Source organism: Thermobia domestica, chromosome 6, assembly GCF_964235325.1.
Source record: "Thermobia domestica chromosome 6, izTheDome1.hap1.1, whole genome shotgun sequence".
NCBI classification, from domain to species: Eukaryota; Metazoa; Arthropoda; class Insecta; order Zygentoma; family Lepismatidae; genus Thermobia; species Thermobia domestica.
In genome coordinates this window covers 240,992,819-241,278,715 of record NC_137459.1, presented here as the reverse complement: position 1 = coordinate 241,278,715, position 285,897 = coordinate 240,992,819, and the positions used below count along the sequence as shown (strand labels likewise).

Genomic DNA, 285,897 nt, shown 5'->3' with positions numbered 1-285,897 from the left:
CCGCGAGCCTTCCGAACAACAACAGGACGCACAATATCTACTCAAACGGTCCGCAATCGCCTTCGAGAAGGTGGTCTCTATGCACGTAGGCGTATGTTGTGTGTCCCATTAACTGCATGACACCGTGTTGATCGAAGAGCGTAGGCGGAGGAACATCGTGGGTGAGGACGCAATGAATGGGGAAATGTTTTGTTCTCTGACGAGTCTCGATTCAGCGTAGAGCCTGATAATCGACGTGTTCTCATCTGGAGAGAGTGTGGAACACGACACAATCCCATGTTTGTGCGAGAAACATCCCAGTATCATGGTGGTGTACTGATGGTGTAGGCAGGAATCAGCATTGGTGGGCGTACTGAGCTCCACATCATCCGAAATGGATCTTTGACGGCTCTCAGATATAGGGATGAGATCACGAAAACTCTTGTTCTTCCTTATGCTGGTGAAATTGGTGATTCGTTCCTTTTTATGGATGGCAATACTCGTCCTCACATAGCTCGGTTAGTGGATGAGATGCTGGATGCTGAGGGTATCGCTCGGATGAAGTGGCCAGCATGCTCTCCGGATCTCGTTCCAATTGAGCATGTCTGGATAATGCTTGGCAGACGAATTGCTGCTTGGCCAGTAAATCCAACAACCATTCCAGAGCTGGAAGTCGCTCTTCTGGATGAGTGGCACAACATCCCCCAAGAACTCATCGATAATCTGATTGAATCCATGCCACGCAGGTGCGAGGCCCTGTTGGCTATTCGAAGTGATCATATGACATTAAGGAACAATCAGTGTTGTTGCCTTGCCTGTTTGTGAGCAGTTCGAGAGGTGCACACATAACCCTCTTGTGTCATGAGCCATGTGAACAAGGTTTTCCGTGCCCCAACACCAGTATGTGCCCCATTTTTCTAGTGTATCTTAAAACATTCCTTCTTGTATGATAATATGAGACAAACACAAGCTTATTCATACACTATCTTAAGGTCTTGTGTGATATTTCAGCTGAACCCCTAATTTTTTGAGCATTATATACAGCATATATACAGTATATATATATATATATATATATATATATATATATATATATAGTGGCGGATCCAGGATATGATCAAGGGAGGGGCTAAACCATAGTTTGCAGTTTTGTCCAGTGTAAAGCAGGATTGAAGCCCATTTTATGCAGTGTATACTTGAGTGTGAAGGGGGAGGCTATAGCCCCCTTGGATCCGCCTCTGTATATATATATATATATATATATATATATATGATCGAAAATGGCCTCGAATCCATACTCGCTGAGATGAACAGAAGATGCCGTTTAAATAAACAAATTCAGCCCCATTAGTACTCTAAGGAGGATGGTGACATGTACAGATAATTGAAAATTATCGATATGAATGTCAAATTCATAGTTTTGGGGCTCCACAAGTTCATTGGTGACAGTTTTGGTGCCCTTTGTGTCCAAAAATGAAACGTATTCTCCCCGTGCGAAGAACGGATATTCTGCTAGTCTGTAATAACTAACGGAAGTTTCATTTAATATATTTCTCGCTGCTCAAATTTACTCACTTGTGCGGTATATGTGTGTAAAGTAGAATTAAAACCTGTTGCTCTAAGTATTTTTCCGTTAGCGAAATGCATTGTATATACACTAGGACGTCGATAATCCTAACGTCAAAAATCCGAACGCGGTCCCTAGAAGGTTTTTACATTTTGTCTTAACGCTAGCGATAAACAAACAATAGCGTGTCCATCGACGTTATGTGAAGTCAGTGTTTTTACAAAAGTTCATTTATATGTAATTGTTTGTCATGTATTTTTATTTTTATTTTTTCTTAGGCCTATAAGTTTTAAGTGTGACTTAGAGTACAAGCAAGTTCTTCAGAAACATTAAATGTAAGTAGCCTTACGTACGGTATTGTAATTACTGTATGTACTGAATAACCACTGTATCGATAGAAGAACATACCGTACAGTATATGTACGCCTAAAAGACATTTTCTTGGTCATTTTCGAAAATTCGAACAATTTGAAAATCCGAATACCTGTGGTCCCAATTAGTTCGGATTTTCCACTTCCCACTGTATATGTTGCAGACATGTTACAGCAAGTAAGATCACTAGCATCAGGCCAACAAATAGTTTTTAAACTACATTTTCCTGTTTTTGCCAATATTTCCGAACAAATTATTTTTTCTAATGGTTTCAAAATTTCCGGAATTTTACATAGAACAATGAAGATATCTCTACGAAATATATGATTGATTTAACATATTAACTAAAATGATTCTGTGATTAACAAGGATGATGATTCTGATCATACCCAAATTTTCCGTTTTTTCCCCAGCTCGGGAAAACAGTAAAAAAACTGTTTTTTACCAAAAATTTCCGTTTTTATCACAGACCTTCACAACACTAGTCTGAACACACAGTGCACCGAACACTCCTAACGATGGCGAATGTTAACACCACGACATCGGCAACTATAACTGAAATGAACACGTGACCATCACCACTAGACCTTGGCACAATGGCAGAGCATTGCATTGTCTTATGAATCCCGATATCTTCTTCATCATGACGATGTGAGGGTGCGAATCCGTCGTGTTCAAAGGGAACAGCTCCTTGACATCTGTACTGCGGGACGGAGACAAACTGGCTGCGGCTTAATTATTATCTAGGGAACATTCAGGTGAGCATCCATGTGTCCAGTGGAGCTCGAGCAAAGCACCATGACGGCCGAGGTGTCGCACGCTGCTTGCAGACTACGTACACCCCCTTCATGACGGCCATGTTTTCCATCGGTAGTGGAATTTTTCGACAAAATAATGCACCATGTCACAAGGCCAGGAGTGTGATGGAGTGGTTCGAGGAACACAGGAGCGAGTTCCAAGTGATGTGCTGGCCCCCAAACTCTCCGGATCTGAACCCAATCGATCACATCTGGGATGTGATTGAACGTAAGGTGAGGGTGCATCACCCCCTCCCCGGAATTTACGGAAATTAGATGACCTGTGTGTGCATATGTGGTGCCAACTCTCTCCAGCGACCCACCGAGGAACATTGCGACCAAGCCAAGACGCGTTGCCGTTGTTATTCGTGCCAAAAGTTGGACATACTAACAATTAGGTACGTAGTCATAACGGTCTGGCTGATGTGTGTGTATATTTTAACTCGTATATTTTGTCTCGACTCGAATTTCGAGACGTCTCGACTCGAATTCGAGTCGAGTCGAGACAGAGACTGTCGAGTCGAGACACGAGTCGAGACAGCACCATATTTTCGAGTCGAGACACGAGTCGAGACAACATTTTCTCGAGACGAGTCGAGACAGGCTTAAATCTCGACTCGACTCGACTCGAGCGCATCCCTAGTTTTGACTTAAACTCATTATCTTTAAAATCTAAAAAGTTACAGCATTTAACAGAATCCTCTGAAAAGTGAAATATACGCTCAGGTGCCTATACAAAATGGCAGCCACAAACAAACCTGCGCGGCTAAAAAGATAAATGAATACCCGTTTTCAACTCCCTGAATGTGGTACAATCTTAGGTAAAAAAAAAATTAAAAAAATAAATAAATTTTGTCAGCAACCTTTGACCTGGAAATTGGTCACTTCATTTGGACATTTGGATTGCCCCACCTTCTTTTAACCCCTCTTTTCCCTCCGGACACTAATCATTCCGATGAATCCCTTAAACAGGGTCTAAACCAATTTCTTTCCTTTTCCCTATCAACTTCAATATGGTTATTTGCAATGGAATAGGACGTAATATTGAGGTCTCAATTTTTCAAAATAATAATAATAGTAATATAGAAGACAGATTCCGAATGAGGACAGATTGTATTAAAGTCTGTAAAATCGCACCTAACTGTAGGCAAAAGTTACAAAACAATTGGGATTGGCGAGAAGTGTCCGCACCATCAGGACTTACCCTATGCACACGTCCCTACAACTAGCTAAATGTTAAACGAAAAGTTTCCAGGCAAATTTCATGTAGAAAGTGTGGCTACTGTACTTACAAGAGCCCTAAAAAATTGTTTTAAAGTAACGGTTATGCCGGATAAGCTAAAGAAGACGTCGATGATGAAAATGAAAAAAATATTGGAATAAAGAAAGTGGGAAAAGGGGGAACCCGGAGGAAACCTACACACACGGCATTTGTCCAGCACAATGCCCACTAGGTGGGATCTGGGTGAAGCAGGGTGAACCATTAAATTCACAACACTTCAGTAATAATAATAATAATAATAATAATAATAATAATAATAATAATAATAATAATAATAATAATAGTATTAAAAGTTTCAAAGTTGCTCTAAAATTTGGCAAAATTTACTTAAAGTCGGGGTTTCGGAAAAGGAGTTCCGTACCTTCAAGACACACCTCTGCAACTACCCAAATTTTCAACGGAAGCGTTCCACTAAAGTTTCATGTAGAAAGTATTCTGGTGTACGTTTTAAAGAAAATAACTGTAATAGAAGTAACAGAATATCATTGAACAGCGCTCGTGGGTTTTCTCGGGGTTCTCCCGTTTCCTCCCACTTAATTCATTCCACCATTTTCACTCATCTCTCATCATCACCGTCTCCTTTAGCCTCACCGGCATAACCGTGGGACGTAAAACTTAAAAGATTTCATTGAACAGCAGAAGATTCAGTCTACAGAGCAATTGGTACTTAAAGAGTGGACATACACTATTTCGAGAATCGAGATAAGATGAGAAATGCTTAGGATACTTTTCGCGCCGTCTGGAGTTTCATCTCCAAAGCGGAACGATAAACTTGCAAAATGAAAGTCACTAAAAAGTGTTTGAAATGTAATTGCTGATCTTAATGTATTTTGGTACGCTAATTCCAAAAATAACATTCGTAGTTTTGCATCGCGTAAGGTTTCTGTAGAAAAGAGATAGCTGGAAGGAGGAACAGTTTTTATATTCTTACTTTATAAATATATTTTATGAAAAGTGTACCTTTCAGTTTTTAAATAAATCTCGTACAAATATGTTTACAGGTCCTTATGTTGTCTTTTTGCGTAAAAATTCCGTCTTCGCCATTTTCTTTTTTGAGCTGATTGCGGAAGGTCTCTCTGCAGCATCCAACATAATCTTCTAAAATGTTGTTCCATCTTCCCTGGTACCTTCGCTGCATATCCTTGATACTTTGTAGGAATTGCTCTCTTTGCTCGTCACTTACTGCACGTAAATTCCCCGGGAAATAGTTTGAATGTGAATTAAAGAAGTGCAGTTTTAAACTCATTGAACATCCCAAATCTTTGAATTTTACTAACAAGTTTTCTGCAGTAAGCTTGAAAATAGGATCCTTAAAATTACCAAGTAATTTGTGGACAACTTCCTTAAATTCGTTCCAAGCCTCTTGCTCAGGTACGATCATCATATCATCGAATTCTTTATCATTCATTAGTTTTCTTATGTCTGGGCCAATAAATAATACAGTCTCCTTGAGTTTATCTTCTGAAAGTCCTAGAAACTTTTCAGTCAAGTATCGAAAACATTCTCCCTTTTTTGACAGAGCTTCTACGAACTGTTTTATGACGCCAAGTTTAATATGAATTAGCGGGAACAGGATTCTGCTAAGATCAATGCATTTGTGAGGTATTTAAAAAAGACGTTTTGCTAAAGGTAGGTTTGGATAAACATTGTGCTTCTTATTTTTTTGTTGAACCCTTGTATGTTACACGAACAAAAATAACAGTCATAGGTATAATTTTGGGGATTTTCTGTAGAACATAGGCACACCAAAACGAAGACTGTTTTGTGGCCTTCCACCACTTTCGAAGCTCTTTTACCATGGATAACACACTTTGTGGGGAGTCCAGGATTTATCTTGGTCACCTAGTTTTACAAAAAAAAAAAAAAAAAAAAACCGTTTTTGACAAAGATTGTTATGTTTTCCTGATATTTCTTCACTACATACAACTCCTTGGAACCATTTAAACCACTTCACAAACACTATGGAGAGCTTATAGCGCACACCAAACACTGTTTACATTCAAAGCGAAGTCAATTCACCAGTAGAATAGGTATAAACAAACTGACACGAACTTACACTTATTATAATCCTATAATAAGAAATGACATTCTTTTCCATTAGATTATTCAATTTACTAAAAAGTGGTGTCTGAATTTTGCTTTAAAAAAAGTAAATTGAATTGAAAAAAATAAAATAAAATATTTTAGTTTCACGTCCCATGATTATGTCCTTTAGGCTTAGTGAATGATAATTGAAGAATTGGTGGATGTGAAAGTGGGAGGAAACATGAGCACCCCGAGAAAACCCACGGACACGATGTTATTCACCAAAAACTTACTGAGACAGGGATCGAAGTAAGGAGCCCACGCACTAGAGGTAATTGCTCTACCACTGAGCCACCGTGCCCCCTGGTAAATTTAATTAGTAGGAAGTATATTATATTTGCTTCATAAACGTTTACTTGTAAATTTGAAACTACATTATCTTTAGTCTTCCTGCCATTTAACGAGAACGTATTTAATATGCTCTCTACACCAGAGCCCTGCAAACCCAGGCCGACCCGAATGGATCTGAATTCTGTGCCCGGCTCGACCCGGCCCGACCCGAATCTGGAGCCGGGCTCTAACCGGGCCGGGCACATTCCGGGCCGAAACGGGCCGGGCACAAATCGGGCCGGCCCGGCTCGGCCCGAACACTGTGATAGACGGATCGGAAACTAATGTTGGCAGCCTGTGTTAATCGTAATGTGTTTGGGAAATTAACTCTTTATTCAAGACTGTAAAGTACTGTACTTCTACTATTCTTATTATTACTACTACTGCTACTGCTATTATTATTACTACTACTACTACTACTACTACTACTACAACTGCTACGACTTCGCGTCAGAGTTGACATGTCTGGTGGTACATACTTTACAATCTACTGTAAGTACAGAAAAAATCGAAGAAATACTAGTTATTATGGCAAGTCTGCGTAGAATGCGAACAGATGCTTGACGAGGGGCAATGGTGGCTCAGTAGGTAAAGCATTCACATCTGGTGCTAGAGGTCGTCGGATCGATCCCTCCTCGTGTAATGTGAGCTTTGTGGTGGACAAACATCGTGAGCGTGGGAGTTTTTGGATTAGCCCGTTTTCGTCCGCTGTCTTCATTCCACTAATTCATCCATCATCATCCTACGTTTCGAGCCGTAATTGCCTAAAGAACATATGAGAAAGTCAAGTCCTTGACCTACTAATTAGAATTTGTTCCGCTACCATTAGACCACGGAGGCCGAAACCATGAACTGGCGTGTTCATAAGATTAGCGCAATTTGTAGTAATGTTCAATTAGCACGGCAGATTCCAAATCATTACATGTTCCTGTATTCTTTATAATTCGATGCTACAATAATAATAACAAAAAACAATGATCAAATAAATCACCCAGACCCCAGGATCGATTAAGTGTTCCTGGAACAATTCGTAACAAGTAAATAACAGAGCTATATGACGGAATGCGAGGCAGTAAATCAAAACAATATCCACACATATCATTGTTGAACGAAAAATACCTCAAAAGTCCCCTGAATGAAAAATGTATAGATATCAGCTATCAAAAATGCCTCTTAACATCACATATAATAGAAGAGATAGTTGATATTAAGAAAATGAAAATATAAGGTTTCCTAAGAAACCAATAGTGCAAAATGAACATCGCTTTACTGTATGTCCTTGTACGCATCGAATAGCACGGAAACAGAGTCAACAGTTTCAGGCTTTAGAGCATTTCTCCGTTCCTGAGTACTAAAAGCTCTTTCAGTAGACGCACTAGAAGCAGGGATGACGAGATACTGACGCGCTAATTTACACAATTTTGGTAATGTTTGTTCTTGTTGCTTCCACCACTGCAGTATATCTAGTTCTCTTACATATGATGACATGTTGAGGTAGATGTCTACTTCATCATCAAATTCACCAGAGACTGAATGTCTATCTTCCCAATCCATTAGTTTATTCCTCTTGGTAGGTGGTTCCAAGTTATGCCAACTAGCCTAAAGGAGACAATGGTGATGAGAAATAAATGAAATAGTGGAATAAATAAAGTGGAAGGAAACAGGAGAACGCCGCGAACCCCCGATACGGTGTTTGTCCACCACAAAGTTCACTTGGCGAGAGCTCGGATCAAACCAGGGACCCCATACACCAGAGGTGAACGCTCAACCACTGAGCCACCGTTCCAGGAACACCTAATCGACCCTGGCGATTTGGTGATTTATTTGATCATTATATTTTGTTATATTTGTAGCATCATACTATAAACAATACATGAACATGTAACACCATTCGATATTTGCCTTGCTAATTGAACATTACTACAAATTGCACTGATCTTATGAGCACGCCAGTTCATGGTTTTGCCCTCCGTGGTCCAATGGTAGCGTACCAAATTCTACTTACTAGGTCAAGTACTTGACTTTATCATACGTTCTTTAGGTAACTACGGCTCAGGCTGTATGGATGATGATGGGATGAATTGGTGGAAAGAAAACAGTGGGAGGAAGCGGGACCACTCCAGAAACTCCCACGCACACGAAGTTTATACACAACAAAGCTTACATAGCATAAGCAGGGATTGATCCAACGACCTCTAGCACCAGATGTGAGTGTTTTTTTTCTACTGAGCCACTGTTCTCCCTCGTAGATCAAGCATCGGTTCACATTCTACGCAGACCGGCCATAATAACTAGCATTTCTCCATTTTATTCTGTACTTAGAAGGTAAATTCGGTACCACCAGACATGTCAACTCTGACGCGAAGTCATAGCACTTGTAGTAGTATTAGCAGTGGTCGTAGTACTAATAGTAGAAGTAGTAATAGTAATAGTATTACCAGTACATCGCAGTCTTGAATAAAGAGTCAGTTTCCCAAACACATTACGATTAACATAGGCTGACAGTAAGACCGTACAAACACGGCAAAAATAGAGGTAGTGGAGGACATTAAAAAAACAAATAGGATGACAACATTAGTTTCCGAACCGTTTTTCAGAGTATCCGGGCCGGCCCGGTTCGGCCCGAAATGTGCCCGGCTCGGTTCGGCCCGGTCCAGTTTGATATTACTTGAAACGGGTCGGGCCGAACCGGGCACGCCCGGCCCGTGCAGGGCTCTGCTCTACACAGCGTTCAGAGAAAGAGCCAAAGCGTGTAGCAAGATGTGCGTTTGTATAAAAACCTTACTTAATAGAGCTTTTCCGATTATTCCATTGAAATTGTCACCCCTAAATCTATAAGAATCGCTTTCTAGTTTCTAAGCAATTTTTCCATCGCAGGCTAGTGTAATTTGAGTTAGCATTGTCCCGTCTCGAATGTAAAATATTAATTCCCATCCCGATTTTGTTTGTTTTGTTGTAGAAACGAGATCAGAAATTCCTTTTCTCGTGGGGAACATTAAACAAAACCAAAATATTTTTTGCCAAATGTCACATTTCTCCTTGTAATGGTATGACCTGAGTGATAATAAGTTCCTAATTTTTAATCTTCTACGAGATAATTATTATTATTGTTAGTTTCTTATTATTACTATTATTATTCCTGCAGATTTGATAGTTCAAGTATTGAAACATCCGAGTATTCAAATATCTGAATATAATAAAACGTGTGTCATCGTCGATCAATCGCCACCAAAAATCCTTAAAAAAAAAATGTCCGATGTGGATGTGATCCAAGAATCTCCAGATTACTAGTCTAGCGCCTTGACCACTGAACCACGATCACTGTGCTGTAAATTATTCGTCTTTAGTCTGGTTCCGTTAGGTTTATTTGCCTCCGCTTGAAAAGTTGTATGTTATTTTTCTTCGTTTCAAAACGACTTTCGTATTTCCTTTATGATGATATAAGTGAATAATCTTCGGCAAAGTTTATATTAATAACTTGACTTGTTCTTAAACTTTTGGTTCACAAGTTCGTTTCTTTTCCACATGAAACTATAGATATGGCAGATTTAGTTCTCATGCTCTGCATTTGTTTCAAAGCAGTTGCCAATACCTGATCAGTGACTTCTATCCGCCACGATACATAAAGAAAACTGTTATAATCGTTTCACAGCCTGAATACTATATTCCAAAGAGATACTATTATTTATCTGTTATTCTGGCGTTAGTAAATGAATTAAATTAAAACAAAGTATTGAATATGTTGTAGTTCAAAATGTTGGGGGGACGCGTCCCCCTCGTCTACCCCGCCAGAGACGCCCATGGCCTGCCTTATAAAGGCTTCTAATATTCCATGTTCCAAGTCTAATGTCCATTTTCTTTTGCTGAGATCATGCCAAGTTATCAGTCTTGGTCCAAGGCTTCCGTGAACGTTTCTGAACAAGTCCCGTTTTTTACAGGTGGTTGTTAGCCTCACTCAAATCCCCAAGCCGGAGACCCCAAACTCCTAGACGTCTGTCCGCGAATGCTTATTCAGTATATTCGCAGCTAACCTCTATATCTAGAGGCCTTCTCGATCCGCTACCTGAGGACGTGCCATGCAGTGGTGACAGGAACCCACAGAAAATTAAAACAAAAACATATCATCATAGAAAAATAAAAAAAGAGGGAAGGGAATAAAATTTTCCTTCAACAAGAGTTCAACAGAATACGTAGAGAAATTAAAAATGAGGTGCGGAATGTGTATAAGAATTTTGTACAAAGTAAGACACGGCATTTAAATGCTGAATTCTTATCTAACAATAATGCAGAAAAAAAACAACGATGACGAAATCACTAAGGAGTTCGCTGACTACTTTCAGTATGTATACAGTAAAAGTATAGACAATACAACAGAGCAGTCAACGTGCATAGACAACGATCTAAATATACTGCATATCGATAGAAATGGAGGAAATTGCTAATTTAATAAAGAAAAATGAAATCCAAAAGAGCGGTAGGTCCTTGTGGGATCCCAAGCTATATTGTAAAGAGTTGTATAGATCACTTCCTAACAGCATTGAACATCATATTTAACCTGTCAATTAAATCTGGAAAATTCCCAAATGAGTGGAAAACAACAAGAGTTTCACCTATTCCGAAATCGAATAATAAGAGAGAAATTACAAACTATAAACCCAATCTTAAGCACCATTGCTAAGATATATGAAACAACCTTATACCAACGGTAAACGCTAGACTTGGGGGACCAGTAGGCCTAGATGTAATATGCATAGATTTCGCGAAAGCGTTCCACAGCGTAAATCATAATAGATTGCTCAGCAAGCTTAAGCAATTTAGCTTCAGCAGCGAACTTTTTGATCTATTTAAATCTTGCTTGGAAAACAGAAAACAATTAGTCGTGTAGAAAGGTTGTAAATCTCAGGAGTATGTATATACAAGCAAAAAAAAAAAAAAAAAAGCGACTGATAAAACTCTAAACAAGATAATAATTCAGAAAAAAACTCAAAAAACGTTTTAGAAAAGTGGATAGCACGAAAAGCAGACAGTAGTGGTATTAATTTTGCCGAAGAAAATGTGCAAGAACAGCAATCCGGAAACAACAAAAACAGATCTAAAGAAGCCAGCGCTTCAGAGAAAGATGTAAGTATTATTATTATTATTATTATTATTATTATTATTATTATTATTATTATTATTATTATTATTATTATTATTCCTATTATTAAAACTAAACCTTCCAACTCAACAACCCGGAAAGACCAGAGCCTGCTACGCAGTTTTCTACGAGGGCATGTGGTCAGCGCACCACAATTTAGAGCCGCTTTATGTAATATTCTTGATCGGTTTGGCAGCCGGTACTTATTTTCTGAGGCTGAGTCGCCCTCTGGGACTTACGGCTTGAAGTAAAAAGTTTATTCTATTCCCACCGGGAATCGAACCCGGGTCGTATCGGCAGTCGGACACTTATTATTATTATTATTATTATTATTATTATTATTATTATTATTATTATTATTATTATTACTTAGTAGTAGTAGTAGTATTGGTATTCACCTTTGTGCAAACGATCCCAGATTTAAACTCCGTTGAAAATAAGTGTTCGGTAATTGTTTCGAAATGTCAATAGCCGGCTATCCTCATTTGTATCACCAGCACAGAGATGGAATGGGTCAGTGGGCCGTAGGTAGCAGAACGTGACCCACGGCGACCTACCATCCACTCTGACCCACTGACCCACCAATCCAATCTGCTCACTGAATTGTATTCAGCATCTTCTGAGCACTTGTGAGTTTGTCTACTTTTTACTTTTAAAGTCTCAAGTTTTCTTCCTTTTTCATTTGTTTCTATTTACTTACCTGAGATGGGTAAGTGGAAAATGGAAAAAACTGGAACCTCAGGCACTTTTGGATATTGATATTTGTAATTGTACTATAATAATAACAATAGGACATCTACTTGGTTTTCGGGACGCCCCTGTGCATTTTTAGAGGAGCTGCTTACTGGAAGAAAAATATTTTTGAATCACCTTCAATATATGAATTATTATATAAATAATGAATGTAACTATGTGTGCATGATAATCACGGCCAAATGTCAAACCCAAATGAAATGACTTTTGGTATATAGTTAGGACCTAATCCCTACTGGGGTGTTATTTTATTGCTTTCATTAAAATACATATCCTAAAGGGAAAGTGGGGGTTCGAATTTTTGCACAAAAAAAAAAATGAGTATCTTACCAGCCGTTAAACTTAGGGAGATGAAATTCAGTATAACTCTTTATTAAAAAGAAGAACATGTCCTAACATTTTTTAAATTCTTCTTTATGGGGGGAGCACTTTCTACATATGGAAAGTTGGTAGGGGGTTAGTATGTAAAAATAATCGAATAAAACCGATATTAGTGTCGGGTTCGATGAGATGCATAGTAGAAGTTCCGAAGTAGTTAAAGTGCAAATTTATCCCCATCGGCATAAGGAGAAGGGAGGGGGAGATAAAAATTAAATGTTCAAATAGACCGAGATAAGTATCGAATCCATAGCTATTGGGGTTGTTGAAATGAATAGTGATAATCTTGAAGCCGTTCATGTTTACCCCCCTCCGTTGGCATGGAAGGGGAAGAGCGGAAGGGAAAAGTAAAATATTCAAATTGACCGAGATTAAAAGTCGAATCCATAGTTTTAAGGGCTGCTGAGATGAATAGTGTCAATCCTGAAGCCGTTGAAGTCGAAGTTTAGTCCCTCACCATGAGAGGAGGGGGTGTGAAAAATAAAATGTCCAAATTGATCGATATTATTGTCAACTTAATAGTTTTGGAATCGCTGAGATGAATAGTAACAATCACAAATTTGTTTGTTTGTTTAGCTGTCATGCTGTTTCGTTTAATTTTAGTGTTACTTGATTGTCTTTAAAAAGAATCATGCTATTTCCATTCTATATTTTTCACTTCACAAAAAGCACTTAAAATATTTTTTAAAAAAATATATGCAGTACCATGTTTTAGTGACTAGAACAGATTATTTGTATTTACATTAATTAAAATGTGAAAATAATTTTGCTTTACAAATATTTTGGTTTACGAACAGCGTTACAGAACGGATTAAGTTAGTCAACCCTGGATCCACTGTGTATTAATTTTACTGAACTTCAGAAATATTTTTCGAGATTATCTAGTATTAGATGTAGAAAGTAAATATTTTTATCTAATGGTAAAAAAAAATTCTATCTATTCTCAACTATCCTTAGTGTTTTACAACAAATATCCTGAGTTGAATTCCGGAACATTTTTGTATCGTTCTTAGATTGGTCAGAATTTTAAGAACTTACTCACGAAAACTTCAATTTCGTGTGCTGGTCTGAAATATAATCATCCTATAAATAGATAAATAGGTTAGCTAGTCCGGGTCAATCACATTTGAAATACAATTAATTGAAAAAGTCTTTCGCATTTTATATCAATAGCTTTCTATTATAATATAAATGTAACCAAGAAAGTTCTGTCGCTTTTCGTGGAGGTCTGTGCTCAATTGGCCCTCACATCGTGAGTTGAATGCAAATGGAGATAAGGCGGTCAGTTGTTGGTATGAATATTTCCAACATACTATCTGGTTGTGACAGTTCAGTTACATCATGAACTTGCGTAACGACAGAGTGAACATGCTACCTCCACAGAGCGTCATAAGGGCGTGTATGTTGTACGGATTCAAACTGGGGTCAAACGCTGCCCCAGATATGTCAGTCCTTTGGTGAGGTTGTCGTGACTACGCGGATAGTGCAGCGCTGGTTTAACAAGTTCAAAGACGGTGACGAAACACTCGAAGACGCATCACGTGCCGGAAGACCAAGTGGAAAATGAAGATCTTCAGGGAGTAATTGAGGCGAACAATGGCAAGATATGTGATGAACTGGGACTACAATTCAGTATGAGTAAGTGAAGAAATCATTCAGCAGCACCTACATCAACTTGGGAAGCAATACAATTTGAGTCTATTGGTTCCACATGATTTGACTCCGGACCAGAAAGCAACGCGAGCAGTCATCTGTGTTTCTTTGGTGTCTCGTCTGAGGAAGTAGCCATTTCTGGAAAGAGTGTTGACATGTGATTAGAAATGGGTCCAGCATAAAGCTCCACGGCGCCGTCATCATTGATTAGCATCCCATGAACCGGTTCCAAAACAGCCAAAACCAGCACTGCACCAGAAGAAGGTCTTCCTGTGTGATTGGTGGACTGCTCGCGGCATCGTGCATCGGTAACTGCTACCAGCTCGTCAGAGCATCAATGCAATTGTGTACTGTCAGCAGTTGAGACGCGTTCAAGAAAAACTCAAAACTCTGGAACCAGCACTTCTGAATCGCAAAGAGATCCTCCTGTTACAGGACGACGCTAAGCCCCACGTGGCTAGGATGACCCGGGACACCATTCTACGCCTTGGATGGGAAACGCCGTTGCATCCGTCATACTCCCCGGACATTGCACCGTCCGATTATCACCTGTTCCAATCCTTGGATAATCACCTTAGAGGACGCCAGTTTAAATCCATAGTAGAGGTGCAAAATGCACTTGATACCTTCTTCGCTTCACGTCCCACCAAGTTCTACGCGATGGAATCCGTGACCTTCCAGAACGTTGGCGGAAGGTTGTCGATGCTGATAGGGACTATTTTTGATCTTCCATGTACGTCTTAGGTGACATATCGATGTTCGAAGGTGGTGAGTGAAAAAGTGACAGAACTTTCTTGGTTACCTTTAATTGATGGAGCTTGTGTTTATTATATGGTGCGCTCAGAGCACAAGACAATCTAGCTATAGAGTTGTGAGAAGAATAGACATATAATTTGTGCTAATCCTAATTACATGGACATTTTAAGTTTGTACGGTATGCTTAATTATATAGAAAATTTTATTTTTTTTTTCACCCTTTACGTCGACCTACATTTATCTTGATTTGAGACTTTAACATTTCATCCTATTTTGTACTGAAAAGTATCAGTAATTCAACCAGGAAATAATTATATATGGTAATTAAATTGAATAATTTGACCCATGATAAACAGTTTATCATTTTTTATCGTAAATGTCACATGCACCGGTATTGTAACAGAGCGGTGCTTGAGTGTTTGGCTGGAGAAATTCAAACTCCGCTTAATTAAAATTTTACATCCTTGTTTTAATACAAATGTTAATTCTAGTCAGTGGAGAAAAGGGCGCGGATCTTGGGTAAGAGTTGATAGCTATGGGGTTTAGTGGGTGCTGGGTCAGAGTGGGTCATAGTATGTCACGATGGGCCGTAGGTCAAGTTGGTTTTGAGTCATGATGGGCTGTGAGTCAGTGGGTCGTGAGTCAAGTTTCCATTCTCTGTTCCAATGTTCCTTTTACATGCTGACGCCAAGTAACCTGGCTCATCCATCCTCCATTTTCCCACATTTTAGGACCGGCTAACTAGGCTGAGTTTTTGCATCTCTTTTGTTTTTGATCAGATATACTATATATAAAGCTCTAAGAAAGTGTCTGATATGGAAATTTTAACCCACTACCAGAAGAATTAGGCTAGTTTTAGACGGAAGCATTTATCGTAGCATTTCTCGTAGCAGATGTGCTGCCAAAAATTTCATATAATATTCTATGGCATCAAAAGTATATGGTGCTTTTAAACGGTAGCATTTTGATAAGCATCTGTCGTGACGTAGCAAACAAATCACTGGAGAAGAGCGCAATTATGGCTCCGAAAGTAAGCGTGAGGTAGCTAAAGCTATAGTAATTGTAACAAAAGTTCTCGCCGGTCATATTAAAAAACGAAAATCACAAAGAAGTATGCGGACAAAGAGCATCCCTACTCCAACTCATTTTTCTTTACTACAATTCAATTTCCCAAACAAAACAAAGAGCATGGATATTTGGCACAAACTCTTTCGCTTCTTTTTAACACCCCACGGCGCTGCAATCGGACCAGAAATGCTGGGGAAAATGCTACGAAATAGAGCAGGTTCTATCGACAAGAAATGCCATAGGATATGCCATGGCATGGGAAATGCCATAACATTTTCTACTTTACACGGTAGGATATCGATGATACGATTTTTGCTATGAGAAATGCTACGATAAATGCTTCCGTCTAAAACTAGCCTTAGGCTTTTCTATTTGCTTCCTCATGATCCGTTGTTATAACAAAAAATAAATAAATAATAAAAATTCAAATTCAAGGTGTGCGTTACTAAAAAGTCGTATCCATAGTTTATATAAACTGGTTTTCATGGATTTAAAAAAAATCACGAGAAATCTGCACCGAATCAAACCAAAGTTTGCACACGAATATTAGGTATCAGACATTCCTTTCGAAGATGAGCGAAATCATACGAGTTGGGTCCCCATACTCCCAGTCCCTTCAATTTTGTATTTAATTCATTTTGTCGGGTGCGCTTCTTAACTGAATCAAACTAAAATTTGCAAACAAATACTGATGTTAATTTAAATATTGGTCCTTTGGAAAGCTAGGTCAAATTAGTTGAGGTTCTGGTGGAAGTGTGGACACATGGGAGAAATGAAAACTCTCTATTTCACTAAAAATTTGCACGTTCGCTTTAAAAATCAGGGAGCAAAGTTACGAATGAAAGACATCTGCCTACCACCTGCCCATGCCCAAGATTTTTTTTTCAATTGATAGTCTACAGTACGTACTGAATGGAACAGTTGCAATTTTCCTTAATATCTTCCTTAAAAATTTATAAACTATATTAGTTTTTTATTGATCATTCTATGTACAAATGATGTAACATACATGACATTGATTTGGCCATCATGTTGTAGCTTTGCAGAGTGGAGAGAGCAGTGCGACCTCCATATCAAAAATTCAAGAACCCTGTGACTATACTGAGGAAAAGGACAAGGACGACGTCTACGCTCCAAATGACATTGGCCTTTTCATTGGAAAATCAAATATTACAGACGTCGAAAAGGAAATGCTGTTACGAAGAACGTGGGAACCTTCTGCTTCACATAAATGCTATGTTCAAATGATAGGGTCTAATACTGCTTGCAAACGATCCAAGAAAGCTTGAACAAGACTCATGTTCAAGACCATTCAAGACTATTTGATGAAAAAGACGTCAGCACTGACGTCATTTTTGTCTTGAATTCAATAGTTTCGTTCAAGAAATTTCGTTTCGGTCTTGTTCTAAACAATTCAATTCAAGAGCATTCAATAGCCAATCAGCGCTCGAGTTGAGTGCAGGAAAATACAAAACTAGTATGATGGCGTCGTGAGACAGAGCTGCAGTTGTTGAATAAATATCATTTCGTTACTCTTTTCCACAATGACCTGATATTCCAATTGATCATTATAATAATAAACAAAAGCTAATATTTCCGAAGGAAGATATTCATAGTATTTTTTGTTGATAACATACACGATTTATATAGTTATAGTTTTTGCATGCCCATAACTTTTGTTAAATTTTGAGGCAATGACAAGTATAAGTATTATTTGAGAATTTAATATACAAGAATACTGGGTATAGATTAAGAAAGAAGAGTCCATTAAATAAAAAAATACATAGGTAACTAGCTTTTTTATTTAATAAGACGTTTCATACTGTTATTAATCTCTGATAATATCAAATGATTGCGTACAGATTGATAATAGGCCCGCAAACTGAAGTATCCTGAAAATGATTACATGTTATCCTATTGTAATCTAATTATTTTATCACGAAATCCACACGTAGTATTTCAGAAGTTATTTCTTAAGGTAGAAGCTGCTTTCACACGTGCAGATTAATTTTAGCAGTGCTTTCCCGTAAGGTACAAATGTGCATCCTAACATATGCTACATACTAGACAATCCAAAGAAATAATAATAAATAAATAAAATCGAGAATGCTATTTAACAGAGTCAAGGCAGGAGCATTGAAGGGAGTCCACGGAAGAGTACGTCCGTAGGGAGCAGGCGCGTCATCGACTGAGGTTATAGTGCAAGAAACATAAGAATAAGAGTCATGGATAAGTGAGAATAGTGCAACATACCCTAGACATCGTATTCACTCATTTGAACTGAACTATAGCAATTATAATGATTTGATACTGGTAACATTAAAGTTCTAAACATGATATACTGGTTTCCTACATTATGCAGGCATGTTCCGACACTGGGAATTATTACGGTATCTCAGACAATCCTCCTTCATACGCACTCACACATTTTAACAGTAAAATTATTATTCGTTTGACGGGTTATTCTTAACCAGTGCCAAAATATGGGATAGATTTGTTAAGAAAGTGTGATGCAGATATGGGCGGTAAGTCCAGTAGCTGAAGAAATATTATCATTCCTTCGTTGGTTTTTCTGTTTTTCAGTCTTTTCTTTAAATATTCTTTGGTGTCATAGCATAAATAACATCAAAAGGTATTCATTGCCTCGTGATACACACAATTTTAGGAAACAGTTTGATTTTTCTTTTTTCTTTCTTTTGAGTTTTTTTCTTTCAAAATGCCACACAGTGCGTCGACCAATGGACAAAAATGAGAAAAGAAACAATTTTCTTGAGACTTGGAAATCGCACGGAGTGAAGCACAAATGGTTCATAAGACAGAAATCAATAGCCACAAACTGATGATACCCCGTCAGTCTACAGAGATCGTGCGGAAAGTTACCACATTAGACCGACCCGAGTCGAGATGACACTCTTGCAGGTATAAATTCGCATGGACAACTAAAATACTAGACCGACCTGAGTCGTTATCTCCAGAGTGCTCGCACTGGTGTCTGAGACCAAAGCGAAGGGTAAGACTTCTTGTCACTAGTGGGCAGTTATAGCACAGGTACATTCTCTCTTTACGACGAAAGTTTAGTAAGCATTTTGCTGCTGGTATATTTGGAATATCTCAAAAAAGCCTAAACATGTCTCGAGATCTCTGCAGCAATATCTTCCTTTAATGATTCTCATTGGATTCAGCAGTAGTGTGTGTGCAAGTGCCCGCAATTGTGAGTGTAATTACTGAAATTGCAGAAGAAGACACCATGAAAAACAAGGATATTTTTGAAAGATGGATAGAAACCACCACCGCTAGTCCGAAGAAAGCGGGAATTTTGCAAGCTATTTGTAGCGATTATAAACTTGAAGACGCCACAGAAGATGTGTACAGTAGTTTAGAGAAATTTAGTAAGTTACTACATGTGACCTTGACCAAAAATGGCTGATGTGGCACAGAGTTCGTCCGGTTTTCCTAGTTAATAATAAATGTGGCTTGATCATGCGAGTAGTAGTCCCCGGCGTTGGCGCGAATGACTCATCCTCACTCTCTTTTATGACCAGGATTTTGAACTTCGTTCCCTTTTACGGCTAAGATGAATGCTTTGGTACCTCGATTTTGATTGGCTGAGAGAGGTCACGTGACGTTAGGCCCCGCCCACGCGGGAAACTCAAATTTTCAGGTCACGTGGTATGACGTCATGAGTCACCCCGCGGGGAAATCCCTCACCCGGGATTTTTGAAAATTGTTCCCTTTTACGGGTAAGATGAGTGATTCTGATTGGTTGACAGCTGTCACATGATCTTAGACCCTGTGATATTTGAAAATTCGTTCCCTTTTACGGGTAAGATGAATGTTTTGGTACCACGATGCTGATTGGCTGATAGAGGTCACGTGATCTTAGGCTCAGGGATTTTTTTTAAAAATTCGTTCCCTTTTACGGGTAAGATGAGTGGTTTGGTACCTTGAATTTGATTGGTTGATAGCGGTCACATGATCTTAGACCCTGGGATTTTGAAATTTGGGTATCCTCTTTGATGTGTACTTTGGTACTACGATACTGATTGGCTGATAGAGGTTACATGATCTTAGACCCGCTACACGGTGAACAGGTTACATGGTATGACGTCATGTTTTACCCTTGCGGGGAAATCCATCACTAATTCGTTTCCTTTTACGGGTAAGATAAGTGTTTTGGTACCTGAGATCACGTGATTTTAGGTCCTAGGATTTTTGAAATTAGGGTGTCCTTTCTGATGTATACTTTGGTATCTCGATTCCGATTGGTTGATAGAGGTCACATGATCTTAGACCCATCACACGGTGAACAGATTACGTGGGAAAACCCCTCACTCATTTGTTTCATTTTACGGGTAAGATGAATGTTTTGGTACCATGATGTTGATTGGTTGATAGAAATCACATAATCTTACACCCCACCCCAATGCTAGACATTCAGAGTGCTATGACGACGATCCACCCTCGACCGGGATTTTAGAATTTTGTTCTCTTTTATGGTTATCCTTAAAGTTCCCATGAAGGGTTCAACCTCCTCTTAAATAACCTTTTTTTGGTATCATGATATTGTACTGAAGTTTACATTAAATATTATCGTTCTCTTTGGCAGATAAGATGATTACCAGCTTTCTTACATTGATGGAGAGACCTTATATGTTTACGTATGGAGATCCTGTTCTTGAATTAGTAGCCTATGTCTCTCAAGTGAACAATGGTGAAAAAGGGGCCCATTCTTGTCTCTTGTAGATTTCTTATAACACATTGTTGTGAGTTTAAGCGATTTATTGCTCAGTAAGCGATTCATTAATGGAAACAGTGTTGCCAGATTTTTTCTTACCTAAACTGCTCCGATTCTTTTCGAAACGGTTCCGCAGAGTGCAAGAAATTTTAAACTAAAAATTTTTCGAACTAAAAAAAATTTCAAAACTAAAAAATTTTAAACAAAAATTTTCAAACAAAAAATTTTCGAACTAAAAATTTTGAAACAAAAAAAAAGTTTCAAACAAAAAATTTTCGAACCCAAAAAAAATTTCGAACTAAAATAATTGAAACAAAATTTTGTCGAACTAAACATTTTTTAAAAACAAAAGTTTCGAACTAAAGATGTAAATCACATCTAAAAATTTTCAAATCAAACTTTTTATCGAACTAAACTTTTAAAATTTTCGAACTAGAAATTTAAACCGTTTAAGAAAAATCCTAAGAAATGTTTCTTCAGGAATCGAACTCAGGTCTTTCAAACCAAAGATGTGTATGCTAACCGCTTAGCTATGAATGAATTCGGTTTTAATCGTGCTTGGTGGGTTTCGAACCATGGTTCTTGAAAATGTTAAATTTAACGTCCCCAGCGAAAAACGATGGTGATGGGAAATGATAGGACGAAACAGGAGAAAACATGTTCCCTTTTAGAGGTTAGATATAAACATGTTCCCTTAAGGCCCACCCCTTAAATTTTGGAAATTGCCCAATTTAAACATTTGGTATAATAGTATAGAACCCTAATATAGATCACTATAAATTTCGGTGGTCTATTTCGTTCCCTTTTAGGTGTATAAAAATTGCCAAAATATAAACGTAAGCAATACGTTGTACCACGTGTTTGGTTTTGACCTAATTCATTTCCTTGGATGAGGTCCTATTACCTTATATGGTTATATGGCCATGTATAGGAGTCCATTCCCTATTATGAAACATAAGTACATATGTGCACACCCCGGGAATGGTACCTTGGCCCGCCCCCCTTAAGTTTTAGAAATTACCAAATTTAAAACATTTGGTATCATAGTACTGGACCCTAATATATATTACTATAAATTTGGGTGGTTCACCTTGTTCCCTTTTAGGGGCCATTTTGTTTCGCTTTAGGGGTGAACGTGGATACAGTGGTCCACCTCGTTCCCTTTTAGGGGGCATTTTTTATTCCGCTTTAGGGGTGAACATGGATACCTTGGAATCGTCCCGAGTTTGATTCTTGGAAATGTTGAATTTAACGTCCCCGCGAAAACGACGAGAAATGATAGGACGAAACATGAACTTACTTGACTGAGGATTGAAGCAGGGACCTCATACAGTAGAGACAAGCGCTAAGCGACCGTACACGTGTGTTGATTACTATGCAATGGTCCCGAGTTTGATTCTTGGTGTTAGTTTCAGGAAATGTTAACGTCCCCTTGAAACGTAGGAGGAAAACATGAACTTACTTCGTTGTGGATTGAAGCAGGAACCTCATTCGTTAGAGACAAGCACTGAGCCGCCGTACTCCATTCAGTGCGAACAATTTTACCTATGAAAAGAAACATGGACATGTTATGTTACATTAAACACTTTTTCTGCTCGTTGTTACGCATACGAATTGTTGTGAACTTGCAGAATCTGCTTTTACGAAGAGTATAATGTCAGTTCGTTTATTGAATATCTCTAAAAGGTGTAAAGGAGGAACGATTTCGGGTCTGGTTAATAACATTAATTTATATCGTTTTTGTTCGCAGATTAAATAAAAATGATGAAAAAAAAGCTTCTTCGTGCATTGGCTTATAATCATATGTTTAGAAGCAAACGTCAGCTATATTGTGTTACATGTGCTTACGTGTTCGTTGTCAGTATCATTGCATATTGAACATATACAGTATTTAATTGCCAATGGTTTACTTTGAAAGGATATATTTATTTTGAGATGAATAAAAGGGATGGGATGATGTGATTTTGGACCTAATTAGTATCTTTTCGTTTCCGTTCATGGATTAAATAAAAAGATGACTCTTTGCTTAAATCTGATTAGTTCATTGTTCGAGCGATTTTTAAACGCTCTGCGTTTGTTGATCAGTAAGCGCTTCATTGATGGAACCGATGTTGCCAGATTTTGAAAATCTAAATTGCTCCGATTCTTTTTGAAACGGTTCCACTGAGTTTAAGAATTTTCAAAACTAAAAATTTTGAAAACTAAAAATTTTTAAACAAACAAAATTTAAACTTTTCAAAAAAAAATTCGAACTAAAATTTTCAAAAGATTTGAAACGAAAATTTTTTTTCAAACTAAAGTTTTAAACTTTCAAACTAGAAAGAAAATTTAATCAAAAAATTAATCAAATTTTGGAAAGTTAAACTAAACTTTTTCGAATTAAACTTATAAACTTAAAAATGTTCAAACTCAAGATTTCAAACCGAATTTTTTGAAAACAAACTTTTCAATTTGAAAAAAATCTTATAAAGTATATTATATTCTCATAGAACATAATAAAATAACTTTTTTTATTATTTCGAATGTTATGTTAAAAGTAAATAAATAAAAATTTTAATTAGGATACTTACTTATTTTCTAATTTCGCTTTCAAACTTTTTGAACATATAACATTTTTGATGACAAAATACACAATGTTTTGTTGGATACAGAAGATGGAATGTTTTATAATGGTCGCTAGTGTAATAGTAATGACCGTTGTTTCCAATTAAAATTCTTTCAGGACCTCTTTTTTTTAATTTCCTATCAAAACTGTGATATACAATTGTTTTTCCTTGTGCACACTTTGGTAATATTTGTTCGAAGTTAAAAAAACGATGCTTCTTAAATTTTTTCACTCTTACGTTTTCACTAGCTTTTGCGATTAAAACACATGTATCATACACATGGCACGACATATTGTGAATGAAATTACACTAAAAGATAAGTTAATTAAAATTAATTTTACCTAATATCCGGTGTCGTATGTTAAATTTAGATGAAACAACAAATAGCTGATTATTCGACTATCATGCTAATTTCAGGCATTCTTGAAAGTTTAGCATTAAAGGTAAGAAAATAAGATGACATGTTCACTGCTTATGATTAATTTGCTTTCTATAATCATGTAATTGGATCCTGTATTTCCTTTGTATGAATTTAATAAACTGTGTATTGAGCAGATCTAAATGCTGATTATCGTTGAAATTTTATATAAAACATCCTTTTGAAGTTTCAAGCTATGTGTTGAATAATGAGTATCGTATAAGCTTCTTATATGTTAATGCTGATTTATACTTTTACGAAATTAAAGTTTCGTTTAACAGTAACACTCAAATATTTGATTAAGAAATATTTGCCAATATTTCATTTTAATGCATACATTTCGTACAAATTAGCATATTTTAGTAAATAGCTCATAATTAAAGAATTCATTATCTGTCCTAACAAAATATGTGCTTACAACCAATTTATGTGTAAATCAACATTATTGTAATTATGACAAATTAAAATATGTGAATGCTATGCTTAAAAAATTCTTAATAAACGAAAACGAAATTTTCATTAATGATTACCTATAAACATGAGTTACTTTGTTAAGAAGTTAGCATATTTATTGATTTAATCATATAAAAGGAATTTCTTATTGTACCGACAAACAAATTTCAATATTTTTTATCTGATATAGTGATGACATAAATAATAGTCACTTACATTATTCATATCAAAGTTCAGAATTTATATTACTTCATTGTGAGGAAATAAACTTAATGCGTCAGTAATATATTTGTCAAGTTTACGATTTATTGATTAAGAATGATGTCATACATTGTGAAATTAAGTTTATCCAATGAATTAAGTAAATGAATATGCCTATGATTTAATATAAATACTTACTTCAAACATCTTTAAAGCATTACAAAAGCATCATCATCAACAGCTACATCAATAACTATACATACAAGTATCAAAATGGCTTCATGCTTACAGTTTTTAAATAGCAAGAATACATTAAAATTTACGAAAATTGGTGATCTGGAGACACACATACCATATATGATTTTGTATGCTGAAAAGATAAAAACAAAGTTTGGAGAACGTTTCTTACTACACATGGAAAGAAATGTAAACATCATTTTACCTAAACGATTCTTCCCAGAAGATACGTCGAAGCAAGAAGAGTTATTAAAGTTTTTTAACGCTAGTGATGTGACATTATATTACGAAGGCCTCGCTAATGGCACTCATAGACTAAATTTTAAGCAACATCCATCTGCTTCAAGAAATTAGCACAAACTGTAAAGAAAACTCATAATGTACAAGTGAATGAAATTAAGTGTCTTAAATATAGTGTAATGTATTATAATACAGTGTACTGTGTTAGTGCTTTCTAAATCTGGGTGTTTTCTGAATTTTAAGTGGGTACCTTTATTTGTTTCATTTATAAAATATACGGTTTATTTATAAATAAATCACGATTTACTTTAAATGTTAATGTTTATTTCTATTACGAAGTTATGAACTTGATTCTCTAAATCTAGTAATCTGCTACACAACAATGATCTAATGTTGAACAGTAATCAGAAATAACTTAAAGAATATACTGAAACTTGTAACTAATCCTTTCAGCTGATCGACTTTTTGCTTGATTCATATCAATGAATGGTCTGTACGTGTGTGTGTGTGTGTGTGTGTGTGTGTGTGTGTGTGTGCATGATGTTAGTCTAAAACAACAGTCTTTTTTCATGAATGGTTTTAAATTATTGTTGTGGTATCTGCTCCCCGAGAAAAGCTGAGGCCTGCAAAAATGATCTTCCTCAACTCAGTGACCTTGCTTGTTTCATGTTAAGTATATCATTATCTGTTTTTTACGTCGTGATGACTCAATGACAGAAGTGTGTAAGTTCGTTGGTTCGATCTTAGCTAGGAGCGCGGTGGCTCAGTGGTAGAGCGTTCACCTCCGGTGCTTGGGGGCCCCTGTTTCGATCCCAGCTTGCGCCGTGTGGACTTTTCTTGGAGTTTTCCACTTCCTTCATTCCACCATTTCACTCATTTCTCATTATAACCGTCTCCTTTTGCCTAACAGGCATAACCGTGGGACGTAAAACAAAGATTTCATTTCATTTTATTTCGATCTTAGCTAACGTCAAGTTGCTTTGTAGTGAACAAAAAAAAAGCCGTGTGCGTGAGTTTTCTCAGGGTTCTTCCCACTATATTTAATCCATCATCGTCTTCTTTAGCTTAGTTAACATAACCGTAAGACGTAAAACTCAAAGATTTAATTTCATTTCTCTGAATCACCACGAGTGTTTTTTGTTCTCTTGACAGTACCGAGGACGTAAATCTTGTGTTCCTAGACTGCATAAGACGTGAACGATAAAATTTGAACCACCATAAATGTTTTATGTTGTCTTAACAATATCGAGGCTGTATAGGACGTGGACCTACAGTTCAAAGTGAAATTCGAATCATCATAAATGTAGCTATAAACACCAAATATTTGTTTCTATTTTACGTATAAGATGGAAAGCGTTTATGACCTTAGGCTGTATAAGACTTGAACGTACTTCTGTGGGTTGTGTACTTAAACCCGTAATAATAACGCCAAAAATCGAACCTGGACTTAGCCTCTGAAATCTCAAATGGGGTTAAGGAAAGATTTTTTTTTATTGTAATGCATTCAACCTAGAAAATGCTGATTAGCACCTTGACCTTCAAGTGAGAGGAGTGAGAGGTAAGGAAATACTTCCGTGCTTGACGTCACATGAATGAAATTCTGTCCATCTTAGCATTTTTCGTTCTGTGCTTTGATCAGTAAGCTGTTATTCGTTTCATACAAGTTCAAGTGTTAATGTGGCTAATATTTATTAAATCACGTCTTAATGATCGCTAAACTAAGTAGTATTTCATTCCTGGTGATCATACAGGCTATGTCCAGAAAAAAAAATGGTCACGGCTACACAACTACAACAAGATTGCTTTCATGAGCTACGATGTGAAATCAGGCTATGGCTGGCCAACGGGTTCATTACATAAACGAACTTAATCGTTCTCAAGACAATATAAATCTTAAACCGTAAACTATGTTACATTACTAAAAGTTACGGCTCGCGAAACGAGTGATCACTTTCAATCTCTGTTAAGATTTTCTAAAAGTTTGAGTTTGATAATTGTAGTTCGAAAATATTTTAAATTCGAAACTTGTTTCAAATTTTGATTTTAAAACTTTCTACCAAATGTTTAAATTGGGCAATTTCCAAACTTGAAGGGGGTGGGCCAAAGTACTCCACCCAAATTTAAAGGGGTGCACAAATATACCCATATCTTATGAAAGGTAATGAACAACTGTATACGTCCATATAACTATATAAGGTAATAGGGCCTCATCCAAGAGGATAAATTGGGCCAAAAGACCAAACACGTGGTACAACGTATTGCTTACGTTTATAATTTGACAATTTTGTACCTCTAAAAGGGAACATGTTTTCTCCTGTTTCGTCCTATCATTTCCCATCACCATCGTTTTTCGCTGGGGACGTTAAATTTAACATTTTCAAGAACCATGGTTCGAAACCCACCAAGCACGATTAAAACCGAATTCATTCATAGCTAAGCGGTTAGCATACACATCTTTGGTTTGAAAGACCTGAGTTCGATTCCTGGAGAAACATTTCTTAGGATTTTTCTTAAACGGTTTAAATTTCTAGTTCGAAAATTTTAAAAGTTTAGTTCGATAAAAAGTTTGATTTGAAAATTTTTAGATGTGATTTACATCTTTAGTTCGAAACTTTTGTTTTTAAAAAATGTTTTAGTTCGACAAAATTTTGTTTCAATTATTTTAGTTCGAAATTTTTTTTGGGTTCGAAAATTTTTTGTTTGAAACTTTTTTTTTTGTTTCAAAATTTTTAGTTCGAAAATTTTTTGTTTGAAAATTTTTGTTTAAAATTTTTTAGTTTTGAAATTTTTTTTAGTTCGAAAAATTTTTAGTTTAAAATTTCTTGCACTCTGCGGAACCATTTCGAAAAGAATCGGAGCAGTTTAGGTAAGAAAAAATCTGGCAACACTGTTTCCATTAATGAATCGCTTACTGAGCAATAAATCGCTTAAACTCACAACAATGTGTTATAAGAAATCTACAAGAGACAAGAATGGGCCCCTTTTTCACCATTGTTCACTTGAGAGACATAGGCTACTAATTCAAGAACAGGATCTCCATACGTAAACATATAAGGTCTCTCCATCAATGTAAGAAAGCTGGTAATCATCTTATCTGCCAAAGAGAACGATAATATTTAATGTAAACTTCAGTACAATATCATGATACCAAAAAAAGGTTATTTAAGAGGAGGTTGAACCCTTCATGGGAACTTTAAGGATAACCATAAAAGAGAACAAAATTCTAAAATCCCGGTCGAGGGTGGATCGTCGTCATAGCACTCTGAATGTCTAGCATTGGGGTGGGGTGTAAGATTATGTGATTTCTATCAACCAATCAACATCATGGTACCAAAACATTCATCTTACCCGTAAAATGAAACAAATGAGTGAGGGGTTTTCCCACGTAATCTGTTCACCGTGTGATGGGTCTAAGATCATGTGACCTCTATCAACCAATCGGAATCGAGATACCAAAGTATACATCAGAAAGGACACCCTAATTTCAAAAATCCTAGGACCTAAAATCACGTGATCTCAGGTACCAAAACACTTATCTTACCCGTAAAAGGAAACGAATTAGTGATGGATTTCCCCGCAAGGGTAAAACATGACGTCATACCATGTAACCTGTTCACCGTGTAGCGGGTCTAAGATCATGTAACCTCTATCAACCAATCAGTATCGTAGTACCAAAGTACTCATCAAAGAGGATACCCAAATTTCAAAATCCCAGGGTCTAAGATCATGTGACCGCTATCAACCAATCAAATTCAAGGTACCAAACCACTCATCTTACCCGTAAAAGGGAACGAATTTTTAAAAAAAATCCCTGAGCCTAAGATCACGTGACCTCTATCAGCCAATCAGCATCGTGGTACCAAAACATTCATCTTACCCGTAAAAGGGAACGAATTTTCAAATATCACAGGGTCTAAGATCACGTGACAGCTATCAACCAATCAGAATCACTCATCTTACCCGTAAAAGGGAACAATTTTCAAAAATCCCGGGTGAGGGATTTCCCCGCGGGGTGACTCATGACGTCATACCACGTGACCTGAAAATTTGAGTTTCCCGCGTGGGCGGGGCCTAACGTCACGTGACCTCTCTCAGCCAATCAAAATCGAGGTACCAAAGCATTCATCTTAGCCGTAAAAGGGAACGAAGTTCAAAAATCCTGGTCATAAAAGAGAGTGAGGATGAGTCATTCGCGCCAACGCCGGGGACTACTACTATGCGAGTGTGCTTCCGGACTATGTATCAACAGTGATAACTGCTCGGTATCACTGCAACATATAGAACGATGGAGCTTGCTCTAGTCGCGGTAGACCCAGTAAATATTTCGCAGAGTATTCGGTGAAAACAAAGAAAAGGCGCATATGTCATCTTGTAGCGACTAAATCGGCAAACAAGCAGCAGCGAAAGATAATACATCAAGAAATGGCGAACAATCCAAAACCTATCAGTTATGCAGGCCTTATCTTTATTTGTGGATCTCGGTCTTTCCGAAAGGCAATACAACACGTTGCGGTTGGTTGTCAACAGCATTCATGAAAATCGTTTCCCTAGGCTACATAGTGTTTGGGAAGCAAAGAAAGAACTTCTGTCCCAATCTATTACAGTTACCGAAATATCTGCAAAGAAACACTTATAAGAACTTTTATATAAAACTGTTGAAAGTATTTCGAAATCGTTGATGTTAGAAGAGGATGTAACGGCAAAATTAGTCTGTAAATGGGGATTTGATAGGTCACAGTATCTAGAAACAGAAATTTAATGATCAGGATGTCAAATATCCAGATGAATACAGGTTTTTGATTGCCCTTGTCCCTTTTCAATTCATTGATGTTTTACAGTGATATTTTCAGATATATTACAAAAGTGTTTTGAATTAAGTATGGGAGAGTTATCGAAAGAGGCAGTCTACAAAGTCTTCCGTCATACTAGGCAACATCATATACGGAAAACTTCTCGCTCCAATACTTGTTTAGACCTGATGTCCCATATGATTATTCTATCTGACCCTTTTGTCTCTTCTAAGATACAGATTTACACAAAGAAAACAAGAAAACGAGGAGAGATCCGGATCCGGAAAGTTATTTCAAAACTGATGCTGTTCAGCACAGTAAGTCTGTTTCTATCGAATTTGATAACTAAGTGTTGGTGATGACTGCTCTGCAAAACTCTGGAACTGTTGCACTCACTTCATGCATTGCTTTTCATTATATTTTACTGTTTTGTAGTTTTGTGTCGTTTGGGTTCGTATTTACGAGTGCTGTGAACAGTAGATTTTCTTTTTTAACGTTTCTGGAAGTGATATTATTTTCTGTAAGTATACATGTCAGGTTCGACAACTTCAACCAGTCTAAATAGACAAATCGCGCCTTGCACACTATAAACATGGGATAAAAGCTTCATTATCATTTGTTATATTTTTCTCCATTACTCTCATATGCTCGACGCACTTTGCGCCATTTGGAGAATCAGATTTTTTTTAAAAGCAAGCAAGGAACGATTCTATACCTAAGTAGCACTTTACTCTTTTAACGTCAGCTAACCTAACCCGCATTTAATGTAAAAGGGACAAAATACTTAGTGAACATTCGATGGGATTGCTGTAAAATCAATTGACATGTTTTCTAAATTATTTAATATAATCTATTAAATTACAAATGCCTGCAGAAAGTTACGAAAAATATGTTAATATTATAGTTATTCATGCGCAGGTCTGAAGTAAATCAGTGCGCAATTTTGCTTTCATTTGTTTCCATAGATACAGTCAATTGTTTTAGACTGCCATCTATTAACAAGAATATAAAACAGATTCAATACTTCTATGATCGTGTAAAAGTTGTTTTAAGCCCATTCGAGACTCTTGTTCAAGTGTCTTGAGCAAAACTTCTTTGAACGTGTAAATTTGAAGTATTGAATGATCTTCTTCAATCTTTCTTGGATCGTCTACAACAAGCATAAGAAAAGAACTTTTCAAGTCAGCTGGTTTCAGCGGTATTCTTGGTTGGCATATTCCGATAAACTTAATGGCGCTTTTTGCAAATACTGCTCTTTATTTTGCAAAGGTAGCGAACATGCTAAAACGAAGTATCACGAACAACAGCTCAAAATTTTCGACGGTAAGCAAAAGGACGTTGTGCAACAAATGCAAAGTAAAAATGTAAGTGATACCGAGAAGAACAAATCTATTTTATCAGTTATTGTGGAGACTAATATTACGCGAAGGACAGGAAATAGTACTTCGTGGGCATAGGGATTCAGGACGTTTGACGCTGAAGGATCCTGTTGACAATGACGGAAACTTCCGCACCTTATTGCGTTACCGTGCAAGAGGAGGTGATTCTCTTCTAACTGATCATATAGAAAATTCGGGCGCAAATGTTATGTACAGTACAAAAGTCCAACAGTACAAAATGAACTACTAAACATAACAGGATGTCATATCCAATATGAAATAATACAACGATTAAGGAGTGCTAAATATTTCAGTGTATTGGCAGATGAAACAACTGATATTAGCCGTATCGAACAATTCTCTGTGTGTGTTCGCTAAATTGACAGAGACACTGTAAGACTTCGAGAAGATTTTCTTACATTTGTTCCTGTATATGACGTTAAAGGATCAGCTTCAACAATTAAGAGTAATCTACTTCAACTGGGTGTTGAATTAGCTTATTTACGAGGTCAAGGCTATGACAGCGCATCAGCAATGCGAGAATCATTTAACGGAGCTCAATTTTATATTCAGATAGAGTTCCCTAAAGCTGTTTAAACACACTGCTCATCGCACTGCTTAAACTCGTGCTTAAGTGATGCGGCAAAATGTCCTTGTGTTCGTAATTGCTTTTCGACTGTGTCAGAAGTGTGTACGTTTTTTCGAGAGTAGTAATCGCCCCACTTGTCCTCACTCTCGATTATTCAATTTGGGTCTCCATGGACCATAATGAATGAATTAGGGATGCTTTGGCCGGGATTACGTCACCTATTGAAATTTTGCTTATGCTTATTCAGGGGCCATGAACGCTGGTACGAATGAATCAGAGGTACCTTGGTCCTGCTATGACGTCATTGAATTGGGAGTATTGGATCAGAGGTCATGATGATTCTTTAAAATTACTAAAAATATGGTCTTGATGATTCATTACGTTATGAAATAGTACAGGTTTACGAATGTTTTCGTTCCCTTTTATGGCATAAAATTTGGAGATTGTTATGCATGGACTAACACGGATGCAAATGAAATATTTTAGTTTTACGTCCCACGCTTATGCCATTTAGGCTAAAGGAGATGGCGACGATAAGAAAGGAATGAAAGTGTGGGAGAAAATTGGAGCATAATGTTGCCCACCACAAAACTATTTTCGAGGTGTTTAAATCAGGGACCACATACAGCAGAGGTGAACGCTCTACCACTGAGCCACCGCACCTCTACTGGTATGAATGAATTAGAGGTAGTTGGTTCGATCTAATATGTTCGTTTGACGTCACTGAACAGGGATTTTTAGCTTGGAACTTATGATGGCTTGTTTCGTTTCCTTTTATGAGTATAAAATTTCCAAAACAAGGTTTGATTTCTTTCTTGATGACCTATTACATTATGAATTAGTAGACCTCAGTAATAGTATAAATTAGTATTAGTATTAATATGAAACTCGAAAACTTTGGAGTTCCTTTGTGGCTAACCGGTTAGCGTATGCGTCTTTAACGTGGGAGACCAGGGTTCGATTCCCGGCAGGAGCTCATGCGGTTCGGATTGTTATCCCTTTGATGAGATGGACTAACACTGGTGCAAATGAAATCTTTAGTTTACGTCCCACGATTAGGCTAAAGGTGACGATGAGAAGGGAATGAAAGTGTGGGAGGAAAACTGGAGCATAATGTTGCTTACCACAAAATTACTTTGAACCAGGGACCCCATACAGCAGAGGTGAACGCTCTACCACTGAGCCACCACCTTCCTTACTGGTGCGAATGAAGTAGAGGTATTTGGTTTGAGCTAATGTGTTTGTTTGACGTCGGGCAGACCCTATTTCACTTTTGGGACCCCCACACATGGACCATAGCGAATGAATTAGAGATGTTTTGCCCCGGGATTGCATTACCTATTGAAAGTTTTGCTTATGTTTACTCAGGGGGCAGGGATCACTCAGGACACATAAGATCACATTGATTTACATCAGGAGTTGGGGAGGAAGGGAGGGGAGTATCGCACCTCGTACTCTTTGATGAGTATAAAATATTAAAATTTGGACGTTTTTTAACTTATCCTATTATCTTTCACGAGACATTTTCGTTGTATAATAGAGTACAATGATTTATTTTGGGAGTTGTCGTTCCCTTTGGAGCATTATTACGTTATATGGATGCATATTTAAAATGATTTCCTTAAATTTGATAAGCACTTTGTGATCTATTTTGTTCCGCTTTAGGAGTGAACATGGATACCTTGGAATCGTCCCGAGTTCGATTCTTGGAAATGTTGAGTTTAACGTCCCCTTGAAACGATGATGAAAAATGAGAAAACATCATAAACTTACTTCGTTGTGGATTGAAGCGCTGAGCCGCCGTACTCCATTCAGTGCGAACAGTTTCGCGTATGAAAAGAAGACGAGCAGATTATGTTACATTACACATTTCAGTGCGAGCAGTTTATACTAGGTTTATGTTTCATATAGAAAGATAGAAGATCTGCGTTGTCATCTTTTTTACTTCGTGTGCAACTTTGACCTTGAAGAAAACCTTGTTGACTCAGTGCAAAGCATTGACGTATACACATAATCTTATTGTTTAGTTGGCTGTATTTAGAGATGAATCAGACATGTAAGGTTGTTGGTTCGAATCTAGTTGTGTTCGCTGTAACTCAGGGTCTGAGCGATACTTACCGAAATTTTTCCAGTGTTGCCAACACTATCAGAATGAATCGATTCATTTAGTCGGAGCAGTTTCGTGACGAAAACTGATTTTTGTTTTGCACACAAAAATTTTTCTGAAACAGAATTTTGTTTGTACATAAAAATTTTTCTGAAACAGAATTTTGTTTGTACATAAAAATTTTTCTGAAACAGTTTTTGTTTTGTACACAAAAAAAATTTCTGAAACAGAATTTCGTTTTCGTACACAAAAAATTTTTCTGAAAACATTTTTTTTTTCGTACACAAAAATTTTCTGAATCAGTTTTTTTTTCGTACACTAAAAATTTTCTGAAACAAAAATTTAGTTTGATTTTTTTTTCGTAAAACATTGATTTATTTTACCGGTAAACTGATTCAGAAAAAAAGAAATTGAAATCGCAGTACAGGAAAAAGAATTTGATTTTAGGATGTGAAATAAAAACACAGAATCATGTTTTTGTACATTTATTTTTAGCATGTGAAAATGAATACAGAATTTCTTTTTTCTTCAAAGGAAGACGTGTCCGTGACGGGTACAAATTCTGTAAAGAGAAAATAAAACATATGAATATACATGGTAATATTTATTTTGTTTCCTGTGAAAGAAGAAAAACAGATTATTAACATCGAACTAACTGATCAAGAGAGAGTGAGGTGAGAAAAAGAAACGCAAATGTGACGTACCTGAATTCCTTTTTTTTCTCCACGGGTTTCTGCAAGGTGATGTCATCTGACAAGTAAACCTTACGTTTGGGTGAATCGAGTTGCTGACTGAGACACATATGAGAAAGTAGTACTAAATATGGTCAGTATTTCAGTGAAGTTGTAGGTGCGAAGCTCCAGGGGTTTAGGAGATACAGCTACCAGAACATCACATGGAAGTACAGAATAGTCTTCATACAGTTGGAGGTAAAAGCTCTGTAAGACCTCTTGTAACGACAAAAGGTGAATAACAAATATATGGGTATATATTAGGACTAGGGGGAAGTCATATAGTAAGGGTATACCTGACGGCGGCCATCTTGAAATCCGCCATTTTGAATTAAGGTTAAGTTTTTAAAATAGGAATAGGGTTATGTGATACATGATTTAAGGCGCAAATTTAATCAGAAGAACAATGATCACGTTAATTTTGAGTTACGCACAATTGGTAAAAAGTTACAGGGAAATTAAATATTGTTGCAGCATATTAGTCCTTTACCCCACCTTGTAAATTTTGTTTTAATGATAATAATTAAATAAAAAGCAGGTGGATAAATATTAGGTCTATGGTAAGAGTTGTCTTCATGGCGGCATTTTGAAGCAGACAAAAGTTTTAAACAAAACGCATAACAGTGATACCTTATTAATAGCAAATTTTACCATAAATCCAACGGTATAACCATTTTTGCTTTATCATTAACCAGCATTTGTTATCGCATAAACAAGTTGCTAATTTAAGGAAAAATGACCAAAGAGGAATTGAGTCATAATTGAACTTGGGTCTTTCTTCCAGAAAAGTCCTCAATTAGTACAATCAGTATGTAGTTCAGAAAAGAGTGCATGACTTGCACAAATGCTCTGCTTACAGTGAGCACACCTGACAAAGGCAATCGAGTTACACATGACACATCTGTCGTTAACAATTCCGTCAAAGCAGTAGTCGTAAGGAGCGATCCATTTAATTTTGTGCTGGTTAATTTTGTGCTTCAAAATGGCGGATTTGAACATGGCCGCCATCAAGCAACTCTTACCATAGACCTAATATTTATCCACATGCTTTTTATTTAATTATTATCATTAAAACAAAATTTACAAGGTGGGGTAAAGGACTAATACATATGCTGCAACAATATTTAATTTCCCTGTAACTTTTTACCAATTGTGCGTAACTCAAAATTAACGTGACCATTGCTCTTCTGATTAAATTTGCGCCTTAAATCATGTATCACATGACCCTATTCCTATTTTAAAAACTTAACCTTAATTCAAAATGGCGGATTTCAAGATGGCCGCCGTCAGGTATACCCTTACTATATGACTTCCCCCTAGTCCTAATATATACCCATATATTTGTTATTCACCTTTTGTCGTTACAAGAGGTCTTACAGAGCTTTTACCTCCAACTGTATGAAGACTATTCTGTACTTCCATGTGATGTTCTGGTAGCTTTATCTCCTAAACCCCTGGAGCTTCGCACCTACAACTTCACTGAAATACTGACCACATTTAGTACTACTTTCTCATATGTGTCTCAGTCAGCAACTCGATTCACCCAAACGTAAGGTTTACTTGTGAGTTTTGTTTCCGCTCGTGCATCGTTGAAGCATGTCCCGTGTTGCGTTGATTCTTTGCCCCGTCTTTGGGAGGTGATGTTGGTGGGATTAGGGAAAAATATGGCTGTTATTCTGTTCTGGCTTTTTTATACCCATAGGGCAATGTCTCGTATGTGTCTGGTATTAATCGGCGTTTTTTATAGTTGAAACTGTACTTCTTTTCTTCAGGTTTTGTGACAAGATGATGATCGTGGGTTCTGTAAATTTTGTGCGGCGTGCTAATGGAGATTTTTTCACTCGATTGATTTATGATCATTTGCTCCAGACTATTAAAATTTAACTTTTGACTTGCAGTATAATTGAGTGTGAATCCACGAATTTTGCATACATAACTGGTTGATTTCGTGTCGGGGTTGTAGATTTCCAAGGCGTACTGTTTTGGGCCACCAGACACGAATTTTTTAATGTATGCTTTTGGTCCAATTGATTCCAGTTCATTTGACATTGAACCAAGAAATACTTCTGGTTCTATTGTGGGCTGTGATGGTCGCTGCGTGAATATCACGGAATCTGTATCGAAATATAGTACTCTTTCTTGCAGCAGTTCTAAATATTTGTAGAGTTCCAGACGAGCTTGACACGTTGTAAATGCTCCAAGGACAACATTAGCATTGTGATTTTGTACTGGAACATCATCTTCATACTGCCAATAAAGGTATAACAACGAATCATTAACAGGTAAAATTTGGTTGACTTTTATGTCTGGAGCAGTTAATTTCTGATACAGTTCTTTGGGGTCGTTGATGTTGGGTCGTGGTTGACGTAAATACGCAAGAAAGGCATTGATCGGATCATCTTGAAAAATATGTTCTCGCTGTCCACAAACTTCACACGGATGATGTATATCCTCATCTTGAACACAGTTGTAACATACTTGTTGGGCCACCAGTAAATTGGGCTTATGAATGAACGTGTCTTCATCGAAGAAAGTATCCTGTGTGGCTTCGATATCATAGAAGACAATCATAGCTTTCTTGGCATGTAACACTGATGGAACTCCAGGTTTTAATTGAGTCGTATCAGGCTTCATGTAGCATTGATGGGTAGACGTAACGTGTTTATGGCACACATTACAAAAATAATCAGTACAATGATGTTGTCTTTCCCCTGTATGGACAAACGAATAAATGCGTAGACATTTGGCACACTGTTTCACCATCTTGCATATTGGTTGGCCCTTATGGTATGGTACAGTCAGATGATTTGTATAGCATGTTTCACCATAAAATTCACGATTGCATTCTGGGCACTGCTTCTCCGTATTGGTCTTACTGCATGGCGGTTTCTGCAAACATTTCTCACACATGGCCGAACAGTTCTTGACGTGTGCAATACGATGATCATATTTTTTATGGCATGCAGCACAATAGTACTTAGTAGAAAAAACCGACGTTAATGACGTGATGATGTCATAATGAGAATTGATGCACATTAAATTGATTGGAATTTTGTCTTCGCCACCAGGCCCTTCATACAGAATATCTTCTCCGGAAAAACTGGTGTATACGGTAAGTTTATAATTTGTCAAGTAGCGTTGCAATTGTCGTAATTCTTCCACGGATCCCCCATGCTCTAAATTCACTGAGGATCTGGACAAAAGTTCATGTACGGCTGGGAGAACAACACACTTTCTCTGGTTGTGATATTGTCTGTACAGTTTCTTATTTGTATTCTTATATTTCTTTAGTCCAATAGCAATCACAATTGCATAAGCCAAGCATTTCTTGTCGGTATTTTTTACACGTAAAATGCCTTTCTTGCGTTTTAATAATTCGTCGTTTGATAAAAGACCTCGACGCACCAATCCAAATCCACGGGGCACATCCACATGATGAAAATGGACAATGAACGGTTCGTTCATGAGAAAACTATCGTTACTTTGAAGGATGCGATCAAAGGAAGCCCATAAAGTTTCCAGTGTCAAATTACTTGCATGCCGGAAAGATAGATAAAACGGTTTGTTCTTCTCATCGTGGGATAAAATCGACAATCCAACCATCGATGATTCGTCGACGTTTTCCAATAAGTAATCCAACATCTGTTGAAAGGAGGTCTGAACCCACTCCACAATATCGGTGCCACTGGTCGGAGCATTAATTTGAATTTCCAGCATTCGTCCTTCAAGATTAAAACGCCGATAATGTCTATTGAATTCTCGCAAGACAGTAAAGCCAGAAGTAGCCATATTCAAATAGGGAAAAAGGTAAGGTAAGCAAAAAAGGAATAGGCAAAGAAAAACAAATATCTAAAACGAAAAGAGAAAAAAAAAGCACGAATTAAAATTGAATTCAGAGATCACTACATTATCAAAATGACTACACGATCAATCCTAAAAGAATGATCATATCTCAAATAGTTCTACTACTGAAACGTTTTATTGTCGTCATACTGGAAATCAAACCCGGACCAACATCAACATGTAAATGACCTAAGTTTCTGTAGTGATAAAAAGAATGAATGAAATTGTTTTTTCTAACTGTGCTGAAAGAATCATTGTAGTAAGCATTTTTCCTCTGACACTGAACTTTAAAACGTATGACGAACATGAAACGAAAACAAAATCTCATGCGCTTGCTTTTTTTTTTCGAGCTAAGACAAGAAAGACTCGAATTCGTTTCTCGGCGGGAGATCAGATCCCACATTAAACTGCAAGTCCACGTCTCACGTTGTAGGGAACAAATTCGTGCGTAGTTTCTTTGTTTACTTTCAGAAACTGAGCTAAGTGGTTAGCGTTACGCAACTCTGGCCCGGGTTCAACACCCAGTATGCGCTCAAATTCAACATTAAGCTGTATTCCTAGCACCCCACTACTGAAGGGACGCTAAACCAAAATCAACAATTTTCTCGTGCTTACTTCTAATGTGTGGGATTCCTAATTCGATCCCCGGTCAAGTAAGTGAGGGTTATTCTTCCATTTGCTAAAATAATTCATGTTAAATAAAAAACAGTGATAACAATGTTATCCTCATGCAAAAACACTCCATTGATATTAAGAAACGCGGTTGATACTTACCTCAAATTCAAGGAACGGAGTAAAGTCACGCTGTCACTAGAGGTACACCTACGTTCATTCAAGATCTTCGTGGAAGTAGGACTTGAAAATGAAAATTAAGAATTTTATTTAGATCTGAAACGGTTCAACTATAAAGTGACAACACTATCAGCCAATCAGAAACGAGGAAATGAATCAATGACATCACGGAGAACCAATGAAAACACAGCTTTCATCATGTATCATGAGCCGAAACGTGATGTAAGAAGCAATCTGATTGGTTGTGACATTATTCACGTTTTTTCTCCTTACACATCAATCGTTACGACATCTAGTATCGCAATTTTGATAATGACATCATACCGTTGACTCGTTAGTTTCTTACGACATTCAAATTACCACATCTAAAATGTGATTCATTTTCCTTAAACTTGATTGAAAAAAATGTAACACTCATCGATATGTTACGAAACTGTCTTTGACATAAATGTAAAGTTGAGCTTTAAAAGTCCGTCAGCTGAGAAAAATGCTGATGTAGTAAAAGCACATGCTGCAATTTCACAATAACAAACTTCTATGCTTAACAACGAGCAGAAATGTGTAATGTAACATAATCTGATCATCTTCTTTTTCATACGCAAAACTGCTCGCACTGAAGTTGACATGATGGCTCAGCGTTTTTTTTTTTTTTTTTTTTTGATGTGTGAGGTCTCTGCTTCAATCCGCAAGCAAGTAAGTTTATGATGTTTTCTCATTTCTCATCATCGTTTCAAGGGGACATTAAATTCAACATTTCCAAGAATCGAACTCGGGACGATTCCAAGGTATCCATGTTCACCCCTGAACCGGAACAAAATAGATCACAAAGTGCTTATCAAATTTAAGGGAATATTTAAATACGCCTCCATATAACGTAATAAGGCTCCAAAGGGAACGACAACTCCCAAAATAAATCATTGTACTCTATTATACAACGAAAATGTCTCGTGAAAGAAAATAGGATAAGTTAAAAAACGTCCAAATTTTAATATTTTATACTCATCAAAGAGTACGAGGTGCGATACTCCCCTCCCTTCCTCCCCAACTCCTGATGTAAATCAATGTGATCTTATGTGTCCTGAGTGATCCCTGCCCCTGAGTAAACCTAAGCAAAGCTTTCAATAGGTAATGCAATCCCGGGGCAAAACATCTCTAATTCATTCGCTATGGTCCATGTGTGGGGGTCCCAAAAGTGAAATAGGGTCTGCCCGACGTCAAACAAACACATTAGCTCAAACCAAATACCTCTACTTCATTCGCACCAGTAAGGAAGGTGGTGGCTCAGTGGTAGAGCGTTCACCTCTGCTGTATGGGGTCCCTGGTTCAAAGTAATTTTGTGGTAAGCAACATTATGCTCCAGTTTTCCTCCCACACTTTCATTCCTTTCTCATCGTCACCTTTAGCCTAATCGTGGGACGTAAACTAAAGATTTCATTTGCACCAGTGTTAGTCCATCTCATCAAAGGGATAACAATCCGAACCGCATGAGCTCCTGCCGGGAATCGAACCCTGGTCTCCCACGTTAAAGACGCATACGCTAACCGGTTAGCCACAAAGGAACTCCAAAGTTTTCGAGTTTCATATTAATACTAATACTAATTTATACTATTACTGAGGTCTACTAATTCATAATGTAATAGGTCATCAAGAAAGAAATCAAACCTTGTTTTGGAAATTTTATACTCATAAAAGGAAACGAAACAAGCCATCATAAGTTCCAAGCTAAAAATCCCTGTTCAGTGACGTCAAACGAACATATTAGATCGAACCAACTACCTCTAATTCATTCATACCAGTAGAGGTGCGGTGGCTCAGTGGTAGAGCGTTCACCTCTGCTGTATGTGGTCCCTGATTTAAACACCTCGAAAATAGTTTTGTGGTGGGCAACATTATGCTCCAATTTTCTCCCACACTTTCATTCCTTTCTTATCGTCACCATCTCCTTTAGCCTAAATGGCATAAGCGTGGGACGTAAAACTAAAATATTTCATTTGCATCCGTGTTAGTCCATGCATAACAATCTCCAAATTTTATGCCATAAAAGGGAACGAAAACATTCGTAAACCTGTACTATTTCATAACGTAATGAATCATCAAGACCATATTTTTAGTAATTTTAAAGAATCATCATGACCTCTGATCCAATACTCCCAATTCAATGACGTCATAGCAGGACCAAGGTACCTCTGATTCATTCGTACCAGCGTTCATGGCCCCTGAATAAGCATAAGCAAAATTTCAATAGGTGACGTAATCCCGGCCAAAGCATCCCTAATTCATTCATTATGGTCCATGGAGATCCAAATTGAATAATCGAGAGTGAGGCCAAGTGGGGCGATTACTACTTCGAGCGTCAGCTAAAAGGTCGAAAATTCTGAAAGACATTCTTTTAGCTGATGGACTGACCCACTCATCAATTCATGATTATTGTGAAACTCGTTGGATAGAGAGACACAATGCCATTGCCATATTTAAAGATTCATTTCACTCCGTTGTTAAAGCACTAGAAGAAATTAGTACCGCAACACAAAGTGATATATCCAGAAAAGCCGAGACTCTTCATGCAAGAGTGTGTAATTTCTCTTTTATAATTGCTCTGACAATAATGTCAAAGATTCTTTCGACAACATATCCATTATCCAAAGCTTTGCAGAAAGAACAAATAGATCTAGCATCGGCTATATCAAGAGTGAGTCTCGTAGAAGAAACAATAAGTAACATGAGAGAAAATGCAACAGATGAGTTTTGGAAGCTATATATCAACGCGGAGGAAATGTTAAGCAAAGTAGGGGTTACTCCATCCATACCAAGAAGAGTAGGGACTCAAAGGTTCCGGTCTAATGTAGAAGCTGAAACACCTGAAGAATATTATAGAAGATCAGTGTTTATTCTTTTCTTAGATGAAATTTTGGGTGCACTGAAATCCCAGTTTTCAAATCACAAGCTTATTTTACTCGGTCTTGACAGTTTGCTCCCTACTAAAACATCGTGTAGGGAATTTAAAGATGTGTTGCCTGCAATTGAGTTCTACAAAGATCTTCATCACAGTAATATTAATATCCTAGAAGCTGAGTGGAATTTAGGGGTTGCACATTGGAAGAAAGAAGCTCGTGTTCCTAAATGTGTGGTGGAGACATTACAACAAATAGATGAGGAAATGTTTCCAAACATAAAAGTCCTTCTTACAATTTTAGCAGTGCTTCCTGTTACAACAGCTTCTGTGGAAAGAACTTTTTCTACATAAGACGACTTAAAAATTATTTGAGAAACAAAACAAACGAAGATCGACTGACAGCTCTAACACTTATGACAGTGCACAGAGATATTTCAATTCACATTGAAGCTGTCTTTAACCGATATGCACAGAGCTCCAGGAGACTACGTTTTAAGTAATGGTTATTCGAGTGGCTATGCTTATCACGTATAGAATGGCTATTTATGTAGTTTAATAACTATTTTTCATATAGATATTATAATTTCAATCTATGTTTTAGTGCTCTTATCACTTTCAAATGTTTCTTCTTAAAAGTTTTTTTTTAGTGTGTTTGTCACTTTAGATCCATCGTATTACCCTCAGAGAATATTTTAGTTCTTATTTTTCTTTTTGAGTTCTTATCTTGTATTGCAAAAACTCGAAACCTGGAAAACCTATCCCATATTTGGTACTGGTTAAGAATAACCCGTCAAACGAATAGTAATTTTACTGTTAAAATGTGCGAGTGCGAATGAAGGAGGATTGTCTGAGATACCGTAATAATTCCTACTGTCGGAAGATGCTTGTATAATGTAGGAAACCAGCATTTTATGTTTAGAAGTTTAATATTACCAGTATCAAATCATTACAAGGGCTATAGTTCAGTTCAAATGAGTGAATACGATGTCAAGGTTTTGTTGCACTATTCTCATTTATCCATTATTCTTATTCTTGTTTCTTGTACTATAACTTCCGTCAATGACGCGCCTGCTTTCTACGGACGTACTCTCCCGCGGACCTCCTTCAATGGTCCTGCCCTGACCCTGTTACATAGCATTTATTATTATTATTATTATTATTATTATTATTATTATTATTATTATTATTATTATTATTATTATTATTATTATTAACACTGCCTTGAATGCAGCATATGTTAGGATGAACATTTGTACTTTACGGGAAAGCACTTTTAAAATTAATCTGCACGCGTGAAAACTACCTCTACCTTAAGAAATAACTTATGAAATACTACGTGTGGATCTCGTGATAAAATAATTAAATTACAATAGGATAACATGTAATCATTTCCAGAATAGTTCAGTTTGCGAGCATATTATCAATCTGTACGCAATTATTTGATATTATCAGAGATTAATAACAGTACAAAACGTCTTATTAAGTCAAGAAAAATCGGTAATATATATATATTATTTAATGGTCTCTTCTTTCTTAATCTACACCCGGTATTCTTGTATATCAAATTCTCATATTAATACTTCTCATTGCCTCAAAATTTAACAAAATTTATGGGCATGCAAGCATTATAACTATATAAATCGTGTATGTTATCAACAAAAAATATTTACAATATCTTCCGGGCAAATATTAGCAATACACACTTTGAATATCAGATAATTATGGAAAAGAGTATTCAAAAGATATTTATTCAACGGGTCTAGGAAATTTCGGTGTAAGAAAACTCGGTGTGGGGAAATTTAGGTGTAAGGTAGATTCGGTGTAATACATATTGAATATTACCACTTACGATAATTTACGACACTTCATATTGTGAAAAGGAAAACCATAAAATGCAACGAATAAAATGTTATTTACTATTTCAAGAAAAGCAAATTTATTTTTTGCCTTCAGTCCACTACCTCTTGCATGTCTTTCACGGGGTATTACTATAAACTACTTTTCATCACACAATGAAGCTGACACTTTTTGTCAGATATAAAACAATTATAATTTCAGAGAATAGTTATAGGAAGAACTAAAAACACCTTTCCTATAGTACATCATAGAACATATATAAGGTGATTCTTTTAAAAGTCACGGATTTCATTTGGCTCTAGAATTTCTAACTGAAGTCCGATTTTCATGCGGTTTGTGGCAAATGATCAAGGAACGTTGGGAGATTTATGGAACTATGTTTACTGGTTTAAATTCATTTGGGGTAATATCGGCCACGCCTATAGGAAAACAGCAAATATTCGCCACTGTATCGAATTGGAATTAGGTGAGGTACGGTGTGGAGATTTGAGTTTCTTCGTTAGATGGCAACCTCGCCACAGTCAATAAGGAACAAGAAACTGGGCCGTTGTATTGAGAATTATGCTGTGCTACTGTATCAATATGATCAGGACACAGTTACAATAATGTACTCTTTGGAGCAACGTGATTTTATCGTTAAAAAGTTTTTGGAGAACGGGATCTGTTGTTGCTACGCAAAGGGAATTTACACGCAACTTTGCCTCACGTTCAGCCCCAGACAGGAACATAATATGGTCGTAAAAAACCATCCTGCTTTATATTGCCCTTTCCACTAAGACATTTTTGATCAATATATTTTTGCATCTTACATATGTATATACAGAGTGATTCTTTAAAAATCACGGATTTCATTTGACTCTAGAATTTCTAACTAAAGTCAGATTTTCATGCGGTTTGCTGCAAATCATCAAGGAGGGATGGGAGATTTATGGGACTATGTTTTCTGGTTTAAAATCATCCGGGGTAATATAGAGCAGGCCGCAAGAAAAACAGCAAATATTCGCCATTGTACGTTACAGTTCGAATGAGATATTGGATATTTGAAGCGAGATCAAATGTTGAATAGAGATTTCTTGGGTGACTTAGAGTCGGTACCTGACATCTTTCACAACATCCACCAGCGAGGTCCGATGCTTCCATGTCTTCCTCAGAAGCGATCCTGTTTCCTGCAATTTATTCACTTACGACCATATTATGTCCTGTCTGGGGCAGATCGTGAGGCAAAGTTGCGTGCAAATTCCCTTTGCGTAGCAACAACAAATCCCGTTCTCCAAAAACTTTTTAACGATAAAATCACGTTGCTCCAAAGAGTACATTATTGTAACTGTGTCCTGATCATATTGATACAGTAGCACAGCATAATTCTCAATACAACGGCCCAGTTTCTTGTTCCTTATTGACTGTGGCGAGGTTGCCATCTAACGAAGAAACTCAAATCTCCACACCGTACCTCACCTAATTCCAATTCGATACAGTGGCGAATATTTGCTGTTTTCCTATAGGCGTGGCCGATATTACCCCAAATGAATTTAAACCAGTAAACATAGTTCCATAAATCTCCCAACGTTCCTTGATCATTTGCCACAAACCGCATGAAAATCGGACTTCAGTTAGAAAGTCAAATGAAATCCTTGACTTTTAAAAGAATCACCTTGTATATGTTCTATGATGTACTATAGGAAAGGTGTTTTTAGTTCTTCCTATAACTATTATCTGAACTTATAATTGTTTTATTTCTGACAAAAAGTGTCAGCTTCATTGTGTGATGAAAAGTAGTTTATAGTAATACCCCGCGAAAGTCATGTGCAAGAGGTAGTGGAGGGGCTACGGTGGCTCAGTGGTAGAGCGTTCACCTCTGGTGCTTGGGGTTCTGGGTTCGATCCTAGCCCCCGCCAAGTGAACTTTGTAGTGGACAAACACCGTGTGCGTGTGTTTACTCGGGGTTCTCCCGTTTCCTCCCACTTTCTTCATTCCACCATTTCATTCATTACTCACCATCACCGTCTCCTTTAGCCTACCCGGCATATCTGTGGGACGTAAAACTCAAAGATTTCATTTCATTTCAAGAGGTAGTGGACTGAAGGCAAAAAAGTAAATTTGCTTTTCTTGAAGTAGGAAATAACATTTTATTCGTTACATTTTATGGTTTTCGTTTTCACAATATGAAGTGTCGTAAATTATCGTAAGTGGTAATATTCAATATGTATTACAACGAATCTACCTAACACCTAAATTTTCCGACTCCGAGTTTTCCGTACACCGAATTTTCTGTACACTGAATTTTCCTAAACCGAGTTTTCTGACACCGAATTTTCCTACACCGAATTTTTCTAGACCTCTATAAAATAGTTTGGGGTATAGTAAAATTAAAATTACAATTGTATGGAAGATTTTGTGCTACCTTGTGGGAAACTATGGACTATGTACCTAGCAACACTGCTGCATTCGCGCCATTCATAAAGGAAAAGAAAACACAGATATTTATTTGGAGGAGAGGGCCACGTGATTATGTAGATGAGTGTGGATGAAATAGGAAAGTTAAGTGAAGCTAGAAAGAGTGTTCACTTTCGTGATATGTGAATCGCGGAAGGTATGACTTCTCCAGGATTATAAACATAATTTACATGCAGGTGTCCTTTTGGCACACCACTCGAAATAATTGTTAAAAAATCATAATTCTTTTACTAATTTCCTTATTGTCTCCTCAGTGGATTTCATTAGTGTCTTCTAAATGATATCTCACTTGACATAGATAAAATTCATGGGGGAGGCATCAAAAGTAATTGGTGAAAAATTACAGTTCTTTTATGATTTATGTACAAATACGGCGTTCGGATGTATGACAAAACTGCAGTACATAAAGCAACCAATATGTGGTAGATTGTCAATAAAAAGCACGAATGCTATCTAACCGAGGGAGAGCAGGGTGTAGGTGGGAAGCGCGAACGGATGCTAGGAGGTGCGTCCGAAGGGACCAGGTGCGTTAGAGAGGGTAGTGAATGATACGAGTTTCAATAGCACTTGTCATGGTTTCGTGCTAGTATAGGTAGATTACTTTCGGAACAGCCGTGAGCATTCGTACGTGCACCTCTGAATCCAGTTGCACAGCATGATGTTTCTACAACAGCGCGAAAACAATTGGCTAACAGCTCGCACATGGGAAGATTCTAGAACACAGGTCCCCCCCATATAGGTTAGTAGCTAGGTTGGTTCCTTTCTCTACCAAAGTTTTAGGACGATGTTTAGCAGACGGGGTCCAACATTTATTTTTCTAAAAAAAAAAAAAAAAAAAAGTTACAATTTTGGTAGTTTTTGTGCACATTAGGTTAGTTCAGGTTAGGGTAGGTTAGTTTGTTAGATAATATTAGTGTAAGAGTAGAACATAATTTCTGAAGAAAAAATAAAGAATTTCGCATATTTCTGTTAATATTAGGTTAGTTCATGTTGGTTGGTAGTTGGATTTGGTTAGGGTATGTTAGTTCTAAGTATTTGTATCTTCCATTTCTCCCGTAAATTTTGTATTTTTTACGTACTTCTGGACCCCGTCTGCTAAACATTTACCAAGTTCAATTTTTAATTCACGTGATATTGCCGAACGAGCGTTAGCGAGTGAAGGCGGGTTACAGCCTCGCAGGGCACGTTGTTTTCTGTCATTATTACAGATAATAGGAAGGAGGACCTGTGTTCTAGAACCTTGCCCTCGCACATACTGACCACTGTGCGCAACTCGTTACTCCCATATTCCGACTCGCTAACTAGATTCGTTCAAAATTCATAGCTGTTCCGAAAATAATCTACCTATAGCGCTCCACTTGTAAACATAAAATACAGAAATAATAAACACTTCTGACCAGAGTATATACACTTGTATATACTCTGGTCAGAAGTGCTTATTATTTCTTTAGTGAGTTCCAGAGTCGTGATGGATAGAGTTGCATAAAATACAGCTTCGGCACATTGTGCAGAAATACAGTGCCGGTGGACAATATTATCTACTACAATTATCTTTCGTATACCCTCACTTATTTTGTCCATCATAAAGCACTTGTAATGATTTTACACTAGTAACCCAGTCTTGTAAACCTAAAATACAGGTATATTGATTTTATTGTATCACCTGCAGAAATTTTTTCTGTTATAAATGTATCTTTTCATACAAGGTATTGAGTTTTTACCTGTAAATTTTCCAAAATGTTTTGTGCCAAAAACGATTTAGCGCCATACTACTTAATTATTTATGGTACTTCTGCAGATTGAATCACGGTTGCTCAATCAAAATACTTAAAACATGTTTGAAATTAAGTGTAGCGGGGCAATTAGATACATATAACCGGAGAAAGTACCGTATATATGGTACATTTCATGTAATAACACATGGAACGTATTTTGCAAGCTTTTGTGTGATTTTGAATACGTGCTGACATGAGTATGTTTATGATTGATCTCGATCAGGTTGTCTAGCTGTTCGCTGTGTTTAAGCAATTCATACATATACAGGGTGTAACAAAAAGGTACGGCAAAATTTCAGGGGTGGATTCCTTATGGGTAGACAAGCAAAGAAGTTCATATGATCATATGCCAGTAAATACATTGTCACACAGTTACGGTCATTGAGCCGTCTGATGCTGTGAAATAGTCACATTCTGGTCGTCCCTTAATTTGACTCAATTTAAACCTGAATAGCTCACCCCCTACTTGAGCTAGGAAGATAACTTTGGTATCAATTTGTTCTTGAAGTTTGAAGCTTTCGACTGATATGTATTGTATGTATGTGGGGCTACCACGGCGGATGGGGGAAGGAAACTACCTGTTCTTTTGTTTTTTGCATCACGTATCTACCCTGCCCCGTCCGCCGTGGTACCCTCCACGTATATCAGTAATTCACATAGTATTGCCGAACGAGCGTTAGCGGGCGAAGGCGGGTTAGAGCCCAGCAGGGTACGTTGTTTTCTCTCTCTATTACACCTAAATGGGAAGGATAACGTTTTCATGCCAAAATTCAAGTGAGTTTTGGCGTGAAAACGTTATGAGACATACAAAATATATATCATTGCAATCGTCTTAAAAGAGTTGAATCCATTGGAGTATCTGGCGGACATGTCCGGATTACAGAATGCATGTATATCTGATAACGTTTTCATGCTTAAACACAAGTGTGTCTGTAATCCTGACAGGATGTACCGATACCAATACTTTTGGATACATGTCTTATATATTATTAGGAATTTTCAGAACAATGAAATGATCAACATTGTAATAGTGTATATTAGATAATAAGGGAAGAAATTTGACATATAAAGACAAAAAGCAGAACTTCATATTAGGTTACACACACACAAAAAATATATTTTCTCTAAATTTAATCCAGCTCACATAAAATGAACTAAAAGGCAGCAAAAATACTTATATAGTGTAAAGTTAATTCTAAGAGTCAATGATTGATATTTAGAGTGATAATGTACTTTGATAGTTACATTGTATTTACTAGTCTCTATTACATACATATAATGCAAACTGATACTACCGTTACAGATTTTTGTTGTTTACAAACTTGAGTGCTGAACCAGATGTTGCTGTGTATAACATTAAAAAAAAAGTTATTTAAGCGAAGTCGAAAACGATAAAACTATTTATTGACTTTAGAACTAATTGTTTTTAACCAGTAAGTAGGAGAAAATAATGACAAAGTGAGCGTCTTGTGGGTTTCTTCTGAATCGAAACCTCTGTCTCGTTGGGGATTCAAATTAGGGGTGAGCTCCTCCGCGGCTAAGCGGTTAGCGTACGCGCCTTTGGCGTGGGAGACCCGGGTTCGATTCCTGGCGGGAGCTCATGTGGTTCGGATTCCACGTTAATCAGTAGGCCCACGTCTCATATAGCCTCGCTGCTGAACGGGACGTTAAACTCAAAATCAACTCAAATTAGGGGTCTGCTATCCTGACCATGGGTGCTCGAAGGGGGAGGGCAGGGTAGACTTCCGTTGCTCACGAAAATGTATACGTACTATAACAAACCACGTGTATTAAATATCAGACATAATGTAGCAACCATGGAATGGGCCCTCCTAGAAAATTGTCTTTGGACGCCCATGATCCTGACTGAGGACCTTTGGCTTTTCCTCCCCACTTGGCATCGAGAGACTGAAAATATCAGTTCAGTACGAGTATCGCAAATCAAAAGCGTACACATGCATTAAAAACATCGATTGAACAATTGATAATTTAGATCAACTTTAAGTCTAAAAGAAACCGTTGAAATATAAGTGTCACTGTTAATATTAAACAAACTGAAAATAGTTCGGAAAATGTATCGGTAAATATCGGTGTCCATTTGCCGATACTCCCAAAAGTGGCCGATACCGATATCCGGTACGTCCCTAATCCTGACATTTGCAGAAGTGACTGCAATGGATTAAACTCTTCAAGACGAGTGCAAATATGGTAATATTCTACAACGCTGGTGGGTTATCCTGGCATACGTGAAGGTTTTTTTTTTTAAGATTCGGGCTGTGAAATGTTTTCCACGTTTCTCGATCTTCAGCTTCCTCTTTAAACTTCCAGTACTTTCTTCTACTCTTCAAACCTAGATCAGTTGAGTTCACAAGATGTGTCCAATTCAATTGGCCTTTTTACGAAGGTTGCTGGCGAAAAGCATCCTCTTCTCTCCTATTCGTTTCAAAACATCTTCGTTTATTAGTCTCTCTGTCTATTTTAACTTTTCCATCTTCCTCCAACACCACACTTCGAAGCCCTTGAAATAGTTTTTCTCCAACTTCCGTAATGTCCAAACCTCTGAACCATACAATCCAATACTCCATCTGTAGCACTGGATCAACTTCTTCCTTAGTCCAATATTATGTCTACTAGTTAAGAATGATCTTTCCATGTTGAATGCGTCTTTGGCTGTGGTAATCATTGACCTGATCTCTTTGGTACAGTAAGAGTCTTTTGTCAAAGTACTTTCCATATACTTGAAATTATTGACCTCTTCAAGTTCTCTTTGTTCTACTCTGACCCGTAAGAGCGCAGTTTGCACGTGATATTCTCATGATTTTCGATGTTTACATTCCATATAGTTTCCCTGTGTCAACTGTTTTGTCAATCATGTCCTGTAGTCCTCCTTCGGTTCTAGATATAACAACTGTATCATCTGCATACCTGATCTTGCTAATGATCTGCCCTCCAAATCCCATTAATATTTCCTTCATTAAACGTTCAGTGTAAATGTTGAATAACTGGGACGACATACTACATACTTGTCTGACTCCTCTTCCAATCTCCACACTATTGGTTTCTCCTCCATTCAAGTGCAACTTCAGTCGTTGTCGTACGTACAGGTTGTGAAGCGGTCGTCGGTCTCTGCAGTTGACCCCGATTTCTTTTAAGTATTTTTGTAAGTTTGGTCCAATTAACCCGGTCGAAAGCTTTTTGCTACTCGATGGAGCACAGACATAACTCTTCCTTTACGTCAAGAACTTGTTCTGATATAATTCTCATCAACTCAGTGGCATCTCTGGTGCCTTTTCCTTTTCAGAATCCAAAGTGTTCTTCCTCCAACATCTCTTCAATTTTACTTTCCAGCTGCCTGTTCAGTATGTGCACCAGGAGCGTCATTTCAGCTTTTGCTTTGTGGGGAATGGGAGGGGGGGCGGGAAAGACCTCTTGATATAAGTAATATTTCGCAGTTTTCACTCATTTACTACTATTTTATTGATAACATTTATATAAATCTCGAACACACGGGGACGGGGGCAATTGTCCATCTGTGCCCCCTCCTAAATGACGTCCCCGATGCGCACAATAATCTTTCCAGTGTGTGGAAATTAGGCTAATGCTTCTATGATCGCTCCACTTCTTTACTTGCTTTTCTTGGGTAATGCAATCATTGTAACATGAAGCAAATTCTTGGCTATTCTCCACTCATTGCATTTTCTCCTAATCCCTTGAGCAAATCTGCTGGTATCTCGTCGTCTCCAGTGGCCGTCCTCCTTCACATGTCTTTGTTGGCTTATACTACTTCACTTTTCGATATACGCGTCGTTTTTCTTTATCGTCCACCTCTCTCTCTACTTCGATTGCAGTTCTTGTGATCATACAAATCTTTTACAAGTACGTATTCCTCCTAAATTCTAAGGACTCTTTGATGGTCAGTGACCACATGACCTTATTGATCTTCGATTCCAAATGTGCGTATATTTTTCTTAGGCTTCCCCCCTAGTTCTTGTGCTTTCTGATACATCAGATCATATCTGCCGCGCCGTTGAAGTTCCATTAATTATTTCATCACATATCTGTTCCACGTACTTTTCTTTGGCTTTGTCCGTCTCCTTTCAATTCATTACTCAGCCTTTGTCCGTGGTATTCGCCTTTCTGCGTTCCTCCTCTTCTTAAGCATCGCTTCAGTTATCCATGATTTTCTTGTTGCTTTTTTCATCCTGCTAATATTATTGTGGAATGTGTAAGTTGAATCTGTTTAACTTTTCCCCAACTATGTTCTACATTGCATAACATATCGCCCATTTCACAGAATTTTTCTTTAGTTTTTTCTTTCACATCACTGTCCATACTTCTTAGTCGCTCTAACTTCCACTTTCGATTTTTCATCCCATTTTCCTTGATTAACTTCAGCAAGGTTTGCACTTCCACCACTGGGAGATTGCGATCTGAGTCAATGTCCACTCGCGGTAGTGTCTTCATTTCTCGTATACCACTGCCGTCCTAAGCAAAAAGTCCTTAACTCCACATTTTTCGAAAATCGAGATATTGGTATGGGAATGTTCGTAGTAAAATTCTACATCTATCTGAAGTGAAATTGTAACTGTAACTGTAACTGAAAGTAAGTAAAAAGACCTTAAGTGGCAATTCATAAGCAAAAATATTTAACTGTATTACCACACAAATTTTAGATCGTGAAAATATATTTAATAAAGTTTTACTGAAATACAACAAAATTGAACGTACAGCCTAAGCCAAAATGCGTTTTGCTTATTTTCTCGAAAGTATGTGAAATGGAGATAAGGCCTTTTCGCTTAGCAGGGCAGACTATTCCTGAAACGTTGGTTCACAAGAATGTAATAGATTTGGTAGTGTTTCTTATCTCCTGGATTTTTCTATGTGTACAGCTTGTTTTTTCTTTTCTTAAACCACTTATTCGTCACCACCATATCATGTTGCCTACAGAAGTTGATAAGCGTTTGGCCCCATTCTTTTCTTCTACCTAGTCCAAATAGTCCCACACCTTTGCAGCTCCTTCTTCACCTACTACGCTGTAGAAATCCTCCATTACTATGGCGTTGGCTGTACCTCTTCCCTCCTGATATTATGTGTCACTAATATCATTTGTGTTACATTTATTGTGAAAGAGCGGGAACATGGCATTGTGTTAACCAATAATGTGCGGTTTTACTCTCTCTCACTATATAACAAAGAACCACGAATACATATATTGGGAATCTCCACATATGCAGAAGTGATAATTAGAAATTACTCTTCTTTAACGCGTAAACTTACCGTCGTTAAAGCGCATGCTTTCTATGATGCACCCTTTCTCTGATGTCCGGTCCCTCAAGTTCACCCTGTCCAGAACCAGATTATTTGAAATATTCGTTTGTATTGACTACCTCGTACAAGTTGAGGTCAACGTAAAATCGTTTGAGGCACTGAAAAAGTGCGCTGGTGAAGAATATGTCAGCGAAGCTTTAGGTGAAACGTATAGGGATTAAATTTCACAGAAGGGTCACAGGCTTGCCTTACACTAACCTAACCTTACTGTACTCTAGCCTAATCCTACCACACTGTCTACTCTATTCTTCTCTATACTACACCAGGGTTGGCAAAATACTTTTTTTTTTAAAGAAAAATCGATTATTTTGGTTTAAACCCCCATTTTTTTGTTTTGTTTTGTTTAAACCAGATTTTTTGGGGTTTAAATAATTTGCTCAGAGTATTTATATTACATATAGACAAGAGTAAGTTTGTTTCGCGTTGGTGTTATTATGCAAGAACAGGGTTATGCTAGAAGGAGACACATAAGCTTTAAGCTGAATTCAAACCGCTTCTCGGCTTACATCCGAGAAAAATTGCCCTCCTTTTGGGCTTGGAACACCAGAATGGAAGTTCCATCCACTTCACTTCAACACCAATAGTATATTCACTTATTCGGAAATCAGGACTGTCCCGTTTCACTATAAAGTTGGGTGGTCCGTTCGGTAAATTTCTTAAATCGGGAAACTGCCGCCTTAGCACCGGGAAAATCCCGTCATTGCTTTGGGTGTAAAATTTTACGATCAACGTATCATAATTAGGGATGGCCATTTCCGGGAAAAGAGTTTTCCGGAAATTTCCGTCTTCCGATTTTCCGGAAAATTTTCTGTTTCCATTTTCCGGAAAATTTCCGTCTTCTGTTTTGCCGGAAAATTTTCCGTATTCCGATTTTCCATAAAATTTTCCGTCTTCCATTTTCCCGGAAGATTTTCCGTCTTTCCTTTCAAATATTTCAGTTTCCGGAAGAATTATATTCCGTTTTCCCTGAAAATGTGGTCATCCTTAGTCTGTAGGAAGTTTAACCTTTTAAAGAGTTCTGGTATATTTATGGCGTTCATTGAAACTCGACTCGACTCTAAACCGACATCATTGATCTCCACTCGAGAACTCGGCTCGAAAAATTTCTTCCAACTCGACTCGAGTTTCGAGTCGAGTCGAGCCAAGTACTGTGTGTAGTTTCAAGTACTTTCTTCAAGTATCCTACATAGACAATATAAATATTAGCAATGATACTTACTATTACTACAACTTATTATTATTAGTATAACAACACCAGCGTATATAAACATGAATGATAGGCGGTTTGTATCTGAATACTAAAAACTAGTTGACAGCTGACCTCGGAAAAGGTGAAGTCAAGGAGGCAAGGACATCGTTCACGAGGCTCTGGGTTTCAGTTCCGGAGGAGCAAGTATCCAGGCTCGAACCAAAAATCGTTAAAAGTTAGACTGCGTCGGTCAAACATGTTCAAACCTGCTCGGCTCGGGTTCTCAACGGCTCTAGTGGCTCGGCTCAGAGCTCATTCACAATCGAGCCGATGGCTCACCTGAGCCGAGTCGGTGCCTCATCTCAACCGAGCCGGCTCGAGCTGCTCCTCAGTTGAACCGAACTGAGCCAGTTAACATCACTACCTGGGATGGGCTTCTGCTTCGGCTCAAAAGTTAGATCGTGCAGGTCTCAGCCTTTGTGGTAAGGACTACAGTATATACCGGTGTTTACATTTGAGGCTGTCTCGTTATAAAAATCCATAGTCGTCCTGTTAATCGAGACGAGACGAGATGCGAGCAGTGTCCCATCTTCTGAGCAACACTAAAAATGTTCCATATTACTGCTTACATTTCTTATGACTTTCGCTTTCTAGTTTAATCAGGCCATGATCTCAAAACGAGCGAGCTGTTTATCGAACTCGACTCGACTCGAAACTCGACCTCAAAACAGTGACTTGGCTCGAAACTCGACTCGAGAAAATTACCTTTGACTCGACTCGAATTTGCTTCGAGTTTCGAGTCGAGTCGAACTTTAGCTCGACTCGTGCCCATCCCTAATAAAATGCATACTAGCGGAAGGCTTCATTCCTCAGGAATACTTTAGTACCAAATCATCTTTCTAGCTTAATTAGGGACTGAGCTATTGATTTTTGTAAAAATAAATGTAATTTACGTCAAAAAACTGAAACTCCAAAAATTGTCTTTGCCCCCTCCCTGCTCCCCCGATTAAGAATGCAGACGACCAGTAGAACGTAACACAAAGAAACTACATATTCAGTGAACAGAAATTGGGAAAATCCCGATTTCTTTCTCCGGAATTGAACATTTGTACGGATCGAGATTAGGGAAGTTCCAGAAATTTGATCTAACGGTTGAATACAGATGGCAAGCAGTACCTGTGAGCGTGTAAAAGTGGAATATATATGCCTATTTAGATTATTGTTTTAAACAAAATAAACATTTTAAATGTGTTTTTGTTTTGTTTAAAACACAGTACTTTGTTTTAAACATAAAAAACGCTCTTTTTGTTTTGTTTTTTTTTTTAAAAAGTTTTTTTCAACCCTGATGAACAGTGACATTTCCGATCCAGTTTAAATCCAAATTCAACGCCGTGACCTGGGGGAGGGGAGATATATATATACAAACGATAGAAAATAACCGATATTAGTGTCGAATCCATAGTTTTTGGGATTGCCGTGATGAACATGAACACTTCCGACGCCGTTTAAATCCAAATTCAGGCCTGCAACTTGGGGGTGGGGAGATATATAAATATGATCGAAAATGACCGATTTTAGTGTTGAATCCATGGTTTTTGGGGTCCTGAGATGAACATTAACATTTGCGATGCTGTTTAAATCCAAATTCAGCGCCTCAGCTTTGGGGAGGGAGAAGGGTGGATATATAAAAATGATCCAAAATGGCCGATATTAATATCGAATCCATAGTTTTCGGGGTGGCTGAGATGAACAGTGACACTTTCGATGAAGTTTAAATCCAATTTCAGCCTCATTAGTACTCCTAAAGGGGGAGGGTGACATGTAAAAGTAATTGAGAATGACTGATACTAGTGTAAAATTCATAGTTTTTGGGGTCCCTAAGTTCATTGGTGACAGTTTTGGTGGCCTTTATACCCAAATGGAACGTGTTCTCCTCGTTCGAAGAACGGGTATGCCTGCTAGTCTTTAATAATAACGAACGGAAGTTTCACATGTTAAATTCTTTAATATATTTGTTGCTGCTCAAATTTACCCACTTGTGCGGTGTATGTATGTATATGTAAATAAGATCATCTCTCTTTTTGAGTTGTTCGAAAAATATATACAAATAAAGAGGATTTTTTTTATGGCAAATCAAAAAACTAAAAAGTAAAATTAAAAGCTGTTGATTTAAGTAGTTTTTCTGCTAGCGAAATATATATATGCTGCAGACACGTTACAGCAAATAAGATTAGCATCAGGCGAAAAAGTAGTCTAAATTATATTTTCTGGGTTTTGCCAATATTTTCGAAGAAAAGAATTTTTCTAATGGGTTCAAAGTTTCCAAAAATTTTATACAGCACAAGGAAGATACGTATCTCCGTAAAATATATATTTTTGATTTTAACATACTGGTATTAACTAAAATGATTCTGACCCTCTTATTTTAACCTGCCATAAAACGGTAACTTTATAAGATTACTTAAGATAATTTACATGCGTATATGTTAATTAATCTAACTAGGATTATATTTCAGTATCTTTTGTAGCCATAACTCTATTTTATCACGGGGGGCGCGGTGGCTCAGTGGTAGAGCGTTCACCTCTGGTGCTTGGGGTCCCGGGTTCGATGCCAGCCCCCGCCAAGTGAACTTTGTGGTGGACCAACACCGTGCTCGTGGGTTTTCTCGGGGTTCTCTCGTTTCCTCCCACTTTCTTCATTCCACCATTTCACTCATCTCTCATAATCACCGTCTCCTTTAGCCTAACCGGCATAACCGCGGGACGTAAAACTCAAAGATTTCATTTCATTTCATTTCTATTTTATCACGGTGCTAACTTTAAAGGAGTGGTGCAAATATATTTGTTGCCACAAAATTTCCCTATTCTAATACAAAAAACAAAGCTACTCAATGATCTTAACTGTAAACTAGTAACTATAAAATAGTTTTTATTTTAAAAGCATAATGTAGTAAAATATTCGAAAATTTCAATTTTTCCGTTTTTTTCCAAGCTCGAAAAAAAAAACAGTAAAAAACGTGTTTTTTTACCCAAAATTTCATTTTTTTTTCCAGGCCTTTACAACACTATACAAGATTACTGCATGTGGATTCTATAGAATCTAGGGCGCCGATTTCTCTGTAACTTTGGGGATCCATTCAGATGCAGAAAGCATATTTGAGAGTTTTAAGACGAATTCAAATTATGCAAAATATTGTATATTTATAAATACAATGCAGGGTCGACATGAACTTTGAGGGAGCTGTCCCCGGCCCCCCAGGATCTGTGACCTTGACAGATCACCGTGATCATGATAAGCAATGAAGAAATGGTTGGAATAAAAACATACCAGTTGTACTAATAACACACTGGTAGGGGTCTGCCCTCAGGCACACGCATAATCGGGAATTCCCCGAAACACCGCATGATTGGAATTTCCCGGTACAAACGAATGATCCGCAAGCCCTCACGTAAACAGAAAAAAGTACGTGATTAAGGAAGTGTACAAATAGATGTAGTAGGAAAGAATGTTTCGTCGCTGATTTACTCGACTTTTTCTCTCCTATCCACTGGAGTTGAAGAACATTGCCTCATTTACTCGCGTAGCATTTTTCGTTATTTTTCTTAATGTAAGACGACTAATGTCACTATTCCAAGTGAACATTTTTATTTTCCGGAAAATTTTCCGGTTTCCGGAAAATGTGGCCATCCCTAATCATAATCACTACGCTGAAACTGAGGTATTAAATTACAAATTTAATATGTACTCCCATGCGCAAAAAAAAATTGCGCGTATACTGTAACTGAAGATTTTTCGTATTTATTCCATTTTCCTTACGTTTATAGGTAAAATTCAAGTATTAGTATGTGGAGATAATAGAAAGCAATCCATCTAAGGAAATATTTCCAAAAAATATAATAAAATAATAAAAATATAAGCAAAAAACAAAATTATGCTCGGTTTTGTGTATACTGGCAACGATGATTTCTAGGGATTTTTTCAGTAGCAGAGCATGATTGCGGAGGGAATTCAGTAGGGGAGTCGAGGAGTTGGATCAAGGATCAAGGATAGTGGACTAAAATGTTGCATTTATTGGTTAAAACCTAGTGTGTAGATTGCCTGCGAAATATAAATTAGCTTCTGTAACTAAGATGTCGTACGAAAATATAGAATTAAACAGAAAAACTCTTATCTTAAGGTTCGAAGCGATACGGACCATGGTTATGAAGATTATGTCTTTTTTAAAAAAAGAGCCAACACCACGTAACCTCAGTGGTTAGGTGGATAGAGTGGCGGACTTGTAGTTATTTCATTATTTTGACACCACATCGAATCCCATCCCATCGCATCCCTTTTTTTTTTTTTTTTTTTTTTTTTATTTACAAAACATTATAGGAAGTGTATAATTTTGATGTTAATAAGAACCGAAACAATATAATAAGGAAATAATTTATTGATAGTATCCTTTAATCGACGTATTTATTCTGTATTAGAATACGTGTACTATTGGAAACAGTTATTGTTTTCAGTTTATAGTCTTGTATGTTACTTCCCGTTCTTGAACAGCAGACAACTCACTTCGGGTTTGTGTGTCTGGAACAGGAAAAAGAACATACGCGACCTTGACAGCCTATCCAGTCTTACCCCTTGTTACATCGACCTGATGTTAAATTATCGTTTATGTGTGTGTGTGCTTGTGTTTTTTGCTTTTTAGAGTATTGACTTTCTCTATCTCTTTTTTTTTTCATATCCACAAGTGCAAGAATGCTTTCGTTGAACGTAACTAAATTATACAGATCTATGTATGCGGAACACGAATATTTCCAAAAGATAGCATGAATATGAACGATAATCATACCATATTTCTACATTATATAGTAGCGTGAAAAACTGATATTAAAATGATATAACAAACAGGCATAAGTTTTTTTTCTAGCATGGCAACACATTAAACGTAACTCATTAAATTTTGGGAATTACAAATTATCACCTTACGTGTCGTTGTATTCCTATTCTTTTTCACGTTCAAGCGACGAAAGAAGAAATTGTAGTAATAGTGATAAAAATCGAATTCGAGATTTCAATGACCAAGTTTCACGTACCCACATATCGAAAAAGTTATTTTGATGTCTGTCCATCTGTTCGTTTGTCGGTTCGTCACGCTTTTACATGCATTCAAATAGAGGCCATACTGTTCGACGTATCTGGACCGAATTCTAGACGAATTTTTTATAACACTTTATCGTTTCGAATTCTATATCCTCCGACACCTAAAAATAAGTGTAGTTTACTGATGAATGAAAATTTAAAATAATTAAATTGTTTCAAAAACAGCTGTAAAGATTTTGCTTATTTTTTTACAAGTATAGTATGAATTATTGCTCTGAAAAAAAATACATAAGGTGTAATTTACTGTATGGGATGCGTTTTTTCGAATAATTTTCTCAATCACATTTCATAAATAATTGTATCATTAATAACCTAACAATATGACACAACTCGTTCGTCCTGTAAACATTCAGAAGGAGTAGTTTACTCTTCTCCAACGATTTTCCCATTAACGCCTGACGCAATTTTGTTCATATTTCATAAATAAATGTTACATAAATAACCTAACGATATGGTATAATTCCATCATCCTAAAAAGCTAGAAGTGGTATATTACTTTTCGGAGCAAGTAATTACCCTACGATTACCCTACGATTTTGTCGAGAATGACTCTGGCAATTTTGTTCGTATTTCATAAATAGCATAACTCGTTTGTCCTGAAAAGATACACAAGGGATATTTTATTCTTCGGGATGACTTTTTTGACGATTTCACAGAAAGTACTCAGAAGCTTTTGCTCATAGTTCACATACAATTATTTCCTTAATAATTCTAATATATGGCATAAGTTATTTCTAACAGAAATATGACCAATGGGTACCTTACTTTTGGACATAAGTTGCTTTGAACAAAGTTTTCCAAAACACATTATTTTATTCGCATTTCCCAAATAAATGTTTCAGTAATAGCTGCAGCCTAACACGAGTCAGTTTAAGAAATTCGAGCGAGAAAAATCAGTGCGTTTCATCCGTACCCATTCTTAAATATGGGGGGCGCGGTGGCTCAGTGGTAGCCGGTGGGTGTAGCCGAACGGTCTGAGGCGTTAAGCTGATGATCGTAAGGTGAAGCCCATTGGGGGTTCGAGTCCCTCTGAAGAGCAAGGGTGGAATTTTAACTGTCCTCGATGTTTCTGTGTTCGTGTCCCTGTCGTGTCCAGTAGTCCTGAGAAGTGGTTAAAATAGAAAAAAATAGTCACGAAGTTTAAAAAAAGTGGTAGAGTGTTCACCTCTGGTGCTTGGGGTCCCGGGTTCGATCCCAGTCCCCGCCAAGTGAACTTTGTGGTGGACAAACACCGTGCTCGTGGGTTTTCGCGGGGTTCTCCCACTTTCTTCATTCCACCATTTCACTCATCTCTCATTATCACCGTCTCCTTTAGCCTAATCGGCATAACCGTGGGACGTAAAACTCAAAGATTTCATTTCATTTTCATTCTTAAATATATTTTTAAATGTTACACCTAATCACAATTTTCCTAACAAAATCGAAACTTCTATTTAAATGTGCCTTGTTGTGGCCAAATGGTTCAAGTGCATTGGTTCTGGATTTGATTCCCGGTGAGAGTTAGTGTATTTTTATACAACGTTAAGGTATAGGTAATAAGTAGGTGCAAAGAGAAAAGTGTTTAAACAAGCTTAACCAAGCTAATGAATAATACAATATTACTAAATTATAGAAGAAACGTTTTTAATATTAGATATTTGCGTGTGAGATATCCAAACGATGACTGTCAACTACAAAGGTAAAAAAGTAAAACATCCAATACCAGGTTAATCAGTGGTCTCTAGGTAAAGCTATCCTACTAGGAAGTGATTGAGATACCAAAAAATGTTGTAATCGCTGAGAGACATGTTAGGAGCATACATTGGGTGAGAGATTTTAACTCATGAATAGTCTGCACCTTTTGTTGGTGTATTGAAGTGCGTAGGTGGTGTGTGTTTGGCACATCGGGTTCCTTTGTTGTTAGTCGCAGCTTTCTAGACCGGATGCAGTTATTCCCGGTAGAAAATATACATTTCTATTACTATTAAAGTAAATAATTACACTCATTCCCTCAATGTGACACTTGTTTGTTTAACTGTATACAGACAGCTGATCCGTGGAAGAATCGTTCATAATAATAAATAAAATAAACTCGACAAATATTCTTGTAAATAATAGATAAAAGTTTGCGTCACACTGTTCATTTTGCTGGGCACGCCAGTGTGCCCCGTTATCCGGTTGTGGCACACTGGAATGTAGGGTATGGCTTTCTAATTTTTCCCAACTATTTTAACTGCTTCAATTGAAATGAATTTATAATAATAAGAGAGTGAATTTAATCTTCTTACCCTTCGATTTAGAAATAAGGTCCGCTAGAATTGTATATATAAAAAATTATAATACTCAGAATTTTATAGAGTAGTTTGTTTTATTCGAAATGACATACTTCCTGCAACTGTTTGGGTTGGAATTATTTGAAGTCAAATCTTTAAGTTTTACGACCCACGGTTATACCGGCTAGGCTAAAGGACACGGTGATGAGAAATGAATGCAATGGTGGAATGAAAAAGTGGGAGAAAACGGAAGAACCCCGAGAAAACCCATGCACATGGTGTTTCTCCACCACAAAATTCACTTGGTGCGAGCTGGGGTCGAACCAAGGATCCCATGCACCAAAGGTGAACGTTTTATCACTGAGCTACCGCGGCCCTTCTGAAATTATTTATATTAGAGAGTGACTACTTTATGAAAACTTGATATCGAACACATTTGTTTAAAAATACCAGCTTTTTGAGAAATATTGCTTAATATTCAGAAAACCTGTCAATAAAATAATAATAATAATAATAATAATAATAATAATAATAATAATAACTATTATTATTATTATTATTATTATTATTATTATTATTATTATTATTAATTAGCTTAAATTAAAAACTCTCTGGACCTAGTGCATTGGCACAATTCCACGAATTAAAAAGAATGTGTTTACTTCTCATGTAAGTGTAGAAGGACTTAATCCCTGTTGCTTTCAATATACGAAGAAAGTGTCCAACTTTCAAATGATATGCTACATAAAATGCCCTATGCAACATAATGTAGTATAGAGTCATCATTTCAGGTTGCCTAAAGAACACTTTCGTTTTAGCAAGAAAGGAAGAAAATAGAAAATACTGAGTTTTAACCTAATAGAAAGTTTGCAGATTTAAGGGAAAATGCACAGAGTTGTTGGATATAAAATGTAGTTCGGATTAATGGAGTAAGACACCGTAAATAGTTTATTGTTTGAAATATACTGGGAGTGACCAAGCCATTACATATGGGAATATCGAAAGAGATACGTTAATGGTGTTAGTTGCAAACTGTTTTAGAAATGAAAAATTTAAGGAAATCTCTAAAACTCTGATATCACATATCCAAGTTGACTGACTGTTAAGTAAAACTGTCAAATCTGAGTAAAGCAAAAAAAAAAAAAAAAAAAAAAAAAAGTATTAATGACGTGTGTTACAGTTTCAGACATATCATTCTCATATCAAAACTACGATAGAAATAAATTATGAATAAAGGTGAATTCACAGTTCTGGAATACCAACAAATGATTTTGCTAGATGTAAATTTTCGGAAAACTTTTTTAATAAGGCGATTTATTTTTTTGTTTGTTTATTAGCTTCCCCATGCCGTAAACGTCGCCAACTCCTAGTGGCCCACTTGCCGGTAAATGGCGATCGTCGATATAGCGACGTGTCGAAGGATTGCCGCTAGTGTGCCACTAGTGGCAGGGTTTCGTCGAGTCAAAGCAGATATCTAGAATCGGGGGTATCGGGAAGAAAATATTTGCAACCCATCGCATTGACAGCAGAGGAAGATATCGAACTAACGGACAACAAGGAAGTTGAAACAATAATTAAGAAACTAAAAACTAAAAAAGCTCCAGGATTGGATGGTATAGTAAATGAGATCTACAAAAATAAAAAGGATATTTGGACTCCATATCTAACAAAATTGTTCAACACCCTACTTAAGAAGCAGATATTTCCCTCGTTGTGGAAAGAATCGAAATTGCTAATTTTGTTAAAAAGTCAGGATAAAGATTTAACAGAAGTGAGTTCTTACCGTCCAATCTGCCTTTTGAGAAACATCTCAAAATTATTAGAAAGGATAATAGCAAATAGAATTCGACGAAAGCATAGAAATATCGAAGATGATAGTTTACAATATGGTTTCAGAAAGGGCAAATCTACGGAAGATGCCTTAAATGCATTTGTGTATCAAGTTAAGGAAAGTAGCATGGAAAGAAAATATGCACTGGCCCTGTTTTTTGACACAGAGGGAGCGTTTGATAATTTATGGACACCATCTCTCATTGAAAGGTTAAAAGAGCTAAATTTATCACAATATTTAGTAAATATAGTTAGGGATTACTTCTTGAATAGACAGATCATCATCCATGAAAACCTGGGAAATATCAAAGTTACTGCACAAAAGGGATGTCCGCAAGGATCGATCTTAGGACCATTGATGTGGGATTTGGAATACCAGCCGTGTTTAGAAAGACTAAACCAATTAGAGGAAACTGAACGAGTAATTGCTTTTGTTGATGATTTGGCTGTAATAATCTCAGCAAACTCTAGAATAGAATTGGAAAGAAAATCAGCACGAATTATAAACGAATTACTTGATTGGTGTGGAAAGTCTAAGCTAAAAATCTCTGAGAGGAAAACGGAATACATGATTTTTGGAAGTAAATTATTAAGAGGACCAATAATTAAAATAGGCAACAGTAAGATCGAGAGGGTATCAGTATTTAAATATTTAGGGATTATGATAGACGATAAACTGAATTTTGGAGAGCATATTAATTATGTTACTCAAAAGGGTCATAAAGTAACTAATAAACTCATTTCATTGGCTCAAACAAATTATAGGCTACCGAGAAAATTAATTAAGACTTATCAGGAGGTAATCCTAAGCGCCTCGATGAACTATGCTTCCAGCGTATGGGCACATTGATTATTAGAGAATAACTCCTTAAAAGCAAAAATAAATCGCCCACAAAGAAACCTTTTAATTCGGCTCATTGGTGCCTTCAGCACGACACCGCACAGCGCGTTGTGTATTTTGATGGGTTTCAAACCAATGTATTTAACAGTAATCCAGAGAGCGGCAACATATTGCTATAAAAAAGGAAATTTAAATAAGACGAAAGAACTTTTAGGGACCAAAGCACAAAAACTCGATGAAATAGAAAGACAAATTCAACAAAAATGGATACAGGACTGGCAAGTAGACAAAACATCAAGAAGATTATTCACGTTTATTCCAGACGTTGGAAGGCGACTCAAATGGAATTACTTCAATCCCAACAAAGGACTAATTCATTTCCTAACAGGACATGGTCCCTTTCCAACCCATCTTTATAGAATCAACAAAAAAGAACATGATAGCTGTGAATGTGGAGAACAAGGGACACCTGAACACAATGTTCTGTGGTGCCCGTTCCTGGAGGAGTACTTGCGAATTCGTGACCAAATTAGACAGAAAGATATAAAAGCTATCTTAGAAGATGGAGAGGATTATAGAATCCTGGCACATGTAGCAGAGGAATACTCAGAACTATGCAGAAAACATTTTACAGAGAAAACACAAACTAAATGAACATAAAATATGGAAAACAGAATGAATGAGGATTCCTCCCTCCTAGACCGAAGGAAACTTCTGGAAGCGCTGGATCTCCGCGCCCCCAGGAAGGAGGTTGAGTGATGGTGTGTGAGTGCCTAGAGCATTCTCGGTCTTTGACTGGTAAGGAACTCCGGATGCTCTTGGAGCGTATGTGTGATGCGATGGTGACGGAATGAGTGTTAAATCTAGAGCCGTGGGAATAAATATACACTAATATGTAATAGAAACAATCATATAAAAATATCCCAATTTTGACATGAAGACTCGGAAATAGAGCATCATCTCGAAGCCGCTTCGCGATTTGGTTACGATAGCGTGCGACTTTCGGTCCGTGGGTACACGGCGGCGGGACACAACTGACCAGGGCCCGCACTAAGTGCTCCGAGTGTGTCCTGGGCTTCATGTCGATACTCACGGTCCGTTTCTGATGTGTAGGATGAACCGAGATCAATGAATAATACAGCTACATCAACAAATACAGCCATAATCAAAATTTTTAAACAATCAGTGAACCAACTTTATCGATATGACACTTAAATGCATTATAGAAAAGTGGTGTGTTAGTGAAGTTATGTGTAGTGTAGTGTTTAGTGAAGTGATGTGTATATAGTGATTATTAACCACACAGGGGAAACCGTGACACAGGAGAGGAACGCACATACAGGTGAAAATCATTTAGGTGGGAAACCAAGATTAGGAAGAGTATCAGCAGTCAGCAGTAAGCAGACACCGAAGTTATCAGAGTGTGATAACAGGAATTTTTCGTGTTATTTAATAAACTCTTAAAATCAATAAGACGAAAATAGAAAATGTATGTTTTGGAAATATTAAACAATTGTCAACTTACTATATATGACAATTTAGGTAGTAGCTAGATAGCAATCAAATTTGTTACGTAATACGATAATAAAATTAGATAGTAATTTAATTCTTGTTTAGTTAGTTAATATTGATTAGATAGCTCAAATCCTTTTGTTTTTCTTTTCGTTTTTCTTTTTGTTTTTAAATTTTTTTTTTTGGTTTTATTTGTTGTTCATTGTTGTTGGATGTTGAGTTTTGTGGTCTCGTCCTTCCCACCGTTTTCCTTGTTCCCTGTCTTCTTTTCAATTATTGCAAATAAAGGATGTTGAAAAAGGCTAAAGAAAAACAAAATGCGATGATGATAGCCCGTTTCGGTTAAAGTCTTCAGATGCCGAAACTGAAGAGGCAGATCTAAGCATTATTTAAAAAAAAAAAAAAAAAAAAAAAAAAAAAAAAAAGGGGGGGGGTATTGAAGTTACCACCACGTAAGAACGAGGACTTCATTTTGGTCCGCGTTCGTTTGATTTGTCACGGAAAATCGTAAAGGGGCCAACATGAACTATCACCAGTCATGTACATGCGGTTATTATTATATATTATTTTTCGCTGACGAATTGTTATTATAAGGAGAATACTTGAACTCCGGGGGTCAAGAGTAACTCCTGCCTTTACATCATGAAGTGAAAAATCTTGAGATGGGTGTGTATAATTGTATGAATTTAGTTGGCAACTGTCGCCGATCACTAGCAAGTGAATATGGGAGAACTATGAAAAAAGTAAATAGACGCTTGCCATTTTGTTATAAAATTACATGACGAGTGCATTTGATCTGATTCCAAACAGTTATCTTCAAATATACACGGTTAAAGGAGCACTCTGATTAGAAATATTAAAAAGACTTCAACGATTTATCACTCTACAAGCTGTGTCTTCATAGTCGCTTCCGTGGCGAGTTCGGAAGATTACGCAACTAGTAACCCTAAGGTTGATGGTTCACGCCCAGCTCACGGCACTTTTGTTTTATTTTTTAAAAAATGTTTTTAGACACCTTGATGCAAAGAAATTACGCATATAGGCGATTTAACGTATTTTAGGGGAATAATTTTGTGGTTCGTTGGCGTCCCGTCGCTTCTCTGCCGGTGGTGGTATAATTTTCAAAACGGAAGTGTTACCAATTTTTGGCTGCGGGACCGCCAATTTTTGGGGACATGTCACTAGTTGCCTATCGGTGGTCCACCGACGCTTACGGCATGGGATTTTCCCCTCACGAGTGAGGCAGATTGTAATCGACCAAGAGTGTTTTGGAAAAATGGGAAACATCTTCCGACTTCGACTTCTGAATAATACGTTTAGGATCATGTCGAATCAAGGCTGCGGCACGGGAAGGTAGAACAAGTGAGGCAATCGTTCCAAGCACTACGCTCGAGAGTTTCCGTCTCATTCAAGACTTAGACTCTTCAGGAAAAGTAACAAGTTTATTACTTGTAATTCATTCTTTGAGTCAAAGTATTTTACAATAAACCATCGTTTTGTAAGATATTTTTACGATTGTATACTATTAATTTCGAAAATTGTACTCATAATATAATTTCCCATCATGGATTTGAAAAAAATCAAAGTTGGAACAAAGAAAGATCTTCGATCCACATGTCTCTTCATGTTTGATATGGAAGTCTCATCTTCATTATTGACCCTTAATTTATTTTAGTCCTAGGCAACGCGAATCGACGGGATGGCTCTAAGTGAAAACATTCATTTAGATGGTTAAGTAATCAGGAAATTCCCGCTGTTATTTCACGAAACACAACAGATCTTGAGAAAAAAAAAAAAAAAACAATTTTGCTTACCAGGGGGAGGGAGTAAATCATCTGCATACGTTTTTTTTAACTAGGAAGAAGGCAAGGGCGCCGATCCTGGGGGGCCGGGCCCGCCCAAAGCTCATGTAGGCCACCTTTGTATTTATGAATATACAATATTTGGCATAATTTGAGGGTAATTTGTCTTAAAATCCTCATATATATATATCTTCTGCATTTGAATGCCCCCCCCCCCAAATTTACAGAGAAATTGGCGTCCTTGGAAGGTCTAGTGAAATGAATAAAAATGTGATAACGTAATACTTGAATAACTCTATCTAATGGAGGAAAGTAAATTAGTATTCAACACTTCTTTCAATTTTAAGCATTTCAAAGATTCTCGTAATTTAGTAGCGTCCCGGATTTGCATTTTTGAAGTACAGGAACTTTATCTATACCTTAACGTGGGAATCGGTTTCGGACCATGCACTTAAGCCGCTTTACCATAGAGGCACATGGGAGTTTTTCTTTCGATTTCCTTAGGAATATTGCGAATGGTATGACTTAAAACAATGTTAAAAAAGAATACACATCGACACAATAAGATGATAATCTGATACCTAGGAAATATATTCAATTGTTTTTAATTTGTTCTCACGCTACCAAAACAGTACTTACGCTTTTTTTATTCCATCCTTTTAATATAAGCATTTCACACTATTGTCAGTTCTAGGATGATACAATTCTAGTTCATGTATATGCTAGCTTTGGAAATACAGTAGTTTCGCTTATCCGACATAAACAGGCAGTCAGAACGCTGGATAATATGGATGTGTTAAGAAAAGACCTATTAAAAGTAAAACTTATGATATAATTTTACATATTACGCATCTAATAATAATGTTTTATAACAAATAACTGCACTGCACTGAATCAGGGACGTATCCAGCGTGAGGGCCTGAGGGCTGTCACTCTCCGAAACTCAAGCACTTTTTAATAAACTTTTTTTTAAACCCTTTTTAGGTTCTTTTATATCAATTTACTAGTAGTCAGTGTCCAAACTTTGGGCAATGTGCTGTTGTCTTGTTATAATTCTAAGAACATACCATAATGCCATTATACCAGGTGGAATTAAAGAACAGTTTTAAATAGGATTAACATTTCTTTTCCGTTCTGTTTTTAACTTTAATATATTAGAACGATACACTCAATGTCTTCTTGCTATTTTTGTTATGCGATATACGTAGCAGACAGTTTTCTTTAGTTACATTTTTCTCGAAAATATGTTTCATTTTGTTTGTGCTATAATGCAGTTTACAAAATAAATGTAAAGTAAATGCGGTTTATAAATGAAAAGTAGGAAAAAGTTTAAGAGGAGTACAGAACTGTTGCATTATTATTATTATTATTATTATTATTATTGATATTTTTAAAACATTAGAATTACGTGCTTACGAGGACGTAATTATACGTAATTAGAATCATACGTGTTGGGCCCACTCCGAATAGAAAACCTGGATACGTGTCTGCACTGAATGATAGACGTATGAGTCAAGGGCATGTAGAGGGCGCGCTAGGCAATAGACTCCAGAGCATGAAAAATAGATTAAGACCACAACTTGCAGTTCTTCTTGCCGATTGGTGCTATTTGCAATGATATATCGGATCATACGGTATGTGGAACAAAGGATGGTCGGATAAGCGAGACCATGGTGTATTGGTGTTTCACGCACCTAAACCTGTAAAATGTTTGTATAAACAATTATCTTTCACTCCCTAGCTAAATTTGTGGGTATGATCACACACCTTGCCTCATAAAGTATAGTCTTATAAAGAAAAAATATTTTTTTTAGGTAAAACCTAAAGAAAAGCCAACTTCAATAATTTTTTTAAAAATAATAATGGCAAACTAGTCCATTTCATCACGATAAATCACTTTTGGTACTAAGATGTCTTTTTCTGTCCGTATATATCCTTCACACTTTGTTGGAGACAAAATTGTTCTTTCCCCAAGAAAACAGGATGAGAGAAGCTATACAACAGCATGAACAGAAAACAATAGCTATTAACAATAGTTCTCTAATCCTGGATAAATACGTCATTACAGCAAAATATCAGTAAGTTGTCCTTATTATATTGCTTCGGTTCTTATTAACATGAAAATTATAATGTTTTGTAAAAAAAAAAAAAAAAAAAAAAAAAAAAAAAAAAAAAAAAAGGGATGGGATGGGATTCGATGTGGTGTCAAAATAATGAAATAACTACAAGTCCGTCACTCTATCCACCTAACCACTGAGGTTACGTGATGTTGGTTCTTTTTTTTAAAAGATATAATCTTCATAACCATGGTCCGTATCGCTTCGAACCTTAAGATAAGAGTTTTTCTGTTTAATTCTATATTTTCGTACATCTTAGTTACAGAAGCTAATTTATATTTCGCAGGCAATCTACACACTAGGTTTTAACCAATAAATGCAACATTTTAGTCCACTATCCTTGATCCTTGATCCAACTCCTCGACTCTCCTACTGAATTCCCTCCGCAATCATGCTCTGCTACTGAAAAAATCCCTAGAAATCATCGTTGCCAGTATACACAAAACCGAGCATAATTTTGTTTTTTGCTTATATTTTTATTATTTTATTATATTTTTTGGAAATATCTCCTTAGATGGATTGCTTTCTATTATCTCCACACACTAATAACTGAATTTTACCTATAAACGTAAGGAAAATGGAATAAATACGAAAAATCTTCAGTTACAGTATACGCGCAATTTTTTTTGCGCATGGGAGTACATATCATTTAATAAAATTAAAACTCAAAGTTTAGCCCAAGCTAATGTGGGGAACTACGTAGGCAGTCGATAGAATTTGCCAATTTCTATCAATATATTTCAGCAACCTTGGCTTCTTTATAAAACAACAGGCATTCAGGCAAGCAGATATATATAATTTGTTTTCGTTTCGTATCTTCAGGCTTAAAATCCTTATGTAATACCGAGGTTATCAAGGAGAAGATTCGATTAAAGTGTCATTCGAACCGCTACTTGGTTTACACTTGAGAGAACGGTTATGCTTCGACCGAAAATTGAATATGGGACGCCTTCATTAAAAGGTGAAAAGGAGATATAAAACTAATGCAGATGGTTTCATACGTGGAAACGTCAACATACAGTTCACACGATTTAATGCACTTTCCGTGTTTTTTAATTAAAGCAGCTGGTTTAACCCTTATCCGGTCAACCGGGGCCTCCCAGGCCCAGTAGCTTCATTTTTCTAAAATTTCTCAATAACCATACATATTTCGAAGACATAAAATACTGAATTCTTCTATCTTTCGTCGAAGTTAAAATCATGAACATATCGAGTTGGTAAAGCTAATGGCTTTTTTTTTTTTTTAATTTGAAAATCTTTTCCTGACGTAACCGGGCAACCGGGGCCTAGGAGGCCCCGTATAACTTTAGTGAAATTCCTGTCAAATATTAGATCAAATTGTCACATAATTATATATTGAACACGTGACTATTGTAACCTTTAGTCGGAACAGTATGCGGCAACAGACATTGAATTTTGAGTGTTCTGCACTTAAAATATATACTGGGCCTGACAGGCCCCGGTTGCCCGTTTACGTTACAAAAATGTCTGGACCGGATTTGCTATTCTGCTTGGCGGCTTACAAAAGCGTGACACGAAGTTTCGCTACTTGACAAAAATATATACCGGTACATTCTAGACTAGTCTAAACAGTAAGTGACAATAGGCATTGATTTTGTGTATTCTGCACTTAAAATGTATACTGGGCCTCACAGGCCCCGGTTGCCCGTTTACGTTACAAAAATGTCTTGCCCGGATAAGGGTTAAACCAGCCAACCCTGTCCTATATTATCCTACCCTACATTTTATGTTATGCCATTACTCTTTGGACTTCTGTGAAATAACAGCTATGTATTGGTTCACAAAGAAAATAGAGAAATATTTAACAAATAATTTATGCTTACGACATACCTTAGACTACTAATCTTGAACAAACGAAACCTAACATAATCTAACCTAATCAATACTAATCTACTTTATGTTATAACTTACACTACACCACTTTATTCTACACTAATGTACACTTCTCCACTCTATAGTTTAGTATGCAACTCTATTGTACTCCATTACTTTACCCTATACCACTGAACACTACTATGTTGTACGCTACGCTTCTTTTAACCACAATGCGCATTGATACGCTGCTGTTTTACCCCATAGTACTCTGCTATTTCATTGTCTACGCTACTTCACTCTTCATTGTTCTATGCTATTCTACTCCAACATTTGCTATCCGTGGATGCTACCTTATTGTACGCTAATTTTCTTCGTTACTTTACGCTATATTTCTCATGTCCATTCTAAGCTACTCTATGCTATGCTAGTTTACCCTAATCTACGTTACAATAGGACTACTCTATTATATGATCGAACATATTTCCTCAAAACACTTATTTATTGTTATTTAGCCAGAGTAGAATTTTCAATTTATAACTGTTTAATATTGCTCAACTAGTCCTAATGTACACGCCTTCAAGCACATAAATAAGCATAACTATATCTTATATTTAATTAACTCACATTTTCTTGTCTTGAATTTTCAACGTTACGTAACAGCGAAATCAAGTTTCTTGTATAGAACAAATAGATTTTTTTCCTACAAGAATTGTCTGAATATCAGAAGCAATTTACTTCTTGCCAAGAGCATCCTCGTACTTGCTGTACGTAAATAGTACTTCTGGAGTATTCTGCTGTCATTAATGCATTGCTAAACTCATTTCAGTGGCTATATACACATACTATACAGGGTCACTCCAAGTAATTAGTGAAGTCTCGAATTAAAAATTAAATTTAATTAAGCTATATTATTTCATCTGACAACACGAATTATCATTTAACATTTATTTCTGCCAAAAGTAATCTATATTATAAAATTGAAAGTGACTGTGTTTGTGCCTCCTAATCTCTTGAACCACTCGACCGATTTCGATCAAATTTTTAACACAGATGAGGTTCAAGCCTGGGATGTTTCTTGTCATTTCACTTTGACGGTGAACTTAGGGAAGGTGGAGAAGGGAGAGTTACAAAAAGAAAAAAAAAAATAATAATAATAATAAATAAAAATAAAGCTAAATAACTCTTGAACCAAACGACAAATCTCGTTCAAATTTTTAACATACTTGAAATTTGTGACGGATGTTTTTTTTTTTATCATTTCACTTTGACGAAGCAACGTAGGGGAGGAGGAGAAGGGGCAGATCTACAAAAATCAATATAAATAAAAATAAAAGTGACACGGTTTGTGACTTAATAACTCGTGAACCACCCAATCGATCTCAATCAAATTTTCAACATAGATGAGGTTCGGACTTGAGATGGTTTTTGTCATATCACTTTGACGGGAGGGGGATAGACATTTAAAAATGATCAAAAATGACCTGTATTAATGTCGAATTCTATACTTTTCGGGGTCGCTGAGATGAACAGTGACACTTCCGATGCTGTTTAAATCCAAATTCAGCCCCGTAGTTTGAGGGAGGGAAGGGGGAGATGTATATAAAAATGATCGAAAATGACGAATATTGGTGTCGAATTCATAGTTTTCGGGGTCGCTGAGTTGAACAATGACACTTCCGATCCCGTTTACGTCCAAACTCCGTCCCGTAACTTGGGAAGGGGGAAATACATAAAAGTGAAAAAAATGACTAATATTAGTATCGAATTCACAGTTTTCGGGGTCGGTAAGATGAACAGCGGTGACGCTTCTGATCCCGTTTAAATCCAAATTCACCGCAACTAGAGGAAGGATGGATATATATATATATATAAATCAAAAATGACCAACATCTGTGTAGAAAAAAATGAAATGAAATCTTTGAGTTTTACGTCCCACGGATATGCCGGTTAGGCTAAAGAAGACGGTGATGAATGAAATGGTGGAATGAAGTAGGAGGAAGCGGGAGAACCCACGCACTGGGTGTTTGTCCACCAAAAAGTTTACTTGGCGGGGACTGGGATCGAATCCGGGACCCCAAGCACCAGAGGTGAACGCTCTACCATTGAGCCACCGCGGCCCGAACATCTGTGTAGAATCCATAGATTTCGGGGTCGGTGTGTTGAATAGTGACACTTCCGATACCGTGTAAACCTAAATTCAGGCCGGCAACATAGGGGAGAGAATATAAAAAAATATCAAAAATAACCGATATCAGAGTGCTTTAGTAACAGTAAAAAGTGACTGACTAACGGAACATATTACTATTTTTTTCAAATTTAACCCAGCGAACCGGGTAATTGATGCTAGTTCTTTATATTCTACTTTATATTACAACGAACTACTTACCGCTTTAAATATTTCGCCATAATAAAAATCTCTCCCCATGCACAAATCATCCGCCACATACATGTGTAAGCAACAAGATGCAAACAATTAACATGGCACCTATCTGTCAACTTTTATTACGTAAGATCTCTAGTAATATTCAAATGAAGTTTATGGTTACTTATAAGCAGGTTACAGTCTCCGTTACCGGGGATATTAAATCCATGAAAATAAAACAGTGTGTGCATCTCTACATACTCGGAAAGATTGATTGATTGTTTGAGTTTTACGTCCTGTTCAACAGCGAGAGAGAGAGAAAGAGACAGACAGACAGACCTAAGCACAACTATCTCGCTGTTTCACGAGCCGAACGATTCCCTGTTCCCGGAATTCCTGTGACTGTGATAGCAGCCAGTTCTTCAGTTCGTCGTCCGAGTTGAAGCGCTTCAATTTCAGTTTTAGTTTTAGCGTACAACACAAATGGAAGTCGCAGAGCAACAAGTCCAGGCTGTAGGGCGGATGCTCATTCTGCCCCCACTTGAACAACTTGTCCAGTGCACTTTGTGTGGTCTGGGAGATGTGTGGACGAGTTAACGGGAAACCACTCCCTCCGTGAGTAGCCCAGGCAACATTTGCTCTTGATTGACTTGCGTAGGGCACAGAGTGTCTCACAGTACACCTAATGCTAATGGTTTTTCTGTGGAACGTCACTGATAATGGCTTCCTGTACTCGAGGAATTCGAAAAGTATCAGACGTCAGACATCGAAAAAGACTGTGAGCATCACCTTGCCTACTTGAGGGCACAGCTTTGAAATTTGGAGGGGGAGGTGACGACGCATGCTTCCATTGCATGCTGTCTCGCTTTGTCTCTGGCTCGAAATTATGGCACTAGCTCTCGTCACCGGCGACGATCCGCTCCAGGAATGCTCACCGAAACAGATGTTGCAGTGATAGGCCCATACGGTTTCTTTTGCCGTTCGCTGAGTTTCGGAACCCACTGCGCGCACACCTTCCGGTAACCCAACCTGTCGTGCACAATTGTCCACATTGTTCTAACGCTGCCTTCCACCATCACTGTCAACATTCGCATTGTGACACGCCGATCACTTATCACCAGGTTGTTCACCTTGTTGAGTTCGGCCGTGATTACCGTGTTTGCCTGGCCTGGTCTCGGGTCATCATTCAAACTCTCCCGGCCTCCACGAAAACGGGCACTTCACTTTATCACTCACTTGTCGAACACACAGTCTCCACCGTATTCGACCAACATCCAGCAATAAATATCAGCCGGTTTAACTCCTTTCACCAGTTTAACCGAATTCCAGAGGATTAGCTATACACATAGGTAAAAAGCATCAGGTCATAAATGTGGAGGAAGATTGTTGTCATATCGATAATAAAACTACAAATATTAAGATCTTTAAGCGCAATAAAGGCACACAGGATTTGACGTTGTCTAACTTGGGCAAAACATTAATATCGTTAGTCTTCGACGTACATTTTAGGCGTGTCCCTCGAGGTGCTCGAGCTGCAGTGGCTGATGCACTTGCCGAGGTGCTACTTCAAGTAACTATTTCAAATGACGAAAAAAGATGGGATCAACCTGTTTCTATTTCCATTAGTGGGCTAACTGCTCCTCAAAGATTAGAAAATGTAAAAAATCTTACCTCCTGAGTAAAACAAAGAGTTCGTCAATAGGTATTGACGCCTTAACCTGGCATCCAACAAAGATCAGGAAATCTCTTCGAAAACAAAATGTTTCCAATCTTAAGATTGTAGAAAACAAACTTGCAGATGGTGACATCCGTGGAGCAGTCCGTCTATACTAATGTCAGATGATACTGTTGCAGCCCCCGATATATGTGTTGGAGAAGCATCCAGCCCACCCGGTGAATTTAATTTACCGAATCTCCCTGATGACCGAAACAGCTGTCAAGGAGTTACGGTTAACGAAGTTAAAATTGCTATTAATTCCTTTCCATCTGGCAGCGCGGAAGGTCTCGATTGTCTTCGCCCTTCGATTCTCTTAGATCTCCTATCCTATCAAGTACTTGAATCGAAAGAAAAGCTCTTAAAATCATTATGCGATCTGTTCAATTTCATTGTTTCAGGAAAACTACCCGTGGAAGATCGCCCATTGTTTTCCGGACCCAAACTTACTGTTCTTAAAAAGAAATGTGGTGGAATTATACCTATCGCAGCGCCGTTGGGAATGTTTGGCGCAGAATATCAGCAAAAATTATATGCTTCAGAACACGAGAACCTTTTAAGAACTTTTTGTCTCCCCATCAACTTAATGTTTGTATTCCCAATAGGGCCGAGGCTGTACATGCAACCCGGGATTATTTTTCCTCAACTCTCAGTGCTCGTAAGGCTATCTTAATTCTGGATTTTCGCAACTCATTTAACGAGCTTCACCGGGACTCCATGCTCACTACAGTGTTGAATGAATTTGCTTCAATCTTTCCATATGTTTACCAATGTTACGCTCAACCCAGTGATCTATTCTTAAGCCAAGACACTATTTAATTCCAGAGAGGAGTACAACAAGGCGATCCCGTATGCCCAGCTTTTTTGCTATAACCATTCATTCCATAGTGAAATCAATTAACACTCGACCTATTATTTAGAAAATTTGACGAAACTGCCATAGGAATACATCTCCTAAGTAACCAGGATGCTTGTCTTCTAGGCGCCGCTCTCACAAAGGAAGCATTTACCAATGCCCTGTTAAACAAAATATCGAAGTTAGAATATTTTTTGTCTCGTCTTGCCTCGATTTCTGCCCATGCAGCTTTTTTTCTTCTACCTGCCCCTTTGTCAATCCCTCGTTTAAACTACCTTTTGCGATGCTTTCCATCTTGGAATGAGACTGCACTACTGGAGAGATATCTTATCCTTATAATGGGTCTGGAGTCAATTTTGAACTGCTCCTTAGGCGACGAATCTTGGATTCAAGCATCCTTTCCTGTAGGATTAGGGGGTCTTGGTATTCGACGATCCGGGGGTATGGTGATTCCTATCTTTTTAGCGTCCTATCACGGATCTCTTCGTTTAGTCGAGGCTCTCCTTCCGCAAGGTTACCACCTGGACCCAGATTGTATAGTTCAAGAAGGCTCTAGCAAATGGAAAAAATTAACAGATACAGATCTTCCAGAAATTAACGAAAGAGGTTCTCAGGCATCTTGACATACACCAACAGGAGCACATTTGTATGAACTTCTCTTACAGTTAGTTATTGTTCCAGAGGATAATGCCAGGATTCTTGCTGCCTCACCCATCCATGCTGGGGCCTGGTTGAATGCAATACCCTCCTTACCATTAGGTCTTCATATGACTAATGAAGCATTTCGAATCGCTTTCGCCTTAAGATTAGGTTCAGCTGTTTGTGAACCACATCGCTGTCCAGCTTGCGGGGATCAAATTAACTAACGTGACCTGCATGGCCTTTCATGCATGAAGAGCATATGGGGAGACACTCCTTTGTTAATGATATCATTTTACGAGCCCATACCACACCTGGAATTCTTTTCATACGTGAACCCGCAGGCTGTTGTCGTTCAGATGGTAAACGACCCGATGACATTACATCAGTTCCTTGGATGAGAGGCAAATCACTAGTATGGATACATTTGTCCATTCAAGTCTCTCTTTAGTTGTTACGAATGCTGGAGCTGTTGCTAGTCGTAGAGAGGTAGAAAAGTAAAAGAAATACAACCACCTCCTTGATAAACTTATTTTTGCTTCAATTGCCATCGAGACTAGTGGTGCTTGGGGGTTTACAAACCTTGATTTTATTAGAGAGGTAGGCAGACGCATTTCTATCGTTACTGGAGATTTCCGTTCAACATATTTCCTAATTCAATGCATAGTTATTGCTATCCAACGTGGCAGCATGTCATCGGTTTTGGCACCTTATCAGATGGAAAGGAACTAGATGAGGTGTTTCTTCTCTAATATAAAGGACAGCACTGAACATTTATACAACTGGACGACATACTGTACTTATAAGGTCAATACATCAATGAAACAGAAGAACAGTTGAGAAACTCTTGCGAAGGAAAAAGACTGCTTGGCTAATTCAATAATAATAATAATAATAATTATAAAGTAATTATCACATGTCCTGCTGAGATATTATTTTTCAGTCATACTGTGATATATTAATAATCACAGAATTGGTGAGAATTTATAAATAGCTGACGCCTTTATAGTTGTTCCTCCTCATAGTGAGCTTCTGCAACTGTGTTGAAACACGTTAATTTTTGTAAATATTAAATTATGTAAAGTAAAAAAAGAAAAAGAACAGAAAATCAGTTTTAAACATCCATTTACACTTTTCATGTACTTTATTTTAAATATCTGTTGTATGTGTCAAATTTATTTTTATTATTATTATTATTATTATTATTATTATTATTATTATTATTATTATTATTATTATTATTATTATTAAAATGATTCTATGGGTCAACTTCACTTCGAAAACAGGGTCCTTGTATCAGATAATTGTCTATTTTTCCTAGATTAGATAGTATGTCCTAAAAGACAATATGTTTTTTATAATATTTGTTTATTGTAAAATATTTGTTTCAGCACTAGCTTATGGTGCCTTCCATTTCAATTCAGGCAAAAAAAATATAAAATTGTACCATCACCATCTCAGATATTGTTGAAACTTTTTTTTTTTATAGCAACTAGACATCTTTTTAAGAGACCCATATTTTTTGTTTTGTCGAAAAAAAAAATTCCCGCCAAGTAATGGGCCATCAAAGACGGGGAGTACAATTTATGAATTGTAGAAGACATGGAAAATGGTCAACTTCGGAGCCTCACCATTCGGCTATGGAGACAGATAGAGTTGTAATTCTTGTTGTGGTATGTACATAGGGATATAAATAAACTATATTTTATTATAGTTTGGTTTGTGCATGCGTATCTTTTTGTACATAAATTAACAAATGAACGTCAATTTATCTGAAAAGTCGAAGTTTGCGAATTTTTTTTCGAGCACTTCCGGTTCGAATTTTAAAATTCTGTTTTCGCGGTTGGTAAGACCTCGCTACCCGCTTTCCGAAAAAGAAAAATTGTATCGCTTCTGTGTGCAACCGTTTTGTCGCAAAAAATTCGAGAAATTGTAAAATTTTCAAAAATCGCCATTTTTGGGCGCCATTTTCTCGAAAACACCATCTTTTAAAATTCTGAAATTTTGTCAGATGGTTCAACTTTACATGAATAATAAACACACCAAATACCATTCTCGACCAATGGTTCATGAATTAACTGCAGCCTTTTAAAGTTAGCAAAGTTTCGTTAAGTTTGATGTCACAGTTAGCAACACTGGGAACAATAAAAGTGCAATGATTTGATGATGTTTGTGGTTCACATTCATTAAATGAAGAATAAAACTTTCTTGACTGTTTTTTTTATTTATTATTATTATTATTTTGATCAAGAAGGCTCTCTGAAATAGTAAAATGAACCTCCCCCTACTCCTCCGTTTTCTTAAACCGAAATAATCTGAAGTAAAAATTACGATTACGAAACGCACAAATTTCAAGTCACTTACTTAAAAATGGTCTTCGGAAACAAAATTTCACTGATTTTTATTATTATTTTTTTTACATGGACCAATCATTTGCTTGGTTGGTGTCTTCTTCGCTAATAGCATGTAACCGTGCAGGTGCTCCAATAGGTGTTGGCTCACTCACAACTCGTTCAGGAGTGGATCTAGGGGGAAGAAACTTTTTTATTTTATATGTAAATAAAACCGATCTCAGAGTTTGGAGCTCTTAAAAGTACCTCTAAGTAGCAGTATTACCCCCTCCCCCTTCCAGAAGTCCGTCCTGGGTCCACCCCTGCGTAGCACATTGTCGATAGTCACAAATGCTGAACGTCCATGTGGAAGCATAAACAGCACTTCAACTTCAGGTAATTCATGATTTATTAATATTTCTGCTACGCGCCACTGGTTATCGTACATATATGTATGTAACAAAAGTTCCTTTTTGCAGATTTCTTAAATCTACACTTTGAATTGCAGAAGTTCGATTTTGGGGGAAGCATGAAGTTAGTTCATGGTGACCCGTTACTGCCATAAAAACTTTGCCATTTTCCGAAAGCCAAAGACTACTTCGTTGAATACCAGTTACCGGTCGCATACTTTCCCTTTTTTTCTTCCGGAAGTCGTCAAATTCAGTTCCAGGCAACAAAACGAGAGTAATACCCGGATTTTGTACTTGCACTATACTCACGAATTCTTCTGCGGTTTTAGTGGGGGCGCGGTGGCTCAGTGGTAGAGCGTTCACCTCCGGTGCTTGGGGTCCCTGGTTCGATCCCAGCTCGCGCCGTGTGGGCTTTGTGGTGGACAAACACCGTGCTCATGGGTTTTCTCTGGGTTATCCCGTTTCCTGCCACTTTCTGCATTCCACCATTTCATTCATTTCTCATAATCACCGTCTTCTTTAGCCTAACTGGCATACGCGTGGGACGTAAAACTTAATTTCATTTCATTTTTTTTCTGTGGTTTTAATACTGTGTATCTGTTTTTGCTTAAGGTTATGCCGCGTTGCCACATTCTTTACACCTCCCCCCTCAATACTGTCGCAGAGACTCTTGCATGGCCGGTTTCACTGGAAAACCACTGCTTTATCGGACCTGTCTGCATCTCGAACATCTGAAAGCGATTTTTAAAGAGGGATGCAGCACCATCAGAAATCACTGACACGGTTTGGGAAATTGTAGACACTTATTTTCAAGTATTCAAACCTTTTTCTATAAAATATATTTTCGCTTTTCTTCGAGTATTTTTAGAATCTTGTCTATGGCTATGAGTACATGAGCCGAATCGTGTGTTTTATCGTCGTTTATTACAACAAAACTGTCAGTTGTTTCATATTTCGGTGATAACTCTGAATTTCACTTTGCAGAATAACAGTCCAGTTTTCAGCGAAGTCCACATGAAGTAAAATAGAATTTCTATCTTGAAATTTTATACGGTGCTTTTCGGTAGCAATTCTCTTTGGATTTTCTTGATGTAGTCATGAATTACAATTCTTACAGTTAAAGCAGCAATGTACGATACGAAAACAGAAAGTGGCACAGTTTTTTAACGAGATTTATGTACAAACAGATACGCATGCGCAAACCAAACTATAATAAAATATAGTTTATTTATATCCCTATGTACATATCACAACAAGAATTATAACTCTACCTGTCTCCATAGCCGAATGGTGAGGCTCCGAAATTGACTATTTTCCATGTCTTCTACAAATCATAAATTGTACTCCCCGTCTTTGATGGCCCATTACTTGGCGGGAATTTTTTTTTCGACAAAACAAAAAATATGGGTCTCTTAAAAACATGTCTAGTTGCTTTAAAAAAAGTTTCAACAATATCTGAGATGGTGATGGTACATGCTCTGCCTGAATTGAAATGGAAGACACCTTATGTATGTTATAGAAAGTATAATTTCAGCAAAATCGTGGCTTGCTATTAACTGTATTTTCCTTGTTATGCCTGCTTTCATTTTCAGGTTGATGTCTTCGCAGAATGGAACCCAGCGTGAAAGATTCTCCACAAAGTGAGTTACAAACTAAAATATTAGTACTAATGCTGATAATTGTGCTTCTGGTTGGAATTCTGAAGATAAAATAGAATTTCTATTATTCATTGTAGGTAGTGGATGGTTAAACAGAGGTGCACAAAGTATAGAGGCTGGTAGTGATTATGTAGCAGCCGAAGTATCTGATGAGAATGGAAATTGTGGAATTCCGAAGGGAATCATTCTAAACAATAATTTAGAACTGTTAACCACAGAAAACAAGTGTGTTGCAGATATATCAAATGCGTTCAGAAGTACTAATAAATTGCCAAAAAGTGGCGGGGAAGCAGAAAATAATGATAGTTTTTGAGTAATAATACATAATTAATAGTTAATACTGTTATGCATGAAAATCAGCTGTTAAATGTCAGCTGTCAACTCAAAGATACTATCCTTTTTCATCTGCCACGATCTTGGATTTAAACTCGTCTTTGAAGCGAAAGTAAGGGCGTTTAATCGTGTAGAAAACAGGCTGCTGCATGGTTACTATGTAAAATAGAAAGTTGTATTTTTTACTATCTCAAAACAGAGATTCAAGCCTTTCAGAAAATATAGAAAAAGTGGGATAATATCGTGAAAAGTGGAATTTTAAAGATCTCAAATGTAGCAATGGAAGTTACGAAGTTTGTAAATTTTGAAAAACTGTAAAATCAAACGAACTTGAAACAACAGGGCACGGTTGGCTGCACAACTATTTCTAGAAGGATTTTAATGAGTAAATTAGAGGTCTTTAGTAATTAGAGGTAAACCAGAGAAGTTAGGCAGTTCTTTATCTTGAACAGGGTGTCTATCGGTCACGAAAAAGTCACGAAATCAGAAAACGGTCATGAAAGTCACGAAAGAGTCACGAAATTCAGTTTTTGGGTCACGATTTTTTTAACTCTGCAAATGTAAGTACAGATTGAAAAAAAGTTCTATAAAACGTCAAAAAATCACCACCAAAAATGTCTATGGTCGGCTTTAGACGCTATCAAATTGCAAGCAAAATACGTTTGTATCGCGTGGATGAAAATTCGGCCTAATTCGCACCCAAATTCGCTCTTGGAAATGTTAGAAAATTTTATGACTTGATAAAGAAGAGGTCACGAAATTTCATTTTGGAATTTTAATAGACACCCTGTTGAACAATTTTACAAAAATTCTTGAAAAGATTTGAAAGAAACCGTAGTTATTCCTACTTAGTAGGGTTGTACTGTATTAAAAATTTTGGACCAGTTGCAGGAGCAATGTGTAGATATAGGTAATAAACCATGCCATGTAAATCACTTTCTTTCTCCGAAAATTTGCAAGTTTTAGAACTTTTCTAAGGTCTGATTCCTCAAAAGGGGAAAAAGGGAGAGTTTCGGTTTATATGCTCCTACTAGTGCTTAATAGAAACCGTTAATTTTATTTTGTGGCTCATAAGGATGCACGTCTTACAGGTTCTGAAATAACTGTGAAAATAACAAGTCTAAAGAAATGAAAGACGTTATATTATCTCATATTATTATTTCATACAATAATAAGCATATAATAGTAAAAATATACTGCAGGTATTCATCATTCGTTATAGTTTATACGAAAAGTTAACTGTAATTTTCTCCTATTCACAGGTCAATATTGTCAGGAATAGCTTGCTTTGAAAAACAGATATGCTCATGCAACTTCTTACAAGTTGTTTGAAACCAGAATAATAGAAAATGAAATGAAATTGTAAGTTTTACGTCCCACGGTTATGCCGGTTAGGCTAAAGGAGACGGTGATTATGAGAAATGAATGAAATGGTGGAATGAAGAAAATGGGAGGAAACGGGAGAACCCTGAGAAAATCCACGAGCACGGTGTTTGTCTACCACAAAGTCTACACGGCGCGAGCTGGGATCGAACCAGGGACCCCAAGCACCGGAGGTGAACGCTCTACGACTGAGCCACCGCGCCCCGTCAGAACAATAGAAGTTGTAGCCAAGTAATCTGACTATTGTGAATCTGCAGATTGCACATTTACAAATATTAAATATTTGTAAAAGTGTATTTTCATCACGTAAAATTAGTAAAACGTCATCGGCGTATATATAATATCTAACATACTTAAATCTATCCTGTTGCAAAATAGACGTTTCTATCTGATTTAAAACAATGTTTAACAGTATCGGATGACTAGACAGTCATTCTGGGAAAAGTAATGGGTTTCAAATTGAAATACAAATACTTTAACAGTTCAATAATCAGCATCCCAGGTTGAAGTACACTATCGATCGTGAATCTGATAACTGGCTTCCTTTTTTTAGATTTACTGATTACCGACAATCAAAAAGTCACATGAAGAGGGTATGTGGGATTGTCACTTTACATAAAGCAACATACACTAAAAAACAGGTTAATGTAATAGGTTCAGGAAAAACAAAAAAGAAACGAGAAATTAAAAATAATTCTTTATTCATAAATATAAACCGGCTTTCAATTTGGATTTTGGCAACAGTGACGAAACATGAACAGCACGCTTCTTTCAATCTAAATTCTTTCTGTCTTATATTGTGCTCTGCTTGTTCTTTTTAGTACCCAGTTTTACGTGACGCTCATTTAGTGGTATTAATTCCTATTCTCATACCATTATTCTTTTACCTGTTTTTATTCTGGTTATCTTACCACTAAAGGATAGGAATATCTTTCCCGGACCTTGAAATCATCATCAATTCAATCAACTCCTAACAATAAAGTTCGGTGAATGAAGTCGCTGTGCTCGACCTGGCAACACTGGCGCAACGAAACACTGCACACGAGTAGGGACAGGTGCCGCCATTGTGGATCCACCTGTGCTCTGTGTAAGACGCGTTATACCAAGTGAGTGTTAGTGTCCGGTTCCAAACTGATAACAGTAAAATGAACAAACAAAGGTTCAGTTTGAAGTTTTGTTTTAAGCTTGGCAAGACACCGAAAGAAACCCATGATATGCTGGTACAGATTTATGAAGATCAAGCTCTGTCCTTGAAGTGTGCAGGGCTCATAGCGAGTCACTTTTTGGGAGGTAAAGTAACTTTTTCGTGTGATTTATGTTTTGCATTGTCATTTTTCTAAGAAAAAATATAAAAATAAATGGAAAAAGGCAGAAACTTGTTACTCATAACTCTTCTGAAAGCTTCAATACTTGATGCCACATGTGAAACAGTCAGCTTTATTCTCACTTCAGCTTTTATTCTTTCTAAAGCACAGTGGATGGTTGGTGGATGCTTAAGCTCTCAAGGTGGGATGCTTAAGCGCTTGGGAGAGCTCTCAATGCTAAGTTACATACAATGTCTGGAATGAAGGAATTCGGAAATAGGCCAGAACTGGTTCCACTTACTCAGAAGCTTCTTACATCTGTTAAGTCTGCTTACCGTAACTACAAAGCATACTTCTTCTTGTTCACCTCAACCATAGGTTGGTGGGCAACATGGACATTTTAAAGCTTTTCTCTCGCTTGGGAGAGCTGTTTTCTACTTTGATAAGACCTCTTCTTCGTAACTACATCGAGATATTTTATCCTTGGTTTTCATCTTCTGGTTTTCCTTCTGCCTTTCCCTCTATCAGCACAATGGTCCAATCGGAGTGTCGAATAAGATGGCCCAGCATGCTGTTTCTTCTTTTTACTATTATCTTGATGATCTGTTGTCCTTCATTAACTTCGTTTAGTACGTCTTCATTCCTTTTCCTTTCGGTCCATGATATGCGCAACGTTCTGCGCCAACACAGAACACCTAAGAAAGGAGGAAGCTCAAAAAGAAGTAAAGAAGAAAAGATAAAACAACAAACAAAGAGAGAGTTGATGAAGAAATTGACAAAGGAAAATGGTATGATGAGTCACTTTTTCGTGTGCTTTTAGTCACTTTTCAACTATTTATAAGAGACTAGACCACTATGAGCCTTGAGTATGTTTACGAGTGGTTCGGCCGTTTTCGAGAAGGCGGGATAGTGTTTCTGATAACGCCCGTAGCGGAAGGCCGTCAAGCTCTCGCACAGACGAAAACATTAAAAAGGTGAGGACATTAATCATGAACGATCGCCGATTAACTGTGCGAATGATTGCTGAGGAATTGAACATAGCCGTCAATCTACGAGACTTATCCTCACCAACGACTTAAGAAAAAGGAAAACATGTTGTCGACTCGTGCCACAATACTTGATTGATGATTAAAAGCAAGCACATGTTCTTACCTCAGGATTTTATCGCTGTGGCGGATGAAAATCCAAATTCCTTGAACTGTATTGTCGCTGAGGATGAATCCTGGTGTGTGAGGTACGATCCGGAAACAAAACACCAAAGCATGGAATGGCGTTTTCCTGCATAACCTCGTCGGAAAAAGGTCAAAGCAGAAAAATCACGCATCAAAAAACGATGCTAATCACCTTTTTCGACAGTAATGGCATAATCCACAAGGAATTTCTACCTGAGGGAACAACATTGAATGCTGCTACGTACGTTGAAATTTTGAGACGTTTCATGAAACGTGTACAAAGGGTACGACCCCAGTACTCAAAACAACGACATGGTTTCATGGTTCACGACAATACTCGCCTTCCCACAGCCAATGTCGTTAGATAATTCCTGGCCAAAAGAGGGTGTTGCAAATTGACCATCCACCACACTCGCCAGATCTGAATCCTTCAGACTTCTTCCTGTTCCCACGCCTCAAACTCGCGTTGAAAGGAAAGAGATTTGACGATATTCCAGACATCCAACGAAATGTGACACGGCTCCTGAGCACCATTCCGAAAGAAGACTTCTCAAAAAGTTCCCAGGACATGTACAGCCGTGCATAGCTGTGGAAGGGGTCTACTTCGACAGACAGTAAGGTAAGTTTAATTCATATTGTATCTACTTCCTATTTACGGGATCATTCATCGAACTTTATTGTCAGAGGTTGTAGTATCACAATCCTTCCTGAACCATTGCTTTCAGGAGGTGTCTCTTAAACACTGGATTGAATCTGGTATCACGTGCACTGAAACTATGTTCAGCATTCTGCTATAAAAAAGGAGCTTGATTGTTTAAGTAAAGCTATAGCAGGTTTTTTTTTCAATAAAAACTATTGCTTTTGCCAACCCTGCTATCTAGTGAGTCACTACTTGCTCATATGCAAAAAAATGCACATTATTATTATTATTATTATTATTATTATTATTATTATTATTATTATTATTATTATTATTATTATTATTATTATTATTATTATTATTATATTGTGCTATAGTTTTCGCCTATTCTGCTGTACCAACCTCGAGAGTCTACGACATCCGACATTTTTAATGAGGTATGGTCGCCTCACTTTTTGTTGTTTAGTTTGATGCTGGTTTCACTGTCCTTTTCCCACCTTTGAAATACACTAAGCACGGCAGATCGCGAAAACTCGAGAAGTTGCGCTGTTTCCGAAATGAAGCTCCCAGCCATTTAGTCACCCTGATATATCGTCGTCCTTCCCCATTCAAGGCACAAGCACTATACTGACTAATCGAGTGAGATTCTTGTCACGTTTGGCACGCGGTTGTGTTATGCCTCGTAGCTCTTTTCTCAGCCCGATGATTTCGTTCAAAAAGTAGTGAGTGGTCATAATGTTTTCGCTGGTCAGTATAAATTTTGTTGGCGTTTAATTTACTAAATTATCGATCAGGTGTTACCGTCTTCACAGGTAAAAATGAGATATAGTTGGAACATCACATAATTTTTAACATCCTAACATTATAAAGTTTAACTTTGAAACTGAAATGGGCCTCTTTCTGTTCTGGGGCTCTCAATGTTGCGGGCCCTGCAGGCCCTTTAGTTGCGCCATAGCATTCTCTCTACTCAGAAGGATAGCGACAAATAGAAAAGACAAAATGTGTCCATTTTTCATGCATCATACACTTCAGAAAAAAATTCATATAATACTGATATGTAAGAAGATATTAGTATTGTTTGTTTGTTTTTGTATACAAAGAACCATTTAGATTTTTTTTTTATCTCATATTCTGGTAATAATAGAAAAAACAGAGCTTCATGTGATAAACGGACGAAAGAAAATTTGTCAACGCGATGTGAATGACGTTCTCTGCAACCTAATTCCCGTTTTTCGTACAAAAACTTTATTCGTACCTGCAAAAAGAAAAGATTTATGTTACCCGTCAATGGTTGAGGTTTTGTCCTGCGGCTGAACAACACGGCTTGTAAAAATAGACTCTTGACTGACTGCAGGAGCACGAAAAAAAAAGAAAAGAAAAGAAAACTTGGATTCCTCTCCCCGCCCACTTCAAGTGTTGATATCCTGGACACATTCAAACTGAGCGCTACGATCTTTCAGTTCTTCCCAGTAGAGGTGCCAGCAGTGATTGCTAAATGAAAAAGTGAGCATCTGGTGGCGAAAAGGCTAAGTACTCGGAGAAGGGGGAGGGAACAGTAACCTTAAAGTGTGTTTGTTGTGTGTATAACGAGAGAATCTTACACTTCGTTAAAGTGAAGATTGTGTTCGCTTTTAATTTTATATGTAAAACGAGACATAATGAACAGACAAACTAATGTGACGTGAATAGCATAATACCCAAGTGGCGATCCCTAATGTTTCCCGCGAGACGAGAGATAAATGTTTTCTCGCCATGTCTCGATTCTCGGAAAGCTTTTCTCGTCTCGCCTCGGAAATTTGCTAGTCTCGTTTCGTAAATTTATGTATAAATCTATTCCTCCATTTTTTCTTAATTTTATCTAGAAGTTATAAGAATCCTTTCGGATCACGAGAGGTCTACGAAGAGTGTGTTATAATACATTGAGATCATATTTATTATTAGAGTATTTTGTGTAATGACTTGCACGTCTTTAAACAGTGACAAATGCTCTTCATTATTTTCATAAATCACTTTACTTATTTACAGTTTTATAAATACTAACACTGTTAATACTAAAACAGTGTTTGAGATCTAAAACTTGAATGAACTAGTGTTGCCTACGAAACCCGAGAAGTTCCTGGTTTCTTCTTAAAAACGAGACAAGAATTGTTGCATGTTTTTCGTCGTCTCCAATTTTAAAATGTACTTCCCACTTCGAAGTCGAGATCATACGAGAAATTTCTCGTCTCGACATTCGGCATCCTCCTGTTCTAGAAGTGAAGAAAGCCTGAACAACGATTCTATAAAAACGTTTTTGCTGTTTACAACGGGACAGCTTTAATGTCTTCCAAACAATTATAAGGTAGGAAAAAAAAAGCAGTTTCAAAATTTAGAAAGAAGCCTTGCTGTTCTATGAAACGTCAGATTCTTTCTCAAAGAATGCCCTACATTCGATAATGTTTATATGGTAACTTTAGGCTAACGGGAACTCATGCTTGCTGATTACTATTCAATAATCATTGTACTAGTTGGTGCTATTCTGATAAGCATTTCGTTTGAAATAACGTTTTGAAAGGGCACTTCGTGTAACCGTTGTCACTGGTAAGGAACAAATTAATTCTGCTAATTTTTCGTTAATTCGTCGAATGCTGAAACTTCGCTGGACCTGAAGCACAAAGAAAGCAGAAACAAACAAAAAGTCAGTGGAATTTTCCTGGAAGTATTACTTCCCTCACTGCTGACAAGGGCACCATCATATGTAAGGTGTGGTGCTTTCTTTAGGAAAAGGCATCTGGGAACCAAAAATCAGTTCTGCATTCGTTGGTGACCCTTGCGCTCCGTTCAATGAAGTTCTATTCGTACATGTATCATCACAAGTGCATCAGTTTTTGAAATTGTACAGCACAATACTAGTGGTTTTACATTGTAGGAGAGATCTGCTGTGGTCTATAACAATTTGTTTATGTGCGTTAAGAGCTACTGTGTGGTGGACAACACCCAATGGAGGCCGAAAAGGGTGAAACCCAAAACACCAGCAGACTAGGTGGAAGAAAGATAATTCATAATCAAACACGAAAAGTAATATATAACGTATACCAATTTTTTAAACGCGAAACTGGGAATTCAACATTAGAAAAGTAGACATTAATAAGAGTTTCGAAATCCTGACGAGTGTCATTGAGTAGTGTGCAACGAATTGTGAGGGAAGGGAGTGAGTGCTCATACCGGATTCTATATACCAAGGCAAAAGAGACAGGACAAGCAATTGAGAAGTGATATAGATTATTTCGATAAATGTGTAGTCCGTCACGTTGTTCGAGACTTTCATTTGACACAAAAAGAGAGGCCTATTGTGAATGGTATTTTAGAAGTTCGAAAGAAAAGAATAAATTTCAAGGATAGTGTTTGGTGTGTGAGAAAGATTTTGCACAAACTAGAATTTCGATGGAAGAAGACAGAAAACAATAGAAGGCTGCTAACTGAAAAGAGTGGAATTCGTATTCTCAGAATGAAATATTTTAAGAGTTCTGCAACAAAACCGACAACGAGGCCGTCCTGTGGTGTATGTGGACGAGACAAATTTTTATTCCTCAATAACGAAACAAGCATCTTAAACAGACGGGGAAACTACTGGCTTAAAGACACCGGTGTCAAAAGGCCAACGACTAATTCTAATACATGCAGGAAATGAAGACGGCTTCGTGCCAAACACATTGATTATGTTCAAATCGGGAAATAAATCTAGTGATCATCATGATGACATAAACTCATGAAATTTTGAAAAAATGGGTAATTGAAAAACTTACTTCCAATTTACAGTTTTTTTTTTTTTTTTTTTTTTTTAATTTTGGACAATGCCCCCTATCACAATGTTCAATCGATCATCCGCCTACGTCTTCTTCCCTTAAATGAGAAATGATAAATTGGCTGCAAAAGAACAATAGCTCACCAGGAGCGTTTGTGCAAATCTGAACTATATGAGATTACTAAATACCACAAACCGAACTTCAAAACATACAATATAGATACTCTTGCTGAACATGGCCATTCCGTTCTCCGTCTACCGCCCTATCATGCCGACCTGAAGCCCATTCAGTTAATGGGCGTCCCTGAAAGATTTCGTTGGAAAGGAAAACATAACTTTCATTATGGCAAATGTTCCAGATCTATCGAAAGAATACATGGAACCTTTATCTGTAACTGAATGGCAGAATCGATGTGAACATGTGAAAAACATTAAAAAAGAATACCTTGAAAGTGAACCGTTGATCGACATAGTAACTGAGAAATTAGAAATTAATTTTTGAAACGATTGAGATACGGGTGATAGCGACCCTGGAAGCACTAGTTTAAAGAGTGAAGTAGGGCTGAGTGATGTGGAAGAACTAGACTAAAGGACTAAATTGCAATGCAGAATGACTGTAAAGAGCAACTTTACAGGTTAGTGTAGAGGTTCATTTTGAATGTTGTACAGTAACAATATATATTATAATATTTAGAATGGTTAGTAATTTTCTGTAATGTTCCTTATCGTTATTCAGTAGTAATACTAGAATACTGTGAGTAAGACTTATGTAGTCATTATATCTGTTCTGTTTTACAACGGTGTATCCAAAAGTTCCAGGACTGAATCTGTAAAATGAAAGTTTCTTACCTTTGAAGTTAAATTCCTCCATCACCTTCAAAGTACTCCCCTTTTGTATTAATACAGCGGTCCCAGCGTTTCTGCCATGTTTGGAAGCATTTCTGGAACTTTTTTAGGAATAGTGTCAAGTACCCGCTGCGGTTCTTCTTGAATTTCTGGAATGGTGTCGAATCTTCGCACCTTCATCTGAAGCTTCAGCTTGGGAAAAAGAAAAAAGTCGCAGGGGCAGGGGGGTGGGGAACCACTGTCATGTTCTTAGCCGAAAACTGCGCTACTTTAAAGGACCGGTATACAGGTGCATTGTCGTGGTGGAGAATGAGGTTACTGTTATGCCATTTCTGTGGCCTTTTGCGACGCACATTTCCACGCAACCTTCTAATTACATCACAGTAGAGGTCTGCATTGACCGTGCTTTCATGTGGGACAAATTCCCGGTGTACGATCCCTTCTTGGTCAAAGAAACAAATGAGCATCGTCTTCAGTTTGCTTCTTTCCATGCGGGCTTATTTTGGGTCTTGGAGACCCAGGACTCTTCCATTGAGAAGACTGCAGTTTAGTTTCTGGGTTGTAAGCATAAACAATGCTCTCATCGCCTGTAATGACGTTGACATGGAGCGTGGGATCGTTTTGATGCACACCCTTTGTTCTTCAACTTCCGCCATACCGCCGAGATAAGAAAAATCGCAGACTGCTAATGCAACACACACACACACGAAAACACGTGCAACATTCAAATGCTTCCACTTCAAACCACGCTACTCGGCACACTGGCTCACAAGACACCACCGCAACATATCCTAGCGGGAAACTCGTGAACTGCAAGTGGTTTGCATATTATGAGCACTGTCCTGGAGTTCATGGATACGCGTACGTATGAGTAAAACACCGTACATGTCGTTCAAACTCATAATTTTTCTTCGTTTGTTTGCTAATCCACTATATTATGTTCTTTGCTAATTTACTTACGCAACACGAAGGTTGGAATACGAGACCGACAGTTTACAGTTGGATCCAAACTACTACACGGAGTGTTGTTCAGTTTGAGAATTTGTTCTACGATCGGGAATGGAACCTCAGATTACACATGTGAACTAACTTCAAGCTATAAAAAAGAACAAATATTATGCATAATTATGCTGATGTCAAGAATCGTTTTAGCAATAGTATTAAGGATACATCAGGTGTACTTAATCATATTTTATTGAAACCATCTGAAATTATTCCAAATTATATTCATGATAAAGCTGAAATATTCCGGAGTTTGAGGGGGCCAACAGTTCATTTGAAAATTCAGGAGCTATTGGGGGTGAGGGAGTTCGTATAAAGTGCAAAATGTATATACTTTCTCTTGATGCATCCGATCCTCTCTTAGGTATCCTTATGCAAAACACTTATTTAGTGATAGTAACAAAGAAAAAACAAAATATGTGAACAATGCTGTATGATAGTGATTGATGTAATCGTTTCAATAAATGTAGATGTTGGAATAAGCCTATGACGAACTACAGTTGAAACTTTCCTAACGTATGAGTTGGCAACATTACTAGCACTCGAGTAGGGAAAGGAAACTGTCTGCCGGGTAGATTCTCAACAATTCTTCTCTATAATACTTATCGAAGCACTGTTACTTTCCAACAAATTTCAGTGCCTTCATATAAAGATGAGGCTATAACTTTTGCTCACAAATGTTCATCTTGCAGGAGAACATGGTGTGCTCTGCAGTTTGATGTATTAATGTAAGTTTTCAAAATGATAATAAGTTCTCAAACTAGTTAATAAACAGTTTAAAAGAAAGAATTAAATTTGCATATCTTATAGTGAACGAAATAGTGATCAATGTAGCTTCCAAGTGTTATGTAGTACGCCAAATTGCAAAGAAATTTGGTGTGAAAGAATTTCATATATGTTTTTGTTCTAGCCAGAATAAAGATCACTTTATAAAACAAAGCTATAATTGAATTTATTTGTGCTACTAATGAAACTAATATCTTCTTATGTTTTGTTTAGTTGGAGGTGGTACATCAAGTCATGAATATTCTCAGGGCAATGTTCCAATAAGGAAGTTATTTGTTGGAAATCTCGTTTATGGAGTAAGTTCTACTTTATTTTGATTTACTTATATTTAATCTTTAATAATCAATGTATTTATTTCATTATTATATTTTCTGTGCTTTTGTGTTGTAAGAAAAATGCCTGTGTGCATGTTAAAATAGTATAACACAAAGTTAAACAGATAAAACCTATAGTTGATTCTCTTCCCGCTTTAGCTTAAGCTCTTAAATGTTTTCCTTTATTTTATTTTCTATTTGTGGAGGGTAAATGAAAACTAATGTGGTACCAAAACTATATTCCCTACAGAAATCGAAGAAATATGCATTATAAAAATATTGTAATGTATGGTAAATAAGCAGTACACTAGTTTCTCCCTCACCTTTATCTTAAAAGTTTTTACGCTGAATTACAAATAAGTAATATCTCTAATAATCCTTTCTCTGTAAATTGGACCTCCTGCCTAGAGCAGCGTGGAGGTTTAGTGGTTGTTGGTTAGGAACATCTTGCCCAATGCAGCGCAGAGGTGGGATAGTATCTCGTGCCCAGTGCAGCGCGGAGATTGATAAGGAACCTCTTGCCCGATACAACGCAGAAGTAAGGTTGGGGAATCTCTCCCGCGCAGAGCAGCTTGGAGAGATAGATAGGATATGATCAGTTGCTGGCTGATGTTTTCAGTGTCTGTACATCCTCTTTTGTAGCCAGTTTTTGAGGCGGAGCCTGTGGAGGGATAGAATTAGTCATCTTCGTGATTCTTCGTGTCCTCCTTGTATTTCATCCGTCCCGTCAACTGTTTGCTGGTGCTTATGCTGAAGCACGCGTTGTTGTTTACTAGTATGAGTGGATATTGCAGTGTTAACTGAACTTCTTATTCCTCACTCTAAGGAAATAGTTTGAAAGGTATATGAACCTACTCCTCCCACCGCCCATTTAGGATTCGTGTTTCAAGAGAAATGAAGTGATGAGTTCTATTTCGACCCAAGTGTTCAAAAATTCATTTCAAACGACGTAGCCAGTATTCTTTGTGGAATATACCCTGTCTCCGGTAGGATACGCAATTCAGTCAAACTATAATTGTAAAACTGCATTAGTACTGTTATTGCTCCTCTGTAGTTTCTTCTTCTTTGATTCCTGTCACTGCTTCTCTCGTTGTCTAATCTCTTTCATGTGATTTCCTCTTTGCGTTTCTAAGTCTGTCGTTGGACAGATGATGTTGGGTTTCTCTTCTTACGTTTATTTGTTTTCTCGTGGTTTATGTTGGAGCTTTACGCGAGAAACAATGGGGAATATTTTATAACTTGTAACAATAAAAAAACATATATTTAAATCTAGTAGTGAATCCATTCTTGTGACCTGAATTATTCTAAATTTGACTTAAGTTTTACATCTCCGCTACCCTCCTTGCTGTACGCTTTTTAATGAAAATGACATGATAAAAAGTCTGTTTCAAGTAGGTTACTAACTGTATTAAAAATATTCATGTCAATCATTTTTGCTGTGTTGCGATCATAAACAAGCGTAATACATTGTTATTAGTTTCAGATGATATATTTGAAGCAAAGAAATCCGGAAGCAGATATGTAAAACATTATTTACCAGATAATACTGGAAACATTACCATAATAGAAAAGTTGTAGTATAAGTATTTTCACTTAACTCGGTGTCGGTGAGGAGGAAGTATAATAATTTCTGGTTTCCAGTATGCCACTCAACTAGACGGTTTACAGCTACTTCTCTTATTTTTTCTTTTCCAGTCTAATGGGGTGTTAATCAAAGTGCTCATGTTAGTATTTATTTTCGAGCGACGTGTGATCGATACAAAGAAAAAAATAAAACAAAATAAAATAAAAATAAAAATAAAAAAAATAAAAGTGGAATTCAAGATTTCAACGGTACTCATTCCATTGCTCCCACATAACCAAAAAGTTATCTATCCATTGTATGTACTCTCATGTCCAAAATTATTGTCGCATGTCTATAAATATGTTGTTGTAGGAATATAATTTGATAACGAATTCGCCCCGGTATTTTTTACTATGTTAGTATGTGTATAATCGGCAAAGATATGTATGTGGAAAATTTCATGTCAAAAGAGCAGTAAATAAGAACAATAAAACGAAAATAAACCTTTCTTGTCCATTTAGCAACATTTTGTTTTACTCATTCTAATTTTCGTATTTATAATTCTTTTCCTATGAAATTTGCCACAAATATACATTTCCCGATTATATACACAGTATCAGTATTAAAAGTACTCTGCAAAATCATTATCAAATTATATTCTTACAGGAAGACAGTTATGGATATGCGACAAGCATTTTGGACATGATTGTACCTCTTCAACTACTTTACTAATGTGCCATGGTCCCTACACCGAAAGATAAACCTTAATATTATTTAGTGCAAATGTAAAGTATCATCAGAAAACTCTTGCTCTAGAGGAATCTATTCCGATCAAAATCTGTTTCGGCCTAAAATTCATGACTGCATGTTGTTCCTACCATGGCAACAGCCGTGTCAAGTTTGAAGAAGTTGATAACGATTTGAATAATGATAGTTATCTTGATTTAATTACATAAAATATCAAAGATATATATACAAGAATGAATGTACACATTTGTTCCTCAGCGTTAAACGTTGTACTGCAAATAATTATATGTTGAAATATTTAACAAGACCCACATTTTGTATCTTTTGATACCTGTACACTTCGATGTCCCATGTGAAGTATTATTATTATTTATTTATTCATCAGGAAATAAGACATTAATCCAATAACAATTCCCTATATATATATATATATATATATATATATATATAACATTACACTGAAACATAATAATATAAAAAAGAATAAAAACAGATCAGTCGTTCATGCAAATACAAAAACAAATAAGCATGCATAAAAATACAAAACAATGATCACATATATTATGGAGAGTGACATTTGGCGAATTGTTTTTTGATAATACCAAAATCTCCAATAAATATATCAATAAGTTGAGAGTAGTTAAGGTACGCACGTAAAAATTTTGTAGTTCGTAGTAGTTGTGTAAGAAGCATTCAAGTTAACAACATTAATTAACTGTAGTTTTTCAATTAAAATGTCAGGCAATAATTGAAGATCATATAAAGTTCTTGTTTTTGATAGTTTCAAGAGTCCAAGTGCCTAATGTCATCATTGGTTTTGAGTGACAAAACTTAAATTTCCAGCGTATTCAGGAAAGAAATTTCTAATAGATTCAGTATCACTGCAAAAGTACTGTACGCTTCTATTCCAAAACACTAAAAGAATATTCACGATGACTTCTAACATTGATACAACGTAACACAAAATCTCTAGAGATCCATTCGATAATGGCTGAATTTCTCCTTGCCTTGGAGGTAATCTGTTCAAGATGCTTGTTAAAGAATAGTTTATCATCAAATATTATACCTAGATTTTTAATGAACTCAACATACTTAATAGAAATATTATATATAGTCTGGTCAAAAGTTCTGTCTCAAGAACCATAAAAATGAAACTGAGAATGGAGAGAAAGATGTGTGCAATGCAATATATACAAGGTTAAGTGACAAATGAATGGATACAGGAGTTATTCAAAATGTCATCCCTGTGCCTGGACACAGGCTTGTAAACGACGCGGCTAATCATCAATGGCAGCACGTACCACATTCATGTCTATGTCTGCCACTGCCTTCACAGAGCTACTTCGTGGCTAAGCGGTTAGCGTACGCGCCTTTGGCGTGGCAGACCTGTTTTTGATTCCTGAAGGGAGCTCATATTCGAATTCCATGTCAATCAGTAAATGCACGTCTCATATAGCCTCGCTGCTGAAAGGGACGTTGAACTCAAAAATCAATCAGGTCAGTCATGTCAGGTCGAGCACACACCTTCTCCTCGAAGTAAGTCCAGATCTGTAATCAAGAGAATTTAAATCTGGACTGGACGAGCCGTTCTTCGGTGGTGATGAACGCAATTTTGTTGTGACGAAACCACTTTTGCGTCGTCTTTGCTTTGTGAGGTGGTGCTCAGTTCTGTTGGAACATCCAAGGCTTATTTTTGAACATAGTGGTGCCAAGGGATTTTATCAGCTTGTCGAGAATGTCCTGCAGGTACACTTTCGTCCCCATTTTCAACTTTTTGGTAAAAATGGACGTCAGTAGGACCCAGGTATGACATGCATAGCCAAACCATCACTGTTACAGGTGGTGGCCTCGCTGTACTTAGGGGGAACTTGTTCACATGCTGCAGCACTCGTTGTAGCATACACTCTATCATTCTGTCTGTTGAGGTGTTCTTCAGCTGTGAAAATTTTCTCATCTGTAAACAAAATTTGTCGATGCTTGTTATCCGCGTACTGTTGCAGGAGCAACTTTGATCTCTCACGTCGCATTCTCGTCAAGCGCTTGATTTAACCGCTTGCCTATCGTTCTGCGACAGGCATCATGCAGTCCTAGGTCTTCATTGGTGATCGCGACATCTTCATTTGGAGAGCCACGAGTTTCTGCTTATGGATCGGATTTCGAGCGATTCTTACCTTCACTGATCTAATGGCACGTGATATCTTAACAAAGGAAGGTCAACCAATGCGAGACTTATTCTCGACATACGATGTTTTATTATATCCCTATATGATGCGATAAACGAATTTCTGTGTAATGTTCAGTTTCTACAATAACTTAAAGATAGTTGTCAGAGGGTATCCGCACTTGTGTAGGGCCAAAACTTCAACATGATCATCCTTTTCCCCACTCGATCTTCACTCTACAAGAAGCAAAGGATAATAATGGTGTTGTAAGTTCAATCAACATTTAAGGTTTCACAATAATGATAGACAATATTCATATATCATTTCTAACTACTGGCATTTTTCGTACATGTTTGGGACAAAACTTTTGACCTGACTGTGTAGATAACATATGTATAATAAATAGGATTAGTTTTATTAGAAAAAGTAACTCTAACAATTTTATTGAGATTTAAAGATACGGCATTACTGCAAGACTATTTAAGAGTACTATCAATATTACTTTAAATAACACCACAGTCATCAATAGAATCGATAGAACGATATATTTTTAAATAAGCAGAGTATATAAGAAAATTACAATTCATTACTCGTTCAGATCATTTACAAATAAACGAAACAGAAGCTATCCCAAGTTAGACCGTTAAGGGACTCCTGATTAAATATCGGGAACTGCAAAGATATAACCATGATATCTAACCACAAATTTTCTATTAGAAAGATATGAGACAAGGGACTTATTAAAATTAATAGATAAATTATATTCTTTCACTTTTCTTATGTCATGAGGTAATTTATCAAAAGCTTTAGAAAAATATATATAGCATCAACCTTCCTTGGTTCTTAACTACAGGAAGAATATCAGACAAGAAACATGCCATGTTAGTGTTCATTGATTTTTTTTTTTTCTTTCATGAAACCATGTTCCATGATATGTGAAGAACCATGGTTCTACAAATAATTATAAATTATCAAAATTTTTTGCGCAAAATACTCATAATAGAAATTAGTCTAAAGTCGGTCAGGTTTTTTCCATTAGTTTTGGGAATAGGAGAGACAATAGCAGTTTTCTATCTATCAGGATAGATGGCAGTAAGTAAACTCCAATTAAAAATTGATACAAGGATAGTAGTAAGAGTATTCATAATACCTTTATTATGAAGACAGGTATACCATCTAATCCACAAGAGAATTTAACCTTCAAACTTTTTATCACATTAATCACTTGGCCAATAGTAAATGTAGGATTGAAAGTATTATTATCTATAATACATGTTAAGTCAATACAGTTTAGGGGCGATCGCTTTTGATAAATGGATTCAAACAGACATTAACAAGCTCATTAGAATCAGTTGCATATTCACCAGGAACAGTAATACCTGGTGAACATTTTTTATTACTCTAGTTCTTATTAAGAAAACTCCAAATTTTGTGAATCACATGTTAGAGACGCTTCAACATTAGCCATATACTTTGCTCTGTCCAATCGCAAATTGTTTTAAAACTGTTTTCCGTAATTAGCAAAGGCAGTAGAGTCCTCGATGGATCCAGTCGTCTTATATTTTCTATGTGCATTATCTTGGGCTTTAATTAAAGAAATTAGTTTCCTGGAATACCGAGTAGGATACTTCCCAGTTTCAGGTTTGTATACAGGAATACTGTTGTTCATACTAGATATTATAGCATTTTCGACAGCTTCAACAGCTAAATTAACATTCTCAGCTAGTAGTGTCTTAGTCCAGTCAATCTTAGTTAACGCATGGTATAACGCCAAATAATTACCCTTATGAAAAGCAAATCTAGATAAAATTTCACCATCGAGTGTACAAACCAGTTTAAAGACAGTAATTTTAACAGGATAATGAAAGGAATTAGGTTTTGCAATAGATTTTACTTCTTTAGTAGCAGTTAAATTTTAAATGCTATCAGATCATTATTGGAAACATTTGAAATAACATCAAAATTAAAATCATCTAAAATAGAAATAAAATAACTTTAGCTTACATTTGGCATAATAGTGTGCGCCAGGAAGAAAATCCCTATTTGCCCAATTAACTTTAGGATATTGTAATCACCAAGTATTAGAATATTATATTCAAGAGGATTAATGTTCTTAAAAATGTTGCCAAAATATTGTCAAACACATGAAGAGATGAGTTCGAGTGGAAATAAGCACAAACTATTAGTAAGTTCTTACCAGCTTTATTAGCAAAATCCAAAGAAGACATTCACTGAATGTTTCAACATTTGTTCTTCTAACCACTTGTTGACAGCACATAACAGTCTTCCACTTCTTTCATAGATATTCGGTTTATATACTCTGTTAGCTCCAAAAGAAATATAAGTACTGGGAAATATAATCCTCACTTTTATGAATATCACTAAGCCACATCATACGAACGGTCCGCAACAGCAGAAAAAATAAATAAATAAATAAAAACAGTTAATTTTTGGTCCTAAGATCCCCAACAGCCTAATACCAAATTTTAATATTGTTATTTGATCATTTCTGGACTTCCATTTGAATCGTTGAGTTTTTCGGAATCAGAGAAAGATCTTAACTTCCCATCAAGTGGAGCAATAAGGATGCTCCTAGGCTATATTTCCGAAACATTGATTACATTGTAATCAGTTCTCTTTACCTCAATATGAAAAGATGAATAAGACTCATACTTTCGTTCTCACATCCTCATAAAAATATCTTCACCATCTTTAACGAAGTTATCAGAACTAAACTTAATTACAAACAAAGCTTTTCTTCTAGCATTTGAAAACAATTCTACTTCAGGGTTACTACATTTGGTGTTCAATTTACGATAGTTTTTCTTATCCATTCTACCTAAATTTTGATTCACTACAGTAGTTTTTTTTAACGTAGAAATTTCTTTCTATCTTTAGACACAACTTCAGTCTGTTCCATTATTGTTATCAGAAGACTTCTCGACAACTAGTAGTCCCACCTTATTCTGATTTTCATTAGTCATTATAAAACTAGGAAAATTTGCTTTATACTGATATTCATTTAGCGCACGACCATGAGTCCAGTACAGTTCTGATTCATGATTAAGAGAAGCTTCAAATTTCTCTAAGAATAGACTTGAGCTCTTTATTTTCTGGTCTTGGACCAACAATTTCTCATTTTAAAACTTTGATCTCATTCAAAAAGACATGTTTTATATTAGTAAAGACATTTCAGTTTGTTTTTGAATGGCAAACAGAGATAGTCACTCATCTTTATTTAATATATTTATCTTTATTGCCTGAGATTCGGTAGTAGTTTGGTTCATACTAGATTTTATATTGTAATATCCCATGTGATGTTGTAAACAAACAATTCCACGTGTCAGTGTTTACAAACACCACCACGTGGTTCGGCAAAAAAAATTCATACCAGATGGATCTACAATCACTTGCAGATGACGGCTTCTAGCCCCTCCCATGGAGCAGAAGACATCGGAGCAGCAGCGCCACCGCCACCCAAAGGACCCTATAAATTGGATGGACAAAGGCAATTCAGTACCAGTTTTCTGGTGACCCTCTAGTCTGCTACGGGACTTTAGGAGTAACCTAACCCCAGGCCTCTAGTCTGCTACGGGACTACGCCTATCCTATCTCCTGGCTTAGCCTACTACGGAGCTCTGTCTGGGAATCCTAACCTCTGCCGCTTAGCCTGCTACGGGGCTCTGTTGGCCACTTAACCCGCCTTTGCTTGCTACCGAGCATTGGTTCCTTAATTCCCCTCTGCTTAGCCTGCTACGGGGCTCTGCAGAGATCCTGTCTGCGACCTAAAGGTAAAAAGACAACCTATAACTAACCCTGTATATTAGAGAAATTATTAGTGTAGTATTTTGTACAAATACTTCTATAGTGGAGAAGTTTTATAATAAAACTGTTAGTGGGAGATCTTTTCAGGACACTCCTTTTATTAATGCTCTACCTATACCTATATGGGACAAAACTTTACATAGTAGAGGCTTTGACCGGCTCAGCATTGATCTGAATACTCCCCCCGGACAGTATTTTTATTAACTTGAAAGTGAATTCGTTTTTAAGGTATGTGATTTTCTTAAGTGTACAATTAGTGAAATTAGTAACTCGTACTTGACTTTATTTTAGTGCATGCCTCATACTTGAACAGGAAAGAACACTCTTCCGGAGGACGGTGCAAATATGGATCAGACTTCGCGCCCTTCTTTTAATATACCACACCTCACTAAATATTCGGGACACATTACGGAAGACCCCAATAGATTTTTTTATGCTTTTTGACCATCTTGAGTTATTGCATTCTTGGAATGCTGAGAAAAAAAAAGAACTATTACCGATGTATTTACAAGACATGGCGCTCGATTTAGTGCTACAGTTAATGGCCCAGAACCAAGTAGAGTCACTTAATTACGAACAATTGAAAGATAAATTAGTTGACTTGAGTAGACCAAAATTACCGGCATATTGGGCTGAGTTTGAAATTTTTGAGGTCCAACAGGGCGAAAATGAGCCAATAGATGCGTAATTTCTTAGGAAATTGAGTCATTCGGCATGTTTTGCCTTAAGCCACTGAGGAACAGAAAATAAATTATTTATCACTAGGGTTAAAGAAAAACTTTTTACAAGAGATTGCATTAGAAACATTACAACTGTTCAGGCCTTACATACACATTTACATAATCTGGAAAAAGCAAATGACCTAATGAAGAAACGTGATTACGTAGAGTTACAACAGGAAATATATTCACTCTGTGATCATAATTCACCAGTCAGCAATTTAAACTCATCAGCAATCGCTGGCGCTTCCTTCCCTACACATCATCAACAGCTAACTTATTCATTATGTAATCCAACACCTAATTGGAATCATTACCAACAATCTGCCCAACTCTTTCCTACACCTTCAGCACCACAGCTACAGGGTGCATCACAAAATCAGTTACCTCCAAATCCTCCCCCCCCCCAAGTTGCTAATCCGAATCCACCGCGCCTAGCACATCTAGTACTTCTAGTGCAAATAATTCATTAGACTTCACTAAATTAGCAAATCAAATGGCTGAACTATCTCTTCTAGTAGCTCAAAATGCTATAAAGAACTCACAATTTAGGAGAGGTGGCCGTAATAATTACAAATCGAAAAATACAAATAATGGTAATCAAAATCAACAGAAAAACGGGAATAAACACAATTCTAAAAATCATAATAGTAATCCTAAACCGGAAACAATTACAGTATGCGGCACATGCTATAAAAAAGGTCATTCTTCCAGTACATGCTATAAGAACAACCAGCAGGGAAACGCCTAGGGAGGCCACAGGAAAAACCCTCGCAAGAATATGTTCTGAGGGCCGAAAATGAGGAAATTAATGAACAACAAAAACTTGCAAGTACATCATTTTATACGGTGGCTCCGTTATCAGATACAAGACAACATTAAAATGCTAAATCAGGAACATAAATTATTAATTAATGTAACAATTAACAAAGAAAAGTATCCTGTTATCATTGATACAGGCAGCTCATTGAGTTTATGGCCCAAAAATTGGCTTCCTCCAAACACAAAATTGATTCCTTTTAGCATTAATCTGCGAGGAATTGAGAATTCCGTTGTAAATTTACGTTATATAGCTTTAATTAAGTTCAGGATTGGCTCAACAATTTTTTCCCATTATTTTCGAATTTTAGAGCATGAAGATTTTTTTGCCTTTATTTGGTGAAGATATTCTAAATCGATTACAGGCCAGAATTGACTTACAAAATAACGTTATCGGTATACAAGAAACCACGGCCTCCGCCGTATCCAGTTGAAGTTGACACTCAAGAAAAATTGTCTGCTAGCGCTATGCATACAATAAAGCAGTACAAATCGGCTGATGTATTTACAGCTCGAAGGTTACCATACCAGCCAGGTCACATTTCTTTTTACCAATTAATGTCAAGAATCGCTAAGCGGATAGCGAATATTTTTTTATTTCTCCATTAGAAAACTTATTGGACAAATACGGACTACAAACGTTGCCTACCAAAGTACCTAAGAATACTTTCACGCTTTAATATAAAATCCCACTAATAGACCGGTAACCTTAGAAGAAAAACACACCCATTGCATATGTTGAAGAAAATATTCAAGAAGTAGATATACAGGATGGTTACCAAACTGACGAACAAAATGATGAAAGATTCTATAGAACGGAACAGGAAATGCAAAATAAGCTGGACGAGACCAAATCTCTTTTTGATATTAACTTATTCGACATCAATCCAAATTTAACGAATCAACAGAAAAAGGCTGTACATGATCTACTTTTTAGATACAGGGATGTCTTTTCTTATACACCAACTGACATTGGCTACTTTCGCGGTTATGTACATAAGATAAGGATAGATAAAGGAGCCTCTTTTCACCAGACGTAACCTCCCATTCCATTGGCAGTAAGACCACAAATTGATTTGCAAATTAAACAACATTTAGAGGCCAATATTATCAAAGACTAGTGACAGTTCCTTTTCCTCGCTACTTCTTATCGTTAGGAAACCAAATACTTCAGAATTCCGCCTAGTTTTGAACCTACAGGCTTGCAATAAATTTACACAATATTTGAGCATTCATTCCAGTCCACAGAAGACATTTTACATGTACTTAGAGGCAAATCTTGCATCTCAGCTATCGACATAAAGTCAGGTTATTTACAACTATTATTGCATCCTAAAAGTCAAAAATACATGACTTTTGAACTTATTCATACTAGGAAGGCGTATAAATGCCAACGCTGCTACGCAATGGGGCACACCACGTCGGCGGCAGCCCTGACTATAGCAGTACGCATGATTTTGGAAGGTTTACCACCTCGCATAACTGCTTTTGCAGATGACCTCGTAATAGGGAGCAAAAATTGGAAACAACTACTATCAGACTTGGAATTGCTCTTTAAAAGACTAAGAAAACACGATTTTAGAGCAAGCCCGAATAAGACCCCTCCATTATACTCGTAATTGGATGTTTTAGGATTCACTGTTAGTGGCGATGAAATCAAAATTTCACCCAAAATTGCCAATAAGATACGAAATTTTAAGAAACCAACCTGTAAAAAGATATTGAAGAGTTTTCTAGGACTCTGCTCTTATTTAAGGGCCCATATTAAAAATTTCACGGAAAAGGTGGAATCATTTCAAATTCTTTTGGAAAAGAATTCAAAATTTAAATGGACAACTCAGCATGACGAGCTATTTGAAAAACTTAAGACTGATATAATACAAGCTCCATTTTTGTTTCATTTTGATCCATCATTGGAAATTCGAGCATATTCCGATGCTTCGTCAACCTCCGCAGGTGGCATATTGGCATGTTAAGATAATAAAACTAGTAGAAACGCGTTGTTTCCTACTGTAGTCGTCGCTTTACCAAGACCGAGAGAAAGGCCTCGACATGGCAGAAAGAACTATATGCACTGATATATGCCCTGCGAAAATTCCGATATTTCTTACTGAACAGAAAATTTAAATTATTTATAGATGCTAAATGCTTGGCTTCACTTAGCACCGAGCCGGACAAAGTCGAAAAATTTAGTCGCTATAAAATATTCTTAGCGGATTACAATTTTGAGATTCAACACATTAAAAGTCAGTAGCATCCTGCAGACATTTTTAGCGGCTTAGAAGACAAGCAAGATATACAACAGGATGAGAATCAAGAAGTTGATAACTTCTCCGACACAGAAGACGCTGAAGTCTTTGCTTCCCACTCATTGGAACACAGCTTTCAAATTGACCACCCTGTGACGTTACATAATTTGGCGGATGAACAAAGAAAGGACCCCTCATTTTCAGACCTCATCACTGTATTGGAAAATAAAGAGCCTAATAAATTATCTACACTCCGTGCGGCGAAATACTTTTCTCTTAAAAATGGACTGTTATGTAGAACTCAAACACCCTCAACTAGGACTGCTATATTTACTTTGTGTATCGAAATCTTTATTAAGCAAATGGTTTGATGCTATCCATAACAACCCTATGGCACCCCATTTTGGGTATACTAAGACCTACCAGTCGGTACTCAGGAAATATTATTTTCCTAATATGAAAGCTTACGTAGCCAATAAAAGAGGACATGCAGTCTTTGCCAAAGACTCAAGAAGTTACCAGCTAAGCCGGCGGGCCAATTGCTGCATCACCCATCTAAATTCATTGCCACTGCTTGGCAGTACGATTCAATTGGAAAAATAACAGTTAGACAAGGAAAATTCAAACACATACTAGTTGCCATTGAAATGTCCACGAGATTTTCTGTCACCAGGGTTGTAGACAACATAACAGCAGAGGAAATTCAACAATTTCTTATACATGACATTCTTAAATACGGAGCTTTTTCATACCTGTATTTGGACAGACACCCTGTACATAACGCTAAGAGGCTGCAGAACCTAGCGAAGTTATACAACTTCGAATTTAAATTTGGCCAGCGTATGACCACAAAACTCTGGGTGTAGAGGAAACATTCCAGAAAATCATACAGAACGCTCTTAAATTTTTTGTACAGGAAGATCAAAATCGTTGGCCAAAACTAATTCCGTATATAACATTCGCAATTAATACATTTGTACAAGCTGGAACTAAATATTCAAGTTTTTTTCTGTGCGGATACGAACCTAAGACTATCTCTGATATAGCATTAGCATCAACTCCGACGTTATGCGTCGACAAAGAACACCTGAATAAGATACGTGGGATCGTACAGAATAATTTAATTTCAAGTTATAACAAACAGAAAAGATATTTCGACCGTAAGCATCAACAAACTAATTTTGATAAGGGCCAGAAAGTACTTGTATTTTTTCCCAATCGGCAAATTGGAATACCAGAATTATTCTTAGCTGGATACGTAGGACCTCTAGAAGTCATCGAAAGAGTTAATTCTAATCTTTATAAGAGCAAATTTCCAGACTCATATCGTCAAACAATACAGGAGATTTCAGTAGACAGAATTAAACTATATTATGAAGGTAGAGACGACACTCAGCACGAGGATAAATAGTTATTTTTTCTACACGGGCGAAGACATATAATAGCAAGGGCAGAACAGAAGACACGATAGGCTTTGGAATATCTCATTTTTAAATATTCCTCTTCTTTCAATTGGCAGTATGAAAAGAAGAATGAGAAGAGAATATAAACGCATCCAAATTATTTAACTCAATTTGCAAAGTACATTGAATAGCATAAAAACATTTTTAATCATTCTCGCTTCTTAATTTGAAAAAAAAAAAATTAAAGTACTCCACCACTAGGAAGGGGAAACACAAAGACAAGCATTCAGACAGATAAAAACACTTTTCATTGCGATACAAGTACGTACTATTTTCTGCTTTAACAAAAAGCTGATTCATTATTCTGCAACTGAGTGAAAGAATGCTGAGATTTGCATTTCCGCACTTAAAGGCAACTGATCTTTACAAGAACAATTAGCTTATAATTCTACAACTCTCTCATATTTTTTCTTTTTCTACTATGGATTACATATTGTCACCGACATCATGCAACAAATATTATACAGGATGTTCCAAAAGTCATGACCACTCTTACATTATACAGGATGTTCCAAAAGTCATGACCACTCTTACATTATACAGAATGTTCCAAAAATCACGATCACTATACAGGATGTCCAGGAATTTAGGATTATCCTTATCATCATCATTGGCATTTAAAATTGGATTATTTTATTGAAATACATATCTTTAATGCATATATTTTAGAGACTTTACACCTTATACAGGGTGACCAAGAAATCATGCCGTTCGCATAACGAACTTTCCAATATAAATTATCTTTATATCTCTGTGTTAATAGCAACTTTTTTAGTACTTATAACTTATCATTTTATATATATTCTATATCCATCTTCACTCAATACCAAAAATATCCAAAAGATCTCGCTTAGAAATATCTCCTCCAATTCCAATGGACACAGTTAATACAATTCATACAACTAAAGAGCGACCGAGTCCACAGACTCCAAAACCCCTCACTATAAGTGAATATATATTAAAGCCAAAGATAAAAACAGCCCTACCTCGAGGGGGATGAAGGTACATATAAAATGCACCGATCCTGCCTGTAATTAGGGACTAACTGTTTAGCGCTTTCTTCCGCTAACTTCTAGTGCTCCGAAAGGTGATTTTTTTCAGTGTTGTCAGTGTTGATAATGTTTTCAGTGATATTTTTGTGTGATTCCCCAATGTTGCCAACTCCTACAAGAAGAAAAATAACCCTTCGGCTTATTTTTTAAACAAGCCAGGGGGTGTAATATCCTACGTGATGTTGTAAACAAACAATTCCACATGTCAGTGTTTACAAACACTACCACGTGGTTCGGCAAGAAGACTGCACACCAGATGGATCTACAATCACTTGCAGATGACGGCTTCTAGCCCCTCCCACGGAGCAGAAGACGACATCGGAGCAGCAGCGTCACCGCCACCAAAGGAACCTTATAAATTAGATGGACAAAGACAATTCAGTGCCAGTTTTCTAGTGACCCTCCTCTAGTCTGCTACGGGACTTTAGGAGTAACCTAACCCCAGGCCTCTAGTCTGCTACGGGGCTCTGTTGGCCACTTAACCCGCCTTTGCTTGCTATGGAGCATTGGTTCCTTAATTCCCCTCTGCTTTGCCTGCTACAGGGCCCTGTGGAGATCCTGTCTGCAACCTTACGGTAAAAAGACAACCTATAACTAACCCTGTATATTAGAGAAATTATTAGTGTAGTATTTTGTAGAAATACTTCTATAGTGGAGAAGTTTTATAATAAAACTGGTAGTGGGAGATCTTTTCAGGAAGACCTTTTATTAGTGCTCTACCTATACCTATATGGGACAAAACTTTACAATATTAACATAATGTATTTCTACATTCATAGATGTCCCAGTGTTTCTGGAGGCTGTAATTTCCTTATCACAACAACCTGAAGACTTGAAACTAATATGTAGGTTACCACCCTTATCATCAAATTGAATTTGAGCTCCTCCGTGGCTAAGCGGTTAGCGTACGCGCCTTTGGCGTGGGAGACCCGGGTTCGATTCCCGGCGGGAGCTCATGTGGTTCGGATTCCACGTTAATCAGTAGGTCCACGTCTCATATAGCCTCGCTGCTGAAAGGGACGCTAAACTAAAATCAACTCAACTCATCAAATTGAATTTGTACGCATTCAAACTGAAATTTAGTACCACAAACAATACGTTTTTAAAGCTCTTTGCCTACCATAAATTGTTTCTGGAAAGTACTGCGCATGCGCAATAGTTTGAGGAAATTTTGCTGTATTGACTATCATCACTGCTCGCAATTTGTACCGATACCTGTATAAAATCAGACATTTCTAATAGTATTAATAATAAAAATGATCCACAAGAGGTAGTTTACTTTTTTTTTGGGGGGGGGGAGGAGGGGATGTTTTTATCAGACAATTTTCTGAAAAAAAAAAACTCTGATTTTTTCATATTTCATAAGTGTTTCATTGATAACACTAATAAGTGCCATACGTCATTTCTCATGAAAAAAAAAAAAAACAATCACTACAAATAGTTTAATTTTAGGTGTGAGTTGTCTTCAATACAAAGTTGTCCGAAAATGACATAATTTTGTTCGTATTTCACAAATATTTTTTTTCAGCAGCATAACATTATTTACTCTAACAATAGAGCGAGAAAGTTCAGTATGATGATCTTCACCTTCTATTTTGTGTTGTGTGGTGATAATTTCACTACTTTTAGGTCAATAATTTGTTATGTATAAAGCAGTGGATTATTTGCCAGAAAATAATGAAAATAATACACAGCACTAATAAAAGGTACAATATAATTTCTTTCTCCTAACGCTTCATCTGACAGGAAGGTAGAAGTAGAGAGAAAAAAGAAAAAGAACAGAAAAGTAGGTGTGATGCGTCCAGGTGGACTCCATATTGAAATGGTGGGTCATGATAGTGTTACTGGTTGGAGACAGTTTAAGGGAGAGAGATAAAACTACTCATATGGGGGCAAGAGCGTAGGAGAGTAAAGTTGTAATATATATAAAAAAGAACACTTTACATGCCTATAACATAGGAAAAAAAATTGGAAAATAAAATAAATTAATGAAAAGTATAAATTATGAGCAAGAATTAGCAATATAATAAAGAAGACAATGGAGGATGAAAACCATGTACGGAAAGCAATAGTAAAATATATATATAAAAGGGAATTGGCGAGACGAAATTAAGTTTTCCTTGCATGTGTGTGTGTGTGTGTGAAATAGATCGATTTTGTGTGGCAGGAACAACAGCAAGAGCAGAATTAGAAAACACTGATTTCTTTGGTGTTCGTTCAATTTATCCATCTTTTCACCTTTTCTTCCAAATGCTCGAATGAGTTCCGGTTTAATCACTCGTGTCCGTCAATCTGCCTTGGCAATCACCTTCAATTCGTAGTCCCGAACAACAAATCGAGGCCCATCTTCCAAGCATAAGATTCTACTAATGAATTTTCGAAATGACGTTGTATATTAGCTCATATTGTCTTCATTTACCCCGCACATTCATTAATGTTTCTAACTGATTGGGTTCCTTCACGACCGAATTTAGATAGGTTGAAGTAAATTTTTGCAAAAATTGTGTTTTGGCATGCTATTGTCTCAGGCTTGAAAATAGACGAAAGCACAGGGATATTTCCTATAATGTATTACAAGGTACAGAACATAAGCTTTCAAATGATACTAACTAGATATACAGACAACATACTTCGTGGCTACAGTTGTGTCAAAATGAAAACACCCGAATTCCGTCGTTTCATTTGCGCAACTCAATCCAGTAGGATACGGCAATAACCTAGTAGTAGAGACGAGATTTTTTTGCCAATGCGATATGTGCGAAACGTTAAAAAATGCGCATATGTTTCAGGAAACATAAAACTTTTCATTTTAGAGCTAGATATCACGTTTATATTGTCGCGAATTTTTGCGAAATTCGGCATTACTTGCGATAAATGCGAATAAAAGCGAAAAAGTGGAATTCTTGCTAATTATTAGTAATAATAACTAAAAGGCGCATTTCCAATATTATTTAACTTAAAAATCGTTGCATTTTACAGAAAACGTGCACAACGCTAAATTAAGTTATCCATAAAATCCGTAAGCTTGCACGACGTGATGTTACTTTCTGGGATTTTCAGTGCCTCTTTGTGCATCACTAAGGCCAGCCGGGATCTTTATGCTCACCTTATTGTCAGGAAAACGAAAGCTTGCAAAATAAATTAGAGTTAGCTCAAAGGGTCTGCTTACTGCAGAATTAATTAAGATGGGTCTGCTTCTCACCAGGCTGAAGTTGAAGTAAAGTTGAAAACTTGCGTGTCAAAAGTATTGATGAAGCTGCAAAATTACACGGAAGCAAGTGACGATAATTCTGTGTGGAGAGTACGAAAAGCTCTACGAATTATTTGATTCAGAAACTGTTTCATTTCATAAAGATGTAGACATAAACGAAACTGAACTGGTGTTTAAATCGTTGACTTTCTATTGTGGTGAAAATGTTCATGATCTGTTGATTGCTTACCGTGAATTTGAAAGTAAGGTCATTGCAGTTCTCAACAGTGAGGATAAGGAAGTTGACATTGTATCATTGTTAAACAGTTTAAAATTAACCACAGGTCGTTTGCAGTCAGCTCGTTACATTCAATATGGTTGCCAGTCTCGAGTGTTAATGCCAAGAGATTCTTTTCCAAGTATAATATGATTGTTGCTGAGAGGAGAGCAAACTTAAAAGAATTGATAATGTCTTGCTGCATGTTATCCTTTAATTAAGGATGAGGTTAGAGGAAGTGTTTAAACTTTTGCATTAATTTATATATTTCAGTGAATACATTAGCAAGCATGTGCTCCTAATTAAGGTATATCCTCATTTTTGTATTACCGTCAAATGGGGCTACGTTGATACAAAAAAAAAAAAAAAAAAAAAAAAACATATGTTCTTAAATATTTTGTAAACAACATACTGTAAGCCCAATGTTATATTTTTAAAACCATGGCACAAAAAAGTACTATCACTCTGTTGATAACCATTGTTGTCAGATAATGTCTTCAGCTAGAAAAAAAATGAAATACGAGTGTTCAAAGTAGCCCCATTTACATAATGTTAATTGTTATTATAAAATTATTCCTATAAGCTCTATGGTATTCTTTGATATTGAGTTTAAAAGAAGCGAGTTTTATGAACATTTTGGTATATATTACATAGTTGTGCGATTTTCCTAACGGTCTACAGAAAATATTTTTAAAATGAACTTACCCAATATTTCTTAAAGGTTGATGTCCATCGTATCACTATTGCAACTTGAATATTTAAAACTTTAAAAGGTCTCTCTTGTAGTAAGAGGTCCGTATGTTCATATGAATCTAACAGAGACGTTTTTAAAGATACGCAAATATTTTTTTCGGTACGATGGATAAGCACTATTTACACTATACAGGATGGTAAGAAACTATTTGTATACGATTGGAACATGCTTGGCCTTATTGCAAATTGAGACTTTCAAAAGAGATGCCACCAAACTTAAGAAGCCCTCGATTGCTAAGAATGGGCTCTGGTAACATCGGAACAATGTGTTTTGCACAAACCATATCACTGTCTACATTTTCGGGTCAATAGAATGTCATACTGGTACCTGTTTTATTAATGCGCGTAAACTTGACTTTCCAATTGCAGCTCTCTTTGTCTATGACTTGCCCAGTATAATGCCATTTACCTTTCTTTAGAATATACCGTACTATTACCCACGAACTGATTTTTAGACCCACCAAAATCAGCTGTTCATAGTAGTCCCATTTCTTACCAAAAATGACATGTGGTTTTCAAAAAATTACCAAAATTTGAATATAGGATAGACAACAATAGAACCTATTGGAATCGGTAGATAATGGCTGAGATTTCATCAGTAACACTGATTTAGGAAGTTACTGCTTTAAACCAGAGTTCCAGAGAGACAATTTTCTGGTCGACGAAAAATTAGAAAAAACATCGCTTCATATTTAATTTTTTTTCTCATACATCATTGTTAGTAAAGTTTATAGATTTGTCATGGTTGAATTCAGAACATTCCAAACTACTACTTGCAATATTCAAATGAGCCGCAAATGACTTTTCAGGGCATGAAAATTTTGATTGAAACATTTTTTCAGTTTTGTTCAAAGAAGCCCCCATGTTCATAGTAGCCCCATTTGACGGTAGATACACCTTGCTACCAAAAATATACTGTTTACAAGTACCATATTAAAAGGAAAAAAAAATGTGCTACATTTTAAAAAAATAAATGCGAAAATTGTGATAATTAATGCTACAAAATATCAAAATTGTTGTGAAAAAGTTTCATCTCTACCTATTAGTTATACAGTCCATCAGAAAATTAAATCCTTTTAAGCCTCAAGGGAAATGATCACTTAATTGTGCGCGTCGCGAGTAATGCTGTATTAAGTCGCGTAGTATACGTTGAGAATCACTTTCCTTTTCTTATTATTAATAGTTGATTAACTATCTTAGTTTTTGTTAAGAGATTTAAGAAAAAATATAGAAAACATACTTATTTGCTTGTCTTAGGCTATAAAGGCCTTTATATACAGTGCACAAAGATCAAGTTTCCTATCATGAGCTCAGTAACATATTTTGATTTAAAAATCTAGTTTAGCGTCCCGTTCAGCAGCGAGGCTATATGAAACGTGGACCTACAACTCAACGTGGTATCCAAACCATATGAGCTCCCGCCATGAATCGAACCTGTCTTCCACGCTTGAGAGGCGCGTACTAACCGTTTAACCACGAGGGAGCTCTCAGTAACATATAATGCTTCTTTAACTTTGTGTAGGCTGCTGGTATATAGTAGCAAAGCATTAAAAGAGATCCTGCTAATAGGTTTACTAGGAAGATAGGGACTAAACGCCAGCTTTTGAGAATTGTTTCTCAATTGCATATATATATCTATATCTATAAAGGTAACCAAGAAAGTTCTGGCGCTTTTTGTGGAGGTATATGTTCGATTGGCCCTCACACCGTGAGTTGAATGCGAATGGAGATAAGGCGAAGGTCAGTTGTTTGTGTAGGTATATCCAACATACTACCGAGTTGTGGCAGTTCAGTTACATCGTGAACTTGCGTAAGGACAGAGTGAACATGGGACCCCCACAGAGCGTCATAAGGGTGTGAGTTCAAACTGGGGCCAAACGCCGCTGCAGCGGGGCGAAAGATATGCCAGGCCTTTGGCGAGGGTTTTATGACTACGCAGACAGTGCAGCGGTGGTTTAACAAGTTGAGGACGGTGATGAAACACTCGAAGTCGCACCACGTGTAGACCAACACATCTAAAAATGAAGATCTTCAGGCAGCAATTAAGGCGAACAGTGGTAAGACATGTGAGGAACTGGGACTACAATTCAGTGTGAGTGGAGACACCATTCGACACCACCTCTATCAACTTGCGAAGCACTACAAGTTAGATCAATGGGTTCCACATGATTTGACTCTGGCTCAGAAGAATACACGAGCAGACACGTGTTTTTTTGCTGTCTCGTCTGAGGAAGGAACTATTTCTGGACAGTGTTGTCATGGAATAAGAAGTGGGTCCAGTACGAAGCTCCACGGCACCGTCATCATTGGTTAGCATCCCATGAACCGGATCCAAAACAGCCGAAACCAGCACTGCACGAGAAGGTCCTCCTGTGTGTTTGATGGACTGCTCCCGGCATTGTGCATCGGGACCTTCTACCAGCTGGTCAGATCATCAATGCAACTGTGCACTGTCAGTAGTTGAGCTGTGTTCAAGAAAAACTCAAAAATCTGTAACCAACAGTTCTGAATCATAAAGGGGTCCTTCTTTTACAGGACAACGCTAAGCCCTACGTAGCTAGGATGACCGCGGACACTATTCTACGCCTTGGATGGGAAACACTATTGCATCCGCCATACTCCCCTGACATTGCACCGTCCGATTTGCACCTGTTCCATTCCTTGGACAATCATCTTCGAGGACGCCAGTTCAAATCCCTAGTAAAGGTGCAAAAATGAACTTGATACTTTCTTCATTTCACGGCCCACCAAGTTCTACCACCAAGATGTTTGAAGGTGGTGGGTGAAAAAGCGACAGAACTTCCTTGGTTACCTTATATATATATACTAGCCTTTGGCTAGCTGGGAGCTCCACCCGCAGACCCTCGCATCTCTTATGTATCAGCCTTTGCATCCCCGAATTTTAAGTTTCTTTCGTATTTCAACTATCTAAAAGATAATATTTTGAATCCCAAGAAAACGTCCATTTAAATAACATGGGAATTTCTTCATCCCCCTTTAGACCCCCTAAAACTTATAAATATTCACTTTTGGCAATTTTTCTGTCGGTCAGTCCCGGAAAGCTACAATCATGTCAAATTCAATCATTGTAGTCCTACAGGAAGAGCCCAATAATTTTGTGGTGTGAAAAGAGTTCCATATAAATAACATAGAGAAGATTTTTCAGTTCCCCATAAAACAGGGTTGGACCCACCTGAAAAAACCCACTTGGGTTTTTGTGCTTTTTGTTAGTATATTGTTGGTACAACTAAGGTGATCACATTGAAAGTGATTTTTATCAGATTTTGGCTTTTCCTTGGGCGAATTAGATGCCTTTGTGTTAAAGTATAGAACACCTTTGAACATAAGACCTTTATAAAGTTCTGAATGAATAAGAAATCTTACCTTAGCTTGAGATAATTATAGAACCAATTAATGTACGGACTATGCTTATAGGCTGTTTGAAGTAAAATATGTATTAAATAATTTTATATTTTAGAAAATACTTTCCGTGAATAGTGTGCTTGCTGACTTGGCGACGCCGAGGGACGTTATCCCTCATATGTTTGACGGGTTTAAGGCCATAGGTGCCGATACTAGGGGAAAGTACCTAAATATGGAATACCGTTCCATTTTTGGGCAACTGTAGCTCACCTTATACGACTCTACATATGAAAAAATGTGTGTGCATTCTATACACATATGGTAATAACTTTTGCATTTAAAGTCAGTCAATAACAAAAAAGAGACCCCAAAAATAAATGAAAATCAAAACAATACAAAATTGGTACTCGAGAAAAAGTGCTCTAAATATGGAATACCTAAACAACTCTCATGAAATATACCAGAATTATTTACATGCTTCTAATATAGGTATGCTAAGTAAAACAAAGGAAGTTGCCAATACAAATATTTTAATTACATGATACAAAGATGTAAATATTCCAAAGATTGTTTGAAAAATGCAAAAATGTAGTAAATGAGCTGTAAAGTTACAAAAAGAAACACAGAAGCAAAGAAGCAAAATATGCAAGGAGACATTTATATCTTAGAGTTGTAAAGTTAGGTAATAGAAAAATTATTAGATATGCTGCCTAATGTTAGATATGCTGCAAAACGTCCAATGAGAAATCTATGTCTATTCACAGAACTCACAGATATAAACACCTTTGTCATATCCAGCACATTCATTGTGAACCCAGGATTGGTAAATCATACACATCGCCCACTTTTTACCGCCTTTATCTTTAGAAAATTTTGAGCAGAAGAGGCACTCAGCGCCTTCTCCTGTCTCTGGTTGATCATTATCGGGAATGTTACTACACGTTGATGATTGATCATCATATGCGCTAATGGACATAGATGTTTCAGAATCTGAAGTTTCACTTTGGGGACGACTGTCATCACATTTGTTTCGTAACTTACTTTTCGTGCATTTCTTAGTTAATTTTACCTTTTCTGTTGCATTCTTCTGTTTCTTACCCTTGTTTTTTGCACTGTTCTTTATTTTTAATGGTTTTCCACTATCGACAGCTTTCAAAGACTTCTCTAACTGATTTTTGTAAGGTGATGAAGTAATGACTGCAGAGGCAGCCCTCTTCTTCGCTGCGGGCACTGATGATATTTGCCATGGAGTTATACTGCTGCCAGGTGATCCACTTGCTGAAGCTTCAATGGCGATTGGACAAGCAGAGGTAAAGTGAAGGTTCAGAGCCTAGTAATGGTGTAGGAGGGGAAGAGAAATCTAGTGAAGGTTCAAAGCCAGGTACTGATCTATATTGTTGTGCGTGGTTTGCTTCAAGAAAGTCACTATCATTGAAAATGTGGGGATTGAGGAGCCAAATTCCCGTCACTCTAAAACGGGAATTGGTGTTTGAAGCAGTTCGTGCTTTCACGTACGCTTTTCCAAAGAGTTCTGCTACCTCAAATGCAGAGAGAGGCCGCACACAACCGTCTTCTGTCCTAATAGTTCTCATTCAAAATCCTGATCTCTTCACTGTAGTACGTTTTTAAGGAACTCATGAAGGTTCTGGCAAGAGGCTGCAGTTTGTGCAACGAATGTGGAGGAATACAAAGTATTAAGACATTATTGCCTCTCGCCAAATATAAAACTTCTAAATTCCTTGAGTGGGCATAATGGCCATCAAGAATGAGCAACAATGGGGATTCTTCAGATTTAATAAAATTGTGTATTTAATAAAATGTCTGAAGCATTCAGTAAAGAGATTACTCTGTATCCACCCAGAAGGATGACACGCTCCAATAGATCCTTCAGGAGCACCGCGCATGAGGTGATTTGACCACTTTTTCCTTGGAAATATTAGCATGGGAGGAACATAAATACCCGTGGCACTCATACACGTTATTACGGTCACTAAAGAACCTCGTCCTGCAGAGCTAATTGCGCCTATTTGACGTGCAAAAGGTCAAAGAAGTGAGTCACTTTTTTTTTTTCTTTTCTTTTTTTTACGAAAGCCAACGGTTCGATTGTATGACGTTTGTGTCTGTTTTCTGAAAGAAGGTTTTTCCTTGTGCCTCTTCATAAACAATTTCAGCCAAGTCTTTCCTGTAAACTCGTGGCACTTTCAAAACGAGTGTGCAAGTCCATTTTGTTTGGATAATTGATATGCCATTGTTCGCACATCCCTCCGAATAAGACCAAAAACATCTGTCTTCCGTAACTAACAGGTACTGGACCAGTTCCTCCTCCATTTCCGGTGTTAGAATTGGTTTTCTTCCTAGCTTACTCACAACAGCTTCTTCAGGACTCAATTTAGATGACGCCAAGTGAAAAAGTATTGTCCGAGGTACATTATATATTTTGGCCGCCTTCAAAAATCCCATTTTCTTCTTCCTCACATCGTGAATTGCACTCCTCATTGCGTTGCGGTCCCAAGTCTTCCGCTGTTTAGTCATCTGGGAAACGAAACAAAAAGATTGCTTAAGACTAAATATGGAATACTATTCCACATTTAAAACCTTATGGTATTCCATATTGCAAGCCTCACCATATTTGTTTTCATAACCACAAAAATGGTACTTAGCCTATGTACAAGATAATCTAACTTGCATAGCCTATAGCTAGAAAACACCAACTTTCCGCGTGATTCACTGTCAATAATTTCAAATTACAGTGTGACTAAGAAAATTACTTCTGAAACACTCACCTTCGATAATCAACAATTGCGAACATCCACTCCTTGAAGTATTGCGTGCAACAAACTGCTTACTTCACCACAAACTGACCAGAAACGCATGACAGGGTACATAGTCAAACGTCTCCGAACACCTTCACGAGAGTGCACCACCCACCAGGGTAGATACGGTGGTATTCCATATTCTCAACCCTATTCCATATTTAGGTACTTTCCTACACCAATAAATATGCAGTGCATTAGTAAAACTACTAGTATTATTTTCTATTACCTTTGATGGTAACACAAATATTCTTCACTCTGGTGCTTGGGGTCCCGGGTTCGAACCCAGCCCCCGCCAAGTGAACTTTGTGGTGGACAAACATCGTGCTCGTGGGTTTTCTCGGGGTTCTCCCGTTTCCTCCCACTTTCTTCATTCCACCATTTCACTCATCTCTCATAATCACCGTCTCCTTTAGCCTAACCGGCATAACCGTGGGACGTAAAACTCAAAGATTTCATTTCATTTTTACAAATATTCTTCAGTAAAATTTGGTTTTCCAACAACAAAAGTTTAGTTCAGTTATTTGTTGCTACTCTTCAAATAAGCATTCGGTAGAATCAACACCAGCAATAGCGTAAAAATTCTTGTCAAATTTAAAAGCTTAATGTTCGAAGTTCCGAAGACTACGTAACGCTTACTATTTCAAGTGCTCAATTCAAAATTCCGTACTATATAATTGAAGTGTCGATGTACAGTAAAGAAAGCAAGCTGCATTTTCGAGGGGGAAAAAACCGTCATGAAAGAAGTACTCGGGGAAATTCCCGCAATTGAACGCACAAAGCATCGGAAGTGAATACTTCAACATTAAAACCATTTATTTTACGCTCAAAAATATTTAATTTCATTTAAGACTTTTTGAAACATTTACTTTATAAAATATGAATTATATATTTAATTGTCTTAAATTAATTTTCTGGAAAGAACTGTCTTGCAACCAGTGCTCGGGAAATTCCCGTAATTCAACGCGCACAGTATCGGAAGTGATCTTCAACAAAACATTTGACGAATGTCACTGAGGTTCCTGGGATGATTTGATCTACATTTGTTCATTCGTCCTTTAGATCAGTAGACGAATATTTCACCTCCATCAGCTGTGTACCCCCCCCCCCCTTGGAGGCTATTCGCCCCTGGTGTACCACACATACTACATTATACCACTTTCGATCTTTTAAGTTTAAAGTTTCAGGTTACAAGCACGAGACACTCTAAATTTCCTGTATAGATCTTAGGGGTATAACAACGTAAAATTTCAAAATGGTGGCTATTTTCTTTTTTCAAAATAGCTGTTATCCACGCTACAAAGCGCAATTTTCGGTCTTTCAAGTTGAAATTTTCAGAATAGAAGCACGAGATACTCTAAATTTGCTATATAGATTTTCTCGGCGATCCAATGTAAAATTTCAAAATGGTGGCCATTTTTTCAAAATTGCACTGAATAGAAAATTGTTGCAAGATGTGACAATGATAATCTTGAAATATAAATTACATTTTAACACTCTTACCCCAAAGACATTGAAATATTTTGAAAAAAAAAAAACTCGAAAAAAAAACAATTAAACCCGAAAATACCCGGAAAACTCATATGAGCCCAGGTGGGTTGGGCTTTTTCAGAAAAACCCGGGTTTTTTCAAACCCTGCCATAAAAGCACTCTAAAGTTAGAATTTTTAAATTTTTAGTGACTGACTTAGATAACGCTAACAAAAAGGTACAAGCATACTGAATTTCAAGTTTTTATTCCAATTCGAAGCCTGAGAGCATAGCCCAGAAAAAGGCCCATTTAATTAATGTGGGAAATTTCTTCATGCCCCCTTTAAAGCCCCTAAAAATTAGAAATACTCACTTTTGGCAATTTTCCTGGGGTTAGTCCCGAAAAGCTACAATCATGCTAAATTTCAACTTTTTACGTCAACCGGAAGTATCCCTTTATTTTATGTCACTTCATGTAGTTATATATATTCACGAAACTTATTCTCTGAACTGTTTGCTAAACTATTAATTATAATTACAGTTAGTATTGAACTTTATTAATAACTATATTTTTGTATTTTTTAGGTAAAGAAAAGTGAATTGAAAGAAGCATTTGCTAGATATGGAACACTTGTTGATGTACACATAACTAGGGACAGAGATACGTTTCGTCATTTAAAGTACGCATTTGTTACTTACTTAGAACCAGAAGATGCAGCAAGGTGAGAGCAGAGTACATCATAAAAGATATTAAGTAAAGAGTAAATATTTTTGGTAATTTAAAATTGTAGTTCTAATCACTGGCGCAAATCCCGAGGGGGGGGGGGCGAGGGGACATATTCCCCCAATCTCGGAACTGGGGGGACTGTCCCCCCACTTAAAAAGTGCTTTTAGGGATAAGTGTGATGATTTGTGTCCGACTGCCACTAAGGAATGTAAGATTAAATTGATTTATCTTGGCTTTTCCATTTTTTAAAAATAATTGTATTCTGTATTATTTCAAACTGAACTTCGTACTGTAGTGCGTTTAGTAGTTTCGCCAATATGTATTAATTCCACTTCCGCTACTTGGGCACAAATTGCAATAAATGCCAGAGGAGAATATGCCCCACTCCTCATGCTGGAAAGTTGTCTTAGCTGTAGGTACGGGCACAAATTCCGGGGAAATGGGGAGACATGTCCCCCCCAACATTGGAACCAGGGTGGAAAAAAATCATTTTTGTTGATTTTTTTGATTTAAATCGATTTTTTTGATTTAAATCAAATCTTTCTCCTCGTATAATACAAGTCGCAAACTGCAGAAAAAGCATTAGGAATTAGTATTAAATGCTAATTATGCCATTTAAGTGAAAGTATTGGGGTTGAATTTTGAATTATCCCCAATCGTTAACCTATATCAATCCCAAACAATGTTTCTTAACCGTTTTAAATTATGGCTCTTTTTAAAGGTAAATTATAGACTTTCAGTCAAGCAGCTACAGCATCATCCCTATTTATCCTAGGATCATGGTACATACATCACTCTCTTTAGAATAGAACAGCTTTTGAAACGGTAACATTCTCATTTCCCTATCATGTCCCTGAAGCGGGAAATTTTGAGACTAATCGGCATTTCTTTAACTTTTTGAAATTTTGATCCCCTCTGGATTCCCCTGTGTTAACGCACAGATCTCAAAATCAACTAAGAAATACTAAGGGGTGTACTAACTGTGTGTACAAAATTTCAAGCTTCTATCTTGAGTAGTAAGGGTGAGGAATCTATTTAACAATGAGCTTAGAACGTCCTCACAATGCCTCAGATGACCCAGATGTAATATAAAAATTTCCTCAGACATCCCTATTTATCCTAGGATCATGATTTGTACATTATTCTCTTCAGAATAAAACAAATTTTCAAACGGTACCCTTCAAATGTCTCAATCATGTATCTGGGGCGGGCAAATCACGAAAAAAAAGGAATTTTCTGTTATATATATATATATATATATATATATATATATATATATATATAAATTTTTACATCTGTGGACCCCTTCTCCTGTTTTAAGGCAGAGATGTGAAACAAATCTGAAAAATACTGAGGGGTGCACTGAGTAAATGTGCAAAATTTCAATCTTGTAGGTGCAAAAGTAAGCCCGCGAAAAATAATATTCCAGAAAAATCTCAGATCTCCGTATAAAACAGGATCTCGCGTAACAGTTTCCTGAGACATCCTTATTTATCCTAGGAGCATAGTACGTACATCATTTTCTTCAGAACAGAACAGCCTTTCAAACGGTACCATTCATATGTCTCCATCTGAGACGGGAAAATCACGAAAAAAGCTATATTTTGTTAAAAAAATATCCTTTTTTTTAAAAACATTTTTGCCCTTCTGGACCCGCTGTTTCCACGCAGAGATCTGAAAATTATTGAGGGATGCACTGAACGAGTGTGCAAAATTTCAGTCTTCTGAATGCAAAATGTAACCCGACAAAAAAATATTAATACGCATAACAAAAAATATCTTTTTAAATTTATGACATCATCACACACTATGCCTCAACGCAGAAAGGCGCGAAAGCATATGTAACGTGTTCTAAAATGCCTCCAGTCTTGAAGAAAACGAAGTAAAAAGCCTTATTAGTACTTTTTTTTAAATCGAATAATGAAGACTCTACCCTATCACCTAAAAATAGGTAATATAATTTAAAAGGTTAAGCATTAAGGAAAAAGTACAAAAACGTTTATCAAAATGACACTTTTTATCACAAAAGTTACTGATATTTAGCAGAGGCGAATTTTTAAAAACTCAGAACTAGCTTGCGGCATGAAATACATAAATTTCGCCTAAAGTTATAAAATTTAAAAAAAAAAAAAAAGGTGGGGGATAGGACCCTTCTAAATACACCCTATTATCTGAGAACAAACAAACAGACATGCACAAAAAAGAATTTTCGTCTTAAATGTCGATGGTGATTTCTCCGTTGGAATAGTTAACGATTTTAAAACCGAAACCCAACGTTACGAAAAGAAGAAAGCAGGATTGCTCCGTTACCTGTTCAAAACGGCATTTTCCCTAATCATCCTCTGCATGACACTGTTTTCATACTATACTGTACATTTGAGCCTCATTGTATTATGATTATTAACTTCCATAATCGAAATAACAGAAGAGAAATCGGATTTTACTTTTTTCATTTTAAATTAATTTATTTCGGAATTCGATTTAAATCAACGATTTTTATTAAAAAAATAAAGTGATTTAAATCTTGATTTATATCGTGATTTAAATCTTGATTTATATCGTGATTTAAATCAGACTGATTTAAATCAATCCACCCTGATTGGAACTAGAGGCTTTCCCAATAATCTGATTTGAAAAGTGCTTTTTGCAGATAAGTGTGATGATTTGTGTCCGACTGCCACACAGGAAAGTGAGATGAAATTTGTTTCTCTTGGCTTTTCCATTTTTAATGAAAATGAAGGCGTGCGACTGGGTGGCATAACCTGATATGAAATATTATCTCCTCCTCTCCCCTAGGCCCTAGCACACGAAGAGTATATAGACTATCCAATGTCAGTAGAACCCATTTTTTCAGTAAATGCGCATTTCATCTATTTATAGTATCAGCCTAGGCATCTACTCATGCTTCGTAATCTAACTCTATAGCCTATGGAACCCGGAGGTTCAATGCCGCGTTCACAAAAGCTCTCCACTGACTTCTATTCTTAGTCAACTGGATCCAGTTTCTACTTTGTATTCCAATCTGTGCGAGATCCATCTTAATATTGTCCTCCCATCTGCGCCTAGGCCTTCCTAATGGTCGTTTTCCGATTGGTCTTCCAGTCAAGAATTTGAAAGCGTTCCTACTTTCTTCCACCCTGGCTATATGTCCTGCCCACCTAAGCCTCCTAGCCTTGATGTCCCTAACAGTGTTTGGTAAGCCGTATAATTTATGTAGTCCCTCATTATGAAGTTTCCGCCATTCCCCATTCCCGTTCCTCTTGGGTCCGAATATTCGTCTGAGTATCTTGTTCTCAAATACTTTCAGTCTATGTTCTTCCCTCTCAGAGTAAGCGACCATGTTTCGAAACCATACAGAACAATAGGTATGATTATCGTTTTATATATTTTAAGCTTCAAATTCCTCGACAGAATTCGCGACAACAAGAGATTTTGAACTGAATAGTAACACGAATTCCCTGTTTTTAGTCGAAATTTAATTTCTTTGTGAATATGATCTTCGTCTGTTAATATTGATCCTAGATATTTGAAACAATTCACTTTATCAAAAGTATTATTTAATATTTTAACACATTCATAATTTGCCGTATTACGGTCCCGACGAACTTCCATGTATTTATTTTTCTCTGCATTTACTTCTAAACCCATGTCCCTGCAAGCGTTTAATAAGACCTCTGCATTTCTTTCTATTGTTCTCCTATCATCCCCTATTAAATTTACATCATCAGCGTACGCATAACCTGGTGAACACCGTTCAGCTATAGACCCTGGATACTATCTTTGATTTTCCTTATAGCGTGTTCCAGGACAAAGTTGAATAATAATGGCGACAGTGGATCTCCTTGTTTCGGGCCATTCTCGACGTGAAAACTCGTGGACAAAAATTTTCCTACCCGGACTTTACTTTGGGATTCGTTTAAACATGCCTTAATTGATCTAATTAGCTCTTTCGGTATTCCAGATTCTGTAAGAACGTTGTACAATGTTTCTCTCCTAACCGAGTCGTAAGCCTTTCTAAAATCAATAAATAGTTGATGTACCGGGGTATTGTATTCCCACTTTTTTTCGAGTATTTGACGAATGGTAAGTATTTGGTCGATAGTTGATCGATTTCGTCTAAATCCACACTGATAATCTCCAATAATTTCATCTGCGTATGGGGTCAATCTTGCTAATAGAATGTTTGAAGGGATTTTATAGGATGTTGACAGAAGAGAGATGCCTCGATAATTATTACATTCAGTTTTGTCGCCTCTCTTGTGTATTGGAACAATGATTGATTCATTCCACTATTGTGACAATTCTTTCTTGTTATAGATAAGGAGAATGAGTTTGTGTATCTTGTTCCACAATTTTTCGCCTCCAGCTAAAATTAACTCAGCCGGAATTTCGTTTACACCCGGAGATTTGTGTTTCTTTAATTTCTTTATAGTGATGTCTACTTTTATTCGGTTGGATTCTGGAATATACGGTTCTGCGGTGCGTGTATCCCTTTCTCCACGCACATTAGTGTTTGGCTGCGTGGTAAGCAAATCGTCAAAGAAATATTTTCATCTACTTATTAAATAAAATGCTATCTGTATCAGTGAGAACTGTTCCATCAGCTTTCTTTAATATAAGCACCAGGTTGATAGCCTTTCTTAAATTCGTTGATCCCTTTATACATGTTCCGAATGTTTTTATTTTTACTATTATCTTCAACTTCCTAAATTTTAACTTTCAAAAAATCGCGTTTCTTTGTTCTAAAAGTTTTGGAGGTTTCCCGCCTGATGTCTATGAAATTTATGTAGTCATTTCGTTCGGATTTTGTAGCCAACGTAATTTTGCCTGTTTTCTCTTCTCTGCTAGTTCGAACCATGGTTTGTTCCTACGTATTTTCGCGTGTCCCAATTTTCCTTTTGAGAGAGGATGCTTCGTAAGCAAAGAAAAGAATTCAATTGCTGGAAAATTTTTCACCAAAATCTTAAGGTTACGTCTGTTAACTAAAGAGTATATGAAATGCGTTAGATTTCTGTAATGTTATCGAGATTATAATAATTTTGCTCAAAGAGTATTGTTGCGTCACACATAATTGATATTCTTTCTTCATAGTTTTGGGGAAGTCATTATTTATATTATTATATAACAATTTTAACGTGGATCTTTGTGGATACCTAATTAGAAACATACCAATCATAAATATGCATGTATTCAGATTTCAGAATGTGTTCACGACAGTGATTTGTAATACTGATATGTACTACTACTACATCTACATCGCCTAATATGTAACAGTTGATCGCCTAGTCAATAGTTGATCAGATTCATCTACCGTAATATGAGTTTCATCTCCCTTGTCTAGAATAAGCCTCAAATTTGCTCACCTTCCAAGGTTGAAGACAAACAATGGTGTATTTAGGATTTTGTTTCGAGGGGCTATGCCCAACACAAGGAAGGAAATGGGCAATTGCCCACCTGAGTTTGAGAATTAAATATATTTTAATTTATGCATAAATTGAAGTTATAATGGCAAGAATTGCAGACCGATAAATCCTATATGATATGATACAAAAATTTAGGAGTTTATCTTTAACCATTTATTCTATTCATACAAGAAAAAGGAAGCCTCCTTTTGGCCTTCCTCATTTCCCGGGCTAATTATTCTCCCGTTTTGATTTTCTTTAATTCAAACATTTCCTTGCGCAAGTTGGTGTGGAACACCAGTTTCGCTTATCAACTCCTCTTAGTTTTGGTGTCACCGTGTGCGTGGGTTTTCTCGGGGTTCTCCCGTTTCCTCCCACTTTCTTCATTCCACCATTTCATTCATTTCTCATAATCACCGTCTCCTTTAGCCTAACCGGCATAACCGTGGGACGTAAAACTCAAAGATTTCATTTCATTTTTTAGTTTTGGTGTTACTGATGACGGCCGACTTGAATCACAACTGACAACGGTCGATAAAGTATGATAGGCGAAATGAAAGAAAGTATCGTCAAGAAAAAGAAACAGAAAAGTAGAAAGGGCGAAAGAAAGAACAAAAGGACGCAGTTATTACATGGAATGAAATTTGACAAAACCAGTATTATTTCTGAACAAAGAGCATAAGAAAATGGAAAGTCAGTGACATTCTTAGAAATGGTAAGAAGGATTATTGTTGTACGTGGAATGCGAAAAACTAACAAATTTATTTCGGGGAGAGCTTGAGCCCCATAGCCTCCTAAATACGCCACTGAAGACAATTCTGCTCCCCTGATCCTTCCCAGCATTGTTTTTCAACTTCATAAATATTTTGAACATCGCTTATATATGTATATATATATATATATACATAAAATATGGGAACGTCTTACCCGTCCCCCCAATGTTGAAGGCAGATTTGCGCCGATGGTTCTAATCCTAACTGGTCAAGAACAACAAAACATTTCTAGATACGTGCCATCATCGACAAAAGAAAATAATATATTTCGTATATGAACCGTATATAGAATGTGCTAGAGACTTTTGTCTGGCTTTAGACTTCACAGTCTTGAGCTTGAGAATTTACTAGGATTTCCGGTTTCAATACTTATTTCCATAACGAAAAGGGTAAAATATATCGACAAGTTTTTTAATTGGTTTAGCAACCCAAGAATGGATTTTATAAGTACTGAAGAGGTTTGAGAAAAGCCTTCGGGTCTCATCTTAAACGAAGGGAAAATCCCAACCTACACCTCCTCATGGGAGAAAATGGGCAATATCTTTGGTGGCTAACGTAGGTGGGGACCGACCGACTCTCGGGATAAGGAGTCAGCTTCTACCAAGTGCCAACGGCCTTCTCAGAGGGCGGATGCAAGGTTACTAGAAGGAAAGGTTGGGCTATAAGCTCAGACGCTTCGCTCTCCGTTTTGCGTGACGTCACCAGCGAGGAGAAGCAAGTAGGTATAGAGGCGTAAGAAGCAGGCAGAATATGTCTTCTTTCTTTCTTTATGCATAACATTTTCGCTGTCACAACATCCTCCTACACACAAACTACAAATAAGAAATAAATAAATAAATAATCCAGCAATAAATAGAACTTCTTAATGCAGTTAATATTATAGAAACTTAACAATGTACCTATATTGTATGATCATTTATTTATTTATTGATGGGAGAAAATTCTTGAATTATAATTACATTTTAAATTTATTTATATCCGAAATGTTACTGTGAATGCATTTATGCGAAGTTCCAGATAAATATGTGTTTTACCAGGGTAATCTCTGAAATTTCCGAGCTCTGTAGTTAAATTAATTGCGAAACCAATGAAAGGTGAGTTCCGTACCCAGCATGAATAGATTACTTTGTGAGTACTGTTAGGCCTAGGAATATTTCAATAAATATTTAAAACAATGGGTAATAATAATAATAAATTATATTATAATAATAAATAATAATAATAATAATAAATTATCAATGCATTTTATTTTGTTCAATATACGGCACTCAGGCTTAAGTTCAAGTTTAAAATTGGCAATTCATATCTGCTCCATGTGAATGTTAAAACGGGACCATCTGTGTTAAACATCATGCCGACTATCCACCACAGGTTATGTTTACAGGTTATCCACCACAGGTTATGTACCCATTGTTGGCGCTATAATTGCACTTCGTCACATCAATAGTATACAGTCCGGAAAAATGGATTTGGTTTATATCTAAGTACTTTGTATGCTAACTAGCAGGCCAATCGCCAGCCCGAAAATGTAGGGAGGCCGGTAGAAGTTAGGGGGGCTCGATCCAACCATGTTATAATTCATTTGAAAGCCTACCGTGAAAATTTTAGGGGGACCAGTAAAACTTTAGAGGGGCGTCTCCCCCGAGACCCCCCGTGGATACGGGCCTGCTAACAAGACAAGAAATGAGGTTTTCTCGTCTTGTAGTGACTTGATTTTCGAACAAAAACTTTTTTCGTCTCGCCTCGTAGTTTTTCTAACCTCTTGTATGAATCTGTGTACAAAATGTATGTCCTGACTTCCTAATTTCAATTAGTGGTTATGTGAATCCATCCGAGTCACGAGAGATCCACGAAGGATGACCCACTTTCTGAAAGTGGATAGTCCTATAAGTGAAAAGTTCATGCTGTTTCGGATGTATAGACAGTATATATATATATTTTTTTTTAAATAATAAATAAAGTGCGTATCATCAGAGCTTTATTCACGTCATCTTTATTCCAATGCGCTCTTTTCTTTTTTACTTATAAGATACTATTTGCGTAGGAGTGAAAATACTTTCTGTGATTTGATTAACACCAGGTTTTACTTTATCATTAAGATTATTCTTTTCAGAGTTGATTTCTTTACTCTTCTTATTTATGGTACAACGCAACACAGCGTTTCTAACTCTGAGATTAATAATTTGCATTTTGAGATTTTTGTTCGACTGTTCCATAATTACTAATTTTGTTTTTAGTTGTTCCATTTCAATATTAAAATCTCCAAATTCTGTTTGTTCCCTTATCTAATTTTCTCTTTTTCGGAGAAAGTGTAGACACGTTTTTCAGAGCCCGTTTTCTGACTTCTCGTGATTCATATCTTATTGTTCTATCAGGTGGAACACTTGAAGATGAAAGACAGCCTTCAACATAACTTGTTTCATTTCGTGCAGGAATTGGACTTTGAATGCCTAGTTGGACTGAGGGAACTGCATTTGGTTTCAGAATTTTCTTGGGCGGCAAACCTAGAAGTTCAGATTTCAGATCTCGCAAATAATGTTCTTCTGAGAAATGCACACTACAAACAGTCGCGTTTTTAAAGTTTATATATTGTTTTACATGCGTGAACCACTTGTTTAGCAAGGAGAGAGTCCTTAAGGAAATTGTGGTAAACAATACCTGTATCTTTTATCTTTTTTATTGACTCCTTCACGTTGCTACAGCACAAGAATTCACAAACACACATGCACACTAACAAAAAACCACTATATTACACGAAAGGAAAGGCACAAATACACGTAATAATAAGTATGTACACAAGTACTGAAGTTCACCACACAATCTTGCAATATTGCATGTACAGCCTGACTTTTTCTTTATTAAATAATATTCGTCCACGTACTCAAAAACGTACAATACAAAGATGTGTCAACAAAAATTTGCCACGGGAAAAGAAAACAACACAATTCAACACAGCAGAAACCCAAACTAAATAAATATATAACGAATTGTTTGTGGTCTTACTACCAAATCTTCGCGCGCCAAGCAGACGACAAGCTCCAAGTTCCTTGCTAGTGACGTCACTATGAAGAGAGCGTAAAAGTAGAGGTTCTGGACATAGGTTAAGAGCACCCCCTGGGCGGATGAGCGGGTGGAAGTCAGGGCACCTTCTTGTCCTTTGGAGGGGAAACTGTCCTAAAAGGCGGATGAACCACTAGATGGTCAACGGCATGGAGATGTGGAAAGGGAATAGGAATACTATCACATTATCTTTTTCCCAGAAGGGACGAAGGAGAAGAATAAATAAATATGATGGTTCTTCCTGAGGTAAAAAATTCCGGAGGTAAAATAGTCCCCCGTTCGGAGCTCCGAGTGGGGACTATTCCGGGAAGAATCATCAGAGGAGAAAATAATAACTTTCATTTCAGCATGGGAACCTGGAACATACGGACTGTACGACGTGAGGGAAAACTTGAAAATTTAAAAGTGGAAATGGACAAATGTGAAGTGGACATAGTGGGCTTGAGTGAAGTGAGATGGCCAGGGAAAGATGAGATAATTTCGGGAAATTACAGAATATACTATTCGGGTGGCGATAAGGCCGAGAATGGTGTCGCGATAGCAATGAAGAATGAAGTAGCAAGAAGTGTAACCAAAATGGAATATTCCAGTGACAGCTTGATGTTTGTAAAACTACATGCAAAACCAGTGGATATTGTGATAATACAAGTGTATATGCCAACAACCGACCATGATGATAATGAAGTAGAAGTAATGTATGATCAGATCAGTGACATATTGTATCAGGAAGGAAGAGGTAAGGCAACGCCATAGTAATGGGAGATTTCAACAGCGTAGTAGGAGGAGGAGCTGCGAAGAAGGTAGTGGGACCATTTGAACTAGGCAGAAGAAACGAACGAGGTCAAATGCTTATCGACTTCTGTAGGCAACATGATATGGTGGTGATGAATACGTGGTTTAAGAAAAGAAAAATTAAGCTGTACACGTGGAAAAATCCAGGAGATAAGAAACGCTACCAAATCGATTACATTCTTGTGAAGCAACGTTTCAGGAATAGTGTACGAGACGTGAAGACACTACTAGGAGCGGACATTGATTCGGATCAGCAAACGTGGTTAAAGGCGATCAAGAAAAATGGTAGGAGAAATCGAAAATGGAACTTAGAGCGACTAAGAAATATCGACGATGATGCGAAAGAAGAGTTTGAAGAAAAATTCTGTGCAATGGGCAATATGGTTGACAATATAGAGAATAGTTGGGAAAAAGTTAAACAGGTTCTACTTGACACACTCCACAATAACATTGGCAGGACGGAAAGAGCACCGAGAAAACCATGGATAACTGAAGCAATGCTTAAGAAGAACGCAGAAGGGCAAAAAACACGGACATCAATAAATACAGAAGGCTGAATAATGAATTGAGAAGAGAAACAGACAAAGCCAAAGAAATGTACATGGAGCAGATATGTGAATAAATAATGGAACTTCAACACATAGACAAGTCTTTGAAAGAGCCTTGTATTCTTACCTATAGATAAAATTAAATTAAACACTTTATTATTGCGTGGTTGATTGAGATCTTCATTTGAAACCAACCCATTAACATTTCCTACACACAGTTACAAGAATATGATCTTTAAAAGACCTGTGGAGATCCAATATATTTGAACAAGACTGTATATTTACTCACGGCTTTTTCTAAACCTCTGATTCTTTGCCAAGTATGATTGTATATTCTCGTCATGCACTAAACTAGCTTTCTGTTGATATCTGAATTGTTCCAAAAATATTGCTTACCTTCACTGTCGATCATGCTCGGTGTGATGATTACTAGTTTGGGTCATTGCCCATCACAGATTTTGCTATACCATACTTCGTTGCAGCTGTACCAGGGGTATATTGTCCTGATTGAAGGCTTTGCAGAGGCTATTTACCATGGTAACCCGACGTGATGACAAACACTGTTTGAGAAGTCCAAAAGCACAGTAATCAATAAGACTAGTAATCAATCAATCAATCAATCAATCTGGACTCTTAAAAGCAATATCTTGATCGGAATGACATGGATACCAGTTGAGCTGCCATGCGTCGGTAGTAGGCCAATGATGTTTTGACTGCATAGCTTGAAGCTTCGTCTTGGTGCAGTTAATCATACGATGCAGGTATCTTGTGTTTGCAAACTTCTGATAAGACATGTTTTTTGTAATAAGCAGCATTGATTTTGACACATTTTTATATCTTACGAATCTGCCTTAACAAAAGTCAGTAACAACCATGAAACCTTTCGAGGAACTTCCTTTGCATTAACGCACGAAGTTTCATCGGTCTTTTTCATTAATATCTCTGTAGGTGATGGCCCTAACTTTCCACAATCATTTAGGTAGATTATGCTTTGTCCATTGTCATAAAAAAAAAAAAAAATAATAATAATCGGACACTAACTAGATGGCGTTTCTACAGTCTTCTGCTCTTTCTCCGCAGCGTTAACGCATGCGTGCTGGCATTGGTGACAGTTTGAAGCCTCAATTTGTAATGGATTGCATTATTCATTATTTAATGGGCTACGTGTTATCGTTTGGTCGTAGCAATTCCCACAGGCCACCAAACCTCTTGGCCATAACAAGCTGTCATAATGGATTCCCACAGACCGCCATATCCAGGATCTTCTTGAGCACAGATCTTGTGAGTTTCACTGATGTCCTCTTTGCATGCAACTTCATTGTGGGTTGTGGTATAGGTTGCTGTGCATAACGCTTAATGATAACACTAACTGTGGCCCGTCCTATTTCAAATCCTTTGTTCCGGCTCTGTTCTACTATACGGAAATGATGCTTTTGGGATGGAAACGGATCAGACTCTGTAATATTGGCATAAGATAAGTTTACTTTTATAGAAGTGACTGAATATAAATAATCATTAAATTATTATACTGTAAAGGGGAATCATCAGAACGGATAGATGAAAGGGTGACTGTACATGTCTGCACTGTCTGTTCGGTTTTATCCGATAATGTGTTTATCTTGAATTTTTCAGGGCATTAGAAGCACAAGAACGTAAAGATGATAATCTGAAGATCCAAGGCAAGCAACTTCTAGTAGTGCCAGCCAAGCAGAGGCATCAACCAGGTGAAGAAATGCTATTTAGACCCCGCGCCCGCAATTACAAACAGCAAAGTGCTACTGAAGCAATATCAGAAGAATTAAAAGATTCTCAAATGAAGCCCATTAATGGTATTGAAGATAAATCACCACCTACGGGAGAGTGTAGTATTCAAACACTCAATACAGACTGTTTGTTGTATATTTTCAGCTTTTTGTCGCTTGAAGAAAGAATTAAAATTGAAGAAGGTAAGTTTACTCACATCGATATTTAACTTTATGTATATTTTTCTCCATTAATATGCGTAATTACGTAGTTTTATGTTGATACTTAGCGCATACAAAATTTTTGAAATAATTGTATAATCATAAGAGACAAGAATGATAGTATTGTAATTGTATTCGCTTATTATTTTTATTTACTTTGCAGTGTGTGCTTCGTGGCGAATACTGCTCCAGTCATGGTGGAAAAAGCAAAAGCATCTTGATTTTCGCAACATGTTTACTCATCCCAGTTACTCTCTGCCCGATGCAAGTATCCTTAGTGAAATTCTGCGACGGTGTCCAAATTTAACTAACCTTGATTTGTCATGTATTAGTCATAATATGCCTATGAAAACAGTGCAGGTCATAGGTGAGTGATTGAATCTTGCGCTTTCTCTCTTTAATTGCTGTAATGACAAAAAAATTATGGCAAGTCTGATGCAAATTGCTGGTGCGAGAATTGCAAAATCTTACACGAAATGAAATGCGGTGAATACTGTACTTACAGTTTTGTTTATTATTATTATTTTATTTTATTCTTTTGAGCGATACTAACTGTGGAAGAGAAACTTTATAAATTGATCGATTTTTTTTTTTTTTCATTATGCAACATGTAATATACCAAAAATATACTAACTAACTAACTATGGCCTATGAAATGGCTCGTTCACAAAAGCTTTCCATTGACTTCTGTCCTTAGCCAACTGGATCTAGTTTCTACTTTGTATTCCTATTTCAGCGAGAACCATGGTAATATTATCCTTCCATCTGCACCTAGGTTTTCCCAATGGACGTTTTCCAATTGGATTTCCAGTAGGATCTTTGAAAGCGTTCCTGCTTTCTTTCATTCTGGCTACATGACCTTCTCACTTGAGCCTCCTAGACTTGATGACCCTAAAAATATTTGGTAAATGGTATAAATTATGCAGTTCCTCGTTATGAAGTTTCTGCCGCTCCCCATTCCCGTTCCTCTTGGGTTCGAATATTCGTCTCAGGATTTATTCTCAAATAGTTTCAGTCCTCAGAGTAACTGACCATTCAGCACAACAGACATGATTATTGTTCGATATATTTTAAGCTTCAAATTCCTCGGCAGAATTGGCGAACGACAAAAGATTTTGAACTGAATAACACGAATTGCTTGCTTTAAGTCGACATTTAATTTCTTTGTGGATATGATTTTGGTCTGTTAATAATGAATCTAGATATTTGCAAAAACGCTAAAGATGATCCTCCCCCCCCCCCTCCGAAAAAAAAAAGTAATAGCGATAACCTGCGAAGACAAGTCAGAAATTATCCACACTTCCACCATAACTCTCTTTATATGTGCATACTGCCTTCTATCCTCGCATGTCACAAGGTTATACTTTTGTGGTAATAGTACGAAAGTTTAATTTAATTTGCTCCAATTTGTTTCTTCTGTTACGGAGAGATCTTCACTCGCATTGTGCACTATGGGAGAACATAGGGCAGAGGTCCGATTTATCTGGTCTGAAGGTGTGTCACGGACTGAATTTACTCTGGGACTTTCAGTATCGGTGGATGATACAGTAGATAGAACCATGAGCAACCTGTAGAATACACATTACCTCATCAACAGTCTGCCAGTACCATCCCTCGGGCTTGATTAATCTTACCATTAGTGACACTGGTAATGGTTAGTGGTTGACATACTGCTCCGTGGTGAATCACGGTCGGTCGGCCGTTTTCAAAATTCTTTATCTACTTGTGCAAACTTCTACGCGGTAGAGCACTGTACCCATGTTGCATTGAAAGCCTTCAATGATTGTCAGCCCCTAGACATACCTTTAGACGAGATAAATCAGGTCTCTGCCCTCTGTTCGTCCATGTTGTCTATACAACAGGAGCAAGGAAATTGCAACAATTAAGATCATACTTTCTTAGCATTACCACAACAGTACAACATTATAACATGCGAAGGAATAAGGCAGTGTGCACCATATAGAGAGTATTATAATAAAAGTGTGGATAAATTTTGACTTGTTCCTCGTATAATGCAAGGGACAAAAACTTTTTAAAAATGCTTGTGAGTAGTGTAATAATGGTGCTTATGCTGTCCAATAATCATATAGAATGTAAGGCTTATCCTGGAAGACCGTCTGAAAATTGAATGCAAAGAGTTGTTAGAACCGATAAGTGTAATATCATAGGTGCGACTGTATGATGTGTGTGTGTGTTCAAGATACCCTGGTGTAGAAACAAAAACTGAGAAGCGTCCGGGTGGGTGTTTTGTTGGAAAACAGTGTTGCCAGGCTGTAAGTAGGTGGAGTTTAGTGAAAGAAGATAAAAGTAAGAGGACTTACTAGTGCAGGAGGGTGAATAAGAGAAAAATCGCATAATATAGGGGAAAATAATTAAAAATTAATAAATTAATGAAAAGTAATAACTCTATCACCTAATACAGCATTCCAATATGGCGCCTACCGGAACGTTTATCAGCTTTTTCTCTGTTCTTTAATTTTTCTTTTCTCTATTCCTTCCCTTTCCTATTTTATGAATCATTTTAGCGAGAACTCGTATAGTGTACGTTTTTAAATGTGATTCTGTTCTCACTGTCTTTCGGTTGATTGTTTCATAAACTATGTATAAACTCGAAAGAGCTGTAGGAAACGATCGTGTACATTGTAACCACTAGCAAATCCCACACATTTTTTTTTTTTTTTTTTTATTCTTTGAATAATAGTACTCAATGATGATGCTTTTGCAGAATACTTTTAATACTGATACTATGTGTATAATCGGGAAATGTATATTTGTGATAAATTTCATGGAAAAAGAATTATAAATACGAAAACTAAAATGAGTAAAACAAAATTTTGCTAAATGGACAAGAAAATTTTATTTTCGTTTTATTCTTATTTACTGCTCTTTTGACATGAAATTTGCCACATACATGTTTTTGCCGATTATACGGATACTAACATTATAAGAAATACCGAGCGAATTCGTTGTCAAATTATATTCCTACAACAGCATATTTATAGACATGCGACAATAATTTTGGACATGAGTGTCCAACCTCTGTTGTCCTCCAACCAAGATTTGTCACATGCAAATCAGTACTTCACAGTAGAGCATTACAGAGATTTCTACGTCTTAGCATAAATACATTACTATGCCACAGATCCAGTGGAGATTCCCCTGTGGAACAGAAGGAACAGCTTATTTCCTCCATCTTTGTGCCCCTTTAAGTAAAATTTACGTTATTCTAAAACCTGCATTTTTTAGAGGGTAAAATATTTGGGCGACAAGGCAAGTGCTGTGAATACTTTTGCTGTCTGTTAGGAAAAGCCGTTCGACATTCAGTTGTTGACAATCTAATTAATGTCAGTAGTTTTCTTTAGTAACGCAGAACTTGACATATAGAAGACATGAAGAGGCTGGAGAATCAGTGGTTAAAAACAACTACATTGAATTGCAGCTCGATTACTTTAGCTAGAATTTGGAATGTAGTTTAGAATAGAGCATGAAATTTTCAGTTCTGCTTTTATTGCAACATTACGTGACAAAACAAGCATAGCAAGTTGAAACTGTTACATTATGTGACAAAGGTTGACAAGGTGGAAAAAGGAGTCAGTAATTAATACAATTTGTATAATGCATAATTCATCGCAATTCCAAATCGTTGTAATTCGTACATCTATATTCACTAAGGGGAATGATACTTCTCCATATGTGAACTTCTGGACTCAAGTCGTACTTATGCTTTATGGCATAAATATTTTGTTTTGGCTGTCTTATCTATTTTTTCGACACACTTGGATTGAAGTAGGTAAATTATTGTAATATTGCATTGAAGTTTGCTCTATTACCCATGTGATGGTACTATTTTCGTATCTATGGCGGTTTTCATTGTAGGACATTGCATTTCTCGTCAACTTTAATTCTTCTCACAACCTGGAATACTCGCAAGTTGGAAATATGGCCGTTTTGTGGATACAGAAAGGGTGTGATATTTATCATTCTGATCTGTAGAAGAAACACATAAATAACTAACTCATTCACGCCATGGCCTAATGAATCCAAGATTCAATGCCACATTCATAAAATCTCTCCATTGACTGCTCTCCTTAACCAAGTGGATTCAGTTTCTACTTTGTATTCCTGTGTCTGTGAGGTCCATCTTAATATTGTTGTCCCATCTGCGCCTAGATTTTATTTATTTATTTATTGACTTTCGAGTTTTTATTTTTTTCCATTCTTGCTTCACGCCCTGCTCACCTGATCCTCGTAGACTTATGACCCTAACAATGTTGGGTAGATTACCTAGTTCCTCGTGTGTGAAATTTCCGCCATTCCTCATTCCCATCCCTCTTGGGTCCAAGTATTTGTCTCAGAATCTTATCCTCAAATATTTTTAGTCTGCAGTGTTTTTTAAGTTAGCGACCATGTTTCGCAGCTATACAACACAACAGGTATAATTATCGTCATATATATTTTAAGCTTCAAATTCTTCGACAGAATTCGCGAAGACGAAAGAGTTTGAATTATTAAAACACTAATTTACTGCCTTCAATCAACATTTAGTTTATCCGTGGGTATGGTTCTTATCTGTTAATGAACAGCATATACAAATATGCATGCAAAATACTAGAATTAATAATAATAAATAAAAAAAAAAAAAAAAATCAATGAAACCATTTGTGACCAACCGGGATATTTTCTCTTAAACAATTATTTTTGATAAATGTTACCCAGAAACATGCATTCGTTTAAATGATGTATTATAAACTCAGCATAAACGCAGATAAAATATTAGTCACCCCCTGATAGAACTGGCTTAATACCGGGTAATACTGCCTGGGCGTTGTTCCCTTTGGAAGTGAATCCACGATGTGATTCCACTCGCGTCTCTCAGCAAAGTACGGGATCCTGTTTTCGCATTTCATTTGCTACTCCAAATAGTATTACAGATTTTGCTTGTTTTAGGTTTCGGGAATTTTCCATACCATTGCGTGTGAGACAGGGTACCTGAATGTTCCTCAGACTACGCACAAAAGCTTTGAGTCTTTTGAATATGCAGTAATCATCATAATAGAAAATGTGAGTGTCCACTCCATATTCATCATTAAGACGTAGAAATAGCAGGAGCTGGTCATTAGAATGCCGAAATAAATATACTAGTTCGTGTTTACACTGTCCTGTATAAATTAATCAAAGCCATGAGTACGTAAAACACTTTAACACCATCATAAAACCTCCTCCTCTTGAATAACGCACTGCGGCTGAAATGCTTCATTGGGCTTTCGGTGCACTAGACGCCTTGAATCATTGGAATACAGACAAAAATGCAACTTGTCAGATTGTACTACATATTTCCAGTCACCTACAGACCAATGAAAACGTGAATGTTCATGGTTCTTGACTCCAAATGACCATTTGTTTCTTTTGCATTGTTTCGGAAATTGGTTGGGATAGACCTCCATTCACGGACTACAGCAATTTCTGTCGAGTTTGAAACCGATTTTCATTGATCAAGCGTAAAACTGTCACCGGTCCCTGTAGGTTAGGATCATCTTAGCAATTACAGTTCTGACGCTGTTTTGCCTTCATTCGCGTGTTAGAAAACTCCTTGTAGATAAATTGGACAGTCCACTTTGATATACTGCCAAATCGGGCTGCTTCATTTACTGTGTGTTCATGGAAACTTTTAAATACAACAGTACTTTTTTTTTTTTTAACCATTTTATACATATTTGCTTCGACCCATCTTAAGCTGTTTGTATAGAAGCAACTGGCACATGCGTGCCAGTTAACTGCAATGGTCACGCGTCAGTTGTAGTGTTTCATATATCACGTGTTACCAGAGAAGAGCTATCTATAATGATGGAAACAGTGTTATTTCTAGAGGAGTTGATTTTTTTTTTTTCAGTATGCCTAATATAATGCAAATAATATAAAAATTAAAAACCTTTAATACAGATACCCTCGTTATTTTTTACCTGGTTGTATTTAAAATTGTAATTTTATCTCTCTTTACAGCCAAATACTGCTGGAATATTCGGAAAATGAACTTGAAAGGAGTTCCTATTCGCTCAAGTGAAATTCATACGATTGCAGTGAAGTGCCCTAATCTAGAGTGGCTCAGCTTGGAAGATTGCACTCGAATCAGAGACCGGGATATTCAAGCGCTTTTAAAAAGATGCCACAAACTGGAAAGTATTAATTTATCCAGAAATTCACGAATTTCTACGAAATGTTTCTACGTTATTCCGCCGAGTGTGAAAGAAATTATACTTAATGAATGTGAAAATATTACATGTGGACATCTTGTGAGAGGCCTGAAGAAACCAAATAACATCATTAAACTTAGCATTGATGGCTGTAGAAGTATAACTGGTAGTAATATAAGTGAAATTTGTGATCATGTTCCAAAGCTTGAAGTCCTAAGTTTGGCACAATTTTTTCCACGTATTAATAATGATGACTTGGAACCTATCACTAGACTCAGAGAGTTGAAAAATTTGAATCTACAGATGAACTCTGCAGTGACCGATAGATTTTTGGATCTGCTTTCTAAAAACTGCCAAGAGTTACATACGTTGGATGTTTCAGGTAAATGTACTTTTAAAGGAATATCATTTTAAATACAAAATGCTTACAATAAGGTTGACATTTCAATACATTGCTAAAATTCACGTATAGAGAAGATGTACTGTAAAACAATTTAAATTTTCTACACAAGAAGTTTACTTCCGAAACAGTAAACTTTTGAGTCGTTTTGGCCAGTTATAAGCCTCATTCACTGATGATGTTAGTATCACGTCTAAAAATATATGACCAGGTAAATTATTGCCAAAGCTGATGATCTCATTTAAACGTACGTATTAGCGTTCATATGCGAGCTCCTTCGAAATAAGCTATAGTATGATTTAATTAAGATTTGGTTTAAGCAATAGCTATCTCACTCCAGACAACATACATATATAGATTAAGCAACTAACACCACTTCTTTCCAGTGATATAATTACAACAGTCGTTATCTTCAAGAATCATTACTGTATACGTATGGTAGCAATAGGCATCGATAATTGTTTCCAACCAATAGTAACATTTGGACTAAACGTAGACCATCAACCTAGATCCACCAGTAACGTCAGTTAACGTACAGTATCTGTCAAAAATATCACACAATCTCATAACTTGTATGTGTTTGCGCTAGACCCATGAAATGTTTTGTGCACAGGCGTTAGTCATTTAGCGCCATGACTATGTCACTCATTATAGTCGCAGTTTGCCTCCAATGAATACGTAGTGGTAAAATGAAAGGGACATAAATGTGTTTAAATATAGCTTTATCACACAAGCAATGGGATTCTCGTCACTTCTAAGTTTTCTCTCACGCAGTTGAGCCGTCACCTATTCCAAAAGAAAGAAGTGTGACGGTTGGGTTTTAGGTAGATGAGGGAATCTGCTTCCACACCATTCTTGTCATTTGCTGCACTATCATGTGGGGCGTGGGATGTACTTTCGTTTGATGTCCTTATCCTATAACTCTGATCTCTTTGTTTTCAGTGCACTTCTCAAATTGATCAGTTATAAAATATACCTTTCTTTCTTTATTGCTACCCAACGGTCCAGAATTTCAGTGGGGATCACATCCATTTGAACTGGAGGGTTTCCAACTTGAAGACTTGTAACGAACTAGTGTAAGTGTGGTTCGGATCCCCTGGCCAACTGGCTACAATCGTAGTAATTTCAGGTTCTTTCCCCTAATTTGGGCTAGAGTTCAGTTTGTGAAATAAAAAATATTGGAAGTATTTCTCTACCAGATAGGTTACTTAGAACGAGAATATATTTCTACGGAGAGGATAGTAGTAGATAATCCCTCCATCAAATACTGTCCTAGCACTACCAAAGTTACGAATGCAGGACTTACTATAGGCTATAGACATTAACAGATTCATATAATAAAACATTAATATTATTTGTTACACTCTTTTAGTAAACTCAGTGCACTTTCCTTGATAAATCTGTACTGTGAAGACATGTGTATTTGGACACATGGCAAAGTATCTTATTTTGAACAATGGGACATTTTATTTTAAAAGAACATTACAGTGAAAAGAATAACTATTCGTTTTAAGTTAAATCACCTTTCGACTTTTTTTTCTAAGTTCATTTGCCTTTGCTGTCTGTCATTTACTTTTTACGTTTGTAATTTCTCAATTAATAAAATAACAGATTGCTTCCCCGTCCGCATTCCTATCATAACCTTACCTTGGTTAATCTACAAGCATGCACTTTCTTCATCGAGACGCAAATCAGAGTGAATAACCGAGGATATGAACCCGGAAGGAACGCCATACAAAATCGATTGAGAGACTATTGGAAGGGACAGTCGACATGAAGCGAGAGACAAGTTAGAATGTAGACCGCGAGCTTCATTTTGAAATTTACGATTGATAGCCTTGCTCTGTCCTATAGAGCACCCTTGTTTCGGCTAACGCCAGATAGCCATCTACGACGATGTATTGCTTTTTGAGAAGAAGTTTTAAGTTTAACTAAAATTGCGGTCTTCGTAAAGTTGGTTACTCAGTCCGGGTTTTGCCGACCCTTAACCTTGGTTACTTGAACGACCAGCCAGCCAAACAGAGGGATGGACGAACGTCGGCCCGTTGGAGGAATCGTCGAGAGGACAACGATCAGACCTGCAAGTAAGTGCGAGTAGATTAACCTATCCTGAGAGTTACTGCCTTCTTACCCCTTTTTCATCCCCTTTTAACATCACAGTCTGTTTCTTTTGTACGTGTTGGATTTTATTTAAATGCAACCCAGGTTAGATCCCGTACCTCATATTTTGTTAAATTCAACGTATACGAAATCCTGGGCGCAACTTGTCGGTTCTGACATCCCCGATCACGTTACTTATGAGTGCAATATCTGAGCTTTCAGACCGACAAGGGGCGGCTGCACATGGCGGAGATGTGGTTTTAATTTGTGTGGATGCACACACATCTGCGACCCTCGATTTATTTTGCTTTAGTTTGTTTGCCGCCCACCATTAGAATTTGATGAAATTCTAAATGTTTTACCACCCTCTCTATTTGTTGTGTTATTTTGTTTTATGTGCATTTTTAGTTATTCTATTTAGAGATATTTAGAGAAAATGGTGAATTCTAATATTATGGCACAAGCTCGACTTACGTCTCTAGATTCGATTGTGCGCCCCACATTTTTACACGGCAAGTATGGGGAAGACGTTATTCGTTTTTTTGAGTATTTTGAATCTTACTGCGTCATTTATGAGTTCAATGCAGTAAAGAAGCGTCATTTGCTTCCATATCTATTACGGGACGGGGCCTTGGCGTGGTTTTTAGCTTTAACTAGGACAGAATAATTTGTGAACTTGTCGTATGTAGACATAAAGAGACGTATGATTACACTATTTGGAGGTTTTGTAGTTAAGAAGGTTACGGAACACACCATTCGTTCTAGAGATCAAAAAGAAGGGGAACCTATTATGACATATATTTATGAGAAGCTAGATCTCATACTTAGTTTTGATAAAGCTATGCCTATACAGCAACAAATCAATTTCCTTATTGAAGGGTTATTGCCTCAGTACTTTAAGCTTACATGCAATAAATCGTTTTCATCCGTTGATGCGTTGTGTGAATTTCTATTACAAGAAAAGTCAGCTGAGTTAATAGTGAATTATAAGACGCTTATTAAAGCTAATTCGAAAGAACAAGTCTTGCAGTATAGTACGCCGGAATTTATCGCCAAGATAGCTGATGTTTCATTACGCGATAATTCTCATGTTTCATTTCCTCTCGAAGAACAACAGGAAAAAAAAAAAAAAAAGAAATGCTTGCATGTTTGCATTATGATATCTTATCCGCTGGAAAAGAATGCGGTGAACAACAGTCTGTAGATTCTATCCCGCTTCATCAACAGAAATGTAACTCTTTTTCTTCTTTTCGTTCCTCTGAATGTAAGAGTGCCAATAATAATAATAATATGCATAATAGAATGAGCTCTCTAACGAATACTTCTGTTATGGATAAGAACGAACAGAGCAAGCGCAAAGAGAATCATAGTACGTCTCACGCGAATAATAAAATACACTGTCCGCCTAAATTATCAGTGTGCAATATGGCACAATTCAAGGGAAGTAATAATTGTAATGTTTTACATAGCGGAAATAGTTCAGGGAATAGTGAGAGACCTGCTTTTAAGACCCACACGATAACTACGTCTATTGTTAGGGATAGGATTCTGCCTTGTATCAAAATTACTATTGGGAACAAAGAGTATAAAGCATTGTTGGACTCCGGTAGTCAAATTTCAATTTGCACTAGGGAGCTCCTTCCTCGGAACACTAGACTTGTTAAAGACGTACTATCATCCGTGGCATTTCGGGTAAAGGACTTGAAACTAACACGTTAGCTGTACTGAAGTTCAAAATTGACGGTTATTCATTTACTCATACTTTTAGAGTTGTAGACAAATTTGCATCTTCTGTTTTGTTGGGGAATGATTGGTTGCTTCCTCAACATGTTACTATTAACCAGGGTATTCACGTAGTTCATATAGTTAGGTTTGGGAAGCCTACTGATCACGCGCTACCTGAAAGTCATGCTATAGGCACGGTTTCCGAACAAACAGCGAACCTAATGCAAGCGTATTTCATAACGGCGAAATCTGTTACTTTGCCTCCAAATTCCAGTGTTTCAGTACCTGTTCGAAAAATTAATGATTTAGTGGGAGTTAAAAGTGTTTTGCAACCCAATGAGAAAATCTGTTCTAAAGCCGAAATTTTTGTCAATGAGTCTAGAGTGGATCCTGTTAATCCTGTTATTAGAGTAGTCAACCCAACCAACAAAAAGTTGTGTTTAGAGAAAAATCTTCATTTAGGTACAGCTGTTGACATTAGGCATGGTGCACATTACCCAAATGATACAGATAAAGTTCAAAATCATGGTTTAGCCAGTAAACAAGACAACACTAACCTTCCTGCTGGTTTTGACGTCAAGCGTGTGGACATTAACCCTCAACTTTCGGACGATCAGAAGCAAATGCTTTATTGTGTTATAGAGGAGTATAAGGATTGTTTTTCTTGGTCAGAGGATGATTTTGGAGTGGCCAAAGGTTACGTACATGAAATTAAAATGCTAGATAACGTCCCAGTTCACACCAATCAGTTTCCTATCCCCTTCCACTTAAGAGAAGAAGTTAAAAAACAGATTGATACTTTGCTTGAACAAAAGGTTATTAGGAGGTGCATATAGAGTTATAACTCGCCTATTCTTCTCGTGAAAAAGAAGTCTGGATCTTATAGATTTTGTTTGGATTGTAGAGCTATTAACCTACACATTGCACCAGACAGTTTTCCTGTACCGTCGATAGAAGACATTCTTTTGTGTCTAAGTAAGTGTCGCTACCTCTGCTGCTCTGACTTGCTCAGTGGTTTCTTCCAGGTGAAAATCGCGGAGGAATACCAACACGTCACTGCCTTTTCAATCCCAGGAGTTGGTTCATTTTGTTTTACAGCACTCCCACAGGGCCTTATCACTAGTTCCGCTGGTTTAAACAGATTAGTGAAAATGACATTGGAAGGATTAGAATCTGAACAAATTTTCGGGTATCTTAATGATTTTTTGGGGTGGAAATACTTTTGAGGATGTTATCAACCTCACCAAGAAGTTATTTCAACGAATTAGAGAACGTGGTCTTAAACTTGCACCAGAAAAAACGAAATTGGCTTATTTTTCATTAACGGTTTTGGGACACGATATTTCGTACGATGGCTTGCGAATTTCCAAGAAAATAACTGACTCCATTAGTAATTATGAACGTCCGAAGACGAAAAAACATGTGAAAAGTTTTCTAGGATTAGCTAGCTTTGTAAGACGATTCTTACCCAATTTTTCTGAAATTGCGGAGCCTTTGAACTCGCTTCTCAGAAAGGATGTACCGTTTAAGTGGACACAAAAGCAACAAGATGCTTTTGAGAAAATTAAAGACCTTATCATAAAATCGCCATATTTGATGCATTATAATCCGAAACACCCTGTATACTTGTTCTGTGATGCATCAACACGCGGTCTTGCTGCTGTGCTCAAACAACCTATATCCTCTCCAGATGACCCAGAGTTAGCACCCATTGCTTATTGTAGCCGTAGCTTAAGTAAAAGCGAGAAATCTAGACACCCCTATGAACTTGAACTTTTGAGTATTATATATGCCTTTCGATCCTTTCGTTATTTTTTACTAGAACGTCATTTTTTTCTGAAAACCGATTGTAAGAGTCTTTTGTTTTTAAAGCAGATAAAAAATGTAGGTAAATTTGCGAGGTGGATTAGTTTCATTGAACAGTATAACTTTACTGTTACACACATATCTGGGGTATCTAACATAGAAGCTGACGCTATTTCACGTTTTTCTCGTGCCCCCAGGGACATTTCAGATGAGCAACAAAATGAGGAAGACCCTCGAGTATTTTATTCCACTGTTACAGAGTGTAACAATATGCTAAGTGACGAGCCTTCTCTCAGAGATGAACAAATGAAGGACCCGTTTTATAAGGATATTTTTGATTGGTTAGAAAATAAGGAAAAGAAAAATCCAAAAATTGAAAGACAAGCATTTTATTTCACGGTTAAAGAAGGAATTTTGTATAGAAAACAAAAAAAACATCTAGTAGTATGAAATTTTTAGTTACTGTACCTGTTTCATTACGTTATAAAGTTTTTGATGCGGCTCATACTTCTGCCATTGGTTCAAGTCACGGAGGCTTTTCTAAGACATATGATCTTTTAGTGAAATCTGTGTATTTCCCTAATATGAAACAATATATCTATCAGAAATGTAAAGAATGTTTAATTTGCCAGTCCAGCAAAAATAAACCTGGTTCTGCTTATGGTACATTGCAAACGTATCCTCAAGTACCGCCCTTCTATCGCATTTTCGTAGACATTGGAGGGGTGTACTCCTCGAGTAATATTTTGAGACACAAATATTTGATTGTCGTTGTCGATGCTGCTACTCGGTATACTATTTGTGGTTCATTAGCAGATATAACAGCATCTTCTGTAAGTAGTTTTCTTTATGAAAATGTAATTTTGAAATACGGTATTTTTAAAGAATTAGTCACAGATAAAGGTCCATGTTTTACAAGTAACCTATTCAAGGAGTTGTGTGCAATGATTGGAGCTAAGATTCGATTTGTAAATGTTCAAGCTCATTAAGCTAACGGGACTGCTGAGATAGCTATCCGAAACATTGAACAGAGACTGAAATCTGCGTTGTGTAATAAGGATCAAGGAAAATGGGTCGAACTGCTGCCATCTGTTGTGTTAGCCCACAATTTAACTGTTAACTTATCCTCTGGATACAGCCCTTTTGAACTTTTGCATGGATTCAGATGTAGAATGCTACACGAAGCAATTTTGGACATCCCTTGTCAATTTCAGGACAATGCTGAACGCTTACAGCAACTTGGAGAAATACGAGACAAAGTCCATGATAAATGGTTCCAGAGACATAAGACGGCAACAAAATTTTATGACAAACGTCATTCGAAACCCAATTTCAAAGTCGGAGACAAGGTATGGATTTTGGACAGTACCATGAAGAAAGGATCCACCAGAGCTTTCAGTGGACGTTATTTTGGTCCAGGAATCATTCAAGATATTGACCACCCAAATTCCTATTTTGTTAAATTCAAGGCTGCGCGAGGAAGATTCAAGGTTGATTCGATTGCAGTACAAAGATTGAAGAAGTACTACGAGAAACAGGAGAAGGAAAACGATGAAGAGGGAGAAGATGATGATGTTAACTTGGATATACAAGACGTTGTTGAGGATGCTACTGCGAATGCCTGCTGTGCCGAAGTACAGGAAGAGAAACAGAAGAAGGAAAAAGAAGAACATTGTGAAATTGCTTTTAATCCTGCGGTAAACATTATAGAAAAAGAAGAAGATATTCCATCTGTGAATCTTCGTGAGGTTGTGATTGCCAACCAGTTACCTACTTGGGCTGAAACAGGGAAGAATTGTTCCGGTTTGAAACCGAAGTTTGGTGCCAATTCTGCAATCAACAAGAAAATCAGTGTTTTTCGTGGAGATATTGCTATGATTAAAGCTGACGCTGTTGTCAACCCCACGAATGAATTACTTATTCCATTAGGAGGAGCAGATAGAAGTATCCAAGAAGCTGCAGGAGAAGAATTTCGTAAAGATTGCGAGAAAATACGTTCTTTGGAACCAGGACAAGTGAAAATTGCTCCAGGTTATAATCTCCCCGCTGATCATGTATTATTGACGTGTGGTCCCAGAGATGCGAACAAGAAGACTTTGGAGAATTGTTATAACAATTGTTTTGATTTTGTGTTGAAAAATCTGTTTTCAACTGTGGCTTTTCCTTGCATCGCTGCTGGTGCATTTCATTTCCCTAAGGAACCTGCTGCGAGAATTGCATTGTTGACTACACGAAAATTTTTAGAGGATCATGTGGACAACGTAGACCGTATTGTATTGTGTATTTTCGACAAGGAGAATTGGGATCTCTATCAGCGTCTTTTACCTGTGTATTTTCCCTTGGAAGAAGGAAAAGAAGTGGAAGCTGTTTCTCTGCAATGATTTTTTTTTAAAAAAAAAGAAGAAAAAAGAAGACGGTTCTCAAAGGAAGATTTGATGGATTAGGAACATCTGTGCAGTTGGTATCGAATTTTATTTTGACACTGGCCATGTCATTATGGAATTTGTTTGTGTTTCTAAGTATTGCCGGCAATAAGAATTACAACGAAGAGAAGGAGAAAAAGGAGTACTCATATAGACATCATTGTTTATTCAGTCACTTAGAACTGTTGATTAACTTTGTAGAACACGTTCTTTTCCTGGTCATCTTATCAACAGCTTATGAACTGAATAAATTAGTATCTAGGCGCCAGATTAACATCTTATTGATACATTACGTTTAGCAGAAGAAAACTAGGGAGATAGACGCGACTGTGAATTAATATGTATATGCTATCTATGTTATGATAGTGATGAAGAAGGAACTCTTACGTTTTTTGCATTTTTCAAGATGCATTTTATGACCTAAATGTGGATGTAAAGAAGAATGAAGTTTTTCTTTCCCTGGATTTTGATTCAATCCTACGATTTGTTATTAGTTATTGGGAACATACTCAGTCAATGTATTCTTTTCAAAGGAATATACACTGTTATAACATCTAGTGTGATTTTAGTGATCTTTTGCAATGATCAATTTTTCATCGCCTGCAGTGTATATAGTAAACTTGCGTGTTTCATCATGAAGATGACTTGGGATTTATGTATGACAAAGATTTGTGCTCATTTGATATATATTTCTGTATATTTGAAGAATTGATTTGATTGCACATTTGCCTGTGGGTATACGTACTTTTACTTTCATATAAGAAGAAAGAAATTTTTTTTTTCTTTTATCGCATATTTAGTTAGGGATTTAGGAATATGTTTGGTGATAGTCTGTCATGTTGATTTCTTTAAGGTTTTAATAGCCAGTGCAGAAGGCTATAACTGCCAATACGTCGGACATTGTGGAACTAAATTCTCCACAATTCATTTTTCTAAAACTTGAAATCAACATTCTTTTGTGTTGTTTTATCTGTTCTTTCTATGGGTAGCTAAATTAATTTTTCTTCTACCGCGTAATGATTATTTTGATTAGAGAGTTGCAATTTTATTGGAATTGGAGTTTTTATTTTCTATATATAGATATACGTATGGATTATGGTTTAGTTATTACTTTTGCATTTTTCCCCCTGAGTTTTCGTCGATTTTATTCATTCCATTATTTTATCCAATTATTGTCCCTACTCCCATATCTTACATGTTTTAGGCAGTAATTGACTGTATCCCCTAATTTTTGTGATGTTACTATTATATACCTGTCTACCCTACTCCTATAATCTACTTGTACTGAATGAACTTTCCAGTTATGTGATGTGTAAGGACATTGTACCTGTGATTTCCAGACCTACATTTGTGCTTAGTGATGCTGTGTTTACAACATCGACGTTGCTGTGCTTACGTCATTTGGCATTGACTGTTCTGCTATCAACTGTGTCAGTATGTGAAAATTTATGCTGTACTCATCATTTCTTATCATATGATTCTTTCCAGACTATATTTGCTGCTGTATTATCATGAACACTGAATGGAACTACAAAGATGCTACCGTTTTCTTTTATTGAAAAAACTAAAAAGTGATTTTTCTGTTTGTCTCTGAAATGTTTTCATTCGGGACTTTGATTTCAAGGGGGGGATGTGAAGACATGTGTATTTGGACACATGTCAAAGTATCTTATTTTGAACAATGGGACACTTTATTTTAAAAGAACATTACAGTGAAAAGAATAACCATTCGTTTTAAGTTAAATCACCTTTCGACTTTTTTTTCTAAGTTCATTTGCCTTTGCTGTCTGTCATTTACTTTTTACGTTTGTAATTTCTCAATTAATAAAATAACAGATTGCTTCCCCGTCCGCATTCCTATCATAACCTTACCTTGGTTAATCTACAAGCATGCACTTTCTTCATCGAGACGCAAATCAGAGTGAATAACCGAGGATATGAACCCGGAAGGAACGCCATACAAAATCGATTGAGAGACTATTGGAAGGGACAGTCGACATGAAGCGAGAGACGAGTTAGAATGTAGACCGCGAGCTTCATTTTGAAATTTACGATTGAGAGCCTTGCTCTGCCCTATAGAGCACCCTTGTTTCGGCTAACGCCAGATAGCCATCTACGACGATGTATTGCTTTTTGAGAAGAAGTTTTAAGTTTAACTAAAATTGCGGTCTTCGTAAAGTTGGTTACTCAGTCCGGGTTTTGCCGACCCTTAACCTTGGTTACTTGAACGACCAGCCAGCCAAACAGAGGGATGGACGAACGTCGGCCCGTTGGAGGAATCGTCGAGAGGACAACGATCAGACCTGCAAGTAAGTGCGAGTAGATTAACCTATCCTGAGAGTTACTGCCTTCTTACCCCTTTTTCATCCCCTTTTAACATCACAGTCTGTTTCTTTTGTACGTGTTGGATTTTATTTAAATGCAACCCAGGTTAGATCCCGTACCTCATATTTTGTTAAATTCAACGTATACGAAATCCTGGGCGCAACTTGTCGGTTCTGACATCCCCGATCACGTTACTTATGAGTGCAATATCTGAGCTTTCAGACCGACAAGGGGCGGCTGCACATGGCGGAGATGTGGTTTTAATTTGTGTGGATGCACACGCATCTGCGACCCTCGATTTATTTTGCTTTAGTTTGTTTGCCGCCCACCATTAGAATTTGATGAAATTCTAATTGTTTTACCACCCTCTCTATTTGTTGTGTTATTTTGTTTTATGTGCATTTTTAGTTATTCTATTTAGAGATATTTAGAGAAAATGGTGAATTCTAATATTATGGCACAAGCTCGACTTACGTCTCTAGATTCGATTGTGCGCCCCACATTTTTTCACGGCAAGTATGGGGAAGACGTTATTCGTTTTTTTGAGTATTTTGAATCTTACTGCGTCATTTATGAGTTCAATGCAGTAAAGAAGCGTCATTTGCTTCCATATCTATTACGGGACGGGGCCTTGGCGTGGTTTTTAGCTTTAACTAGGACAGAATAATTTGTGAACTTGTCGTATGTAGACATAAAGAGACGTATGATTACACTATTTGGAGATTTTGTAGTTAAGAAGGTTACGGAACACACCATTCGTTCTAGAGATCAAAAAGAAGGGGAACCTATTATGACATATATTTATGAGAAGCTAGATCTCATACTTAGTTTTGATAAAGCTATGCCTATACAGCAACAAATCAATTTCCTTATTGAAGGGTTATTGCCTCAGTACTTTAAGCTTACATGCAATAAATCGTTTTCATCCGTTGATGCGTTGTGTGAATTTCTATTACAAGAAAAGTCAGCTGAGTTAATAGTGAATTATAAGACGCTTATTAAAGCTAATTCGAAAGAACAAGTCTTGCAGTATAGTACACCGGAATTTATCGCCAAGATAGCTGATGTTTCATTGCGCGATAATTCTCATGTTTCATTTCCTCTCGAAGAACAACAGGAAAAGAAAAAAAGAAATGCTTGCACGTTTGCATTATGATATCTTATCCGCTGGAAAAGAATGCGGTGATCAACAGTCTGTAGATTCTATCCCGCTTCATCAACAGAAATGTAACTCTTTTTCTTCTTTTCGTTCCTCTGAATGTAAGAGTGCCAATAATAATAATAATATGCATAATAGAATGAGCATTCAATAAAAGTACAGTACTATTCAATAAAAGAGTATGAGTGAGTGACTCGCCAAGCCTGGCTATTCTATTATATTAACGTGAAGGGCCTATCCGGTTGCAATGATGTGAACAGATTTCGCGGGAGATGGCTGAAATTCAGCTTAAATATAGAAGAGACTATGTAGATTCTACACTGAAAACAAAAATTGTCCTAAAATGGACGAAACATAGTCAAAAAATCAGTAAACATGAACATTAAAGTCAATGGAAAAATAAGTGAAAAAAAATGAAGCTATCCACATATCTCAAAAACTAAACTAAGGATATGGCTAATTGAAAGCTTATTGCAAAGACATAATGAACAGCTTAAAAACGATGTATAACATGTATGGTAAATATGGATAGAACATTGTCATCAATAATAACGATAAATATACGCATCTTCTTCGAGTTACCCAAGGCACCCCACGCGAAGGTTATGTTGTTGAAATACCTCACATCTTGATTTGGAATTTCCTGGCTCGATTTAGCACACAACTTGATTTTTGACCTGATCACATGACTCATTCTGGTGCTTATGGCAAACCGGATAGGCCCTTTGAACAGAATATTCGTTTTGTTACGAAAGTAAGAGATAAGGAAGAACTTTGGGAGCACTCATTCCAAGCGGCTGTCCAGGAGGTTTGAAATTTTCCCACAAGAATAGTGTATGTCATTAATTTCTGACGTTGCAAATGAAACTCGGTATATGAACTCTTCATCAAAGACAAGGGAAAACATGTTTCAGTGTTTTCGAAAGTCTCGCTCTAAAGAAGAGAAAGGGAGACATTTATAAAATACTCAAATTTTCCGTTGTTTAATCACAAAGTACCAAATTTTAGAATTCACTTAAATTGGAGTTCTGAAGTTCGATATGTAGACTTTTAATTAAAAGTAAGGCAACACAAGTTTCAGCGTTTCTCATAGTTCCTTGGAAAGGGATAAAAGAGGGAAATTTGAATCAGAAGTTTCCATTATTTATTCACAAAATGCTATATGTGGGGATTTAAGTTAGAGACGTGGAATTCGGTACACAAACTCTTAAATAAACGCATATAATGGTCCCGTGCTTCAGTATTTTGGAGAATTCCTTTAATTAGGGGAGAAAGGTAGTAATTACTATAATATCCAAATTTCTCTTTCTTTATTGAGAAAGTGCCATTGTGAGAACTCGTTTAAGTTGGAGATGTGAAAATCGGTATAGAAACTCTTAAAGAAAAATAATTAAATATATGTTTCAGAACTTGCGAAAAAATTCCGCTTCTAAAGAGGGTAAAGCTGACAATTCCCATAATATTAAGATTTCCCAAGTCAGAAAATGGTTAGTGTAAGGATTCGCTTATAAGCACAGACAAGGATGAACAGATGAGCAACTCCTAATATCCACTATTGAAATTAGTTTGTGTCGTCTGCACGGCAAAAGAGCCAGCCAACGTTTGGTGGGGAATGATGTTTCGTCGTAAGTGGAATGGCGCTACCATTTTTTTTTTTCGAAAGTGACGTCGTGGGTTGCTCTTGAACCAGCGCATTCTTTCAGTATGCTTTGCATGTCAGCGTGAGGTGCAATGCAGGAAAATCAGATTAACAGTTACCTGTACGAAATAACTATTTTATATATATATATATATATTTGGGGTACATTTTATAAAAGCATCTTCTTCTATTGTGCCTGGATTGCTTTGTTGACAGTTTTGTACATCCTTATCGAACATTATGTTAAAATAATTTATACAAACTAGCGGTCAAACACAAAACAAATGGAAAGTGCACCACGCTTTCACGCACCATGTACTACTAGAGAGTTATTTTCGAACTTTCCACGCTGCTGACGACAGATCAGCTGGTTAATTTCGCCGTTGTATGTTAGAGGCGCTACGGTTCGCATGTTTCCAGTTTTGCGGTCTATAGTCCGCGGAGTTTGGGGTCTGTATATTCTTGTCTGTGCTTATAAGTTGGAGATGTGAAATTCGTTACATAAACTATTAAAAATAAGGGAAACAAATATTTCAACGTTTTCGAAATCCGCTCCTAAAACGGAAGATGAGCAATATGTACGATTATAATGAAAAGTGAAGGTGATTGACTGCAAATTCAGACAATAATAATATATCTAGAAACATGAGATTTGGACAGAAATTCCTTTTGTTACGGGAGCAATGAATAAGGAAGAAATATTTTGAAACGCGTATTCTAAGGGAGATAAAGGAGATGCAAATGTTTTTGCCAGAACAGGGTACTCTGAAACTCAACATAGACTTACACGTTTGAAATGTATCTTGGAACAAACTAACTTCCTGCTGCCTCAAGTTTTTTATCGTGTCACATTAATTAATGTTCATATTCTAAGGGGTAGGGTAAAATTGTGCAAAAAATAGAAATCTTACAGGTTTTTATAATTAACTTTCATTGAAATACGTATCCTAATGGGAGCCAAGGGGATAAAAATATAAAACATTGACACAAGAATAACACTTTTTTTTTATTTTTATTATTTTTTTTTAAGTTTTACGTCCCAGGGTTATTGCAGATTATGCCATTTAGGCTAAAGGAGACAGATAATTAATGAAAGTGAATGATTGTGAAATTAATTGCTTGTGCTCCCTCACTGGGAATCGAACTCGGGACCACGTGCACGAAAGAAGCACGCACTAGCCATGAGACAGGCGGGAAGGGCTATTTTTCGTCGTGTACGAATATATATTGCTTATTACTTTTACTGATAAATTATTTGTTGACATTAGTCTTTTGGCTTATAGCATAGTGACTTTCTCACATTTATAACTTTCCTTCATGTGACTTTTCCCTAGAAAATCAAAGACATTGTGCATCATACGAGTTCAAACGAACTTATCCTATCGAAACGAAACGTGGCGTGGAGCTAGACAGTGATCTAGAATAAAAGTGCGTCAGACATTATGTAGTGTAAGCTTTCGGTTTCGGCGTTACGGGTTGTCAAATTTTGCGCCGTATTTTCGAAAGCAAAAATCATACGTAGATCTTATCCGATTCGGACCAAACTTGATATCATTGTAGAAATTGACCTGCTATATAACCGTGTGAAATATATTGTGCAGGCTTTGGGTTCCCAAGTTATAGGTTGTCATGTTTTCGAAAACAATAACCCATATACATTGCACATCCTATCTGGATCAAAGACTTGGGCACTGCGAAAGTTAGAGAACAAATATTTAGAGGGCTTCGAAATGTGGTGTGGGAGGAAGTTGATAAAATGGGCAGAGAGAGTAACAAACGAGGATGTTTTGAAACGAAGAGGAGAGAAAATGACATTTTTAACGAGCTTCCTTTGTAGGAAGGCCAATTGGATTGGCCACATCTTGCGAAGAAATTATCTTTTTCATACCGCTACAGAAGGAAAGCGAGAAATAGAAGGAAGAAGAACATAACTGATCTATGATTTTGAAAAAATATAAGAAAATGTTGGGAATTAAGAGGAAACAATGGTTGAGCAATGGAAGAAATACTTCCAGGAAAAAAAAACTTGATTTGCTCTGTAAGCATGTGGAATATTATGCTGTGCAGGCTTTCGGTTCCCAAGTTATGAGCGATCAAATTTCTCGTGATATTTTCAAAAGCAAATTGCTATATATATATCAGGATCAATTTTGACATGGTGGTAGCAGTGGCGGCTGGTACTATATGTTGCATGGTTGTGCAACTGGATATTTTTTTAATACTAAAATTATTTTTAAGTATTAAAGTAGTGTATCAGTAAAAAATAAAGCTCTGCTCTTGAGCGCAAAACAGTATTGATGCATTTCTGAAAAAAGTCAATCAAAAAAACGGAAAGAAAGAGAGAGATTTACATTTCCAGTGGCAGCGAACGTTGCCACTGGAAGCAGTAACATTGAGCATATGGCAGCGAGCTCCTATCTCTTAACATGGGGAAGTGGATTTATTCTTGCATCGCTCCTATCTTCCCGTATTGGACTCATGCGGTTGCCTTTCTTCCGCAACTGGTCAGCTTCTGTAATAGTTACGAATTCCTCCGCTTAGCAGCGCTAGCAGGGTGAGCGAGATACAGACGCTTGGAAGAAAGAAGTTATTCACAAAACATAAACTCGCAAAGAACAAATATAAGTCTGGTGGTAGCAGGGACGGATCCAGGCTGAAAGTTTGGGGGGCGGTCGTTTGAAGTCAATAGATTTTATTTAACATTTATAATACAAAGGTGAAAATTCTTGGGATAAGATTTATTTTTTTATTCTGGGGGGATCGATCGAGTCTCGAAGAAGAAAATGTCTTACTACTGGTCTAATTCCTAGCTCTGTGTCTTTCGTGCACATGATTCTGTGTTCGATTTCCGGCGGAGAGCATAAATTAATATCAAATAATTCACTTCCAATACTCATCTGTCTTCTTTAGCCTAATTTGCTGGAATGTTAAACTACTTTAATTTTTTTTTTTTTAATTTTCGAAGGAAAACATCTTAGATTTCATGCTTCTTTACAGAGAAAATACATGGTTTCTGAAAATGGACTTTTTGTACCGTATATTTATACAAAGAAATGCCAACAAAATGCATATTGTCGGAGGAGAGAGGTCTTTCTGGACCCTTAAGAAACTAAAGCGGAAAATATTTGCGGTAGCGATGCTTTCTATTCAGAGAAACTTGGCGAGCAGCATTTCAGATTTCAATAAAGTCATAGAAGAATTTGAAGCCCAAAAGATGGAAGAAAGACCTTCCATTCTAAAATAATGCATAGTTTATATAATTAAATAATTTTGTTTAACTGCGTGCATGCAATTTTCTTGCTTTTTTTTCTTCTTTTCGGATTAACGCCATCATTCATGGCTTACAGCACATACTATATATTCGATTTATCTCGTGTTCAATAACATGAGTGTAGAGGTTTTGTATATAAGTAGTATATAAACGTACATGATAGTGGTTGTTTGAAAAAAAGGAAATAGCTTATATATTAAATCAATATTAGAGAAATAATTTAATCAATAACATACAAATAGAGTTTAAAAGAATTTCCTCTTCATATTTCCTGGTTATTTTTTGGATAAGACTCAAGAATGCTGGGGGGGGGGGGGAACACTTGCGCGTACCTACATACCTTTGATATTGCAACATTGCAACCGGTGCTTGTACAGACTACGAGCCGCTACTGGGTGGTAGATTATCTCTTATGTAAGAGTATAAAATACATTGTGCAGGCTTTGGGTTTCCGAGTTATGGACTATCAAATTTTGCGTCATATTTTCGAAACAAAAACATAACCGAACTGTCAAATAAGACATTGGAAGTCTTATTTGGCATGGTAGTAAACCTTGACGTGCTATATAAGCATCAGAGATGGAGTGGGTCAAGTTTTCTGAGTGGTTCAGTGGGTCGTGGGTCAACAGCATGTGACCCACCACCCACCGTGACCCACTGCGACCCACCACCCACCGTGACTCACTGCGAACCACCACCCACCATGACCCATTGTGACCCACCACCCACCGTGACCCACTGCGACCCACCGACTCAGTATGATCTACCGACCCTCTCTGCTCACTGCATTGTAGACAGTATCTTCTGAAGACTGGTAAATTTGTCTTCGTTTTACTTTCAAGATCTTCATTTCCCTTCCTTTTCCACTTGTTTCTGTCTACTTATCTGAGGTGAGTATATCTAACCAAGTGAAAAAAGAACTTCAGGCACTTTTGGATATTGATATTTTTAATAGTAATAATAGCAATAGGACTTACACTACAACTTGGCTTTCGAAACCTGTGAGTTTTTAGAGCTAACTACTGAAAAAATACATTTTTGAATCACTGTAATATATAAATTGTTATATAAAAAATTGAATGTAACTGTGTGTACCTGATCATCATGGTCAAATTGCAAAGTCAAATGAAATTAGGCCGTCTCCTTTAGCCTAACCGGCATAACCGTGGGACGTAAAACTCAAAAATTTCATTCATTTTTTCAAATGAAATTACTTTTGGTATATAGTTAGGCCTTAATCCAAACTGGGATGTTATATTGCTTTCATTATAATGTATAATATCCTAAGAGGGTAGGGAGGATCCGAATTTTTGAAAAAAAAAAAAAAAAAAGTATTTCGCAAGCCGTTAAACTTATGGACCTGAAATTCGGTGTATGAACTCTTTATTGAAAATAAACAGAATGTGTCCTAGCATTTTTTTAAATTCTCCTTTATGTGGGGGGGGGGGGGGCACTTTCTATATATGGAAAATTGGTAGTAAGTTGGTTTGTAAAAATTATCGAAAACGATCGATATTATTTAAGAAAAAATTCAGAAACAAAAAAAAATACAGTGCTTGGCTTCATATATCCATTGCTTTCTGCTATAATAATTGCTGAAGCATATGTTTATTATATGGAGTGCTTACAGCACAGGGCAATCAACCCATAAAGTTGTGAGAAAAATAGGCATAAAATTTGTACTGTAAGCTTAATTATACGGAAATTAGAAAGTTTGGTTTGTACGCATAATTATATGGAAAATTTTACACTTTTTTCCCTTTACGTTGGTCTACTTGCTTTGATTTGGAACTTTGAAATTTCATCCTTTTTTCCACTGAAAAGTATTGATAATTCAACAGGGAAATAATTATACTATGATAATTTAATTGAAATTCATCGTAATTTGGCACATGGCAAACAGCAGTGTGGTAATTGAAGTTGAAGAAGGAGGGAAATTCCCATTCACCTCTGAACACTTTCCAGGAACCTCGTTCCCTTTCGCTTTCTAGACGGGGGAGGGAACTTGATAATGGTATCAAACCTTCATGTGTAATTACAAAAATTAAATTTATAAACAAATAAGAAATCATCAGTTTATCAGGCTTTAATTAATAATTTATTCACAAGATTCCCTATCAAAGGCGTAATAGATGAAGTTTCTGTTCTCCATGGGTCGATATTGCCAACTGACATGGTCGATATGGGAAAGATGTTGTATAGTGATAGAGAGATGATACTACTTGCTGAGTATTTCAAACCTGACCAAGAAAAATCGTTATCAGAGTTAAGTCTAACAAGTAGATTGTCGATGAGAAGTTGCAGAAATCGGGTAGAAGTATTATCAATTTCCACGACAGAGTGCGAACGGGGATTTCCCCTTATGAATTTACAGATGACTGATATTAGAAATAGACTAAGTGCTCAAATATTGTCTAACTTGTTGCTCATTAATGTTAATGGCCCACCGCTAGACATGCTCAAAGTAGACGAGCTAGATATTTCTTGGCTGAAGGATGGGCATCATTCCACTGCGGATGATTTACCGCCAAAAAGTTACCAACAGGAAATAAATCTGATTTCAGATTTGTTTTAAGGTGGAAAATTACAAATTACGGAAAATGTATACTTGTATTACTAATTGCTTATTTGTGTTATTCAAAGTAGTAATGGCCCCACTTGGCCTCACTTTTTGGCCCCTGGGTCCCTGCCTCAGGACCCATGGTCCCTGGCCGGGGTCAATGACCTAGGGGTACATAGGACCACCCCCTCTAAATTTTGGCAGGGGTACCATGGCCCACCCCCTAAATTTTGGCAGGGGTACATAGGACCACCCCCCTTAATTTTTGGAAATTGCCAAATCTAAAAATTTGGTATGGTAGGGTAGGACCATAGTATGTACCTCTATCAGTATTGGGGGTCTATGTCGTTCCCTTTCATGGGTAAAAAATTGCCAAAAATTCAAATTTTGGAGGTTTTTGACCTAATTTATCCCCTTGGATGAGGTGTTATTACCCTATATGGTTATATGGGCGTATACAGGGGTCCATTCCCTTTCTTAAGACATGGGTATATTAATGCACCCCTTGAAAAAATTTGGGAGGGGTACCTTGGCCCACCCCTTAAATTTTGGAAATTGCCCAATTTCAACATTGGGTATTATAGTACAGGACCATAATATGTATTATGATAAATTTGGGTGGTCCACCTCATTCCCTGTTAGGGGTACATAGGACCACCCCCCTTAAATTTTGGAAATTGCCAAATCTAAAAATTTGGTGTGGTAGCCTAGGACCATAGTATGTACCTCTATCAGTATTGGGTGTCTATGTCGTTCCCTTTTATGGATAAAAAATTGCCAAAAATTTAAATTTCGGGGGTTTTTGACCTAATTTATCTCCTTGGATGAGGTATTATTACCTTATATGATTATATGGTCATGTATAGGGGTCCATTACCTATCATAAGACATAGGTACATTTGTGCACCCCTTTAAATTTTTGGGAGGGGTACCTTGGCCCACCCCTTAAATTTTGGAAATTGACCAATTTAAACATTGGGTATTATGGTACAGGACCCTAATATGTATCATGATAAATTTGGGCGGTCCACCTCGTTCCCTTCCAGGGGCACAAAATTGCCAAAATATAAACGTAAGCAATACGTTATACCACGTGTTTGATTTTTGGTCGATTTTATCCCCTTTGATGAGATGTTATTACCTTATATGGTTATATGGTCATGTATAGGGGTCCATTACCTTTCATTTGATATCGGTATATTTGTACAATCCTTTAAAAATTTGGGAGGGGTACTTTGGCCCACCCCCTTAAATTTTGGAAATTGCCCAATTTAAACATTTGGTATTATAGTACCGGACCTTAACATGTATTATGATAAATTTGGGTGTTCCACCTCGTTCCCTTTTAGAGGTACAAAATTGTCAAAATATAAACGTAAGCAATACGTTGTACCACGTGTTTGGTCTTTTGGCCCAATTTATCCTCTTGGATGAGGTTCTATTACCTTATATGGTTATATGGTTATGTATAGGGGTCTATTCCCTATCATAAGACATAGGTACATTTGTGCACTCCTTTAAAAATTTGGGAGGGGTACTTTGGCCCACCCCTTAAATTTTGGAAATTGCCCAATTTAAACATTTGGTATTATAGTACCGGACCTTAACATGTATTATTATGATAAATTTGGGTGTTCCACCTCGTTCCCTTTTAGGGGTACAAAATTGTCAAAATATAAACGTAAGCAATACGTTGTACCACGTGTTTGATCTTTTGGCCCAATTTATCCTCTTGCATGAGGTTCTATTACCTTATATGGTTATATGGTTATGTATAGGGGTCTATTCCCTATCATAAGACATAGGTACATTTGTGCACTCCTTTAAAATTTTGGGAGGGGTACTTTGGCTCACCCCTTAAATTTTAGAAATTGCTCATTTTATATATTTGGTATTATAGTACCGGACCTTAACATGTATTATTATGATAAATTTGGGTGTTCCACCTCGTTCCCTTTTAGGGGTACGAAATTGCCAAATTTTAGTACAACCATGTGTTTGGTCTTTTGGCCCAATTTATCCTCTTGGATGAGGTCCTATTACCTTATATGGTTATATGGTCATGTATAGGGGTCCATTACCTATCATAAGACATAGGTACACCTTGTCTCAAAAAGGTTGAGCGCATTCTTTATTGCTGTTTTGAGGCAAAAATTTTCTAAGTCCAACTTCGGGTATCTTCGGGAAAAAGTAAACCAGGTTCGAACCTCGAAGCCAACCTTTGCAATCGGGAAAAATCTTGCAGATGTGTTTTTCTTCTATTAAATATAACAAGACTTGTTACCAATTATGTATAAAAAAGCAACATTGATTGAAATACTTAATGATACAATATTTCGAAACTGTATTAATGCCAGCACATGTTTGTTTGTCATTTTGCTCTCCATATTTTATGGAATATTTAGATACGTAAACGAATCTTTCCATATGTAAAAGAATGGTTAAAGTTAAGACATAGAACATTATTCTCTCCTGAGTACTAAAATAAAAGTCAAAGTAGAACAAAAACAGCGTTTGCAGTGGATATGAATGTAATTATTATCTTAAATACCGCTATATGTCGCTAGAAGTATTATTCAAGGAGCGCTTGTCATAGCTCAGTGGTACGCCGTTGGATTTCAAATCGTAAGGTCGAGGGTTCTATTCTCATCTGAGTCAATTTTTTTTATGAAATTCTATTTTCCGCAATGCATGAAAAATTATATAAAATAATTACATTAAAATACGTCAGTTGTATATATATAACATACAATCATTGCAGAACAAAGTGATTATTATGTTTAAAATATAACAGGTGTTCACAGTACGTTGGTATTCTATGATATATGTGAATGTTAAATACAAATTAAGAAAATAATATCATCGCAATGAATAAATTATGTAGTGTATTTATTTGGAGCTATTTGTCATCGGAAGTTACTTCTGAATTTTCTCATTACAGCAAGTGATTTACGCTTTCTGAAAGGTAAAGAGACTATTCGGGTATAAACAGAAATTATTATACAAACTCCAATCTTCGTTACAGACACAAAACTCCCGATCCCCAAAACTATGTAAACAGGAAATTTACGAACACGAAGTCATGTCTAAGAGACTTATTTATACTCGAGAAAGAAGGCAGAATAGGATTTCTTTCCAAAGGATTTCAGTTCAATAATCTGCAAGGCTTTTGTATATGGATGTGGTCCCTTTCTCTCCGCCAAAATATATAAAGTAAAAGCGATCGATATTAGTGTCGAATCCATAGTTCTCGTTGTTGCAGAAATTAATAATTACAACTCCGAAAGCGTTAAAGTCCAAATTTAACTCTAATCGTAAAGCTCCTTTGTGGTTAAGCGTATAGCGTACACGCTTTCGGTGTGGGAGACCCAGATTCGGCCCCCAGCGAGAGCTCATGTAGTTCGCGTTAATTAGTAGGTCTACGTCTCATATAGCCTCACTGCTGACGGGACGTTAAACTCAAAATCAATTCAATTGATTCAAAACCCATTATTATGGCGGGCGATAAAGGATGAAAAATAAAATGTCTCAAGTGACTGAGATCAGTGTCAAATCCATAGTTTGAGTTCGTGACACTGTTACAAACACAATGTCATTTAATGCCACGTTTTCGTATGAGCGACTATGCCTCCTGGATTTTGAATTTACAGGAGCAACATCAAAAGCATTGCTCACACAGCTCTAAATGTTTTGATGTATGTATACGTGTATATTCCAGCGAAACTCCGGAATGTCTGGAGCAAATTTTACCTACCATGGGAGACATATTACTTTCAATCTAAGGAAAAAAAAATATTGTGAAATTCAGATACCTCAAGGAATTGAAGTTGGAAGAGTGGCATGTAAAAATAGTGTAAAATGACTGATTGTAGAGTGTTATCCATTGTTTTCTCGGTCGTTGAGATGAGTAGTGAGGCACTCAATGGCGTTATATCCAAATTCATCCCCATCTTTACAGGATGAGGGGCTTGGAGATATGATTAATAAAATGTAAAAACTTACTTAAATATTTGTCGAAGTAATAGTTTTCTGGGGTCGCGAAAGCGTTTCTAATAACTTTGGAATGTAGTTTGTAACCACTTCAAGATGGGCTCTTTAATCATATCAATTTCTCACCTTAAGAAGAAATTACCTTCTCAACTAGTATATGTATCAAGCTAGCCTTCGCAATCGAGAAAAAATTGTGTAGATATATGTTTCGTCTTTTAAATGATATACTAAATGTAAAATCAGAGATTGAGTTGGTCGGTGGGTCAAATGGGTCAAGATTTATGAGTGGGTCAGTGGATCGTAGGTCAGCAAGGCGTGACCCACTGCGAAACACCATCACTGTGACTCACACTGACCCATTGAGCCACCAACCCATTCTGCTCAGTACCTTCTAGATAGCATTTTCTGAACACTGGCAACTTTGTCTACGTTTTACTTTCAAGACCTCCATTTTTCTTCTTTTTTTCATTTGGTTGTAATGAAGAAAGAAGTTCAGGCTCTTTTGGATTTTGATATTTCCAGTTGTAACAATGGCAATAGGACTTACTGCTTGGCTTTTGAGATGCAGTCTATGAGTTTTTAGAGGAGCTAACTACTGGAAAAAATTGGTTTATTACAAATATAACCTCTTAAGTCAGTAGAGAAAATGGCGTGGATAATGGATCAAACTTAATGACGATGTATTTTAGTGGGTCGGAGTTGGTCACAATGGTTCAGAGTTGTTTATAGTTGGTGGTGGGTCAGAGTGGGTCATGGTAGGTGAATGGGTCACGTTGGGTGTTGAGTCATTAGGGTCAGTATTTTGTGGATCAAGGTTTCATTGACCCACACCATCTCTTGTCAACATTGCACTAAAGAGGAGAGTTTCCGAAGGTGCGCGTCGGCGATTTTCTCAAATTTTGCACATAGATAGTACCCCACCAGAAAGCAATAAATCTCGAAACGGTTCACAGTACCATCTCACAGAACTCGAGATAGAGGGATTTGTTTGATTGGCTAAATTAAGACCTCAATAATTTATCCTTCTACAAGCGAGATTTTCTTCATCGATTCCGTGGCGAAGTCAGAAGAATATGCGGCAAGTAAACTTAAGGTTGAAGGTTCGTGCCCACCTTGGGATACTTGCTTTTCTCCCCTAGTGTTTTTTACACTCACCTGAATATAAACAAATCAAGCATATGGGCGATTTAACATATTTTGGGGGAGAAATTTTGTGGTTCGTTGGCGTTTCGTTGAGTCTCTGCCGCTGGTGGTATAATTTTCAAAACCGAAGTGGGGCCACCACGGATCGTAGCTGCGGGATCACCAACTTTTGGCGAAATGTCGCCAGTTGCGCATCGGTGGTCCACTGACGCTTACGACATGGGGGCTTGTATCTGAAAACTAAGAGAATAAAGAAGCATGGTATCCATGAAGCCCGTTGACACTAATAAAAGTCTGAAACGATGAAACAGATGTCAACACCGGAAAACATGTATTTTATAATTTCAAAGGTACCCCGTGTCGAGGAAAAAGATTTGCCCCAAGGTTCCCCGGTGGGTCTCAGGAGGGGTGCAACTCAAAATTTGAAAATGGTAAGGGGAATCAAGTAGTATGTCATTTAAAAGTATTACTAATTTTTTTTTTTTTTTTTTTAATGGTAAGAGTCCCGAGTCTTTATGCTAACTTGTGCAAAATAGCGAGCGTTCAAGATGGTAATAAATCCTTCATTGAAAACTCCTTGACCACCTCTACAAATGTGAAACTGTGAAACTACCCAGAAGAGGTAAACACTTGTCTTACCATTGCAAAAGTATAATACACCAAGGTAAAACAAGAAGCGACCCATTATGGGTTTATTACATCACTAATATTAAATTCTACGTTCCACGATTGTGTCTTTAAGCTAAAGGACAGGGTGATTGCGAATTATGAAATTAATGGTAGAATATAGAATTGACCCACAACCAACTATGAACCACTCTGAACCATTGTGACCAACTCCGACCCACCAACGTAATCAACTCTGACCCATGATCCACGTCCTTCTCTCCATTGACTAAAGAGGTTACACTTGAAATAAAACAAGACTGTGAAATTTTCACTTATCGGAGTTTGAATTCCTACCGTCAATCGCTCAAGCACCGCTCTGTTACAAAACCGGTGGATCTGACCTTTACGATATACAATGGTAAAGTGTTTCTCATCTTCCAAATTAAGATGAATTTAAATTTATCATATATAATTATTTCTTTCTTGGCTTACATATACATTTCAGTAGAAAACAGGATGAAATTTGAAAGTATCAAATCAAGATAAAGTAGACCAACGTAAGGAGAAAAGAAAGAAAAACTAGTTTTCCATATAATTAAGCATGCCGTACTAATTTAAAATGCTCATGAAATTAAGCTTGGAATACAAATGTTATGTCTATTTTTCTCACAACTTTAAGGTTTGATTGCCTTATGCTCTGAACGATCCATATATTAAACACCAGCTTCAGCAATTATTATATTAGAAAGCAGTGGGTATAAAATGCAAAGGACTGTAGTTTTCATTCCTCAATTAGTTTCTTAACTAATATCAATCGTTTTCGATAATTTTTACAAATCAACCCACCACCATTTTCCAATATATAGAAAATCCCCCCCCCCCCGCTCATAAAATACATTTTTAAAAATGCCAGGACACGTTCTGTTTATTTTTACTAAAGAGTTGTATACTGAATTTAAGCTCTCTAAGTTGAACGGCTTGTAAGATACTTAGTTTTTCGCAAAAATTCGGACACCTACTCCCCACTAAGGATATGTGTTATAATGAAAGTGATATGCGTATGATAACTTCCCAGTTGGGATTGGGGCCTGATTATATACCAAATGTCATTTCATTTGACTTTGCAATTTGACGGTGATAATCACGCAGACATAGTTACTTTCAGTTTTTTATACTAGGTATAATAATTAATATATTACAGGTGATTCAAATTTTTTTCCAGCAGTTAGCTCCTCTAAAAGCTCATAAGCTGTATCTCAAAATTGAACTCCTATTGCTATTGCCACTCTTACAATTGCAAATAGCAAAATCCAAAAATACCTGAGCTTTTTTCATTAGAAATGGAGATTCAGAAGAAGAAAAATGGAGATATTGAAAGTAAAACGTACACAAGCTCACCAGTGTTCAGAAGATGCTGTCTACAATGCGCAGAACAGAATGGGACGGTGGGTAGTTGGGGGTCGTTTCGTCCAAAGGATTTTCGTCCAGAGACATTTAGCCCAAACACATTTGGTCCAGGGACATTTGGTCCAAAGGGCAATTTCTCCAAAGAACATTTTGTCCAAAAGACAATTGGTCCAAAGGACATTTCGTCCAAAAGACATTTGGTCCAAAGGACATTTCGTCCAAAACACAATTGGTTTAAAGAACATTTCGTCCAAAGAACATTCGTCCAAAAGCCAATTGGTCCAAAGGACATTTCGTCCAAAAGCCAATTGGTCCAAAGAACATTTCGTCCAAAGGATTTTCGTCCAGAGACATTTAGTCCAAACACATTTGGTCCAGGGACATTTCGTCCAAAACACAATTGGTGCTAAAGACAATTGGTCCAAAGAACATTTCGTCCAAAACACAATTGGTCCAAAAGATATTTGGTCCAAAGGGCATTTCGTCCAAAAGACAATTGGTCCAAGGGACATTTCGTCCAGGGATGTTTAGTTCAAAGCACATTTCGTCCAAAGAACATTTGGTCCGGTAACGCTTGGGGGTCAAGGGTGTGCTTCTTTTAGAAGAGTAAAAGTGATGCATATAACATTATGACTCACAAGTAATACCTCCCAAGTGTAGCACTCCGATTTTGAAAAAAATAGGCAGGTAGATACTACACACAAAATAAACGAATACGTGTTTTTCTGCGGAAAAGTGGTTTTAGGGGGGCAAAAGCCCCTACTCAAAATTTTGAAAGTTGACGCCCGAAAGGCAAGAAGAGGTGGACCGAAGTGAACGAAATTGTGCACAGATATTGCAGACGTAAAATGAGGGAATACGTGTTTCGTATTTTACTGGAAAAAATGGTTACGTGGGGCACAGACCCCTCCAAACCTTTGATCACGAAATATCAAAAGTACTAATAACAGTATGTCAGATGTGTGTAAAGAACATGAAGAATTGCAACGAAACTTTGAGTAGGGACAATACGCAAAAAATAAATAAATACGTTTTTTTTTTATTTTCTGCGAAAGAAGGTTTTAGGGGGCAAAAGCCCCCATCCAAAAGTTTGAAACTTGAGGCCCGAAAGGTTACAAGAAATGAACCAAAGTGAATGTAATTGTACAGAGATATTGTAGACATAAAATCAGGGAATACTGGTTTCGTATTTTCCTGAAAAAAAGAAAAAGGTTTGGGTGGGACACAGACCCCTACAAAACTTTGATCGTGAAACATCAAAAGTGCGAATAACAGTATGTCAGAAGTGCTTAAAGGACATGAAGAATTGGAACGACATATTGTGTAGGGGCAATACGCAAAAAATAAACTAATGCGAGTTTATTTTCTGAGGAAAAACGGTTTTAAGGGACAAAATCCCTCACCAAAAATTTTGAAATTTGAGGCCTAAAAGGCAAGAAGAAGTGTACAGAATTGAATGAAACTGTGCACAGATATTGTAGACGTAAATTGAGGTAATTGGGTTTCGTATTTTCCTTTTAAAAAAAACGGTTGCGTATATCACGGACCTTTTAAACTGTTGATTACGAAATGTCAAAAGTGCAAATAATTATACGTCAGAGGTTCTTAAAGAGTATGGAGAATTGCAACGAAACCTCGTATAGGGACAATTCGCAAAACAATAAACGAAACGTGTTTTAATTTGTGCGGAAAACAGTGTTGGGGCCTAGGCCTTCTCCGCAAAAAAGTAAATATTACCGTAATAGCGCAGGAAGTAGTGGACCAAAGCAAATGAAATTGTGGGTAGATATTTTAGAGACCCTATGTAAAATAAGGTCTTTCGTGTTTCTGAAGTATCCCTATCCGTTTTGCTTTAAATTTGGCACATCAACAGCAAACAGGAAATTAATCGACACGTGTTTTTGTTTATGCGGAAAAAACATTATAAGGGTTAAAGGTGCCTCCTGAAATGCTATAAAATACACTATACTGTTTGTGCTTGTTGTTGATCTACCAAATTTGAAGAAATCAGATGGAGAAACTTGTGAAACACGAAAGGCCTTATTTTATGTATCCAATATCTACATACAATTTCATTCACTTCGGTCCACTTCTTCTTGGCTTTCGGGCTTCAACTTTCAAAACTTTGGGTGGGAGTTTTTGCACCCTATAACCCTTTTTTCACAGAAAATAAAAAAAACCCGTGTTCATTTATTTTTTGCATATTGTCCATACACAAAGTTTCGTTGCAATTCTTCATGTAAATTTAGGCAATTCTGACATACTGTTACTAGCACTTTTGATATTTCATGAGCAAAGGTTTGGAGGGGTCCGCGCCCCACCCAATCATTCTTTCTAGAAAAACACGAAACCCGTATTTCCTCATTTTTCGTCTACAATATTTGTGCACGATTTCATTCATTTCGGTCCACTTCTTCTTGCCTTTCGGGCGACAACTTTCAAAATTTTGGGTGGGGCTTTCGCCCCCTAAAACCGTTTTCCGCAGAAAATGAAAAAAAGTATTTACTTATTTTATGTGTAGTATCTGCCTGCCAAATTTTTATCAAAATTGGAGTGTTACACTTGGGAAGTGTTACTTGTGTAGCTTCTTATTTCTAAAGGAAATTTTGAAATAGAGATTTATTCCGCAATTTTCTTTTCGAAAAAACAAATATATGTTGAGATATTCAGAAAAAACGTAAACGCCTGAAAACTAAATGGCCACCTTTCTTTGCTTTCATTAATAATTTTACAAAAATACAGTTTTAGCTTCGCAGAAATACAGTTGTAGCTTCGTTGGTTAAGGAATTCACCTCCCAAAATGATAAACAACCCTTTGAAGAGCATACTCCCTCTTCATTTGCGGACAACATTGCCTCCGCATGGTCATGTGAATCTTGTATTTGGTTTGAGACTTTGCAATGGATATCTTAAATGTACTGTGCTGTACCGAGAAAATTAATATGAAAGCAAAAGTATATACTATATTTGCATAAGGAGTAACACTGAAATAAAAATACAAGACAAGTTAACAATTCTGGTTTGTCATACAACTCACTAATTATGTAGAAACGTCTGCCGAAGTTACACACTATCAATAGTCTACAAATAGAAACCAGACTTGTGGTTAACCTGGAAAGATACGTATATTCTAAACGAAATGTTCCAACTTTCAACTTATATTTGTCAATCACTTTTCACAATGTTGCAGCCAAGAATGTGACTGTTTAAGAGTATTATCTTTGGACACTAAGAATATATTTCACACATGTGTATTTTTCTATTCTGAGTATTTCTTCAAAGATACTTGACACATAATTTTTCACTTTTCTGACACAAGGGTTTGAATACCTAATATTTAACTTACTCAAATTTAAACTCCATTAATTTTAGTTACCGGTACTTATTTTAAAACTATTTCATTCACAACATGAAAATTTTAGATGTCATGTTAGCAGTTATTACAGCAACATACTTCACACTACAACCTTTCCCTCACTCCTGTTGTTCGGCCATGTTGTTTTCAGGCATTTACGTTTTTCTGAATATCTCAGCATTATTTGTTCTATCAAAATGAAAATTGCGGAATAAATCTCTATTTCAAATTTCCTTTAGAAATAAGAAGCTACTGAGTCATAATGTTATATGAATCACTTTTACTCTTCTAATAGAAACAAACCCTTGACCCCCAAGCGTTACCGGACCAAATGTTCCTTGGACGAAATGTGCTTTGAACTAAACATCCCTGGACGAAATGTCCTTTGGACCAATTCTCCTTTGGACGAATTGTCCTTTGGACCAAATGTCTTTGGATTAAATGTCTCTGGACGAAATGTTCTTTGGACGAAATATCTTTGGACTAAAAGGGTGGCCACCGGGTGGGCCAGTGTGAGTCACGGTGAGTGGTGTTTCGCAGTAGGTCACGTCCTTTTGACCCACGATCCACTGATCCACTCACAAATCTTGACCCATTTCACACACTTACCAACCGACCCACTGACCCACTCCATCTTTGTTTTAACATGTCTTGTTTCATTTAAAAGACGAAACATACATCCACATAATTTTTTCATCAATTGCGAAGGTTGGCTTAATATCATAATTTTAATGGTAATTTCTTCTTAAGGTGAGAAATTGATATGATTAAAAAGCCCATCTTGACGTGGGTACAAATTACCTTCCAAAGTTATTAGAAACGCTTTCTCACCCCGAGAACTATGAATTCGACAAATATTTACGTAATTTTTGAGATTTTATTTTTAGCTCTCCCAGGCCATCATCCTGTGAAGATGGGGATGAATTTGGATGTAACCTCCATTGGGAGAATCACTATCCACCTCAACGACCGAAAGAATTATGGATAAAACACTAAGATCAGTCGTTTTACATTATTTTTACATGTCACACCTCCCAACTTCCATAACTTCATACTACTACAATATTTTCTTCTTAGATTGAAAGTAATATGTCCCCCAAGTTTGGTAAAGGTTGTCCCAGACATTCCAGAACTACGCTCTCCTTATTAGATGTGCTGGGGGATCTTACTCTTACTGGAAGTTGAACTTAAACTTAAAGGTCATCAGAACTGCTCCCAATGAACTTGGCGACCACGAAAGATATGGATTGTATACTAACATTGGTTATTTTCAATTATTTCTACATGTCACAAATTTCACAATCTCATTCATTGTGTTAATGAGGGCTTAACTTACATGGCATCTGAAGTTCCAATCTTTACCTAAGAGACCCCCAAAATTATAGATTCGACACTAATGTAGGTCTTTTTTTTATAATTTTGATGTCAGTCCCTTTCATTCCTCCTAGGACAGCAAACGGATACTGCCACTGCTAGGACTAAATTTGATCTTAAATGGCATTAAAATTGCTACCAATTAATTTAGCGAACAGTGCTGCATTTAGAAGCTCGGCGTCCCTACGCACTTTTGTTCTCGGCGCCCCCAATAACTGCACATTTCTCCGTCCCTTGATCCCTAACTTACAAATAAAACTTAATTCGAATATGCTTAAATAGTGAATTTATTGCAGTTAAATACCACTCACTAGATGCTACAGCTACAATTACATAACAAAAAATAAACGGGAAACATGTTCTAAATTATTTTCAGATTTCTTACGCTATCATTAAATATATTAGAATAGTAAAAGAGGACTGCTCATGAAATAGTATATTTGCTCTCGATTTTTTTTAACTTTTTCATACGAAAAAAATTAAAATTTTAAACTTTGCGCTCTTCAAATATGTTGCCCTCTAGGCATGGGCCTAGTTGGACTAATGGGAAATGCGGCACTGAAAACTTACGTTTCGACTCTAATATTGGTTGATTTCGATATTTTTTTTGTCGCTACGTAACCACCCTGGGTGCTAATGGGAGCTTGATTGGACTTGAATTGAAAGTAGAACTGTTTACCTAAGCGACCACGAAACTATGGATTCGATACTAATATCGATCCTCTTCTAGCATTTTTGATATATATCCCGACAGTACTTTTTTCCAGATTGTAAGAAATATGGTTAAAATTGCTCTAGACATATCAGAATTATGTCAAAACACACACATACATCCACTTTCATATATATAAATACAGAGTGAGCGAGCGAGAAAGTGAGAGAGAGCGACCAAAGGCATCACCACTTCCACATTGCAAAAGCACATATCAGGTATTGAATTGAAAATCTATGTAAAGACCTTCTGCTGTGGCATGCTTCATAAGAACAATTCCAGTCTGCTCACGTGACCTTTGGGGTTCATGAATTTCTTGCGAGCGTTCCGACTTTGGATTCTCTGTTTATACCCTCTTTTTATGCCTCGGATAATTTTTCAAGAATATCAATGACATGCTGTAATACGAATGTTCAGAAGAAACCCCTATATGACAAATAGCTGCAAATAAATACACTACATAATTTATTTATTGCGATGATATTATTTTCCTAATTTGTATTTAACATTCACATATATCATAGAATACCAACGTACTGTGAACACCTGTTATATTTTAAACATAATAATCACTATGTTCTGCAATGATTATATGTTATATACATACAACTGACGTATTTTAATGTAATTATTTTATATAATTTTTCATGCATTGCGGAAAATAGAATTTCATAAAAAATCATTGACTCAGATAAGAATTGAACCCTCGCCCTTACGATTTGAAATCCAACGGCGTACCACTAAGCTAACACAAGCACTCCTCGAATAATACTTCTAGCGATGTATAACGGTATTTAAGATAATAATTACATTCATATCCACTGCAAACGCTGTTTTTGTTCTACTTTGACTTTTATTTTAGTACTTAGGAGAGAATAATTTTCTATGTCTTAACTTTAACCATTCTTTTACATATGGAAAGATTCGTTTACGTATCTAAATATTCCATTAAGTATGGAGAGCAAAATGACAAACAAGCATGTGCTGGCATTAATACAGTTTCGAAATATTGTATCATTAAGTATTTCAATCAATGTTGCTTTTTTATACATAATTGGTAACAAGTCTTATTATATTTAAAAGAAGAAAAACACATCTGCAAGATTTTTCCCGATTGCAAAGGTTGGCTTCAAGGTTCGAACCTGGTTTACTTTTTCCCGAAGATACCCGAAGTTGGACTTAGAAAATTTTTGCCTCGAAACAGCAATAAAGAATGCGCTCAACCTTTTTGAGACAAGGTGTACGTTTGTGCACTCTTTAAATTTTTTTGGGAGGGGTACTTTGGCCCACCCTTAAATTTTGGAAATTGCTCATTTTATATATTTGGTATTATAGTACTGGACCCTAACATGTATTATGATAAATTTGGGTAGTTCACCTTGTTCTCTTTCATGCGTAAAAAAAAATTGCCAAATTTTACTACAACCACGTGTTTGGTATTTTGGTTCACCCCTTGGATGAGGTCCTATTACCTTATATGATTATATGGTTATGTATATTGGTCCATTCCCTATTATAAGACATGGGTATATTGATGCACCCTTTAAAAAATTTGGGAGGGGTATCTTGACTCATCCACTCAGTTTTAGAAATTGATTAATATAAGCATTTGGTATCTTCGTACAGGTCTCCAATATGTACCACTATAAATTTGGATGGTCCACATCGTTCCCTTTTCATAGGTAAAGAACTACCAAAAATCAAATTTCGGATGTTATTGACCCCTATTTAATACGTTATATGGTTTATTACCTCTATATGTTTATGTTCTCTTTTAAATTTGGGAATTATCAAATAACAAAATTCGGTAAACGTTTTCTAGGACCCATTGGTATTCCTCTTATGGCCAAATATTCAAAATTTAAAGGTTATTGACCGGCTTTATTATTGAATAAGTACAGGATTTATTACTTTTTCATAAGACACAGGTGTATTTGTGTACCAATCTTAAATTTTGGGAGGGGTACATTTCTTATTGTCATATCAATAATTGGTAATTGTTCTTTGGGTAAATCATTGTGATCACGTGATCAGTTATTGACCTATGATGGGATTAGGAGTCCAGGACATTGGTACATTGAAACTTTGTAGGATAATTTGAGAATGCGTCATTGGTATTGATTATTACAGCCAAATATAAACGTAAGCAAGACGTTGTACCACGTGATTGACCTTGATGAGGTAGTGTACAGGGATACATAGCTAACCTTATTGAAACTTATGACTCATAGTCTTAAGGGAATACATGCTACAACACTGGCAAAGTTATTGTTGATGCAATTTCATTGGCTGATCACTATCTTTCGTGCAATCTGATTGGTTGATCACTATCTTTCGTGCAATCTGATTGGTTGATGAGTTTTAAATCTTTGCTGTATTCAGTTTTTTTAAGTTTTGTTTTACATTTAAAAATCTTGTTTTCGTTCAACATTTTGCACTCAATGATAAATATGATCAAAACCGTTTATTTGTTAATCGAATAGTTAAAAACCGGATAAAGTTTGACGGTTAACCGTGAAACGTAAAATTTTTTAGTTTGAAATTTTTTTGTTTGAAAATTTTGTTTAAAATTTTTGTTTGAAATTTTTTTGTTTCCAAATTTTTTCGTTTGAAATTTTTTGTTTGCAAATTTTTGTTCGAAAATTTTGTTTAAAATTTTTTGTTTGAAATTTTTTCGTTTCCAAATTTTTTGTTTGAAATTTTTTGTTTCAAAATTTTGTTTGAAATTTTTTTTTCGCTTCAAAATTTTGTTTGAATTTTTTTTGGTTTGAAATTTTTTGTTGAATTTTTTTTTTCGTTTCAAAATTTTGTTTCAAAGATTTTTGTTTGAAATTTTTGTTTCAAAGTTTGAGTTGACATTTTAAAAGTTTGTGCACTTATTAGTAAAGAACTGGAACTGTTTAGAACAAAAACCTCTGGCAACATTGTGGTGCAATAGTACACGTCAGAACATGATAATGCAACGTCATCAGTTTTGCATCATATATAAGTATCGTTCGAGTTAGTATTCATGATAACGTCATCATGGCTACTTGTCTGCAGTTTCTAAACACACGTGATGTGATAAAATCATTTACCAAGATTACTGATTTACAACAGAATGTACCTTATAGAATCTTAGCTAGCCAAATGATCCCTACAAAGTTTGGATTAAGAATCGTAGTGAAGCTTGAAAATGATAAGAATATAATTTTACCAGCAAGATATTTACCCATGGAAGCATCAAAACAAGAAGAACTGCTGCGTTTCTTAAATACTGGATCTGTATCTTTATGTTACAAAGGATTCTTGGGTCGAAGTCATCAACTTGAATTTAGTACACAGCCAGATTCGTCAGCCATTGTGATGAAATCATGAATCATCACATTTCTTTCCAATGACGTCAGCTGTAGTTGTATGAATTTGGTTGGTCAGCATGACGTCAGCAACTGTGATGAAACCATGAATTCAAACGTCAGCACATTCCTTTCCAATGACGTCAGCAATAACTATAAATCAACCAATACACTGTCATCCCACGAAATCATTTGAGCAAGTGCTTTTCAGGAGGAAAGATGTGTACTTCTAACGATAAAGAGTTCATCTTCGCAAGCTATTATCCAATAAATATATTTCAAACAAAACATGTGATGATTGGTATCAGTGCTAGAACATTTGAACCTGTGATTCGATTGGGCAAAGCAGAACAATTTGGTGTACAACTGACCTGTGAAGAATGGCAAATATTATGTTCACGAATCGACCAAATGAACGATTATTTTCATGATGAGCTAAATGTGACCATAGTCAAATCATTAGGCTCAAATCATGAAGTGGTGCTGCGTACAGTCCTCGAAGAGAAGATGGTGCTGTTACGTAAAAAGAGTACATTTCATGTCCCTCGCAACATGGTGTATCTAACGGAAACAGAATGGAACAAATTCATCAGCGTATTTCAGTGTGTGAAACATGCAGTGGAAGTGTGCAACAAAACCAGTATATTCCTGAAAAAGTACTATTTTGAAAAATGTGTCATGCATATTGTACAACATGTATCTAGATATTGTGATGGTTGTCAACATCGTTCGTGGGTGCATACCTGTATTGATAAACAGTTTATTTGTGATCAAATGGACATTGAGTTTCCACCAATTGATATTGCATTAGACCTTAAAAGACTTCAACTGGAATTAAAATTATATGCTAAAGACAAACTAGTGCAAGAAGTTCAAAATACATTGTATCGACAATATCCAGAACCACTATCTGGTATGGATGTATGTGGAGTGTAATAAAATGATCCATTTCAATGAATTGTGTTTTTTCATTTCAAGTACAACCCCAGGTTCTGACGTGTACTATTGCACCACAATGTTGTCAAAGGTTTTTGTTCTAAACAGTTCCAGTTCTTTACTAATAAGTGCACAAACTTTTAAAAATGTCAAACCAAACTTTGAAACAAAAATTTCAAACAAAAATCTTTGAAACAAAATTTTGAAACGAAAAAAAAATTCAAACAAAAAATTTCAAACCAAAAAAAATTCAAACAAAATTTTGAAGCGAAAAAAATTTCAAAACAAAATTTTGAAACAAAAAATTTGGAAACGAAAAATTTCAAACAAAAAATTTTAAACAAAATTTTCGAACAAAAATTTGCAAACAAAAAATTTCAAACGAAAAAAATTTCAAACAAAAATTTCAAACGAAAAAATCTCAAACAAAATTTTGAAACGAAAAAAATTTCAAACAAAAAATTTTTTACGTTTCACGGTTAACCGTCAAACTTTATCCGGTTTTTAACTATTCGATTAACAAATAAACGGTTTTGATCATATTTATCATTGAGTGCAAAATGTTGAACGAAAACAAGATTTTTAAATGTAAAACAAAACTTAAAACTGAATACAGCAAAGATTTAAAACTCATCAACCAATCAGATTGCACGAAAGATAGTGATCAACCAATCAGATTGCAGGAAAGATAGTGATCAGCCAATCAAATTGCATTAACAATAACTTTGCCAGTGTTGTAGCATGTATTGCCTTTCGTCTATGAGTCATAAGATTCAATAAGGATAGCTATGTATCCCTGTACACTACCTCATCAAGGTCAATCACGTGGTACAACGTCTTGCTTACGTTTATATTTGGCTGTAATAATCAATACCAATGACGCATTCTCAAATTATCCTACAAAGTTTCAATGTACCAATGTCCTGGACTCCTAATCCCATCATAGGTCAATAACTGATCACGTGATCACAATGATTTACCCAAAGAACAATTACCAATTATTGATATGACAATAAGAAATGTACCCCTCCCAAAATTTAAGATTGGTACACAAATACACCTGTGTCTTATGAAAAAGTAATAAATCCTGTACTTATTCAATAATAAAGCCGGTCAATAACCTTTAAATTTTGAATATTTGGCCATAAGAGGAATACCAATGGGTCCTAGAAAACGTTTACCGAATTTTGTTATTTGATAATTCCCAAATTTAAAAGAGAACATAAACATATAGAGGTAATAAACCATATAACGTATTAAATAGGGGTCAATAACATCCGAAATTTGATTTTTGGTAGTTCTTTACCCATGAAAGGGAACGATGTGGACCATCCAAATTTATAGTGGTACATATTGAAGACCTGCACGAAGATACCAAATGCTTATATTAATCAATTTCTAAAACTGAGTGGATGAGTCAAGATACCCCTCCCAAATTTTTTAAAGGGTGCATCAATATACCCATGTCTTATAATAGGGAATGGACCAATATACATAACCATATAATCATATAAGGTAATAGGACCTCATCCAAGGGGTGAACCAAAATACCAAACACGTGGTTGTAGTAAAATTTGGCAATTTTTTTTACGCATGAAAGAGAACAAGGTGAACTACCCAAATTTATCATAATACATGTTAGGGTCCAGTACTATAATACCAAATATATAAAATGAGCAATTTCCAAAATTTAAGGGGTGGGCCAAAGTACCCCTATCAAAAAAATTTAAAGAGTGCACAAATGTACCTATGTCTTATGATAGGTAATGGACCCCTATACATGACCATATAACCATATAAGGTAATAGGACCTCATCCAAGAGGATAAATTGGGCCAAAAGACCAAACACGTGGTTGTACTAAAATTTGGCAATTTCGTACCCCTAAAAGGGAACGAGGTGGAACACCCAAATTTATCATAATAATACATGTTAAGGTCCGGTACTATAATACCAAATATATAAAATGAGCAATTTCTAAAATTTAAGGGGTGGGCCAAAGTACCCCTCCCAAATTTTTAAAGGAGTGCACAAATGTACCTATGTCTTATGATAGGGAATAGACCCCTATACATAACCATATAACCATATAAGGTAATAGAACCTCATCCAAGAGGATAAATTGGGCCAAAAGACCAAACACGTGGTACAACGTATTGCTTACGTTTATATTTTGACAATTTTGTACCCCTAAAAGGGAACGAGGTGGAACATCCAAATTTATCATAATAATACATGTTAAGGTCCGGTACTATAATACCAAATGTTTAAATTGGGCAATTTCCAAAATTTAAGGGGTGGGCCAAAGTACCCCTCCCAAAAATTTTAAAGAGTGCATAAATGTACCTATGTCTTATGATAGGTAATGGACCCCTATACATAACCATATAACCATATAAGGTAATAGGACCTCATCCAAGAGGATAAATTGGGCCAAAAGACCAAACACGTGGTTGTACTAAAATTTGGCAATTTCGTACCCTAAAAGGGAACGAGGTGAAACACCCAAATTTATCATAATAATACATGTTAAGGCCCGGTACTATAATACCAAATATATAAAATGAGCAATTTCCAAAATTTAAGGGGTGGGCCAAAGTACCCCTCCCAAATTTTAAAGGAGTGTACAAATATACCGATATCTTATGAAAGGGAATAGACCCCTATACATAACCATATAACCATATAAGGTAATAGAACCTCATCCAAGAGGATAAATTGGGCCAAAAGACCAAACACGTGGTACAACGTATTGCTTACGTTTATATTTTGACAATTTTGTACCCCTAAAAGGGAACGAGGTGGAACATCCAAATTTATCATAATAATACATGTTAAGGTCCGGTACTATAATACCAAATGTTTAAATTGGGCAATTTCCAAAATTTAAGGGGTGGGCCAAAGTACCCCTCCCAAAAATTTTAAAGAGTGCATAAATGTACCTATGTCTTATGATAGGTAATGGACCCCTATACATAACCATATAACCATATAAGGTAATAGGACCTCATCCAAGAGGATAAATTGGGCCAAAAGACCAAACACGTGGTTGTACTAAAATTTGGCAATTTCGTACCCTAAAAGGGAACGAGGTGAAACACCCAAATTTATCATAATAATACATGTTAAGGCCCGGTACTATAATACCAAATATATAAAATGAGCAATTTCCAAAATTTAAGGGGTGGGCCAAAGTACCCCTCCCAAATTTTAAAGGAGTGTACAAATATACCGATATCTTATGAAAGGGAATAGACCCCTATACATAACCATATAACCATATAAGGTAATAGAACCTCATCCAAGAGGATAAATTGGGCCAAAAGACCAAACACGTGGTACAACGTATTGCTTACGTTTATATTTTGACAATTTTGTACCCCTAAAAGGGAACGAGGTGGAACACCCAAATTTATCATAATACATGTTAAGGTCCAGTACTATAATACCAAATGTTTAAATTGGTCAATTTCCAAAATTTAAGGGGTGGGCCAAAGTACCCCTCCCAAATTTTAAAGGAGTGCACAAATGTACCTATGTCTTATGATAGGGAATAGACCCCTATACATAACCATATAACCATATAAGGTAATAGAACCTCATCCAAGAGGATAAATTGGGCCAAAAGACCAAACACGTGGTACAACGTATTGCTTACGTTTATATTTTGACAATTTTGTACCCCTAAAAGGGAACGAGGTGGAACACCCAAATTTATCATAATACATGTTAAGGTCCGGTACTATAATACCAAATGTTTAAATTGGGCAATTTCCAAAATTTAAGGGGTGGGCCAAAGTACCCCTCCCAAATTTTTAAAGGAGTGTACAAATATACCGATATCTTATGAAAGGGAATGGATCCCTATACATGACCATATAACCATATAAGGTAATAACATCTCATCAAAGGGGATAAAATCGACCAAAAATCAAACACGTGGTATAACGTATTGCTTACGTTTATATTTTGGCAATTTTGTGCCCCTGGAAGGAAACGAGGTGGACCGCCCAAATTTATCATGATACATATTAGGGTCCTGTACTATAATACCCAATGTTTAAATTGGTCAATTTCCAAAATTTAAGGGGTGGGCCAAGGTACCCCTCCCAAATTTTTCAAGGGGTGCATTAATATACCCATATGTTATGAAAAGTAATGGACCCCTGTATACGTCCATATAACTATATAGGGTAATAATACCTCATCAAAGGGGATAAATTAGGTCAAAAAACCCCGAAATTTAAATTTTTGGCAATTTTTTACCCATGAAAGGGAACGACATAGACACCCAATACTGATAGAGGTACATACTATGGTCCTAGGCTACCACACCAAATTTTTAGATTTGGCAATTTCCAAAATTTAAGAGGGGTGGTCCTATGTACCCCTAAAAGGGAATGAGGTGGACCACCCAAATTTATCATAGTACATATTAGGGTCCTATACTATAATACCCAATGTTGAAATTGGGCAATTTCCAAAATTGAAGGGGTGGGCCAAGGTACCCCTCCCAAAAATTTAAAGGGGTGCATTAATATACCCATGTCTTATGAAAGGTAATGGACCCCTGTATACGCCCATATAACTATATAGGGTAATAACACCTCATCAAAGGGGATAAATTAGGTCAAAAACCTCCGAAATTTGAATTTTTGGCAATTTTTTACTCATGAAAGGGAACGACATAGACACCCAATACTAATAGAGGTACATACTATGGTCCTAGGCTACTATACCAAATTTTTAGATTTGGCAATTTCCAAAATTTAAGGGGGGTGGTCCTAGGTACCCCTGCCAAAATTTAGAGGGGGTGGTCCTATGTACCCCTAGGTCATTGACCCCGGCCAGGGACCATGGGTCCTGAGGCAGGGACCCAGGGGCCAAAAAGTGAGGCCAAGTCGCCCCATTACTACTTTCAACTTTCTACCTAATTTTTAGTAAGTCTCTTCTTTGCTTTAGGTAAACTACTTTGAATAAATATTCATAATAATTGCCATTATGCATATTTGTAACTTAAATTTAACGTGGTGTTTTAGTAATTACACAAATTACAATTATGAGCATGCTTTATGGAGATGCTCTCACATAGGGTACCCGAGCACCTTTATACCCTATGAACAACTGATTTCTCAAGTCTTTTGTGAGAAAAATACTGTGAACTGAGAAACCATAACCTTTTCCATATTGTACAGGGGTATTTTCCTGCGAATAGAAGTTTCTTGTGGAATGCGTTCAGAAATTAACAATTGCAAGAATACTATCTTAGTACAAGTATATTTTAGGCACACACTAATTTCCCCCCACCTCGAACTGTTTCAATTTCCTCACTGACAAACACTTTACCATTTTATATCGTAAAGGTCAGATCCACCGTTATTGTAACAGAGTGATGCTTGAGCGATTGACTAGAAATTCAAACTCCTATTAGTGACAATTTCACAGTCTTGTTTTATTACAAGTGTAAACTCTTTAGTCAGTTCAGAAGAGGCCGTGGATCGTGTTCAGAGTTGATGACGATGGATTTTGGTGAGTCAGAGTAGGTCATGGTGGGTGGTGGGTCAGAGTGGGTCACCGTAGGTGGTGGGTCAGAGTGGGTCACCGTGGGTGGTGGGTCATGGTGGGTAGTGGGTCACAATGGGTCACCGTGGGTGGTGGGTCAGAGTGGGTCACGGTGGGTGGTGGGTCGTGGGTCAAGTTTTCATTGACCCACGCCAATTTTGATAAGCATCTGTGATGTTACGTTATGCAAGCTTGCCGTTCCTGAGTTATGCACAATCGAAGTTCTAAATCAATTCATTGGACATAATCAAATATAGTGAATATCGTTTGAATAGCAATCAAATGTCGGTCTTAGACAATAATAATCTATCTATTAAAATGCTACAATAGCAATTAAAAACCCCTGAGCTCCAACCTATAACTTTGGCTTTCAAATCTTTCATTTACGGTTATATGTGATTTCATGTTTAACAGAGACAAACATTTTAAGTGTGTGTACTTTAAATAAATTATTTAAATAGATGTTTTTCATAAAGATTGTTTTAAAATTATTGTTCAAAGCCTTTGTATTTTAATAAACCTCCTCCAAACTCAATGCAAATGAATCGTGCTGCCATCTTTGGAGTTCTTTCAGACTATGTTTGTGGCCAATCCTTTCGACAATGAGATCTCGGAAACTACAGGCTCTAGAAAGATGACGTTCTCACTGATCGATTGCAAATTGTGCGTAGATTGTCCAGTTCTAATTGAATATTTAAAAAAAACATAGCCATTATTTATTTATTACATTTTTACGGGTACACTTCAAGTGTTGAAATTAAAAAAAAAACATCATATCCTACGTATTATACATTCCAACACCACATAGTTGTATATTGGGGTTGTATATGTCTCAGGCGTTTGTTTCATGGCCAAATAATAATGAAAAAGGCAGGATAACCATTTCTCGAGTCTAAGATGAATCTTTATTTTTTGAGTGTTTTGCCCAATGAACACCATATATAACTGACATTATAATTAACTGTAATGCAAGAAGAAAGAAAACACTGGTCATACATGAATTAGAAACTCCAACCGGAAGTAGGCTCAAATCTTGCAAATGGTGCGAGATATTGAGAAAAAATAATCGAAAAAATCTCCCCTTTATGGTACCTCTTGCCGATTTTTTTCAAGACGTCTTTCCAGGGGCGTCGGAACCGGGGGAAGGGGGCAGCTGCCCGCCTGAAATTTTCATGGAGGGCAAGATACTCGTTTTGCCCCTCCACTTTGAAACTGTAAAAACATCAGATAAAAGTGATTATATGAACTAAATTTTGTTTCTTGATCGTAATGTGAAAACATACTCTATTCCAGATGCATATTTCTCTTTGAGACATGAGAATGGGCTCTTTTTCTCACCCCATATTAGATAGAAAGATTTAGGAAAAAGAATTGGAAATTCTCTTTCTTTCCATTCGTGTACATTCTCAAAACACTGTAAATTCTTTAGGAATTGTTTAAGTAATCGTAAGTCTGCAATATGAAACGAGTCGTTGAGCGAGATTTTAAAGTTTAAAAAAGATAATAGTTTAAATGCGTAACAGGACGTTTAAATATTTTTTCTATAAATTTAAATTATTCTTACAAACAATATGCAGAGTGCAGTAAGTTTTATAGTTAGGGAAAATTTATCCCTTGTGAGTACTAACGAATGACAGTATTTAAGACGTTCTTGCTTGAAGAGGGGACACGTTCACAAACGTCAGCGAGGACACTTCCGACAGGGATGTATAGGGGGATGAGTCCTGGGGGTCCGGAGCTCCCCCGAAATCACGACTATTCTGTATATTGAACTAAGAGAAACAAGAGTGTGGGAATCAGAAATTTCCATTGCATACGTATATACAGTTCAGATGGTTTAAAAATAATGATATAACATTTAGGAATTATACAGTTTAGTATACTTGTTCTAGTTAGTGCACCAACCGCGTTGGTGTAATAATACTGTTTGTTTTGGTGTTCATGAATTTTGTTTTCTCCATGTTTCTGTGCCTTTTTTATGCAAATACGGTATAATGTTTTGAAGCACAGTGTGTCCTATATCTAGCAATCAATTTATTTTCTTCATATTACCCCAGGGGTAAAATTGGATCTCAGAAGGTAGAGGACGGTAGGTAGCGGCATGAGGTCACGCCGTTCCCTGCCTATATTTGCCCATTGTATTATTTTAGGAACTGGGTGGACGCCGTACATAAGGTCGGGAGACAGCGTCCCCTCGCGTTCCCCCTCACTTTTATCCCTGAAAAGATACACTAAATGAACAACATTTTTTAAATAAATGCGACAGCTCTTCTAAATTTTTAAAACAGAATAGAAACGTTTTTTTTTTTTTTGTTTAATTTCTTGGATTTAAGGCGGTCTCTAACCCTTGGAGCGCGCTGAGATTCTCCCTATCTAAAAGCATGTAAAATTTGGTCATGATTATTTCAGGAACTACTGTACTTAGAACAATGTAATTTTGGATAAGTGTTTCAATGACCAATCTCAAGAAAATGACTGAGCAATTTTATAGATATCCCGTTTCATTTTGCAGTGGACTTTGATCATTTAAATTTAACAACCGCGCAATAAGACTGGCTGCTGCTCGCATGGAAAACAACAATTGACTTGTTTTTCTCTTTCCTCTTCCTCGCGTTACCCTGTCTCCCTACACAAAATGCTTATAAAAAGTTTCATTTTCTTTACATCTTATTGGAGTGCTATTATTATTGTCATTTTCTCCCTCGAATCTGAAAATAGGTTAAGGCACAGATAATGTAACTTTTCTTACAGCAGAAGCATAACAGTCAAGTGATTGGAAAAAGAAAAAACTGTCTCCCTACTAATTTTCACATACCTTTTTAAAATGCAAAACGTAAAATATTTTTAATATTCAGAATTATAGTGAATAAGAAAGTACCGGACCACACTCCTTTTCGAAACTATATATATATATATATATATATATATATATATATTCAAGTTTGAGGCTAAGTCTCACAGTAAAAGGAATTGAAGAATGTGTTCAATCTAAGCACAGCAGGATACAATATTATTGAGTCTGAATTCATTTGTTCCATCACTAATTTCGTCTTGCACAGTATGGTTCAAAAAATGTCTGTTCACTCTCCTAACTCTTTGACCATCCATCGATTTTATTCATCATGGAGTAACACAAGAACATCTCTTTTGGACAACTGAGATGTTTCTTCAAGCTGTCGCATCATAATTTCATGCATACGATTGGATTGATTAAATATGGTTTTTGAATGACTAGTGGGTGGCCAGTCTTTTCAAGTGACAATACAAGAGAAAAATCCGTTATCCGGACTTCGGTATATTGTACAAATATACTGAATACATATGTTTACTACGTAAATCTTTACGGAGCCCACATTATCCATATGCTACATACGTACTGCCTTTTATTCCGCTTAGATATCACATCATGTCGCTGCAGGATGTCTTATATGTAACAGTGTTCCGTATATTACATATATATACGTATGTTACATAGTTCATGTTGATGTTGACATTTTAATGTTGATCACTGTAGACAAAAAACTGTAATAGATAATTACCAAGATAGAAACAGTTTTCTGTAGTCAAGAAAAGATATATTGTCGACTCTAATCTCTCTACTAAAACCGGAAGCGGCATAAATCTAATATCAGTTTCGGTTTCAATATTAATTTAGAAAATATCACTTGATACTCTATACTGTCGTTTCCAGAGTTTATTTCATGAGTAAATCTAGAATATAGCATAATTTCTGTCAAAATAGAATCAGCGGAATTTGAGTGACTTTTCTAGTGATGGAATGGTTCTTATAATTTTGTGAATAAATGCTATAGAAATTGAATTTTTAGAATAAAAATAGATTTCATAATTGACCCTGTAATATGGTACTTTTTTTTTTTTTTTTTTTTTTTGTGAAGGACCTAGAAAGGATATTACACTGGTGAGGTAAGTAGTGTTGTCACGAGACGAGATGTCTCGTCTCGTCTCTGAATCGAGGCAACAAGTAATTTTTAAATTCGAGACAAGACGAGAAACATGACAATTCTCACCTTGTTTTCCACACGACAATCTAGATGAAACGAAAAATTTCTCGAGTCCTGTGGAAAACAGTATTTTATCCAAATATTAAATCTCAATGATGCATAATATAATCCTATAAGTTGACAAAGTTTTTGTGCGAACAAAATGAAGAGCACTTATTAACGTTTAAAGATGTTCAAGTCATTATACAGAAAAAAAGGAAATTTTCGAGACGAGATGGGGAAAATAGAATCGAGACGAGAAATAATTCTTCGACAATTTCGGCCACACTAGATGTAAACTTTTTAATTAGACAGACTATTTGAATCTCAGTAAATAAAATATTGAAGTTCTGAGTGACTGGCTGACACTAAGCAAAGGCTAAACCACAACCAGAAATTTGAAATTTGGACAATACGTAGGATTTGTGAAACATGGAATTTGGTATTTGAACTCAGATATGTATTTTTAGCTTTCTCCCCGCCCCATAATATGGTCTTGAAGGGAAGAAAAGGAGCGGAAAGAGAAATGAGTGGGAATTACAATCATCATTACAAACCCTTAGAGACTTCAAGAAACTTGGTATTTGAACTTCACATTTAAAATAATTTCACACGTATTTCAGCATTTTCAGTATTTTAATAAAAAGGATAAGAAAAGAGATAGGAAGGAAAATGAGGGGCGAGGATTGCAATTATTATAAAGATGTCGTTATCTCAGAATCTCTGAAAATTAGAAACATGCAATTTGCTATTTCGACTTCTCAATAAGCGGTATTTTTATATATGGTCTATAAGGTAAGAAAAAGGATGGGAAGAAATATGGATGGGGATTACAATGATTATATGTTCATATCTCGGGGTCCTGAAGAGTTAGAGACATATATGGCTTACACATATATTTTTCTTGTGGACAACTCAAAACTACTGATATTTTTCTAGTGGTACTTTAGGGTTATCAGAAGTTTGTATTGCATTTGAATGTTTGTTAGCAAAAAGTATTTACCCGACCTGTACAAGTTTTTCAATATTTTAGTAAGCAATAACATGGTCGCTACTGAGAAGGGAAGCCTGATCTCCCTACGTTTCCGCCAGGCAGGTAGCCAGCCCACAAATGTAGGGGGGCCGGTAGAAATTAGGAGGGGCGATCCAACCATATTATAGTTCATCATCATATTATAGTTCATTTGCAAACATACCGTGAACATTTTAGGAGGGTCAGTAAAAATTTGGGGGAGCAGGTCCCCCAGACCCCACGTTTATACCGGCATGATTTCCGCCACTGCAGATATCAGACTTTTTCTTGATGGAATCTAATTGTTGGCAGAGAGAACGCAAAGTATGTGGCTGCAACCGCAGACTAGTTTGAATATAACTAATTAGTAATTATACTTTCTATTTGGTTTTATTGCCACTGAAAGTGACAATAGACATTTCAATCGCACCAATCCAATACTTGAAAGAAGCAGTTCAGATTCTCGTCGATTTTCCCATTCTTCAGAAAATATCCCTGACGGGATCGTTTTTTTCGGAAGCCGAGAGTAGCATCTCCGTCTTCTTATTTTCGAATATTCTGTATCGCTCATCTTGCCAAATATGGGTTAGTATTTACGTAAATATGCACAAAAGTCAATACTAGGTTGTTTTCTTTACTCCGAAACTCAGAGACTTACAAAAGCAATACGGGTGTAACAATGAAAACTTGTCCACGCACTCTAAAAACAACCAGTACAATCGTTCAGAATTATACATAATAATAAAAAGAAAAAAGAAGAAAATATCACAGCAGCACAAAAGGCGACAGAATGTCTCAAAGACTCAATGTTAGTATTTCAACTCATACCTCCTCACAACACACAGCAAAACTAAACAAATTCAGTTCAGCTGTTTTATGAAAGAAATACTTTTTTTTTTTTTCAGTCGATTGTTTTAGGAACCGCATTTGTGAAACCAAAACCTACAGCTATAACTGGCGTGGGTGAATTCTACAGCATAAAAGCATGGAAAAAAGTGTTGAGAAGTATATATAGAAATAACACAAAAGGGAAACAAAAGATCTGTTACCCTCACCAACTTTCCCTCGACCAGCCATAAATAGGTTCTCATACTGAGTTTGGTGACATCCTCAACCACCTGTGGTGTGTCGGCATCGCACAGTAACTGTATACCAGGAAAGCGGACGTATAGCGCAGAGCGTTGAAATGTTTCTTGAGTTACAATGAACGTGACCAAAGAGAGAGAGAGAAAAAAATGTGTCTGCTCGGGCTAGCAGCACGAGTCTCATTGCATGATTGCCAAATTTAATCGATGAAAATAAACTGCAAAACAAAACGACATATCTATAAAATTGCTCAGTCATTTTCTTGAGATTGGTCATTAAAACACTTACCCAAAATTACATTGTTCTAAGTACAGTAGTTCCTGAAATAATCATGACCAAATTTTACATGCTTTTAGATAGGGAGAATCTCAGCGCGCTCCAAGGGTTAGAGACCGCCTTAAAATCAAAATATAGGTATTTCTCTAAATAGTTTTCTGTTTGCTGTGAACTCAATGATTTGTGATTATATAATATTGTAAGCATTATTATTATTAGTTTATCAGACCCACCAAGTCAATAACGAGCAGCCGTGTCGCAGTGGTAGCGTTACGGCTCCGCATTCGGGAGGTCCGAGGTTCGATCCCTGAGGCCAGCCATCGTGAAGGTTATTTCACGGTTTTCCTCAGGCAAATGCTGGGATGATACGTTCTTTACGAGCCATGACTTCCTCTTCTAATTACTTCTTCCTTTCCTTCCTCTGTTCCTTTTGCGGATTGTGTGCTCGCCGAGGGACGTCATCCCTTAGTCACGTGAAGGGCTAACTTGCTGAAGGGCCCATAAAAATTCAAATCCTATTTCATCCACAAAGTCGATGGTCTGATTACTAGTTGGCGAACATTAGCAACAATTTTTCAGCGCACAGTTATTTTTTACAGAGCTGAAATATTTTTTCACGTGACATTTGTTTACGGATTATTTTATCTTTGTCTTTGGATTTGTGTTGCTTTACCAGTGCAACAGAAAAAAGAAAATGAACACTGCTTAAGTTCTCGGAAGGAGCACTCAGTTTACGCATTAACGATCGCTTGAAACCCCTAACTTCCCTAATCACATAACGTTCACTTAGGCCATGTAGGAGAGAGTGCTGAAACCTGTAAATCAGTCTGACATTGAAATAAAAGAGTTGACTTTGCGTTACTAAATCGTTTGCTGTTTATGTAGGGATGCAATGAAATACATATGTTACCATGTGTTCCTTACTTTATATCTAACCGAAGAGAACCCTTCTTGACACATGGTTAACAACATCAACAAAGAAAGTATCGAAAAATACAAGTCTTCCTGGTGTTTATGAAAAAACTTCACCAACAACCAGTGCCAGCATTGGTACAGAAAGTTCACAACAAAATACATCTCAGAATTCTCTGCAATGTGCCTAACTTAAAGTACCGGATTCTACGAGTACCTCCAAGCAGCAATTTGAGCTAAGCGTCAGGTAAATTGCGACAAATTCCTCCAACACTCCCACACAGTACTTGCCTAAAGAACTTGAGGAAAGATCTTGTGTAACCTATCAAGGGAGAAGTTCAAAATTCCTGTTTTAGAAAATAAAGCTTAGCCGACTAAGGGTTTCAATTTTTCACGAACTGCACGCCGATCTTGTCGCGAGGAATGGTTTCATACATTCCCTGGTTACATTAAGATAGTCAGAAATTATCTTTTGTGTTTTGGTTGTATAAGGCGTATCATTTGACAGGTAAAATGCTGATGCAAGGAGCTGAATTGATTTTTGTCGTCATAGGGTTCAAGAACTGGAAAAAGGCCGCAGACAAATTCATAGCACATTAGAAAAATGGACTCCATTGTCCGAACAATGTCCGTATGAGCATTTCCAACACAGTTAAAAATATGTATATAAAATGATAAAAATTGTAGTTACCAGCAGGCATTTTTTGTAAGTAGTACAAATTTTAGTATTTTATATGTTTTTAACTGATTTAAAAGGTTGAAAATGTTTGCACCATACCAAAATCCAGCACAAAACTGGCACTGGATTTATTCATCTTAAAGATGTAAACCGAGATGCGTTTCGTAGATGGAAATTTTACCCTCATGAAAGTGTTTATAGCTGCATTATATTATTATTATTATTGTCCAACCATGTTACATTACGAACATATATTCGTATTATCTTACCTATGCCACATTCCCCCGTCTATTTTGAAGACAGTAGTTCAAAATCAGTTTCCCCCCACTGAAAAATACTTCCGACGTCACTGCGTCTTTCACTTGTGTCTGTAAAGGTACATGTACAGATGTTACGAGGAATGAGGAGATTTATGCTCATATGCGAATGATGCGCTGTGTAGAGAGCGCAGGTTCAGCTAGAAATAATATAAAAATCAAATGGAGGACGATTTATTATTATTATTATTATTATTATTATTATTATTTACAATTATGTGTATATCACTTGAATCTAAGTAAAGAATTATATCAATTAATATACTTTCATAATACAGAAAAAGTGTGTTGCCGACACTTATTATTAACAGACACTAACAAAGGTACATTATATAATCCTGCTCTTGTGTATTACTCAATACATCGTACAGAAGTATGGATAAAATGTAGTGCCTTTCTCTAAATAATGATGAAGCAGCCGAAGTCCTTAATGTGTTACTTGATCGAAATCGAAACGTGGAATGTTCTTTTCCCTTTGTATGAAAAAGCAAACAAGAATAGACAAGGTTTTAATAATCTTTCTCACGGAAACGTGATGGGCTGCTAACTGTCTTTATGAATAATTATTATAAGTCACATGGAAATCTATATGCTGTTGGCATACAAAATAATAATAATAATATTAATAATCTTTGATCAAATAATTACATGTGACGTAAGCAGAAAGAAAAAGTCATCTGAGAATGAACGAAACATTATCCTTAAGATAAATTGAAAATTAATTTTGGAATAAAGGTACAATTATCCTCTTTTCTTGTGTGAAACTGAAACACTTGTTTTCCACAGAAAAAAAAAAAAAAAAAGAAATAATTTGAGAAATACCGTAAAATTGCTTGCTTTTTTTGTACTGATTCAGCCACTCTTCTTTAGTCATCTTCAGCAGGATTGAGTTACTCACATAAACATCCAATCGCCTTATCGCCCTTCATTTGATTTCCTCTGAACTACCATAGAGGTGGAGCGCGATCTACAATAAATGTATCATATATTATGTTGTGCATTCTTTACGTTTCTAACTTATGGGTTGTCAAATTTTGCGTAATATTTTCGAAAACAACAGCTCATACACAGAACTCATCGAATCGAGACCGAACTTGGTATAGCTGTAAAACTTGATCCGCTATATAAGGGTATGAAATATTTCGTTGTGCAAGCCTTCGGTTCTCGAGGTACGAATGTCCAAATTTTGTATCATATTTTCGAAAACAAAATCTCATGAATACTGAGCCCATGCGATCAAGATCAAATTTGGCATGTTGTAGACCTTGACCTGCTATATGAGTGTGTAAAACATTATGTTGTGTACGCTTTGCGTTCCCAAGTTATGGACGGTCAAGTTTTGCGTTTTACTTTCGAAAACAAATAAATATTCAACAAACTAATCGAATTCGGTCAAATTTGGCATGGTGGTAGACCTTAACGTGATACAGAAGAGTGTGTAATACTATGTTATGCGGGCTTTGGATTCCCGAGTTCTGCACAATCGAAGATCTAAACGAATTTATTGGACATAATAAGAACATAATAAACACCTTTTAATTAGTAATTAAATGTCAGTCTTGAACAGCTCTAATGATATAAAAATCAAATGGAGGACTTTCTTTTTAACGACTATGCGCTATCGCTTGTTACGAAAACACCTTTCATTTTCGTGGTGAAAAATTTATAAAATTGAACTGACAACTGTGATAAAACAAGTTCCTTCTTGTTATTAAAAATTCGTGCGATGATATTTCCTGATGGAGCACTGATAAAAGATAGTGGTAGTTTCTACTGCTGTATCAGGAACTCCCATTGCAGGACTTCTGCTCGATGATCTCTGTCACAGAGGCTCCTCATTCGTCCTCTGTTGTTTTCCGCCAATGTTTTGCCATAAGTTCTGTATCGCATCCTAACCTTGGACACTTTTCAATACAAGACATCTAATACAGTGGCCATTTTAAAGGCAGTAAGCCAACTAAGAGTGCACTCACAATTAGGCTTCTTTGAAATTCCGAGGAGGATCGCTTGTTGCATTACCACCTTCTGCCCGCTTCAACACACTTCTTTGTACTATCCCGCCTGACGTACTATACACTATCACCTTACACACCACTAACAACGGCCATACGCTTGACACATATCTTTAGTACTACTCTTACACATCTTACATGTGCTTCAATTATTTTGATAGACATCCTGTATATTGTAGCTGGTTTAGTCTCTAGCACACGCACGGGGTGCATGTGGTTCCGGGCTCGATTTCGCGTTGAAGAGCATTGAACTCATTACAGTGGTTTAGATCCTATCGTAAACTGTAGGTCCACATCCTTATATAGCCTCTGCTGAAAAGGGAGGCTAGACTTAAAGTAAACAATAGTGTGTTTATGATTGATTAAATTAAAATTGTCACCCCAAATTCCACATGCTATAACATGAAGTCGCAAATTTATGCTTTAGTCTCATCAATTAGTTTCCAATGCAATAGATGTAAATCAACTGTCTGTCATAATAACTAGAGCCTTTCTATTTCAAGTGTGCCCTTACTGACGCTGCTGTCAATGTGTGTTTTCCCGTATCTCCATCAAAAGATCATGGACTAGTTGCTGTGGCCGACATCCTTGAAAAGTTGAATGCGGACAGGGTTCCCACATTGAAACACTTTATTTTAAGTATTGTTATTAAATTTTTGAAGAAAAAATGATGTCTCTTTATAATTGTAAAGCAATACAAATTACTCCCATCATTCAACCAAATTAGATACTATTGACAGATTAATCTAAAGTTTACAAATGATCCTTTCTAAGAACAAAGAAGTTAGTTATTTGGAGTTTAATGCTATGCTATATAAGCTGGAGCTTTTTTTTTCTATGCCTATAATTTAACATAGGTTCCGAAGCATATGTTTCTAACCGAGGATCGGACCTGAGTTTTCCGCACGGCATGCGAGAACGCTAAGAACTTAGCAACAGGAAATTTCAGAGAAAACGAATATTTAGTTACATAAATTGGACGTAAACATTTTTGTTTAAGGATTCTGAATACTGTATTACAACCTTAAATCTTTTAGTTTTACATCCCACGCTTTTCGCATTGGGATAAAGGGAGTTAAGTGATTGCTCAAAATGAGTGGAAAAGATGCAGTAATTGGTGAAATGAGAAACTGGAAGGGAGCATCTGAACACCAAGAAAAACCACAATTCCAAATTATTTCACGAGCTTCACCGTACACTGTCGTGTTAGCCATTCTAACATAAGTAGCCTACAATCTTCACTCGCCAAGATCGCACGACTGAATGAGAGATAGGCAACACAGCCGAGATCATTACTTCTTTTCCCAAAACAAAGGGAAGGTTTCCTCCGTAAGATGGTGGCGGAGGTAGGGCCGAAATATGTTTCGCATGTTTTCCGAGGGCAAACTTGAAATAGAAAGGTTCTATTGAATATAACACTAACTGTTCCTGATATCCACATTATTCATATACGTTTGCTAAAATGAATATATATATATATATATATATATATATATATATATATATATATATATATAATATATATTTCATCTATCGTGTACCATTTACTTTTGTGTATTTTGTTGTTGTTTGTTACGATTTTAAATTCGGCTAGTGCGGTATATGAGCCACTCTCTTTGATTATTCAGGCTAACTCTAGAATTACTAAAATTATTTAGATGTGTGTTTACAAATAATCTAATGCGGTGCTAGTGTTAAGCGCTAGGAAACTAACATTCTCCAGTTAACATTTTATAATACCATAATTCAATTAAGTACGATATTTAACCAAATACCAGATATTTATATGTTTGCATTTAAAAATAGTCTCGCTAGTTTATTTATTTACAATTATAATGAATCTGCACAGTATATTTCTTTACTATACAACACACTTTACAATTTAAAAAAAAAAAAACGTGTTTTAAGACATTGAATAAAAGTATGGAAACCTGACGTATTTTACCTTTTGATTTAGGGTGTACTACAAATGCACAAAATCTTACGAACAAAGGATTTGAATACATTACACAGTTGCCGAAATTGACCACTCTATATTGTAGTTACCTGAAAAATGTTTCAAACAACGCTCTCATTCATGTGGCAAGGAAAGGTATCTTGAAGAAACTGGTATGCAGGGGCTGTGCAGTGTTCTCAGATTTTGGTTGTTGTCGGTAAGTTTTACATTTTTACCTAGAAATTACTGCGTTAAAAAATAAAGGCATTCACGAAATACGGATGAAAACAGAATTGTGAGCTCTGAAATTAAATAAAAGGCTACCACACTAAACTTTTTAGCTCTAATTTCTAAAATTGAATCATATTATGCTGTAAATTTTACGGAAAAATTTACTTACGAAATAGGAACAAAATTATAGTATGTGATTTGAGAAATCTGCATCGAAGGAAACTCTTCCAAAAACAAACTCCCTCTTGTAGATTTTTCATGACAATTACTCATGCCATAGTGTAGGGTTGTTAGAGAATGTTTATTTATGAAACACGAGGGCAGATCGCAAAGTAATGCACAATATTTTTTTTTCTTCCCAGCTATTGCAGCTGGAATGGTGAAACTACACGACGAGAGAATTTGAAGTTTACGCTACAGAGGGTATTCTGTTCTCCTGTGCAGCTCTAGCGAGAGAAGCCTGAACAACGAAGCTAGCATGGCGCGCATGCTACTGTCATCCACGTGTGAAGAGCAGCGATTTTTGGTTAGAGTTTTGTGAGCTAAAGAGCATACATCGAGTGAAATTCACAGGGACATGCGTTGCGTGTATAGGGACGATTGTACGGACCTTAGCAATGTCTTCAGGTGGTGTGCATTATTTGAAGAGGGCTATGAGAACCTTAGTGATGCACCACTCTCTGGGCGGCCAGTAACAGCTTCAACGTCGCAGAATGTCCGCGCCATCGGGGCAGCAATTTCGAACGACCGGCGTGTGCACCTGCGAACCTTATCGTAGAAGTTCAGCATTTCGTATGGTGTGGTGTACGACATTATGCATGACACGTTGCAATTCCGTAAACTCAGTTAGGCTCCCTGAATGCCTAAGAACCTGACAGACAAACACAAGGGCCAGTGAATGATGACAAGCTTGGATCACCTAACGCGTTACTCCACAGAAGGGCATGACTTTCAGAAAAGAAATCGTTACTGGTGATCAGTCGTGGGCGGTACCACTACTCGTCCGAAACCAGGCAGGTCTCTATGGAGTGGAAACATGCTGGTTCCCCAGTACGAAAAAAAAAAATAATAAATAATTAAATAAATAAAGGTGACTCAATATGCGAGGAAAGTGCTTATGACAGTGTTCTGGGACATGTTTGGTGTGTTATGGACTTTGCTGAACACGGGACCATTGTAAATGCTGCAGCCTACATTAAAACTTTGGTTAAGCTGCGTCGTGCCCTTCGTGATAAACGCCGCAACATTAATGCTGATGGTGTCAAACTTCGTCATGATAGTGCCCGTCCACACATTGCTGCTCCTGTCCGTGAGAAACTCAACAAATTTGGGTGGGAGGTGCTGGAGCATCCTCCGTACAGTCCGGACCTGACACCTCTGACTTTCATCTCTTTAGTCCCATGAAGAAATTCCTGGTCGGCCAACACTTTGCGACAGATGGCGGAAGTGAAATCAGCAGTCCGCAAATGGCTATACTCCAACCAAACGGACTTCTACGAACAGGGCATCTTGAAACTGGTACCATGCTGGAAAAAATGTGTTGAGAAACTTGGTGACTACGTAGAAAAGTAGATCAAAGATATAATTTGTGCTTTGTTTGGTTTTGGTACATATTAAACATTTTTCAAAAAAAAAAAAAAAAAAAAAGTGCGTTACTTTCCGATTTGCTCTCGTGTAAACAAAATTGCCTGTCATTCTTGAGAAAATTGTAAAGATCACCCACAAGATTAAATTGCTACTCGTGGTCTTTATCATACAAGATGTTTCCTGCCATATTATAGAATTATTAATTAAGTTTTTATTAATGAAACGATCAAATCAACTAAACGGTTTTTGTGCGAATCGTCCCAAAAAGAACTCAACCTCAAGAGTAAACTATGCCTTGTGATTTTTTTCATAATGAGAAATTATTTATATCGTATTGTAGGTTTCTTAACGAAGACTTATTTATGAAATATCAATAAAATTACCTGAGTCATTTTCGAGAAAATCACCCGAAAAAATCTCTCCCAAAAGTGAACTACCTCTTTCGGATTTCCTCCAGGGAAACGAGTTATACGGTAATATAGAATTGTTAATGAAGTAATGATTCATGGAAAATAAATAAAATCGTTAAGAGCCGTTTTCGAGAAAATCGCATTTTTTTATTTTCATGATTCAATAAATTACTCTTGATTTTGATGAGGGGCCGCGATGGCTCAGTGGTAGAGCGTTCACCTCTGGTGCATGGGGTTCCGGGTTCAAACCCTGCTCCCACCAAGTGAACTTTGTGGTGGACAAACACTGTGTGCGTGGGTTTCCTCGGGTTTCTCCCGTTTCCTCCCACTTTCTTCATGCCACTATTCCATTCATTTCTCATCATCACCGTCTCCTTTAGCCTAGCGGGCATAATCGTGGGACGTAAACCTCAGAGATTTCATTTCATTTTTTTCTTCATTTTGATGGTAAGAAGAAAATAAATAAATAAAAAGTTCCCTGAAGAGTCTTATAAAAACCTTAAGTTTAAAATTTGTATCAATACGTGAAACGGTATGCTCTTCTAGGCAAGTGTACCTTAGGACGAACAGAGACGAACGGAGATCGAAAAATCATCTTTTCAGCATGAAACCTGTAATCCGATACTTTTTTTCCTACTATCGTTGCTCGAAAGTAAAAAGGAAAAGAAACAATTTTAAAAGCTTGCGTAACATAAAAATTCCTCTAAATCGGGGGGAAAAAATGGGCTTCTATTTTGTCTACTTCTTGCTGTTGAACTTTTAATGGCGAGCAGCGTAAAAAGAAATTACATAATTTTGAAGTGTAGATATGATTTGGAGGTAGATATAAGTTTCGGCGGACAGTTTATTGGAAGTTAATACATACGCGGAATACGAAGAACTATCAGAGAGGAGCCAGTGTTAAGCAGTTGGACAGGTATTAGAATGAAATATTACATTATTAGTAGGTGTGTACACGTATTCTTAACCTATTCTACTAAGTTTTCAATATAGTTTTTACTTGGAATTTTGAAGTCAATGCCACACTTGTTTGAGAAAAGAATTTTATAAGATTTGAATATTATTGTATATAGAAAAATAAGGAGGCGGATCAGAGATAGACTAACTCCATGAAAAAGGCAGTGGCACATATGTTTGTTGGGTGCCATACCGATTGGTCAGAAAGGCAATGTATCGAAAACAACTTACCTTCTATTATTCTACCCATGAAACCATCTATTCTCCAAGTACATTATCACGAACAAACAGAAACACAACTTAATACCTGCACTACTATGTATGTCTACTACTTAGCCAAGAAAGTACAATTCTACTCAGGAACGCTAATCGTTACAAAGTTCACTTAGGTTTGCCGATAAGTAAGATACTTTTCATTTTCAATGTCTTTCTTTTTTTAAAGCAAAACCAATTGTATAGTGTTAGAAATTTGTATGAAAACAACATATTTTATCATTATTATTTTCTTTAAAGTTGTTTCAAATGTTTATTGTATGACAAGATAGTGTATTTTCTATGCGAGTATTTATGTGAGTCTAAGAGTTTTAACAGGTCTTGTTTCTAATGCGTCCAAAGGCTCGATCGGTTTTAACATTCCAAACGAGTCACTCGAGCGAACGGTTCAAACGGGTCCTGATCGCGTATCGAATGATCCTGATCGCGTATCGATCGTGTGAAACTGAATGCATCGGGTTACGAGCGGGTGGGCAGATACCAGTTTATCCGAAAATTGCAAGCACCACTATGGTACAAATCATTTTTCTGGAAAAATCTACGAGAGAGAGAGTAGTTTATTCCTTGGGTGCGTTTTTTTTAATTTTCTCAAAAATGATTTTCAGGCGATTTTGTTCATATTTCATTAATAACCTGATCATGTGGCATAGCGCATTTGATCTTAAAAGTCTACAAGGTGTACTTTACTCTTGGTGGCGAGTACTTTCGAACGATTTCCTCAAAAATAATTTTGTTCATATTTTATACTAGCTGAATATACCCATTCTGTGCATGTGGGCAGTATTTGGAAGTCAACACCTATGGAAGTATTACCATTCATTTCGGCGACTGCGAAAACTATGGATCTGACACTAATATCGGTCATTTTGGATTTCTTTTACATGTCTCGGTATTCCCCCTCCCCGCTGACTTCCGGCCCGCATGCAATGGTAGCTGAATTTGATAGTCTTCGCTAATGAAAGTATCACCATTGATCTCAGCGATCGCGAAAACTATGGATTTGATACTAATATCTGTCATTTTGGATTATTTTTACATGTCTCGGTATCGCCCCTCCCCCGTGACCTCCGGCCCGCAGCCGAATGGGGTGAATGCGATCGGAGTTTCATAATTGATCTCAGCAACGGCGAAAAACTATGAATTCGACACTAATATCGGTCATTTTCTACTACTTTTACATGTCTCGGTAAACACCCCCTGGTTCAAATTAAAAAAAAAAAAAAAAAAAAAAAACTTCGTCTTGACGTGCGGCCTGGACCAAGGTAAACGTGAGCTAAATTTGGTAACTCTCAGCCCAGACCCCAGGCCGGTCCCGGTAAACGCCCCCATGAGAACCCCTGGTTGGAAATTAAAAAAAAAAAGAAAAACGCTTCGTCTCGACGACCCCCGTTCCTAAGCTGATGGAGGCTAAATTTCAAAGTAAACGCGATCTTGAGTTTCACCATCGAGCTCAGCGACCCCGAAAGCTGTTGATTTGACATTAATATCGGTAATTTTAGATAATTTTTACATGTTTCTGTAAACCCCCTACATGTGACCCCGGCCCGCATACAATGGTAGCTGAATTTGCTAGTCATCGCTAATGGAAGTGTCACCATTCACCTCAGAGACCGCGAAAACTATGAATTTGACACTAATATCGATCATTTTGGGCTATTTTAACATGTCTCGGTATTCCCCACCCCACCCCCGATGACCCGCGGCTCGCATACAATGGTAGCTGAATTTGCAAGTCATCGCTAATGGAAGTGTCACCATTGATCTCAGCGACCGCGAAAACTATGGATTTGACACTAATATCGGTAATTTTGCATTACTTTTACATGTCTCATTTAACGCCCCTGCCAACCTCCCTGGTTCAAATTTTGACAAAAACGCATCGCCTTGGTCTGGGGCCTGAACCAAGGTATCCGTGACCAAAATTTGGTAACTCTCGGTCAACTTGTATGGTCCCCAGGCCAGTCCCGGTAAACCCCCCCTGAGACCCCTCTGGTTCGAAATTTGAAAAAAAAACGCTTCGTCTTGATCTGGGGCCTGGACCAAGGTACCCCTGACCAAAATTTGGTAACTCTCCGTCCACTTGTCTGGTCCCCAGGCCGCACACAGACAGACAGACAAACACACAAACAAACTATTTTATAGCACTATAATATAGGATAATAATTTCTTATGGAAAAAAATCACAAGAGGTAGTTTACTCTTGCCAATAGAACTTTGCCTTCAATAGATGTAATTGTTGTGTTTGAGAGTTTTTTTCTTTTTCTTCTTCGGACGATTTTCTCAAAAACGATTCAGGCTATGTTTGTGTATTTCGTTAATAATCACTTCTATGAACATGTCCACAGGAGATAGTTTAGTCTTGGAAATGTGTTGACAATTTCCTCAAATACGACTCATGCGATTTTGTTGATATTTTAAAACAAATATCTGATTAGCAATCTTAATATATGGCATAAGTTATTTCTTACGAAAAAAAAAAAAAAAAAAATACACAAGGGGTAGTCTACTTTCGGTGATGAGCTTTCTTCAGGCGATGCTTTTCGAGAATGCTTTATAATTTTGTTTGTGTTTCACAAGAATATGTTTAATTAATAACTACAGATTAATGTGATTAAATGGAGCGAGAAAGCTTAATGCGGTGGCCCGTACCTTTTATTTTTGGTTAGGTTAGAATGTCCTCAATCACACTTGTGTAATATATATATATATATATATATATATATATATATATTATAATGAATTGTAAGGCAAGGAAGCATTAAAGTTAGAAAGAAAACAATGGGAGTCGAACTAGGTTCAAAACACTGCTGTCGAAACAAACTGTGGAGTTACTTTTTAGTTGTACGTGTAAATAACTACCAAACCCCTTAGCAAGCCTGCTTTTTATAGCTTTTGTTTTTGGTCGAAAATATGTGTGCTTTTTAATTCCAAAAAGTTTTCTACACTTACTAAAGCAGTATAATGTTCTGAAAATAACACTATATTAAATAACGAAATAAGAGCTGAAGTTTTAGTGGGCAAACTGCCGACTATGTTCGGAAGTTTCATTACTTCACTTTCTTTAATTTTCTGTTACCAAAGCTCAGTTTTTAAGGAACTTCGCGCGCGTATTTGGATTTGGAGGAGTGTACCTACGGAGGTTACGATGGTATTAGAAGATAATCGGTGATAAAATGAACAATATATAGAAAGTGGTTTGTGGGGTCAAATGTAGTCGAGGAAGATGGAGGTGGGTTCGGTGTGACTTTCAATACTCGAAACAATAGGTCAGATGCCATGTATGTCGGTTTTAAGATGATGAAAATTTTAGGTGCTTTTAAACTAAATTGTGAGATGGTAGCTTGACATATACCCTGAAGTGGACCATGGTTGGCTATGTAATATTGGAGTTGTAGTAAGGAAAACGTGAGTGAGTCCTTTTCGGATCTTCTGCAATTAATTAAGTTAGAAAGTTGCAGCAGTGCCTGCGACTGGTAGTCTGCACAATTTTTGTTCATTATAAAACGGATGACATATTGAAATCAGAAGGAAAGACCAAGAGAACCTTACCTCTTCAGATGTAATTATCTTGTCCTTGGCGGGTATTTGGGAAATGATGTTCAGCAGTTCATTTGGAAACAAAGGATTCGTAGACTATTTCCAGATATGGCTGCTAGGAAGGGGAGGTGTCCTTAGAAGGGAGAAGTTGGAATAAATTTCTGGATGCTACATGGGACTTCTGCTTGAGGAGCATCGTTAAGTCGATGTGGTTTGGACAGGTAATATTGTGATGCATAGGATGCGGTTAAAGGAGAGGAAGTCGATATGGAGTTTAGGATGATTGCTCATGAGAATAATAATAATAATAATAATAATAATAATAATAATAATAATATAAGGCTATGTCTGAACAACTACTTCAAGGTCTTTCGCGAGCATTCTTCAAATGGTTATAAAACTCACTCACTCTATGGCCTATGGAACCCGAAGGTTCAATGCCGCGTTCACAAAAGCTCTCCACTGACTTCTATCCTTAGCTAGCTGCATCCAGTTTCTACTTTGTATTCCAATCTCTGCGAGATCCATCTTAATATTGTCCTCCCATCTGCGCCTAGGCCTTCCTAATGGTCGTTTTCCGATTGGTCTTCCAGTCAAGACTTTGAAAGCGTTTCTACTTTCTTCCATTCTAGCTACATGACCTGCCCACCTAAGCCTCATAGACTTGACGACCCTAACAATGTTGGGTAAACCATATAAACTATGTAGTTCATCGTTATGAAGTTTCCGCCACTCCCCATTCCCGTTCCTTTTGGGTCCGAATATTCTTCTCAGGATCTTGTTCTCAAATACTTTGTTATGTTTTTCCCTTAGAGTAAGTGACCATGTTTCGCAGCCATAGAGAACAACAGGCATGATTATCGTTTTGTATATTTTAAGCTTCAAATTCCTCGACAGAATTCGCGACGACAAGAGATTTTGAACCGAATAGTAACACGAATTCCGTACTTTCAGTCGACATTTAATTTCTCCGTGCATATGATTTTCCTCTGTTAATATTGATCCTAGATATTTGAAAGTATCCACTTTATCAAAAGTATTATTTAATATTTTAACGCATCCATAATTTGCTGTATTCCGGTCCCGACGCACTTCCATGTATTTAGTTTTCTCTGCATTTACTTCTAAACCCATGTCCCTGCAAGCGTTTAATAAGATCTCTGCATTTCTTTCTATTGTTCTCCTATCATCCCCTATTAAATTTACATCATCATCATATGCCATAACCTGGTGAATACCGTTCAACTCTAGGCCCTGGTTGCTATCTTTGATTTTCCTTATAGCGTATTCCAGAACGAAGTTAAATAATAATGGCGACAACGCGTCTTCTTGTTTCAGGCCATTTTCGACGTGAAAGCTCGTGGACAAAAATTTTCCTACCCGGACTTTACTTTGGGATTCATTTAAACATCTTAATTAATCTAATTAGCTTTCTCGGTATTCCAAATTCTGTAAGAACGTTGTATAATGTTTCTCTCCTAACCGGGTCGTACGCCTTTCTAAAATCAATAAATAGTTGATGTACCGGGGTATTGTATTCCCACTTTTTTTCGAGTATTTGGCGAATGGTAAATATTTGGTCGATAGTTGATCGATTTCATCTAAATCCACACTGATAATCTCCAATAATTTCATCTGCGTATGGGGTCAGTCTTGCTAATAGAATGTTTGAAAGGATTTTATAGGATGCAGACAGAAGAGAAATGCCTCGATAATTATTACAGTCAGTTTTGTCGCATTTCTTGTGAATTGGAACAATGATTGATTCTTTCCACTCTTGTGGCAATTCTTCCTTGTTCCAGATAAGGAGAATGAGTTTGTGTATCTTGTTCCACAATTTTTCGCCTCCAGCTAAAATTAACTCAGCCGGAATTTCATCTACACCCCGAGATTTGTGTTTCTTTAATTTCTTTATAGCGGTTTCTACTTCCATTCGGTTGGGTTCTGGAATATACGGTTTTGCGGTGTGTATCTCCTTTTCTCCACACACACTAGTTTTTGGTTGCGTGTTAAGCAAATCGTCAAAGAAATCTTTCCTTCTATTTAAGATACTATCCGTATCAGTGAGAACTGTACCGTCAGATTTCTTTAATATATAAGCACGAGGTTGATAGCCTTTCTTAAATTCGTTGATTCCCTTATACATGTCGTGGATGTTTTTATTTTTACTACTATCTTCAAGTTCCTTAATTTTAGCTTTCAGAAAATCGCGTTTCTTTGTTCTAAAAGTTTTGGAAATTTTCCGCCTGATATCTGCGAAATTTTGTGTAGTTATTTCATTCGGATTTTGTAGTCAGCGTAATTTTGCCTGTTTTCTCTTCTCTGCTAGTTTTATGCATTCCTGGTCGAACCATGGTTTGTTCCTACGTATTTCCGCGTGTCCCAATTTTTCTTTTGCTGAAATTTTAATGCTATCTCTAATTTCAATCCAGGTATCCTCAACACTAGTGCACTCCGAATCTTCTAAAGCCGAGAATCTATTCGAAACTTCAATCCGGTATTTCTCTCTTACCCGGCTCTCTTCTAATTTCTTTAAATTGAGTCTCTCCGTTTTTGGACAATGAATATTACCTTTATTCAACGATAACCTCTCTCGTATTATCGCTGCTACCAGGTAGTGGTCAGTGTTACAATCAGCCCCTCTAAACGACCGGACATCAATTATGCTAGATTGCCTTCTTCTATCTACTAAAACGTGATCAATTTGATTATGTGTTTTTCCGTCTGGTGATGTCCAAGTGTATTTATGAACGTCGCGATGTGGGAATTTTGTACTCTTCACGATTAGGTTTTTGGATGTGGCAAAGTTCACGAGTCTAACACCGTTATCATTACTTTCCTTATGCAGATTTTCGTTCCCTATAATCGGTTTGAAAATATCCTCTCGTCCTACCTTCGCATTGAAATCCCCTAATAGAATTTTCATATGGTATCGCGGGAGTTGGTCAAATATCCGTTCCACTTCGTAAAAACTGTCTTTTATATCATCATCCTTATCTTCAGTTGAGGCATGTACATTTAAAGCAATAATATCACACCACCGTCCCTTAAGAGTAATAAAAGAAAGTCTGTCAGTAACAAATTCAACCTGTTTAATTGCTGGTCATATTTGTTTGTGGACGAAAAACCCTGTTCCTAACTGGTGATTTTTATTTCCTTCCCCGTAAAAGAACGTAAAATTTCCGGAATTCACAGATCCATTTCCTTCCCACCTAACTTCCTGAACTCCTACTACATCCATTCTGTATTTCTCTAACTCACTCGTTACGAATTTTAACGCGCCTGCCCTATAAAGACTCCTAATATTCCATGTTCCAAATCTCATGTCTATTTTCTTTTGCTGAGGTTGCCAAGTTATCAGTCCTTGTCCGAGGCTTTTGTGAATATTTCTGAGCAAGTGCTTTTTTTTTTTTATTTTTATTTTTATTTTATTTTATTTTTTATTTTTTTTTTTTTTGTTTTTGTTTTACAGGATGAGGTTGTTAGCCTTACCCAAACCCCCAAGCTGGAGGACCACTCCTAGTCGGCTGTCCGCGACTGCTTATTCAGTATATTCGCAGCTAACCTCTATATCTAGAGGCCTTCTCCTCGATCCGCAACCTGAGGACGCGCCATGCTGTGGTGACAAGAACCCACGTTACACGGCTTCAAATGGTTATACTACCACAATCTTATCGACAAAATTTAGTCATACAAAAATCCCCACCGAAAACAACAAACCTTCACAGTGTAAAATCCTCTACTCTAAACTTCTTAATACCTATAGCCTCCGCTCCCTATAGAAACTAATAACTCTTGGTTATTCCCATATGCTTCTCTCTTCTCTCCAACCTTCATTATGAGAAACACTCGCACCAACATCAACGAAATGTCAGAAACCAAGACGTAAAACTTGTCATGTATTCGGTAGCAGCTTCCAACACTCCATCCCGAAAGTAGCACTTTCCACCACTCTGATAGTTAAGATTCCCATGACTCTTAAATTCATACAGCGTTTAGCCTTCGATGTGGACAAAACTCTTTAATTTCTCTCTCGATTAGCGTCAGCAATCATCGATACCCTTGCAGTGCTCAAATTCTGTATATACCTAATCCAGAATACATAAACCACCAAAACAGTAGATTCAACCATATCTTGCCAGTGTCCTAAAAATCTTATCCCCAGTCTTACCGTTTCCCTCGAAAAGAGATAAAAGAACTCATAGCATACTATCCACGATCGACCACTGGTCCTGTCATAATTTCGTATGTTACTACAATTAATCCGTTTCCCGTATGCCTACTTTTATCTTTGCTATTTTTTTCTTATTTGTCACTACTTTTCGTACATAATTTTGTCTCCTAATATCTTCATCATTAAGTTTTTATTTTTTTTGTCAAAAGAGAATTTTTTAGATAATTTCTTAGTTAATTGAAATATTTTTATTTTTCAGTTTTTCCCTATATTATAATTCGTTTATTATTCCTTATTTCCTTCACTCGTATTGACCTACATGTCCCTTTTGTTGTTTCCCTCCTCGTAACTTTCTCTATTTGGTGACATGATCATATGATCCAACATGGTGATCATCTGGACGATTCACAGCTACTCTGGTGTTTCTCTCTCTCTCTCTCCCTCTCTCTCTTCCCTCCCATGTAATGAAGCGTTTAGAGAAATGACTGGTGGTGTACGTTTCTAAGTGTTTGTGTTCTAAGCAATTTATTTTCCAATTTCCTTTCGGGCTTCTATAAATACACTGATGGAAATACATTTAAGAAGTCGAGTAAGAATTTATGGATATGGCGTAAAGTGGTAGAAAAGAACTTAGTGGTAGATGGTACTGATATTAAATGGGGTCCGCGGAATATGTTATGCAGGAATGGAGGAGAGACTTTACGATGTCGGGACTGTACAATGCACTACTCATACTTCGTTGAATGAAGACCAGTGGCAACCCGAATGTGAGCTGATTGGTCCCTTACCGTAATAATAATAGTTGCAGTTTCTGTATTGCGAGTACAAACTTCGCTCGATTTTCGTGCTCACAGTATGAATAGTCACACAGTGTCCAACACGGAAAAACTCATTGCTGAACAAACCTTTATTTGCTTCGTCATTTCAGTATCTCCCGACACCACCGAAGACTTTCTTGACAAAGCAGAAGTGTCAGGGTTATTCGTGCGAGAGAAACCCAGTAATGTAGACTTGTCACCAAACAGTCGGTTCTTCGTAGTCTTTCCTTAGATGCGGAGCCACAGTGACTTTGATTGCAGTAGCGACAATCGTCCTGTCAACTAGAATGGCCCGAATGATCCGTCTGTCCATGAACCATCCTGTTTATCGCGGGGCACCAGGAGTATGTCTGTTGGTAGAACCCTCTGCCTTTTATTCTATATACAACTGAAATTGACACGTCAAGATCCAGGCGAGCAGCAGTTCTGCAAGACATCTACTCGGACACACAAACACTATACAGCTGTGCTCGAAGTTACGCAATTGCAGTTCGCTGGCATCATCTAACATTGGAAACACATAGACTGTGATTTAAAAAACAACCACACTTGTCGTGTTGTTCAACGGCCTTCAAACTACGAGAAGCATGCCCCTCTACGGTGGCCTGGACTTTTAAACTAAAATGAGAATGCCCTCTACAGAAGCATATTCTATGGAACGTATTTCGTTCGAATCGGACGATATACACGTGGAGGTGTTCGTTTCCATGAATGTAAACATAGATCATTATCTTTCTCACCTCAGTCATAGGTTGGTGGGCAACATGGAAATTCTAAACGTTTTCTCTCCGTTGAGAGAGCTGTTTTATATTTTGATAAGGTCTCTTCGTCGTAAGATCTATTCTTGGTCTTCCTTTTCCTCGTTTTCCTTCTGCGTTTCCCTCTATCAACACGGTGATCCAATCGGAGGGCCGAATAAGATGGCCAAGCATGCTGTTTCTTCTTTTTTCTATTATCTTCATGATCTATCGTCCTTCATTAGTTTCTTTTAGTACGCCTTCGTTCCTTTTCCTGTGGGTCCATGATATGGACAGCATTCTGTGCTACCACCACATTGCAAATGCTTTCAGCTTGGATATTTCAGATTTTCTCAATGTTCACGTCTCTGATGCGCAAAGCGCCACGCTCCTTATAGATAGGACCAAATAATGAAACAGTGGCAGAATTGCGTAGTATTTTCGGTGTGTCTGGACATACTGAAACACTGATAGTAAGGGCTATGAGCTGGTGAATGAACAGTATGGCAGATCTTCCTGGTTTCGTAGAAACTTAATTGTTGTGCCTTTTTCACTGGACAGCTGTGACCTAAGCAACGTTATTTGGTGTAATACGAAGCATAGTATTGAAAATTTACGACTCCACTTACAGAGTACAATTGAACAACACTGCACACTGGCAGATGCAAAAGAAATGAAAAGTCACTGTGCAGTCAATCTCCCAAGAAGCAACAACATGTAGTAAAACGTTCATTTGTTAGCAAAGCAACTGTTTGTATAATTTTGTGTGCGCCGTGAAATTTCTTATATAGTGTTTCTAGGGTTAATTTGTATTATTCCTACTCATTTGTAAGTATGTAGAAATCTAGTTTAGTCATATTAAACAGATATATGTTAAATATAATTTATCATGATTTTGATTCTCGCGTACACTTTCGCATGTAAGTGGTGTATGTGCGTGTCAAATTTCTTTGTTCATTTTAATTCTATAAAGCGCTCGAACTTGGCGTCCGTCCCATCATAACCACTATATAATGTAAACGTAGTTATTGATATTGGCCCTACTTCGATCTCTTCCGTTTTTAATTGTTCTAGACTAAAAATAATGTATCAAATTTCCGACTTAAAATTACCGTATTTTTTCTGTATGGTAGCTATTTTTTGATCTACAACAAAAATATCGTATACATACGGTAATATTATTATTCAATTTCCACACCTGTCTTTCACAAAAATGGACAGACTTAAAGGAAATTCGTAAGTGTCTAGGATCAATTTTTTGGACTTATAGTTAGTCTTTGGAAGGCATTCTAGGTTTTCGTGAACAGAAATATATACACTTTTCCATAATATAATTGTGCTCCTGGTCTTTTTTAAGACCCTTTAAATTGTTAGTTCAGCAACAACGCATTCCAAGTAATAGTAGAAGTAGTGGTAAAACATAACGACACTTCCGAACACAACTCACAGTTCGCTGTTTGAAATACTCGGCTCCTCTTTTGTTACTTGATGTAGTGATACTTTTGAAACAAAATAACACCTTGCCAAATGCAGAAAAAATCGCTGTAGTTAAAGAAGAAGCGCGATTTTCAAACAAACAAACAAAAAAAAGCAAAAAAAAAAAAAAAGAGAAAGGTTAAGAATTTCATTATTTATCAATACAACTGGAAGATAACTTTGTAGATCTTTTGATAGCCATGCGTGTTAAGTTGTTCCTTTTTGTGAGGATTCAGTACTTTCGAACCTGGTTCGAATTCCACTAGTTTTTTTTTTTTTTAACTTTTCTGCTGTTCTTGCCGTAGTTTCTTTTTTTTTTTTCTTTTTTTAATTGTATTACACACGGATGTATTGTTATATGAGATTGTTCTAATTCTAGGTTCTAATTTGGGGGTATATAGCGAGAGGTACAATAATTAAATCTCATATATCAAACTTAAAAAGAGCTTTAATAGAGTTAATTTTTAATGTGAATTTATGTGTCTGTGAATGAATTATCTTATGCACTTGGTAAGCCTAGCACAAGCAGATTTCTCTGACACATACTTGGTATGTTCTGATAAGGATGAAGCTTTCATTTCCATGCTATTGGTTACTGCTCAGCTCCGATTCTAATGTAGTTCCTGTCGGTGGTGAATTATTACCTCGGAGACAGAGTACTGATGACTAGTAGTCCTTTACTAGTCATATAGTGGTTATGCCGAATACTCATTGTTTCGGCGGTGTTAAAATTGGAAGGAGTCGTTATGTTCATGATGACAATAGAGAGAGATACTGACCCAACTCCATGAACTACCTAAACTGAATCAACTCCCGGATCTGTCAGAACTCCCCTTTTCTTGAGATTACCTAATCTTTTATATCAGGATCTTTGCTGAGGTTGATAATCTAATAGCTCGTGGACATGACGTAAAGCCACGTGCAGTAATAAAGTATTCTGAGTCCGGGTTCCAGAAGTTCCAGAACAAATTTCGGAATTTAGGTAGAAAGAAGTATGTCTGGTAGCTTTTCGTAATGAGCTCAATTATGTAAGTAAAGCTGTCATAAGCGCGGAAGTTATTACAGGTGAAGATAAATTCATAGACATGATTGTATAACAGTTACATCGCAATCTAATTCTTCAGATACAATTGTTTACAAATGAACTTATTTTCGTATTTTCTTATTTCATGAACTAAAAACGAGAATCAGATTTAACTTGAAAATAAAATCTAAGATTGGTACTGCCACAGATGATTGCCAACTTTATAATCTAACCAAAAATAAAAGTCGAACAGCTGGAATCGCACATTTTTCTATATTTTTCAATGTAATTTGTCCTTAGTGCAGGTCACTTCTTATATTGAACCATAAGATTTTCGTAAACCTGAAGAAATATCCGGAGTCCTAGTGTTCAGGAAATCAATATCACCCATAGTACTTCCGTCATCACTGTTAGAGCGTGTTTTTTCAATTATTATTACTATGAATAATAATAATAAGCTATGGAACAGAAAAGAGGTTTGAGGATCGTAAATTTGGGAGGCAACATTTTGTTTTTTTTCGCAGTGTGTTGTTATAGCTATAAATTTCACGTTATGTGCATTAGAACGATTTCAGACAGCTTTCTATGGCAATCTCACTTTTTTGTTTTCCTCACGTAAACGGCTTAATAGTTTGCAATAGTATACTCCAGTGATTGTATCTCCATTTGGTAGAGAGTTCATCATAACAATGCCCTCAGAATTTTATAAGGCCAGTGTGGAATTCCACCTTGCTTTGAACAATCTCACATAAAATACTTCTGAAACGGGGATGAGATGTGTTTCGTGAATGTAAGTCGTATCTTGAACTATGAATCTTAACTAAAACCTGCTTGTATTCTCTTAATATAGATAAATGACGTGCTCACAAGCGAGCACTTACTCACGCTTTCTTCCAGAACATTTGAGTAACTAGCCGATATTTTCCTCATGCTCTTCTACAGACCTGTGTGCTCAGCACGTCGTCAGTGGTGGTTATAATCTCTTATATATTAAATACCAATAGTTTCTATAATACACCAATGGTCATCGATTCTGCAGTAACGTGTCATGGATGACACAATGTTTTCTTGGTCATTGTTGAAGATGCACCGGAGCGAAGTTTTTATCATCAATGGACATCTGGCTCTTTTGAAAATCTGCAACTCATTTTGTCACAATAGCTTTAGAAGTTTCAAGGTTAGTCAACGATTTACATATACCGAAATGAATTCTTTGGGGTATTTCCTTCTTGTATGTTGGTACCGATAATTACTCGGTTTTTCGCCGAAATGAATTCTTTGGGGTATTTCCTTCTTGTAGGTTGGTACCGATAATTACTCGGTTTTTCGCGTGCTGTTCCTTTGTCATGCATATTTACATGGTCGTTCCGTCAATGCTCGGAGGCTGGAGCAAAAATATATTGTGGGACTAATAATATAAGTGAGAATTGCGTATCTGTGATGAATAACTTATTTTGTGCTAATTTGGACTATCCATATCAATTACAGTGATATTTCGTTAAATATTTATAACAAGGGGACAGTAATAATAATAATAATAATAATAATAATAATAATAATAATAATATCCACTCTATAACAATACAACACAGTACTTGGTATACGTTAAACAGTATTCGCTACCTTTTGTAGGGAATCAAATGCTTCTAATCAAAACTAAATTCATTCTTTATACGAGTGGCTCATTTTCTGCGTTTTCAGGCTTCCAAACTATTCTATGTCTAACGTTTTTATAGAACGGTATATTCGTGATAATCCTTCTATTTTATCTGTCGACTGGTACCATACCACAATATGTAAGATATATCAATATTTTTTTTTTTTAAATATGGATTCTATCTGAAGAATAAATTAATATCCTCCCTTAAGCCTCTAATCATATAGAAAATCATAGAAATCACCCATTTCTGGCTTCAGTGTTGATTACCATAGACCAAAAAATGTAATAGATAGCGAAAATTACGTTCGTGAAATGAATTTAGCGTCCCAAGAATAGAATTTATCCCCTTTTTTATCCTTCTGTTCAAACTTAGCTTATTAAAAAACAGTTTGTACACTGATTGCCGTGAAGAAACACGATAATAAATAGCTGGAGATAGTTTCTTTATATGGATTTAGTATCGTAGAAATAGGTTCTATTTTCTCCCTTATATTTATAAGAAAACTAGCAGGAGTAGAAATCTATAGAGCTTCCGGTTTCAGTTATGTTCCCCATGGATCAAAAACTGCAATAGATAGAAAGAATGTTTTAACACGAATTCAGTGTCTGAAGAAGAGATTCGATCCCCGACCTTATCTCTCTAGAGCAACTGGAAGTTATAAATCTACCACTTTCGATTTTAATATTAAAACCCATAATATCGAAATCTGCTGTTGTGTCACAATACACCACACAGTTCACTTGTTCACTGAAAGGAAAAAAAAAAGTTTACTTGGATAATAATTTTTTAGTTAATAGCATTGGTAGGATTAGAAAGTATTTAAATCTACATCTATAACGAATTTCTAAGAAATCAATTAATTATTACCATTACCGTTATTACTGTTTTTATAATCACACTGTACTTTTTTTTTTTTTTTTTTTTTTTTAATCCAAGAAAGCCAAACTTTAAAAATAGGGAAGGTGCATGAAATTGTTTCCCCTCCCACTACTTTGTAAAGGTTTCAAGTACCATCACGAATTTTGCTTAATTTGTGCCGTAAAATTTAAAACTTGTGCTCCATTCACAACAATAGAATTCAGCAAAAACGTGGAGGGCTAACATCGCACTAGCCCCCCTTCCCCCTCCTCTGCCATCAACAACAGGTTAGATTCAAGTCTATACCAATATTTAGTGTTCAATTTGTGCTCATTTGTATCGCATGTTTTAGAATTTGTGCTCTATCCAGAAAGAGAGAAATTACTAACAATTATTTGGGAAGGAGTGTGAAGTTAGTCCCCACTAACTCAATTTCGAATCAAACCTTTGCCAATATTTAGTGCTCAGATCGTGCCGTAAAAATAGAAATTGTGCTATACCCAGAAGGCGGAAAAATAAGCAGTGTTAGTTTAAAGGGTGTGTGAAATTAGCGCCCCCACCAACTCGGATTCGATTTTGAAATTTGGAAGTTCTAGACTATAACTAAAACTGGTAAATAGTGTTAAACTTACATAAGCTAGATAAGCTAGACCAACAATATATAATAATGGGCGATAACCTGCCTTCGGTTAGAACAATTAGACAGGATCTTAAATTGTAAAGCCTTTCCTTGTATTTTCTGTTACTAGGATACTATCCTCTTGTAAGGATCTGGAAGAATTTGACATCAGCGGATGTGATCGTGTTACTGATGCCACATTCCGAACAGCATTAGAATCTGTGAAAATGAGAACCAAGCCAATCAAGTTGAAAATGATTATTGGAGGTAAGTAAAAACGATTTCCGATTTAAAGTTAATATTACTCTATATATAAAGAATTTTTAGTGTCCTCATACATGTAGTATAGTGTGCATGTGTTTATGTACAGATAGTGATCAAAATAATAGAAACACCAGAAAAAAGAAAGTGCAACTTACCAGATTCATATGGCGTTCGAGCTTTCGCCCTCAGAACAGCTTTGATGCGACAGAGGTCGTAAACGGTAGCAAGTGGAATATTAACGATTCCGGGTGCAATGCGTCACTCAATCCCATTAGAGGGGAAAATTGCTGTGGATTCATATCTCCAGAATAGACCACAAATGTCCAGTTATTTTTAGGTTCGAGGATTGGACGAGCCAGGTGAGGTGTGAACTTCATCCCGATGTTTCTCAAACCATGTCTCAAGACTTCCAGCTGTGTAATTGCCTGGAAACAATATCTGAACCATATTCTGCATATGGTCTCATAGTATGGCGACATAACCACGAGTAATGATGCGACCAATAAGCGTCAGCACAACCAGAATATTGTGGCCCACAGCATCAGAAAGCCGCCGCCATCTGTCACGGTTGGATGAAGACATTGCGTATCATACGCTTTTCCCGGTGTCCGCTACACATAAACATGTCTTGGTTTGCAATAAGGTGAACGATTACTCTTCCGGCCGTATCACAAGTTTCCAATCATTGGCAGTTCATGTTGCATGTTCGCGGCGCCATTAGAATCATGCTAAAGTATTGTGATCTTTCATCAGTTATATAATATTCAATAATTAATCAATCTTTCAAATTATTAACCCCGACAAATTAAATTTGTAGATTGCAACACTTTACATGAGCAATAATTCGACATATATCACATATACAAATTCGACTAATTACCCGCGCATAATGATAAAATTAATATTCTCAAATATTTTATTTAAACTGGGAAACATCGAAATCGCATGGCAGGCACGTAAACACATAATATATATAAGTATATGGTTCTAAAATATTAACAGAGTTACTTGCTGAAGGACTTTACAGAAAATAAACAAAAATCTTTATTCATTTTCCTCAAAAATATAGTTTTAAGAGCCCCGCTTAAAGAAAGAAAAAAAGTAACTTGTCTTATGGGCAGTAAAATTTATTCAGTTTTTTTTTCTGATAGGTTGCAATACTGACATTGAAAATAAATGTGATTTGACTTTGTTTCCTGAAATATTGTTCCCTCTCAACGTCCTATGCATAAGATGGGTCCAATGAATCGCATGTTGCACTTGGAAACCTTAGAATATTATCAAATAATTTTTGCTTTTACCCTGCTGACTTCAATGGATTTTTCATAAATTATTTCTTAGTCCTGGTTCCAAAGAAGGTTACGGGACAAAAGTATATTTTGGGGACAGTTGAATTGACAGTGAAACAATTAACAGATCGCGAGAAGCAGATGGTTAATCATTGTAATCTGTTTGTAGTTACGATATTTCCCCTATTTTCATCACTTACTTAATCATTCTAGAATAATGGGGGCACAATGGCTGTGGTAGAGCGTTCACCTCCGGTGCTTGGGGTCCCTGGTTCCATCCCAGCTCGCGCCGTGTGGACTTTTTGGTGGACAAGCACGGTGCTCGTGAGTTTTCTCGGGGTTCTCCCGTTTCCTCCCACTTTCTTCATTGCGCCATTTCATTCATTCCTCATCACCACCATCTCCTTTAGCCTAACCGGCATAACCGTGGGACGTAAAACTTAAAGATTTCATTTCATTTTTTTTCATTCTAGACCCACAATACATATACTGTAAGTAATGCATGCCATTTGCGACTTAAAATTACCGTAATTTTCTGTATTGTATCTATTTTGTTATAATACAACGAAATTGTCGTATGCATACTACAATATTATCGTTCAATTTCCACCCCTGACTGAAATCTTATTACGTATTATAACAGAAGAAGAGCCAGACTTAAAGGGGATTCATAAGGATCAAGGGTCATCTTATTGAACTTAGTCTCTGGAAGGCAGTAACAGTTTTTGTGGCCAGAACTGTACATTTGGTTACCAAAAATCAATCTCTCACGTAATATAATGAAAATTTATGAAAAGTAATTTATCAGATATACAGTTAAGTTGTATGGAACTATGAATTAAGTTCATGTAAAATATTTTAATGCTATCAATAGGTGCATACGCGGTGTGTTCTAAAATAATAATAATAATACAGTCAAACCTGAATAAGTGGGATCGCCAACCTAATACCATTTGTAGAAATATCTTACTTAGTAGGGTGAAAAAAGACTATGCCTTACTTACACAGTAGAGATAATACTGAAGGACAAGATTTCCAACAATAGAAGTTTCTCAGTTATCCAGATTTGACTGTAATAATAATAAGGAAAGAGAAAAAGAATTAGAAACTAAAGATCTTAATTTTGAAGTACCTTCGCTCTTAAATTTCATTAAATCCGCACCTGTAGACGTATCTACCTATGTATACAGGGTGTTAATGAACTAGACAGGCAAACTGAAACAGGTGATTCCTCACATCAAAATAAGGAAAAGAAAGTTCATATGGACCTGTGGTCAAAAGTGCATAGTTTCAGAGCTAGGACTATCCAAAACCGTGGGAAAATGAACTTTGGAGGAGAATATCTCCAAAACTATTGGCTATTGAGCTGAGGTTGCATGTTATTGTCTTAGACTTGTAATCTGATCTATTCAAAAATGCATGATTCTGAATCGTTCAGTGGCGACGCAAGGCGTCCCCCGCAGGAAGTAGGGGTCCCGGATATTTCGTTAGGACAGATGGGTCAAATTCATGAGAGATAGGACAACGTACCACCAAGTAACAAAAAGTCGTTGAAAGACCATCAATATTTTGAACAAAATCAAAATGGCGAAGATTTTTTTAGTCTTGTGTGTGGTTGCATAATTACAGCTGGGGCTGAATTTAGTGGATAAAAGAAATTAAGGTACAATCATTACATCTGCAGGTTATGGCCCACAGTCATGATCTGTGTGTTAAAGGAGACAGACATTAATAATACGTAATAATTTTTTGAAGAATTGATCTAATAAGGATTTGCGAGAAAATGGGAAAGTCCCCCTCCCCGAAAAAAAAAAAACGAAAATAAGAACAATAGATACAATGTTCTCCATCACAAACTCACTTGCTCGTAAATCTAAAGTGCAACCTCTTGCCATATAGGTGCACACTGACTTACCATGTACCCCTTTCCCCCTCCCACGGAGCGAACAACAGATTGTTTACAACGTATGGGAGCTCATGACACACACAAGCAACAATTTTGGTTATGTATCAAAACGATGGAGAAGTCGTGTTAAGAAGGTAGATATCTCGAGAAGACTTGTATCGTATCCTTTCAGATTTGTTTGAAACAAATTAACATTCCACAGTGTTGCCTCAGGCTAAAGGAGGCGGATAAATAAAGAAATATGAAAAGAGTTGAGGGAATGAAAATATGCTAGACAATGGGAGAACCGTCAGGAAACCCGTGGACACTTCTGGAAAGACGCCTGTTCATTGCGATGACCAACATGGAAAGTTTCTTGGCCATGTGAGTCACATGTAATTAATGAGAGGAAATATGATACATGGTATTGCCAGGCAATAACAATTGTGTGTGTGTGTGGCCGTGGTTGGTTGTGACTCCTTTGTTAAAATAATGCAGCGACTTTAATCTATAATTATCCTTTTCTCTCTCTATCCCAGCTAGTCACAACCACCCATGCATAACACGCTCAGCCTAGCCTTTATCGCAGCCAGGAAGCGACAGATTTTAGACATGAGCGCCGTAAGCTAATGTAAGCAAGTGTGTAACACAAAAATAGCAATTAAATATTCTTAATTTTTTTTAAACTAATCAAGAAAAATACATGCAAATACAAATCTCACATATAAAAGTATAAAACTATAACTTTTAAGATTTACGTTCATGCACGAACGAACATTACTATTCAGCGTATAGTATGTAAATTAAAAAATTGTACCAATGGAGATGGCTGTGTTGACAATCACTACGTAGTATTCTTTTATAGTTACCATAAATTTGTTCATAGAGTCGACGATTGTCCTCAGCAATATAATTGAAGGCAACGGCACAGTCCACAGGATTGTTCATTCAGCGAGAACCTCGAAGAAGGCTAAATCTTCCAACTGTCTCTAAGCCACGTACCAATGCATTGTCCGTGTAGAAAACTGGCTGTATTAAAATGTACACAAACGAAAACAATTATTCCATCGTATTGTTCTGCCTACGAAATATCGTAACGAAAAAAATAAAGTTCAGTACATACACTCGCTTAGATACACACTTTTAAAATAGTACACCTAAACTGCACTTCTGGGTGCCGCGCTACCATGGACACGAGGGTCCGTCAAACATGGATTCAAATACATGAATTGTGAAACTTCACTAACCAAGCGCTGCCGATAAGCAAGCAAACTCAATTCAATATTCGGGGCCGCGGTGGCTCAGTGGTAGAGCGCTCACCTCTGGTGCTTGGGGTCCCGGGTTCGATCCCAGCTCACGCCAAGTGAACTTTGTGGTGGACAGACACCGCGTGCGTGGGTTTCCTCGGGGTTCTCCCGTTTCCTCCCACCTTCTTCATTCCACCATTTCATTCACTACTCATTATCACCGTCTCCTTTAGCCTAACCGGCATAAACGTGGGACGTAAAACTCAAAAATTTCATTTCATTTTTTTTCAATTCAATATTCAAGTATACACTTTTAATTCTCAAATTGATATCTTGTCTTTAAATACTCAACCCAAGCAATGGGGAGTTCACTTGACACCAAATTATAAAATAAAACTTGGAACAGCACGGACACCAAGGTCCGGCTTACATTCACACAAGCGCGCGAATGAGTTCGTTCATCCAACAGGCTTCCACCTCCAGCAAGACGTGGGCGAACGGTAAGTGTCCTGAAAGTTCGGATTTAAGGGGCAGACACAAATAATGCAAGCATCATGCGAACAGCCTTCCTGTTCCTTAACCATATATGGTCACAGGATTGAAGCTAAACACACTAACACATACATAGGCATACCAAACTTATGAGAGAGGGCTTCGAGATATATGAGGCTTGGTCAATTAAATTCAAAGTTAACACTGTCTTTCTCATTTTGATTTAAATGCGATAAATGGGCTTGGGAGGCGGTGACATGTCATTGATGGATCAGAAGCACACGGACATGTCTGGAACAATCTACACTGAAGGTAATCCCCCTCCCTTAACTTCCTGCTTCTCTCTTTGTTGTATGAACATAAGAGATTATCTCAGGAATAGCGAAAACAAAATTGAGTGTTAATTGAAAACTTTTTAAATACATCTTTTCGGGCTATCTGCCAGATGAAGATATTGACATCCGACGTTTCGAGTGCAGACATCGCATTCATCTTCATGGATTGTAATGTTACAGATAACATAGGATTGTATCTTAATTTCCTTTTATCCACTCCTTTCAGCCCGAACGGTAGTTATGCAATCACGCACAAAAAAAAAAAAAAAAAAAAAAATCTTCGCCATTTTGATTTTGTTCATAATATTGATGGCTTTTCTACGAATTTTTGTTACTTGGTGGCACGTTGTCCTCTCTCTCATGAATCGGACCCATCTGTCCTAACGGAATATCCTGAACCCCCATTTCCTGTGGGGAACTCCCTTGCGCCGCCACTGAACGATTCAGAACCATGCATTTTTGGATAGAGCAGATTAGAAGTCTAAAACGATAACATGCCGCCTCATCTCAATAATTTTGGAGATATTCTCCGTCAAAATTAATTTTCCCACGGTTTTGGACAGTCCTAGCTAGTGTTGTAAATAATAATAATAATAATAAAAAAAAGTTCGTATTTTTTCAGAAATGTAAGTTTTTTTTTAGAAAAAAACATTGCCTCTCGTTTTTATCTAAATTTCGTTTTTTTTAATAGTCATTTGTAATGCATCTTACGTCTATTTAAGTATGAAATATTTTTATGTAGGTACAATCACCGTAAAATGCAACATAAATTAAACGCTAGATACTGATATGCTACAAATATTTTACAATTTACAAGAATACCATACCTATTAACAATTCGGGTTTCAGCAGTTTTCATCAATATCAACTAAGAAATAAAAGGAGAAATGATATTTTGTTTTTACGTGAAAGCAGGCTTTTAATAAGTACGAAAATAACGTCACGAACAGTATAAAATTCAAATAACTTGTCTAAAGGTAAAAACTAATACTAATTTGCCTAATAGGACCAAATTTTTCTAAATGTCATATATAAATAATTTGTCGACTAGATATATATGATATGCAGAGCCGGCTCTACCATATATGCTACACGTGCATTTGCGTGGAGCGGCAAATTTGGATGGTCCGGCAAAATCTGTCATAAGTATATTATTTAAATTAAATATTTCTTGTTGGAAACAGACTTCATGATGATGGTAGTTACATTTACTAAGCTGACCTTCTATTTGAATACTACATTCACAAATTATTTTTAGGTTGCATTAGTTTAAGGCCACATGGACAATGCTAAAGCAAATGGTCGAATAAATCCGAGTACAAATTGCTTGATTGTTGCCAAATGCAAGATTTCAATTCTCGAATAGTAGTGAATATCTGTTCCATTTAGTAAGTTATCACAGTTTTGATATGGCAACTAGTCTCGTTTTTGTCAGAAACAAGTTCCTTATCATTGAAGATAGAAACAAGTTTTTTTAAAAAAATGTTAACAGATATAGAAGAGAAATCAAGAAATAAAGATAAAAGAGCTAGTTGCACTGGAATTGCAAACTGATACATTGAGATTGAAGCTCGATAGTGAATTCTATAAAAAGGATTACCATCTTTCCTCTGCATGTGTGTTTGCTTTATCTTTCACTAACATACTAGATTAATATTAAAAAAAAGAAAAACACAACGGGATTGCATTTTTAGTAAGTATTTAAGCCTTTCTGAGTGCAAATGCACTTACCCTCACCTTTGTTGTTCATGCTGGAGTAGCATACTTAAAATCATGACTTTTAAGATTTATTCTTTCTGGAGAAAGGGGGAGGCGGCAAATTATGCCATTTCATGGGGCGACAAATTGACTTGGACTGGCCCTGATGATATGTTTATAAAAGACATGAATATAGGATGACACAATTTGAAGTAATGCAGGGTGTTTCAAAATTAATATTAGGGTTTGAAACTTTGTAGTATCTATTACAATTAACTTACAGTTATAAATATTATATCAAATGAAAGAGCAACTCAAACAGTTTTGTACGCACGCATGTACATACATTGTTTCTTCTATCTGCCGTTAAAAAGAGCAAGCAGCAAAGATGGAGACTAGAGAGCAGAAAGTTTTTTTGTGTTTTAATAAAGACTGAATCTGTAGAGTGCAACGGTCTGTGTGAAGAATATTAAGGAGACCCTTGCAACGACGTCCTTATCGTTTGCAGTTGCTAAAGCCTACAGACTACGGTTTACGTGCCAATTTCGCAAGTGAAATATTGCTGCATAACAATGAAGATTTTCTGGATCGTGTCGTCTTCAGTGATAAATCGACATTTCACCTAAGAGCTAATGTGAACACTCATAATGTTTGTATCTGGCCGTCAGCAAATCCTCAGGAGATGGTACACTTGAAAGGAGACTCCCCTAAATTGAATGTGTTTTTGTGCCATATGGTGGAAAGTTTATGGACCTTTCTCGCCTATCGACTAGATGTGTGCCGTGTGACGAATGAATCTCACATTGAACACTTGTAGCAAAGACTTTTGAGGTACTCTTTTACTTGATGCATTGCTTATAATTGTACGTAAAATGTAATAAGTACTACGAAGACTTAAAACCCCAAATTCATTTTGAAACACCCTGCATTTCTCACCAACAGTGTTGGAACTGAGATGTAAACAGGAGAGAAAATTTTCCTTATAAAGTTATTGTTTACAACAGTAGTAATCGCCCCACTTGGCCTCACTCTTAATAATCTAATTTTGGGTCTCCATGGACCATAATGAATGAATTAGGGATGCTTTGGCCGGGATTACGTCACCTATTGAAATTTTGCTTATGCTTATTCAGGGCCATGAACGCTGGTACGAATGAATCAGAGGTACCTTGGTCCTGCTATGACGTCATTGAATTGGGAGTATTGGATCAGAGGTCATGATGATTCTTTAAAATTACTAAAAATATGGTCTTGATGATTCATTACGTTATGAAATAGTACAGGTTTACGAATGTTTTCGTTCCCTTTTATGGCATAAAATTTGGAGATTGTTATGCATGGACTAACACGGATGCAAATGAAATCTTTTAGTTTTACGTCCCACGCTTATGCCATTTAGGCTAAAGGAGATGGTGACGATAAGAAAGGAATGAAAGTGTGGGAGAAAATTGGAGCATAATGTTGCCCACCACAAAACTATTTTCGAGGTGTTTAAATCAGGGACCACATACAGCAGAGGTGAACGCTCTACCACTGAGCCACCGCACCTCTACTGGTATGAATGAATTAGAGGTAGTTGGTTCGATCTAATATGTTCGTTTGACGTCACTGAACAGGGATTTTTAGCTTGGAACTTATGATGGCTTGTTTCGTTTCCTTTTATGAGTATAAAATTTCCAAAACAAGGTTTGATTTCTTTTCTTGATGACCTATTACATTATGAATTAGTAGACCTCAGTAATAGTATAAATTAGTATTAGTATTAATATGAAACTCGAAAACTTTGGAGTTCCTTTGTGGCTAACCGGTTAGCGTATGCGTCTTTAACGTGGGAGACCAGGGTTCGATTCCCGGCAGGAGCTCATGCGGTTCGGATTGTTATCCCTTTGATGAGATGGACTAACACTGGTGCAAATGAAATCTTTAGTTTACGTCCCACGATTAGGCTAAAGGTGACGATGAGAAAGGAATGAAAGTGTGGGAGGAAAACTGGAGCATAATGTTGCTTACCACAAAATTACTTTGAACCAGGGACCCCATACAGCAGAGGTGAACGCTCTACCACTGAGCCACCACCTTCCTTACTGGTGCGAATGAAGTAGAGGTATTTGGTTTGAGCTAATGTGTTTGTTTGACGTCGGGCAGACCCTATTTCACTTTTGGGACCCCCACACATGGACCATAGCGAATGAATTAGAGATGTTTTGCCCCGGGATTGCATTACCTATTGAAAGTTTTGCTTATGTTTACTCAGGGGGCAGGGATCACTCAGGACACATAAGATCACATTGATTTACATCAGGAGTTGGGGAGGAAGGGAGGGGAGTATCGCACCTCGTACTCTTTGATGAGTATAAAATATTAAAATTTGGACGTTTTTAACTTATCCTATTATCTTTCACGAGACATTTTTCGTTATATAATAGAGTACAATGGTTTACTTTTTGGGAGTTGTTGTTCCCTTTGGAGCCTTATTACGTTATATGGAGACGTATTTAAATTATTTCCTTAAATTTGATAAGTACTTTGTGATCCATTTTGTTCCGCTTCAGGGGTGAACCTTGCAATCGTCCCGAGTTCGATTCTTGGAAATGTTGAATTTAATGTCCCCTTGAAACGATGATGAGAAATGAGAAAACATCATAAACTTACTTGCTTGCGGATTGAAGCAGAGACCTCACACATCAGAAAAAAAACGCTGAGCCACCGTACTCCATTCAGTGCGAGCAGTTTTGCGTATGAAAAGAACATGAACAGATTATGTTACATTACTACACATTTCTGCTTGTTGTTACGCATAGAAGCTTGTTATTGTGAAATTGCAGAATCTGCTTTTACTACATCAGCATTTTTTCTCAGCTGACGGACTTTTAAAGCTCAACTTTACATTTATGTCAAAGACAGTTTCGTAACATATCGATGAGTGTTACATTTTTTCAATCAAGTTTAAGGAAAATGAATCACATTTTAGATGTGTTAATTTGAATGTCGTAAGAAACTAACGAGTCAACGGTATGATGTCATTATCAAAATTGCGATACTAGATGTCGTAACGATTGATGTGTAAGGAGAAAAAACGTGAATAATGTCACAACCAATCAGATTGCTTCTTACATCACGTTTCGGCTCATGATGAAAGCTGTGTTTTCATTGGTTCTCCGTGATGTCATTGATTCATTTTCCTCGTTTCTGATTGGCTGATAGTGATGTCACTTTATAGTTGAACACGTTTTAGACCTAAATAAATTTCTTAATTTCATTTTCAAATCCTACTTCCACGAAGATCTTGAATGAACGTAGGTGTACCTCTAGTGACAGCGTGACTTTACTCCGTTCCTTGAATTTGAGGTAAGTATCGACTGCGTTTTCTTAACATCAATGGAGTGTTGTTTTGCATGAGGATAACATTGTTATCATTGTTTTATTTTAACACGAAATATTTAGCAAATGGAAGAATAACTTGACCGGGGATCGAATTAGGAATCCCACACATTAGAAGTAAGCACAAGAAATTTGTTGATTTTGGTTTAGCGTCCCTTCAGTAGTGGGGTGCTAGGAATACAGCTTAATGTTGAATCTGAGCGCATACTGGGTGTTGAACCCGGGCCACATCCCACACATTAGAAGTAAGCACGAGAAATTTGTTGATTTTGGTTTTAGCGTCCCTTCAGTAGTGGGGGGCTAGGAATACAGCTTAATGTTGAATCTGATCGCATACTGGGTGTTGAACCCGGGCCACATCCCACACATTAGAAGTAACCACGAGAAATTTGTTGATTTTGGTTTTAGCGTCCCTTCAGTAGTGGGGGGCTAGGAATACAGCTTAATGTTGAATCTGATCGCATTGGGTGTTGAACTCGGGCCAGAGGTGCGTAACGCTAACCACTTAGCTCAGTTTCTGATAGTAAACAAAGAAACTACGCACGAATTTGTTCCCTACAACGTGAGACGTGGACCTACAGTTTAATGTGGGATCTGATCTCCCGCCGAGAAACGAATTCGAGTCTTTCTTGCCTTAGCTCGAGAAAAGCAAGCGCATGAGATTTTGTTTTCGTTTCATGTTCGTCATACGTTTTAAAGTTCAGTGTCAGAGGAAAAAATGCTTACTACAATGATTCTTTCAGCACAGTTAGAAAAACAATTTCATTCATTCTTTTTATCACTACAGAAACTTAGGTCATTTACATGTTGATGTTGGTCCGGGTTTGACGACAATAAAACGTTTCAGTAGTAGAACTATTTGAGATATGATCATTCTTTTAGGATTGATCGTGTAGTCATTTTGATAACGTAGTGATCTCTGAATTCAATTTTAATTCGTGCTTTTTTCTCGTTTTAGATATTTGTTTTTCTTTGCCTATTCCTTTTTGCTTACCTTACCTTTTTCCCTATTTGAATATGGCTACTTCTGGCTTTACTGTCTTGCGAGAAATCAATAGACATTATCAGCGTTTTAATCTTGAAGGACGAATGCTGGAAATTCAAATTAATGCTCCGACCAGTGGCACCGATATTGTGGAGTGGGTTCAGGCCTCCTTTCAACAGATGTTGGATTATTTATTGGAAAACGTCGATGAATCATCGATGGTTGGATTGTCGATTTTATCCCACGATGAGAAGAACAAGCCATTTTATTTATCTTTCCAGCATGCAAGTAATTTGACACTGGAGACTTTATGGGCATCCTTTGATCGCATCCTTCAAAGTAACGATAGTTTTCTCATGAACGAACCGTTCATTGTCCATTTTCATCATGTGGATGTGCCCCGTGGATTTGGGAGAATGCGTCGAGGTCTTTTATCAAACGACGAATTATTAAAGTGCAAGAAAGGCATTTTACGTGTAAAAAACACCGACAAGAAATGTTTAGCGTATGCGATTGTGATTGCTATTGGCCTAAAGAAATATAAGGATACAAATAAGAAACTGTACAGACAATATCACAACCAGAGAAAGTGTGTTGTTCTCCCTGACGTACATGAACTTTTGTCCAGATCATCAGTGAATTTAGAGCATGGGGGATCCGTGGAAGAATTACGACAATTGCAACGCTACTTAACCGATTATAAACTTACCGTATACACCAGCTTTTCCGGAGAAGATATTCTGTATGAAGGACCGGGTGGCGAAGACAAGATTCCAATCAATTTAATGTGCATCAATTCACATTATGACATCATCACGTCATTAACAGCCGTTTTTTCAACTGTGTATTATTGTGTTGCATGCCACAAAAAATATGATCATCGTAATGCACACGTCAAGAACTGTTCGGCCATGTGTGAGAAATGTTTGCAGAAACCGCCATGCAGTAAGACCAATACGGAGAAGCAGTGCCTAGAATGCAATCGTGAATTTTATGGTGAAACATGCTATACAAATCATCTGACTGTACCATATCATAAAGGCCAGCCAATATGCAAGATGGTGAAACAGTGTGCCAAATGTCTACGCATTTATTCGTTTGTCCATACAGGGGAAAGAAAACATGATTGTACTGATTATTTTTGTAATGTGTGCCATAAACACGTTACGTCTACCCACCAATGCTACATGAAGCCTGATACGACTCAATTAAAACCTGGAGTTCCATCAGTGTTACATGCCAAGAAAGCTATGATTGTCTTCTATGATATCGAAGCCACACAGGATACTTTCTTCGATGAAGACACGTTCATTCATAAGCCCAATTTACTGGTGGCCCAACAAGTATGTTACAACTGTGTTCAAGATGAGGATATACATCATCCGTGTGAAGTTTGTGGACAGCGAGAACATATTTTTCAAGATGATCCGATCAATGCCTTTCTTGCGTATTTACGTCAACCACGACCCAACATCAAACTTATTGTATCTTTGGCACATAACTGTAAGGGATATGATGGTCATTTTATTCTTAAATCTTTAGTGGAAGAACATGAATTGAAACCTACTTTGATCTTGAACGGAGCAAAAATTTTAAGCATGAAAGTGAATCACTTATCGTTTATTGACTCCTTAAATTTCATGCCAATGGCTTTAAGTAAATTATCCAAGGCATTTCATTTACCCGCGACCAAAGGATATTTTCCACACTTTTTTAATACTGCTGCAAATCAAACGTATGTGGGAAAATTACCGGACATCCATTATTATGGTGCAGATGAAATGAAAGTGGATGAACGAGAAAAATTCATGACATGGTACAACGAACACCAGAACGATACGTTTATTTTCCAAGAAGAATTGGTAAACTATTGTGTCCAGGACGTCAACGTACTTCGAATGGCTTGTATATCTTTCATGACCACTTTTGAACAAGAAACTCACGTCAATCCTTTCCTGGAGACTATCACTTTGGCGAGTGCGTGCAATTTAGTATTTCGACGAAATTTCTTAAAACCCAATACTATTAGCATTCTCCCTGCACGAGGATACCGTCACAGAAACAATCAGTCACGGATTGCTTTGCAGTGGCTTGCCTACATGGAGGAAAAAGAGGGTCATTCAATTCAACATGCTGCGAGAGGAAAAGAAGTTTATGTTGCTGGTTTTCATCTGGACGGCTACTACAAAAATCCCGACACTAAAGAGGAACACGTGTATGAATTTGAAGGGTGCAGATTCCACGGATGTCCTCTATGTGTCCCTACAGGCCGTGATCAACCCATTTATGAGAACTCCGAAGAAACAATGAACTATCGCTACGAGAGAACACAGCGTAAAATGAAATTATTACGATCCATGGGATATAAAGTACATGAAATGTGGGAATGTGAATTTCGTCAAGTGTTAAAATCCAATCCAGCATTGGCCTCTTCTTTAAGCACACATCCTTATACTAATAAGACACCATTAAATCCAAGAGACAGCTTCTATGGTGGCCGTGTTAATGCCATTAAATTGTATCACGTCGCAAATGAAAATGAAGGCGAAGAAATAAAATTCTTGGATATCGTCTCCCTGTATCCTTATGTCAATAAATGTGGACGGTATCCAATAGGGCATCCACGAATATATCTACAGGGAGATCCAGAAATGCCCGACATTCAAACTGTCAACGGATTGGTCAAGTTGAAGATTTTGCCTAGCAGAAATGTGTTTCATCCAGTGCTGCCATTTCGCTCAAATAAGAAGTTGTTGTTTCCACTTTGTGCTGCCTGTGCCACAGCATTAAATCAAGATTCTGAATGTACACATTCGGACAGTGAACGAAGTCTAACAGGAACATGGGTGTCCTATGAAATTCAAAAAGCCATTGAACTTGGGTATCAAGTCATTGAAATTTACGAAATTTGGGATTACGACATCACCGTATATGATCCAGAAACCAAGACTGGCGGATTATTCAGCGAATACATTAATACATTTTTGAAATCTAAGCTGGAAGCTTCTGGTTGGCCTGCCAATTGCGTCACCGAAGAAGAAAAGCAGCAGTATATCCAAGTGGTACAACAACGGGAAGGCATAACTTTAGATGCAGCAAATATAATGACAAATTCAGCACGTCGTAGTCTTGCAAAGCTCTGTTTGAATGCCTTCTGGGGACGACTCGCTATAAGAGACAATTTCAGCCAAACGACCATCATTAACGACCCCAAAGAACTGTATCAAAAATTAACTGCTCCAGACATAAAAGTCAACCAAATTTTACCTGTTAACGATTCGTTGTTATACCTTTATTGGCAGTATGAAGATGATGTTCCAGTACAAAATCACAATGCTAATGTTGTCCTTGGAGCATTTACAACGTGTCAAGCTCGTCTGGAACTCTACAAATATTTAGAACTGCTGCAAGAAAGAGTATTATATTTCGATACAGATTCCGTGATATTCACGCAGCGACCATCACAGCCCACAATAGAACCAGAAGTATTTCTTGGTTCAATGTCAAATGAACTTGAATCAATTGGACCAAAAGCATACATTAAAAAATTCGTGTCTGGTGGCCCAAAACAGTACGCCTTGGAAATCTACAACCCCGACACGAAATCAACCAGTTATGTATGCAAAATTCGTGGATTCACACTCAATTATACTGCAAGTCAAAAGTTAAATTTCAATAGTCTGGAGCAAATGATCATAAATCAATCGAGTGAAAAAATCTCCATTAGCACGCCGCACAAAATTTACAGAACCCACGATCATCATCTTGTCACAAAACCTGAAGAAAAGAAGTACAGTTTCAACTATAAAAAACGCCGATTAATACCAGACACATACGAGACATTGCCCTATGGGTATAAAAAAGCCAGAACAGAATAACAGCCATATTTTCCCCTAATCCCACCAACATCACCTCCCAAAGACGGGCAAAGAATCAACGCAACACGGGACATGCTTCAACAAGGCCACAGCGAAGACAAAAACTCAGATGACATCACCTTGCAGAAACCCGTGAAGAAAAAAAAAAGGAATTCAGGTACGTCACATTTGCGTTTCTTTTCTCACCTCACTCTCTCTTGATCAGTTAGTTCGATGTTAATAATCTGTTTTTCTTCTTTCACAGGAAACAAAATAAATATTACCATGTATATTCATATGTTTTTATTTTCTCTTTACAGAATTTGTACCCGTCACGGACACGTCTTCCTTTGAAGAAAAAAGAAATTCTGTATTCTATTTCACATGCTAAAAATAAATGTACAAAAACATGATTCTGTGTTTTTATTTCACATCCTAAAATCAAATTCTTTTTCCTGTACTGCGATTTCAATTTCTTTTTTCTGAATCAGTTTACCGATAAAATAAATCAATGTTTTACGAAAAAAAAATCAAACTAAATTTTTGTTTCAGAAAATTTTTAGTGTACGAAAAAAAAAACTGATTCAGAAAATTTTTGTGTACGAAAAAAAAAATGTTTTCAGAAAAAAATTTTGTGTACGAAAACAAAATTCTGTTTCAGAAATTTTTTTGTGTGTACAAAACAAAAACTGTTTCAGAAAAATTTTTATGTACAAACAAAATTCTGTTTCAGAAAAAAATTTTTATGTACAAACAAAATTCTGTTTCAGAAAATTTTTTGTGTGCAAAACAAAAATCAGTTTTCGTCACGAAACTGCTCCGACTAAATGAATCGATTCATTCTGATAGTGTTGGCAACACTGGAAAAATTTCGGTAAGTATCGCTCAGACCCTGAGTTACAGCGAACACAACTAGATTCGAACCAGCAACCTTACATGTCTGATTCATCTCTAAATACAGCCAACTAAACAATAAGATTATGTGTATACGTCAATGCTTTGCACTGAGTCAACAAGGTTTTCTTCAAGGTCAAAGTTGCACACGAAGTAAAAAAGATGACAACGCAGATCTTCTATCTTTCTATATGAAACATAAACCTAGTATAAACTGCTCGCACTGAAATGTGTAATGTAACATAATCTGCTCGTCTTCTTTTCATACGCGAAACTGTTCGCACTGAATGGAGTACGGCGGCTCAGCGCTTCAATCCACAACGAAGTAAGTTCATGTTTCCTCCTATCATTTTTTCATCATCGTTTCAAGGGGACGTTAAACTCAACATTTCTTAAAACTAACACAAAAAATCGAACTCGGGACCATGACATAGTAATCAACAAACTCAACTTCTCAATCGAGTATGGTGACTCAGCTCTTATTTCTGATGTGTGAGATCTCTGCTTCAATCCGCAAGCAAGTAAGTTTATGATGTTTTCTCATTTCTCATCATCGTTTCAAGTGGGACGTTAATTTTTTCTAACACTAGCACCAATAATCAAACTCGGGACCACTGCATAGTAATCAACACACGTGTACGATGGCTCAGCGCTTGTCTCTCTACTGTATGAGGTCACTGCTTCAATCCTCAGTCAAGTAAGTTCATGTTTCGTCCTATCATCTCTCACCGTTTTCGCGGGGACGTTAAATTCAACATTTCCAAGAATCAAACTCGGGACGATTGCAAGGTTCACTCCTAAAGCGGAACAAAATGCACCCTAAAAGGGAACGAGGTGGACCACCCAAATTTTGTAGTAATATATATTAGGGTCCAGTACTATGATACCAAATGTTTAAATTTGGCAATTTCTAAAACTTAAGGGGGCGGGCCAAGGTACCATTCCCGGGGGTGCACATATGTACTTATGTTTCATAATAGGGAATGGACTCCTATACATGGCCATATAACCATATAAGGTAATAGGATCTCATCCAAGGAAATGAATTAGGTCAAAAAAACCAAACACGTGGTACAACGTAATGCTTACGTTTATATTTTGGCAATTTTGTACCCCTAAAAGGGAACGAGACAGACCACCGAAATTTATAGTGATCTATATTAGGGTTCTATACTATTATACCAAATGTTTAAATTGGGCAATTTCCAAAATTTAAGGGGTGGGCCAAGGCACTCCTGCCGGGGTGCACAAATGTACCTACGTCTTACAATAGGAAATAAACACCTGTATACACCCATATAAGGTAATAGGACCTCATCCAAGGGAATAAAATAACCAAAAACCAAACACGTGGTTGTACTAAAATTTGGCAATTTTGTACCCCTAAAAGGGAACGAAGTGGACCACCCAAATTTATTATAATACATGTTAGGGTCCCGTACTATAATACCAAATATATAAAATGAGCAATTTCCAAAATTTAAGGGGTGGGCCAAAAGTACCCCTCCCAAATTTTTAAAGGAGTGCACAAATATACCCATATCTTATGAAAGGTAATGGACCCCTATACATGACCATATAACTATATATATATAGGATAATAACCTCATCAAAGGGGATAAAATCGACCAAAAACCAAACACGTGGTACTACGTATTGCTTACGTTTATATTTTGGCAATTTTGTACCCCTAGAAGGGAACGAGGTGGACCACCCAAATTTATCATAATACATATTAGGGTCCTGTACTATAATACCCAATGTTTAAATTGGGCAATTTCCAAAATTGAAGGGGTGGGCCAAAGTACCCCTCCTGGGGGTGCATTAATATACCCATGTCTTATAAAAGGGAATGAATCCCTGTATACGCCCATATAACCATATAGGGTAATAATACCTCATCCAAGGGGATAAATTAGGTCAAAAACCTCCGAAATTTGAATTTTTGGCAATTTTTTACTCATAAAAGGGAACGACATAGACACCCAATACTGATAGAGGTACATACTGTGGTCCTAGGCTACCACACCCAATTTTTAGATTTGGCAATTTCCAAAATTTAAGGGGGGTGGTCCTATGTACCCCTGCCAAAATCTAGAGGGGTGGTCCTAAGTACCCCTAGGTCATTGACACGGGCCAGGGACCATGGGTCCTGGGGGTGGTCCTATGTACCCCTGCCAAATTTTAGGGGGTGGGCCATGGTACCCCTAGGTCATTGACCCCGGCCAGGGACCATGGGCCCTGAGGCAGGGACCCAGGGGCCAAAAAGTTCGGCCAAGTCATGCGATTACTACTACAACAACGATATTATTATTAGTCGAAACTATAACTACAACAACAATACGAGTTAGTAGTCAAAAAAATGTAATCAAATATATTCTCGGTGGCCCAGGTGGCCAAAGTGGCACACACGGGTGTGTTATTTGTTTAATCCGCTCCTGTGTGGACACTAATTAAGATATCGGGATATTATTATTGCAAAATATGGTTGGACTATAGTTTATCATATTATTTTTTTTCTTCTGATGTCGAATTTCCTTCTCAAATTTCACCCGTCAAAAATTCGAGAATTTTCTAATTTCGAATTTCCTTTACTTCTTTTTTCTCTGTAGCTTCCTTCGTTGTAGAAAGACCTTCTTAAGACTTGCCAGGTAGATACCTCAGATGGATACCTAACTGTTCACATCAATTGGACGGGCCTGTGCGCAGTGTTGCTAATTAGGGAAATTAAAATTTTCCTAAATTCGGGCAAAAAAATAGAAATTTTTGTTTATAAATCCGTACCTATACGTTCGAGTGCAAGTCAACTTATGCCAATCGAACATTTCTTACTTAACAAACGCAAGTTCAGATCGTTACAATGGGATAATTAGGGAACGCACGAAAAATTCGTATTTAGGTTCTAACCCTTGATTTTTCTACTTTTTCCCTATTTTTCTGTTTACCGTAATATATTTTTGGTAATTAGAAGTTTTGTTCCTTAAATATCGTCATAATACTTGTAGGATATATTAGTGGTGTACCAATGTTTAATTTAAGATAGTTTGCGTCTGTCTGGTAGCAGTGTTACCAGCTACAGAAAATTTTAATTCCAGATTTTAGGAGGAAATTTTGGAAAAATTATCTATTTTGTCTCTATTATTTCCCTCTTGTTTGTCTATATCGGAACAAACGTACCAGTATCTGGAAGCCTCGTCTTTGCTCTACACAACGCACTATAGAAAGTTTCAATAGGATAATTAGGGGAAGTACAGTTGAGGTTTATAGTAAACCTTGTTCTCTAATTGGGAAGATAACTGTGATTTTTTAAAAGGTAGAATGAGATATTTTTTATTGACATGCTTGCTTTATTAGATATCGTCACAATACTTGTAGGATATATTAGAGGGATACCAAAGCTTATTTTAAGATAGTTTGTGTGTGTCTGATAGTAGTGTTGCCAGCTACAGAAAATTTTAATTCCAGATTTTAGGGGCAAATTTTGGAAAAAAAAATCTTTTTTTTTATTTCTATTTTTTCCTTCTTATTGGCTACATTCGAACGAACGTACCAGTGTCTAACAGCCTCATCTTTAGCCTACACAGCGCACCATAAAAAGTTTCACTAGAATAATTAGGGAAAGTACAGTTGAGGTTTATAATAAACCATGTTCTGGAAATGGTAAGAAAATGGTGAATTTCTGAGGTAGAATGAGATTTTTTTTTTTTTAATTTCATGCTTGCTTTGTTATATATCGCCATGATACTTGTAGGATATATTCTTGGAATACCAAGGTTTATTTTCAGATAGTTTTTGTCTGTCTCATGGCAGTGTTTCCAGCCAAAACAATTAATTCCAGATTTTAGGTGAAAAATTCGGAAAATGTCCCTTTTCCCCTTTATTATTACCCTCTTACTGGCTACATTGAAACAAACGTACCACTACCTGAAAGCTTCCACTTTGCCCTACAGAACGCACCATAAAAAAGTTTCAATAGGATAATTAGAGAAGCTGTAGCCCCGGCATATGTGTTGATTTTTGCTTGTGAGGCGTAAAAAGTGTCAAAATTTCATGTGTATGGCAGAATTTTTTCTTTCCATCTTTGAATGGAAGCCAGCGACTTCAGGATTTCACTGTACCTTGTCAACACACCAAAGATTTTTTTAGGTGACTTGAACCCATATAGCAGCAGTGGTACTAGATACAAAAAATTTTTAAATTCGGTTAGGGATTTTTTTGTAAATTTTCACTCCTACATTTCCCTCTAATTTCCCACCCATTGGCAACACTGCAATGCAACTTACACCAAAAAATAGCCACATCCATTTTCTAAAAAAACAAGGCCTTAAACATATCAATCGAGTGAACAGTTTTTGAGCAATAAGTCACTAACTGGAAATGTAGGAAAACGCCAAAAATGACCTGGGTCCGAAAGGAATAATCACACAATTTTGCTAGTATATAGGTACAAAGAAACAAAAGATTTGTAAGTTACGAGGGCTTCGACTCAAGTTCTGTTGATTATTTCAATAATCTGCAACGTAAATCAATAAATAATAGTTGCTAGAAAAAAAACAGACATTTGAAAAAAAACATGAAAAAGAACGTTTTTTTTTTATTGAAAAAAAAAACTTTTTTTTACAACACTAGTCCTAGCTCTGAAACTATGCACTTTTGACCACGGGTCCATATGATCTTTTTTTTTCTTTATTTTGATGTGAGGAATCACCTGTTTCAGTCTGTCGGTCTAGTTCATTAACACCCTATATATATATATATATATATAATGTGTGTGTGTGTGTGTGTGTGTGTGTACGTGTATAATCATACTCATCACTCATAATTTAATTGGATGTATGCACAATATTAATTCATTTTTCGTGTCTTTAAGGTACAGGTATCACTAATAATACCGTCCAGAACTACTCAGGAAAGTCACTTCTTGAAATCAGTACAATAAATCTGTGTGTTGACCGCTTAAGACCAGACATCACAGATGATGAAAATAATCTTGATGATGCCGATGGTGGTGAAGATCATGCTGAGGATGATAATGAAGACGTTTATGGTGAAGAAGACAATGATGAGCATGATAGTGAAGATGTTCATGAGGAAGTTAGTGATGGTGATTATGATTGTGTTGCTGATGATGAGGGGGAGGACAATTAATAAATGATGTAAGTATTCAGTTATGGAAACAAAAACTGAACTTCGTGGGAAAAGGAGTCCAGCGTATTTTGCAAAGTTACTGTTAGGTGCTTTATATGGACAGTCGGTGTTATGAAAAATTGGTCAGGCTTCAAATGTGATGATGTTGCCTATACCCTGGCCGGTGAACGATGATTTCTGACAGCTTTGCACAAGACCACGGGGAGCGAGCAGAAGACAACAGGTCAACCAACCTTAGGCTCAGAACCTGTCGCGTATCCATGGTAATCACCGCACATTGCCAAACTTTCACTCACCCCCTCTCACCCTCAACAAGGAAGCAGACATTTCTCCCCCTGTGCGAGAAGTACATGGCAACACCGCACTCCTCAGTCGTCCTCCCGAGCTGAGCTGTCAGAAATCATCGTTCGCTGGCCAGGGTATAGACAACATTCTGTAATAGAGTGATAATTGAAGTTAATATCGGTTTTGAAATTTGAAATTAAATGAATAAATTTTTGCAAAATTGTGATATGTATATCATCTTTGTATATGTAATAAAAATCTATTGTGTTTTACAGAATATACACCTATATAAGAGAAAATTACAGTAAAAATTTAAAATTGAATATTTAGCTGTGAATAAAGTTACGAATTATCAAAAATTGCATGAAAAACGCATTTTTACACTACTTCCAACCATTTTTTTTCTCAACTAAATTCTTGACCAACATGAATTATAGAGATATTGATTTTTTTAAATTTATTTCTGTTTTAATGCTGTGAGTGAGTTACAATTAGGGATGGCCATTTCCGGAAAAAGAGTTTTCCGGTTTCCGGAAATCACATTTTCCGTCTTCCGCTTTTCCGGAAAATTTTCCGTCTTTCCTTTCTAATTTTCCAGTTTCCGGAAGAATTATATTCCGTTTTCCCTGAAAATGTGGTCATCCCTAGTCTAGGAAGTTCAACCTTTTTAAGAGTTCTGTTATATTTATATACTATGGCGTACTATCGTCTTTGATCGCTTATTTAGGTTCTATAAGAAGCATGTAAGTCGGGATTTTTTTTTTTCAAGTCAAGAATGGACCAAAGAATTCTGCAGATGCGTTTTGGAACCAGATGGTCAACTTGGCGGCGAAAAGTGGGGCGAAGAGGCGTGCCTTATTTTCTTAAGGCAAATTTCAAAACTTTTTCACGCTTTTAGTTTCCAAGATATCAGATTGAAGCTTTGCATAAGGATTGTGTATACCTTTGGGTATTTATCAATTTTTTTTAGATCCCTACGTGAAACCAAGGCCGGGCCCGAGGAGCGGAAGTGTTACGAAGGGGTGATTTTTTTCAGAAAAATTCCATTTTTTCCCGATTTTTCCGGTTAAGGTTTATGATACGGACACGTCGTACCGTTGGTAAGTATGCTCTATCGTGATAAAAAAAAAAAAAGTATGAACCATTATCCTACGATAAATAGTAAGAAAGCAGTAGCTGTTTGAGTGAAAGCCTAGAAACCTCAGAAAGTGGAAATCCTTAAAGGGTTAAACTTCTTGCAATCTGACGCCTTTTTTACATTTCTATCTGATAATACATTGTTAAGAGTTCTTCTTTGTTCTACCAGCCTCTCAAGCATTCCATGTATGCTGTTCCACCGAGTTTTAACTTGCTGTATAAGGGAATGTTCTGCCAATCCTAATAACCTTTACTGTTTTTCCAGTTCTGACGTTGCCAACGTACTATGTTTAAAGTGGGAAACAATCCGACTAGCAACACACAACATTTTCTCGATTTTTGCTATTGTAAGACCCTTATTTATAGAGAGTTATAGTCTGAACAAAACAACATATGCTTTCATACGGAAGTTCTCGTATCGCACTTGTGATATTACTAGCATTGTAAAAGGGGGTACAAACTGTCAGATTTGGGTGTAATATACGATAACAAACTATCGTTTAAGCATCATATAAATCAAATTGTAAATGACGCAAACAGAAATCTTGGATTCATTTTGAGAATGGGAAGGGAATTTAATAAGTCGAATGCTTTACTGAAATTATATTTTTCATTTGTTAGATCAAAATTAGAATATGCGTCTATTATATGGAACCCCCACACGAAGAAAGACTCTATTAGAATAGAAAGAGTTCAAAACAAATTTCTGCGGTTTCTGGTGTACAAGAAAACAGGCATTTTCCCCAGATATGAAAATAATACTTCTCTTAATGAAAATTTTAACACAATGTCTCTCAATCACAGAAGAGTGTTAAATGACATGATATTCTTGTACAAAATATTAAATAACAAATTAAATAGTAAGGATTTGGTCTCTGCCTTTCATCTCTGTGTACCCAATGGAAACATACGTGTGGGCAATGGGAATTTCTTTTATTGTAAGAAATCTCGAACAAATGTAACAAAACAGTCACCAACGTGGAGGATGGGTGCAGTGTACAACAAACTGAGTAAATGTAAAAAAGCTCTGGATATACGCGGTATGAGTCAGAATAGATTTCGCAAAGAAATTACAGCTATTCTATGTAACTCTGATATGAACACTGTAATTGGGTAGAACTACTTGTTGTGTTCTTAAATAAACAAGTAAATAAATAAAATAGGCAATTGCATGTATTTTATCTGAAATGTTCCACTATTCTGCAACATGTGTTAAGTGCTGAGGTGTGCCTCACTTATATTTCAATTATTTGAAAGACTGAACTTATTAAACTTAGATGGAAGCATATAGTGGGCTGTGATTGTAATATAACTTTCCGTAGCATGCGAAGTCCAGCTATCTGTTGTCAAAGCAATCGATTCCGCAGACACACTTCTCCTTAGAAAACAAGGCCTCAATACGGATAGTCACAGTTTGCCTGGATGGTGACTGGTAACTTGGTTCTATTTCTTTCATAAATTCAAGAAACCGAACTGCTTCAACGAAAGGCAAAGGAAAAAGATCCTTTGGTACCATATTACTAATTTTACTATGAAGCACCTCTGCTCTTGCGGGAGAACAAGGTTTAGGGTCTCTGAGATAAGACAGAATTCTTTTCTGTTTCTTACGTACTACTATGTTCCCTTCTTTGTAAAACAATTTTCCTGGGATCTTTCTGTTACCTTAGATGCATTTGAGCTTGCACCAAGTAAAGCGATAATCTGAGATATAGAGATAGAAGCACCTAGATTATCATCTACGTTTCTGAAATAAAAAAATAAACACTTTGATTGCATTAGGAGTTGACAATTTAGTAATAAAACATGAATGTAGAATAATAAGTAAAACTTTCAAATGTATACAAAAACAGAGAATAAGTCAGCATTGAGAACTGAATTGATGTATCGATGACTAGGTGGAATTGTCCTTCAGTTTAAGAGAAATTGGCGAAAAAAGTTATGAAGAGAATTATGTGGAATAGGTCATTATATGAATAGCTGGCGCTAGTTTCAAGTAGTGCTACATACTATAGTATGTATAGTCAATAGTACCGTTATTTGGAATTCGTTACGCTTATAGTTGCAAAATGGTAACACTAGGGTACAAAGTAAAATTGAATTACATCAGTAGAATTGAATTTATCTTATGGTTTTAAAAAATCTATGGCACAGGTCGGGTGTAACTGAGTAATAAACTTACAGAAAAAAAAAAACAGTCGGGACGGTAGGGCGCTCGAATCGAACATCCGCCTTCCTAATGTAAATCCGATGTTCTAACGCCTGAGCTCAGTTGGAATCCGTAGTGTACTCCCGCCCATGAAATAATACAAGACTACTGCGTATGGATTCTGTAGAATCAGGGCGCCGATTTCTCTAACTTTGGGCATCCATTCAAATGCAGAAGGCATATATGAGGGTTTTAATTCAAATTGAATTCAAATTATGAAAAATATTGTATATTTATAAATACAATGCGGGGTCCACATGAACTTTGGGGGGCTGCCCCCGGCCCCCAAGGATCGGTGACCTTGACAATCACAGTGATCATGATAAGCAATGAAAAAATGGTTGGAATATAAACATACCAGTTGCACTAATAACACACTGCCAGCTTTCTTTATTGCCAGGGGTCTCCCCTCAGGCACATGCATAATCGGGGATTCCCCGAAACACATGCATGATCGGAATTTCCCGGTGCAATCGAATGATCCGCAAGCCCCCACGTAAACAGAAAAAGTACGTGATTAAGCAAGTGCACAAATAGATGTAGCAGGAAGGAATGTTTCGTCGCTGATTTGCTCGACCTTTCCTCTCCTATCCACTGTTAAGTTTGAGTTGCGTTTCTATAGCACTAGATGGTGAAGAGCATTGCCTCATTTACTTCTTTTCGCGTAGTATTTTTCGTTATTTTTCTTGATGTAAGACGACCAATGTCACTATCCCAAGTGAACATTCTCATTTTCCAGAAAATTTTCCGTCTTCCGCTTTTCCGGAAAATTTTCCGTTTTCAATTTTCCGGTTTCCGGAAAATGTGGCCATCCCTAGTTACAATTTAGAATAAGTTTACAACATGTAAATAAAATAAGTCAATTTTGAAAATTAAATGAAATCGATAACTAATCACGAATAAAAGTAAAGTATTAAAAGTAATCAGACATAAAAATAATACTGGAAAACATAAAACTGATTATTGTAATTGAATTAGAAATAAGTATAACAGATAAAGGACTATGTCTCTGCACGCTCATTATTTACTTTTCGGATGGAAGTGGCAGCCAATATAAGAGTACAGACATTTGCAACCATGAAATAAATTTTGGACTAGAAGCTAAATGTCATTTCTTTACCCCTTGCCATGGCAAGAATGTCTGGGATCGAGTAGGATGCACAACAAAATGTAAAGAAATTACTGCTAGCTTGCAAACAACAACAGGAGATCAAATCTTCAGTGTACACAAAATGTTCGATTTCTGCAAATAAAACAAAGAACCTATTGCGTATTTTCTCGTCACTTTACAAGAAATCGTTACTCATATCGAAGCACTTGAAACCAGATTTAAAAATTTTGTGAGAGTCTGATATAAACCGACCAACCTTCTGTATTACAAATTATTGCTATCTAAACTCGTAGAAAAGTAATACAGGACATAAAATATTGAATATCTTATAGTTATTATTGTATTGCAATTGATATAATTTGGTGACTATTCATTTTGTTACATATCCCTCTACCGGCCGAATTATTTAACAGCGCTCAAAAAAATCCTTTTTGTGTTTATAGTATATAATTTTGTCCCTAGAAACTAAAAAATAATAATTTTAGAAAAAATGAATGCATACTTGGCAGAAATAGCTGTGTGTATTGAAAATCACATCGGACGGTAAGGTTACATATACAGGTAAAATATATGGACAAGTTTCATAAATTTGCATTTATGCTTGAAAAAGTACAAATTTTATATGCTGAAACAACAAAATATAGAAATACAGGGACTCAGGACAACACTTCTTTGTACATTTGTAGAAGGAATATATTCCAAAAATATTCCAGGAACATTTTCTAGGATATATATATTTCAGAAACATTTTCCAGAAATGCTTCGCTAAACGGGACTTCTTGTTCATGACGCAGCACACTGAGATGCTCTATTTCCCTGGTTGCTGAGTTGATGTTCCTAGTTGCTAGGTTGACATTCCTGGCTACTAGAATGATGTTCATTGATGCTGGGATATTCCTGGCTTGTGAATTGATGTTTCAGAAGGACCGAGATCATTACTTTCGCTATTGGAATCTGCAATAAAAAGTGAACAACTAGTTACACTTTTCATTCGAATAGAAAGTGTATGAATTTGTTCATAGAAAACACACCTCAGTTTTGGAAGAAGAATACCACAGACAACTACATTATAACAATTTCCTAATTTTCAATTGTTGCTAATAGGCAGCCCGATCGATGAGTCTTTATCATATTATGTAAGCAAAAGCAATTCATATATGTTAGCCTAGAGCAGAGATGTTTAATCGTATGATAAATAAGGTATCGGAAGATCAAAAAAGTTTTACCCAATCAATTTAGATCTGATAAGTGTAACGAGAGTGATAAAATATAATAAAATGCCAGAAATGTATTACTGTAGCTCGAATACACTGCGATATCTAATGTGTGAATACATTTTAAAACATAAAGCAAGTAACATAAATATGAATATTTGAAGAGATCTTTACAAAAATGTAAGGAGAGAGTTACAACTGAATAAATTAAGTTAGAGAAATAGGTATGTATTTAAAATAGTAAAATGGAGAAGACAATTATTGTAAAGAATAGTAAACAGCAAAGAATCGTACCTGAACTCGTATCTTTCTTCGGACTGTAATCAGAGTCAATGTCACTATTGTCTTTTCCAAGATCGGAATAATCACTTTCTACAGGTAATGGTTTCTTTTACTCCCCCCCCCCCCCAAAAAAAATTAGGATCCATGTCACAGTCCTGCAAGAAAGAGAGTTCTAAACTGTACGAAATTAATCGATGTACACAAAAAATATTATCTCTGTATACAATGTATTTAAAAAGAATTAGAAAACATTACATTTCTACTTTCTAGACCAGAGTTTCCCAACCGGTGTGCCGCGAATGGGCCGCTGGTGTGCCGCGAGGAAATCGAAACAAATTATTAATTTTATAGGAACCAAATTGCAGGACATAGGGGAAATGTATATTTGTATTTCACATTATTATGAACCTCTACTATAAATCTACAATTTTAAGTTTCATACTGTGTTACTTTTCTGTACATTTTTAATGTTGAAAAACGTATTTATCATTGTCATGACCATTATTGCTTCTTTATTGTTGCAAACTATTTCGTAACTTGAAATTTTAACATATCATTCAATAAATTCAACATTTGTGTTTTAAAAGTATAGAAGATTTATTTATTTGTTCGTTATTTAGTGATCTTCCCTTGTAGTTAAAGGTTAAATACAGTTTTCGAAAGAGAAAGTGGATTTTTAAAAACCCGAGTCCTATATTTCATTGCAATTGTTTTCCATTTTGAAATTAGAATGAAAAATAAGCAAAATGATTTACCACGGGGAAAGATCAGTGATCGAGCTTTCTTCTTTGTAAGAAGGATATCAGTAATCACATAAAAATACCACAGTATTTTATAATTACAAATCATAATAATAATAATAATAGTATATATATATATATATATATATATATATATATATGGGTGTGCCGCGAGAATTCAAGCTACACCTGTAGTGTGCCGCAAGTTGAAAAAGGTTGGGAAACGCTGTTCTAGACAGTAACCATGTATTTGATGTCTAAAATAATAAAAGTATTACAATTTTTTTTAAATAATGCTTAACTTTCAATGAAACTAAATCGACGCCAACAACTAATATGCTGTAATAAATCTCTTTTCCCAAACGTTTGCCTGCTATTACAAAAAGCTGAATATTTAGCATAATGAATTCTGTAAATTATTGGTAACTCCATACATACTATATACATATTTATTCAAAAAATATTGAAACAAGTCACAAACAGTTGATGTGACTGTCAAATCACATACTTCAACTGAGTTTTCTTGGGCTAAGATCTCTCTCTTTAACATCAAGGCTTGGTAACATTGGATTTTCTGTGCAAAGTGAAGTGAAAAGATGAACACACCCTGCAACAGCGAAGGAAAACAATCTTAACGTTCAGTGTGACTTAGAAACCACATTTCAATAAATTTCTCAAATACTATTTATTGTATCAAAGTACAAATTACGAATTTGTGTTCTTTAGATACATACCTGCAACACCAAATTTTCTTTCTTTCCGCTATTCGTTTATAACATCAATACAACTCAAGTGAAAATCACAATACTGCTGATCGCTATGCACGGTGTAGGCTCTCCAACAAATGACACTCCACATGCATCAATACTTCATTAGTAGTCCAGTAGAGGCGCTGATTCTTGAAAGCAAGTCCGTACGCTCAAGAATTCACGAAGAATCGGAGCAAATCCACCCTTAACATCACGTGAATTGTTATGACGTAGTTTGTGATTTCAATACACAGTGGCCGGTACAGGAATATTGATTGCCCTTGCGCAAAATAATGAGGAACTATTTCCGAAAATGAACAATTCTCTATATTGCTTTCAGTTCAAAAGTGTGTATTAAAAAGAAAAGGAGTTTTTTTTTTTTAAAGTAATATACAGGGCCGGTTCCTCACATTTCTTAAGTGTAAGCAAACAATATTTAGGCCCCGCTATCTAAATCAGAATAAAAGAGTAGAAAGTTCAAATGGTCAAAAATTCTTCAAATAATTGTTACAATTGCAAATTTCTTAATTGTTACAATTGCAGCAATTAAATTTGATAATCCAACAGTGAAATTTGATCATAATAATATAATAATATACAACTTGGATATCAAATTTCACTGTTAGTACTCTTGGCTTGTAGATATGTTTAACTTACATGTGTTTTCGTGATAATTCAAACTTTCAACATACGAGTATCAGTCTCCTAGATTTTCGTAAATAACTATAAAGATGATCTTAAATCTTCCAAATAAGTGCAGACAATGATCAACAAAGTTCATAATTGACTTTTTGAGAACATGCTGGCCCTAATTGATGTATCACATGACTACCTTTCCATTTCAAAAAATAACATTTCAAAATGGCGGATTTCAAGATGGTGGCGGTGATTCGTGATCTACTCTGCCCAGTTTTCTTTTGTCAGTATGTGAAACTATTACCGTTTGCGTCGTCTATCTTTCACTATTTTGACGATTCAACAGTTTACTTTGTGTGTTTCAATAACATAGCATAGCCCTTCTCCCACCACCTTTAACCACCCTCTGTTTCTTATGGCGATCAGCCGCTATAACTTTGCACATATACATATTTTCACATCATCTATCAAGCGCACTATGTCTCATCCCACAACTCGATTCGTCTATTTGGACCCTTTACTTGTTAGTCAGTACAATATTTATTTGAAACTATTTGAAAAATTTTTCATCAACATGCACGGCAGTGCATGGCAGCGAAGTTCCGCGAAGAAAATGAAAACTGGCCTGCACTGCCGTAAGCATATTATACGCGAACGAGAGCTTTGGGTAAAATCGCAGATTTCGAGGCTTTGTAAAAACGACTTTATTAAGGGTAGAAACATGAAATTTAGAATGTAAGGAGATATCCCACAGATGTACTAATATGCCAAATCTCATACTCCTACCTTCAACCATATTAGAGTACTGGAACCTCAAAATATGCAGTTTTCAGGCTCACTGACTCACCCATCAAATTGATTAAATACTTCCCAATGAGACAGAGACGTGAAACTCTGCACAAAGGTACCCTATAATGACTTGAGTATGGAAAAGTCCGAAATCTGAGGAATGTGCTATGGGAATTTTTTTATGGGCAAAAACTGTCCTTAGCCAGGAAAAAAATCGTTTCACTCAGTCACTCATCAAATTGATTAGGTACTTCCCAATGAGATAGAAACTTGAAACTCTGCACAAAGGTACCTTATAATTACTTGAGTATGGAAAAAGTTCGAAATTTGATGAATGTCCTATGGGAAAATTTTTATAGGCAAAAACTACCCTTAGCCAAGCAAGAAATCGTTTCACTCACTCACTCATCAAATTAATTAGGTACTTCCCAATAAGATAGAAACGCGACACTTTGCATAAAGGTACCCTATAATGGCCTGAGTATGGAAAGAGTCCGAAATGTGACGAATGTGCTATGGGAAAATTTTTATAGACGAAAAATTGTCCGTAGCCATTAGGTACTTCCCAGTGAGATGAAGATTTGAATGTCTACACGAAGGTAGCTTATAATGGCTTGAATATGAAAATATCCGAAATTTAAGGAATGTGCTATGTAATTTTCTATGGGCGAAAAACTGTCCTTACTCAAACAGAGATCGGTTCATTTACTCACTCATCATTGATTAGGTGCTTCCAAATGAGAGAGATTTGAAATTCTGCATAATGGTACCTACCTTACGTAATGACGTGTATGTAAAAGATTCCAAATTTAAGGAATGCACTATGGGAATTTTTATGGGTGAAAAACTGTCCATAGCCATTAGGAACTTCTTAATGAGATAAAGATGCGAAACTCTTCATAAAGGTACCTTATAATGGCTTGAAAATGAAATTTGAGGAATTTGCTATGGAAAATTTTTCATTAACAAAAAAAAAAAAAAAAAAAAAAAAAAACTGTCCTTCCAATCAGAAATCGGGAACGATTCCGTTACTGAACACATCATGTGCATAGTGATAATGTCAATCGTCTGAGTGATCGAGTTGGTGCCCCTCTCGCTGATCTATTGGCTACCACGTGCGCCTTTGGTGTATGGGGTCCTTGGTTCGATTCCCGGTGGAAGAACCTTTGGAATCTTTAACTCTCCTCGATGTTTCTGTGTTCGTGTCCCTGTCGTTCTAGGTTAATAGAAAAATGAACTAAGGTCACTGAGAAAAATCCGTTATCCGGACAGCGGTATAGTGTACAGATATACGGGACCCTTATGTTTACTACAGAAATCAATACTTAACATACGTACTGCCCTCTTTCCCGCTTAGATGTTACACAATGTCGTTGCAGGATGTCTGACATCTAACAGTCTTCCGTACATTACGTACGTCAGCTATAAGTTACATACGGCTATCTGTATGTGAGATCCTGACCGCCTACATACAGTCTTTTCGTTCGTGTGGAAAGTACGTTTATTCGGAACACTTATACGGAAAATATGTTTAAAATATACTTTTTAGTTATACGTTTAGTGTACGTTAAGTCCAAAAACTACAGGATTTACATATGTAACGAACGTTTTTACGTACGCCACATATATTTTTTCTCAGTGTGCGAGTAAAATAAGTGAAAGCTAGTAATAAGTAGTTCAACAAGTTAATGAGGCACGCTCTGTAAATCAGTTAAGTTTTAAAAACGTGGGCTAAGACACGTACATACTGCCGTAAATTTCGTGGTTGGAAACACAGACAAGGAAAGCCAATATTTTGTCTTTTTCTGGTGAATATTTTTCGTTTATTACAGTCATTGGTATTAAATAGATATTGAAATTAATTTGATAAATAAGATAATGCAGAGGTGAGAATATTTAAAATTAATGAAGTTTTCGAAAAAATGAGAAATCCAATTGTTTGAATTTATATGAGACTAGCAACAAAATGTAACCGATTTCTTAAATATATTGGTACCACGAGTTATATTATAGTTACCACAGTGTGAGAATCTCTTACGTATCAGCCTTTTCATCAACAGTGAATTTCGTGCCTTTGCTCTTCATATTTCCTAAATTTGCCCTCCTGGGGGTTAGCCCCCACACCCTCGCCTTTGCTCAGCCTACTTCCTCACACCTCTTAAGCTTACAATTTCGAATTTCAAGTTTATCTTCCTATTTCAACTATCTGAAAGATAAGATTTTGTATTCCAGGAAAACGCCTATTTAAAGGGAGATGAAGAAATCACCATGTTATTTAGACCCCTTAAAAATTAAAAATATTCAATTTTAGCAATTTTCCTGTAGGTTAGTCCCGGGAGGTTACATCGTGCCAAATTTCATCATGCTAATCCTGCCGGAAGTGACTAAACATTTTGGGCTGTAGAAGACGTCCAATGTAAATAACATGGAAAAGGTTTTTCTGTTCCCCATAAAACCACTATAAATTTGGAAATTTTCATTTTTACTGACTGACTTAGGTAATACTAACGAAAACGTTGAAGCATACCGAATTTCATGTTTTGATTACAATTTCAAGTACCTAAAATATGAGATTATAAGTCAAAAAAAAAAAAAGGCTTATTTAAATAGCATGGGGAATTTCTTCATCTCCCCTTTAGACTCCCTAAAAATTAAAAATATTCACTTTTGGCAATTTTTCTGTCGGTTAGTTCCGAAAAACTACAATCATGTCAAATTTAATCATTGTAGCCCTACAGGAAGTGCCCTATAATTTTGGGGTGTAAAACGTGTCCCATATAAATACGTACCATGGGAAAGAGTTTTCAGTTCCCCATAAAAACCACTCTAAAGTTGGAATTGTTTATTTTTACTGATTTACTTAGGTAATACTAGTGAAAACGTACAAGCATACCGAATTTCAATTTTTTTTTATTCCAATTCCAAGTTCCTAAAACAGGAAATTATATGTCCAAAAAAATACCCATTTAAATAACATGGGAAAATTCTTCATCCCCACTCATCATTTCAACTTTCCAGCTCAACCGGAAGCACCCCTTTAATTTATGTCAGTTCATGTAGTTTTATATACAGTTAGGATATGTTGGTGGCAAATATTATTAAGTTTACAAGCTATTTGAAAGGTGTATATCATTGGAAGGAAAACCCGAGGCAGTATGAAACTGCGCAACATGCGCGTCATGTAATGAACTCCGTAATTTTGCAATGTAAAAAGGTAGAGAACAACTAAGTATATTGAAACACCAGCTATGTCTAGTGATGTAGCAGCGAGGATTCTGCATCAAGGGTTTTGGGCCCTGTTGATACTCTTCGTATTTAGGTAATGAAAAATGAGATGTTAGCGATCGTGATTTTGTAGTTCGGGTAAATGAATTAAATCTCGTTTGGACATAACTCTATGACAGATATTTAATAGAATAAATCCTCCCCGCTGTTCTAGTGGCTAGGATGTGCGCTTTTCTTGTACAGGGTCTTGGGTTCGATTACCGGTGGGAGAGCCCTTGGGAACTAATGTTGCATGTGACACATTATGACTCCTTTAAAAATGTACAACTATAAATTTAAATCCAGCAATATGTCACAATTGATAATCACGATATTGACATGGTGAACTACAAAAAGAAGTGAAATATGAACAAAAACACCAGAGGTGCAAGAAGTGCAGCCAAGTTCGTCAGTCTCAAAAAGTGTTGAGATGAGGATGGATGAGCCAAGTTCCTTGGCCACTGCATCTGAAAGGAACACTGGAACTTGGCGCGAGTTGTCAAGGAAAATGATGTTAAGGAACCTTAGGTATAGTGGTGGTGGGCGTGGTGGATTTGGGACCACCACCAACCTTAGGAATATCAACTTTGCTAAGGCACATATACAGTATATTGCAGTAAGATTAGTGGTTCGAAACCCAGACAAGGAAAACTTATATTTCTCCACGAAGTGTCAAAGTAAATGATGTTAACGAGCCTTAGGAATGGTGTTTCAGCGTGGTGGATTTGGGGTTCACCACTAGCCTTAGGGCTGAAATGTCCCGGCCGTGAAACTAGGAACAGACATCTTAATGTATTCGAATATGTTAGACACCTCGCGCCAAGTTCCAGTGTTCCTTTCAGATGCAGTGGCCAAGGAACTTGGCTCATCCATCCTCATCTCAACACTTTTTGAGACTGACGAACTTGGCTGCACTTTTTGCATCTCCGGTGTTTTTGTTCATATAATATTTTCTCTAAAAATATTCACATTTAAAATGCAAAATTCATTCACCTGGCGCCTCCTGTGAACGCGTGGTTCGCAGTATTCAAGATCCGGGCCCGGTAATATATGTATTTGAATGTACTACATTACAATAAGCATGCCTGTGTCATATAATTGCGTAACATATCCCTTACTTCGAGGAAAGAACGCAGACAAACTATTTGAAAATAAAATTCTGAGGCAAATATTCGTACCCAAGAGGGACCAGAATGTCAAATGGCGGAATCTTCACAATGAGAAACTTCACAATTTATACCGTTTACCTAACATTGTTAGGGTCGTCAAGTCTAGGAGGCTCGGGTGGGCAAGTCACGTAGAAGAAAGTATGAACGCTTTCAAAAGTCTGGAAACCCCATCGGGAAAAGACTATTAGGAATACCTAGGCGCAGATGAGAGGATAATATTAAGGTGAATCTTTTCAGAAATAGAAATGCAGAGTAGAAACTGAATCCAGTTTGTCAAGGACAGAAGTCAATGGAGAGCTTCTGTAAATACCGCACTGAACCTCTGAGTTCCATACGCCATAAAGTTAACTAATTATAGTACTTATCAGCTAGACATAGATCCTTATGCAAATCCTGTTTTGGTAAACAGGATTTGAACCAGTGCTAAAAATAAACATTTGCACATAGATCTGTGATGCTTACCACTACTCCATGAAGACATGAGTTTGAAACTTCTCCGTCTGTGTATGCTACTGCATTGATGATCTTGTGTCCTTTACATGTATTATTATTATTATGTATTCTGCCTTTCGGCAGGTCTTGAAACTAATTTTCTATTTAAGGTTTGGACCTGGAAATGTTTCTTCGACGTTTCTTGGTTTCACGATCTTCAGCTTCCTCTTTTAACTCCCAATACTTTCTTCTATTTTCCAAATCATCGATCAGTTGTGCTCTTGTTCCTGTTCCTCGCTTTCTTTCCGTCTTTCCTTCTTCCTATTCCATCTCTCCTTCCATCTTTACATGTACCAACCAATAAGTTAATATTTTACTTCTCTCTCTTCGTACTTTTCTATCATCACTTATGATTGTTTTCTATTTATCAATTATACAAGGTGTTTCAGAACAACACCGACAACATTTGGGAGGTGATTCCTGACACCAAGATAAGGCAAAATGTATAGACCAACCTGGGTGCACAAATACTTCCTTTCGAAGTTATAGGCTACCGAAAACATGAAAAAATGAACTTTAAAGGTTCATAGCTCCAAACCTGTGGGGTCTACCGTAGTCGGGTCAAGACTTTACTAAGGAGGTAATATGTGCTCTATCTAAAAAATACATGTTTCAGAATCCTAAGGTACTCACCAGTGATGAAAATTTTCCGATTCACAAAAATATACTCCAGTTATTCCTACATCGTTGTTTAGCCGTGATGTAAGGTGGAAAGTTTTCTTCTATATTTTTCCGGAAAATTTTCCGTTCTAAACAAATATCAGTGATCAAGTAACAATTCCTCAGTGATCATAAAATTGATTGAATTCATGTATAGAAATGTTAAAAAGTAAAAGATCGTTTAAAGAATCTGAAAATTTTAATGGCTCAAATAATTTTCAGTACTATGTAGGAACAAGTTAAACAATTTTTCATGAATCGAAAAATTGTCTGTTCGTTATAGAAAAACCGAAAAATCGAGTCGGAAAATTTTCATCATTTTAAAGCAAAAAGTAAAACATTTTGCGAATCGGAAAGTTTTAAATTGCTCTGTAGAAACAAGTGAAAGGAATTTTCATAGATCGGAAAATTTTCATTGCGATGTAGAAACAAGTGGAAAAATGTTTCATAAGCCGGAAAATTTTGGATATTATGTTAGGTGGAAAAATTTTCCACTATATTTATTCCTATAAAATTCAATTCCTGTAGAGGAAAGTTAGACAGCAGCAAATTATAATTTTCCAATTAAATTTCGGGAACCGGAAAATTTTCTAATATTTCAAGTTGGAAAGTAAACATTTACATAGTGTTTCTCTCTCTCTCTCTCTCTCTCTCTCTCTCTCTCTCTCTCTCTCTCTCTCTCTCTCTCTCTGTGTGTGTGTGTGTGTGTGTGTAAAGTGCAGGAAACATACATGAGTTCATAGAGAATAAATATCCCATTCCAATATTTAAAATGTAACAAGAAATCGAAAAGAAACCTTTCTGAATTTATCAAATATTTCAAAACTAAAAAATTCCACTTTTTCTTCACATATAAGGCTGCCTATGTAATGAAACAACTACATCAACTACCAAAAGTTCCTTATGAAGAATATTTTTGTAACAGAAAATAAGAAGAAATGCTTTGATTTTATTGTGTTTAACGTCGTAATTCATAATTTCAATATTGGAATTTTGTACAATCAACATCTTAGAGCATATATTTGTATTGTAAAACTACCATTATCATGTATAAAAATGTATTAGAAATAATACGAATTCGATAGAACAAGTACATATCTATATAAAAAAGATATATTATTTTATAAATCAAAATGAAATTTCTTGTTGCTTTTAGAACCAGGGATGAATTCAGGGGGTAGCCCGGGGGGGAATCCCCTCCCCGAAGAAAATTCATTCCCCCCGGAGAAATTAAAAAAAATTCAGTCACAAAATGTAGAAATTACTTCACCCAATTATTTGCTTTTCTTTCCGTGCACTTGCAGACGAAATCCAATCTCTCAATATACATATAAATGACGCAGACCCATTCTATATAAATATTAAACATGTAACATCTAAGATAGAATACCAAATAGTCAATAAAACTTGTATTTTTAACTCTATGACCGAGTTTGCCAGAACATGAAATTGTTAACTGTTGAAGAACGGTTTGTATTTTAGTAAGTATTATACTCTCGCCCTATATTATATATTAGTAGGTAGCACTAGCACAGATTGAGATAGGAAAGGAAAGATAGGCAAGATCTTTCGATCATTTCATATGATCTCTGAAGTCAGCAGACTTCAGTTTTTGAAAATGTACAGTTCTTGCATTATTTGAAATAGAGCGCCTAAATCCCATTTCTCGCATCGGAAGTAACAGACATAAATGTGTTTTACGATTGTTAAAGTAAACACACTTTTCTTTAATTAAAAATAAGTCAGTTAAAGGGTGAGATTCAGAGGGCGTCATTTAGAGGGATTAGGGAGGAACAGTTATCCCTCCCGGGTTAGAGATTTACATAGAATTTATCAATATAATAGTAGTATATAAGTAAAAGATTGCTATTGAAGGTGATGAAGATCCTGCTCACTGCCGTGCCATGTGGGAGGGGCAAGCGGGGCGAGGGCCCCGGACGCCGAAGTAAGGGGCGCAAAATTCGGGAGGGGAAAAGAAAAGAAAAGAAGGAAAGAAAAAAAAGACGAATGAAACACATGTGAACATGTGCACATATATAAAATGAAAGGAAAAAATTAATAAAAAGTGCTCAAAATCAAGGAAAAGCAGGGCTTACTTTTTAAAATTTTCTCACCTTTCGCGCCTGTTCTGTCTACCTCACTCATATATAGGGGGTGCCCTCGTATACTCTCGCGCCAAGCGCTGAGTTTCTACGACACGGCACTAATCCTACTGAAGATTTCGTAAACTAAACTATTGCAGTGCAGAAACCAAGGCTAATATGCTTGATTTAGAATCAGAAGTGTGAGAAAGAATGATAACTTTTTGTTAAGAATTTCCTATCTATGTTTGTTTTAGGACAAAAAATATTTGAGTTAATTTAAATCTTTTTAAAAACATCTACATTAGTCACAATCAGTAACTTCTGAGTATAGGAAATAATAACAAAAATAGGTACTGTAAATAGCAGTTAAAGTTTAGTCTAAAATATTTTTGCCAGTCTTTATTTAATATTTTAGATAACATTAAATTATTGTTTTTTAAAAAATTATAATCTCATATTGAATATTTATCAGCAATTAGTCTCAATATTAGGTAAGATGTGCATGTGAATGGAATTGTTAAATATGCTACTTTCTTGCAAAAATACAGAAAAACAACCCTTCCCCCCGAGTAGTTGACATTCCCCCCCGGGTGAAAATGTCTGAATTCAACACTGTTTAGAACGCAAGCTAACAGTGCAGGTTTTTACGTTTCTTTTATTAGTTTATTGAAAGAACAACTACACAAATAAGCTTCCTTATTAGTTATATTTCACTTTCTCTTCTGAATGAATATATGAATATATATATATATATATATATATATATATATATATATATATATATATATTCATATATTCATTCAGAAGAGAAAGTGAAATATAACTAATAAGGAAGCTTATTTGTGTAGTTGTTCTTTCAATAAACTAATAAAAGAAACGTTCAGAAAATAGTCATTATTTGTTTCCATGAGTTACTTAAATCCAAGTTTTGGGTTGTCAAAAATTTACAGTAGGCACTTTATATTATCTCTACTTATTTATAAATGTTGCAGTATGTAAATCTCGAAAAGTAGTAAAGCTGTGAGAAAACTTCGTCTTACGCGTATAAACTGATGAAATATAATTTTGTGAAATCAAAGGTGGATTCTGAGGGAAGAACGCATTGAAGTTTTTGAAACCTTTTTGAAAAAATGAAGAATCGTTAGATTTTCACTTCATTAAACTTTTTTGGACAATATTTATTACCAATAAATTTTACGGCTGGCCAACAACGTAGGAATAAGTAGAGAATATTTTTATGAATCGGAAAATATTCATCACTTTTAATAAATTTTAAATGACATAATGGGATATTTGTACTCTACGAACTCGATGTGTGTTCCCTGCACTTTACACACAGCGAGAGAGAGATAGATAGAGTTGAATTGAGTTGATTTTGAGTTTAACGTTTCTTTCAGCAGCGAGGCTATATTAGACGTTACCTACTGATTAACGTGGAATCCAAACCACATGACCTCCCGCCGGGAATCGAAGCCAGGTCTCCCATGCCAAAGGTGCGTATGCTGACCGCTTAGCAACGAAGGAACTCGCAGAGAGGGAGAAACACTATGTAAATTTTTACTTCCCAACTTGAAATATTAGAAAATTTTCCGGTTCCCGAAGCTAATTGGAAAATTTTGCTGACTAACTTTCCTCTATAGGAATTCAACTTTGTAGCTCAATGTGCAGTTAAATATAGTGGAAAAATTTCCACCTAATATCACTATACATAATATCCAAAATTGTCCAGCTTACAAAAAGTTTTTTTTTTTTTCTATTTGTTTCTACATCGCAATGAAAATTTTCCGATCTATGAAAATTCCTTTCACTTGTTTCCACAGAGCAATAAGACTTTTCGATTTACATTTTGCTTCAAAATGATTAAAATTTTCCGACACATAAAGTTTTTCAATTTTTCCGTACAGGACAGACAATTTTTCGATTCATGAAAAATTGTTTCACTTGTTCTACGTAGTACTGAAAATTGTTTAAGTCATGAAAATTTTCAGATTCTTTAAACGATCTTTCACTTTTTAACATCTAAACATGAATTTAATCAATTTTATGATCACTGAGGAATTGTTACTTGATTGCTGATATTGTTTTAGAACGGAATATTTTCCGGAAAAATATAGCGGAAAATTTTCTGAAATGGAAAAATTTCCACCTCACATCAGTAGTACTCACGTAACAATTTTTGTACACGCAGTTTGGTTACGGGCATCTGAAGTACTCACTACCTACCTCTATAAAAATTGTTGCGGAAGTACTGCAGGATTCTGAAGCAAGTATTTTTGGATATAGCACATATTAGTTCCTTAGTCAAGTCTTGACCCGACTACGGTAGGACCCGTAGTTTTGGAACTATGGACCTTTCAAGTTCATTTTTTCACGTTTTCGACAGCCTATAACTCCAAAAGGAAGCATTTGTGCACCCAGGTTGGTCTATACTTTTCGTCTTATCTTGGTGTCAGGAATCACCTCCCAAACGTTGTCGGTGTTGTTTTGAAACACCCTGTATACTTACTTGACTGCAATGTCCAGGTGGTTTATTTCTGTTGTATGAATGGCACAATGGAGGGAAAATAAGCTTTTCTGTAAGAACATATCCAAGGGTGATCAACTGATTGCCTTACAAAGTCCAACTCATTTTTCTTGGAATTCACTGTTTGCAGAACAGGTTCCATCTTGACCTCTTTCTATTGCAACCGCAAGTTATAGATCTACCACTTTCGGTTTTAATATAAATACCCAGTTTTGAAATGTACCATTGTTTCACAATACGCAACGCAATCCACTTGTTCATTAAAAAGGAAAAAAATGAAAGTTTAAGTTGTCAGTTTATAGTACCGGTACTGATAGGACTTGAAAATATTTAATTTTGTACGTATAACAGTTTTCTAAAAATCAATTATTCATATTACCACTATTACTGCTTTTTTTATAATCGCACCACTGTTACCCGACCCAAGTGGCCCTAACCTTAAGAGAGGAACTTGTTGTCGTAATAGTCGTCTTTTAAAGTAAATCTTTCACTAATTAATATTTGTATATTTGTTATTTCATTTTGAGTAGAAATCAGTCAGTTTATCTAAGTGCTGTTGCTTTGTGTATGTTCTTAGGTACTTATTATTGGCTTCGAAAACTGCGAAGTCAGTTATCTTTAACTTAGCATATGTTAACTTTATGAGTGCGTTTTGTAATATTAATAGTAACACTTGTAAAAGTGCCTTAGAACATAATGGTTCACCATCTCTTAAATATTGTTATTCCCAAGAATGAATCAGAAAGAGAAAATTGATTTTCTTAAAGTGCCTATCTCTTCCTATGGCGTCGGACTCACATAGTGCGGGGTCTGGGCAAATATCTTCCTTGGTACACCCACAGTACGGCTGTATCTAGTCAAATTGTAATTTTTCAGAACCTGTAAAATACTATATACACATGCAACTAATTCAATATTTGGCATCATCTTTTTCTAAAGAGAACTGTCAAGGATCGCAAATGATTTCGTTTTGTGGCAATCTAGAAATCAAATAGGCGTATTAGATCTTCCTCCGTGGTCCTCTATCAAGAAGACCGGCGCCCTTGGCAAATGCGCTATGATTTTGTCATTGCGCGGAAGTGAGACCATAGTTCTACCTAGTGTATGGTATGGGTTGGGTGGGTTTGTTTAAATTTTGAAAATAAGCTAACACCAGTAACAATTAACATTTTTGTGTCAAAAATATTAATTATAAGTTTGTAGTTACATCATCATTAAATAATTCGTGGCGTCTATTGTAACTTGTCAAGGAGCACCAGGGAATAGCGACACAAAGTTTACTAACTACTGATTTAAGCTGAACTAAGGCAGCAGCAATGACAGACTGAAACTTGAAAAAGAACGAGAAAAAGATGAAGGTTACTGGAAGGTCAACTGTTTAGTATAACGTCCGAGTACTTAGAAAGTAGGAAAAATCAGTGTACGAATTGAATATTTTACTAGTGGGATAAGTTCACCCATAATCGCACAGCCATCACATCTCTATATAACCCATCACAAACCTCTCCACGTTGTGTACACGTGTCACTACTACTTCATGATGTATGGTTGTATTGATTGTGACTGGCAACATACATTTACTTCCTCGATCTATATATACTGACACGTGTACCCCACGTAAAGAAGTGTTTTCTGACATGATGTTTTTTTTTCTTTTTTCAATTAATATTGAAACTGGAAGTCAATTCCAGTTGTAGGAGGATTAAAGTGAAGTTGCAATATACTCTTGGAACGCTTCATTGATCGCAGGAAACTTCTTGCTGTCTATTACCGTTTTTACTCTATACTGATCAACGTTAAAACCGGAAGTGGACAGTTTTGTGCAACAGGAAGGCACTTTTCGCTATCTATTACTGATTTTTACTCTATGGCAATCAACATTAAATCCAAAAGTGGTTTATACCTAAAACTTCTGGTTTGAATAGGGATTAAGAGGTAATTTGTTTCTTACTCTTAGAACGCTAACGATTGAAAGAAAACATTTCTCGCTCTCTCTTCTTTTTGATCCGTGTAAATTAATACTAAAACCGAAAATTTTAGAAGACTTCTATTGCTTTCGGTTTTAGTACTGAGTAAAGGATTTAGGTGTCTGGGAACGGCGGATAGAAACCAATCAGTTAGCGACTTTCTGGCATGACTTCTGACGAAAGGAAGAAATGCATCATAAGATCAGAAACAAAACCAAAAACAACGGGTGAGTTTTAAAAATAAATAAATAAAAGGCATCCAGTAAAATTCGAAGCAGGTTCAAAAGTTTTGAACCCATGGGCGGAGTTATGGAGAGCATTGCCCCCCCCAACTTTTTGACAAAAAAAATGCCACATAAGATGGCCACCTACCGAGACCGACCAAAAGGTCTGCCCCCACCCCCAGCAGACAATTCCTAGCTCCGCCTATGTTTGAACCGCAACACAAAGAAAGAAGTAAACACGCATGGCAGTAGGGGATACATGTATGTTTTAGGACACTTTTCCCCTTCCACCCCCTAACTGTCAAAAAAATTATGAAGCCACCACTGACTTTAACACAGAAGGATAACCCAAAGTGAGATCGCATAGGCTTTTATGACATTTAAAATCATAAAAACCTACATCTAAAATTACACTACACTACACTACACTACTTATAATTACACTTTTACTCTTTCCCATAATGACCCCAAGCTAATGTATTTATACCATCTCTTAATATATATCTTTTATCGTCCGAAGAATCTAATGCTAGCTTATGAACGGTTATACTATATATATCGTGCTTATAACTTCTAATGAGGTTAATGTCTTTATACGTTTTAACATTTTTAAATAAGCTTTCTTTATAATCATTAAACTGCAACTCCTTTGATATTACAGCTTTAGTTACTCCTTTAGCTTTTTTCTCTTCTTTATTTTCTACTCTATAAGCATACATCTTTGATCTCAACCCAATAAACTCTGTCATTATCTTACCTTTATTCTCATCTTTCATCTTACCTATTACTTTTTTGTTTATTAGTGGTAGTCCATATATATTATTTTCCTTGTATTCACTCGTGTCAAATTGATCAACTATTTCTGCTATATCTTTATAAAAGTCGTCAGTTTCAATCTCATATATAAAGCTATCAGTATCCATGTAACATAAATCTATATTGTTTCCATATTTCGGCTTCATCGTGTTATAGTGAAAATCATACATTAATAGTTTTGATAGTTCTAATACACTCATACCAACATATATTGGCTTATTAAATGTTAATCGCTCTTTTTTCATATGTATAGCACATAAATTCTCTGTAAATATTGTTCTGTAATCAAAATTAGGTTTTGCAATTAATTTTTCTACTCTTTCAGGATCACATTCTAATTGTATGGGCTGCCTCTTTCTAATATTTTCCAATGTTTTTCCAAATACCGAGTTATTCATGAGCTTATAAAAATCGTCAAACTTGTTTTTAGCTTGCGTTCTCATATTTGTATTTAAATCAATGTATTTCTTTAACCAGTCTGATTGTTTGAATTCTAATACTCTATGCACTTTCTTTAATTCCATTCCAAGCGACATATATAGTTTTAAGTTCCTATAGTGAATTACATATCTTTCCTTATTATAAAGTGTTGTTAGTAGTTTTGATTGTTTAGATTCTGGTGGACACATGTTTTCTGGAGCTAATGGTAAATCAGAATGTTTGTTGTGTAAATACCTCGGATATTCTAAATCTACTTCTAATATGTAGCCAGTTTCTGAATCATCTGGAATGTTCATTATATCTATGTAAGGTTTAATCCACTTAAAGTCTTTATAAGGCATGTATTGACTCATAGCCCATCCATATAAGTTGTTTGCGTCTAGATATGCTAGGTATGTTGAACACTCATCTTTATTATAATCTTGCATATATTTGTTGTTAGCTTTTACATATCTTTTACTGCATTGTGAGATTCCTCCTCGTATACCCTTTTCTAGCATTAGTATTTTATCATAATCAGTTAACATTTCTAAGTTAATTTTAGTCATCTTTAACATTGCATCCCACGATAGACCCGGTGCTGTATAATACCAAGCAGGATCTAATCCATATGCCTTTAAACACACATCTCTAAAGTTTTCAAATATATCTGTTAATTGAAGGACATCTGTTTTGTTATAATGTTCAGTTAAATCCCTCACTAACTTCAGATCGAATTCTTTACAAACTCGCACATGAAGCTTATGACGTTCAGGACTCATTTTTCTCCTGTTAATCTGTTTGTAAATTTGTCTATAGATAGTGGAACAGATTCTTCTAATTTTTCAAATGAATCAACATAATCAAATGGATAATCACCTTTAGTATTAACTAGAGCAAGTTTATCAATCGGGAAAAACTTTAATGTTTCTCGAAATTGTTCTGGTTTTAAATTACTAGTTAACTCTGCTGAACTCTTTGGCATAAATCTAAATGAATCAACAAATCTTAAATTTATTCCATCTTTTTTTGGTCCTGCTTTTACATATTTTTCATATGTTATGTACCTTTCTCCATTATTTGCGATCAGTTTAATTTTCTGTGTATCATAAGCTAATTCCTTAATAAACAAATGCGTATCATAGCCAGTTAAATTGTGAAGAAATACAGGAACAAAGTTGGGATTTTTATAATTTAAATTGCAATAACTGTGAGCTGTACCTCTAAACTTTCCACTTAAATGATCATGACCTCTTACTTTTGCTTTATTTTTATTTATCTTATACAAACACTTTTTAAGTCATGCTTCCATTCTTTTATTTTTTCACTCATATCATCTCTATCCTTATAGAACTGTATTTTCCCCTTTAATATATTTATTTTTCTCTCAACAGCTGGTGGTAAGTCATTCAAGTTTTTCTCACATATATGACAAGTATCCGAACTGTTATAAGCTTCTATTTCCTCCTCACTAAGCGGGGTCATATCAACTACCCTGTTATATATTTCCTTAATTTCTATTGCTTCCTTTTGTAACATTTCAATAAATACTTTCGCAGCATCTGGACCTATATAACTAACAGGGGCTTTATAGTTCCCATTTGAATATTTGACATAGTAGCAAAAACTCATTGGTTCATGCTTTTGATATTTTACTGTCTTACTACAATTATGCTCTATTTTTAACTTACATAAGATACATTCAAAGTCGGCAAATATGACAAATGGAACTCTTAATGATCGATTATAGTTTTGAAACTCTATTTGATTGTCGTATGGTTTTGGAAGTTCTATTCTAACAGCCTCATGTTCTTTACAATATAGCTCGTGGTTTTGCAACTGCTTCTCATTTCGAAAGTGTCTTGTTAAACATCTATCACAAAAGTATAACCTCTTAGTATGTTTTGTCACTTGACTTCTTATTAATCGTGATAAGTCTTTTATCCAACAAAAATGACTGTTTTTTTCATCTTTTACATATAATAAATTGATATGAGTTTCCTGCTTATTTTTTGTGATTTGAAGTGGATATACATTATAGTTCTTGTCATAGCTGTAAACATTGATGGAGATATTACTTCTTCTTTCAAATTTTGGAATATCTTTTAATTGTACAGGAAATTCAATGTTATCACAATACTTCTTTTGCAACTCATTAACAAGGTGTTTATAATGTGAAGGTCTTTCAGGATGTATTTCAACAGGTTTTAAGTAACTTGCAATAGAATACAAGAAACATTTATTGTCTTTATTTTTAATATTAATCACTGCTTTCTTATCTTTAATTGGTTTAGGAAGTTCAATATAGGAAGAAGCTCTTAATGGTACATACTTGTTTAATCTGATTTGTAAATATTTAATTTGATGTAATGTCCATCCTGATCCTCTACCTTCAAACTCTTCCATTTCTCTACGAAGTTTTTGTTTTGCATAAGATATATATTCATTTAAGTCAGTTGATTCTAATATTCTCTCGTTTGATGTTTTGAAATTGCGCTTTTGTATTTCTTTATCTTTTATATAATCACAAATGAAAACAAGGTTAACTTTAACAGGGTTGAATTTTAATTCTTCTTTGATTTTGTTAATAGCAACTCTTCCACTTGTATCTAAAAATTTTATTGGGTCTTTATATTCTCCTATGTTTTCAACTTTAATGGTTTGTAAACGCTTCTTGAGTGCTGTTTCTTCTAATTCTATCTTAATTGGTATACGTGCTGGTTTCGGTTCTTCAATTACTTCTTGTTTAAATGGGAATATATTTCTAATCTGTCTTCTGTTTTGTTCATCATCATATTGTTTGAGGTTTATTAGTTCTGCTTTTCTTAATCGGGAATATCTTTTGATTCCCTTTTCTTTACATTGTCGCCTTAACTCTACTACAGTAAATCTAATATAATTACTCATCTTATTTACTATATAGAAAATCTTACTACTACTCAATTTTTATCTTCGCCGGATTATTACTATTCATTTTTGTACTATTTTTAGTTCCATATATCCTAATACAACGCTTAACATTGTACACTCCTGCCATTGTCTACATATTACGCGTTGTATTAGAACACGACTTTGATGAGAATAACCCATCAAAGTCACATATACACATATTAAAATTAAATCATTTTTGTAAACTTACTCATCATCATCAACATCATAATCATCACTACCATATTTATATTCATCATCACTACTCAAATCAGATGTTTTTTGTTGCATTATTAATAATTCTTTTTCGTTTAACAGTATTTGCTTCTCTAGTAGTGCTGCTAAGAGTTTAAGATCATGATGAATTAGTTAAGTCTATCATGTAATAAATCAAAATCTTTCTCCATATTTATTATATAGAAAACCAACAAAAATGAGATAAATTTAAAAAATCTAAGAATAAAAACGAACATGACTAGTGCTAAGGAAATATTATCTTACAAACCTATATTTGATTGTGTATGTAAACATTTAGATATTGGTGGTTATAATGATGAAGACAAAATAAATTTTAGCGTATCCATAGGTATGTTAGATCCTTTGTTCAAGAAAGCCACTAAAGAAAAGAACTCATTTCTTACACAAAACATTCTCTATACAAACGTTATGAACTTGTGTGATGAGATATTAAATTCACTGACTGATGAACAATGGTTATCTATAGGTTATGATGATTATGAGGAGGAATATAACTATAATCACATTACAGAAGATTTCATACGCAAATATCAGGAGAAAGTTAATTTGAGTGAAATATGTTCATGGAAAAAGTTATCAGAAGAGTTTATAAGAGAATTAGCTGATAAAGTTGATTGGGAGATTATTTCAGGAAGCCAAGACTTATCAGAAGACTTTATAAGAGAATTTGCAGATAGAGTTGATTGGAAAGAAGTATCGTATAATGAAAACCTATCTGAAGAATTTATTAATGAATTTATAGATAAAGTTGATTTTAATGCTATATCTTATGGAAACAAACTCTCTGAAGCCTTTATACGAGAACATGCAGATAAAGTTTCTTGGGGGCGCTTATCTGGAACTCAACAATTATCAGAAAACCTTATAAGAGATTACGCTGACAAAGTAGATTGGGAAATAATTTCATTGTTTCAAAATTTAACAGAAGGATTTATTGCAGAGTTCAAAGACAGAGTTCATTGGCATAACATTTCAATTTATCAACACCTCTCTGTAGAGTTTATATATTTATTTAGACATTACGTAGATTGGAGAGTTATAATAAGAAAATACCGTAATAATCCCGATTTAGGTAGTATATTGAATTTAGCATTCGATGATACAACAGATGGTTTGTTTAATGTTTAACTAATTACCTTTTATGACTATTATATCATAAAAGTTGTAGCCTTAATTATCTAATATTAACCTTAATTATCTTTTATGATTATTATATCATAAAAGTCGTAACCTTAATTATCTAATATTAACCTTAATTATCTTTTATGATTATTATATCATAAAAGTTGTAACTTTAATTATCAGATATTAATCCTAATTATCAGATAATAACCGATCATATAAACAATCAATTTCTTTAACCAATTCTTCTTCTGATAGTGGCCTCCAAAACTCATTACCCTTACCTTTACGAATATCTAGTTCTTGTTGCATTAGGTTGAATAGCTTAATACTGTTAGGATCTCTAAACTTTTCACATATTATTACATGATTCGGATATTTTTCTTCTGCTTCATTAAGAGGCTTATATAGACTTCTCTTTTGGCATCTGATAGCATAATAAGGGAAAGGATCATTAGGTTTATTCTTCTTGTATATGATTAGACAATTATCTTTTGAATTATCGTCTGTATATGGTGCTGCGATTGTTTTAAGATGATTTATTTCTTTTTCTTGTTTCTCATTGTTTATACGTAATTCATTCATTTGTTGTTCTATTTCTTGTAGTCTTGTTTGAAGTTGATCATTGTTAGTAAGGTATAGCTGTTGAAAGTCTTTAACGAAGTAATTGATAATGATTTGATTACATTTAAGATAAAACTTTGGAGATAACCATCGTGATATATCTAGAATCAATTCTTTACAAACATATGTTCCTCTTAATTCATTCCATATCTTTCCTTTACCTCCTGCTACTTTTTAAATAATTTTCACAGCCGGTATACCGACCCTGGAAATATATGTTATGAGTTCTTTCGATTCTTTATTTTCTAACCAATGTTTAAATTCTTTTCCACCATCTTGACACAGTTTAGTAGCATTGAAGTATCCTGTACTCTTATCTATCATCAATTTAAAATCACCAAAAATGCCATACCAATAATCATCTTTAATCTGTTCATAGCAAATATCATTTAAACTAAGAGATTTATCCATAGTACTCATATTTATTATATAGAAAATGTTGATTTTTTTACCGGAGCATATCTGCTCCAGTTAAACATCCATGGTGAAGAGTAACGTTTCATTACTGTGTAAGATGAATTTTCAAAGTAGCCCGAATTCGGTCCACTTAGTTTGTTATTATAAAATACTAGCCTTTTATGAAAAAAAAAACCATAAAAGACAAACATTTATATTTACACTACAACATTACTCTTATCTACCCAACTATTATGTGAATCATCAAAACCTAGCCATTTAACATATACTTGATCACCTTTCTTTCTTAACACCTTTTCCACCAAGTATTCATCCTTATGTTTCGTCTTTAATAGTTCTGGTTCGTAAAATCTACCTTGTACATCCTCTTCTTCTAAATCTTTAATTCTATATGTAGGCGGATTAGATGGAATAACTTCACTAATAACAAATACTTCTGTTGACCAATTAGGTGTATATCCTTTCTCAAATAACCCTTTCGATTTACATATACGAACATGATCACCTAATTTGTATTTGGGCTTAACAAGCTTATATTCTTTTTGATACACTTTTTCCAATATTGTTCGCTCATTCTTCTTATTAACTTCTATAGGTTTTAAACCAATTGTTCTATGCACTTTATTATTATACTCACTAACCAATCTTGGTAATATCTCTATCCATTTATAATTTCCTTGTGTTGTGAACTTCTTCCACATGTTCTGTTTAAGTGTTCTATTGAATCTTTCAACAACAGAAGCTTTCTTACCACTATAGGTTGAGTAATGATTAATCTTATTTATCTCCATCAACTTTTTAAATTCTTTATTGTAAAACTCTTTACCTTGATCTGTTTGTAAGTTATTAGGTTTTCTCATTTTTAATATTGGCTCAAACGCTTCTGTAACATTTTTACCACTCTTATCTTTAACAGGAACAGCAAACGCATATTTTGAGAACACATCTATAATCGTTATCAGATACTTATAACCTTTATTTAATTTGGAAACACCCTTTAATACTCCACTATCCATTTCAACAAGATCAGCTTGCCAAAGATCGTCGATACCTTTTATAACTACACTTAATCTGTCAAAGTTTTTTCTAGATGGTTTGTGAATTTCTTCTATAATGTCTTCTCTAACACCTTTACCTTCTTCTAGTCAATCGGGCTTTTTAACGAATTGAGTTTTAGTAACACCACATACAGAACAAATACCTTTCTTTAGATATCTTCCATTCTTTGTTTGTTCAATTCTAATGGTATCTTCCTTCGTATCTGTTAACTTCTTACACTTAACACAATGCATCATCATTATTTATTGTATAGAAAATCAACAAAAAAATAAAATTTATCACTACCTAATACTATACTTTTTACATTATCATCATCATCACTTGATTCGTTTTCACCTTCATCTTCTATTTCTATATACATATTAAGCAATAATAATTTACCTTCTTTCAATTCAGAATCTTTAGATGGTCTAATTGTTAACTGATCATTTATATTAAAGTGTAATGGAAAACTTTGAACTAAAACGTCATTTAAAAATAAGTCTATAAGATGTTTATAAAGACTTGATTCTATATCCATTAACCTACCTCTATAAAGAAATTTGTAGGCAGCAGTTAAATTATATACAAAAAAGGCTGGTTTCCCAAGATCATCTTCTGCCAATCGACATGGAACTTCAACAATTTCTTTTCTTGTAAGTAAATTAAACTCTTCTTTCACTGATTCAAGCTGTTCTAATGTTACAACATCTTGTTTATCGATAGCATTAGATACATTACCAAAAATATCCATATTTATTATATAGCAAACGTCTTTAGGAAAGCTCTCTTTCTATGTACAGCGGGGGACACTTCTAAATGGTACAGCCATATGGAGATTTACGGCTAAGGTGTACCATTTAGAAGTGTCCCCCGCTGTACAATATAACAAACAAAAATTGACCTTCTTCCATAGCTGAATTTTTATTTGGTTTAATCGTTATTATATTATTCTTCTTAAAACCAAAAGGTATATTTTCAATCAAAGTATCACCTAAATATATGTCTAAAAAGTGTTTATCCAAACTTAATTCCATATGCATTATTTTCCCATTATAGAGAAATGTGTAACCATTAGTGAGATTAAATATTTTAAAGATTGGCTCCTTAGCATTCTTAATTCTCAATCGATATAATAAAGGTATAGTTTCTTTCTGCATAATCAATTTAGTAGTATCCATCCTAACCTTTTGAAAATCTTTCTTTATGTATGTGTCTTGTAACGTTTCTAATGCATCTTCAAATCGTTTTCTGTCGTTCTCTAATTGAGCTTCTATTGACCTAAGTTGACTTACGCTAACAACATCATTTAAATTCTCCAACAATTTTAATTTTTCTTCACTAATATCAACATTATCTTTTCTATCTTTAACATTACCAAATATATCCATACTCATTTATTATAAAGAAAATGTCCATCCTAATTTTTCAAAACATTTCTTTAACATCTCTATTTGTTTAGATGAGTGTTTAAAATCAATATCAACATGAACATCGTGCTTTTTCAACAGATAGTACAATACACATTTTAAGTTAATAAACAATACTCTTTTCGGATACAGTTCTTTAAAGGTTTCGTATAAGGTTTCGAAGTCGTTTATAAGTGTTTCTTCCATATGTCGTAAGTTTAATGGTTTTTGATCAGTAACGTGGTAGTGTATTAAATAGACATCATCATAATATTTTGTGTATTTATTTTTCTTTAGTACTTCTAGAACAACTTTTGTTGATATTAAATGTTTTGGTATATCTCTAAATTCATCATTTAACACCTTGAACACATCTTCAGGAATAATTCTATCCTGTAAAGCTTGCAAACGAGATAACAGTAACTTAAATCTTTTTATAGTATCATACCATGGTTTTCTTACGCAAGCAGCTCTCATTCCTTCACAAGTACTGTAAACAAAACCATTCATTACAGAACAATCATCACAAATATATGTACTCCTACCTTTTGTTAATGACTTACTACCACAATTACTACATTTTAATGGTGCGGTGCTATAATTTGGTAACATATCCTTTAAGGTAATTATTGCATATAACTTTACCAACTCTTCTTCCGTATACAAAAATTTAGGTATTAACATTTTCCATAACTGAACAACTGTATATGCGTTGCTTTTATCTTTTAAGTCTATCTTACTAACATCCCGAAAATACCAATTAAAATTAAATCTAACTAGTGCATCTAGTTCATCGTCATGCTTCTCAAAATCATCTAAAAATCTATTGTGTATAGCTTCCATATTTATCTTGAAACAAAACTTTTATGAATATAAACCAAAAAAGTACTTAAACTTAATAATATTTAATCATTTTTAATCATATACATAACATCACTAAAACAATACCCTTGATTTAGAAGATTTAAAACCTTAACACAAAGATGACCACATATAACTGAATTAAAGTCTTGTATTCGTTCGTCATTGTAAAATAAGTTTTTGGTACCAAGATATTGTACTAGTTGTTTAGGAGGAACACCACCATAAGAATCGAACACATACTTTATGTTGTTATCTTTCCAATAGCATATCCAATGAGTACCAATGTTTTCTGATTTATCAAAGTTAACTACACCACACTCATTTACATAGGGTTTTTGTGGAAGTTCATCACTCATAAATACACCTCTAAATTGTTTTATCTTTAATTCTTTAACCAACCTCTCTATATCGAAGTTGGTCAATGGTTTTAGTTTTTTGATTTCTTTGGTTTACCTGCTCCCTGCTTTTCTTCCATAGCCATATTGTGTCTTTTTTGTTCTTCAAGTTCTTGTTTATTCTTCTTAGCATCCAATACAGTTTTAGTAATCGCTGCTGCACCACCTGCTAATGAGCCAACTGCTCCTAAAGCTGCTAAAATGGCTGGAATTTTAAAGATAAAACCACCCATATGCTCTTTCTTAATCTTTTTCATTTGTGCAGTAGTTAAAGTTAAATCCATTCCTTTACCTTCTTTAATTTTCTTAGATTTATCACTAAGTTGTTTCTTTGTTAATACATGATCAATATTTAAATCCTTTAGTTCGTTATAAGGAACACTAAACATACAACCTTTAATAGAACACATCTTCCTATTTATTTAAGAGAAAATCTTAGTTTGTAAAAGCATCGTTGTTGTTGCTCCACCAAAATCAATTAAGGAATCATTCTAATCTGTTATCCTTATCTCAAAATTATCAACCTTGTCTTTGGATATAGGAAAAAATAATGGATAAGTAGGCTCATAAATAATACTATGTTTAAACTCAGCATCTGTTTTAAATGATGCTATTCCTGTTTCTCTATGTGTGTATTCTGTATCTTTAACAAACATACCATCTGCTATATTACAGAGAACATTAATTGTATCGAATGGGTGAAACTTTGGTATCTTATCTCTAAACGTCTTAAAAGTTAGAACCAAAACCTTTTTTTTTGGTTATAATTATTTAACCCATAACCAAAAATGTAAAATGCAACAAAAGAGAAAATAAAGACCAAAAGAGCTTAGGTAACGGCAAGGTCATCCCAAGCACCTTTTAGTAAGTCATGACTCACATCAATATCGAAACAAACAAATTCCAAAATTAAATAATATGCTGTTATAAATTCTAAATTATCGATATTAAACAAGCTTTTTATTACTACAAATAACTTCGATAGATTTCGTAGTGACACAAGTTACAAGAAGTGCATAGCAAAATCTTCATGGCGAGTCGTGACTCATCTTAATCTTCGAAGCGCATCGATTCCAAAATGAAGAAATTATGGGCAACTTAAAGGAAATGAAGAACTCAACCTTATTTCATTACTAGAAATCTCGATAAATTTTGTTGAGAGTCACCACACGGGAAGACCATCACAAACGCTTTTTAATGAGACATGACTCACTGCTATCTTCGCAGCGCATCGATTCCAAAATGAAGAAATTATGGAACACTTAAAGGAAATGAAGAACTCAACGTTATTTCATTACTAGAAATCTCGATAAATTTTGTTGAGAGTCACCACACGCGAAGACCATCAGAAACGCTTTTTAATGAGACATGACTCAGTTCTAACTTCGAAGCGCATTGATTTCAAAATGAAGAAATTATGGGCCACTTAAAGGAAATGTAGAACTCAACGTTATTTCATTAATAGAAATCTCGATAAATTTTGTTGAGAGTCACCACACGCGAAGACCATCACAAACGCTTTTTAATGAGACATGACTCACTTCTATCTTCGAAGCGCATTGATTTCAAAATGAAGAAATTATGGGCCACTTAAAGGAAATGAAGAACTCAACGTTATTTCATTACTAGAAATCTCGATAAATTTTCTTGAGAGTCACCACACGCGAAGACCATCACAAACGCTTTTTAATGAGACATGACTCACTTCTATCTTCGAAGCGCATCGATTCCAAAATGAAGAAATTATGGACCACTTAAAGGAAATGAAGAACTCAACGTTGTTTCATTACTAGAAATCTCGATAAATTTTGTTGAGAGTCACCACACAGGAAGACCATCACAAACGCTTTTCAATGAGACATGACTCATTTCTATCTTCGAAGCGCATCGATTCCAAAATGAAGAAATTATGGGCCTCTTAAAGGAAATGAAGAACTCAACGTTATTTCATTACTAGAAATATCGATAAATTTTGTTGAGAGTCACCACAGGGGAAGACCATCACAAACGCTTTTAAATGAGACATGACTCACTTCTATCTTCGAAGCGCATCGATTCCAAAATAAAGAAATTATGGTCCATTTAAAGGAAATGAAGAACTCAACGTTATTTCATTACTAGAAATCTCGATAAATTTTGTTGAGAGTCACCACACGCGAAGAACATCACAAACGCTTTTTAATGAGACATGACTCACTTCTATCTACGAAGCGCATCGATTCCAAAATGAAGAAATTATGGGCCACTTAAGGGAAATGAAGAACTCAACGTTATTTCATTACTAGAAATCTCGATAAATTTTGTTGAGAGTCACCACACGGGAAGACCATCACAAACGCTTTTTAATGAGACATGACTCACTTCTATCTTCGAAGCGCATCGATTCCAAAATGAAGAAATTATGGACCACTTAAAGGAAATGAAGAACTCAACGTTGTTTCATTACTAGAAATCTCGATAAATTTTGTTGAGAGTCACCACACAGGAAGACCATCACAAACGCTTTTCAATGAGACATGACTCATTTCTATCTTCGAAGCGCATCGATTCCAAAATGAAGAAATTATGGGCCTCTTAAAGGAAATGAAGAACTCAACGTTATTTCATTACTAGAAATCTCGATAAATTTTGTTGAGAGTCACCACAGGGGAAGACCATCACAAACGCTTTTAAATGAGACATGACTCACTTCTATCTTCGCAGCGCATCAATTCCAAAATGAAGAAATTATGGGCCACTTAAAGGAAATGAAGAACTCAACGTTATTTCATTACTAGAAATCTCGATAAATTTTCTTGAGAGTCACCACACGCGAAGACCATCACAAACGCTTTTTAATGAGACATGACTCACTTCTATCATCGAAGCGCATCAACTCCAAAATGAAGAAATTATGGGCCACTTAAAGGAAATGAAGAACTCAATGTTATATTACTTTACTAGAAATCTCGATAAATTTTGTTGAGAGTCACCACACGGGAAGACCATCACAAACGCTTTTCAATGAGACATGACTCACTTCTATCTTCGCAGCGCATCGATTCCAAAATGAAGAAATTATGGGCCACTTAAAGGAAATGAAGAACTCAACGTTATTTCATTACTAGAAATCTCCATAAATTTTATTGAGAGTCACCACACGGGAAGACCATCATAAGAGCATTTTAATGAGACATGACTCACTTCCATCTTCGCAGCGGATCGATTCCAAAATGAAGAAATTATGGGCCACTTAAAGGAAATGAAGAACTCAACGTTATTTCATTACTAGAAATCTCGATAAATTTTGTTGAGAGTCACCACACGGGAAGACCATCACAAACGCTTATCAATGAGACATGACTCACTTCTATCTTCGCAGCGCATCGATTCCAAAATGAAGAAATTATGGGCCACTTAAGGGAAATGAAGAACTCAACGTTATTTCATTACTAGAAATCTCGATAAATTTTGTTGAGAGTCACCACACGTGAAGACCATCACAAACGCTTTTTAATGAGACATGACTCACTGCTATCTTCGCAGCGCATCGATTCCAAAATGAAGAAATTATGGGCCACTAAAGGGAAATGATGAACTCAACGTTATTTCATTACTAGAAATCTCGATAAATTTTGTTGATAGTCACCACACGTGAAGACCATCACAAACGCTTTTTAACGAGACATGACTCACTTCTATGTTCGAAGCGCATCGATTCCAAAATGAAGAAATTATGGGCAACTTAAAGTAAATGAAGAACTCAACGTTATTTCATTACTAGAAATCTCGATAAATTTTGTTGAGAGTCACCACACGTGAAGACCATCACAAACGATTTTTAATGAGACATGACTCACTGCTATCTTCGCAGCGCATCGATTACAAAATGAAGAAATAATGGGCCACTTAAGGGAAATGAAGAACTCAACGTTATTTCATTACTAGAAATCTCGATAAATTTTGTTGAGAGTCACCACACGTGAAGACCATCACAAACGCTTTTTAATGAGACATGACTCACTGCTATCTTCGCAGCGCATCGATTCCAAAATGAAGAAATTATGGGCCACTAAAGGGAAATGAAGAACTCAACGTTATTTCATTACTAGAAATCTCGATAAATTTTGTTGAGAGTCACCACACGGGAAGACCATCACAAGCGCTTTTCACTGAGACATGACTCACTTCTATCTTCGAAGCGCATCGATTCCAAAATGATGAAATTATGGGCCACTTAAAGGAAATGAAGAACTCAACGTTATTTCATTACTAGAAATCTCGATAAATTTTGTTGAGAGTCACCACACAGGAAGACCATCACAAACGCTTTTCAATGAGACATGACTCACTTCTATCTTCGAAGCGCACCGATTCCAAAATGAAGAAATTATGGGCCACTTAAAGGAAATGAAGAACTCAACGTTATTTCATTACTAGAAATCTCGATAAATTTTGTTGAGAGTCATCACACACGAAGAACATCAGAAACGCTTTTAAATGAGACATGACTCACTTCTATCTTCGAAGCGCATCCATTCCAAAATGAAGAAATTATGGGTCACTTAAAGGAAATGAAGAACTCAACGTTATTTCATTACTAGAAATCTCGATAAATTTTGTTGAGAGTCCCCACACGCGAAGACCATCACAAACGCTTTTTAATGAGACATGACTCACTTCTATCTTCGAAGCGCATCGTTTCCAAAATGAAGAAATTATGTGCCACTTAAAGGAAATGAAGAACTCAACGTTATTTCATTACTAGAAATCTCGATAAATTTTGTTGAGAGTCACCACACAGGAAGACCATCACAAACGCTTTTCAATGAGACATGACTCACTTCTATCTTCGAAGCGCATCGATTCCAAAATGAAGAAATTATGGGCCACTTAAAGGAAATGAAGAACTCAACGTTATTTCATTACTAGAAATCTCGATAAATTTTGTTGAGAGTCACCACACGGGAAGACCATCACAAACGCTTTTAAATGAGACATGACTCACTTCTATCTTCGAAGCGCATCGATTCCAAAATGAAGAAATTATGGTCCACTTACAGGAAATGAAGAACTCAACGTTATTTCATTACTAGAAATTTCGATAAATTTTGTTGAGAGTCACCACACGTGAAGACCATCACAAACGCTTTTCAATGAGACATGACTCACTTCTATCTTCGAAGCGCATCAATTCCAAAATGAAGAAATTATGGGCCACTTAAAGGAAATGAAGAACTCAACGTTATTTCATTACTAGAAATCTCGATAAATTTTGTTGAGAGTCACCACACGTGAAGACCATCACAAACGCTTTTCAATGAGACATGACTCACTTCTATCTTCGAGGCGCATCGATTCCAAAATGAAGAAATTATGGGCCACTTAAAGGAAATGAAGAACTCAACGTTATTTCATTACTAGAAATCTCGATAAATTTTGTTGAGAGTCACCACACGCGAAGACCATCACAAACGCTTTTTAATGAGACATGACTCACTTCTATCTTCGAAGCGCATCAATTACAAAATGAAGAAATTATGGGCCACTTAAAGGAAATGAAGAACTCAACGTTATTTCATTACTAGAAATCTCGATAAATTTTATTGAGAGTCACCACACGGGAAGACCATCATAAACGCTTTTTAATGAGACATGACTCACTTCTATCTTCGCAGCGCATGAATTCCAAAATGAAGAAATTATGGGCCACTTAAAGGAAATGAAGAACTCAACGTTATTTCATTACTAGAAATCTCGATAAATTTTCTTGAGAGTCACCACACGCGAAGACCATCACAAACGCTTTTTAATGAGACATGACTCACTTCTATCTTCGAAGCGCATCGATTCCAAAATGAAGAAATTATGGACCACTTAAAGGAAATGAAGAACTCAACGTTGTTTCATTACTAGAAATCTCGATAAATTTTGTTGAGAGTCACCACACAGGAAGACCATCACAAACGCTTTTCAATGAGACATGACTCATTTCTATCTTCGAAGCGCATCGATTCCAAAATGAAGAAATTATGGGCCTCTTAAAGGAAATGAAGAACTCAACGTTATTTCATTACTAGAAATCTCGATAAATTTTGTTGAGAGTCACCACAGGGGAAGACCATCACAACCGCTTTTCAATGAGACATGACTCACTTCTATCTTCGAAGCGCATCGATTCCAAAATGAAGAAATTATGGGCCACTTAAAGGAAATGAAGAACTCAACGTTATTTCATTACAAGAAATCTCGATAAATTTTGTTGAGAGTCACCACACGGGAAGACCATCACAAACGCTTTTAAATGAGACATGACTCACTTCTATCTTCGAAGCGCATCGATTCCAAAATGAAGAAATTATGGGTCACTTAAAGGAAATGAAGAATTCAACGTTATTTCATTACTAGAAATCTCGATAAATTTTGTTGAGAGTCACCACACGCGAAGACCATCACAAACGCTTTTTAATGAGACATGACTCACTTCTATCTTCGAAGCGCATCGATTCCAAAATGAAGAAATTATGGAACACTTAAGGGAAATGAAGAACTCAACGTTATTTCATTACAAGAAATCTCGATAAATTTTGTTGAGAGTCACCACACGCGAAGACCATCAGAAACGCTTTTTAATGAGACATGACTCAGTTCTAACTTCGAAGCGCATCGATTCCAAAATGAAGAAATTATGGGCCTCTTAAAGGAAATGAAGAACTCAACGTTATTTCATTACTAGAAATCTCGATAAATTTTGTTGAGAGTCACCACAGGGGAAGACCATCACAATCGCTTTTAAATGAGACATGACTCATTTCTATCTTCGAAGCGCATCGATTCCAAAATAAAGAAATTATGGTCCACTTAAAGGAAATGAAGAACTCAACGTTATTTCATTACTAGAAATCTCGATAAATTTTGTTGAGAGTCACCACACGCGAAGAACATCAGAAACGCTTTTTAATGAGACATGACTCACTTCTATCTTCGAAGCGCATCGATTCCAAAATGAAGAAATTATGGGCCACTTAAAGGAAATGAAGAACTCAACGTTATTTCATTACTAGAAATCTCGATAAATTTTGTTGAGAGTCACCACACGGGAAGACCATCACAAACGCTTTTCAATGAGACATGACTCACTTCTATCTTCGCAGCGCATCGATTCCAAAATGAAGAAATTATGGGCCACTTAAAGGAAATGAAGAACTCAACGTTATTTCATTACTAGAAATCTCGATAAATTTTCTTGAGAGTCACCACACGCGAAGACCATCACAAACGCTTTTTAATGAGACATGACTCACTTCTATCTTCGAAGCGCATCGATTCCAAAATGAAGAAATTATGGACCACTTAAAGGAAATGAAGAACTCAACGTTGTTTCATTACTAGAAATCTCGATAAATTTTGTTGAGAGTCACCACACAGGAAGACCATCACAAACGCTTTTCAATGAGACATGACTCATTTCTATCTTCGAAGCGCATCGATTCCAAAATGAAGAAATTATGGGCCTCTTAAAGGAAATGAAGAACTCAACGTTATTTCATTACTAGAAATCTCGATAAATTTTGTTGAGAGTCACCACAGGGGAAGACCATCACAAACGCTTTTAAATGAGACATGACTCACTTCTATCTTCGAAGCGCATCGATTCCAAAATAAAGAATTTATGGTCCACTTAAAGGAAATGAAGAACTCAACGTTATTTCATTACTAGAAATCTCGATAAATTTTGTTGAGAGTCACCACACGCGAAGAACATCAGAAACGCTTTTTAATGAGACATGACTCACTTCTATCATCGAAGCGCATCGATTCCAAAATGAAGAAATTATGGGCCACTTAAAGGAAATGAAGAACTCAACGTTATTTCATTACTAGAAATCTCGATAAATTTTGTTGAGAGTCACCACACGGGAAGACCATCACAAACGCTTTTCAATGAGACATGACTCAGTTCTATCTTCGCAGCGCATCGATTCCAAAGTGAAGAAATTATGGGCCACTTAAAGGAAATGAAGAACTCAACGTTATTTCATTACTAGAAATCTCGATAAATTTTGTTGAGTCACCACACGCGAAGACCATCACAAACGCTTTTTAATGAGACATGACTCACTTCTATCTTAAAAGCGCATCAATTCCAAAATGAAGAAATTATGGGGCACTTAAAGGAAATGAAGAACTCAACGTTATTTCATTACTAGAAATCTCGATAAATTTTGTTGAGAGTCACCACACGCGAAGACCATCACAAACGCTTTTTAATGAGACACGACTCACTTCTATCTTCGAAGCGCATCGATTCCAAAATGAAGAAATTATGGGCCACTTAAAGGAAATGAAGAACTCAACGTTATTTCATTACTAATAATCTCGACAAATTTTGTTGAGAATCACTACACGGGAAGACCATCACAAACTCTTTTCAAGGAGACATGACTCACTTCTATCTTCGCAGCGCAACGATTCCAAAATGAAGAAATTATGGGCCACTTAAGGGAAATGAAGAACTCAACGTTATTTCATTACTAGAAATGTCGATAAATTTTGTTGAGAGTCACCACACGCGAAGACCATCACAAACGCTTTTTAATGAGACATGACTCACTGCTATCTTCGCAGCGCATCGATTCCAAAATGAAGAAATTATGGGCCACTTAAGGGAAATGAAGAACTCAACGTTATTTCATTACTACAAATCTCGATAAATTTTTTTGAAGGTCACCACACGCGAAGACCATCAAAAACGCTTTTCACTGAGACATGACTCACTTCTATCTTCGAAGCGCATCAATTACAAAATGAAGAAATTTTGGGCCACTTAAAGGAAATGAAGAACTCAACGTTATTTCATTACTAGAAATCTCGATAAATTTTATTGAGAGTCTCCACACGGGAAGACCATCATAAACGCTTTTTAATGAGACATGACTCACTTCTATCTTCGCAGCGCATGAATTCCAAAATGAAGAAATTATGGGCCACTTAAAGGAAATGAAGAACTCAACGTTATTTCATTACTAGAAATCTCGATAAATTTTCTTGAGAGTCACCACACGCGAAGACCATCACAAACGCTTTTTAATGAGACATGACTCACTTCTATCTTCGAAGCGCATCGATTCCAAAATGAAGAAATTATGGACCACTTAAAGGAAATGAAGAACTCAACGTTGTTTCATTACTAGAAATCTCGATAAATTTTGTTGAGAGTCACCACACAGGAAGACCATCACAAACGCTTTTCAATGAGACATGACTCATTTCTATCTTCGAAGCGCATCGATTCCAAAATGAGGAAATTATGGGCCTCTTAAAGGAAATGAAGAACTCAACGTTATTTCATTACTAGAAATCTCGATAAATTTTGTTGAGAGTCACCAAACGGGAAGACCATCACAAACGCTTTTCAATGAGACATGACTCACTTCTATCTTCGAAGCGCATCGATTCCAAAATGAAGAAATTATGGGTCACTTAAAGGAAATGAAGAACTCAACGTTATTTCATTACTAGAAATCTCGATAAATTTTGTTGAGAGTCACCACACGCGAAGACCATCACAAACGCTTTTTAATGAGACATGACTCACTTCTATCTTCGAAGCGCATCGATTCCAAAATGAAGAAATTATGGAACACTTAAGGGAAATGAAGAACTCAACGTTATTTCATTACAAGAAATCTCGATAAATTTTGTTGAGAGTCACCACACGCGAAGACCATCAGAAACGCTTTTTAATGAGACATGACTCAGTTCTAACTTCGAAGCGCATCGATTCCAAAATGAAGAAATTATGGGCCTCTTAAAGGAAATGAAGAACTCAACGTTATTTCATTACTAGAAATCTCGATAAATTTTGTTGAGAGTCACCACAGGGGAAGACCATCACAATCGCTTTTAAATGAGACATGACTCACTTCTATCTTCGAAGCGCATCGATTCCAAAATAAAGAAATTATGGTCCACTTAAAGGAAATGAAGAACTCAACGTTATTTCATTACTAGAAATCTCGATAAATTTTGTTGAGAGTCACCACACGCGAAGAACATCAGAAACGCTTTTTAATGAGACATGACTCACTTCTATCTTCGAAGCGCATCGATTCCAAAATGAAGAAATTATGGGCCACTTAAAGGAAATGAAGAACTCAACGTTATTTCATTACTAGAAATCTCGATAAATTTTGTTGAGAGTCACCACACGGGAAGACCATCACAAACGCTTTTCAATGAGACATGACTCACTTCTATCTTCGCAGCGCATCGATTCCAAAGTGAAGAAATTATGGACCACTTAAAGGAAATGAAGAACTCAACGTTATTTCATTACTAGAAATCTCGATAAATTTTGTTGAGTCACCACACGCGAAGACCATCACAAACGCTTTTTAATGAGACATGACTCACTTCTATCTTAAAAGCGCATCAATTCCAAAATGAAGAAATTATGGGGCACTTAAAGGAAATGAAGAACTCAACGTTATTTCATTACTAGAAATCTCGATAAATTTTGTTGAGAGTCACCACACGCGAAGACCATCACAAACGCTTTTTAATGAGACACGACTCACTTCTATCTTCGAAGCGCATCGATTCCAAAATGAAGAAATTATGGGCCACTTAAAGGAAATGAAGAACTCAACGTTATTTCATTACTAATAATCTCGACAAATTTTGTTGAGAATCACCACACGGGAAGACCATCACAAACTCTTTTCAATGAGACATGACTCACTTCTATCTTCGCAGCGCAACGATTCCAAAATGAAGAAATTATGGGCCACTTAAGGGAAATGAAGAACTCAACGTTATTTCATTACTAGAAATCTCGATAAATTTTGTTGAGAGTCACCACACGCGAAGACCATCACAAACGCTTTTTAATGAGACATGACTCACTGCTATCTTCGCAGCGCATCGATTCCAAAATGAAGAAATTATGGGCCACTTAAGGGAAATGAAGAACTCAACGTTATTTCATTACTACAAATCTCGATAAATTTTGTTGAGAGTCACCACATTGGAAGACCATCAAAAACGCTTTTCACTGAGACATGACTCATTTCTATCTTCGAAGCGCATCGATTCCAAAATGAAGAAATTATGGGCCTCTTAAAGGAAATGAAGAACTCAACGTTATTTCATTACTAGAAATCTCGATAAATTTTGTTGAGAGTCAGCACAGGGGAAGACCATCACAAACGATTTTAAATGAGACATGACTCACTTCTATCTTCGAAGCGCATCGATTCCAAAATAAAGAATTTATGGTCCACTTAAAGGAAATGAAGAACTCAACGTTATTTCATTACTAGAAATCTCGATAAATTTTGTTGAGAGTCACCACACGCGAAGAACATCAGAAACGCTTTTTAATGAGACATGACTCACTTCTATCATCGAAGCGCATCGATTCCAAAATGAAGAAATTATGGGCCACTTAAAGGAAATGAAGAACTCAACGTTATTTCATTACTAGAAATCTCGATAAATTTTGTTGAGAGTCACCACACGGGAAGACCATCACAAACGCTTTTCAATGAGACATGACTCACTTCTATCTTCGCAGCGCATCGATTCCAAAGTGAAGAAATTATGGGCCACTTAAAGGAAATGAAGAACTCAACGTTATTTCATTACTAGAAATCTCGATAAATTTTGTTGAGTCACCACACGCAAAGACCATCACAAACGCTTTTTAATGAGACATGATTCACTTCTATCTTAAAAGCGCATCAATTCCAAAATGAAGAAATTATGGGGCACTTAAAGGAAATGAAGAACTCAACGTTATTTCATTACTAGAAATCTCGATAAATTTTGTTGAGAGTCACCATACGCGAAGACCATCACAAATGCTTTTTAATGAGACACGACTCACTTCTATCTTCGAAGCGCATCGATTCCAAAATGAAGAAATTATGGGCCACTTAAAGGAAATGAAGAACTCAACGTTATTTCATTACTAATAATCTCGACAAATTTTGTTGAGAATCACCACACGGGAAGACCATCACAAACTCTTTTCAATGAGACATGACTCAGTTCTATCTTCGCAGCGCAACGATTCCAAAATGAAGAAATTATGGGCCACTTAAGGGAAATGAAGAACTCAACGTTATTTCATTACTAGAAATCTCGATAAATTTTGTTGAGAGTCACCACACTCGAAGACCATCACAAACGCTTTTTAATGAGACATGACTCACTGCTATCTTCGCAGCGCATCGATTCCAAAATGAAGAAATTATGGGCCACTTAAGGGAAATGAAGAACTCAACGTTATTTCATTACTACAAATCTCGATAAATTTTGTTGAGAGTCACCACATTGGAAGACCATCAAAAACGCTTTTCACTGAGACATGACTCACTTCTATCTTCGCAGCGCATCGATTCCAAAATGATGAAATTATGGGCCACTTAAAGGAAATGAAGAACTCAACCTTATTTCATTACTAGAAATCTCGATAAATTTTGTTGAGAGTCACCACACGGGAAGACCATCACAAACGCTTTTTAATGAGACATGACTCACTGCTATCTTCGCAGCGCATCGATTCCAAAATGAAGAAATTATGGAACACTTAAAGGAAATGAAGACCTCAACGTTATTTCATTACTAGAAATCTCGATAAATTTTGTTGAGAGTCACCACACGCGAAGACCATCACAAACGCTTTTTAATGAGACATGACTCACTTCTATCTTCGAAGCGCATTGATTTCAAAATGAAGAAATTATGGGCCACTTAAAGGAAATGAAGAACTCAACGTTATTTCATTACTAGAAATCTCGATAAATTTTGTTGAGAGTCACCACACAGGAAGACCATCACAAACGCTTTTCAATGAGACATGACTCACTTCTATCTTCGAAGCGCATCGATTCCAAAATGAAGAAATTATGGGTCACTTAAAGGAAATGAAGAACTCAACGTTATTTCATTACTAGAAATCTCGATAAATTTTGTTGAGAGTCACCACACGCGAAGACCATCACAAACGCTTTTTAATGAGACATTACTCACTGCTATCTTCGAAGCGCATCGATTCCAAAATGAAGAAATTATGGAACACTTAAGGGAAATGAAGAACTCAACGTTATTTCATTACAAGAAATCTCGATAAATTTTGTTGAGAGTCACCACACGCGAAGACCATCAGAAACGCTTTTTAATGAGACATGACTCAGTTCTAACTTCGCAGCGCATGAATTCCAAAATGAAGAAATTATGGGCCACTTAAAGGAAATGAAGAACTCAACGTTATTTCATTACTAGAAATCTCGATAAATTTTCTTGAGAGTCACCACACGCGAAGACCATCACAAACGCTTTTTAATGAGACATGACTCACTTCTATCTTCGAAGCGCATCGATTCCAAAATGAAGAAATTATGGACCCTTTAAAGGAAATGAAGAACTCAACGTTGTTTCATTACTAGAAATCTCGATAAATTTTGTTGAGAGTCACCACACAGGAAGACCATCACAAACGCTTTTCAATGAGACATGACTCATTTCTATCTTCGAAGCGCATCGATTCCAAAATGAAGAAATTATGGGCCTCTTAAAGGAAATTAAGAACTCAACGTTATTTCATTACTAGAAATCTCGATAAATTTTGTTGAGAGTCACCACAGGGGAAGACCATCACAAACGCTTTTAAATGAGACATGACTCACTTCTATCTTCGAAGCGCATCGATTCCAAAATAAAGAATTTATGGTCCACTTAAAGGAAATGAAGAACTCAACGTTATTTCATTACTAGAAATCTCGATAAATTTTGTTGAGAGTCACCACACGCGAAGAACATCAGAAACGCTTTTTAATGAGACATGACTCACTTCTATCATCGAAGCGCATCGATTCCAAAATGAAGAAATTATGGGCCACTTAAAGGAAATGAAGAACTCAACGTTATTTCATTACTAGAAATCTCGATAAATTTTGTTGAGAGTCACCACACGGGAAGACCATCACAAACGCTTTTCAATGAGACATGACTCACTTCTATCTTCGCAGCGCATCGATTCCAAAGTGAAGAAATTATTGGCCACTTAAAGGAAATGAAGAACTCAACGTTATTTCATTACTAGAAATCTCGATAAATTTTGTTGAGTCACCACACGCGAAGACCATCACAAACGCTTTTTAATGAGACAACACTCACTTCTATCTTAAAAGCGCATCAATTCCAAAATGAAGAAATTATGGGCCACTTAAAGGAAATGAAGAACTCAACGTTATTTCATTACTAGAAATCTCGATAAATTTTGTTGAGAGTCACCACACGCGAAGACCATCACAAACGATTTTTAATGAGACATGACTCACTTCTATCTTCGAAGCGCATGGATTCCAAAATGAAGAAATTATGGGCCACTTAAAGGAAATGAAGAACTCAACGTTATTTCATTACTAATAATCTCGACAAATTTTGTTGAGAGTCACCACACGGGAAGACCATCACAAACGCTTTTCAATGAGACATGACTCACTTCTATCTTCGCAGCGCAACGATTCCAAAATGAAGAAATTATGGGCCACTTAAGGGAAATGAAGAACTCAACGTTATTTCATTACTAGAAATCTCGATAAATTTTGTTGAGAGTCACCACACGCGAAGGCCATCACAAACGCTTTTTAATGAGACATGACTCACTGCTATCTTCGCAGCGCATCGATTCCAAAATGAAGAAATTATGGGCCACTTAAGGGAAATGAAGAACTCAACGTTATTTCATTACTACAAATCTCGATAAATTTTGTTGAGAGTCACCACATTGGAAGACCATCAAAAACGCTTTTCACTGAGACATGACTCACTTCTATCTTCGCAGCGCATCGATTCCAAAATGATGAAATTATGGGGCACTTAAAGGAAATGAAGAACTCAACGTTATTTCATTAGTAGAAATCTCGATAAATTTTGTTGAGAGTCACCACACGGGAAGACCATCACAAACGCTTTTTAATGAGACATGACTCACTGCTATCTTCGCAGCGCATCGATTCCAAAATGAAGAAATTATGGAACACTTAAAGGAAATGAAGACCTCAACGTTATTTCATTACTAGAAATCTCGATAAATTTTGTTGAGAGTCACCACACGCGAAGACCATCACAAACGCTTTTTAATGAGACATGACTCACTTCTATCTTCGAAGCGCATTGATTTCAAAATGAAGAAATTATGGGCCACTTAAAGGAAATGAAGAACTCAACGTTATTTCATTACTAGAAATCTCGATAAATTTTGTTGAGAGTCACCACACAGGAAGACCATCACAAACGCTTTTCAATGAGACATGACTCACTTCTATCTTCGAAGCGCATCGATTCCAAAATGAAGAAATTATGGGCCACTTAAAGGAATGAAGAACTCAACGTTATTTCATTACTAGAAATCTCGATAAATTTTGTTGAGAGTCACCACACGGGAAGACCATCACAAACGCTTTTAAATGAGACATGACTCACTTCTATCTTCGAAGCGCATCGATTCCAAAATGAAGAAATTATGGGTCACTTAAAGGAAATGAAGAACTCAACGTTATTTCATTACTAGAAATCTCGATAAATTTTGTTGAGAGTCACCACACGCGAAGACCATCACAAACGCTTTTTAATGAGACATAACTCACTGCTACCTTCGAAGCGAATCGATTCCAAAATGAAGAAATTATGGAACACTTAAGGGAAATGAAGAACTCAACGTTATTTCATTACAAGAAATCTCGATAAATTTTGTTGAGAGTCACCACACGCGAAGACCATCAGAAACGATTTTTAATGAGACATGACTCAGTTCTAACTTCGCAGCGCATGAATTCCAAAATGAAGAAATTATGGGCCACTTAAAGGAAATGAAGAACTCAACGTTATTTCATTACTAGAAATCTCAATAAATTTTCTTGAGAGTCACCACACGCGAAGACTATCACAAACGCTTTTTAATGAGACATGACTCACTTCTATCTTCGAAGCGCATCGATTCCAAAATGAAGAAATTATGGACCCTTTAAAGGAAATGAAGAACTCAACGTTGTTTCATTACTAGAAATCTCGATAAATTTTGTTGAGAGTCACCACACAGCAAGACCATCACAAACGCTTTTCAATGAGACATGACTCATTTCTATCTTCGAAGCGCATCGATTCCAAAATGAAGAAATTATGGGCCTCTTAAAGGAAATTAAGAACTCAACGTTATTTCATTACTAGAAATCTCGATAAATTTTGTTGAGAGTCACCACAGGGGAAGACCATCACAAACGCTTTTAAATGAGACATGACTCACTTCTATCTTCGAAGCGCATCGATTCCAAAGTAAAGAATTTATGGTCCACTTAAAGGAAATGAAGAACTCAACGTTATTTCATTACTAGAAATCTCGATAAATTTTGTTGAGAGTCACCACACGCGAAGAACATCAGAAACGCTTTTTAATGAGACATGACTCACTTCCATCATCGAAGCGCATCGATTCCAAAATGAAGAAATTATGGGCCACTTAAAGGAAATGAAGAACTCAACGTTATTTCATTACTAGAAATCTCGATAAATTTTGTTGAGAGTCACCACACGGGAAGACCATCACAAACGCTTTTCAATGAGACATGACTCACTTCTATCTTCGCAGCGCATCGATTCCAAAGTGAAGAAATTATGGGCCACTTAAAGGAAATGAAGAACTCAACGTTATTTCATTACTAGAAATCTCGATAAATTTTGTTGAGTCACCACACGCGAAGACCATCACAAACGCTTTTTAATGAGACATGACTCACTTCTATCTTAAAAGCGCATCAATTCCAAAATGAAGAAATTATGGGCCACTTAAAGGAAATGAAGAACTCAACGTTATTTCATTACTAGAAATCTCGATAAATTTTGTTGAGAGTCACCACACGCGAAGACCATCACAAACGATTTTTAATGAGACATGACTCACTTCTATCTTCGAAGCGCATCGATTCCAAAATGAAGAAATTATGGGCCACTTAAAGGAAATGAAGAACTCAACGTTATTTAATTACTAATAATCTCGACAAATTTTGTTGAGAGTCACCACACGGGAAGACCATCACAAACGCTTTTCAATGAGACATGACTCACTTCTATCTTCGCAGCGCAACGATTCCAAAATGAAGAAATTATGGGCCACTTAAGGGAAATGAAGAACTCAACGTTATTTCATTACTAGAAATCTCGATAAATTTTGTTGAGAGTCACCACACGCGAAGACCATCACAAACGCTTTTTAATGAGACATGACTCACTGCTATCTTCGCAGCGCATCGATTCCAAAATGAAGAAATTATGGGCCACTTAAGGGAAATGAAGAACTCAACGTTATTTCATTACTACAAATCTCGATAAATTTTGTTGAGAGTCACCACATTGGAAGACCATCAAAAACGCTTTTCACTGAGACATGACTCACTTCTATCTTCGCAGCGCATCGATTCCAAAATGAAGAAATTATGGGCCACTTAAAGGAAATGAAGAACTCAACCTTATTTCATTACTAGAAATCTCGATAAATTTTGTTGAGAGTCACCACACGGGAAGACCATCACAAACGATTTTTAATGAGACATGACTCACTGCTATCTTCGCAGCGCATCGATTCCAAAATGAAGAAATTATGGAACACTTAAAGGAAATGAAGACCTCAACGTTATTTCATTACTAGAAATCTCGATAAATTTTCTTGAGAGTCACCACACGCGAAGACCATCACAAACGCTTTTTAATGAGACATGACTCACTTCTATCTTCGAAGCGCATTGATTTCAAAATGAAGAAATTATGGGCCACTTAAAGGAAATGAAGAACTCAACGTTATTTCATTACTAGAAATCTCGATAAATTTTGTTGAGAGTCACCACACAGGAAGACCATCACAAACGCTTTTCAATGAGACATGACTCACTTCTATCTTCGAAGCGCATCGATTCCAAAATGAAGAAATTATGGGCCACTTAAAGGAAATGAAGAACTCAACGTTATTTCATTACTAGAAATCTCGATAAATTTTGTTGAGAGTCACCACACGGGAAGACCATCACAAACGCTTTTAAATGAGACATGACTCACTTCTATCTTCGAAGCGCATCGATTCCAAAATGAAGAAATTATGGGTCACTTAAAGGAAATGAAGAACTCAACGTTATTTCATTACTAGAAATCTCGATAAATTTTGTTGAGAGTCACCACACGCGAAGACCATCACAAACGCTTTTTAATGAGACATGACTCACTGCTATCTTCGAAGCCCATCGATTCCAAAATGAAGAAATTATGGAACACTTAAGGGAAATGAAGAACTCAACGTTATTTCATTACAAGAAATCTCGATAAATTTTGTTGAGAGTCACCACACGCGAAGACCATCAGAAACGCTTTTTAATGAGACATGACTCAGTTCTAACTTCGCAGCGCATGAATTCCAAAATGAAGAAATTATGGGCCACTTAAAGGAAATGAAGAACTCAACGTTATTTCATTACTAGAAATCTCGATAAATTTTCTTGAGAGTCACCACACGCGAAGACCATCATAAGAGCATTTTAATGAGACATGACTCACTTCCATCTTCGCAGCGGATCGATTCCAAAATGAAGAAATTATGGGCCACTTAAAGGAAATGAAGAACTCAACGTTATTTCATTACTAGAAATCTCGATAAATTTTGTTGAGAGTCACCACACGGGAAGACCATCACAAACGCTTTTCAATGAGACATGACTCACTTCTATCTTCGCAGCGCATCGATTCCAAAATGAAGAAATTATGGGCCACTTAAGGGAAATGAAGAACTCAACGTTATTTCATTACTAGAAATCTCGATAAATTTTTTTGAAGGTCACCACACGCGAAGACCATCACAAACGCTTTTTAATGAGACATGATTCACTTCTATCTTCAAAGCGCATCGATTCCAAAATGAAGAAATTATGGGACACTTAAAGGAAATGATGAACTCAACGTTATTTCATTACTAGAAATCTCGATAAATTTTGTTGAGAGTCACCACACGTGAAGACCATCACAAACGCTTTTTAATGAGACATGACTCACTTCTATCTTCGAAGCGCATCGATTCCAAAATGAAGAAATTATGGGCCACTTAAAGGAAATGAAGAACTCAACGTTATTTCATTACTAGAAATCTCGATAAATTTTGTTGAGAGTCACCACACGCGAAGACCATCACAAATGCTTTTAAATGAGACATGACTCACCGCTATGTTCGCTGCGCATCGATTCCAAAATGAAGAAATTATGCGCCACTTAAAGGAAATGAAGAACTCAACGTTATTTCATTACTAGAAATCTCGATAAATTTTGTTGAGAGTCACCACACAGGAAGACCATCACAAACGCTTTTCACTGGACATGACTCACTTCTATCTTCGAAGCGCATCGATTCCAAAATGAAAAAATTATGGGTCACTTAAAGGAAATGAAGAACTCAACGTTATTTCATTACTAGAAATCTCGATAATTTTTTTGAAAGTCACCACACGCGAAGACCATCAGAAACGCTTTTTAATGAGACATGACTCACTGCTATCTTCGAAGCGCATCGATTCCAAAATGAAGAAATTATGGAACACTTAAGGGAAATGAAGAACTCAACGTTATTTCATTAATAGAAATCTCGATAAATTTTGTTGAGAGTCACCACACGCGAAGACCATCACAAACGCTTTTTAATGAGACATGACTCACTTCTATCTTCGCAGCGCATGAATTCCAAAATGCAGAAATTATGGGCCACTTAAAGGAAATGAAGAACTCAACGTTATTTCATTACTAGAAATCTCGATAAATTTTCTTGAGAGTCACCAGACGCGAAGACCATCACAAACGCTTTTTAATGAGACATGACTCACTTCTATCTTCGAAGCGCATCGATTCCAAAATGAAGAAATTATGGGCCACTTAAAGGAAATGAAGAACTCAACGTTATTTCATTACTAGAAATCTCGATAAATTTTGTTGAGAGTCACCACACGGGAAGACCATCACAAACGCTTTTTAATGAGACATGATTCACTTCTATCTTCAAAGCGCATCGATTCCAAAATGAAGAAATTATGGGACACTTAAAGGAAATGATGAACTCAACGTTATTTCATTACTAGAAATCTCGATAAATTTTGTTGAGAGTCACCACACGCGAAGACCATCACAAACGATTTTTAATGAGACATGACTCACTTCTATCTTCGAAGCGCATCGATTCCAAAATGAAGAAATTATGGGCCACTTAAAGGAAATGAAGAACTCAACGTTATTTAATTACTAATAATCTCGACAAATTTTGTTGAGAGTCACCACACGGGAAGACCATCACAAACGCTTTTCAATGAGACATGACTCACTTCTATCTTCGCAGCGCAACGATTCCAAAATGAAGAAATTATGGGCCACTTAAGGGAAATGAAGAACTCAACGTTATTTCATTACTAGAAATCTCGATAAATTTTGTTGAGAGTCACCACACGCGAAGACCATCACAAACGCTTTTTAATGAGACATGACTCACTGCTATCTTCGCAGCGCATCGATTCCAAAATGAAGAAATTATGGGCCACTTAA

At 36.4% G+C, this 285,897-nt stretch overlaps 3 protein-coding genes and 1 long non-coding RNA gene across 5 annotated transcripts; 3 read left to right on the top strand and 1 right to left on the bottom strand.

The window, feature by feature from the left end:
* Nucleotides 1-41,883: 41,883 nt before the first annotated feature.
* LOC145687479 (52 kDa repressor of the inhibitor of the protein kinase-like) lies at nt 41,884-42,522 on the top strand. Its single transcript, XM_081760938.1, has one exon. It carries the CDS (start codon nt 41,884-41,886, stop codon nt 42,520-42,522), a length of 639 nt encoding a protein of 212 aa, XP_081617064.1.
* A 3,943-nt stretch (nt 42,523-46,465) lies between these two features.
* Nucleotides 46,466-234,175, top strand: LOC145688442 (uncharacterized). Of its 2 annotated transcripts, XM_081762675.1 has the most exons (10): nt 46,466-46,618; nt 82,017-82,064; nt 93,546-93,628; nt 120,697-120,833; nt 133,046-133,359; nt 133,541-133,744; nt 139,378-139,950; nt 193,651-193,846; nt 212,122-212,258; nt 233,189-234,173. In XM_081762675.1, the coding sequence occupies exons 2-10, from the start codon at nt 82,034-82,036 to the stop codon at nt 233,464-233,466; spliced, it is 1,953 nt and encodes a 650-aa protein (XP_081618801.1). In that variant the 5' UTR covers nt 46,466-46,618; nt 82,017-82,033; the 3' UTR covers nt 233,467-234,173. The 2 variants fall into 2 exon arrangements, with proteins under 2 accessions (XP_081618801.1, XP_081618802.1); XM_081762676.1 differs by lacking the exon at nt 139,378-139,950 and having other exon boundaries at nt 233,189-234,175.
* LOC145688440 (uncharacterized) lies at nt 212,288-227,897 on the top strand. Its single transcript, XM_081762674.1, has 2 exons — nt 212,288-227,602; nt 227,745-227,897. Exon 1 carries the CDS (start codon nt 223,600-223,602, stop codon nt 227,443-227,445), a length of 3,846 nt encoding a protein of 1,281 aa, XP_081618800.1. The 5' UTR covers nt 212,288-223,599; the 3' UTR covers nt 227,446-227,602; nt 227,745-227,897.
* A 1,848-nt stretch (nt 234,176-236,023) lies between the features above and the next one.
* On the bottom strand, nt 236,024-241,284 carry LOC145688443 (uncharacterized). Its single transcript, XR_014131907.1, has 3 exons — nt 241,176-241,284; nt 239,714-239,856; nt 236,024-239,159 (listed from the first exon to the last, which is right to left on the bottom strand). It is a non-coding gene; the product is annotated as an uncharacterized LOC145688443 (long non-coding RNA).
* Nucleotides 241,285-285,897: the final 44,613 nt, after the last annotated feature.

Coding starts and splice junctions, on each gene's coding strand:
- LOC145687479 (XM_081760938.1), top strand. CDS start 41,884: ATGTCAAAGATTCTTTCGACAACATATCCATTATCCAAAGCTTTGCAG.
- LOC145688442 (XM_081762675.1), top strand. CDS start 82,034: ATGGAACCCAGCGTGAAAGATTCTCCACAAA. Junction 139,951..193,650: donor ACATACGTTGGATGTTTCAG/GTAAATGTACTT, acceptor CTTTTGATTTAG/GGTGTACTACAAATGCACAA. Junction 212,259..233,188: donor GTTGAAAATGATTATTGGAG/GTAAGTAAAAAC, acceptor CGTGTCTTTAAG/GTACAGGTATCACTAATAAT.
- LOC145688440 (XM_081762674.1), top strand. CDS start 223,600: ATGGCTACTTCTGGCTTTACTGTCTTGCGAGAAATCAATAGACATTAT.